General features: G+C 46.5%; 9 protein-coding genes across 27 annotated transcripts; 5 read left to right on the top strand and 4 right to left on the bottom strand.

The window, feature by feature from the left end:
• The first annotated feature begins 32400 nt into the window (after nt 1-32400).
• Nucleotides 32401-58005, top strand: LOC140255307 (galactosylgalactosylxylosylprotein 3-beta-glucuronosyltransferase 1-like). 2 transcript variants are annotated; one of them, XM_072342767.1, is made up of 6 exons: nt 32401-32613; nt 48267-48411; nt 48699-49237; nt 50572-50868; nt 51266-51373; nt 54823-58005. In XM_072342767.1, exons 2-5 carry the CDS (start codon nt 48300-48302, stop codon nt 51350-51352), a joined length of 1035 nt encoding a protein of 344 aa, XP_072198868.1. In that variant the 5' UTR covers nt 32401-32613; nt 48267-48299; the 3' UTR covers nt 51353-51373; nt 54823-58005. The 2 variants fall into 2 exon arrangements, with proteins under 2 accessions (XP_072198868.1, XP_072198859.1); XM_072342758.1 differs by having other exon boundaries at nt 32473-32613; nt 48263-48411.
• Nucleotides 58006-60103: 2098 nt separating this feature from the next.
• LOC140256728 (beta-1,4-galactosyltransferase 3-like) lies at nt 60104-73688 on the top strand. The gene is made up of 6 exons (XM_072345490.1): nt 60104-60490; nt 67261-67496; nt 68398-68588; nt 69159-69281; nt 71410-71508; nt 72467-73688. The coding sequence occupies exons 1-6, from the start codon at nt 60253-60255 to the stop codon at nt 72606-72608; spliced, it is 1029 nt and encodes a 342-aa protein (XP_072201591.1). The 5' UTR covers nt 60104-60252; the 3' UTR covers nt 72609-73688.
• A 506-nt stretch (nt 73689-74194) lies between these two features.
• B4GALT4 (beta-1,4-galactosyltransferase 4) lies at nt 74195-92671 on the bottom strand. Of its 4 annotated transcripts, none has more exons than XM_072345452.1 (8): nt 92310-92671; nt 91703-91889; nt 83758-84246; nt 82575-82807; nt 80142-80329; nt 77571-77693; nt 75338-75442; nt 74195-74874 (listed from the first exon to the last, which is right to left on the bottom strand). In XM_072345452.1, exons 3-8 carry the CDS (start codon nt 84032-84034, stop codon nt 74733-74735), a joined length of 1068 nt encoding a protein of 355 aa, XP_072201553.1. In that variant the 5' UTR covers nt 84035-84246; nt 91703-91889; nt 92310-92671; the 3' UTR covers nt 74195-74732. The 4 variants fall into 4 exon arrangements, with proteins under 4 accessions (XP_072201553.1, XP_072201570.1, XP_072201562.1 ...); XM_072345469.1 differs by lacking the exon at nt 92310-92671 and adding an exon at nt 92186-92220; XM_072345461.1 differs by lacking the exon at nt 91703-91889 and having other exon boundaries at nt 92310-92650.
• A 2987-nt stretch (nt 92672-95658) lies between these two features.
• Nucleotides 95659-115676, top strand: TMEM39A (transmembrane protein 39A). The gene is made up of 9 exons (XM_072327178.1): nt 95659-96027; nt 106434-106624; nt 108132-108354; nt 109695-109778; nt 111382-111524; nt 111938-112286; nt 113102-113289; nt 113809-113929; nt 114448-115676. Exons 1-9 carry the CDS (start codon nt 95728-95730, stop codon nt 114679-114681), a joined length of 1833 nt encoding a protein of 610 aa, XP_072183279.1. The 5' UTR covers nt 95659-95727; the 3' UTR covers nt 114682-115676.
• Nucleotides 115677-117035: 1359 nt separating this feature from the next.
• On the bottom strand, nt 117036-132644 carry LOC140247461 (uncharacterized). The gene is made up of 20 exons (XM_072327177.1): nt 132421-132644; nt 132284-132340; nt 130246-130283; nt 129704-129844; nt 127871-127933; nt 126728-126848; nt 126230-126322; nt 125081-125241; nt 123897-123982; nt 123610-123693; nt 122671-122733; nt 122465-122542; nt 122285-122373; nt 121538-121574; nt 120163-120311; nt 119643-119705; nt 119253-119328; nt 118312-118396; nt 118049-118136; nt 117036-117571 (listed from the first exon to the last, which is right to left on the bottom strand). Exons 1-20 carry the CDS (start codon nt 132568-132570, stop codon nt 117461-117463), a joined length of 1833 nt encoding a protein of 610 aa, XP_072183278.1. The 5' UTR covers nt 132571-132644; the 3' UTR covers nt 117036-117460.
• CHD1L (chromodomain helicase DNA binding protein 1 like) lies at nt 132246-154329 on the top strand. Of its 9 annotated transcripts, none has more exons than XM_072327175.1 (24): nt 132651-132800; nt 134073-134185; nt 134880-134986; nt 135272-135323; nt 136163-136277; nt 137715-137746; nt 138680-138761; nt 139627-139789; nt 140043-140198; nt 140881-140973; nt 141452-141548; nt 142514-142587; nt 143622-143732; nt 145322-145436; nt 146040-146193; nt 147261-147426; nt 148310-148455; nt 148820-148983; nt 149601-149809; nt 150834-150932; nt 151333-151403; nt 151654-151768; nt 151993-152101; nt 152754-154324. In XM_072327175.1, exons 6-24 carry the CDS (start codon nt 137721-137723, stop codon nt 152821-152823), a joined length of 2220 nt encoding a protein of 739 aa, XP_072183276.1. In that variant the 5' UTR covers nt 132651-132800; nt 134073-134185; nt 134880-134986; nt 135272-135323; nt 136163-136277; nt 137715-137720; the 3' UTR covers nt 152824-154324. The 9 variants fall into 9 exon arrangements, 6 of the variants coding, with proteins under 6 accessions (XP_072183273.1, XP_072183276.1, XP_072183274.1 ...); XR_011902664.1 differs by lacking the exon at nt 135272-135323 and having other exon boundaries at nt 132704-132800; nt 152754-152894; nt 153182-154327; XR_011902665.1 differs by lacking the exon at nt 135272-135323 and having other exon boundaries at nt 132704-132800; nt 152754-152894; nt 154000-154307.
• Nucleotides 154330-156904: 2575 nt separating this feature from the next.
• VANGL1 (VANGL planar cell polarity protein 1) lies at nt 156905-197359 on the top strand. Of its 3 annotated transcripts, none has more exons than XM_072357727.1 (8): nt 156905-156964; nt 163812-164090; nt 165192-165318; nt 168224-168831; nt 185141-185274; nt 188465-188597; nt 190573-190807; nt 191756-197359. In XM_072357727.1, the coding sequence occupies exons 2-8, from the start codon at nt 164008-164010 to the stop codon at nt 192014-192016; spliced, it is 1581 nt and encodes a 526-aa protein (XP_072213828.1). In that variant the 5' UTR covers nt 156905-156964; nt 163812-164007; the 3' UTR covers nt 192017-197359. The 3 variants fall into 3 exon arrangements, with proteins under 3 accessions (XP_072213828.1, XP_072213815.1, XP_072213820.1); XM_072357714.1 differs by lacking the exon at nt 156905-156964 and adding an exon at nt 157129-157219; XM_072357719.1 differs by lacking the exon at nt 156905-156964 and adding an exon at nt 159917-159962.
• A 3982-nt stretch (nt 197360-201341) lies between these two features.
• CASQ2 (calsequestrin 2) lies at nt 201342-233147 on the bottom strand. The gene is made up of 11 exons (XM_072338140.1): nt 232458-233147; nt 220272-220356; nt 219271-219371; nt 217866-217977; nt 217331-217404; nt 216121-216251; nt 211810-211855; nt 209468-209522; nt 208489-208589; nt 208077-208151; nt 201342-205891 (listed from the first exon to the last, which is right to left on the bottom strand). Exons 1-11 carry the CDS (start codon nt 232689-232691, stop codon nt 205685-205687), a joined length of 1221 nt encoding a protein of 406 aa, XP_072194241.1. The 5' UTR covers nt 232692-233147; the 3' UTR covers nt 201342-205684.
• A 26160-nt stretch (nt 233148-259307) lies between these two features.
• Nucleotides 259308-263705, bottom strand: NHLH2 (nescient helix-loop-helix 2). 5 transcript variants are annotated; one of them, XM_072343563.1, is made up of 3 exons: nt 262786-263705; nt 262488-262568; nt 259308-260936 (listed from the first exon to the last, which is right to left on the bottom strand). In XM_072343563.1, the coding sequence occupies exon 3, from the start codon at nt 260914-260916 to the stop codon at nt 260500-260502; it is 417 nt and encodes a 138-aa protein (XP_072199664.1). In that variant the 5' UTR covers nt 260917-260936; nt 262488-262568; nt 262786-263705; the 3' UTR covers nt 259308-260499. The 5 variants fall into 5 exon arrangements, with proteins under 5 accessions (XP_072199664.1, XP_072199647.1, XP_072199656.1 ...); XM_072343546.1 differs by having other exon boundaries at nt 262488-262565; XM_072343555.1 differs by having other exon boundaries at nt 262488-262562.
• Nucleotides 263706-275665: the final 11960 nt, after the last annotated feature.

Here is a 275665-nt window from a genome sequence, read left to right as displayed (position 1 = left end):
TCTGGCAACTGAGTCCTTCACACTGAGGAGAAGGCTGGAAAGGAAGCCAGGAGAAGGGGGATGTGTAGGGACCCAGAGGTATTTTTAAACATGCTGGTGTTCTGCTTGCATAGTTTTGGACTGGCTTTGTTGGCACAAGGACCTTTCTTCCGTGGTCTTGATGGATCACACTTGCAATGAGGTCATCCTCATGTCAAGAGTAAATGTTTTGACTGATAAGACGACTGTAGGGATGGGTAACCAGCAACATTTCTGAATGTGCTTATTCGCAGCCTGCTGGACTAAGGAGACCTTCCTCTCAGAGCGTCCTGCCCTGTGCACAAATACAGTACTGTCAAAGAGGACCTGCTGTGGTCTTTCACATAATGTTATGGGTCTGTATGAAGGGCTTCAACAGCCTTTCCTCCCTACTCAGCTCTTCGGCTGTTAGCTGCAACCTGTGTCTCCATTCCCTGTACAGGAGCAGGCCACCATCATGCCATGCTTGATAGACCCTCTCTCTTTACAGATCTGTGCCTCAGGGTCTCTGACCAGCTTGTTACCCGTGGAGATGGAGCACAGGAGGGACTGTGCAGGCACCAAATATAGATGAGTTGTGAGCCATGACTAAGCATTGTGGTGGAAGGCAGCAAAATGGCTGTGGCTGTACACAGGAAGGGAAATGAGTGAGGCTCTGAACATGTTTATTCACTCTGGGCACTGCAGATCCTACAGTGTTTTTATGATGGGAATGATAGTTTGCTCCCCTTAATGACCAGTGACCTGGATGCAGCGAAGTCCCTGGGGCACTGTGACATTGTCCTCTGCAATTATGGAGCTTTCAGAAATTTTGCTCTGGCACTTTCAGAGGCGTAAGGCACCGCTGCTAAACAAGAAGACCAAAGGGATGTGATAGAATCCTCCCTGTTAGCCTGTGGAGGGTGTACATGCCGTTGCTGGCCCTACAGCCAGCCTTCCTGGCCATCCTTGATCCATGGGGAGGAGACAATGAAATACTGAGGGCCAGAGAGGGCCCAGCCACTTCCCCCCGCATGCCTGAGGTGATCTCAGCCTGTCTAATGCCGTGATGATGTGAGGCTTTGTGGTGGTGTGGGACATCCTGTCACACAAACTAGTGACAAAGCCAGGAGCAGCTGAAGTGCTGGAGGAGAAAAGCCTTGCTGTGTTTATTTTTGGTAGAAACAGGAAGGTTGATGGTGAGGCTAAAAAGAGCCTGAGAGGTATCCTTTCAGAAGCGTGCTCCTAACAAAACATATATTTTCCTCTATGTGGTAAAAGCAAGGTCCCATCCTTTACATAATACGCTTTCTTGGAAGAAGTATTTAGTTAGAAGGGAATTTCTTCATCTCCTGCTGAGAAGAAACCCCATCTGGGCAGGAACAGAGCTGTTGCTTAACAACAATGATGTTGGAAAGAAGCACACATCTGAGAAACTAAACACATGGAAGGTGATGAGATAGAACCTGGCCACAGTGGCAGTGCTGTAGACCTTTCCTGAAGAAGGAAACACAGGACTTCTCATAAACACGCATCATTCGGTGCTTCATAGCCCAGCTCATCTGAAGGGGAGCATCTCTACCGTGTCCAAATGAAGCTGAACTGATGCTCTTGTGTTGTTAGGTGCAGAACGACCTTTGATCCAAACACTGACCAGGATTTTTGTGCTTTGCAAAGGAGTACTGCAAGAGCTGCAGTCCCAAGATAAAGGCTCCCCAGCTTTCTCTCTTTATTGGTTTGGGTTTTCAAGCAACTCAGACTGGCCAAGGGGGAAGAAAGAAACATAGCCTCTGTTGCTGATAAGTTAACATTTTCTCCACGGGCCTATATTAATTGCTTTTTTTTTTCATTAACGGCATGAGCAGATAGATTTAATTTTTGAACAAAATCGTGGTTGGTAGCTGTTAGTAACATCGAGCCTCCCCCTTCTGGGCTAAGTACCCCCTTAGAAATTCCTACAGCTGCAGTAGTTAAAGCCCTTAAAGCAATTCATTTACTTTCCTCTGAGGTAAACTGAAAATCCAGCCTGGTGCTTGCTGAGATGGTTGCAGCTGGAAGAGCACGTAGGGGCATCCCCAGTGACACGGGAGGCATTGGTGGATTTGGGACGGAGTTGGACATCTAGTGGTAAGGCCTGGTATAATCCCAGGGTTTGCATTATCAACTGCGAGGGGGCACTTCCACGGGTGAAGCTGGTTGAGAACCGCCCACCAGCAGAGAACACACTTGTGTGCTGCACGTATGCTTTGGTGCTGGGAGTCATCTGTCCTGGATCAGCGTTTGATTAAGAGAGAAAAACAGCTCAGAGGTCATGGTTCATCCAAACAAGCAACATCTTTTGAGATTCGTGTTTTGATCTCTCTGCTTATAGTCTCTTGTGTCATTATGCATGCTTTTACCATGCTAATGAAGTGACAGCATGTAGGACTTGACCAAAGTGAAGCAAGAGAAGATGTCCAAATAGTTAAATTTGATGTCTGCTAAGAGGCCGAGTTTAAAGAAATTGAGCTGTTTTCAGCTTCAGGTTTGATTGGTGCCAGTTATAATTGCAACCAGGAGAGTCTTCTGGAGCTGCTCTGCTGCTCACAGATGAATAATGGATGCTCAGAGCTTGCCTCTATTAGGAGAAAATGTAGCAAAGAGCAAAATTATTCAGGTGATGTGAGCAGCAGCCCAACCTAGCACTTCAGGAGGGTTACAGGAGGGTTACAAAGAGAATGAGATTTCTTTTTTCACTTCTCCACATTTCCTCCAATAAGAATGGAAAAGTATCACTGTCCCTTCGGAAGGATGAATCCAGCTTACGCACAGAATATCCTTGTGAAATCAGGCTCTGAAAAATGTTGCTGGGTTTCTACCTCAAAGAAACTCAGCCTGGAATTGCAAATGTGAGTAGATCTGACCTCTCTAAATCTGTCTCTTGTCACAGAGTCAGCCTAGAGAAAGTGGTCAGGCACTTGTTCCATCTGCCTGGAAATGGTACATTAGGTATGTGCACAGGAATTAGTAATGTTTTACCAGGGGTGGATTTGGTCTGCAGTGCAACTGCCAGAAGGAAAAGAATAAACGTTACTTAGAAATCACATTAGGAGTTTTGGAGACTTTAGGGTCATTGTTTTCTATTTGTTTTCAGAGAGAGAAAATGAAAACTATGCTAAATCTGAATAGCAGTTATGGCGTAGAGCTGATGAAATCACACACCCTTTCCTCCAGATGTAGCAGAGTAGAAAGGCTTCATTTCCCCTACTTCTTGGGGAAGCAAACCCGTTTTCTGCATGCATTAATGTGTGGGGGTAGTGCCCGGTCTCTGTGGCATCATCACGTGAAACCTACGAGCTGCAATGCAATCCGTATTTGAAGTTCACCCTCTGGTGGACTAGAATGATGTTTGCTCTCCAGGAAATAACTTTTCAGCCTCTGGTGTGTGTTGAAAGTGAACTACTCCCGGGATGCAGCTTAGCTGGTCACCTGAAAAGTGCTCTACCAGCTTCTTCCAGGCAGAAACAAGCCCAAGATTTGTAAGCATCCAGCAGAAATGTATGGGGATGTTCAACCAAAAAGGTCTAAAGCTTTGGCACTCTTTATCATGCTTTCTGCTTGGAAACACTCCTCTCTGGTACATCAGCCAGGCAGGGGGCCTGGTTGACAAAAGAGGCAGGTGGAAGAAATCAGGGCTTCCCTAACAAGTGAGTCCAAGTTGCAGAGAACGCCAGGTAGAGGAGGTGGAAAGGAGTAAGTAGCGTCAGTGAGGACCAATTTGTAGTAAGTGAAATCTCCCGCTGGCCCTCATTCTTTCTGTCCTGCATCCCATTTACACACTGTACAAAGACATGAGATCTCAGTGTAAAGGGTGCCTGTGTCAAGGTTTCAGAGTCTGCTCACAGCCCTGTTATGCACTTCACAGTAACTCTCTTCCTCAGGCATTTGAATGAGATGTTGCAGTTTCCTTAATGAGACCCTTAATTCTTAAGAGAGATAGAGAGCATCCCGTCTCAGCACGGAGCAGAGAAAATTGCACAAGCAATTCCCTAGAAGCCTTGCATTTCACTCTCTTCTCTCTCTATCATTAGGTTTGGATTCTTCTGGTTTTTTTAATCTAGCTGCAGTCAATTGCTCCTCAGGCCTCTAGGAAGCAGGCACTTACAGCAGTAGATCCAGAGCAAAGGATCTAGTGCCATGGCCAGTATCAGATCTAAGGCTTTCTAGCTGATGGAGAACTTGAAAGAAAGTTTTGCAGTAGATTAGCATATGCATATGTCATATGGTAGCTGTTTAAAGGAAGAGTATCAGAAAAGAATAAAGAATTCATAGTCAAGGCATTTCTAGAACATAGAATCATCATAGAATCGTGGAGTGGCCTGGGTTGAAAAGGTCCACAATGATCATCTGGTTTCAACCCCCCTGCTATGTGCAGGGTCGCCAACCACCAGACCAGACTACCACACAGGAGCACAAACACAGAAGTATTCTGAAATGTTTCTGCCTTATTGAAAAGTGTGTTAATCATTGGGAACCCATTACAAGTATTTGACACAAATTTCCATGATATATATATATGTATTTTAAATAACACTTGAGTATTTCAGAGAGTACTACTGAGATGATCCCAAAAAGGTCTGTGTAGAAGAAAGTTGTAAAGATTGGGTCTTTATAAGGTAGCAGAAGTGTCCTGTTATCCAGCATACAGCAAGAAAATATTCTTGTCTTAGTATCATCTTGATAATGGTAACCAGTGCTGATCTGGCTTTGTACAATATTGTTCCCTTAAACACTTACTGCATTGTGCTGTGACTGTACATCAGTGTCAAAACAGAATAAGAAGAGAAGATTTTAGTGCTTTTTATGAAACTCTGGTGGGGCTGGACCTGCTGCCCTGCAGGTGAGATCTGCCCTGATGTTGGCCTACAAAACACCAAATAAAAACAGGGTTTTCATCTCCTCTTATAAAAGCCCTCCCCCCTCCTCCCATCATGTCTCCTTTAACAGAGAGATCCTACAGTCCTCTCAAGGTGGGAAGGTAAAATCTTGAATAACCAGGTGTGTTCTGCCCTGAGAAGGCATTCTGGTCCTACTGCAGTACACTGTGAAGAGCAGAGCTGTCCGTGCCCTCTGGAGGCCCCATCTCTCCTCATCTTTAAAGAACTGGGTTGGGGCTGGAAATATTTTTCCTGATGGATTTTCAAAGGATCCATCAGGGGAAGATTCAGCTTCCTCAGATGTGCCATGCCTACATCAGAGCTTGTCATCTACAATATCTCTCTTTACAATCGGCCAAAAAGAACAGGCAGTTGAAGGGCATGGTTCATTTCTTTCCGCTGACTGTAAAAGGAGTCCACAACGATGATCCTAGCTGCAAACGTCTGCATTCAATCAAGCTGAGGGAGATGTATTCTGTCCCAGTGCCCAAAAGTTTTGGAGGCTTTAAACATTTAACCCTATTGCTTAACATTCAGAAATGATTCCATGTTGTTTTGGGGGTTGTTGGTTTTTTTTTAGGTTGGAAGCATTTCTTTTCTGGCAAGTTCAGGCTCTCTTTTCTTGCATGCTTTAAAAAAATAAGAGCAACACACCATCTCAGGCTAAAACAGCAGATAATAGTTAACTGTCTAACAAAACTGATTGGTAAACCTTTTATTTATTTCTAAAACTCTTTAACACTATGAAGTGCTTTAATGCTACATTGTCAGTAATCAACGCAGTAACATCTGGTGGGCACAAAGCTGGATCACCATCCCACAAATTAGGGCACGCCGTGTTAACATGAACACTATTTTTAGGTGAGTGCAGCTCATTACGAGCCTTCACATCACAGTTATGCTGAGAGAATGGTCCTCACCTCTGGCAGCTTTTATTGTTTTTCATGCTGCTGCTAAAATAAATGAGTAGCCCAATACTTGGCTCTCATCAGAATCATTACAGGAGCCCTTTCCTCTCACACCATTCTGCTCAGCTTCTGAAGGATCCCCAGCAAACCAGGATACCTGTTCTACCGCTAGCACTCCACCGAGCATCTGTCCTTTGTGCAGTGCCCTCCCCAGGAGGTCATTTCTGTATGCGTGTTTGCAACAAGAGGCATGTGGCTTTATTTAATAAGTCCAGAGAAATGTGTTGTGTAGTTTGGGTTCCAACCTATCCCTCCTTTCCGCGGCTGCAGGAAGTACATCAGTCATGTTTTAAATGATCCCACGCTCCAGCTGCTGCAGATTTGGAAATTGTTAATGAATGCTGCTCACAGCGTTATCTGCTTGTGGCCATATGGCTCTGTAGGGAGAAACTTTCATCCTGAAGTATTCTGCACACCTTTCCCTCTGTACTTGCAACCATTGCTGGGCTGGAGGGTGGCAAACAAATCATGTTCAGAAGCCAGCGCAGAACAGTTAGGCGTGAGGGAGAATTGTCTTTTCCTTTATTTATTCATTTTTTTAACACAGCCTATCGTGGAAAAATTTTTGTCTTCTGAGCCTGTATCGAACAGACTTAAAGGCTGCGTCTCCTGATGATGTGTAGACAGCATTCTGCTTGGCATGCTAATGTAGGAAATGAATCCTTTCTGCTTGCATATTCTGACCTGGATACCCTCTGATTCCCTTCTCAGGGCTCAGCATCCTTTGAAATGAATGTCCATTCCTTCTCGCCTTATTCCAGTGCCAAAATCCTGTCTTCTTTGCGTGGCCAATATGAGGCTTTATGATATTGATTCAAAACAATCGATAGCAGACTATTCAAAAATGCAGGTTAAAGGCATTCATTTCATCCATCACCTGTCCAAAAAATAATTGCCTACATGTGGATCATTCCTGGCAGGTATTTAGTATATCTCTTTCTAAAGTTTACCATGATGGAAATCCACTCTTCCCAGAAGAACTTATGTGCCCTGATGGTCTTACCCATAGAACTTGAATTTCTGGCTTGAATTCCTCTTGCTGCAGCTCTCTACATGTCCTTTTACCCAGCATAGATACTAAGAATGTGTTCTTCCCATCATTTTTGTGGTGATCTTTTGCGTATTGAAGACTGTATTTCACATTCTCATCAGCAAATATCTTCTTCCTGACACACCAGAGGGCTGTGCTGCCATTCAACAAGACCTGGACAGGCTAGAGAGTTGGGTGGAGAGGAACTTATGAGGTTCAACAAGGGTAAGTGTAGAGTTACTCCTCCCAACCTGCAAAGAAGGACCTGGGTGTTCTGGTGGATGGCAGGTTGGCCATGAGGCAGCAGTGGTATCTCGTGGTGCATTAAAAACAGCATGGCCAGTAGATCAAGGGAGGTGATCTTCTCCCTCTACTCTGCCCTAGTGACACTACATACGGAGTCCCATGTCCAGTTCAGGGAGTCCCAGTTCAGGAAAGGGAAGGAATTTCTGGAGAGAGTCCAGCAGAGAACCGCAAAGATTATAAGTGCCCAAATGAGGAAAGGCTGAGAGAACTGGGACTGTTTGTCCTGAGAGAGGAGATCTTTTCTTCTCTCTGTGGTGAGTGTCAAGAGGATGGGACGAGGCTCCCAGTGTTGCCCAGCAGCACGACAAGGGGCAACAGGCAGAAGCTGAAACAGAGGCAGTTCCATTTGAACATGAGGAAAAACATCTTTACTTTAAGAGCAACAGAGCACTGGAAAAAGCTGTCCAAAGAGGCTGTGAAGCCTCATTTTCTGGAGATATTCAAGACCCATCTGGACACTCTCCTGTGCAACTTCCTGTAGGAGGTAGCTCCTCCTGGTTTAGCAGGCAGCTGGACTAGATTATCTCCTGAGATCCCTTCCAACCCCTACAGTTCTGTGATATTAAACTAGCTTAATTCTTTCTACCTTTTTTCACTGTTCGTGTCTTCTTGACCTTGGAACCTTCTTGGTACCTTTCTCTTAGACTCTACCCACTTGATCCACAAAGGTTTTGAAGCACGGTGCCTGCTGTTGAACTGAGTTTATACCAACACTAGTTTTGAAGGATTACTTCCCAAGCCTTAACAGGAATCTAGCCACACTTCTTAGTATGGTCCTGCACATGGTCACAAAACTGCAAAACTGATGATTCACAGTCATATTTTGACCCCACACAAACCTTTCCCATTCACCCTTTTCTCAAGTCCATCCCTAGAGGTCTATTACATAGTTGGCAGTGAACAGTTGTTTTTCAATATCTAAGGGACTTGCTTCACTTTGGATGTTACTGACTCTGCACCTGGAGAGAGAAAAAAATCCCCTGTGGCTCCCAGATATACCTCAGAAGAGCAATCTCTGATACCCTCAAAATGATTACATCTGTTTTCATAGTTGTTCAAAAATAGGCATCTCCAGTCTCCACGTGAGGTCCTTTTAACTATATGAAGCTTTCACCCTGGGTCCCTGGCTGCAGAACAGAGCTCCCTCCAGGCAACATGTGGGTCAGGGGGAGGTTGGCTTGTGCTGTGACATCCCAGGGGTATGAAAGGGAGTTTTGTCTCCTGCCCTGCTGGGACACAAGACTCAGCATAGTTTAGTGGGAGAATGCTTATGAGAGTCTTTTGTTAGAGAATCTGTAGCACAGTTAGTATATTATCTTCTCTCGTTGCTTCATTGTGCAACAGAGAGCTGCAACGGTCCCTTTAACATTTCAGCGTAGCTCCAAGGAAAGGCCCCGCTGAGTGTTATTCCAAGAGCTTCAGAGCAAGCCAGCAAAAACAGACAGAGATGATTAAACTGCAGACCAACTAAGGTGAGCCTGACACAACTGCCGATGTTTGGGTCAGCCCGTGCTTGTCTTCCTTCCAGAGGATTTCACCTCTGACAGAGGAGGCTCCAGCTTCCAGTCGCACAGCTCACCAAGCTGAGGCAGGCTGAGCTGCTCAGTGGCCATGGGGAGGCAGATGGCATCCAAAGGGACTGCCCCAACATCTTCGTGACTATTAGTTTGCATATATGCTGAAGGTGTGTGCTCAGAGGGAGGTCCACAACAAATGCTGGTTTGATGGCTCTGTGATGAGGACATGGCAACACTCTGTGTAAAACAGTGGGTGGGTAACTCCTCATCTCCACAGTATCATGACACCAGCAAGAGTTTCTTACCTGTATGTGGTCCCTCTTCTCTGTCTCCTGTTCTGAGCAAAGTGCTTTGTACTCCCTGCTCCTTGCTCAGCTGAGAAATAGCAAGGCCCAGGACAAGGTACAATAGCCCACCACTGCTGCTGATGGCAGGGCCAAGATCAGCTAGCAGATAAGGAGCTCACCTTTCTGGCAACATAAATGAGCAGTGATGGGATCCATCACACCCACAAATGTAGATCATCATAGAATGGCTTGGGCTGTAAGGGACCTTGAAACTCATCCAGCTCCAACTTCATGCAGTGGGCAGGGTTGCCAACCAACAGACCATGCTGCCCAGGGCCCCATCCAACCTGTCCTTGAATGTCTCCAGGGATGGGGTGTCCACAAATACTCTGGGCAGATGCTCATCGTGGGCTTTCCAGAGGAGGTTATTTCACCCAAGCGATATCCTTGTCTCAGCCTACACGGTTGAAAAGTTGGGGAGAAGACCTCAACTACAGTTAGGGAAAGTTTCAAGGAACATAATTAGCTACTGTACTTCAAAAAACGTCTTTTTTTTTTCTCACCAGAAAATTTCTGACTCCCTTAAAATGAAGCCGATTTAATTCCAAATGTTCTCTGCTTTAACTTGAAAGTGATTTCAGCAACACTTTGATCTACACCCAAAAGCCACTGGGAATAGCACCAGCTGCTCAAACGGACCAAGGCCAAGAAAGGAAAGGATCCCTACACCAAAATAAAAAGCATCCTGGTTCCTGGGCCTCCATCAGATCTATCCCACACCCTGGCAGATTTACAAGCTTTTGGGAATGTTGCTGTTAAAAAATACCAGTACTCTCTGGAAGGTTGTGTGCAGTTGGGAACGCTTCCCTTCTCTTTCTAGATCACTCCATCCAGCTTTCTAATTACAGCTGGCTAGATTATCATTACAAATAAATTATCTGACTAATTCAGCCCTTTATCTAGCTCGTGAATCATTAGCAAACAGACTTTGCTTTTTGTTGCTCTTGGTAATTATTTCATGAATGGTTCAGGCAAATACATTTCAATCCGTGGGATGTGTCTGCAGCTCTCTCCCCTCTCTGTTCAGGGTGTGTAAGTGGCTGCCTCGCACAGCAATGTGCTGTGCCTTCCTGCTCCTGATCTTGTATCAGAGTCCTTTTAATGACAGGATTTCTCCTTCCCCGTGCACAAAATCATGCTGCCACAGCTGTGCCCCAAATCCTACACGCCAGGCAGAACTCCATTCACAACAGTGCTCATGAATAAGAGACAAAAGAGAGGGGGGAGGAGTGGAGCTGAGCAGCTGTGCAGAATCTGAATAAACATTCAGCAATTCCCTTTTCTGTAGCATCTGCTGCTTAAGTCTCCTTCTCAAGTGCAAACAACACACAAAGGGTGTGCAGGGTATGCTAGGAGACAGCAGTATGCCACTTTTCTCCAGGGTCTGGCTCAAAGAATTTAACAAGTCCTATAACGTTTCCAGAGAAAAATAAAGATCCTCCTGATTGTTGTAGTTCCCATTGCCACCTTATCTTTAAACCTTACATCCCCAAAACATTCTGCTGGGACAGGGCTCCACCAAGCTTGTTCTCCCTGGGGCATGGTGCTTGGTGAATCCCAAGGAGCAAGGGGAATAGTGGAAGTTTGTGTGCTGGGGAAGCTCTATTCATCATCCGTCATGGCATCCTCTCCCTAAGGATGATCAAACAGATTTGTTCTAAGATGCCGTATAATTGCTGACAATGCATCCCATGTTTTCATGTATAATTGGATAGGAATGCCTTTCTGACCCCAGCTGGTTGTCCCTTGGGAACTTGACAAATGACAACTGCTCGCTACAGTGGTTTTCACCTGCTGGTTATCCCTTCACACTCTGCTCTTTTGCACAGCTTACCTCCTCACCTCCCCTTGCTCTCAATATCCCCCTAACACACCTTGATCCGCTCTGCTGAATCCACTGTTGAACAACATGTGTTCTTTGTGCCCACGTATTGCAGCACAAATTTAAAATGTTTTTTGCCCTTTTCAATAATAATAATAATAATAAGTGGAGTAATCACTTCCCACTTACCCTAAGGCACTGGTTCACAGAGTGGTTGGAGCCAGCTCTCTGTGACTCTGCACTCATATTCTCTGCTTAATGATGCTTCCCATACTTATGACCTTCTATCTCCCAGGCTCAGAGGGCATTTACAGACCTTAATTACTTCAGCCAGCTCACCCAGGGCCCTCCATCCACACACCCTCTGCCCATTAGCCCTGACCTGAGCTTAAATACAGCTCCAGGTCTGTGCTGCCTGTGTACCTGTGTTCAGCTCTGCCCTGACTCAGAAGGAATTGTATTTCTTGAGGGCTGTTTCTGCAGTGCAGAAAGCCTTGTCTGAAGCCCTGTGCATGTCTCTGCTGCTCCTCCTGGTGGATCCCGGACCTGGTTGGCTCACCTGGGTCTGTCAGCCAGACCTGTCACTGTCATCACCCAGCCTAGTTTTGTGTATTAAAGGCCCTACGCTGGCAGTCATCTACCCTGTAGAAGATGAGGGGGCTTTCAGTCTCAGCCGTTGACAGGCTGATATCTTTCAGTGACAATCAGCTTCACAAAGGCAATGCGGGGCACTATTATAGGCAATTAACCTGATTTCTGAATAGGCATTGTCCCCATGTGCACGGCAGGCAGCCTTTCACAGAGAGAGTCCTACCATGGTATTGCAGTTTTAAGCGCACAGGAGCCCTAAGCTGAAGGTGGGGGAGTATCTCATGGAGGACTGGGAGCATGCTGAGTTCACCAGTCCATGAAAAGCCAACACAGGCAGCTATCTGGCACAATACACAAAACACATGCAGCTTTAGAAGGCTACTTGATAATTTTTTGCTTCCAGAGGGCTTCGTTTATTATTGCATTTAGAGTGAGCTGCTAATATGTTCATTGCAGACCTGCTCTTCGTTTCTGGGCCAAAAAAAAATGAGTTTTTAAAGGAACAGACGCTCGTGTGAAAAACTGGTTCCCTTAGAGACTTTGGTTGTTCAGAATAAAAAAAGAAAAGCCCTTGACATCTTCCCCAGGTTCTTTTTGTTTGTTTGGGTTGAGGAAGGGGTATTAAAACAAACCAACATCTTTCTAATAGAACTGAACTGGAACCGTTTGATATGATTGAAGAAAGATGTTCCACATGAAATGAAACAGAAATTATGCTTCAGTGCTCACACATACATAAAGGGAAGAAAGGCGAGGGAGTGGGAAACCTTGGGAAGAAATGAAGAAATGAGAAAAGGTCACATGTGGAAGACAGCCACCTAATTTTCATGGCCCTAATGAATGGTAAATGGTAATGGTAAATGGTCTTACCTAATGAATGGTAAATGGTCTTGGGTAAAATGGTGGAAGCTTATAATTACTGTCCATCAGTTTTCATCTCCTCTCTGGCTATGACTATCGCAGCCAAGGACCCCGTGTTGATATTCTTTTTCTAGAGCTTTGGCTTCACTGACTGCAAAACGCTTTCAAAATGTACACTGCAAAGATTGAAACTAACAGCAAGCCTTAAGTCAGCTGAGAAAGTATGCTGCGCTTTGAAGATGTTCTGGCATCACAGCACTGATCTGGGACCCTGGCAACGGGATCTGTCAGGTAGCTCTTACTGAGCTGTAGGCTGTAAGATGATGCGCATCACTCTTCCAAAAAACCTCAGGAGATTGTCTGATCCAACCTCCTACTCAAAGCGGGGTCAGCTGTGAGGTCAGACCAGGTTGCTTAGGGCTTTGTCCCATCTGATCTTGAAAATCTCCAAGGATGGACACCGTACATGACCCATCAACCTCCTGGTTAATGATCTGAACCAGATCCTCCACACATCTTTTATGCATCTGATAATAGCAGGAGAATGTGAAGCTAAAAGAGCTGTTCAGAGAGGAGTGCCTCTGCTGGATAAGTACCCTGCTGTCTCATGGCAGGATTTGCTGGCATTCACTGTTATATGTTCCGCTTCTTTCATGATAAACATAAGCAAGATCAAATAATAGACTGAGCATCCCTCCATGTCACTATGAAACGCCACATGTCTGGCAGACTCTCTGAGATGCTATTTGATCTGCAGGTATTTGCATGGAGCCCTAACCTCCTAAGACATCATGTTGTGGATCCATGTCTGCTAATCACCTCTGCTGTTTGCTGACAGGGGGGCTGACATCACACGTGTGCTGTGAGCAGTTTACCATTCAGAAGCACAACTGTTCTTATCCCCAAAGATACCCTCAATGTTAATTATTCATATTTTGCATTTGCAAGTATATTGTAATATAAGGATCTGGGGAAGATTTTTGTGTATAGGAGACCTGTCTAACACATAGTGCCACAAGCGAGCAGTAAAGCTCTGCAAATCCCTCATGTTCATTTCTATAGTCATGGACTACAGGACTGGATCTGTTCTCCCCAAACAGCAACAAGTTCAGGTGGCTTTCAATAGCCAAAAAAAAAGAGAAATTAGGTCTAAGTCACCACAGCTGCCTGTTTTCAGTGTGACTAAACCCCAAATCAGTTAGTGGAACAAGCAATGTGACTGTGCTCTGAGAAACCATAGTACTGGACACTGGAGAGGACAAGAGGTGTCAAGATGAACACAAATTCATCTTGCTGCCTCTTCATTAAGCACTCCATGAGATTGGTCTCCTGACAGTGAGTATGATCCTTGTTGCCTAGAATACACTTGGTTATAATGACAACAGCTACATTTTGCATTTACTTCTTCTCAATTGGCTCTAGCAGGCAGCTTCAGCGCATGGTTGTACGCTCTTTTATCTGCCCTGACATATGCCAAGACATATAGAATCTAAGTGTCTGTATGTCTAGAAGCTTCATCCTTAAATCCTTAACAGAGCAGAAAAAACTCAGAGTCAGCATGGAGGCTGCTAGCACCCAGTCCTACCACGTGTTTTGAAGGTGCCTGCACTGCTGTCTTAGGGACACGAGGAGTCTGCCTACCCCTTCCCCCTGCTCCGCACCCCCCACTTACATACCTGCTCTTAAACATGTCTACTTAAACACATCTCGAAGTCTAAGTACAATGGTTAGGGATCCAGGAGCTGGCAGAGAAGAGCATACCAGGAGGTGGATGGAATCAGTTACTTGTGACTCCCTGTAAATTCTTGCTTTTTATTTTTTCCAAAAGATATGGCACGATTTTTAAGGTATAACGAACCTTCAGCCTGCTGAATCCATTCCAAGGGCTGATATATGCATAGGAGTGATTATTTCTCCTACAGACTTCTCAAAACAAAGACCCAAGAGAAAAAGAGGTTTCTAGTACCTGATCTAAGTGCCTTGGTATGTATTCTAGGCCTGATTTCAGGAATTCAGTTTCGGTATACATATTTTATGCCACCATATTTATAAGATATTATGTTACAGATGACCCATATATTTTATGTGAAAAAAAGGAATCCTTTGTTAAAACAGCAGCAGATGCTTAATGGTAAAATCCACCTATAGAAACGGTTATTGGCAAAGAAACGTTCTTCAGCATCCTTACCTTCAACATATCTCAACCCAATATAAGATACCCACATTCTCAGCTAACCGAATTCCGCCTCTATAAATAAGATACAGGCTCTCTGAAAATGTGCAGTAACACAATAAACACCAACACTCTCGAAAGTTGCCCTGAAAGTCAAAAGTTCAGCTCTGAAAAACCAAGATGGATGTGCACATTCTGCAACAGAGGTGATGTCAGGCGTGCTATTTTTCCAGGGGGAAGGAAGAGACTGTACTGGAGATTTTCCATTCCAGTGTATTTGAGATGCATTTTTTTTTTCCATTTACTCTTCTGGCATCAGTAGCAAGAAAGTGTGTGTGAAAGAGATTACTGAAAATATAAAGCCATTCGATAAATCAATAATGGGCTTTCACTCGCAATACTGTGCTTGGTCCTGGTCACCGGCCCACAGAGCAGTTGAGGTAGAAATGGAAGAAGTTCACAGAGCGGTGACATGAATGATTGTCTGCTTGGGAGGCTGCCGATGAAGAAAGATTGAGAAGGATGAGAGCCATTAGCTTAAAGAAGAAACAAAAAGATTGTTAGATTAGGGGAATATAACACAGCGAATGGAACAGGAGAAATAGAGTTGACACTTCTTGGGACACTTGCCTTTAAGACAAGCACTGAAAATCCTCAGACTGGATTGTTTTTGAAGTGATTTACTATACCTTGTTACAATAATTGACTATTAACACAGCCTGTGTGCTTTGCTGATAGATGTACAGGCTGTGAGCACCCACTCAGGATTCAGACTGACTAGTCAGCACTAGCCATTACAGAATGAACACTGCCATCACAAACTTAGGTTTTAACAAGCATCTCTACCAACATTCACAGAAGCCTGCACCCTTCCTCCTCCCTCTGCCTGCTTGTTTCCATCTAACAGTGCAATGGAACACAGGTTTTCAATAACCTAATTGTTAGGGAGAGCTAGTTTAGGACCTATGACACATAAGGCTCAGTGAAATGATTCCTTCAAACATATTAGTCTTTGGTCTCACACAATGTGGGGTCCAAGGGAGGCAGGGGATAATTACGTTGCTGCTTGGCACTTGATCAGTTTAGAAGCATTATGATAGAGCTGCTTTGGTTAGCAGAAGCTAGACTGGGTCACCTTGGAGAGCTCTTGCATTCATATATTCCTTAACTAATTACACATCTATCTACAGAATTTTCCTGCTGGCTAATTAGCAAAGCCTGTGTGATGTGATACCATGCAGCATTTTACCCCACTGCAAACCAAATGTCTGATCATATTCCCTGGAGGTTCTCAAGGCCAGGCTGAACGGGGCCCAGGACAGCCTGGTCTCATGGGTGGCAACTCTGCTCACAGCAAGGGCTAAGGGCTAAGTGGGCTCTGAGGTCCCTTCCAACCCAAACCATTCTGTGACTCTATGATAATCCCAGTTTTCCCTGCTGTAGGCTGAACATCTGTCCCATGGGAGAATTTACTCAGCTTCCTAAAGTGTTATCTGCAGGGTTGTTGTTTTTTTTTATTCACGATGAATAATATCTTATTCCCTCAGCTGTCCTGCTGAAACAAACGGAGCTGCTCCTGACAGAGCAAAGCGCTGCTACGTGCTGAGGGAAGTGGGGCAATTTTCCCAACCTAGCTGAAAATGCAAATTTGTCATATTATCTCTGAGCTTGGCTGAATAAATCCTGACAGGTCAGTCCTGCAGGCACGAAGCACTGTTGCACGGGGAGACTTGGGGATGGTTGTGCTTTGTGTAGAGCTAAGGTAGTGTGAATGGTGGTACCCGTGTCCTGAGGTCACCCTCTGCAAGATCGTTCTGTAAGCATCACCAAGCCATGTTGCAATTCAGTGCAATGATTTGTGTGTGTGTGTGTGTTTCTATACTCTTCCCTGGGACATCAGGGCCCCATGATTTTGGGGGCCAGGAAAGGGTGCAGCAACCTGGAGCACCTCATCATCAGCTGAAGGTTTCACTGCAGAAGCCCCTACTACTGCCACGGAAGCCCTGTGCTTCTCTAACAAATATGTTTCTCTTCAGCCACACTACTGTTAAACCTTTTTGCCTCTAGTACTGTTGACAATCCAGCCATGATTAATGCTGTTCAGATGGAGCCAAGCTCCTCTTCTCTTCTATCGAGCAGGCAGCAGTATGAAAGGCTGAGAGAACAGCTGATGTGTCCCTTCCCCTGATGCACTCTGTTTTAAATGCTTGACTCAAATGAGGGGTGACCAAGCATCTCCTGAATGATCTGCATTGGAGCAGGCACCTGAGATTTCCCTCAGCCCAGGGTGACACAAGTGCTGGTACTTAGCAACTGGATGCCAATGAGAAGTACCTCTGGTGTTGCACTGAGTGATAACGGTGCAGGTTTCTGACAGAGGAACTTGTTGTGCTAGGGAGTTTTTGTTTGTTTGTTTGTTCCTAATATTTAGTTCCTTTGGTTTGTTCCCTGCTCTCCACTGCTGGAGGCACACCAAGAAGTGTGAGCAATGAGCTCTCTCCCCTGCAGCCTGCCCCAGGAGGGATCTGCTGTTCTTTGGGAACCTTTTGTCCATTGAGTCAATTCCTCTCACCAAAGCCTAAAAAACGAGATGTCAGACCCCAGGATCTGTGGGACTGCTTCTTTCTATAAAGCCAAGAAACATTCCAAGGGATTGTACCAAAACTGTAACCTCACTTTGATTTTCAAAGCATCCTCCTCCATATCGTCACTCATCTATCCACGTATGTCTATCAGCATTGCAAGTGCTCCCATCTCAGATTTATTATTTGGTAATTGATGTCCTCCGAGGCAAAAAAAACCAAACACAACATTTTGTCTCTTCTGTCTGTTCCCTGCTCAGCAAACAGCCCTGGCAATCAGTGCCTGAGGAAAGCTACAGAAGTGATATCCTTTTCTGATGAACAGTTGCTCACGTGCCTCTAAAGCCCCAGCCTGTACGAATTAACACACTACCCTGGGAAAAGCCTTGGGAATATGAGAGATGTCACCAATTCTGCTGCTAGCCATCTATGCATCTAACATGGCCAGCACCGCATGCTCAGCTTCAGTGAACCCTGCAAAATTTAACTTAGATGGAATGCAACTCAGGCAAGATAGACATTCAGCTGGAGTGTGGAGGGAACTGTTGTGATTTTCCTTATGACTGCAAGCTGAGGGACTCCCTGCCTTCCTGAGCGGTTGCCTGGACTCAGCTGTACTCTGGCCTCTGTTCCATCATCTTCAGGTTGAAGCACATACCTTTCTCACTGACTTCCCACAAACCTCCCTGCAGCTGTGAAGACAAAAAGCAAAAACATTTTTACCTTGCTTTTTTAGTATCTCTTGGCAACAAATGCCGTATCGTGAGCTTGCTGAAGAGGGACAGATTTGACAGGTGCCAATTTCGAATGCAGTAGTTTTTATGGTAATGGTAGGTAAAAGAGCAATCCACCTCCAAAATCAGCCTGTAGCATTGCTGCAAGACAAGGAAGCTTTACATACAGTTTTGGTATCAGACCACATTCTCCACACCCTAAGACACTAGCCACAGAGTGCCGGAAAAGGGAAAATAAAGTGATATTAAGGTCAGTTCATCACAAACAAACTGTACTGACACAGCAGCAGAGATGGGAAGAAATGTTTCAGCTGCTCTAGAAAAAGGAAGCCCACAAATTCCTTTGGCAGCCCTTTCACAACCCCACTCACAAGGGGAGACCGCACTTCCTCTCTCTCCAAACTCTGACCCCTAACCTAAACCCAAACCCTAACCCTAGACAATGTCTAACACGCACTCCATATAGGTCTACCACAAAATAGTGCTCTTTGCTGAAAGCTGATGGGACGATTTGCATGACTAGACTGTTAAAATCAATGGTTTTAATCAGATCGGGAATAAGTAAATGGAGGAAAGAAGTGGAAGGGGCTGTCTGCATTAAAATCATCATTACTTGGTTTAGACTTATTGATAATCCAGAATTAAAGGATGCTGAATGCATGTGGATTAGCGTGTTACCTAATAAACCCCTGGAGGAAGGCTGGTACAGAGAGTATCTGAGACCACTAAATCAAACAAGGAAATGAATTTTCCTTTAAGCGCTGCTCTCTTCTTCATACCTGTCACAGAAAGGGAAAAAATGAAAGTGCTGTTTTAAGGGGCTTTGATTTAAGGATATATGCTGGAGATGATGGACTTTAAAGGTTCCTGAAACTACAGATGATAATGACTGTGAGATGATCGCATTAGATGTGGGCAAACACGATGGTTGCAAAGACCTGAGCAGTAGAAGAGAAATACAAGAGAAATTAGGCCTGAAAGATGAATGAAAATGTGGAGGTCTTACGGGAGAAGAAAAAAAGATAGCATGGCTTTGCTATCAACAGAAGGCATACTTGGGCTGGGAGCTCGTCGTCCTCATTCAGCAGCAATTAGAAACAGACAAGAATGTAGGAGCAATGAGTTAAATTGTATCAAGTAATTGGTCATAGCCAATATAAGTTAGAAGTTATGCATATAGAAACTTGGTAAAGGAAGCTAAAGACAAGCTGTAAACAGGGGATTTGCAGACCTGAGGACCATAAAGAGAAATTTGAGCGTGTTAGGGACAAAATAAATGTAATCAGTTGCTTGGGTCTATAGTTAATGGAACTACTTTATATATATATACTTGAAAAAGGGAGAGCAGCTTAAGTACTTCTTCTGGTCTCTAATTCAAAAAAAGAAGAAGCACCATAAAGGAATGAAGAATTACTTTCCAATCTATTGATGTCTGAGGATTTTAAACATCACCTACTAAGGTTGGAAGTTCTAATGTTTCTGAGTCTGTGAGGCTTGAACCCAAGAGCCCTAAGGATTGTGCTGTGCTACCTATTGATTACAGGCATTAGCCTACAATAAACACATCTCAGAAGCCTGCGGGAACGCTAATGCTGTGTTAATGTAGCAAAAGTTGCAAGCAGCTCATTCTAGGTAATGGTAGGTCAGATAACCAGACGTCAGTTGCTGACAAAGTAATGAGCAGAGATATAATTAGTGCCAATCAGCGTGTTCTTACTGCAAGAGAACACGTCAAACCTGATGTGATATTTTTTTAGGGATTCGCAAGCTTAGCTGATAAGAACAACCACAAAGACTTCTGTTCACCGAGTAGCGCATGATGTCCTGATTAAAAAATAGACCTGTCGTGTTTTGCAACATCCACAAAGCACATCATAAATGAGTTAAGAACAAACAGCTGCAAGACCTCCGAAAAGAGTTGTCAGTAAGAACAACTCTCCAGCGGGGACTGCATCTCATCCAGCCCCACAGCCGAACTCGGCCCGATGCCTAATGGGATGGAAGTAAATAAAAAATCACAGGCAGTAAAGTTTATTGAGACATAAAGCTTGACAGAGTGGTAAATATAACGAAAAAGGCAGCCACAGACCCTGAATTGCATTCAATTGCAAGCACGCGCTGAGAGACAAAATGCATTTTTATGTGGTTCAGTGCAAAGTTAAGAAGAAAGCTTGCAAGTCGTTCGTACTGAAAGTGCCTTGGAACACACTGACTGAATAGGATGTGGTGGTTAAGGCAGATAAAGATGATCATCTTGTACTTCTGTGTGATGAAAGGGAGTAATGAGAGTCCTGAATGTACAAGGAAAATCGTTTCTTACTTCTCTGGTATGGAGAGGTTATTTTGTGTTTGTGTAACAGTTCTAGTGAGACATTTGTCTAGAAGAACATGTTCAATTCTGTTGTCTATCCCTAAAAGGATGCTGGAAAAGCAAAGAGGGAAGGAATTACATACAGATTTTTGGAGAGCTGCCTGTAGGACTCTCAGCTTAGCCTGTTCATCTTGTCAGGAAAAGAAAAAAAGGTTGAAAAGTGACTTGGCTGCAATGTGCAAGTACCTCCATGGGGAGAAAATGCCAGTTGCTAAAGGGCTCTATAATCTAGTGGGAAAAAAGGAGTAAGACCCACTGACTGGAAGATGAAGCTGGACAAATCCATACAGGAGACAAGACCTGAATTCTAGCAGAGAGAGAGGTTAACCAGGGAACAGTCGTGGATGTAAAATGTGGATGTCCTATCCCCTGCTGTCTTTAAATCAAGACTAAATACTCATTTGAGAAAGAGAGATGCTTTTATCAAGCAGACGTTTCTCTCCTGTCATTACAGTGGCAGCTGAATACAAATGTGCGAGACCTGCAGAGCACAAAAGGTCAGGCTGCTTGATCAAACTGCGATTCCTTTCAGCCACAGCTCTGCAGAGCCACGAACCGCATTTGCGTTTGTTCAGTCAAATGAGCCGTGCTGTAAAAATGTGATCTCCAAGAGGTAAGGAGAGGGTCTGGCCCTGCCACCTGTGAAGGCGTCAGTCCCTTCTGCTGCCGTGGGAGCAGATGGGGAGCCTGGAAAATCAAAGTTAACACTGTGCTACTGCTTGAAGCTGCAACAGAGGAGAGGGTCAAAATGGATATCAGTTCTGCACCACAGGGCAGTGGGCATGGAACAGGCTCACCAGGGCAGTGGGCACGGCCCCATGCTAACAGAGTTCCAAGGAGCATTTGGAATTACTCTCTGACATGGGGTGGTGCTGTGTGGGGCCAGATGTTGAACTCAGTGATCCTTATGGGTCCCTCCCCACTCAGGATATTCTATGATTCTGTGTTTCATTCATGTTGCATGTAAAGATTTGAGGAGCAAACCCTAAAATCAACGAAATGTGAGCATAAGGTCATCCATGGCACAGCACGTGACTGTGAGCAGTGCTGACTTCATCCCCCCCTTCTGGAAGACTGAATTTCACTAGAAGCTGTGGGTATCACTCAGCCTGTAATGCAGCCTGTAATGTAGCAGGGCAAGTATTTATACAAGGCAGGACTAGCAAAATGCAGCCACTGAGTCCTGCCACATCTTCTAATTCAAAAGCATTCAGAAACATTTTATGGATTTTTCAGTCATTGAGTCAGATTGGCTGCATAGCACAGACCATAGGAGAATGAGAATTGTCTAAATTTGGGGGAATATCCATCATGGACAGGCCATGCATTGATGTACCCTGGCAGGCAGATGCTGCAGCTCAGCTCCAACATGGACTAAGGATGGGTTCTGATGGTCAGATGGGCCGCCATCTTACTGCATTGAGCCAAGGGGAAGGGAAAGGAAACATAGAAACATAAAGGTTGGAAAAGACCACTAATATAATCAAGTCCAACCATCAATCCATCACTCACTAAACCACATCACTCAGTGCCACATCTACAAATTACCTCCAGGGAATACCTCCAGGGACGGTGACCCCACCACCACCCTGGGCAGCCTGTTGGAAAATAATAGAAAAAGGGGGGAAAAGATGAGATTCTGCTTTACAGCTAATTATTAATCGCATGCAGTCCTGCTGCATTCCCTGGAAATAGTTCCTCAGTCCCTGGAAATTATGCCTCAGCCTTAAGAATCAGAAACATCCTTTCCTGCCTCTTTTTTTTTTTGCCTCCTTTCCCCTCTCCATCATCACACACCTTTACTCCTTTATCTTGTCCTTCCCCCAGCTCTTGCTCTTCAGCTTCCATTCCCTGTATTGCTTTCTCTTCCATCATCTCTTTTGCCTCATTACTGTTTTCTCTCCTATTCCCTCTTTCAGAGCTGTACGACAGCGGTGCCCTGACACAGAAAATGCGATCTGTTCTTGTATGAAGAATAATGCAACTGCAGGCCCAGCCTGTTTAATAAAAGCTGGTGAGAACAGCTTGTGAGTCCCTAAGGTAGAGGTAATATTTTGCATTAATATTTGATACCTTATTTAGGATGCTAAATCAGATGCATGAAGTCTCTGGGGAAGAATCAAATGCAAAGTTGTGTTTAACTGATGGAGAGCTCAGCCAGGCTGCTGGACCATCCCTCCTGTCTTACAGCCAGGCCTCTAGGACCTGCCCTATTTGAGATGGAACCCGAACTGCTGTCAGCCTGGGACCCAGGGAATGGTTATTTATGCAGCCCCGGTATCACTCAGGTTAAAATTCCTGCAAATGCACCACCCTTCAGCATTCATCCCAAGTTCTTTTGGTTTTGGTGGAGTGCCTAACCCCAAACGCTGAGTCAGATCCTTCCCCACATACCTCAGATCAAGCAAAGAAGATGACTGTGCAATTATTCTCTCTCTGTTGGCTAAGACTGCTCCTTCATGCTGAAGCCACAGTGCTGTGCTAACAGACATCAGTGCTGCAGGACAACGCGAGGCCAGGCAGAGATCACAAGGCTAGGAGAGGAATGAAGTGACCACCCTGGAGTTCTGGTGTCAGAAGCTCAGTTCTATAAGAAACCATTTAGTCTCTGCACAGCACTTCCAGAAGCTAAAGACCCCATCCACTATATCCTGAGAAGCCCAAGCACAGTGGATCTCTAGGCATTTCCCAGAATCACTCTACCTGGCTGGATAACACCATATCTCAGCATGGGGACCATCTCAGTACAGCAGGAGAAAGGAGGTGACCTCCAAAAACATACAGAAGGACATAAAGAGGATCAGCAAATAATAATAATAATAATAAAATAAAAACACACGTTTTCTTTCTGGGCCTGGGGAGGCTGACAGGCACAATGAAATGTGTGGGTGTCACTTGGCAGGTGTGAATAGTTCAGGCAAGCTACAGTACACATATTTAGTTGTTTTAAACTGTCTTCATACATCAGACCTCGCCACCCCTTAAGCCGATTTATTGCAGCAATCTTTCATTGAAAGGATTAATGTCATCCAGACCTGGCTGCTTTGGCCACTTGCATCAAGGCTGCCAGCCCAAGAGTCGACATTTTCTCCACAGCCGCTCGTTCCCTGAGTCATTTAGGGGAAGATCAGCAACGGGAAGGGGAAATCTGGGGGACTCAGCCAGCATCTAGTATAACCTTTTCAGTGCAGTGACTGTATGGCCCCTCTCTGAGATACACAGAGCAATGCCTCAGCTGTGTGCATAGCGTTTGGCAGAGTCCAGCGTTAGCTCTGGCTTCATAGAAGCAGAGGATTTATTTTCTCCTGAGGAATAGCGATCAGCCTTATCTCAAGCATAAATTGGAATAACATCCCAGTTGTTCTCATTTCCTCCTGAAAGCTACGCAAATATTTTCTGCCTCTATTCACTTCTGGCCTGGCATTTCCCCACCTGGCCACACAGGAGTCCTGGACCATTAGCTTCCCCTCATCACACTTAACCCTTCGTTTTCCCTGCAGAACCAGTATAATTCTGAGGAAACCAAAACCTTCTATCATCACCGTCACCCTCGCTGTGCAGTGCACATATAAGGATGCTCCCTCTGTGCATGTATTACACCCTGCCTGTGACTAACCATATTTAATTGGCTTCCTGCTTGGTTTTCCATCCCAGCGCACCTTGTTCGATATACATGCTTGTCTTTCTATGTGTGTAAGCAGTGCTGGACTCTCACTGCAACAAGCAGAGACCCAAAGGCTCTGCAGAACTGAGTTGCTGCCAGGCAGCCTCCACGCAGTGCTGTACCCTGGCTCCCAAGGGCACATTTTCTTCCTGATACAAAATAGGCTGTTCTTCACTGGCCTCTTTTGGCTACTGCTCTCAGCCCTATTTCGGTCATACGCATTTGTGCTATAAATGGTCTCCTAAAATCAGAGCTTATCAATATTGGCTCTGGGCTCAAGGCTTCTTTCATTGCATCAAAGGTGCATCGATGTTCTGCCATCTAATTTACTTCCCTTCTTTTTGGCTTTATTCAGCAAATTGGTCAGAGGGACTCGGTAATAAGCAAAAACTCAGAAATAGATCTCCATTAACAACCTTCTACCCCTAAAATTGTTTTGCTTCTTGGAGGCAGGAATTCAGCACCTCCCCTATAGCTCCTGCTTCAGAGACCACTCAGTTTTGCCTTTCCCAGTGACCATCAGACATGCAAGGCACTGGATCTCAGAACCAGCCAGTGGATGTTTCAGAGAGAAGGTACGGGTGAAGAAGGCCAATAGCCAGCCCCAATTTGGCTATTTTGTTTAGAACTAATTTCACTGACTTCCAGCTAACTTGCCCTATCCTCTGCTCGGGGCTGTTTACTCTCTTCACCAAAGTTTAGAAGGCTATTTGTGGGGAGAAATGCATCTTTTGACACCCTGCATTGCCCTGCAGGTACAAATGCTTTGCCAAGCTTGTCAGCTTGCCACTAGCTATCCCTTTGACCACATGATCCTCCTTACCCAAAAACCTTTATGCTTCTACTTCCAAATAGGAAAGAAGGGAGTGTCTGATGTATATTACGAGCTTCCTGGGATTTTGTTCAGGCCACAGTCACAGTAAATCAGTGCCAAAAATACTCTTCTGTCTGCTGCACCCCATAGTCTTCACACTCCACTCTCCAGCTCAGCCCAAGCACTTTATCTTCAGTTGCAGGTAGCAAAAACAAAGCTTTTCCTCAGTGCCAGCCCAATGAGCTTTATCAGCAAGCCTGCCTTGCCTGCTTTTTTCTGAGATTCTCCCCTACAAGCTTCTCTCTCTCTTATCTCTAAACTGTGGTGAAAGTGTTTGGGGTTTAGCTTTGGACTGAAGTCTGGGAAGCTTTCGGCTGTCAGCCATACAACACATCAAATGGAAAAGGTCCTGCAGAATCCTCTGCAGTCTCACACCGGCCAAAAGATACGTAGAACAAAATCACCTGAGCTCCGGTTTGCCTCCCTTCCTTAGGGAAAAAGTATAAGCATAAGAAGTACATTCTTACTCATTCTCTATCAATTCATCCATCTGGTGGCGACCAAAGGACATTCAAGTGGCTTTACCTGGAAAAGAAAAGCCTGGAAGTAGTATAGTGTTCCATCAGAGTACTGCAGCCTTCTCAGAAGCATTTAACCAAGTCCCACAGAGCTCTTCTGCTGGAGTGCTGCGTAATGGAGCTCCCTCTGGCCATCAGGTCGTATTATCACAGATAATCAGAGCGTATCAGTTTCACACAAAGCTCAGCCAGACAAGCAAGACAAGACAGCTTCCAGTGCACCATGAATATCTTACTCACATCACACACCATTTTGCTTTTAGCAAGACCACCCTGTCACAGCGTATAACATACAGCACCCGCCTGACACATCAGCAGTGAAAATCGGGAGATGGCTGTAAAACACCGCATTGCTAAGGCCTATTTATTCCTGTTATCCTTATTCTGAATCTGAACATCTCAATTTCTACGTTTCTTTCCTTCTTTCAGGGTTTGCTTTGTGGTTTGTTTGGGTTGAGTTTATTTGCCATTGTGCCTCAGAAAACCCTTCCTCCTGCTCGGTGACAGCAGACAATAGGTTTCTCAGCTGGCAGGAGATGGGAAGCAGCACACCACAGCACTGATGATCACTGGGAAGAGATGGGTGAGGAGTTCAGCCCTGAACAAAGCAGCTCCTTAACTGCAGAGAGCTGCACGGACACGGCAGATTTTGCTCATTGGAGACTGGGTATTTCAGCATAAGGCCCACTTGGATAAGCAAGGAATGTCTCAATGAATTAAAATGCAAAAGGAGAGCGTAGAAAAAGTGAAGACATGGATAGACATCAAAGGAGCAGCACGGAACCATTTCTTGCATCCTTGGGGATGAAATAATGAAGACCAAAGCAAACAAGGAACAGAGCAAGAGAGATTGGAAACCTCAGCAAGAAACGTCCAGATGGGACTCATTTTAAAAAGTCAAGGCTAAAATATTATTAGCACATACTCAGCAAACAGAAGATATGTGAAATGTTTCTGGAAACAGCATAGGTCCTAGGGAGAGAAAGCACCAACTAAACAGAAGGTTTTAATACAAAAATGAGATGAAAATATTCCTTGTTGCTTTGGGTGCCTGAAAAAGATAGGGAATAATTTGACTCCGGCAAGAGTTTACATCAGCTGTTTGCTTGTAGCACTTCTGGCAGTTTCTGGAACCGGAGATCAGAGAAAAATGATGAGACCAGTCAGAGAACCAGAAGGTCAAATTTACAGCAAGCATTACAGAAGTGAAATCTATATCTGTGGGATAATAGATGTTCAAAAGGGAACACCGCTATTCATCAATAGCTAAAGGGCAAGACTGCTAAGGAGGCAGGGAGGCAAACTGGCATAAGTCGGAGAGAGAAATGGCATTTCCAACTTGGTGTCAGGGAAGTTACCTGGCTGCATTGCACTGGGTCATGAGAGAGTTTCCAGTGAGCTGCCAGCATCTCCCATGGGTCAGCTCCCTCACCCAGACAAGAGCATTCACCAACCCCCCAGTTCCTGCATGGTTCAGCCAGACAGAAGGGACATCAACAGGACTCTGACCAAGGCATTGGAAAAGAATGGGGGAAGGATGCCGACATCTGCCAAGCCCTTAGAGAGAGGTAAACTTGGTAATGATGTGCATTCTTTGCTCTGCTATTACCAAGGTTTGTCACCCCGCTACCCTCCCCGGCCTCACCCCGCGGCTGGCTTTCAGCCAGCAGAAGCCCTTCAGAAAATGGAAATGGATGCATCTTTCACAGTCATTAGCGGGGATCACGCTAATGGGATGTCATGATAAATACTGACAGTTAGCTGAGGGCAGCAGTGCGCTCTGCGAGGCTCCAAACGAGAGGGCAGCAGATGCTGCAACAAGCTCAGAGCGTGCCCACGGAGCGGGAGGAGGCAGTGGGAGCAAAGACGAGCTGGGGCTGGTGATCAGGGAAGAGAGCTCAGTGTTCAAGGTCACCAGCCTGCAAGCAGCCTCGGGTGCTGGCAATGCTGCAGACAGAGAGCAAAAAGTGTAAGGCCCTGGTGCGGCTGCGTTCTGCACATCAGAAAGACAGAGGTGGTGCTGCAGCCTCGGGAGAGTCCCACATTGTAGTACACACAGGGAGAGTGGAAGGGAGAGCAAGAGAATGCCGGAGGGGCATAAGCAGGATCCTCTGGTTCTACTGAGCACCACAAGCATGGGTATCTGTGGGAAGGGTGCTGCCGTTTGGGGTAGAGGATTACTTGACTCACATTATCATTTGAGCTCACACATATGCAGAAAAAAAAACCACACCATGAAACTGCTTAGAGCTTTGGTACCTCAGGGAACTGACCAGCATAGCTATAGTTAGATAATTATGCCATTAAATCTATGCTAATACTACTAAGGCTGGTCATGAATTTTTTAACAAGCCAGTGTTTCATTGGAAAATACCAACTGATCTTATCAAAGATGAAACTTGTCTCAAGGACAAGCACTTTTGTATGAGACAACATGAGACGGAACACGCATTGATAGCAAGGAAGAGCTTTCAGGACACCTCTCTCTGAGCAGGATTTCTAGGTGAACAACTGTCCATGCATCAGATATTCAGGGGACCTCAGGTTTGGATCTAGTGCCTATAACAAACACTGATCAGCAGGCTGCTGGGGAGCTCTTCCTGACCTCTCTGATTTATTCTCTCTGAAATGCTGCAAAAGAATCTGATTTTCATTATGGTGAGGATCAGAAAACATTTTTAAAATTTTATTTATTTTTTTCTTTTTTTTTTCCCTGCATCCAAATTTTGGTGAGGCAGGAAAAATCACTTCATCCTCTGCTTCATGTTCTTTCACCCTCAGGGAAATGCTGTTCTAGAATAAAAGCAATTCTCTTCACTTTGGAGTAATTACTCTTATTCCAGAATAGATTATGCACATGAGGGAGTTAAAACAACATAGCTAGAGCACTAACTGTTTTTCCGTTGCTGTTTCAATCAACTTCCCAGTATATTCGAGTCTTAGACTACTAGATGTGCACTCTTTCTTTTATTAGCAGTCCTCCTCAGGTCAGTGGCATTCAGAAACCCTCTTCTGATGAGATTAGTCTTGCCTGACAATATTACACCTATAAAGACAGGTGAAGGATGAACCGTGGCTTGGATGGGGAGTTCACACCAGCTTCACTTGCTGAGTAACACTGATACAAGTACACACACACGTCCCCTGGACGGACACAGGCATTTGTACATTCACGATCCTAATGCAGGAAGCACAGAAATAGCAAGGAGACCTTTCATCGTGGATGAGACCGAAAGAAGGAGGGGATATGAGGTTTGTGTGGTGTCAACATATCATGTTACACCCACCCATCATTTCTCTCCCAATATTTCTCACTGGAAGGAGCTCTGGAGGCATCACGGTAATGACTATTGGCAGGATTTGTGTGGGTGAGGTGCTGAGAGCCAAGAAAGCCCAACAACTGACTTGCTGTTTGAGTCGCCTACACGGAGTGGCCCCTTCAGAGCAAAGATGAGGTCAACAGATGGAGGATGACAGAGAGGAAGGGAATTCCACATAGTTGCTCGGGACCTTATCTCATTTCTTTGCACAGAGAGGCTGTCCATCCATTTCGAGTTGAGTGGGATTTCTTAAGCTTAAAGGCAGTCTGTTGGCATGAGTACAATGCAAGCAGAGTACTGCCTAAGAGTCTAAAAGCCTTCTGAGCCCCTTTTTGACATTTCCACATCTCATTGTCCCAGCAGCACTTCGCAGTGCTCTATTTTAAGGCTGGAAAGAGAGTTTCACATTGCAAAAATGACCTACCTGGCCCTGTATTATAAGCACTCAAAAGTGACAGCTAAAAGGTTGAAATGCCTTGAGCACAAGCTTCAGCACAGTGACCCTTCCAGTTGCTAGTGCAGCACAATACAGCAATCACAAAGACTTCTTCATACTACTACAGAACCTCTGACTAGCATCCTCTTGTCCTACTCAAGTCCTGGGCTTTATCCATGGGCACACATTTACTCACTGCTGATTTCACATGGAAATAGCATGTTTTGGCACACGTTTTTTCTTTTTTTCAGTGCCACTCAGCAGAGCTGTAATCAGCTTGGCTTGAACAGTGCTCAGGAGATCTACATAAAGCAGTTGAGATGTGCTACGTGCATTGAAGAAGAAATATCAAAGCAGAAATCTAAGTACGACTTAGAGGTTGTTCTTGCAGAGGGAGAGGTCCATGGGCACGGGCAAACCATGCTGCAAAGCAAGCTAAACACCACTGACTTGTCTGCAATGGCAAATTCTTTTCTCATAGCAGATTGCTGGCATCAGCAGTTGGCGTAGCCAGTGGGACTGCCACAGAAACCTGATGGGGTGAATTAGAAACCAAAAGCATAGCAGAGAGGAATGGCGTGTATCTTTCTGTATGCCCATAACCTGCAGCAGGAGGCAGATACCATTCTAGCAGAGGGTGATCAAAAGTTTCTGCTGCGTTTGTTGAGATCTCTTAACTAGCTTGGATAATCTCGAGGGGTTTAGGGCTGCCTCTCACTTTTAAGACCAAAAAGTCAGAACTGTCCACATTTGGACACCACCCAACCATGAAGAGAATTTGAATCCAACCTGAACGTGCATCCTTTCCTTCCTCAATGTTGGACTCTGCCCCCAAGTGTCTGATGCCAGAAGGGAGCCTGCCTTTGGGGCACATCCAACTGACGGAGACTGTGTGCCTCCAGGACAAACCAATGCTGTGCGAGACAGGTTTCAGCCTTTGCAGGCAGTGCTATTTGACCCTAATGCGGACCATTCATTCCCAGCATACAAAAGAAAGCCTTGTTTAATTCGATGTTGATGAAAGACGCGGAGCAGAGAGGAGCTCAGAAACAGAAGCCACTTTCTCATGTAGCCAAGGGGCTGGGTGACAACTGGCCTCTGTTCTCCACCCCGGCCTCCCCACGGATACAGACAAAGGATGTGTCACTATCGGCCGCTGGAGAAAGGAGGACTTGACATCGCTGTCAGCGCGGCACTTGTGGAAAGCAGGGCCTTTTGCATCCTTCTGGATTAGTGATTCACGTACACTGTTAGGAGAGATGGGTGCTGCAAGGCAGCGCTTTCAAAGGCTGCATCAAGCATGCTTTCAGAAGGTAGCTCACTTAAGAAGCAGGGTGGGTTTTTTTTATATATATATAAAAGCAGTTACTTACTTCTGTGGAAGAGCCTCATTGAATCTAACAGAGATGAGAGTAGCGGAACGGCATCAAGACTATTCTCAAGGCTGACATTTTAATAGAGACTGCCTTTTTTTCTTTTTCTTTTATTTATTTTTTTTGAAGCTATCTTACAGAAATCAACAGTCAGCGTACAGGTCTCTGCTCACAAATTGCTTGAAAGCTAAATAGGTGTTTACCTTTAGGACAACTTTTCTAAGAGGGGTGGGGATGCTGGGTTGTCCATCATCTTCCAGGTGCATGTAGAGCTCCCATCCAAAGCACCAACAGGTACAGAGGGGACGCTGCCTCCAGTTGTTGACTGTGTGCCTTCACATTCGGAACCCAACCTACCACCATCCTCGCCACAGCTCCTTGCTGCACCTTGGAGTTGTGCTACCAAAGGAGCTGCCTCCCATCTGAAGCGTGACAGATGCATTCCGCACACATCAATCTGTCTCTGTCTGGGTCCTTAAGCAGCCCCCATCATCATCCTATTCAAGAGCCAGCAAAGTATTTAAAAATAGCAATAACACTAACAATCTCCCTTTCTTTCCTCCCTGGCTTGTCGCAGAAATAGCTTGATTAGACTACAGCTCTGGTGCTTCAAGGGGGAGAGAAATGAAACTGCAGAGCTTGCAGAGAAGCTTTTCTGCTTTCTTAAGGCAGCGATTGCTGGCTGCTTTGCTGGAGCACAGGCTCTTCAAAGGCTGGCGAGCTGTGTATTGAGGACTGCTTGTTCTGCACGTGCCTTTGGAGGCTGCTTACAATGAGGAGAGAGGCAGCTTTGGGGCTGAAGAGACATCCCTACCTCCTGCCTTTGCTTCACCGAGCTCACAGGGCTGGGAAGAAAAGGAGTTCTGTGTGGGTGCATGGGAATCCCTGGGGACAGGGCATGAAGCAGCTCAACGGGCTCTGTGAGCACAGGATCAGGCCAAATAAAATGGAGCAGAGCTCAGCAGGTGAGACAACCAGTGTCCCACCTCAGCCCTCGGATGCTGTGCTCCCAAGGCAGAGATTTCAAGGGGTTTTCCACATCACGGTGTGCTTTCAGTGCAAGTATGGAGAGAAACAAGTGGCCTGCAATAGCAGGGCATGCCAGAGGGAGCCGGGAGCACAGGCAGTGGGGCTGTGCACAGCCAGGAAGCGGTGGAAGGACCCTGGGATCCCATCTCATCTTTCTGATGCTAAGAGATAACGTCCTTCTGAACCCACCTCTCCCAAGAGGCCTCAGTCATGATGTCCACACCAAGCAGGGGGTTTGCCTAAACTTAAAGCATTGCAGTCTTGAGCAGGCAAGGCTCCTCCAGGCCTAAACTGGCAGCCCAGGGAGCCAGGGCGGGCAGGGGGGGCCACGTGCTGTGGCAGCCATGGAGGTGATGAGCTGCGAGTGGAGATGGGAGATCACCTCAGTGTCGCACACCGTAAATGTCATTCGGGCTGCAAAATGTCACTTGTTTCTCTTCCCAAGGTGTTTTCGGCAGCACCTGCTCCAGGAGCTCAGCAGAGCCCCGTCAGCTCACCCGAGCCCACGGAGCCCTCTTGCTCTGCCCACGGAGCACCTTCCTGGCAACAGCCTCAAAGCCCTTCGCTCAGAGCATCCTAGCAGAAGCCCCTTGGGGCCGCGGCAGCCCCGAACCCCGGACAGGGGGTAGAGCCGGAGGGGTGACTCGAGACACCCAGAGTGCCATCGCACAGCCGCGGGGCCCCGAGTAAAGCTCGCACCCGAGGCTCCTCCTTATGGCAACCCGCCCCGCACCGATGCCGGCAGCCCCGCTCCGCCACAGCGGTGCCGCTCGGGGCTCTCCCGCCGCCGACTCCCTCCGCTCCCGCTGCGCGGCGCCGCACTCACCGCCCCCTCCGCGCTCTCCCGGTCCCCCGCTCCGCGCTTAAGGTGGCGCGGCGGGATGCTGCAGCCGCCGGCGGGCCGCCCCGCTCGCCCGCCCCTCCCGCCCTGCCGGGGTGGCCTTAAATCGGCTCCGCGCCGCGCGTAACCGCACCGCTACTGTCGCCGCCGTCGGAGGGCGGCCCCGGCAGACCCGCCGCCGCCGTCGGGCCGGTCCCGGCGCGCTGCCCGCCGCGGCGGCAGGACGGACGGACGGACGGACAGGTGGACGGACGGGCGGACGCGACTCCTTCGTTCGGCGGCGGGAGATGCTCGCCGGAGGCATCCCGGTACCGCGCTGCCGCCCCGCCACCGCGACCGCCAGGTGAGCGCCCGCCGCGGGCTGCGGGCAGCGCCGGGGAGCGGGGGTGACCTTGCGGTCCCAGGCGCGTCGGGGTCCTCCGAGGGGTAGAGTCCCCGCAGCCGCCCGCCTCCCTCGGGCATCTTCGGGAGGAACCGGGGGGATCCTCCGTGGGAGCGAGCGGCGCACCGGCAGCGGCGGGGGGGGCTGAGTGTCTCTGCTCCCTTCCGCCCAGCCTTCAAGCGGGATTCGGGGCCGGGATAGGTTTTGGCCCGTGATGAGCAGCCGGTGTTTGCCGGGGGATGTGCCGATGGGTTCTGTGGAGCGTGGAGTTGGAGTGGGTGCTGCTGGGTGAGTTGGACAGTGGCTTTTTATTCACACATTCTCCGATCAGTCCAGCTCCGGGGAGAGAAAGGCAGCGCTCCCCAGCCAGCAGGCGTGGGGAGAAGTAGCTGGTCCCCCTGCACCTCCTCTGGCAGGCCTGCACGGGCAGTTCCCATTCACACTCAGAATAAGTGATGCAGGGCTCGGCAGGTCAATATGAGCATCCCTAGCACAGCAGCAGTGCCCAGCAGTCAGTGCCATGCTGCAACTTGGAGCTCACGAAGCAAGTAGTAGAGCGTAAATGGTGCAGCTTCTGCAGGTGCTTTTGGCATCCTGCGTGCAGAGGAGGCCTCTGTGCACAGGGCATCTATGCGGGGAGTACAGCAGGGCACAGGCTGCTCTGGTCACCTGCCTGAGTCGGGTTTCGAATCTCATCTGGTGCAAAAAATGGAAGGTGAGGTTGGTGCCATCTGTTCCTGTGGCAAAGCTGGGAATGGGGACCACGTAAGGAGTTGGGAGGTGACTGCATAGAGCAGCAGGATGGGATTCCAGCAGCAGGGAGGCTGCCATTGCTATGCAGTGAGACGGCTCGCTGGGAGTGCTGAGGATGAGGCTGGGGTGGCAGAGAGGTTGCCAAGCAGGGGCTGTGTGTGGCAGCACACATCACAGCTCCCTGCCACCCAGCAGTGTGGGACCAAGACAGCTCTCTCCAGGACTGGCTGCATCGTTTCCTGGAAGCCATCAGCCGGAGGGACGCTCAGTGTAATAGTGGTAATAATTGTAATAATTGATAAACTATTTAGGCAGCCTTGCAGTTGCACAGTGGCTCAAGCAGCTGGCAGGGAGTGCGGCTGAGATGCAGCCCCTGCCACAGGGAAGGGCCTTGGCCTGACTTGCAAGGTACATAAGATACGGAATAGAAAGCATAGCAGCTGGACCGGGGACTCCCGCTCAGATGGGAAGGGTTTTCAGTGCACAAAGCTCCTGCACCTTTGGGTTTTGTTACAGTGTCATTTAGGAAGACTGTTGCCTAGGGAGCTGTACAGAGCTGTAGTGTAGCTAAATGTATGCGAGAGAGAATGTACTTCTAGAGCACGCAGCCCTTAAATTCACATTCTTTTTGTGAGCTGGGAACATCTCTATGACCAGCACTCAGTGTTGTTCTGTGGCATCTTTCCAGCAGAGCATCTGAGGCAGCACTGGACAGCTTGAGGCTGTACCTCCCATGTACCCAGCACCCTTTCTCCTTGCCTGTGCCATGCTGGAGGCAGACCTTCTGCTTCTGGGCAGCCCAGGATCTGTCTGTCCTCAGTGCCTGAGAGCAAAGCTGTGCTGATTAGGAGTGGATTCACTCCAGCTTGACCCCAGGCTGCTTTCCTTTCCTCTTTTCCAGCATGGTCACTGATGAAGGTCACTACCCTGCGCATCCCTGCTGGGGCAGAACAGAGAGCTGCAAGCCTTCCTGTGCCCGTGAGGGAGGCTGAATTTGATAGGTTCCTTTACTCAGCATGCAGAATTACCCTGGGAAAGCTCTGTCATTACTCTGCAATATGTACGTAGGAAAGATACCTGTCCCCTTCCTCCTTGTACTTAACTATTTCTGATAAAAGGGGAAACCTAATAAACCAGACTGGAAACCAGGTCCAACACAGCTGCAGGGCCATGGCAGAATCTCACATCCCTCTGCCCTGTGTGCTCCTGGCCACTCCAGTGATCAGCGTTAGGCTTACCCCACAGCTCCCTGTCCAGAGACCTCCAGGTGCTCTGCACATGTGATGGAGAGCACTCCTTGCCCACATGCAGAGCTGCTGGTCAGTATGACCACCCTGTCTTTACAGCAACCTGTTATTATCAGGGCCAGGACAGCCCCAGGTCAGATTGGATAGGAGCCACTGCCTCTCCGAGAAGCAGAGCTCAGCCTAATGGGACTGCAGTTTAAAACCTGCTGCTGGTGTAACAGAATATGAAATATGGCACGCTCTGGCTAACATCACCCTCTTCTCAGTCCCAACCCATCCCTCCACAGGCTGCAATGTGCCTCCAAATTGCACTCCAACCTGCGGTTGGTGACTTCATAAAGAACTCGCTCCTTTATCCTTTATCCTTTCATGCTGCTGTGCAGGCTCGTAATTAAGAGCACTGAGAAGTCTCTTCCAGCTCCCTCTCAAGTGACATTAGTGGTCCCGGAGGTCTTCCCTTAAGAGCTCACATTTATCTGCTTTGCCCGTGTTCCCAATCGGCCGCCTTCCTCCGCAATACAGCACGGGGGGCTGAAAGCCTTCTCCCTGAGATAAAAGCAGTGCACTCTGCAAATTCCTCCAGTTTATAAAACGTGAACTAAGTTTACCCAGGAGAGATGATTTCCCAGGGCTGTGACACAGAGTTGGGATTCATAACCCAAGCTTTTGCTTGCCTTTGTCCCTGCTCTGGGCACGTATTCCTGCAAGTGCCTTATGCACATAGAGATATGCCTCAAGATGGGGCCAGTTAACTCAGGGAGGAAAATGAGGAGGGACATCGAGGTGAAAAACAAAGCAGTCATCTCTGTCAAACAGGGAGAATGTGTCTTTTCTACGTTACTTTTATTATTATTATTATTATTATTATTATTATTATTATTATTATTATTATTGGAGGAACTGGGTTGCAATCAGGAAAATGCAAAAGGTAGCACTTTGGTGGTAAATGTGTTTTCCCTTGCAGTGGTGCAGGGTGACATACAGAACTCACTGCTGCAAGGCGCTGCAGATGCTGGATATAGGATTCAGGAAGAGACATTTTGATGGGTAATAGGTCATTCGTCATCGGGTGGGACAGTCCGTCTGAAATAGATCTAAATCTTCAGGCTTCAACCTCTCACAGTTGTCTGGCATAGGATTTCTTGTGCCTTGTGAAACAGACAACGTTGATCGATGAGAGACAAAGGATGAGAGGAGATGGACATGCTCGAGTGAAGACCACCGGGGCATTTCCTATTTTCATTTCAATGCAGAAGCAAAACATACATGTTTTCCAGCCCGCGTGCTGACACTTAGCTCTTGTAGGTTTCATTTTCATCAGCTGGAGCGGGTTCAGGTTAAGTTCTGATGAGATGTGAGCTGGTCCAGCGGCGCACACACTGCCGCTTCCCCTGCTGCTGCTGTTGCTTTTAAGAGGCTGCCAGCAGCTTGGCAACTTTGTGCAGTGCTGGTTTATGAGTAATGCTGCATTACAAAAGAAAACTGTGTTGTCCTGTTCTTTGGATGTTACCCCTTGGCAACAAAAGCGTGGGCATTTATTCCCAATTCAGCCTGCCTCTTGCCAAGCGGAGCACTGGGATTACTTGGATGTGGTTAGCAGTCAAACAATCTCTGCTCTGGTTAGACGGCTGTAGAGCAGCAGCGTTGTTTCGTTCTGCAAGTTCACGATGGGTTTGTGTGTGTAGGAGTACAAGGCACATGGGAACCACGTTTTGCTAGCAAAGCAGGATCGCTCCCAGGCAATCCTGGTGTGGGAGGGCTTGGAGGAAAAGCCAAGGAGCAGGCAGCAGCTCGCAGATCCTGCTTGCCCTGTGGCTATGCTCCCAGTACAGTGCTGCAGCCTGACTCTGGAAGATGCTGTCTATAAGGGCAGGGGTAGAGAAGTGGTCTAAGCAAGGTGCTCTCTGCAGGACAGATCCCCCCTGGTACATCTCGCTAGGAGCGGAACAGCCCATCCTGGCCCAGCACAAGCAGAGGTTGCTGGCACCTCTCTCCCCCTCAATGCCCCATTGAGTAGGACAGTTAATATTTGTCTCACGCTGACCCTTCTTCCTACTGAAAGCATTCTGTAAACAGTGGCAAGGGGCTATTTCTCCTATTGCTGTTGGATGTAATGTATCTTTATCTGCTTATGTCCATAGCGAGGGTTAGGCAGCAGTGCTGGGCTTCCTGCAGAAGTGACTACTTGGCTCCCTAAAGGCCAGGCTGTGACCACAGCAGCAGAAATGCTGTTCATGAGGGCAAGCCTGTGTGAAGGCTGCTGCTCGTGCTGGCTGAGCCCAAGTGGCAGCAGTGGATCCAACTGCCTGGTCCTCCCTGCACTGTGGGGATGCAGGCCCCACCGAGAGGTTTTGTGTGCTACTTGGGCCCCTCCTGCCGCCATTTTGCCCAGCCAAACAGCCAAATAGAGACCACGAGGGTCACCTTCACTTTCTCCCTCCTGCTGCCTTCCACCTCGCAGCACCCTTCCCCCAGCCCAAACCCACACAAAGGTGAAAAGGAAGGAGGTGCCGATGGCTTGTCTCTATCTGCCAGCTTCCCTCTCCACCTCTGACATGAATGAGGCCCTTCATGTGCTCCTCCTGAACAAACACAGATGCTTTTGTTTTATGGGCTGGTGGGATGAGATGGAATTAACAAATCAGAGCGCCAATGCTGTGCTGCCACATTCCTGCAACTTTAAAGCAGGATCACACACACACACAAAAAAAGCAAATTAGGCAATCTCATTTTTCCATTTTACTTATATGTTGTTGTGCTTATCTTACCTGTGGGGAAACTGAGGCACTGAAGCAGGTGAAGTGATTTGCCCGGATCTACGTACATGCACATAGCTGAAGATGCTACACAAAGAACTGAGAAAGCTTGTTTCACAGTTGAGTGCTTTATCCTCTGGCCTCGGAGGAGGCCAGCAAAGACCTTTATCTTGTTTAGATGAGCGGATAGTCATTCCAAGAGGACACGGGGGCAAGGGTATCTTTCTGCACTAATACGTGTCCTAATGAGTCTTGTTGCTAAGCGGCTGCAATGATAGATCATGCATCTTCTTCTCTAAGCATTGAAATAATTTTTTAATCATTAAGGCTAATATAGAATCCTCGGAAACATCCAAATCTCACAGCAGGGTCTCAAATTAGCAAGCAAACAGAAAACAAATCCTGATTATCCCAGTGTACCTCTACAAAGCCCATGAACGGCATCTGCTGAAGTCAAATACAAGCCTGGCCAAGCTTGATCACAGGTCTGGGCTGGGCAGTATCAAAGACGAACTGGCAAATCCTCCTGTTCCAGGGCTCACAGCAAGTTTTCTTCCTCCCCCAGGCACATGTGCCTGTTCCTCATAGCAGGAGCAAAAGCGACTTTTCTGGTTTTTATGGTAGAGCAGAATTCCTGGACCATTAAGGAGAACACAGCAAATCTCTTATTACTTGATACGCATCAGCAGACCCATTACTAGAAAAGGCAGAGGGCTTCATTAAGGTTTCTTCATTAAGATTTGCTCATCACTGCTGACCTTTGCACTGAGAAGACTTCTGTGGGTGAATATAGGCTACCCCCAAGGGATTCTTTGGGAAAAGGTCATTAAAAGTTGATCCTAAAAGTGGACCTCGAAAAGCCCAGGGGGGTGGCTCTCTCTTCTCTTGACCCCCATTTTGATAACCATGATGCTCACATGTGAGGACCAGTCTCCCCATTCTCATTCCCAGTTGCAACATTACCCTGCTAGACAAAGGTAGCATCCCACCAAAAGCCTCTTCTGGGACCCCCATAACCCTCCTGCTGATGTCTACTCAGGGGGATCCCATTCAGCATTAGATAAGCTGCCATCAGCAAGTTTTGTTCACAGTCCAGCAAGCCAAGCCTCACTGGGACTGTAGCTCTCTAGAAGCCAAACCAAGCCCTGTAGCTGTTAAGCACTGGTGCAGAATAGTCTATAGATGTGATTTCTGCTCTTCTGTACTCCCTTGTGCACACCACTTAGCAGACAGCTAAAATCTGATACTAGTTAGTTTTCTCCTGAGCCCAGCATGGGTCCTGACCTAAGCATCAGATGACAGACACACATGGCCTAGAAATTAGTTACAGCAGCAGAACTAAGAGGCCAGTTTCTTGGGTTGGCTCAGTTTGGGTGACACCCAGCATCCCTCTGCAGGGAGAGAGAGTTAGTAAGCTGGAGTGAAGCCTCTTCAATGCAGGGTGAAAAGACTGTTCTCCAGTCACATCCAGTTGAGGATGGCAATTGTGAAAAGCAACCTGAAGTGTGCTCTGGGAGCAGAAGTGAACAGTCCAGCAAAGGCAGTTGGCACCCCTGTTTTAAGCCATTCCTGAGCTTCTGGAGGTCCAGTTTCTGGTGGTGCAGTGCCACAGCTAGCAGAACCATTCTCCACAGGGAGCCTGATCACCGACTGGATGCTTAGCAAACTTTTAGATAAGTAGAGGGCAGTTCCTCCTCCAGCACAAAGAGAGGCAGGTTCACCTGTGGAGAGATTTGACTCCACCTCTGATACTTACAGCGGCAGCCCATTTCTGTCAGTGAGAGGCTGTTTTTTATCTGGCCTGATGTTTCAGGGCAGTCTGATCTGCCTTTGAAGTGAGCTCCAAAAAGGACTCCAAAAATGCCAAGCTCACCTCTCCCCACCGGCCAGAAGTGTCTGCTCCTCAGATTTTCTGCCCAAGGCCAGCTGGTACCCCATGTGGAAGGGAGCTGGGAAGGAGGGCGATTCACCAGCATCCAAGTGCAGAGATGTAAGAGCTGGGAAGAGGAGCTTCCTAGTGTTTTCTTGCTGGTATTTGTGCAAAGATTGAGCCCCAGGCTGAAGGGACAGGCAGAGCAAACAACTTACCATTTCAGAGGGTAGTGCCAGCCCCTCGTTGCATTCAGTCCTGAAGCATACAGATGCACAGATAAGCTGACCTCCCTCCCAAGAGAAGGCTTGTAGATACCACATGCAAACATCACCTCTAAATCAGACAGCTTTCACTTGCAAGAGAGGAACACAACACAGGGAGAGAACGAGCCCTACATGTGCTGAGAGAGCAGAGTTTGTGTCTTGTGCTGTGAGATTGTCACTCCTCAGTTTCCTAGTAGCCTTCTTTGCCTTCCCAACGGACTAATCTCTTTCGTTTCATTGATGCACAACATGGAAAAACAGAAAGCAAAACCTGCACCTTTTTTATTTTATTATTCTGGAAGAACTGGATCTCTGTCAGACATCAGACAGGGGTATTTGGCTTTTGCTGTTCCTCAGCTCCGTCTGCTCATCAGTGTGCATCCACTGCTTAGCTGCTTTTCCACGTGCTTTGCACGAAGAAAAATTCCTTTACGTCAAGACATGAGGTGACTTTCTGGCAGCTTGTCCATAACTTAACTATTTTGACTGTTGACTGGTCCATTTGGCATTCGCCAAAGTAGAAAGTATCAATTGCATATGGATCCCTTGATCTCATATGCCCTGGTACCCAATTATGGTCCAGTGGCAATAGCTCCTCTGTTAGGATAGCGAAGGACAGCAGAACACCTCAGCAGGATGCCAGCCATCGCTGTCCTGCCACTTCTTCCCTTCACTCCCTTTTTTCCTTTCATTTCACCTGCAAAAGGTAGAGGACAAACAGTGCAACTTTCTATTTTTCATCCCAGTCTTTCTTTTAATCGAACCCGAGCTGTACAGATCAGCTGTGACATTTAAAGTACAAATCAAGCAGTGGACCATAACGTCTATCTATTGCCAAAGAATTCTCTAGGTGCCTCTTTATTTCTTCATTCTCCATTTGTTTTTAAAAGCATCGGCACAACACTTGGATGCCACACAGCAAGTGGCAGATCTAATGACTGCTGAAGATTTATTCGGAGGAAAATACCAAAATTAGCATTTTAGGCCATCTCCGCTAGCTATGGAGCTAGCATATTTCACATGGCTCAGAGAGCCACGACAGCAGAAATGTCCATCAAGAAGACCAAAGCTCTGTAATTCTTGTTCCGTTCCTAACTTCAGCGGTGCCTACATGTTCTGGTGGCAATGCACGAGTGCTGGTTTGCATTCATTCCACATTATGCTGTGGGAACAGACTTTGGGGTTCTGGTGGACAAGAAGCTTGATGTGAGCCAGCACTGAAGGTCAGCTGTATCCTGTGTTGCATCAAAAGAAGTGTGGCCAGCAAGGAAAGGGAAGTAATTGTCCCTCTCTCTGCTCTGCTCTCATGGGTCCCCATTTTGTGTACTGCATCCAGGTCTGGGGTCCCAGCGTAAGAAAAATATGGAGCTGTTGGAGTGGGTTCAGAGGAGAGTCACAGAGGTGATCAGAGGGCTGGAGCACCCCTCCTATGAAGAAAGGTTGAGGGAACTGGGCTTGTTTAGCTTGGAGGAGGCTCAGGGGTGACATCATTAAAGCCTTCCAGGGAGGCTTGATGGGAACTAATGAATGTGAAGGAGGCTGACTTTCACATAGTCTGATAGTGATGGGGCAAGGGGTGTGTTTTTAAGCTAAAAGGAGGGAGATTTAGATTAGATGTTAGGAAGAAATTCTTTACTCAAAGGGTGGAGGCACTAGAACAGGCTGCCCAGAGAGGCTGTGAATACCCCATCTCTGGAAGCGTTCAGCACCAAGCTGGATGGGGCCCTGTGCAGCCTGATCTGGTGGATGGCAGCCCTGACCATGGCAGGGGGTTGGAATTGGATGGGCTGTAGGATCCCTTCTGCCACAAGCCATTCTGTGATTATGATTCTGTGATCTACAGGGTGAGCAGCACAGCAGCATGCTGTTCTCAGGATGATTTCATTGGTTGTGTAATCCAGCCAGCAATCCCAAATAAAAACGGAGGGATTGCTGCAGGTGCGCTGCGCTCATCATCTGCCTGCGGTTGTTTCTAAGCACAAAGGAGAAAGCTGTTGATTCTTCAGGGTGAGCACATACAAGCATTAAAGTGTCAGCACTCCCACCAGTTTGAGGAAGACAGCAGACATCTCCAGAGTGTTTTAAGCGGCATGAAAGCTGTTCCACTCATTTGCAGTATAACTTCAGCTGGAGCAGTTTCTCCTCCGGTTTCCTTTGCCCTCCTTAGGAGCAGCTGGGAAGTCCGGCAGGGAAGAGCATTTTGACATTGCCTTTGAAAGCAGGGGGAAGACGAGCTGTCTAAATCAATCGAGAGCATGCATTAGTGATTGTGCGTTCCTCTGGAGGACCGCATTTGATGTCGTATTGACACGCAGCTAAGATCAAAGCCCATCTGCATCCTGCCTGCTACCAGAGGAACAGTGTTGGCCTTTGGGCCCCCTATCCTTACAAGGAGCTTGTGATTAAGGTGATACATATATATTTTGTCTCCCCAAACAAGCACCTGTGAAATGTAATTATCTTTCAAATATGTCCTTTTCTCTGAGAAAAAAAAAAGCCAAACCCAATTCCTTTCCATCTTTGAAAAAGCTCTGGAAGCAAACACCATGGGTTTTTCCTTTCTGCTTTTGTAAGAAACCTGTAAAATGACAGCTCCCACTCCCAGCGAACAGGCATCAGCTGTTAACGCAGTAGGGAAAGCTCTGGATGAAATGCACACTTTCCAACAATTCGCTATTGGGTTTTACACCCCTAGAGTTATTTTGCCTCACTGGAAAAAGAAAGCTCGTATGTAACAATGTAGATATCGGTATAAATGACGCCAGTACATTGGAAATAGTTTTCCTATGTCAGCCATCACTGCCTAAAAAAGAGCTCGGTTCTGCCAGTGCTTGGCAGCAGGGGAGAGAAGTCACAGCGTAAATAGAGGAGCTCCTTTCAGGAAAGGATAACTCCATGCAGATAGGTCTCTCAGAAGGGAGCTGGCTTCCCCAGGAGACATCTGGTCTTCCTGCTTCTGTTTGGGCCCGAGCTGCCAATCTTTTCCTGGGTATTTCTGGCACCCCTGGATTATGCTTCTGCTTAGGAACAAGTGGCATAGACGCAGGGAAATCAGAACTGGGTTGATTTCCCTCTCCGACACTTAGGGAAGGCAGCCATGGGCTGGTTGTGAAGGACATTTGGGTCCAGGCTGATTAAAAATAACCTGTTTTAGACCTCCTTTCTTAGGCACTTCAAGGCTCCCTGCATAGCTGAGCTTAGCAGACAAGTTCAAGGTCTAGTCTATATCAGAACTGGGTTATCTCTTTTCCTGCTGATAGCCCAGATAGTGCCTGGATACCCTTCATCTACCTGGGGACAACAGACTGAGCTGTCTCCAATGTCTTGGCTCCCATGGGACCTATCCAGCAGATTTAATTATCTTCCTCAGTCCTTCTTTTTTGTTGTTGTTGTTATTGCTTTCTGCTTTTCTTAACTTTGGAACAAAAGCCGATGTAAAGCATGACCACTTGGCTTAGAGACAAGCCCTAGGGTAAGGGACAAGGGCAATGCTCTGTGCCTTAAGGAACTGCAGTGTCTGCAGACCTGACGGCTCCAGGGCAGGAGGGAGATGCTTGATTTGGATTCATGCAGGCAGTGGAGGGAAAGGGGGATATACATTATGTTCCCCAAGTATGAGTCCAGCTTCTGGGCTGAATTAACCGCAGTCCCATATAGCAAAGGGATTGGAGTTGGCAAGGGCACAACAAAGCTTTGTGTCGCATCTGAGGAAGATGCGGGGGCTTGAGAAGGGCTGCTGTTTCACCAGAAGTGACTCACTTTCCCTGGGAAGTTGTCCCTGCATGAGCCTGCATGCTGAGAGATGAGCTCAAGTCTCGAAATCCCACAGCTGCTGATAGCTCTGGTCATCCTTCATCGAGAAAGGGCCTGGCCATCCTTCCTTGTGTTGTTTTGTGTTACCTGCGGTTCTCTGGGGTTCCTCTCTCCTTCGGTTTTGTCTCTTCTTTGCTTTTCAGTCATTCGGTCCCAGCGAAGGTCAGGGGAGAAAATGCCACCTCCTGAGCAGAAAGGCAAACCTCCCTTCTCCCCTTGTTTCCACAATAAATGCTGCTGGTGTGAGCCCATAGATGCTGTCTTTCAGATCTGTTCTTACTGCCCAGCACTGATGCCGTGCCTGCAGACCTGTTTCCGGGCCAGAATCCCACTGCTGAGAAATGTCCTGTGGTGGCTGTGCTAGTGCAGTAATAATTACCCCTGCTTATCCCAGAGCAATAACCCATTCCACCAACCACCGTGCTTCCCTGAATCCATCCTCCCATTTTATTGAGCACATCTGTAACAGGCAGGAGGCTGTCCGGTGCAGCATCCTCGCTTGTCGTGATTTTAAGCGGTATTGAAGTTTCAGCTGAAGGCTCTGATGGACCCGAGGGACTGCGGGAGAGGGGACAGCAGCTTCCTGTGGATTTCAGCAAAGCACAGACAGAGCCATTGCTGATCACCACAAATACCGGCTCTGCCATGAATTATGCATTCCTTGTTTAAAGAGAGGTCGCTCTCATTAATAATTGAAAGCTCCCCGCTCTGCCTTCAGCATCACATCTCCCACACCGGGAGTTAGGGAACTCATGAAATCTGCATGGACTTCCTCAAGGTGGCTAGGGGCTGATGGGGAGAGGCAGCAAAATACAGGCAAAACAAGCTCAAAACCCTGTTGACAGTTTTGATGCATGAGATGAGGAGGCATCTGTACCCTGCGGGCAGCTCTGCTCCAGTTCTGCCCCTCTTTGCTCCACACATCCCCATCCTTTTCTGTTCATTCCTCCTAGGGTACGCAGGGAGGGCTGCAAACAGCTGCAGCTAGTTTGCTTTGGGTGCTTGCCTAAAGAAAGCTCTAGGCTGGTTGGCTGGATATTCCTAGGGACAGTTGGAGCTGTGAAGTTTGCCTCTATTGGAAAATAGTGTAAAGCCTGTGTCTCACACTGCAGCCAGGTAATCCTGGGGCTGGGGCTGCTCCAGCATTCAGGGGTGCAGGCCCGGGTCATACAGACTGGCTACTATGAACCAGCGGCTGTAGAAATCATCTTTCTTGGGCAGAGAGCTCTTTGAAGGGTGTAATTCTCATGCAGAGTCGGGCAGGCAGGGAGCAGAATTGAAATCTGAGTTTCCAAGCTCCGTGTGATACTAACAGACAGGGGGACCGGTCATGTGTGATGCTTCGAGCCTCAGTCAGATTGTGCTCTTCTCACCAGGCTGGGGAATCTGAGCTAGGGCTGGGCTCTTCCGTGTGCCTCTCTCTTTACTATCTCTCTAGTCCTTCCAGATTAATTCCACCTCCATCAGAACATGGGCTTAAATGGAGATTGGATGCTGTTGCATCCCGGGAATTGAGAAATCTGACAAAACAGCGTGAGCCAAGAGTAGCACCAGAAACATTTTGTCCCTATCATGCTCAGCTTTGCGCTCTGTGTGTGTGTGTTTATTTTTATCGGAGAACAAAAGATTGATGGGTGAAATTAAGAAGAGGGATGTGTAATTGGAAAACAGCTCAAGAAGGCTACAGGCAGCATATTGAAGGCATCCATCAAACATCCAGCTAACGTTATTACAGGTGTGTAACACAAACAAGGGCTGCAGGAGACGCTAGTTAAAAAAGAAGAGGGAGGAGAAAGGGGAATAGGCAGGACAGGGGAAATAGCAGGGGAGGAGGAGAGCCAGTGAGAGAATACGATCAATAATATTTGTACTGCAGGTGCATCCGAAGGCTCTTGCTGGGATCAGTGCAGGACTGTGCAAGCACATTAAGAGACAGTCCCTGCCCTCTACAGCTTAAAGCTGGGAATTACGAGATGATTGCTGGAGATTGGTTTAGGCGATCACAGATTTTTCTTGTGATCTTGAGCCTCATTTAATGGGATCTGCTCTGAATGGGTTTAAAGGCAGAAGGAAAGTAGCTGGTTGTGCCAAGAAAACACAGGGTAATGCCTGCCAGCCAGGCATGCAATTAATCTGAACCACTTAGGGGACTTTGTTTTTAATTATAAAATGTAGGTAAAAATATGTGCAGTAAACCACCAGAAGCCCCACTGGGGCCATCAGCAAGCTACCCAGAGGCATTGGCATGTGGCTGGGTTTTGATGCTGTGTTTTCAAGAGGATGGGCTGATGCTTTAATGGACACTTTGAGGGAAATATTCCACGTGGGGCAAACAAATGCAAAAGCTCTTTGTGCGGGGATGGAGAGAAGGCAAAGGCTAGAAGTATCAGTAGGCAGGGCATTCTTGTAGTCCTGGAAACAGGGATGAGGAAAAACTCTTAAAGACTGTGAAAAGGAAGATGAAAAACGTATAAAGGAACAGAAGAGCATAAGCACGACGGATGCAGGGGGCAGCAGGAGGGGAGAGGAGGTAAGATCTGAAAGAGAAAATATCATATCCCAAGGTGGATTTTCTGAAAACGCGATTAAAGTCAGACTCCCCTGTGAGGTTCACAAGGGACCTGGTGCTTTGTGTGAGGCTTAACTTCTTCAGCGCTGCATGCAGCAGAAAAGCAATTGAGAGAAGGTGCACGTAGAAATAAATAAGAGCACCAGGGGAATTGCACACACACACAGGCAGCATCTCTGCTTGTTTGCAGCATTTGGGAAGCATGAACGGGGCTGGATGTGAGGAGGAGGAGAAAGAACTAGAAAGGGAGTCTGCGCTCCTCTGTGCTCTCTTGGTAACACAGCTGCCATTGCCGCCTCCTCTTCTTCCCTCCAGGAGTGACCTGAGCTGCACAGAAACTGTGCCTATTTAATTAAGGCCTTTTATCAAAGGGAAGAAACGGTGGCTGCGTGATCTAATGCAGGGCCATCTGTAATTGCAGGCATCCCACAGGAAGTGAGGAAACTCACGTCTGCTGCCATTCTGAGGTAGCGCAGAGCCCTCCTTCTCTGTTAGGGTCTGGATTTCTTTGGTGGCACTTCTGTGCATCCCAGTCTGCTTTCCATATCTTGAAAACAGATGAAGAGCCACCACAGTGTTCCCTGAGTGCACAGTAAGGAGCATTAAGGATTATCACTGGTGGTTGTGTTTCTTCTCACACAGTTCTCTAAGAGCAGTCCTTCCCCTAGGCTGAGCCTAGATGCTGGGCAAGGAATTTCCTTTGCATTCCATGTACTGTGTCTCTTAGAAGAGTTTGGTTTTAGACGACTGGCTCTCAGTACACCTTGGAAGCCCACTATGGAACAGGAATTTGAAGCCAACCCTTTTGAACCTCCTTCCCTTGCTTTGTATGAATATGATGCCGTAGTCCTTCTCTCTCGAATTGCATTTGGCCTAGGAGAACAAGAAGGCCTGGTGAGCTGTGCCATACAGTAGCTCTCCAGTTTCCAGGGTGTATGGATGTGGTTTCTCAAAAGAAATCTCTCTGCAGGAGACTAATGGAAGTTTTATACTCCTTTCAGCCTCTTAGTGAGCATCGCTGTGACAGGGAGGAAGTCCACCAGGAGGAATATTTGGCGTTAAAAAGGAATCCTAGAGGAAAACGATAACAGATGTTACCAAGGAGGAGAGAGGAAGAAAAGCTAGCGATAGCATATCTCAATCAAACATCAGGCAACCTGCTTAGGGAGAAAACAGAAAGCCTTCAGATGGCAACAAGTGACTTTGTTCTGTACTGTTCTGGGCTTCCACTTTTTTGCAGTGATAGAAGTGGATCCCTCTTTCTGAAGCACTGCTTTGGTTTCTGGTGTGTGGGACGTTCTGTAATGATAGACTAAAGCAGAAGCTCGAAGCTGGAGGAGAATGTTCCTTCCTGACTGTGCCAGAGCCATACAGAAGGCACCATATGCACTAAGAGAGCACATTTGATGCTGGCCTTCCAGAAGTCATCTCTGGGATGTTGGGTGCTTTGTTGAAGGCATGCCTACCTCAAGCAGCCACAAACCTCATTTCCAGGCAGACTGACTTCTCATTAGTCTTACTGGCTTAGTGGGAGCAGAAGGTACTCAAAAGCTGTGAACAATCAAGCAAAGGGCTACTGTAGCTCCGACCATCTATAAACAAGCCACCTCTTGTTATTTATTCCTGATATTTTTGTCCTTAATTTCTCTTTATTTCCCCTTAGTTTCTCTCACCTTATAGAAGGAGCTTTGAAAACCAATGTTAACTGTTTTGATTCCTCTGATCTCTTAGTCATGTGCGTTACAGAAACACTAAGAAAGAAATGATTCTAAAGTCTGTAATTTAAACTAAATTAAGTAATGGCCAAGTACAGCAAACCAGGGTTAGAAAAGAATGTGGAATAATTAAACTTGCAGGAAGCATCACCAGCACTGTGGAATGACTGAGGCAAAACTTAGTGTGTGATAATGTGCATCACTGATTGCAGCGGTGCATCTGTATAAGGAGGATGAATTAAAACTGCAGGTCTGAAGGAAGTGCTGGGCATCTTGACATTTTCTGGCTTTGCCCACTTGCTTATGCAGGAATGCAGGTCTTGCATATAGCTTTAAAAAGCCTACAAGACAAGCATATTAAATACTCACCTCTAAGCTCAGGAATGAATATTCCCCCTGGAAAGGGAGCGAGTAACAGTCCTTTCTGGTCTCAGATTCTGCAAGGTGAACTCTAGGTCAAGGACAGTGGGTTCATTGTGGGGCAGCAGGAGGTGCATTTATCATGCATCCCTCCAAGCAAACTGATTGTTGTCTGTTATTTGGCCTGTAGACTTAACTCTCCTAGTGTGTTTTTTTATCACTGATAGTTCAGAATTCTTACTCTTTCCTCTGTTCTGAAAGGTAGAGAGATGCCTGGGCATTGGAAGCTCTCTGCAGCATGCTGAGGAGACGAAACCTTCTTACTACGCTCCTGATTGTCTTGCCATGGGCTCTACTCCTAACCTTGTGGCACCAGTATCCAACCACCCGCTACCTCAGCCTGCTAAGAAGTAAGTACAAGATCTCTGCTGTCAATGTGCTTGGGGTTGTGACAGTTGTTGGTATGAGCCCTACACAGAAGACTCACTCTCATGGGATGTGACAAACTTGCCTGCAGTACGCACCCAGATTTTTCATAAGAGTATGTTAAACACTCTCCTTAGGTTAACTTTAGAGAGAGAAGGCTGATGTGCTGAGCACTGAGTTCAGTGCTAAGTCCTCAGCATCCCCTGGAGAGGCAGCACAGCAGCACTCAGTTCTCTAAAGTCTTTCTTCTTCCTTCCTTCCTTTGCCTCAGAAGACACAGATGAGAACGTGACCTCTAAAGCTCTCCTCAATGGTACATCTGCACTGAGAGAAGAAGGCTTCCCGTCGTGCATTCGGCAGCAGCAGAGCATAGGGGCGACTCCTAAAGTCATCCAGAATTATGTGTACTCCAGGCCACCGCCATGGTCAGACACCCTGCCAACCATATTCGTTATCACCCCTACCTACACCCGACCAGTACAAAAAGCTGAGCTGACCCGGCTGGCCAACACCTTCCTGCACGTGCAGAACCTGCACTGGGTGGTGGTGGAGGACTCACCCCGAAGGACCAACCTAGTGTCCAATCTGCTGGAGAAGGCAGGCCTCAATTTCACCCACCTCAATGTGGAGACGCCCAAGAGCCTGAAGCTGGGGCTGTCCTGGATCCCATCACACACCCCACGGGGGACGCTGCAGAGGAACCTGGGGCTGCACTGGCTGAGGGACAGCTTCAGCAACACAGCACCACCAGAAGGGGTAGTATATTTTGCTGATGATGACAACACTTACAGCCTGGAGCTTTTTGAAGAGGTAAGAGCCATAAAATTACATGGGACAGAAAAACAATACAGATGCAAAAGCCTCTTTAGGACAGGAACTGCCTGTAGGTTGTAGGCTTCTAAGACCTTTGAGACAGGGATACCACGTGGACTTCAGTCATTAACTGGGATATATGAGCTGCGGCAAGCTGCCTGCAGCCCTTCTCTCCTGGTGCTCTTTGGGAGCTGGGTATAGGGCAGGTACAAGCCTACAAACCCACAGTTATGCTGACCCAGTAGCCACCCTGTGAAGGGCTGAAAGAGCAAAGAGCACATCTGCCATGGTGGAGGCTGCAGATGTGAGTAGCCACTCACACAACATTGTTCCAACTGCAGCCTCCTTTTGCCAGGTTTGTTTCCGTAGAGATCAGAGTATATATACCCCAGAATATGTACCACTCTTCAGGGGGAGCTGACTTGATTTAAATAAGCACCAAGGATAAACTTCTGGCAAAGCATAAATCTGTGCTCTGGTAGGGGTGTGATGAGTAGGAGATACTAGAACAGTTTACTGACTTTCTAATAGACATTTTGTCCTTTCCTGTCCTTTTTGAGTTCCAGCCACCACAGCAGTGCTGTGCCCCTGGGATCATAGAAGCTTGCCCAGACTTTTGTTGGAAACCTGGCTTTTGTGAGATGCCAAGTCTATCACAAACTTGCAAAAATGATTATTCAGTAAACTCCCTTGTCACCAAATTAAGCCCAGGCTGTTATGCGCCAGTCAAAATCCTTTTCATGGCAATTTCAGTAATTTCAGTTGCTCTTCTAGGAAGTAGCTGTGGATGGAAGAGTGAGCTGCAGAATCATAGAGTCATTTGAGTTGGATGGACCTTTAAAGGTCATTTAGTCCAACTCCTTGCAATGAACAGGGACACCTACAGCTGGATCAGATTGCTCAGAGCCACTTTCAACTTGACTTTGAATGTCTCCAGGGATAAGGGCATCCACCACATCTCTGGGCAACCTGTTCTGGTGCTTCACTACTCTTATCTTAAAAAGACTTGCTTTTTACATTCAGTCTCAGTCTCCCTTCTTTTAGTTTGAAACCGTTTTCCCTCTTCTGAGGGACCAAACATGGACACTGAAAAACACTGAGTCTGCTGCTCAGAGAAGGAGGTACTGAAACAGAGCCTTGCAGCTTTGCTTTGTAGCTCTTCAAACAGCACAAGAGTGAACAAGAGCTTGCGCTGCCTAGAGCTATGCAATTGCAGAGGAAGTCAACAAGGAAGGACAGGTGCCAAAGAAAACAGAGGATGGCATACTAATGGGCTGGGAAGAGCATCATATAGTTGCATTCTCACAGCAGTGTTTCCTTCTGCCACACAGATGCGTTACACAAGGAGGGTGTCCGTCTGGCCGGTGGCGTTTGTTGGGGGACTGCGGTACGAGTCCCCAAAAGTGAGCCCAGCTGGGAAAGTGGTGGGATGGAAAACTGTCTTTGACCCTAATCGGCCCTTTGCTATTGACATGGCTGGATTTGCTATCAGCATCAAGCTGATCTTGGAGAAGCCTCAAGCCAGTTTCAAGCTGGAGGGAGTCAAAGGAGGCTACCAGGAAACCAGTCTGCTGAAAGATTTAGTGACTATGGATGGGCTGGAGCCCAAAGCAGCCAACTGCACAAAGGTGAGCAGGACAAGAGACCTGGAAAATATATCTCCATTTCTAAATCCTGGCGGCTTTCATGGCCTCCTGCCATGCCCTATTCATCTTTCCCTGTGCCAGCACACCTCAGCTCTGAACGGTGCCAGACAGGCCTGCCAAATGCTATGCAGATGAGAGGCTCAGTGAGTGCTGAGGAACAGCTAATGCCATGCACTCTTAAAGAACCTCTTCCATGCAATTCATGCCCAGATTTTTTCTTTAAAACTGAGGACTGGGAGAGGGTTGAGTGCGGTTTTGGTCCAATTAATGCTTTCTTTTCCCTGACAATGTTTCATACACCTGTAAAGCCTCCCCCGGGTCCTGTCTTGATTGCTGTTCTCATGCATCAGTGCCCTGAGCAGTTTTTGGTTCTCTTTAGGTGTTGGTCTGGCACACAAGAACTGAGAGGCCAACTCTGGTTAACGAAGGCAAGCGTGGATTTACAGACCCCAGGGTGGAAGTGTAAGCAGAGAGACAGCTCTCCAGTGTGAGTACTCTTGTCTTTATTGGTTTTGGCAAGGCAAATAGTCTGTACATTTCCCTATTTTTGTTATTAATTCTTTCAAGACTGCATGTACAATAAAATCCCCCTTATCATGCCACCCTTTGCACAAGAAGTGGATCCTCATCTTTAGTGCCTGTCTGCATTCTGTATGCATTTAAGCCTCCATGCAGTCCCCACAAAAGCTTTGCTTGCATACAGGCAAAGAGAAAAACAACAGAAGAATCTCATGGTTTCCCTCAGCAATGGTAGGCCACATTCCTTGCTCCCCACTTTCTGCCAGGTCCAAACTTCCTTTCATGGGGAAGTAATTCTGCAGTGAGTGGAAAGAGATTGTTGCCCCACCAGCCTTACCACCTCTGCAGTGCTCCATCTATCCACATTCAGCTACTATCTCACATGAACTACCATGGTGTGGATGTTGCAGGGAAGCGTTGGTGAGGCACTGAGACCATCTCAGAACAGGAACCTTTGCAGACTGTCACGGTCTGAGGAACTTGTTATCAACATTAGCAGAGCTAGGAATACATCTGTCGAGGGAAAACAGTGAAGGCACTAAAATTGCCTATGTAGTCCACAGAGCAAAGTTCAGCAGCAGGAGGAAGGATTATAGCATCCTCCATAGGTGAGGGTAGGAATGTATAAGAGTTCAGTGACACGTTCTTAGAAACAGAGAGTGATGAAGAATGGGCTTCCGAGGAGCTATGACCTCCTCTGTCAGCTGTCATGCCTTCTGATCTTAATGTCTGCTGTTGGCAGATTCCTACCCCAAATGTTCCAAAAGAATAAAGACTTCCTACTTAGAAGGACCGAACTCTTTCTGCAAGGATTTGTACTTGTGGCCAGGTAGAGGATGCTAAATGATGTACTACTGCTTTGGAAGATATTCTAGGGCGGCTTTCAGTCTCGACCCCAGTTTTCATCTGAGCTCTACCAGGGGAGGCAAAACTGACTGCTTTTATATGGGCATTGTGCATGCTTCAATTTCTTCTCTAATCTGGTGTGCGCATTGTTTATAGCTGCATACAGCATTTCCACATTATCCCATCATCTTCCAAGTGACAGCCATGCAAGGGGCAAAGCAATCCCAGGACTGTGCATCCAGCAGCTGACAGCAGACATAGGAGTCAGCTGCTTAAATGCAGACCCTGGTGCCACCACAGGGTCCTACCTGACCTTCCTGTAGGGCACAAACTCTATCATATCTGATAGTTTCTCATAAAAACCTCAGATATCCTAGTGAATGTAAAATTATGCTAGACCTACGCTTAGGTAGCAGCACCTCTCTTGACTTCACTTCTGTCCGATCCATTACCAGTAATGGGTTCATTTTACAGATCCAGCCATGCTGGGTCTGCTGTAGACTAAAGCTGCAATTGTCCAAGCTCAGCTCAGAAGGACTCCAGTTAACTCTGTAAAGGATGAGCAGGCTTAACAGCACTCAGACAGACAAGGCTATTCTTGCCTACTTGCTAGAGGAGGGGGTAACTGCTTCATAACAGATGCAGAGAGTGGATATGGTGTTTAAATGAATGCAGCATTTATGTATCTCTGTTTTGTCCTCACACCATCTCCCTGGCCAAACACTCAGCCATCCTCCATAAAAAATGCCAAGCACCTACTCTAGATGCTCACGAGAATGGCTCTTTGTAGGTCATTTGTTGTGGGAAAGGGAACTGACTGGTCTGGGAGATTGAGAAACTGCCACTCATTTACCAGCACCCTTTTCCAGAGTCATTCTCTCCTGTGTCTTCAAGCCAGAATCCGTGCTGAGTCAGCTCTGTGTATTTTGAAGGAGCTTTACCATTTGCTCTAGTGGAAATTATGCCTGTAACCCTTTCTGCACCATCATTTGCCCTATGGGGCAGCTGCTTTGACCCAGGTGATCAGAAAGCATCCACTCCAGGAGACACCTGCAAAATACATGTGCTGCCTCAAGAAGCTTAGTGGATGCAGCCGAGAGCATTCAGTCAAACAAAATCATCAGCTTCTACGCCCACACCCCCTGTAAAGTTTTAAATTGACACCTCTGTAACAGTTATGCTGAATTTTGGAGGTTCTTACTATCAAGGCTGTTGAGCTTCAGAAGCCTGACAGACACAATCTAGATGAGCTAGTGCTGAGACAAGAGAAGAGGTATAATTCACCCCCTGAGAATGTTCTGTTGTTAGATGCAGTGAGAACGTTTCTGTCTTCCTCCTGGGAGTTTGTCCTCACTGAGGATCAGATCAGGCCAGGTAAGTCCTAGACCCTTCAGGAGTCCCTTTTCCCTTTAGTGCCTGTGGATGTGAGCCAGGCTTTGGTGCTTGTGGGTTTTGGTGCTCTGTTAATCACCAGTTAGACCACTTACGTTGTTTCTTGGCACACGTTCCTGCTCTCTGGGTTGCCTCAGATGCATTGTGAAGGGATCTGCTGATTATGTAAACTGCAAAGATCAGGCTTCAGCAGGTACTGCATAAACAGTGGTTATTTTGTCCCAGCTGGAGCCTGCTTTCTTCTTCGCCTGCATCCCCACCACCCTTGGCTGAGTCTAGCTGAACCACAGCAGTGTTTGTGAATCCTGGGGAGAATACTCCATCAGAGCAGATCTGCAGAGAGGGGAAAATAAGGCATGTGGCTCAGTTTGCCTTTATCATGAGAACGAAATGAAAAAGGAGCGCTCAGTGTTTTTTAAAAAAGAATTATTTTTTTCCTTGCAATAGAGCTCTGATTTTTCTGCCCTGAGAGCCATTAGGGCCGATCTGAGATGTGTTGGGATTGAGGATCTTGGGTGAGATCCCAAACCTCTCCCAATATACATCTTTGCAAACTGTTTTGAAATCAGACCCCCTAGAAAAACAAACTGCAGCTTCTGAGAGCAGGAGGTGGGAACTAATTTTGCTCTGTATCTTTTCTTTGTTGAAGCCCTGAAAAACTATCATTCGAGCCTGGTGTTATAAAACTTGCTCATTCTTTTTGCTAGCGTGAATTTACAGCTACTGGAGAGAGAAGAGCTCACTTAGGACTCCTGCTGCCTTGAGATATTTAGAAACAGGGAAGGAAAGGAAACTCACCACCATTTCAGAGCTTCTAGACAGATTGAACAGGGTTCTTCAAATCTTATTTTCTTTCTATAGCAACCAACAAATAAAAAACAACAAGAAAGAGGTTGAGATAATGATTTTACTGGGATAAAAAAAATCCTTCAAAGCCTTTTACTAATTCATAAATAAACATCCCTGCTGGGACTCTGCAGCGCAGATAGAACAAACAGCACTTTGGCCATATACCCAGCCTACAGCTGTAAGGTTGGGAAACCTGGTTAGCGATGCTGCCTAGTGTATACCTGAGCCAGGGGACAGCTCTCCTTGAAATGTCTCTCCTGCCCTGATCTACTGGACATGATGTTGAGATTTCTATCTCTTTCTTACCTCACCTTGTGTTTGTTTTAACAGAGGCAACGGGCAGTGATTGTTCTGAAGCTTGTTGACAGCCGCAGCAACTGTGCACCCTGTCTGCTCCACCACTGGAGGATGCTAAATGCCCCCAAATGTAGCCACATCGATCAGCTCCCACTGCCTGGAAGGTGGCAATGAGCTGGGACAGAGCTGATGGCGGTCCCTGTGATCCTACAGCTCTCCACTTTGACTCTGTGCATCGGCTTCTATTTCCTGGCTGAGAGGCATGCCTCCCTTCCCTTGTGGGCACTGTGCTTTTTAACCATTCATTAAACAGGAAACGTCTTAGATGTGATCTCCATTCCCTGCTGTGCCAGCACAGAGGTTGAAATCTGCAATAGGGGCGGGTGCCTCCAAAGATCCATCCCTCTTGGCATACAAACCTGAGCTTCGGGGCAGCAGCTGTGAGCTGCTGTGGTTCAAGAACAGGAGTTGTTGCAAAAGCAGATGTGGATCTGTCAGTCTGAGGTATGCTCTCAGTGAGAACAGCTTAAAAGCAAAGCTAGTCTGAGAGAGGCTCCCCTTCGGATACACACATGGATCAGCTTTTGGTACTAGGAAAGGAGCTGTGCTGGAAGCCCCTCATTTTGGGTGCAGGAGTTCAGAAGTGCCTCAGCTGAGAACTTGAACTGCCCTAACTGCAGGTTGCGTTGGAAAATGCTGACCCAGTTCCCAGGCCGGTACCCCCTGGATGAAGTTCCCCTCCAACTCAGGGTGACCTGGCAGGTACGGCACCTCAAAGACCATGCCTCCATGTCCTGATATGGAGAGCAGAAAGCAGGGGCAGAGGTGGGAGGACCTGAAAATTATATTCCTTCTGCAGCACCATTAGGCACTTCAGTTCATGAATACAGAGTTGCTTCCTAAACCTCTAGGGAAGAAGACACCTTTCTGGAGCGGAGGTGGGTGAGAAGAGCTTAGGAACAGAACACTGAGCTTGCACTCATCTCCTGTGTGAACACTGAAAAATGTGGAAAAAGTATCATCATTGGAAAACTTATCTTGAGCACACAGATGTCGACATTTGCTACTTCACTTGTCAAGTTTCCAGTTGAACTCTGATAGCACGTTTGGCCCTGTGAACAGGGAGATAAGACAGCATCATCTAGAGCAGTTTTCTCTTGATAAAACAGGAGAACAGCCTGGGTAAAGGCAGCCTACAGATGAGCAGGTGGCAAATGAGGACTGAAGGAAGGATGCACTGGGTTAAAAGCACAAGCGTTTGTACCATGTGTGCATGGGGAAAAATGTCTCTCTGACTTTTGCAGGAAGATTGACTGACCTGGAAACCTCTCAGAGCACACCTTGCCAACCATCTTCACTCAGGCCACGAGGAACAAGGCTTCAAGCATTCAAAATACATCAAGGATTTGATAGCCAGAGAAAAAAATCACGAGCAATCAAACCACCCCCTGCCCAAGAAACTCTGGGCTGGCAGGAGACATTTATTTGTTGATTTATTTATACTGCAATCCTTTCTGCCTGTTCTTTGTTTCACTTTGTTTTTTTTTAACTTAGGTTATCTGACATACTCATGAGGAAAGAACAATTCCCCTCTCACCCCAGACGCTCACAGAAGAACAGCAGAGCTTGGCATTCACTTCTGAATGCCTTTATGCTTCTTGCTGTCTGGGGTTTCTTTACAATGGCACCCTAAGCTGGCAAAATAATCAGAAACACAGCAAGGAGGGAAGTACAGCAAAGGGAACTGTTATTCCTTTATACAAGAGACGTGGGTGGCACTAAGTTTCTGGCTCCTGAGCAATCATGGTGAGGTAAAAACATGTGCGAAGGAGTGCCTCAATCAAGTAGATAGTCCCCATGGGATCTTGGGAGGCATCCATGAAGGGGGGCTCTTGGAAGGGTATCTGATTGTCGATCTGTGTTCCCTTAGTGGGGAACTAGCATGCAGACATCCTGCTGTGGGAGTGAGATTAGAGTGCAGAAAGGGGCAAAGGGAGTGACATGCATCCCACTGGGGAGGAAGGCATGAGGGAACAAGGAGTAGGCAGAGAGCAGAGAGAGAGTGGCTGTGCTCAGTGTGGCCTGGCCTCCCTGCAAGCTCTCTCAGCACTGAAATAGTACTGAATGGGCCGTAAAAACTGTGCCGCCTTGTGACCCTGGAAAGGTCTTTACACAGCAAATACCCAGCACATGTGACCTGGGCAGCATGGAGGAAGCCTGGCTCCTGCCGAGTGCTTTTCATTCTCCATTTGTCAGAGCCTTTTGGCCTCTCTGCGTGAGGTAATGGGCCTTGCACTCCAGTGGGTGTTGCTGACCCATCCATGCCATCAGGCAGAAAGACTGGCTCAATGATTCCGCTCACCATTAATGGAAGACTGTCCCCTTCTGTGGTTTTAGTCTGTGAGCAAAGAGAAAGGGAATAAAGGAATCTATTTATGATCTTTTGTTTTCCCCTCCCAGATGGGTAGGGATTCTACCCGTATGAAGAGGAGGGGATATGGTAATTAATTCCCTGGCCTTCAGTATCAAGTGTATCCTACTTGGGATTTTGATGCTGCCGGTGGATGTTTGTAGCTTTTAGATGTCTCTGCATCCCTATAAGAAAGCAAAATCATTGTTCCTATTTTCCCCCCTGGTGCCCCAGATTGCAGTTATAGGAGCACACTGTCACTCAGCTCTGCTCTGAGCTGCTCACAAGACCAGCCCTGTCACGCCAGTCTAACATCAGCCTGACCCTATGGAGGAGGGATTCTGTGAATCAGGAAATTCTGCCAGATGCTAAGTTGTATGGGACTGAGACCTTGTACGGACTGTGTGGCTGCACACAGCTGTCGCTCCAGGCTAACAGATGTTCTGAACACTCCAGAGAGCTCTGGAGAGAGAGCTCTTTGCTAGCAGAGTTCAGTAGGAGTTACAGGCTTCAAGGAAAATGAACAAGGGGTGCAATAAAGGGGGGATGCTGCACGTCAAGCCTGAAGTGTTTAAAGAGCAGGCATCCCAGCGCCTGTTTTTTTTTTTACTAGCATATTAGTATCTGATATTCATGCTCTCTGAAATCCATCCAATTCACCAACCAATGGGTATTCCTAACATTTCCTGTTGCAGAACATACTATTGAGAGAGGAAGGAGAATGTCAAGGAAGTAATTTTTAATGGTTATTTATTTATATTGAATGGTACAAGAGCGTTATTAAATATGATGTGAATAGTACAATATTGAGCCGTTTTCTGTCTTGCAGCTTAAGGGCTTGCTTCTTTTCCAGGAAAACACAGTGTACTCTATAATGGAAAATGTGCCCACTGTAGTTCTTCTCATTCCAAAAGTATTCCCTTCAGTCATCACCTGACCCAGATGCTACAAGCAAAATTCAAGCAAAACCATTTCGTGTCCCTGAGATTGATGACTGCATTATGGAGGTGAAGGTGGTCCTGTGCACTGCAGCCCATTGCATCTCCTGGGGTAATAGAGATGTGCAGGAGCAGTGCCAGCATGGAGAAGAGGGGCAAGCTATGGCACTACGAGGTCTGGACACCTTAACCAACTGCACATTGCTTCAGTTCCTTGTGCCAGTCCCTGTAGGGTGCAACTCATTGGGAAGAACGCCTTGTGGGCACTATGTGTCAGTCCAGTAGGACCAGAAAGGGAAACTATTCAACTACTCCAGTCTCTTAGTTTTTCCTTTTCTCCTGTGAAAGGCTGAGTAACAACTGCAATGGCCAGAGGCATCTGAAATGTTCACCCTACCAGAAAAAAGCTGCCACCTCCACAAAAAGAGGAATGGCACTGCTTGTCAGCGGTGGCTGAAATCCTCTGCAATGCCTTTACTAAATGTAATACTGCTTTCCTCTTTCCTTGATTAAGAACCCTGGGGATCAGGCAGGGCAGTGGGCAGGACACACTGACTCTGACACTGCCTGAGCACCCTGCTTGGTGTCACCCCAACATGTTGTTCCTCCCCTCCTGGGGCTCTACATTTTCAAAGCTAAGCTTGCCAGCCACTCTGCTGTGTTTTCAACAGGCAAGTGAGACAGGTCCCAGGGCATAACAGAGGCAGGAGGGGAAAGAGCAAGAGAGAATAAATTGTATTCAGCAGTGAGGTACTTCTCTGTCTCTCATCACAATTGGGGCCGATTGGAGGTGAAATTACACTTGAAGGGGGGGGAAGCGTCCTTCCCCTGGGACATCCAGAGGCTCCTGCACAAACTTAATTTCAAGCTCTGTTGAAGATGGTATTTGCCTTTCTTTTTTTCCCCCTATGCATTCATTTAATTTCTCAGGCGGACATGTGAAAATGAGAAAGGTAGACCTTTGGCTGTCAAGTCACCTTACAGACCCATCCCCACATTGTTTTCCTCCATCACTGCCCTCAATACATCTGTGCGCAGGGGTTGCTAAAATGCACGCCAACTATCCTCCATGCTTCAGTGAAGACAGTTAATATTTTTTTCATTTAAGCAATCCAATTCGTTTTTAATTCAAACCTCTCCCAGCCTTTCACAGCAAGGTTAAAAAATAGGAGTGCAGTGACCTTGAAGAGACTTGAAGAGACGTTCATGGAGATTCAGCTCCTCAGCTAGCACTGAATTAAGTACAGTTTGGCTCCCTCCCATACCCAGCTGATCTGGATAGCTATACACTAGTTTTCCAGTCACGAGAGAACATAGGCTGAACTAAAGATTGGGATAAGCTGTTGCTTTTCCAGCTGACCTGCTTACTGTGCCCCAGAAAGGCACAAGGTGGCAATTTTTACACCATCTGACGGCCAGTAAAGTATTACAGCGGCTGCAGCTCCTCACAGGGAGCGGAGGGGCAGCGCTGAGCTCTGCTCTGTGTGACAGCGACAGGGCCCGAGGGAACGGCATGGAGCTGTGCCAGGGGAGGGGCAGTGGGGGTCAGGGACAGGGGCTGCACCACAGGGCGGTGGGCACGGAACGGGCGGACCCGCAGCTGAGGGCGGCGGGCGCTGAGGGCGCTGACTACAGCTCCCACCATGCCTCACGGCGGTCCGGCCCCGCCCCGCCCGGTGCGCTGGGAGCTGTAGTCTGTGCGGAAGGAGCGAGCGGGCCGTGAGGGGCGGTTACGGCGGGGTGAGGGTGTCCGCGTCCTTATCTCGAGCGGGTGAAGGGTCGGGTGTCAACACGGGTCGGTGTGGGGTGAGCCTGAGTCCCCTTGTATATTGACGGGTGAACGTGGTGTCGTATCTTCCCGCCCTTTCCTCCCCTCCTCAGAGCGCTCGTTGAGTGGGCAGACGGACCGGGGCCGTGCGGGCCGGCCGTTGCTCTCCCGGGACCCCGAGCGACTCCTCCTCCCCTCGCAGCATCGGGAAGGGCGGATCTGTGCGGGCGGAGGGGAGCGCCGCCGCCTCCCGAAGTCGGTGCTGGGAGGGGCGGAGGTGCTCGGGCGCAGCCATGTAGCCCCGAGCGGGCGGCGGCGGCTCGTGGTGGGCACCCGGACCGAGAGCCATGTCCCTATCCCGCGTGGAGAACCCCTGCTTCCTGCTGTTCCTGGTCGTCTTCCAAGTCGTGTTCATCCTGATATTGTACCGAGGTGGAGCCTCGAGCGTTTTCCGGGGCTTTTTGGAGTCGCAGCGCGTTTTGGATTACTCCAAAAGCCACGATGTGTACACGAACCTCAGCCTGCTGGCCCCGGCTGGCGGCGGGGCGGCGCTGCCCTACTGTTCGACTCGCTCACCTATCGCCGGTACGTACCGACCTCTAACTCGCCCCAACTCCGGGTGTTGCTCTTCTGGGCTCCTGTTAGGCTTTCAGCACTTAAAATGTGGTTTATGAGAGAATGCATCTCCTCTCCTTGTGGTGACTTTTTTTTTGGCCTGGGATTGTTATGTATCTTTTACACGTGCCAGTGTTCCCTGTGCACTTTGGAGTTAGTTAGGTCACAGGCTGTGCCCCGTTTACAGTGAGTCACAGATGCTCCTTGAAGTGGTGTGAATTCAGCTGTCGTGCTGCTGAAATGTCTCCTAAATGAAGTAAATGCCAAGTGAGAACCACAGAGCAAGTTTGGCAACGGTGATGCACATCTGGTGTCAGTGAATCCCTTCCACTCAGGTAGCCCAGACTGGGGGAGTTCTGGAAGTGTGCATGTGCAGCTGCTTTGGCTGTTTCACTGCTGAACATACAGCACAGTAAGTTACTCTGGTCTGTTCTTCTGTACAACACAAGTTTCTCTACACTTAGTTTTTCATGTCAGTGGCCCTGAAACACACTCCTTAGTCGTGCTGCTCTTCTAGTGCAAACGGAACACAGGGCAGCCTGACCTTGGCTCATAGATGGAAGTGTAGTTGGAAGGCTGTGGTTATGATTCCTCCTGTGCTGAGCTGCTTGCTTAGGTTACTGAGCTCTGCCGGCCGCCTCCAGCTGAGCCTTTTGAGGTTGTAATGCTGCTTGTTCTGTGGAGTTTTCTTCCTACCTCTTGCTGAAGCTAAATGAAATGCATTATGTGTGGTAACGTTTGCTGTGTGCTTCAGCACTTCTCCTGGAAACAGCTCTATTAAGCGTTACTAAAATAGCACAGTCTCTGCACAAGTGTCAGTTATAATGATCTTAGTATAGTCTCTTGTTCATCATTAACCAAAGCCCATCGGTTGTTTTGGGAAGCTATGATTCTATGGCTCAGACTGCCTTGTTGTGCTGGGAAACGCAGCAGAAATTGACTTGTACCTTGCTTGTTTCCACTACTGACAAGAATCTGCCGTCCTGAACAAATGAGTAAGCTTTGCTCTTCAGTTTTAAAAAGTAGATGTAATTCTGTGCAGCTTGTCTGCCAACGATCAGATAAGCAAGAGCAGTGATGATGTACGCAGAGGAGGCAGTTGCAGAGTGAAACTGCATAAAAGTAATCAGTGATGTCAGAGCTAGAAAATCTACATCAGGATCTTTTCTGCTCCCCATTCCTGGCAGTACTAAGAAGTACATGTAGAAATACTTGTTATTTTTTCAAACCTTAACATCCTATGGAACTTCATAAACATCTCGTTTGGTTGCTATCATCTCTTACGGGACTGATCTCTCTTGGAAGCATTACATCAGAGAGAGCGATGTCTCTTAATACTAATTTCATCAACCCATTAAATAAGATTTCAAATCAATTTTGTGGACTCCAGTCTCCTATTCAGAGCTGGTAATAATTCACTGTGTCCACTTCAAAGCACGTTAAAGGAACTGGAATCTATGCCAAGCAGTGTAAATGGTTTCTGGATTGGGGCTTTTATGAAGTGCAGTGCTTTCTTCACTTATGCGTACAGTACATCATTTAATTAATTCTTTGAATGTAAGCTCAGATTGAAGCTCCATCTGCCTTTTACTGAACTACCTGAATCCACTTCCAGGGCAGCTGCATAAGAATTAACTGCATAAATCTCCCTGCCTTGGGAGAACTGGGCTTGCGTTTTTAACCCTCAGCTGTTAACCCTTTTGTGATCCCAAACTTGATAAGCAATGTGTACAGTGTGGCTGCAGTATACTTTGTGCTGCTGTGCTTTGGCTGAGGTATCAATCCATGCTGCTCTTCCTGTTTGTTTGGCTTGTGCAAGTTCCACTTTTTCTTAATGAACTCCATTAATAGAGCTGTTTATTCTGAACTAAGAAAGTGTTTGGATGTAATTCCTGAAGGTGGAATAGATTTGGTTAAAATTAATGGATCCCTTGATATTCAGGTGTGTTGACTAGAATGTCTCACAGGCACCTGCTAACAATATGGACAGGGAATTGTGGAGCTTAATTCTGTGCACTGAAGTTTCCTATTATACGCTCTTAAGGGATAGAAAAAGCTCAGGAGCCAGACTGCGGAGGGAACTGAATGATCATGTCAAGGTGATGATTATCACAGCACCACCATGGAATCACCGAGGTTGGAAAAGATCTCTAAGATCATCTAGTCCAACTACCGTTGCCCCACAAACCCATGTCCCTCAGTACAATACCCAGACATTTCTTAAACGCCTCCATGGTTGCTGACTCCTCCACCTCTTTGGGCAGCCTGTGCCAGTGCCTGGCCACTTTTTCAGGGAATTAATTTTTCCTGATATTCAACCTGCACCTCCCCTTGTACAGCTCGAGGCCATTCCTACTCATCCTGTTGCTAGTTATGCTGGAGAAGAGGCTAGCCCCCACCTCGCCATAGCCTCCTCGCAGGGAGTAATAGAGAGCAATGAGGTCTCCTTTGAGCCTCCTCTTCTTCAGACTAAACAATCCCAGCTCCCTCAGCTGTTCCTTATAAGACTTGTGCTCCAGATCCCTCACAGCTTTGCTGCCCTTCTCTGGACACGTTCCGGAGCCTCAATATCTTTCTTGTAGTGAGTGGCCCAAAACTGTACACAACACTTGAGGTGCGGCCTCACTAGGGCTGAGTACAGGGGGCGATCACTTCCCTGCTCCTGCTGGCTGCACTATTCCTGGATGCCATTGGCCTTCTTGGCCACCTGGGCACACTGCTGGCTCATGTTCAGCTGAGCGTCATCCAATACTCCCAGGTCCATTTCCTCTGTGCAGCTTTCCAGCCACTTTGCCTGGGTTAGCTGTGACTGAAATGCAGGACCTAGCACTTGGTCTTGTTGAACTTCATCCCATTGGCCTCAGCTCATGGATCCAGCCTGTCCAGATCCCTCTGTAGGGCCTTCCTACCTCCATACAGGTTGACACTTCCTCCCAACTTGGTGTTATCTGCAAACCTACTTAGGGTTTGATACCTTCTGCTGATACTGCTTCAGGAATATGCAGCTTCTGACAGAGTACAAGGTGTTTTATATCTGACTCTCTCGTTATCAGATCCCTAAGTTATTTGACATTAAACTCCCAGGATATACTTCAGATCATTCAGGAAACGCAATTTTCATTTCAAGTTATGCTTTTCTAGGAGAAAAAAAGAACAAAAGAGTGCACAGTCATTATTAACTCTCTTTCTCTCTGACCTATTGCTCGTGTGAAAGGCAGTCAAAGTGTTCAAAAGAAAGTTAAAAGAATATGTAATACATGTGATGTGTAGAGGTTTACATGTAGGTGTAGAGCTTTCCCTGAAAGGAACAATCCCTCTCTCTTATTCCTGGGTGCAGACAACTACGCAGCCCCCCATTTCTGGGCCATATGTTGATAGCTGCATAGTTCCAGGCAAGGCCTCGTGGCTGACCCTTTGGAAGGTCAGCGTTTTTGTCTTGCAGAGATTTTTCCATTGTGTCACACAGTTGAATTGTCTTCCCACTCCACCTAACCGCGGCTTCACAGCATTTTGTACCTTGTCTGAATGGGGATCCTATACTTTCTAACGTGGCTGAGATGGTTGAGCTTCCCCACCACCACCACCACCCCTAGCCCTTTTTTTCTTTGTGCTGTCCTTTTTCAAAGACATTTTTATTTTTCCCTTTCTGGGCCAGCTTGCAGCTGGTCTGCCCACATCTGGGCTTTAATCAGATTACAGTGCATTAGCTGTTTGTTAGCTGGATGGGGAGGAGAGCAGGGCGGCCAGAACTGAGTTTATAGCCAAGGGGTGTAGGGCAAACAGAAATCTGGGGATACCTCGTAGGGTTTAACTAATCTTTTCCGTGTTTCCTTAGCACGTAAGAATGAGTTTCAGAGCTGAGTTATTTGAGGTAAAAAGCCAGGCAGCTCAGGAGAATATGGTGCCTTGAAAAGCCTCAGAACTTTAGGTATTACCCTCATGTATTGGATGTCTGGCTATGGGAGGAGACAACAGGAGTAAAGCCTGTGTGTGTTACTTCTTTCCCTTATGTCCAAATTCAGATCTGATTTAAGGATTACTGCTGCAGAACCTGAACTCTAACACCAAGAGCCAGGATTGTATTAGGGAAAACAAAAATTCCTTTGTGGGGGAACAAAAATAGTATTAATTCTCTTTCTTACGTTGTCCTGGGAACTGTGATCTGTACATGAAATCCACTCCACAGATAGTGTTTCTTCAGCAAGCTCCAGCTATCATCATATTGGTGGTTAATGATACTTCACTTAGAATTACTTAAAAGAACTGAGTTCGTAAATCTGAAAAGCAGTAAAAAATGCAGGCATGAAGCAACGCTGGACTGAAATGTGCTGCTCTTAAAGCTGGAGCAGGAAACAGTTATTGCATAAAAGTAGGCAATAACATCGTAACATCCTAACAGTAAACGCAACCTGGATTTGTGGGCCTACTGCATCATTCTCTGCAGGTCTTCTGTTTCAGTCATGCAGTACAGCAGTGTACTCCAGCTTCCTACCTAGGCTAACATCCCTCCTGTGTTTTACGTACTGAAGGAGGGATTTACAAGTGATGCTTCAGAGTCAGCAATCACAAGATCTTGCTGACAAAATTGTCTCTTTTGGTTTTTTGTGCCCGTCAGAAATAAGATATATATACAGTTTCTGTGTGCTAGCAAAGTGTTTCCCAGTTCTGTATGGACAGCTTGGATCTTACTCCAAAGCTAACCCCTGAGCCTTATTCATTCTCTTGTGAAACAAGCAACCGTTGGAGGGATGTCACTTCCTTTTGCGACAGTTAAACAGGATGTGGGTGAACACAGACCCTATTTGTTTAGGTACTTTGTTAGCTTTGTACCAGAGATTTTTGAATGTAAGATAGGCTGGAAGAAACACCTCCTGGACTCGCATCCTTTAGTATGTATTAGACTTGAGGCAGACCCACGCCTTTCTCTGCTCAAGTGAAAGCTACTGAACACCAAGCCTAAATACTTACTCTCTTTCTCCCAGACTTCATTATCAGAAGTTTCACGAGAGGATAATTTATTTCAGTGCTTAAGAGGGAGTGCTACTTAGAAGATACTGAAAGCTCACTTGTAAACAGCCACAGGATTAGCTATGAGCTTGGAAGAGAGGGAAAAAAAAATCATTTATGATAGCAAAAATAAATAAAGTAGCCCCCAGGCTTCTGGTACAAGAATATTTTGTCCTTGGGTAATGTGACCTGCAGAGAGTTATTGGACCTTCTTAATACTATAACATGAGGTGATCGGGTTGTTGGATTTTAATTGTGGTTTAGGTGGAGGTTTCTTCCTAGCTTGTGTGAAGCATATGTTTTAATTTTGTTCTGTGTTTGTGCTTTATTTTCTTAGAGAAAAGTGATTGGAAAACTAGTAAGATACACTGATATGTATGCAAATGACACTCTTTTGCTTGTTCTAGTCTTCCTTTTCCAACTCACTAACAAATGGGAGGGGAGTCAACTCTTTGGAAGGGTAGATATTGGCAGGACAAGGGGAAATGGTTTTAAGTTCGGGAGGGTGGGGGGAAGATTTAGGTTGGATACTGGGGGAAGTTCTTTGCCAAGAGAGTGGTGAGCTGCTGGAACAGGTTGCCCAGAGAGGTTGTGGATGCCCCATCCCTGGAGGTGTGCAAGGCCAGGTTGGATGGGGCCCTGGGCAGCCTGGTCTAGTATTAGATATGGAGGTTGGTGGCCCTGCATGCAGCAGTGGGGTTGGAGGTTCACAATCCTTCAGGTCCCTTCCAGCCCAAGCCATTCTATGAGCCCAGAAGAGGTTGTGAAATGATCAGTCTTTGTACTTTCCAATTGTCACGATGCTGGACTTGTGTTAAAATCATGATTGAAGCTTTGCACTGCTTTTTTTCTTTCCAAGCTTTCCCCATCAGGAGAGGATACTTTTTTTCTTAATTAGGTAAAAACTGCTGTACAGACTGGATATGTTTTGTGTTTAAAACTGATCTACTGAGTAGAGTTGCTGTCATATGTAGTTTGTTTTGCTGCTTCATGCCTATTCCTGCAAATATGACATACCCAGCTTCTTCCTCAGCTCCACTATCTGCTGCTTCTAAAGCTTTGACAGTAAAATGCTACCTGCCTAGCACTGTGTATATAATTAAATGATACAGCAAATACAGCCCTTATGGCGTGTGATTGAACTTTGAGCTTCTTTTCTGATAAAGCTAACATCTTCTAAAGCATTTGTATTTCCCAAATCATTTGTATTCATCTGGGCTTTAATCTGGCTCCCCCCAGCCTGCTGAGTGTCCTTATGGACATCTTTGTCCTTGAATCAAATCTGAAAGAGCCTTACAGACATTTTCCATGTGGGTAGCCAAAAACAGAAAGTCTGTCATCTAGATTTGTTTTTGTCTGTACTCCTGCATTGAACACACTTGTTGAAAGATACAGGTTTGTATGCTACAGAGCCAGTACCAAGAAAAGGCAAAGTACATGAGCCTGGAATGCGTTGTTGGCTGTACTGTTTCTATGATGCCTTTCTGGCAAGTGTCTGCTGGCCTGGTGCTGGGCCTGGCACCACTGTACAGAGCTGTGGCGGGATCACTGGCAAGTAGTGGTGAAATTTGTCACATGGGCACATCTATGTGGTGTTATTACCTGGTCTGGCTTAAGGGAGATCTTGTGTCTCCTGTAGTAACCGTGTGCAGCTGTTCCAGTGTTCTTAAATGCAAGTTGAGAAACATTCCTAAGGTTGCTTTTATTATTATTTTTTTTCCTCTGCCTTACAGTTGGTCCATTAACCATCACTTTTGACGTGCTCCCTAGTGAAAGAATTATCATCAAAAAAAATCCTTTTGTTCAGCCTGGAGGCCACTACAAACCACCTCACTGCTTGGCCCGCTACAAGTCAGCCATCCTTATAGCATACAATAACCAGGAGAAATACCTTCGCCTTCTTCTCTACTACATTCATCCTTTCTTGCAGCGCCAGCAGCTCAGCTACAGAATCTACTTGATCCAGCAGGTAAATCTAAGTCAAATATGCCCTGTGGTATGGCTGAGTTTTCCACGTGAAAGGTTAGGTTCTGATCGAGAAATGTGAATCTTCTAACATGGGAGTACCATTTTATGCCTGGGTCGAGCTGTTAGATTACATGCCATCATACCTCCATGGCTGCCACTGATTGAAATATCTTACCACTTGTCGAGATCACTGTCCTGCTATTGATTTGTTGTGTTGGTTTTTTTCCTCCCAGGAGGGATAAAGCTGTCATTAAGTGGTAACTTGTATTTTCAGCTCTTCAGGAGTTGAATGTGAGTCATCTGTCGGTGGCTTGTCACTACAGCTGCTGAGTAAAACTGTTGAGACTAAATGTTAAGATGGAGTTGGATATTTTTAGACTATATCAAGTGAGAACATCTGGCTTGACCTTGCTGTTTGCCACAGGCCGTGCAGGTTAAACAGCCATTAGTAAATGATGATGGACTGGCACTGCAAAAAATCAGTGTAGAGAGGGAAAGTTTGGTGTTCATTGATTAAAACTGATTGATTCAAGCTGACTGGGAGGGGAGAAGCTTCTTGTTTGTGATGGAGATCTTTTTTTCTCCTTTCTAAGCTTTAGTAAGCAGTAATCGGGATAGAAGTGTTGATTTGTTTATGTGTATCAACCTGAGAACTTAACGTTCTGGTCTCTTAAAAACCTGCCTTCTTCATATGCCAGCAATAAATAGAGCCTGATACATCACTGACTTACAGTTGCAAAGAATATTTTGAAGAGAGTGGATAATCTAGGGGATGAAATTCACAGACAACAGTAATTCACTCCAGCATCATTCACCTGTGTAAGGCTTTTGCACTGACATCCAGTGTAATTGGGTTCTCCTGTTTGTTGTTTTGGTGGGGAAATGTAAATCTTATTTTCCAGGTGGGGAATGGCACATTTAACCGAGCAAAGTTACTTAATGTTGGTGTCCGGGAAGCCCTGAAGGATGAAGACTGGGACTGCCTCCTTCTGCATGATGTGGACCTGGTACCTGAGAATGATTATAATCTCTACGTCTGTGACGAATACTATCCCAAACATATGGCTAGTGCCATGGATAAATTTCAGTACAAGTAAGTGCTGCCATTTGCTTTGGAATTTATGTATCCTACTCTTTTCTTTCCAAATGGATAGTATGAATGTGGGTAGTGAAAGATCCAGCCTTTAAGAAGTGGAAGTTTTCATTTTCTGTTTTAGCACTAGTGGCTTCTCCAGTAAGAGGAGCTGCTGACCTAGACATGCAGTCTTGAACAATTCCATGTGATTTCCTGCTCCATTTTAGCTCAGCTTGGCAAATAACTGGCAGATTTGTTTCCACAAGTGAGATGGTATGGGATGGTAATTACGAGAGTATGTGGAAGATACTGAAGTATGTGGAAGATTTTGGGACATGGTTGAATCGCCATCCCTGCATATGTTTAAAAACCGTTTGGAGGTGGTACTCAGGGATGTGATTTAGCAGAGGGTTGTTAGAGTTAGGGTACTATGGTTAGCTTATGGTTGAACTTGGTGATCTTGAAGCTGTGTCAACCTGAGCAATTCTGTGATTCTATACATGGTACAATATAGGTGTCTGTATTTATAGGACTGTTATATTAGCCTTCAGGCTGCTGCTTTTTATTTTTTTCCCCTTGCTGCTTTAGGCTTCCATATAAGTCCTTTTTTGGAGGTGTATCTGCTTTGACTCCAGAGCACTACATGAAGATGAATGGGTTTCCAAACACATACTGGGACCACGGTGGTGAAACCGATGACATTGCTGCAAGGTACTGATTCACAGGACAGGCATAAAGTAGAACCAGGCTTCCTAGTGAAACACAACGTTACCACAAGAGAGGAATTAGAAGACTCTGTTCCTCAGCGTGCTTGTGGTAGCGCTGTACTCCAGATGCTATTGGCAGTGGGCATAATTGCTGTCAGAAAATACTCAATCTTTGTCTAATCTCTGTGTGCTGGGAGGACAAAGCATTCTTCAGATTCTGGGGGACAACATATTACTTGGCATCCTTGTACCTGCACTTGCACTGGAGCTTCCAAGTGGTTATAACCAGCAGCAGTTGACACGCTGTGACTCCACTGACATTACTGTGACAACAGCCCCAAGGAAGGGATAAACAAGAAAATCAAGAAGTATTTATTAATTCCCAAGCAGTTCAGGATTTACATCAGGCACGTGGGCTGCTCCAAAGTCACTAATACTCAGAATTCCTCGTGTTCCTTAATTCCAACTTCTGCCTTCAGTGCTGAGCGATGGAGAAGTCTGTGAACTATTGTGAGTGGCAGCACAAGCTGACAGTATTTTTTTCCCTGTGTGTTGGTTGCTATGGCAGCAGCATGCTATAGAAGCGAACACAATGAATTTAGTTTCAGGTACTTTGCCTAATGCAAATTCTTCAAGTACAAAATCACAGCTGTATCTTTATCCACCTTTGTAGTTGCACTGTGCAGCATCCTGCACTGAGGCAAGCTAATAGGGTAGTTAAAAAAAAACAACACCTAAACTGATGATAAAGGCCTCAAGCTTTGTCGGTCTTGCACAGCATTATAGTTATGGTGAAATGTTCTGGTTGAGAACTAGCTGTTTGAAACAGCAGTGTTCCTCTGGGGATTGAAACTGGGTTAACACAGAAATCCTTCTCTGCCTTTCAGAGCAAGCTAGCTAAAATAGTGTATAGGTTGCTCTAAAAGTAATGCCTCCTGTTTATTTCCCTGAAAACTACAACAGCTACAAAGAGCAAAGTAATGCTATTTGATAGGGCAAATTCTGAGCTACAAAACACTGTTTTTCAACCTAGCCACCACCACTAGCTATGCTTTTTTGAGCTTCACTCATAAAAGTCTGCACAGTGGAGGTGATGCGCTGTTTCATGTTTGCTGTGATGGTGCTGTTACTAGGAAAATGTTGCCTAGGTAGGCCATTTTTTTTTTTCATTGACCAAAACAGGGAAGTCAGACTTCCCTGGACTATGTGGTGGGTGTGATAGGACAGTCCAGGCAAGACTGGCAATGTGCATGACGGTCTTTGAATGGTATGGGGCCTGGCATTATTGCATTGCAAGAGAATGGTATTCTTCTCTGGCCTGACTCTGGATGCTCAAGCCTTCAGCTTAGTCAGTATTCCAATGTAGTGACCAGAGCTGATGGTTTCTCTGAGTTCCAGGAAATCTGAAAGGATCACCCCCTTCCTATTCCAAAAGAACCTTTACCTGCTGAGGACTGTGCCTTACATTTTTTGAAGGCAAATTCACCTGTCACCACTCTGGGTTGCTTTTTTAACTCTGGCTTGTAGTGGTGACACCACATGGAGTCACTGGTAATGATGTGATGACAGGAGGCTGTCACCTTCGGCCTTGGGTTGGTTTAGTATGCCTTGCCAAGCTTGTGTATGGTGTTCATTGTGTTTGTCTGTGACTAAGACCCACCTGGTATGCAAATCTTGTGAAATTCCAATGCAACAAGGTGCCTTGTGTAAAACTGCAGTACATATTAATGTGCCATCGCTGCCAATGAAATGTTGAAATCATTTTCTATTTCTAGGTAAACAAATATTTTCAGTTCTGTAGCCTCTTCCAGCTTTAGAACATTCCCACCAGCACAGCTTGCTGTTGCACCAGGTCACAACAGAAGGCAATCAAATGCTGCAGAGATGCCAGTTAGAAAACCTAAATTGAGCACAATTTCATTCTTCTGCAAAGAAAATTCCTGGAATATGGGAGCAAGCCTTTGTTTATCACAGAGAACCTGTGTCTAACAGTTTAACTGTCAATTTCTGTTGGTAAGCTAACACAGATGCTATCAGTAATTAATTGTTTAAAGTAAGTCATACAAAGTGCAATTGTTTGCTGGCAGTGACATCCTTATACCTAAATAAACACTTCATTCTTCATTTTAAAGGATCCAGTTAGCAGGCATGAGAATTGTCCGGACCCCACCGCACCTTGGACGCTACAAAGTGATGGACTACAACAGAGAGACAGAAGAGCCTTGGAGAAGGTAATTGTTCCAGAGAGGGCAGCTTGGAGACTGCTCCTTGTGGCAGGCTGTTACCTTATCATCCTTAAGTAAGACAGCAAGTAAACCTCATGCCACTGCTTATTTTTCTGTTTGAATGCTGCTACTTTAAAACCTTTAAAGCCCTCTCAGTTGGCTTCCCTTGAGCTGTGCTGCTCATGTCTCTGCACTGGAAGGGTAGATGCACTTCTAGTTTCCTACTTCTTACTCAGTGAGAAGGATATTTGCTAGCCAGGCAGCTAGCAAACACCAAACTTCAGCATCAAATTATTCAGGGAAAACATCATCTCAGTGTGTCTTATAAACCAGGAGGTTTCTGTTTGAAGAGGCTTTTTGTGCAGATTTACAATGTGTCATTAAAATCATGGAAAAGCAGTAGTGTAGTTTGAGGAGATGATTAAGGTGCCTGACAGACCTTAGCAAAGACCCGCTTTTATACAAAAGCAATGAAAGAGAGTGTTGGGGCAAGTGTGAAGGCTTCTCCTAGTGACAGCACAGATTTCCCTCCCTCCTCTTAAACTGAGGTTTCCATAACAACTCTGTCTTAAACCTACTTATTGCAGTCTGTGTTCATCCCTCTTGCAGGCATCGCTGTTGTGCTCCCAGCTCTCTTTGCATGCCACCAGGTTTTGTTCTTGGTTTTTGTTTTTTTCAGAATCCAGTCACTGCCCCCTTGGGTCTCCCTTTCTGATTAGGATCCAGTCCATGCTGTCCTCCTTGTTTGTAATACTCTGCACAAAGTTCAACCCAACCCTGTTAAGCATCCTTTCTTTCTGGTTTGTAATTATAGGAAGAGGATTTTCTTGGGGCTTTGCAGACAGCTTTCATCTGTTAAACCTTTGCCCTCCTGAGTACCATTTCTCCTGCTGCCTCTGTTCAAAGCATCAGTTGTTATCACTTTTGTTCTTTTCTCTAATGGCAACTCTTCTCCTTTCTTCAGGCCTGCTTCCCACCACAACACTGGAAAAACTTGGAAGGATGATGGGATGAACTCTTTAGAGTTCAAGCTCCTTTCCAGAACAAAGCATCCTCTTTATACCAACATCACTGTGGATATTGGATATGTTCCCCCCTTTTCTTAAGATAATGAGAACTAAAAAGTGGAGTTGGAATCACTGTGGCAGCACGGTTATGGGTATTCAGCCTCTACCTCTGGCTGTGGTGCAGAATCTGCAGCACCTGAGGCTAATCCTGTTGTCTTTCATACATTGAACTTTTCATCGGATTATAGGAGACTTTGAAGAAAAGGCTTCAGGAATGAGACACGATAGCTACAAACAGGATCTGGCTTACCGTAAAAGTCCTTTAAGGCACTGTAAGGCTACTGAGCCAAATCTACCTGTTGTTCCCTCAGGCTGCAGAGAGACCATCTCCTTGACAGTAAGTTGACCCAAGTTTTCTAGAACCTCTGTTACATAATAGGACGGCTCTGTCCTGCTGCTTACTCAACTGGCCCATTCTGGCTGTCCTCTGAAATGCTGTATTTTGAGAGAGAAGTTACTTGTTGTTGAAACCTGTAACGGTTCTATAAATATTCTTTGTGAATTTGTGTCAAGAAAGTTGAGGTGTTTGTTTGGATTAACATTTTTCTAGAGTATTTAATAAGACTTTAATAAAGGAGAAAGTTGCCCTGATATTAGATGAAACTAGAGCTTAAATTCCTGGTTGTCTGGCTAGATTATGAATGAGTGTGAGTTCTTACTGTAGCCATAAGTAATTCACATCTAGAGAGGCCTCAGTCTGTCAGCTATGCTCAGCAGATGGAAATTAATCTACCATTTCAGCCATTGCTCAAATGTTAATTATCTCTCAAGGTTGATCTGTATTCAATTAAAACACTTCAGAGGAATGAAATACTAGAGGAAAAATTAAGTCAAATATGTCAACAGTAGAGCTGTGACCGTGGCAAACGTGCATTTGTACTTACCTGACAGCAAGGCTGATGGTCTGCCCTACATCTTGCCCTTGTTGTCATCTCTCTCTGTATCAGTCAATCAGTAGCACTGCCTACAAGCCCCGATTATTTTGCTCGTGTAAGATAGGATTTTTTTTACCTTGTTATATGTATATACTACAGTCAAATTCCTGTTTGCTGTGCACTGAAAAGCTGCATCTATCACCCTAACACCCAAGAATCTATTAAAGGCTTCATTTTTCTCTACTGTTAGAGTAATACATGTCAACCAGAGATAGAGGAATTCTATAACATAAAGTTGGTTTTTTTTGTCATGTAATTCTTAATTTGGTTTCCTAAAAGAAAATCCCTCATCTTTGCAGCTGCCTGCAGGGACTGTGTATCCAACAGGCATGGATAAAGACAGATCAGGTGCAATAAGGAATCTTTCTAATCAGAGTTTTAGCAGAAATCCCCAAGCATACTGCAACAGCATCCACACCACTCTTATAAAAAAAACAAGAATCAGAAACAGCAACAGCTTTGCTGGGTACACAAATAAATATACAAGTATGGCCTAAGCCATGAAAGGACCAAGAGTGGCAACAGTTTTTCTCCATCTGACAGAGCCTGTGCACTTCCTTCTAGCTTTCTCCATAATAATACATAACCTGCAGGCTACTGCAGAATTAAATGAGACTTCCATTTTGCTTTACGACACTTGAGTACTCCTAATACATGGTGAGCTGAGCTTACAAAAGACAGATGCCTTTTGAATTAAGCAGATTCTATTTTATTGAGAGATTTTTAACATTTCTCCCCTGTTACCATTATTGCTGTTTCTACCCCACAAGCACTTTTACTCCAGGCTGGAACAAATCAGCTTTTCTTAATAAGTTTATAGATGGTAAAAAAAATCCTTGTGCTTTTAAGGGGAAAAGACTGTCCTGCTCCTTTTGAAGTCTTGGCAGTGTCACCTTCCTACTTCAAACTGGAAGTTTAGGAATAGTTTTAAGAAATGTTTTTTTCAGGAGACTTAAGTCCTTCTACTGGACCAGCCCAAACAAGGAAGCTTATAAACATCCCAGCAGAAAGTGCATAGAAGAACACTGGGACCTGCCCATGGGTCAGTCCACCTCTCCAGTCCACAGAAAAAGAGCTTCTCTGCTGACCAATTTAGATGCCATGCAAAAAACCATTCTTCTGTGCTGCTGAAGTACTCTTCTGAGCAGAGTGCTGCAAGTCGTCTGCTGTACCACCGACCACAAACAATATCTGCTGCCATTTCCTAAAACCTGTGCGGTGCTCACCCCTACGAGATCTTTAGCTGCATGCTGAAATCTACGGTGATGTTGATGTATAGAGGGTTATGTTCCACTGACAGCAGTCTATAGGAACAGGAATTCAACCCATCTGTTTTCCATGTTCTAGATACCTGGTGCAGAAGCTTCATCCTGAGGACAGAGTAGAGTTACATCATTACATCGTTACATCAGCACAAAACCAAACTCCATAAGAAAGGAGTTCTGAGCTCTCCCCCATGTCCAGTAATCTTAAGAGACAGAGCTACAACCATTTTGTATCTACTGGGAACATAAATTCATGTTTTTACTGTCCTCAGCATGGACACAGGAAAACAGTCCTTCAGCATGGGGAAGAGGGATTTAAGCCAATTTATCTCTGAAATGATATTCTAGTGACTATAGATTCAGAAGGTTCTACAGAACATTATTCAGTCAACTACAGGCAGATCTCACGCACAGAACAGCTGCTAGCATGTAGTGTCACAGGCACGTTTTCCAGAGCGTGGTACTACAAGATGCCCATTTTACCTAGAACAAAGACCTGGGCCACCAGCTGTCTTGGTACACAGCTAGGAGCCAGGCAATGTAAGATGGAACACTGCTTTTAACTCACCTCTCTCTGTTCTCCTCATTGCCATGGTCACGCCTGTGGAAGATCATAGTGTATCTGGCTACATCAGCAGATGGTCTCATCACTCGCATCTTCTGTATCTCAACCCTGCAAGAAACAGTTGTACCACATGCATGATACCACCAGCTCTTAAGAAATGACATTCTGGGACTTGAACTCTGTTAGGTGCCACGGAAGCAAGCTTATGAAACTGTAGGTAACTCATCATCATTTCCTCCTACACAGTCTCTTTTGCTGTAGAAACAGAACTCACAGAGTTAGGTTTCTGTATAGCAGGTCCAGGAGGGTGATGGATACCCTCATCCTTTGAAAAGGAACACATAGCTATTACAGAGATCATGTAGAGTTTGCTTTAAAAACATGTTTTACAACAGAATCCATTTAAATTAGTACTGCATGGAAATAAAACCAGACCAGACATTAACCTAGGTGGTCTGTACAAAAACTGCATGTTTTGCAACAAGTCTGTTTCAACTGATGTAGTGAAGTCCCTACACATAGTTCTCCAAAAAAGAGGAAAGGAGCTTGTTTTCCCGTGGTTTGCAGACAGCTCCATAATTTTGAACGTTTTTTCTTCGTATAAATAACCTCTTCATGAAAACAGGGCCAGAAACATTAACCTGCATGCAAGGATTTGAGCATATGGCATCAGGCGCTTGGTTGGAACTTTTGGTCTTAAACATTATCTGCAGAGCACAGCAATTTTGCTCTGTCAGCAGCAGGAAGGGCCAGTCTTATGACAGTGGAGTGAAGGATCAGCCCAGGTCTTTGCCAGTCATACCAGCAGCTGAAAGAGCAGCAGGAATCCAAGACTGTAGAAGCATGCCCTACAGCTCTCCAGTAACTGTAGCAGTGAATTATCAAAAACACCAGATGATGTGAAAATCTTTTGTAATGCTCATTGTAAGGAGGAGTAGGAAGAAAGCACTGCATTTAGCATAAGAACTAATCAGTAGATAGTAACAACACTGCAGCCCTCAGTTCTTGAAAATACTACAGGGGATGCTGCCATCTGCTGCCTTTGCAGAGGAAGGCTGCAACCATCTCTGTACTACGACCTATTAAGAAAGGAAGCTTCCTATTCACTACCGCTACAAACACTGTAACCATCAAAGACAGATTCACCCAGGAAGGAACACATGAGCTAAGGCCGATTGCAGTGCACTCTGGCTCATAGAATTTAGTTACCACACCAAAGACTGCAACATCCAGGAAGCTGTCAGATGCCAGCACAAGCAAATACCACTTTTGATTCCAAGCACTTGCGAACACCTCCACGTTCTACCAGTAGCACGTTTGTTTGCTTGTTAACTCGAGAAGCTGGGGAATAGGATGATACTAACCATCCCTTGCCACTAAAAAAGCCAGCCTCTGAGCTGTCACAGGGAAGCAGGTGTCTATATACACTAGGGAGCTGTTACAAAGACAGGACAGAAATCAATGTCACCAAGTAGACCTCTTAGATTTCTTGAGACACGGCTGACTGATCTGCTTAAGTAACAAAGGAACTTCCAGTGAAAGTTTAACACTCTTGATTTCATCAGTATAATTATTATAGCATCACCAGGAGCATGACTTTTACACCTCCAAAACGTTTTCCATATTTAAACAATTGAAAAGGGTAAATGTAAGGATGACAAGAGTATTCCTGAGTTACAAACTGAGTTTGTAAGAGCAAAAGTTACATGGATATATGCATGGTCTTTCTAAAATGCAAATGATTCACTGTCTTAACTACAGTCGGTGCCGCCCACAAACTAAGCTCTGCTCAGATAAAGTTAGGGTAGTCAATGAGTGAACTGGAAAAATGAAAAAGCCAAAAGCCAAGAACTCTTGCAAAAGGAGTGGATCTTGCCACTATAGCAAACATCACTCCAGACTTTGAATCTCATTTTGGTTAAAGCCAATTTCCAAAGTGGAATAAAAACGCTCTGGGGCTCAAACAAAAGGGCAAAATCAATGAACAAAAACATGCCAGCAATTCTCTCAGGAGAAAGACCAGGTTGTAGATTTGCCTAATCTTTCTGAAGAGGAAAATATAAACAAAACTACATCTTCACACTCCAAATCCCAATACAACAATACTGTTTCAGAGTTCGAGAATCCTGTAGCGTTTCACCTTAGAAGGCTAGGCTGAAGTCTCACTGCTTTTACTTATTTTTTGAACCCAGCTCCTCCCCTTCTAACACCCATTTCCATCTAGCCTTCTTTTTACCTGATTCGAAGGTCGTCATCTTCTCCACCCCAACCCCAATAGTTGTTAGAGAATCCATTCACCTTGGAAAACTGTTCTCTTGTTAGAGCTGTTACACCTCCGAAATATCCCTGGTAACGTAACCTAGAAGTACACAGGAAGAGAAAATGAAGAATTAAAAGGTTGACTTACACCAACAATGAAAATACCACATAGAAACTCTTGATCTAGACCTATCTCTTACAAAGTTCATGATGCACAAACCTATGATGTAGGTCCTGTCCTCTTACTCTTTCCACAAAAAGACAGTGATGTGCTTTAGGCCAGAAGAGCTCTCCAACTGAAAGAATGGAGCTTTCCTAATTAGTTTCCTTATACACCTCCTAATCAAAAAGGCTCTTCTCCTCAAGAACCCTGACAAGTAGGAAAAGAACAACGCAAAGCAAAAAGAAGGAACAAGAGCTGCTCCTTTGTAGTAACAAAAGCAAACTACTGACTACCTTAAAGCTGAGTCGCACAACCTTGAAATGAAAACAGACCATATGTGACAGGGAGCATGTGTTACGGAAATTCAGCTCAAGGCAAGAGCAGTTCCAAGGTGGGGTACAGTGCAAGCTGCTTTACAACATAACTCTAAAAGTTTATTTTTCAATTTCTACTGTCTTCGTCCAGGAAACTGCATCTACTTTTAAAAGGCAATTACATACCATGTTTATCTTACACCACTCTGATAATTACTTTTTATGACACCCTCCACTTTCTTAGCCCTTAAGATAAGCATTCCAAGACACCTTCTGCTAATTTGCCACTTCCAGCCTCAGAGGCATTGTGCAAGTGGCTGCAGATTGCACTTTGATTCCCAAAAGTGCACAAACCTAAACAGATGAACACATTGGCAGCGCTGGCAAAGGAGCAGCGTTTAGCACTATTTCTGGTTTACCATGAATCTGTTAAAGAAAAAAAAAAGACACTGTTTTTTCTCTGAGGCTGGCTGACTTCTACTCCCATCTCAGAAGCAGCTTGCTACAGGGTAAGTTGCTGAGAATCTGGTCCACTTGGGTTTTGAGCATCTCCAAGAATGGGGATGCCACAACCACTCTGTGCAGCCGGTTCCAGTGTCTGATCACCTTCCAAAGTAAAAATGGTTTGTCTTCCACTTAAATTAGAGTTCCTGTACTTCAGTTTGCATCCACGTCTCTTGCCTTTTGCTAAGAAGAGTCTGGCTCCACCTTTCACCAAATGCTTAAATACATTGGTAGGATCTCTCTTGAGCTGCCACGGCACCAACTCTCTGCCACTCTACAAGTCAGATGCTCCAGTTCCTTGATTTTCTTCATGGTCTCACTTCAATAGTCCACATCTCAGTTATACCAGGGAGCACAGAGCTAGATAGGGCACTCCAGTATCTTCTCACCAATAGAGGGCAACAAGTGCTGTCTCAGACTGCTGAAGATACCCCCCCCTCCCCCTTTAACAGCCCACAGTGCTGTTTGCTGTCCTTGCCACAAAGACATTGCTGGCTTATGTTCAACTTTGCAGAAATGGACCAAGGAGGAGGTACTGGTGGGCACAAAGCTGCTTTCCAGTTGCCAGCACGTTCTTCCTCCTCAGGTGCAGGACTTCACATTTCCCCTTTGCTGAACTTCTTGAGATTCCTGTGGTGTACTGACCACCCCCCCTCCAAGCTTTGTATCTTCTTCCAACTTGCTGAAGGTGCTTTTTGCCCTAATGTCCAGGCCAGTGATGAAGATGTTAAGCAGTATCGTTCCTTCCCCACATTGGCCCCGGGGTAGATACACCACTAATGACTGACATCCAGCTGGAAAGTATTATTTTCTAGAGAAGGAACGTACAAGTTCTCCTTTCTCATGCATTTAGTCAAGGAAACCCAGAGGTGAAGCAGACCTTTACTTCAAAGCGCTTGCAATCAGCTTTTGTAAAACCCACTTCTAATTAATATTTAGACTGACACAGCATAAGAGGTGAATCTTGAAAGAAACACATTCAATGAATGAAACCACTCTAGTCATTAAATTCACCAAGATCACGAGCCTTTTTTCCTCTAAGGTGAACTGAACTTGACTTTTTGTTTTTAATTATTTACATCACAGAAACATTTAAGAGATCGATTTAAAACCAGAACCGTATTAGATGCTGTACAGGTGGATAATTAAATGACAACCCTCGTGCTTGGCAGATTCTCATGCTTGTGCAGCTCTCAGTAGCAGAAGTTACCTCTCCAACAACAAAAGGTAAGCAGCAATTTTTATTATCAAAATCCTGAGATCATACTGTCAAGCCACAGAACCAAGAGAATGCAAATATATTTATAGCTCAGACATAAGGTCTGTGGTATGCTGCTTTCCTCTCACAATACCCCCGGAACGACCGTTCTAATGGGTGATCACAGGGCTATCTTCAAAGATATCTGTGTGACGATCTTCTGTTAGAGAGCGCTCCAGAGGGGTGGAGAATTACCACCAGAAAGCGGTGTCAGATGAAAGAAGCACTCAACTATGCAACTTGCTAAGAGGGACATTATCAGGAACCTGGCACGTTCAGATTGTTCTTTTCACACGGATGGTTTCCTACCTGTATCCAGTACTGTTCCGGCCAACTACAAGGTGCTTCGGTTGTCTGTCACACATGTAAATATTGAAGTCATTCTCTGGCACCAGATCCACATCGTGGAAAATGAAACAGTCCCAGTTCTCTTCTTTTAGGGCCTCTAAGTATCCCACGTTCAGCAGTTTGGCTCGATTAAATTTGGTGCTGCCAGCCTGTGCAGAGGAACAGAAAAAGCCCTCACAAATGCGTCAACTAGAAAATGTGTTAACTACATCTGTTCCCAGGCTTTTCTTCTAATCACACAGTTGACAACCACATTTGTGTTCCACAGTCTTTGGATCAATAACTGTGTGAAGAACAACTCTGTAACATTAGATACAGCATCAGAGCCAATGAAGCAAAGTGTTTCCTAAGCCTCTGCACGGGTAGAGACAGGAAAGTCTACAGCTGTGGGGCCACCAGAAGTATGCGTGTTGCCCACAATGCAATCCCACTACTACTGCTGCTTCCGCCCTGTTACTCCATCAAGCTATGTAACAAAGATGTATCTATAAACAATCCATGCAACTCCGTTAGCAAGACTTTTGGAAGCCTAAAAAAAACTACTCCCATAGTTATTGGTTTATAGATGTCAGAGCACTCAACAGAGGCGTTTTACACTTGTCCCCTTAGTTTAAATAACAGCAGTGCTTAAGAAGTTCTGTATTTCCTTAAGCTATACAGTAGGTGGCAGAGTGGGAAATAAAATGTGAGTCTCTTCCTTTTTAACTCCAGCCTATAACCTAAGGATTAGGCTGCAGGCTCTGTTTATGGTTAAATCCTGGTCTTATCTATTTCTTTCCCACAAGATGCATAAAGCAACTGGAGACATCACAAACAGAGGGTAAAAACAGGTTTGCCATAAATGGGTGTTTTGGCTAGACTCACCTTCCAGCACTGGGGTGTGCCTACCCACAGTGAAAGACAAGCAAGAGATAACAGTCATCCAAGTAAGTCTAGATTTGGCACTGCTGCTCACATCAGACAAAACCTTCAGACTTTTCTATTTTCTATTACTTTCTGCTAACATGATGACAGCCTGCCTTCACCTCACGTATGCTGCTTGCCTGGTGGATTCCAGGGGAGCAAGGCTCTGGCACAAAGCTGGAGGATCACGAGGCCAGAGCTGCTGGATCCACCAGCTCTTGGCCAATGGGATGTGTGTGGAAGGACATCTGTAGGACTGTATGATAGATGACGTGTGCCACTAAGCAGTGATCCAGGGGGATGCTTCGGGCATTGCTGCATGTCTGCTCCAGGACAGGCACAGCATCCTCACCCACCTTGTTCCTTAACACCTTCCCATCCAGCCTTGCTAATTGCTGGAGCAATTCAGGAATTGAACTTGATGATCCCTGTAGGTCCCTTCCAATTCAGGATATTTGTGATTCTACAAGTTCAGTACATGAAGAAAGTACGTCCATTCTCCCAGCTGTTAGCCACACTGCTTATGAGCTACAGCCACTCAGTACAATGACAGTATGTACTAATGCAGAAAAAACCCTCACTTTTCCACTCCAGGGGCAGCCACATGGCAACTCTAAATAATAAAGGAATGGCATCATCCTACTGAAAGTAGATCCTGCCATACAACTGAGCAAAAATATAAGCTTTCACCTAGAATGGGCTCAAGTCCATCCTCTTTAAGTAGGGGGGAAGGGAAACTACACTAATTTATCCCTCCCCCCTCTTCTGTTTCCTGCTGCCTGTAAAATCTGTTTAGAATCAAAGTAAGTACAATTAAAAAGAAATCAAGAAAACAACACATTACAAAAGAGAAATCTGTATTGCTTTTAGCTAATGTGACCAGAACATTAAAAGTCAACTTGGCACAGGTCTGTATGCTCAGATATTAGCCACTGACTCTGCAGAGCTTAAAAGAATACTAAATAGGAAATTACTCTTTCAGGAACTTTTCAATCTGCCACGATTGTTTCTTCCCACAAACAAAGCATGTACAAGTGGGAACCGGTGTGCTTAGTTTGAGACAGAAGTACAACTGCAGGACATGTGCTGCTTGCTAAGCACAACAATCAGTAAGCAGATGGGAGAGAAGAGCTAGATACAAAACAGCTCCACGTTTAAAGATAGACAGCATGTCAGCCTAGATGCACGCGTGACAGTTGGACCAGTACTGCAAGATGCTTACCTTGAATACTAACTCTGAAACAGTAAGCTTAGACTGAGAAATGAGCGCTGGCTAAAGACATTGCTTCTTAATACTACCCTGCTTTTCTAACAGCAGCTGAGATTCTGTAGCACTACAAACAATGGCTGCAAGCTGCCACTGTGTCCCTCAACAAACAGAAGCATGCCAAGCAGGCTCAGGAGTGGTGCTAGATGGCGGAGGAGGCAGCACACAGCTCTAAGGATCACTGAGTGGAGACATCCTCCCCACCCTCTGCAGAGCTGCCCCACCTGGTGGATAACGTAGATGCCATATTCCAGCTGCTGCCTCTGCAGGAATGGGTGCAGGTGCTCCAGGAGGTACAGCAGATGCCTCTCGCGGTTGCGATGTGGGATGAGGATGGCTACACGCTGCAATGCTGAACACTCTGCAGGGTGATACCGGCCCTTGGCCACCTGAGGGTTCTCCTTTTGTACTTCTTCAAGTGTGAGAGATGGACTGAAGGTCAGTTTGCTGGCACCTCCTGTAGGAAAAGTACAATAAGCTTTCCTAATTTGTTTCTGGTTGTGGCTACAGTCCAGTCACCTAATAAAGTACTCTATAATCAGCAAAAAAATTTCAGATTTAAGCCACAATTTGTTTCCTTGGCTGCCCAAGAGAAAGACAGTACAAGAAGAATATTATGTGGGCAGCAGGAAGAGACTGTACTGAGTGTTTTGCTAAACTGATGACAGAGTAGTGAGTAAAAAACATACACAAATACCAAGACAGGTTTCACCCTGCTGCAAGAGAACTGACCAGAGACAGCCACCAGAACAAAACAGAAGAGGAGAAGAGCAAAGTGGAAAAGAGACACAGGATTGTGCTTGTGAGAAGTCATCTCTACTTAAAGCATGAACAAAAGTATTGCAGGCTTAATACTATAAATATATAAGGAAATATACAAAGGCTCTCTGTAACCAAACGAAATTATCATTGCTTCTCTCGCAAGGAGCCCCTCCAGACTCCAGCAGTGAAAGAAATAGATAAGCTCTACTCCAGTTCTGCAGATGACACAGCTGTAAGCAGTGGAGAGAACTGTCCACATGCTTTTAAATAGCTGCTCAGCAGCCCAGAGTAATGCTTGATACAGATATTAGGTTGTTGCAGTATTTTTAAAGCATCGTCCATCGTCTTTGTATTTTCTCAGCATCACTCAAGAGAGTATCAAACCTAACTTGCAAGCAGGAACATCCTCCCCCCTCCCCTCCATCTTACTATAAGAGCAATAGGGTAGAGGGGTTTGCTCAGAACACATGCCAAGCACTGATGAAGGTAAATACAATAAGTGCACAAAAGGGCTGCAGTGCTGTGAGTTATCAGCATTAACATGGCTGTGAGTTATCAGCATTAACATTAAGCAGGTCATACCAAATTGGACACAAGTTACATGAAGTAACTTGTTAGAAGGGCGAGGAAATCCATGTCACTTACGCAGGTACGGAGACAGAGCTGGACAGGGACCCTGAGGTGGCTTTGTTGTAGTAACTTCTTCAGTTAACTTCATCTTTTCTTCCTTCTGACTGTCCTCTTCCTCCTCCAGGCTAATTATCTTTCCAAAATGCTCCCCCACACTCTTAAGTTTAGGAATTGTCTGTCCAGAATCCACAAAGTAACTGAATGCAGCCCATAGCACCATCAAACACACAGTGACAAGCAGGAGCACTTTGAACTTATTGAAGAAGTGAAATACGTACAAGCTTAAGGCCATCGCTCCCCCTGATCAGCCAAGCGCTTCCTCCCCCAGATCCCACAGTGGGTCTCCCACTGTGTACTCAGCAGGGAAGAAGCCAAAGGTCCCAGGGAGGTTACAGTAAAGAAAGGAAGCTGGAAGTAGGGAGGGCAGCTGCACTTCTTGTGGTTCTGTGATTCATGGGACTGCAGTGCTGATTGTTCTTTGAGTGTCAGAAAACATGACTTAACCTGGACCAAAGAGAAGAAAAAAGGAAGGAGTGTTAGTTTCTATTGCCCTCCACTGCTGTACCTTTGAACTTCATGAAAAGAGCTTATGGCAAGACAGGGAGTGATATCAGAAATACTATGAAAGCACCAGAATATGAAAGGGACAGCAGCTATGAACAAAGTGATCAACAACTGAGCTTTGGTCCAAGCTCAGCCACAACCAGCTGCATGACTTCAGGCAAATGGCTCTTCTGTGTTGTTCCACACCCCTACTCTGTCTGGCTTTTATTGTTGGTGTGTGTTTGTTATTTTAAGATCAGAAAGTGTAACAGCTACCCCATGTTATGTCTGTGTGCAGTTCTTGGCAATACACAGGCTTTAGTTTATTTTTACCAAAACTAGCACAGCTGCAAAGCAGGGGATGCTGCTGGCTACGAATGAAGCTATCTTCCGCCACCAAAATAATAAACACAAGATCACTCTCTTTTGGAAGAAAACAGTTAAATTCTACAGAGATATCATCCGTGTTACACTGCCATGCACAATGCAGCATATCCCAAGTCGGAAGGGACCCACAAGGATCATCAAGTCCAACCTCTGGGTCCGCATGGGAGCACCCAAAATTCAAACCCTATGTCCAAGTTGTACATGGGAGCCAAACCTGGGACTGATGAGACGACTTGCACTACGGGTTGCCTGAGCTTCTCAGTTTGCTGGGAACTGACAAGTCAGTGCAGCACCCAGGAGGCAAGGCACTTAACAGCAAACCTCCTCTCTCCGTGCATCATACATTCTGCATCAGAGCTGTTCAACGAATCCTTAGTACAGAACTACTTAGCACAGGTCCTGAAGAACACTAGAAGAGCACTGCTCTTGATACAGCAACTACCCCAACATGCTGTGCTCCAGCAAACTATCAATCTTCCTGACACCACAGCCCCAGGCCAAGCAACATTCAGCCATAATACAGCCTCGTATTAAAAACACAGGCACAAAACAGTAGTTATGTTTCAGAATCACAACAAAAGCCTCAAAGGAAGCCCATCACAATCCGCAGCATGCTTTCTGATAATGCGCTGTAGGCACAGGAATTACTCTGCACCAACCCACCCAGCAGCCTACCTTTCCTACTGGTACCCACCCTGCTGTCTTTGCTATCTATGGCACTGGCTACAACGCATTCTGAAAGCACCAGCACTGTTGCACATCCAACCTGTGCGTCTCCAATGATCCAGAAGCACCCTTTAAATACACAGCGCTTCTTCTGACCTGATAGTTGAGAATATTTGAAAACCAAAGACTAAAACAGACCCTTCCCTCCACCAAGATTACTATAATCACACTGCCAAGAACCTGCAAGTATCAGCTCTGGAAAACAAATAAACACTGTGGTAGGTCTGGAGGTCTGACTGTTTCTCTTCTGCCCCTGCATTTTGGGAACACCCCACCACATCTCAACAAGAGAGTGTTCATTTTCTAGCAAGCACAACGTTCCATTTCAGCCTGGATTTCGCTGCTTTACAGTTAAGACAAAAATAAATAAATCAAAGTTTGATAAGGACTCAAATAGAACGTGGATTAAAATTGGTTAAAAAGCTCTCAAAGAACCACAACTCAATTTCTTTAACAGAGGCTTGGGAAAAATGCTCCCTAAGCAGAGAATGAGCTGCAGATAGAACTACCATGTATCAAACACCACAGGGAAAAAGTGTGAGACAGGAAAGGAAAAGCTGACTGGAATGAAAGTAATGGGAAAACTGCAGGAAAGGAATGGAAGACGAAGATGCTGAGATCTGCAAAGAACTTATTTTATTTCATTAACGAGATTTACTTCCTATATCTTGCTAAGCCTTGCTGGCAGACACGCTATAATACAATTAATTGCAGCCGTGAAGCCCTGAGAGGTGACAGCAGAAATACTGTATTCATACACATTAAGGAATTCCAGTTTCAAGCTTGACTAATGAGCAGACAACAGTAATATCTGCTTTCAAATACTGCTCACTGAAACATCAGTGCATTTCTTTCACCCAATCATCACTCCCTAATTAGCTTTCATTAGCTGTCATGCCAGAGAAAGGCTGCTGCGTGGCACAAGTGATTCTGAACTGTAGCTTCATCCTGATTTCAGCTTGGTCATTTCAATTTCCATCACTGCAGTGACTGAGGAAGTAACAGCCCCTTACCCTGATGTCCCACCGCGTATCACCACTGAAACAATAGGGGGCACAGCTAAAAGGAACACTGTCCATCTCTGTGCCAGAGGGAAAGAAAAGAAGTATCAGGAGGCCATCAGCAGCATCAGCCAGAACACGCTGCTGACACCTCGCTCTTTTCAATACCAGGAATTGCATGTAGATGACAAATCATGAAAACAAACCCCAAACTGTAGTGCACCGAGCTTAAGCCTACCCCCCCTCCTCTACCATTCAGCCAGGTGGAAGCTCACACATACCAATTTGCTTTGCCAGCTGTGTGAGTTTCCTCTGCATGCAGATGTTAAAGTTCCCAGCACCCAGCTGACAGTCAAACTGTACTACTGTCAATGCGAATTACTCTGTACGATAACTAAAATCATGTGTCGCTGAGCTCTATGACACCAACTGGATGCTGTTCTTGCTTAAAATACACTTGAGCACTCCTGCGGAGGCATACATAATGCATGCACAAACAGCTAGTCAGCTTCAGCTCATCACAACACATGCAGTCGGGCGCCGTTCCTGTTCCATAAACTTGCAAGTTTTCTGTGGAGAACATCATGCTCATTTCAAAGTGTGGCAAGCATGTGGATATTGTATTTTAGGCAGAAAAACCACATGCGAATCAGGCAGCCACCCTACCTCATATTACTACTATAAGAACAACCGGTGCCTTTTAACCTAGCTTTTGGGCCCATTTTTTGCTAACGGGATAGGCTTAATAAAATAAGAGCTACCTCTGACCTTCATTAAAGGAATCCAGAAACTTTCACAGAAACCTGAAGTGCAACTTTCCTCTTGTGAAATGCCATCTTTCAGTGAAGCAGAACCAGACTTAGCTGAGAGCATTGCAGCTGGCTACAGGTGCACAGCACTACAGGACGCAAGGTTAAAAAGCAGAGCTTCGGCAGCAAATGAGCAACACGGGCACAAGCTGGCTCCTCACATGCACGCTCCAAGGCCAATCTGCCAATGCGAGGTCAATGTTTTCCTACGGCCTGATAGAAGCCATCATTCACCAAGCTGTGAGACAGACAGAAACTCTAGACTAAAAGCTGTTTTCCTCCTAGACAAAACCCCCAGGCAGAGGATCTGTGGCAGCCTCGCTCTGGGTATCAGTGACAGAAAGGAATCTTAGAAACAAACTCTGATATGCACCTGGACTTGATAAAAACCTCATTAAATGCTTGTTTTCCACACTCAGATAAGAAAAATCACTATGAGAACTACACCAAGGCTGAGATTCACACAGCTGTTCATACTGTTAAGCTTCTTCTGAATAAACAAACAGCAAGAATACACTTGCTGCCCACCTTTTTTTCCCCCGTGCATATTTAAAACTATTCATCCTCTATAGAATATCCACAGAAGAGCTCCACAGATAAATTTCAGTCTGATTCTACCTGCTTCACGCTACCTGGTAAGGAGAGGTTTCCTATCACGCAGAATTTTCTGGAAGCCTACGTGGCCTCCTCAGGCTTGGTGAAATGTGCAAATCCCACTGATGGCACAACAGGGTCGGCAGCAAAAAGGATTCACTTCAACCTCATTTTAAAAACCCTCCAAGTTCAAGCAGGAAACAAGGCACAAAGTCCCCTGGAATTGCAGTGATCAGGTACGCAGACTATCGTTTGCTATTTCATCCAGGCCAAAATCAATAGCAGCAATGAGAGAGAATGAAATCCCCTTACAGCTGACAAGCTAGAAGAATCACTGTACAGCAGTGGCTTCTCTATGCAAAACAGATCAAGTCCTCATGCTTTTAAGAGCACAAAGCCACTCTTTCTGCAGGCATCTCTTTCATTTTCGCAGCTGAGCTTTTCAGTTAGGCTTTAAGCTAATGAAATTTTAACACCTCTTTTCTACAGTAATTGTTTAATCCTATTCCTCTTCTTATCGAGGAAGCACTGAATAATGGTAAAGTCCTGGGCCATTTTTCCACACTGCAAACACAGCCCTCAGTCAAACACCTATTCCACACTGCTATCCACTTTCCAGGATTTCAAGCCAAAGGAAGCAAGCACATTAAACACTCACTGTTGCTGCTGCCACCGCCACATCCCTCCTTCCTGTAGAGCAGACACTGCTAGAAGTATGGAGAGCCCCGTGCAAGTGACAGGCACTTTCCAGCCAGGAAACCCCACACCATAAAGAGACCTCTGTTACCTTTCATATGCTGCAGGAAAGAGTGAGCTCAGAACTCACAGAATGACTTTAAAAAACAAAAAGCCAACACATCCAGCTTGTCCCTGGCTGTACAGAGGCCCCACAGTGCCGCCCCACAGGCCCCTCCCACAGCTCACATGCCAGCAAGAGAAGGCAGGCAGTCTCACTGTTGGCCCCAAGGCATGGCAGAACCAGTATGGGGGGTACCAAGGAACATCTGGACTGAGCAGCAGGCCAGGAGCAGTGCTGCAACATAAGTAACTACTACAATAAACAATCCAATTGCAAACTATAGCTCAAGCCTTTGTTCCTAAAAGCAAACCACGATTTTACCAGAGCCTTTCTAGTATCCGTTTTATTTGGAGATTTGTGGTGTCAGAGATGCCATCTTTCTTGAACAGATCAAGCTGCCCACCCTCTTGATAATACCATGGAGATGAGCAGGCATCCCCTATCCTGTAATGCTCTTCTAGTGAGCCAGCAGCGTCAACAGGACAAAAGTGACAGCAGCATCTCTTCACCATCTTGCCCATCAGCACTTAGAGCTGCGTTCAGCCAAGTGATGCTTTGCCACACGGTCTCTGGTACGAGTTCTGCCACCAGACTCCCCAGCAGCCATCCATCAAGCAGGCAAACCCTTCCTTCGGTGGAGCTGTACCTGTGTGAGGGTGTGACTTTCTCACACTTATCGAGAACATACTGATGAGGCTTAAGTCACTCTGAGTACAGAGCTGGGATTGATTGTATTCGAGGTGGAGAGAGAAAGGACAAATGTAATCTAAACCTGTTTGCACTCTTTGCGCAACTCTGTTCCAATCATGTCCACATTGAACAGCTTTGCCAGTAAGCCTTCTCTATACCACAAATATTCATTAGTAGGACTACACAAAAGTTCTGGGGAAAATCTTGTTTCAGTAACCTAGTATAGTGAGAAAAATAATACCTTTAGTATTACGGTACAGTAAGCCTTCCCACCGCGAAGGTCAGGAGGCAGCTTTCCGTTAAATGGGAACACTTATTTTAGGAGGATGATTATATACAAAACAAATGATTATAAACAAAGGAGGACTGAAACAAAACAACCAATGGTAACTGACCACGATCTCCCTCATGCTAATGTTCATGCTAATTCCTGAGATGGTCTTTGCTGTGAGTGAACCAACCTTACCGCTAAGCTAAGCACAAGTCAAGTGATTCGGTGCTATTCAAATACTTCAGTGAAGTTTTTGCTTTCCTAAAACATAATGAGCTCTGATTTTACTCCAGAAAACGCAGTCTGATTTCTCCGTGCCAAGAAACACGTTTATGAATCGCTTCCCTTGTTACACCACTCCTACTGAACCACTGACCCCAAGACCGAGTGCAAAGAGATGCAGCAAAGCACACAGAAATCAGACCTGGTACTCCCCATAATTACCTACCCTATAACTGCTTACCACAAACACATCGTTTTAAAAAGGCAGCACAGCTTAAAAACACCTCTCCCATCAGTGCAGTACACTAAAAATGCACATGATACAACAGACCTCTGCTAATATGGGGATCTCATAAGAGGAAGGTAAAGATTGAGTTTCGGATGTACAGTGTAAGAGCTCTAATTCCCATCCTCCTGAAGCGTTGTGAACTGGGCCAGCATTCAAGAGAATTAAGAAGTGCTTCAGCAGTTCTACTTTAAGTTACGAAAAAGCCATTGTATTCCAACTGCTTGCATGAGTAATTCTAAACCCTTACGATGGTATTCCTATAAATCAAGACGCAATCAAGACACAATCAAGACACTATCACACCTTTAGGACAAGCAGCGCAGTAAAAGTCCAGGCAGTTAGAGAGAGCACACTGCTATTCCCCCTGGTCAATTACTCACAGTTACTCTGCCCTGGAGAGCATGGAGAGGTGAGAAATGATGCTGTTGACTCCTTCTCCCTCATCGCACAAACAGCAGCCACGCTCCAACCCTCTCCAAGAGCAAGAGGAGGTCAGAGGTGGGTGGGGAAGCAACGCTTAACTCAGAAGTAGAGCATGTGGCTGTTCCAATCCTTCACTTCCTCATTACCGTGCAGGTCTTACCCTCCCATCTCACTGATGAACAAAATCAGCTGCAAGACTGAAGGCTGAGGTAGAGCAGAGGGGAACAGAAGGTTAGCGCTGCAGACACCCCAGCGATGCCAGAGCCTAAAATTCTGCTCTCGTTTAAAAATCGCATACATTTAGGTCGTTCAGACACACTTCATCACTTCCAGCCAACTTCAAACTCTGGTGCAACCTGGATTCATGATCACATAGTAACAACCCAAAATCAAGCACTCCTCAGCTTCCAGTTTTAATTGGGACTCACTTAAAAGAATAACATGGCAACTCAAACCAGAGAGCAGGAGAAACACGCAGACCTTCTGAAGCTGAAGGAGCAAATATCTCACCACTAAGCAGAAAGGTATTTGTGAAAATGAAATACAGCTGTTACGGAAGCAACAAGGAAATGCCTACGTTAATCAAAACCGTGACCTATCCCACTTAAAGAAAATGCTTCTCAAGAGCACGATGGAAGAAAAGTGAGGTACTTCAGCACAAAAGAGGTTTGGGAAAACATTCAAGTTGAAGAGTGATAAGCAAAACAAAATCCACAAGCCACACTTGTAGGGAGCCAAGATCCAAACAGTGACTGCAATTAACACAAGACTTGCAGAACTGTTAACTATCTCTGAGTTGCAGAGAACTAAATTCTATAGAGAAAGCATCTTAGCTACCCACCTTACTCATAAGAAACCATGCATAAATATTTCAAGAATGAAAACGGATCCTGAAGTTTGCGTTTCCTTGTTTGTTTTTAATTTCAGCCATCTCAACTGCAGCTAAATGACACCTCTCTTCTCTCTAATCCTCTCCAGTGAAAACAGATCTCCTAAAGTTCGCCCGTCCCTTGGGAACTTCCTTAGCTGCTAAAAGAAAGGGTGTAAAGAACGCTAAAGCTACAAAACAGACCTTTGCTATTAACTCTTTCAGACGAGTCAGCGTGAGCAGGAAATACAGTCATTCTCCTTTACAACAGACTATCACCACCACGGTGCTATGAAGCCCCGACTCCTGCAAGGTTTCTAACCACAGCAGAGCTATACCTTAAGAGAACTGGCAGCGCTGCTCGGAAGCCCACCGTCCCTGCCTCACACCGGCTCCAGACTGCCCCTCCTGGATCCAGTCCGCTCGGATCGTTGCCTGGAGCCCCCGGAGCCAGGGCCGGAGCAATGAATGAGATTCGCTTCTCATCAGCGGGAAGGCTTCAGAGAGGTGCCCCGCTCGGCTCCGCTTCAGGTGCAAGACGGAGAAAGCAGCATCAGGCACCCGACTCCCCGCAGGGCTGCTCACAAGGTCAGACAGATCGGGCACACTCGTGGCACAGCCCCCCGCCCCGCGGTGCCACCCCCGAGCCCGCTGCCACCTGTACCCGCGGGCAGCGCCGAGCTCCGCGCCGCCGCTCCGCAGGGCGGCCTATGGGACCGCATCCCCCCATCCCCCCGAGCGGACCGGCCACCCGCCGAGGACCGCCGACCCTCCAAAGCTCACGGCCAGGCCCGGCCGCTCACACCGCCCCCATCGCTCACCTCCCCGGGCCGCTCGGACACCGGAGCCCCCCGTGCGCACGCGCACTGCCGCTACCCGCCCCCTCCTCCCCCCGCTGAGGGGGCCGTGACCGTTCCGCCCCCCGGCACACACGTACTCACGCACCTCCCGGCCCGCGGTCATCCCGACCATCGAGAGCGGGGGGCAGAGCGGCTGCCTACAGCCACACGGACCCTCCCTCTTCTTCCCCCCGCCCGCCTTGGGTAGAGCGGCCGGCCGGCGGCTGATGTGGCAGCGCGGAGTAGCGGGCCGCAGGCCTTATCCGCTTGTTTGCCTTGGCGTTCGGCTGCGATCTCGGGAGGCGTAAACTTAATCAGCGGGGGTCAGACGTCGGCTTGTCGCAGGGTGCTTGTGGCTGGCGAGCAGGAACCATGCCAGTTTTCTCTCGGCTTTGTAGCAGTGCCGCCTGCGAGCTGTGAGGGCTGAGGGCAGCGCTGCGCCTGTGCTGCTGGGAGCCGTCTGTAGGCGGGAGCTTCCGTTCTCGGAAGGTGGATTTAGGGGATGAGATGGTAGATTTTAGAGCCACACGGGTTAGTTTCCTATTCGTATGTACGTCCATGAGCTACAGTAAAATTGTTTTGTAACTAAATAGCATGGTTTGGGTCACTTAGTTCCAATTCTTCCCATTAGACCAGGTTGCTCAAAGTCCAATCCAGCCTGGCCTTGAAATCTCCAGGGAGAGGGGCATCCACAACCTCACCGAGCAATCTGTTCCAATGTCTTACGGCCCTCACATTAAAGAATTTCTTACTAATATCTAGTCTACCCTTTTCCCATTTAGAGCCACTTCCCTTTGTCCTGTCGCTATGTGCCTTTATAAAAGTCCCTCCCCAGCATCCTTCGGGTACCAAAAGGCTGCTATAAGGTCTCATGCTGAAGAGCCCCAGCTCACTCAGCCTGTCCCCATAAGGGGGTGCTCTGATCATCTTCATGGATCTCCTCTGCACCCACTCCAACATCTTGATGTCCTTCCACTGGTAGAAAATGAGTACAAGTACTATTTTCTTAGGCATGGACACAGAGTCTACACCAGACCTTCTTCCTTGCGGAATGTGTGAAAGCAGCCTTCATTTTTGTCGCTATTCTTGGATCTCACAGTTTTAAACCAAGCCCTTCTACCTGACAAGCCCTTGGAAAGAAAGCTATATGCCTTGTACAGTGTGGCTGTAGTGAACAGCGCTAGTAACCTTTTGCATACAGCTGTAGTACAGAGGAACCTTTGGAACAAATGTATGAGTTCCCAGGCAGTGTTGTGCCCACAAAATCCAGCTAGTGTTTGTTGGAGGCATCTGAGGAATATTCATCTCAAGCATTCAGACATCAGCGACTTGCAGTGTCCACGACAGTAGAAGTCTTAACACTGTTGTGTTAAATTAAGAGTTCTCTGTGCCTGTTTTTATTGTATCTTAATCAGCTGCAGCCTATTTTAAACCTCAGAGCCCATTCCTAGCACACACTATCTTTCCTATATTTGGCAGCAAAAAAGTAACTTCGATGGAGATATGTCCTGGCAGAGACTTTACTGTCACAGTGGTACAAACAGACGAAGAAGAGCTGACTTTAAAATGGTTCTGATGCTGATAGCAGCGTGGTTACAGTAGCAAGGAGTTTAGAACTGGCTTCAGGAGTCATCCCAGCAGCTGGGGGACATTCAAGCAACTGGTTCACGCTGAACTTCTGTTGCCACAGATATGTTGTTAGTGGTACCCAGCCTCATCTGGCTATGTCTGCAGAAGACAGCAGGTATTTGTTTTATCCACAGTAGGCTTTGATGTTTTGAATTAAATGACAGCTACATCCTGTGGCAAATTTACATGATTGTTCAGGGTGACATCCAGTTATGTTCCACAGATCGTGAGGCAGTAGACCTGGAGTAAAAAAGGTAAAGGGTTGCATCGTAGCATGAAAAAAGGAGTTAAATCAGTGAAAATGGAAAGGGATTTGAAACAGGAGGGAGAGTGGTTGACAAGTGGTTTCTGTCTTCTACGAGTCAGTAGAAAACAGGGGCAAACCATGGCAGAAGTGAGAAAGAGATAAAAAAAAAAGGGCGATGCCTGAAATATCAGAAGGCAAATGAAAGTTAGGAGAAAATAAGGAACAGATAGGCTAAATCCTGTGCTTGACTGGCTGACAGTATATAAAGTCTGCGTTTTATACCACTTGTGATTGTATTGGTCAGTGAGGAAAGTGGTGGAATAGTCCTATGTATTTTATAGAAATCCCTGTAGCATTGAGTTGTATTTGTAGTAATCGCTTAGCAAGCAGGCCCTTTTACATTTAATGAGAGAGGAAGGATCTTTTTAAGCATGGCTTTCTGTCTTTGGGCTCCTCAATGACGCACACTGTGAAAAAGTCCCGTGCAAAGGTCAGTTAAATCTGACAAGAGGGGATTTCACAAAGCATAACAGGGATGATGCCCTCTTTCACGTTCTGCCTGAGCCATTCCTTGGTCCTCAGTGCTCGCAGCCAGAGCTCAATGTGAGTTACAGCTTCCTCTCAAACACAAGGAGAGCAAGGACCCGGGGTAGCTCTAAGATCCTTCTGCACGTATCCAAACTTAAACTGACACTGCCGAGAAGAAATCTGTCCCCATCAAATCTTGCCCTACAGTGCCATGCAGCTGAATGCTGCCTGGAGCATCTTCCATACAAGGGAAGGCTGAGAGGCCTGGGACTCTTCAGCCTGGAGAAGGCTGAGAGGGGATCTTATCACTGTTTATAACTATCTAAAATGTGGGAATCAAAGGGGTGAGGCCAGGCTCTTTGCAGTGGTGCCCAACTGCAGGGCAAGGGGCACTGGGGGAAAACTGCAAAACTCACCAGCTTTGAGCGATGTGGTTCACTCTTTTCCTTTGTTCTTCCTTTGAGGAACGTGGCTTAGTGGGCATGGCTGATGGGTTGATGGTTGGACTAGATGATAATGGTCTTTTCCAACCTTCATGGGTCTGTGATTCTATGGTTTGTGTGACAGCGCTCAGCTGTGGAGGTGAGCTGGGCCCGGCTGGTGGGCAGTTAGCTTTCTTTCAAGGAGAGCCTTTTGGATCTGCAGCTGAACCTGCGGGTACACACCAATATTTTGGCTGCGGCCAAGCACAGCTCGCACAGCAGCAAAGCTTTCTCCATTCCAACTCTGCCTGCTGCTGCAGGTGGATGAGCGGCTGTAAGGGAAGGCCTCAGGACAAGGGGCACTCCCGTAATGCCCTGCCCACAGATAACAACTGGGTCGCACACACTATGGGGTGGCCCTTTGGCTTGTTCTTGTGAGGCCGCCCGGGCATTGCTCTGCACGTGTAAGGTGCTGACAGATTTCCTTCGCTTCTTTTGCCGTCTTTAAACTCGCTTTTCCCTCCTTCGCCCCGCTCCCAACCCCCTCCTTCTCTCTTTGCGCTTCCCACCTCCTCCCCTGCCACCACTAAGATGGCGGCGAGGCGCTGCCGCCCCGCCCCGCGGGCGCTGCCCTCCCTGGGCCGGCCGCTCCCCCTGCCGTCGCGGTGGCTGCTGCCGCCGCCGCCTGTCGCCGTGTGATGAGAGCATCAGCCCTCACTGCCACGTCTCCCGGGCAGCTGCGCAGGGCCGCGCCGGGGTTGCCGAGCTCGTGCCGTCCGCCTCCCTTTCCTCCCGTTCTCGGGGGGCTGCGGCCGCCCGCCCCCGCCCCGCCGCGGGGCTCCGGGCAGCGGCGGCCGCCAGGTGGGTCCGCCCGGCGGCAGGAGGAGCGATCCGCGGAGGAACCCGCTCCGCCGCCCCGTCCCACCCGGCGGCCCGGGGCAGCGCTGCCCTCGGGAGGGAACCCGCTGCCGGCCGATGTCCGAGCGGCGCCTGGATGTGTGAGTACCGCTCCGTCCGTCCCGCGCCGATGGAGATGCCCGGGTCCCTCAGCGGGGCTCCGGACGGCTATCGGTGTTCCGCGGCTTTCCTCTGAAAACGCGAGGTGCTGCCGTCCCCAGCTCCGCGATCTAGACGCGGCTTCGTGCTCGAGCCGTGCGCTCGGGCTCAGACAACGTGTCCGGGCGTGTTAGGGGAGCCGGGCTCTTCGCGGCCGACGGACGGGGATCCAACGCGTGGAAGTGTGCGTGGGGCCGCGGGGAGGGAAGGGGGTGTCTGGTCCGGGCTCTCCGCACCGTGCCGAAGGGACGGGCCCTGCCACGGTGTGACGGAACCCGAGCAACCCCGCGGGGCCCGGGGAGGCGGCGGCGGAGCCCTGACTGCCGGGGTTGGCTCTGCGTACCGGGGAGGGAGCGCGGCAGGCTCCATGATGCAGCACGGGGTTAGGCCTCGTTGCAGGGGCGGCTCTCTCTCTGTGCTGGGGTCTCTTTGCTGCGTGAATGCTAGCTGGCACACAGGCAGCTTTGTTTGCAGAGTCTGGTCGCTCTCATGCGTGCTTTTCGAGGGGAATAACAGGTCCCCGGTGTCTGTAATGGCTGTAAGGGAAGGAAGAAGATGTCTGTACTCAGAGTGGTGAGTTGTACAGCGTTTAGAGGTGAGGCATCCGCTCTGTAGCCAGCCTAGGTCTGCTAACTGCTTGCAGTCAGAAAAGACTGGGTGACCAGCCATGGGAGCAAAAGGGATCAGCTGTTTCACAGGGTGTTGAGAGCAGAGCGGGACACCAGCCTTCTATTTAATCTGCTCTGCATCTTTACTCAACTCCTGACACTGCTGGTGCTGGCCTGCTTTGTTTCTGACACTTATTTCTCCTCCCAGAGAGCAAGCTCCTCTAGCTGGATGCTCTGCTGATAAAAACCCAGCTCTGTCAATACCAGAGTATTGGCCGGGCAGTGCCAGTCCCTTTGGGAACTGTGCTGAAGCCTCCCCACGCCCCTTTTCTCAGACAGGAACTTCTTCAGGAGTGGATGCAGCCACTCTTTGTTTCTGTTCTCAGCTGTCTGGTTGTTGTTTCACAGCGCAAACCAGCACGAAGCGTGGGAATGCCATCCAGATCGTATTTGTTTGGAGGGATCGTGTGATATCTTGGCCCGTCACACTGTGAAGTGCACTCCTAATTTTAAGGCCACGGAGCAGTGCCTGTGTACCTCCCCCTATGCTCGGGCTCACTCCTGGCGGTCTCCTGGCAGACCTGCCAACCTGCAGCCACTTGTGCCATGGTTTAAGGAAGGTCTGAATATCCACACTCCTATTTAACAAAGGCCTCCCTACTATCTCAGCCCTGAGCCATCCAGATCACTGATGATGCTAAAAAGGCAAGCATTTTCCATTTCTTTTTCCTTACTTTTTTTACTTTGCATGTCAGTCTGACTGTATATGATGGATGGTTCAGCTTCCTTCTTTGGTAGGGAATGTTTCAATTCTGCTTGTAAGAAAACAAATGGTTTTCAGGACTTGTTGAAAAGTACAGTTTAGCACCTTTCTGAATAAAAGAATACTTTTTACAGGGGCAGTAATGGCATCCTGTGGTAGCCAAGGAAATAAAGCTATTTTCATCATGGTGACCTGTCTATATTAGCAATATTGTGCGTCACTAATATGGTTATACTTGTATGTATTATTCAATACCAGACAGGCCTAATCGCTTTCTTTTTTGTCTGTGCTTGCTTCAGTAACTGCCTTTTGGTCTGAAATTTACAGAGGTGGAATTAAATTACATACGTAGTATTAGAGGGGAAGAAAAACATTCAGCTGTGTTTGGTATCAGGCAGTACTGAACGCAAGTCTCTCTTTGAAAATGTCTGCATTGTGAATTCTGGATGTCACAGAAGTAACATTTCTCTTTCACAGGCATCAAATCGGGATGTTTGAAAATACAGCGTGTGTGCTAGAAATGGTTGGTACGGTGCCGTCCAGTTTCTGTGGGCGTTCAGTTCAGAAGCTGGTCAGGCAGTTCACACTACTGTAGGGTTGCAGATGCTAAAGGTGGGTGTGTAGAGCAGAGCAACAGGACAGTGCTGATTCTGAGACCATACAGCTCCTCTGTCTCAGAGCTTACCCTGTGCGTTTTCCTTCTGAGGCTCGATTCAAGGCCAGGCTGGATGTGGCTCTGGGCAGCCTGGTCTGGTGGTTGGCAACCCTGCACATAGCAGGAGGATTGAAAGAAGATCGTCAGTGTGGTCCTTTTCAACCCAGACCGTTCGATGGTTCTGTTCGATGGTTCTGTTCGATGGTTCTGTTCGATGGTTCTGTTCGATGGTTCTGTTCGATGGTTCTGTTCGATGGTTCTGTTCGATGGTTCTGTTCGATGGTTCTGTTAGATGGTTCTGTTAGATGGTTCTGTTAGATGGTTCTGTTAGATGGTTCTGTTAGATGGTTCTGTTAGATGGTTCTGTTAGATGGTTCTGTTAGATGGTTCTGTTAGATGGTTCTGTTAGATGGTTCTGTTAGATGGTTCTGTTAGATGGTTCTGTTAGATGGTTCTGTTAGATGGTTCTGTTAGATGGTTCTGTTAGATGGTTCTGTTAGATGGTTCTGTTCGATGGTTCTGTTCGATGGTTCTGTTCGATGGTTCTTCTTCTTGCATTGCCATTGAGCTGGAGACCTGGTACAGTTTAGCATCAGTGCTGCTCTGCTGACTGAAGCACAAGAAACTGTAAGTAAGACAAGACGTTTTGGCCATCAGCCTTCTTCTTCTTGCAGCGATCCTTTGCTGCCATCGTGCCCTGCTCCCTGCCTGCAGAGTTTGGTCTATCGCAATGAGAGGCAGCATCACAAACTTAGCGCTCTTCTCTTCTTTGTTCACCTCACCACAGCAGGTCTCTTGTGGTGATGGAAACTTCAGTACCACAACTAGATAAGAGGCAGAGCTTTTAGCAGGTGATGGTTCTAAAATTAGAGGTAAGCCTCTGTGTGACTGAATCATTTTGAGCTGTCACAAACTCTCCTGGAAGATTTCCTGCCATTCTTCGTGAGGTATATTCACTCGAGAGTCATTTCCAACCCTTTTTTTTTTTTTTTTCTGACGTGGATGGAATGTGTTGCAAGCGGAAAACAAGACTTCTGGTGGGAAGTGAGTATTGTGCAACCGAGTTAGAAAAGCTGGGTTGGTGACCATGGTGCAGCAGCATCCACATGTGCTGGTTTGAAGCAGCAGCAGCATCACTAGACTTCTGTGGCCCATAAATGCAGAGCATTCATGCAAATTCAGACCGCCAAACTGATGTTGGTGTAATTAATCATACCGGGGATTAATGTGTCCTACTGCATTTCCTGCTCTGCATGTGCTTTTATGAGGTTCTGAGTGCTGCCCACCAGAGTAATAGAAATGGGATCAAGATCTTTACTGCTTGGTGGAGAGATTACATGACCAGGCCACGTGAAATGGATAAAGTATTGCCTCTGCCTGTTGTTTAAGATGGAAATAGAGGGTAGTTGATGTATTCTCTTGTGTTTTGTGTTTTAATGCAGATTAAGCACTCCTGGTATGCAAATTACAGCTCATTTAGAATTCTGCTTTTCTACAGTGTCAGGGACGTGGAGGCTGTCATTGCACCAATGCTTTCCGATTGGAATTCCAGTCCGAAGACTTGGAGAAAGGCTCTAGAGATGCAGGGAGAAGCCAGGCCCTCTGCAGAATCTGCTGGATCCATTTTGATGGGGTGTGGGGATGCACAGCTGTGTGTCCGTGGTACGAGTAGAAGTTACATTCGATGCTGTTAGGGCAAAAAACGTGAGACGACTTTGCAAAGTGCTTCTTGTGCTCCACGTCTTCAAACTCACTGCTGCAGATAGCAGATGCCTGCCTTATTTTTAGCTGCGTGAGGACAAAATAGAAAAATCCTAGTGACTCCCCATGGTTTGTCATCGTGGCTGGTCTCCATTAAATTAAACATAGAGGTTGGCAGAGAAGCAAAACCAGCAGGAAAGCTGCTTCTGTTTGTTTTTAAAAAGAGCTCATCTAAAGCGCTAGAATAATACCATAAAAATATTCACTACTACATACAGAGAACCCCCAGGAGGAGAAATACTTTGTCCAACTGCTTATCCCTTTTGAGATAGGGAAGTTGAGGCCTGAATCAGTAAAACAACTTCCCTGCAAGACAGTGGAAGAGGAGAGACTAAAAAGCAAAGGTTTGCCGGCTTGCAGTCAGGTTCTTGTGCTGTTGGTCCACATGTATGTGTTGAGAAAGGGAGAAGAAAGTGCATGCTTGTTAGGCTGTGAATTAAAAGGTGGGTTCTTGAGGCGGAAGGGTTCCTTTTTTGTGTGTTAGCCAGTCTCCGTGCTGGCCATACATGAACCTAGCTCCACATCAGTGTCGCACTAGAAATGCCTAGATGCCTGGCAAGTCCTCTGACCTCCTGGCAGTCGATTTATCTTACAGCAAAGAGTGAAGAAAAATGATTTCTACAGTGAACTTTTGTCTCTCCCTGCAGTAGCTATGTGGAATTGGAGCTTAAAACTTGTGGAGTTACGTATCCAAAGCTTATTTTGGGTCTGAAGCTCAAACTCTCAAGGGCTTTCATATGACAGCGCAAGTTGTCTTTAAGAAACATATGTCTAGCTTAGTAAATCCTGCCAGCTCTTCTTTGTGAATCTCTTGCACTGTCCAAGATGGGAGTTCCTCTCCTTTTTCCCATACGATTTAGAAGCATGGGAGCTGTAGGACCAAAATAACAATGATCCAACTAGTCAGGACTGTGTTTCCTGCTGGTGCTGGAAAAGATCACCATTCTGTCCTGTTTTCATACAAGAGCAAGCAAATGCTTTCTTTATTCCAAAATCCAGTATTTGGCAGCGTTTATTGCTGTATACAACGGAGGAGGCCAAAGAAAACCTTAACATCTTGTGAACTGTGTGATACCGTTGTCTTGCTGGGAAGTGTCTCATTGGTCACTCGTAGCAGGTCGGCCCTCGAGGGCCATATGTTGGTGGGTTGGTTTTTCTTTTATTATTATTTTTTTTGCAGTTTGTTTTGAACATGATTTCACTTGTCTTCATTCATAAGAACATTATAGTTCTTCATTCAAGTCTTACTGAGCCGTTTGCTGTGACATCCTGCAGCACCTAATTGCACAATGTAATTACATGGTTATGAGGCGCTGTTTTATTACCTCACGAATGGCAGCTTTGTTCTTGCTCTCCTGTAGCCAGCGGTTCATTGACAGTGCTTTACTTCCAGCTCACAAGGACTTCAGTTCATCTGTATTTAGTGTCATAAAACCATAGAATGGCCTGGGTTGAAAAGGACCGCAGTGATCATCTCGTTTCAACCCCCCTGCTATGTGCAGGGCTGCCAACCACCAGACCGGGCTGCCGGGAGTGCTTGCGAGTCTCTGAGCTTTCTGGGAAGCATAGAGCAATCCTTTGCAGTTACTACAAATAACAAAGCTGAGGCAAAAGAGCTTCCTGAAGAATGCATCATAGAAGAGGACGAGGGAACGACATGAGGAAGAGGTGCCTACATTCCCAGCAGCTTGCTTCTGCTACTGCCATGGTGTGCAGCAGCATCTGACGGAGGGCTCTGTCTCCTGTATACCCCTGAAGTAAGGAATTTGAGGAATTTCTGAGGACTGCAGGGTTTGAGTTGGAAACCCTTCTCCATTTTTAGAAGTTGCTTTTTCATTCTCTCGGGTAATTTCCTTTTGTCTCTTTCCCATCCTTAAGGAGCACGTCTGCAAAATGAACTAAACAACGCTTATTGCACCCACTCCAACCTGGGTGGGCTTTTCCTGGAGAACTTTTCATTCCTTTTATCAGTGGGTGTGTGAAGAACTGTGACAGCTACAAATGGCAAGTGCTGCCTTCACCTTGTCTTTCTGTCAACCTGCCTCAGCGAGGATGCCTGAAATCAGTCCTATAGTTGTGCCGTGTTAGAAAAGCCCACGGTAACTTGCTCACTCTGGTTGGTTTTATTGCAAAGGTGGTTCCAGGCTCTTACTCACAAGAAGAAATGAACCTGGCAGTGCTTCACCTGACAGTGACAATTCACAGCCTGCTCTGGGCCAACTTGCTGCATCCAGAGCTCGGCCCTTGCTTCCACTCTAGGGGGCTTTCTGCATCCATCTGCAATGAGCCTCCTCCTTAACCCGCTTCTCCTGCAAACTGGTTGCAACGTGAGGCTGTGGAAAATGTGCTGACTTGGGAGACCTTGCCCCTAACCGGTTTGGCCTCCCTGCTCAGGGCCAGCTGGCAGGTGTGTGCCTTCCCAACCAGCCCCAGTTGAAAGGTTCTGTTTGCTCAGCGCTGGGGGACCTCTGCGCGAGCCAAATATTTGGCTTTCCACCTGATAACCTATCCGTTATTTCCTGCTGAAAACGTTGCAGCCACCGAATGCTCTTTCATGCCTGAACCTGGTTGGTGTTTCTGCAGATGTTTCGTAGCATCCTGGTGTTCGGTGTGGCGGATGTGATGCTGTCAGCAAGGCAGCCTCGTGATCGAGATGCAGGCGTCACCGTTCCTAGGCTCTGCTCGTGATGTATGTGTGTATTGTTTGCATCGTGTTGGGTCAGTCAATTGCCAGCAATCGGTTGTCTGAAGTTTTTTCATCTGTAAAAGTGTTTTGTTGTCATTGTTTTTAGTAAAAAGTAAAATTCTCATGTTGAAGGTAAGTAAGAATGAGCCACAATAACTAGGACTCATGGCAGTGCCAGAGAAAACTTAAATATAGTGTGAAATTACTGCTAACTTGCACAGACATGGGGGTTGTGGGACAAATGCAGGTTTGGGGTTAGGTTGACCAGACTCAGTGACTTGAAGCAGGGATCTCCATAACCCTTTTTCACATGGGTTGTTTCAGTTTTGGAGACTGGCTGGAGAGACGGGGAAATAAGTAGAAAGAGCTATTTGTCTTCTAGCTGAAAGTCAGGATAAATAAACTGCTGTCTGGGACACAAGGAGTTGTTGTCAGCTGTGGGCACCAGCCACTGCTATCCTCCAAATTCATAGGTCTTTCGCTCAGGCTGGGCTGAGCCAAAAAGATCTTATGTGGCCTTTTGCCTCTGTGGGCTGGAAGCTGGAGCCTCGCAGCTCATTCAGGCAGTCCTTTGGGTTCCCTCCCAGGATAGGTGCCTTTGAAGAACAGCAAGTTGAGAAGCTGGCATGCTGCAGGGTAGGGAGCGTTTACCAGACGCCTGGATGCAGGAGCTGGTGATGTGCAGCACTAACTGCCATGGCGAGGGAGCTGCAGCAGTGATGTTGAATGGCATCCTCGCTGATGGTGATGTGTTGCTTCACCCCAAGGTGTCACATGCTTATTAGGCAGGAATAAGCCTCTCTGATCAAGGCGGAGATCTGCAATGACAGACCTGCGGTCTTTCAGGCTGCGTCACTTCAAGTGGAGATGGCCATATTTCTCTCTCCACTTTTGAGAGCATCTGCCTGTAGGACTCGTGGAGCCAAGCAGTCTCTTGAGTGTTCTCTGAGCTCTGACAGTTCTCAGGCCTTGGTGCAGCGGGCTTCCAGAGGGGATTGGAAGCTGGGAGTTTTCTCCAATTAAAAAGCATTAATGCTATCAAAATAACTGGCTAAGCATTATAACGTTTCCAGCAAAGAGATGGGGAGCCAGGCAGTTTTTTTGTTCTGATGAATCACTGACTCTCTTCTGAGCTGTCCCCTGTAAGTGCTGTTTAGACAGCTGCTGATGCAGGAATACTATGCTTACGGATGGCCCCTGGGGAGCAGGAAGGGCACCGATTTGCTCACCTCCCTGCTGGTGGGTAATTGGTCTGCTGAGCTCTCTTCATCCCTCGGGTCTTGCTTGTGGCAGTGGTTCCTGCCCATCTCTGTCCTGGTGGTTGGTGGAGAGAAATGAAATGTCCACGAGCTGTCTGTAGTCAGAGAAGCACAAATCAGAAACTGGAAGGGCTGGTGCCTTTTGTTCCCGGCTCTTCTGTTAACCATGTCACAGATGAAGGTTTCATCTCTGTCCCGAAGAGAGCCATCACAGCTCTCCATATGCATTTTCAGGACCGCTGCTGTGTAGCTGATCCCCCAAATCTTCTGTGTGCATTTTTGGGATGCCCATACCTGCTTTGGAGGGCAGGGGATCTCAGGACAAGGGCAGTTTCTGATCTGGGAATGCTGGGGATGAAGGCATGATATATGAAGGGAAATCACAGGTCAACTGGGAAGAACCATTTGGAATTAAACTAATGGACTGAAAGGTCTTTTCAGGAAAAGCTTTTATCTGCTGTTATTCACTTTCTGCCTGAGACTACATGAAATGAGTGCTGATGGAGTGGGAGCTCTGCAAACAAGAGACAGGAGCCTGGAAGGACTGTGTAGGCTCTTTATGAAAGGTCCTAATGACTTTGGTGCACACAAGAATCTTACCTGGTAGAGTAAAGGTCGCAGGCACTTCTTCTTCTCCAAAGCCAAAGGGTGGGAATGTGATCATGCAGTGTCCAAGTGTCTCTCGGTAAGCACATGAAGCATACTCATTGGAGTGTATGAATGACAGCTGCTAAATCACGTGCACAGATTATTCAACGTGGCATAAAATACTCTCCACTAACTCTTTAACAACTCCAATTAGTACATCAACTTATGCGCATGACATCCGCTGTCATAAATGGCGTGCTGGTCGAGTTGGATCGATTGTTTTAGCTTCCTCAGTGCCTGTAGTAGTTTAATTTGGCTTAAAGAGGTTTTGAAAGTTACTTCCTTTAGGACTGTGGGGTTTTGGGTTGTTTTTTAATGCCTGAAATACAGATATTCTCAGACAGAACTCTAGAACATCCCAGGCAAGGTTGTGAGTTTTCAAGTATTGTCTTGAAAGGGAGAGAAGGACTTTGTTCTCTGTTGTGTTGTTGCAGGGATTAGAATAAGAGTTCTGAAGTCTGCCAGAATGCGTTATTTTCTTCCAAACCGAATGCATCTGGTGTTTACTCTCTCCTTTCGTGCAATTTCACAACATGGTTCTTTTTCTTCCACAGTCTGTTTTACTTTAAGTGACCTTCATGTGGGAACGTGCAGAGCGTTCGTCTGTAAAAAAACACCTTATTTTTGTTGCATCTTTGAGTTGGCTGCTGGGGTAGAGACAAAGCTTGAGAAACTTGTAAACCAAAGTGGGGCGGGGGTGGGGAACCCAACAAAACCCAGCATGTATTTCTATTCCTTTTTGGAGTCGTTCTGTGTTCATGGTGACAGTGATGTGACTCATTCAGCAAACTTTCAGCCCTTCTGCCAGCTATTTCTCAAGTTTTTCAAGGAGGTGATAACTGAATTAGACACAGATAATGGGTTCCAACCGTAAGTTTCAGAGCGAGGTTGAGAGCTCCCCAGAAAGCGGGAGTGTTTTTCTTGGATTCTGGGTCGGTTCTGGCTATGATGTTTTGCCAATAGGGCACCATAGCAGCCTCCAGAAATGCAGACACACTTCTGGAAGCTGCTCTCTCAGCGTCATGGCTCTGTGCACAGCGTGCTCGTTAGGAATGGCTTCTGGGATTTGCACTCCAGTTTTAACCCATCAGTCTGACAGCCACCAGAAACTTTCCTGACTGTTGTAATCCTTGTAGGCTTGGGTAAGGTCAATGAAATGAAAGCATAATGATATGGGAAGTGATAAAGTCTGTGCCAGAGAAGCCATCTTCATTACTGATACCAATTTCCTAATCTCTCTCATGGTAGTTCATTTTAAGGAACCGATTCACTTGTATGTCATTTGAAATAAATATTTATAAACTCATGTTTTAATGTATTATTTTTTAGGGCTGGGCTGTGTGGTTGCCCATCCGCACACTTGAAGGGCACCCATTCATGTGCATTTTGCTGCACTACCCTGGTAGCTGGAGCCCTTTTTAAATAGGCCTCCTACTATCAGAACCGTGCAATTCACTGCTTTGCTAAACCTTCACGGACACCAATTAAAACTGTCTGTTTTGAGCTCTAGCAGAGGGGGTCCCAATTACATATCAGCATCAGACCCCATCAAGTGATGCTCTGGTGTTTTGAAAGATCTGCAGAGCTCCGAGCGCTCCTCACACTGGAACAGAAAGAGGGTTCTTTCCATATTTGCTTTTGAAACATGGCATGCGGTTGTGCTGACTCCAGCGCTAGAGGTGCACGGTGGGAACTTCCCAGCCAAGAGGAACTGCTGCAAGTCATTGGTAGATAACATAAGCCGACCCTTTCTAAAGACACAGCATTGGTGGATTCTGTTCTTTGTATGCAGGCGGACACTGACCCAGTACCGCTGAAGTCACACAGTCTGTTAGGGTGGTGACGGGTGTCCCTGATTTACCTCTCTGTGTTAGAGTGGCTGCCTTTTGCATGAATTCATTTATGTGGGGTTGTGAAGCACTTTAACTGTAGTTCATTGACTAAGTGACGATTCTGCTTCTTTTGCAGACCTGGGAAGGCTTCAGGATCATCTGGGTCTCTGGGCACAGCCTGCTGGAGGCACTGGAAGTGGACTGGTTCCTGGTCATGCCCGGTGGAAGGAGGGGACCCAGCCGGCAGCAGCTAAGCCGTTCAGCTTTGCCTTCTCTCCAGACTCTGGTTGGTGGGAGCTGTGGAAACGGTACTGGTTTGAGAAACAGGTGAGGACAAAGGTAGGACTGTTGAGACATCTGTGGCTAGGATAACGTTGAAAGCTTCAACTCCTGTCTGCTGTAAGCTCTGATCAGTGGTTCAGACAAGGAATTGGGAGATGGAATCCTCTATGCAGCATTAGATGAGAGTAAGCCCTGCAGTGCCCACCCAAGAAGAAACATGCTCTGTGTTAGAAGCCTCTTCCAGTTTCTCTTCCCAGCCCTGCTGTGACACGTTTCCCTCTGCAGTACTTCTCTCTGCACACTAAAATCTGCCCCATGGGGAGGCTTGTAGAAGTGGGGTTGCAGTTATGCAGTATTCATTTTGTCTTTCCCTGCAGCAGCTTGCAGAGGAGTGAATCCCAGCACATTATGAATCCTTGCCTCTATTACTAGGCTGCCTGTGGTGCTGTAGGAAATTACTGTGACACATCAGAGTACAGCTGTGAGCCCCCCTCCTACCTGACAGGAAGAAGAGGCAGGAGGATGTGTGTTGTTTTGACACTGCTGGATCCACACAAGACCAGTTCTCACAGTTTGCAAAGCTCATCTCTGTTTTCTGGGGAAGCTGGAGGTGGAATAAGGAACTCTCAATAACATTTAGGGCTCCGCATTTAGCATGAAGACTACAAGGGCCTGTACCAAAGTGAGCAGACTAGAAAAGCTGTTTGCTGCACTTTGAGGCCTTGATCTACTTGGTATAGGTTCATCCTTACAGAATAAAGAGATTTAAACCATTGAGTTGTGGCTTTAAAGACTTCTCTGTCTTGGATGGGTGGACGGATGGCTCAGTCTTAGACTTTAGAGGAACAAGTGACAGTGGAGACCTTGGTGTCGGCATCTCAGGGCCGTTGGGGAGCATTGCTTATCTTGGTTTCAGTTAGACACAACATAACGTACATCTGAACGTTTCTCTGCCAGTTCTGTATACGAGAGCTTTTAGTTGTCATAGCCTCATCCAAAAGATAGGCAAGAAGGAAGTGTGAGCTCATTTGAGAGGTCAGCCTCAAGGAAGTGGCTTCATTCCATTTTTAGTTAACTTTCTTTAAGAGAGGAGCTCTCGGCAGAATGGCAGTGGGCGCTTAGCAGTACTGGGGAAGGAGGCTGTGTGCTGAAGTAGGTGCTACTGTAATAACGTCTTACAGGTGAGCCGAAGGAGCCAGCTTTAAGAGCTCAGTATGGCACAGAGTTCTTCGTGGCTTTTGCTTAAGGTTTCTTCCTTACTCTATGCTTTTATTCCCTTTGCAACTTGTCTGAAATACAGTTGAGCACATCACAGCACCTATCTGTAGTCTATCTGTAGTCTGCAGAAAATGCTGGCTAAGAGTTTCGTCCATGTTAAGAAGAAGATGAAGCTTAACACCAGTCTTGTGCCGGTAATACAAATGCAAGACTGATGCCATCTGTACTCGAGCAGTGCCCATTCCCAATTCAGAACCTTAAGCATTTCCTGCCCTAGGAAACAGTGGAGATAATGTATAACGTTTACCAAGTGAGTGGTATCTTTCTGCTTCAGGAATGGTAGTGCCATCAGCCTCTCTGCGCCTCCCATCACAGCGCTGATTACTCCAGAGCCTGTACGTCACTGCCGGATCCCTGACCTGCCATTAGACGGGAGCCTTCTCTTCGAATTCCTGTTCTTCATCTACCTACTGGTAGCCCTCTTCATTCAGTACATCAACATCTACAAGACTGTCTGGTGGTACCCGTACAATCACCCTGCTTCCTGTACCTCACTGGTGAGTTCCCCCAGCAAATACCACCGCTTGTGCTTTGGTGTTACACGGCTTCTTGTCATGCTTCTTTGGTCAGGATTCACCAAACCTTTGACATAAGGGGGTGAAGGGGACTTCAGTTACACCCCCATCAAACAGACTCATGTCATCCCTCGTTTTACAGGGCAGGGGGGGAAATACATGGAAGTTGAGAGAGGTTCTTCAGTGAAGCAAGCTTTCTTCACTGGAAGTTTCTGCAGGCGCTTGTATAGCCCCGGTAGCCACTACATTTTGAAATGAAGTTGAGTCTCCAGGAGCCTTCTGCCTCCTGCTGTGGGTGCTTCTACCCAGTGGAAATGACAAAGCCTGAGAAGAGGGATGATGGAGGTTTTTGTTAGTATCTCCCAACAGAACAGCAGCAGGGGAGTTGGAGAGGGAGTCAGATTCTCAGCTGATGTAAACCTTCTAGTCTCCTTAGTTTCGTTATTTTTTTCCCGTCTGAATGCCTTATACCTCAGTCAGCAAACCCTGACTGTGTAAATCTAACTTCTGAAATGGTCCTTAATTCATGTGGTCATCTTGCACTTAAACATGAGGTGGTTCCTTAGTTAACTGTGCAGACAGGTGGTGCTGGTGTTCCAGTTCTCCAGCTGTTAGTCTCAGAATCACCTCTGCGATGCTGGACACAGCTTTCGTTGAAGTAAAAGCATTCCACTTTAGTTTTCCTACCTGAAAACATTTTATGGACTATTCCCAGAATTCAAACATTCTCACATACCCAAAGTTTCCTTCTGAGACAGCACTATTCAGTCGGTTAACTGTTCTAGCCAGAACACATTTGATGACTTCACTGAAAAATTGTAAGGGTTCCAAGAGCTGTAGCTAACTTGATGCAGCCAAAATCAATATTAATACACATCTGTGGCCAACGCAGATGACATTTCTTACATGACCTTGATTATCAGAGAGCACTGGTGGTCACTACAGCCTATTTCTGAGGCAGAGAGCTAAAGTGAGTTGGTGTTTAGGACTCTGGGCTTGGCTGCCCTCGCTGTGGTTGGTTGGTGGCTTTTCCCAGGAGAACTTGCAGGCTGTTCTCCACAGTAGCGTCCTGGTCCTAAAGCTCCCTTTGACCCTCAGAATGCCTGCCCTCAAGTGGATTTTTTTTTCTCTCATGTGGGAAAGACCTTACCCCTGGAGATGTGCCTGTTTTACTCCCTTCTCCCGTGTTTCTCATAGGGAGATGAGGGGCATGCCTGTCTAAGGTACTAATGCTTTCAGCAGCCAGCTTTCCAGTCCCCACTCAGCTGGGTGGTTTCGGAGTCCCTTCCCTTGGTGAAGACGTTTTCTCTTTCCTTCTTCAGAATTTCCACCTTATTGACTACCACCTGGCGGCATTCATCACAGTGATGCTGGCGCGGAGGCTGGTGTGGGCCCTCATCTCTGAGGTAATGTTCCCACTGTTCCTTCTCCTGCTTGTAGTACTGATTGTGGAGCACAACAGCCTTAGAAAGTTCAGAAAACCGGAGAGCTGGAGCATTTCTTCCTCCTAAAGAAGTCTGACTGTGAAAGTCTAAAGATTCTGGGGATGCCCTGCTATCACGGGACTCCTGTCCTTGAGAGCACATGTGTCCTTCACTACTGGATAGCCCTGTTGCTTCTCAGCTCAAAGGAGATGAAATAACCCCACTGTTTTCTGTATCCCTGCAGGCACAATACTGTAGCTTACTATCTCGTGCCAGAAAAGTGACTGAGAGAAACTGCAAGTTGGGTAGTAGAATGGCTAATAGGTTAGCTAAGGCTGGAAGAGTGAACAGGAGATGGAAGAGAAGCATCAGAAGGAGGACATCTAAGTACACTGAAGTGAAATAGGAATAGCTGGCAGAACTGCTCTTCCTCTCCTGGTTACTCAGTAACTCTGAGGATCTGGTCATGTGAGCTTAGATTTTGAGACTCTCTCTGTGTTTGCAAGAGCAGAATCTGGTCAGGTATATGTTTGGTAAAGGTTGTTTTGAGGAAAATGGCAGCTTCTCCACTGAAACAGTTAATAACAACTCCAGACTGAGTAACTAGTTTTAAAAACAAATTCCCAACAGTTAAGAGCTGTTGAATGGGTGAGCAGAGAAGGTGGGATCTCAGAAGTTCTTTCATCTCTGATTTATGCCATTGTCATTTACGTTCCCATTCTCCCCATAAAGCCTCCCAGAGACTGAAATTTCTGCTTTGAAACTTCCATGCAAATTCTTGCACATCCCATTGGTTATACTCATAGAGTCACAGAGTGGTCTGGGTGGAAAAGGACCACAATGATCATTGAGTTTCCACCCCCTGCTATGTGCAGGGTTACCAACCTCCAGCCCAGGCTGCCCAGAGCCACATCCAGCCTGGCCTTGAATGCTTCCAGGGATGGGGTAACCACAACCTCCTTGGGCAACCTGTTCCAGTGCGTCACCACCCTCTGTGTGAAAAACTTCCTCCTCATATCTAACCTAAACCTCCCCTATATTAGTTTAAAAACATTCCCCCTTATCCTATCACTATCAACTCATGTAAACAGTCATTCCCCCTCCTGTTTATACACTCCCTTCCATAAAAGACTTTGCCATCTCCTGTTTGAAGACTGGAACAAGTTGTTTTACTGCCCCTTTGAAGATGCTTCCTCCTCTTTAGTCTGCAGTCTGGTGTACCCGGTAGAGGTGAATGGTGGAAATCCTAATGGATTGTGTGTGTGCACCATCTTCTCTTACCTCAACAGAGAACAATGTTATCTGCTTCTTTAGGAAAATGAATGCTGAAATGTGATCTTTGCCAAAGAAATAGCAAGAGGAAATGCTTTTCAGTCTATGCTGGAATATCATCAGAGCATTAAAGGACTTGAGTGAAAATAATTTTTACTTTGCAGCTTTACCTTTACTTCTGGAAGGAAGAGGGCAGCCATCCCTCTTACAGCATACTTCCTGACACCCTCTCACTGCTCTTCCTCCAGAGGCACCCGCTTGTGTTTGAGCACCAGTGCAGTAGGGCTGCTGAACATATCTTCTCTATTTGTAGGCCTCTCAGGTGGGCGCAACGTCAGTGATTCACTACATGGTGCGCCTGGTGCTACTCACCCTCTGTGGCTGGGTGCTCTGCTGGACTCTAGTCAACCTCTTCCGCAGCCATTCCGTTCTCAATCTTCTCTTCTTGGGCTACCCGTGAGTAACAACACCTTGTCATTTCAGGGCTGGGGGAATGTAGCTACCTAGGGGTGAGCCACTATGGGAACCTGAGCTGGTGGCTGGAATCTGTCCCTAAAACACAGGCAGACCAAAATCTCATCTTATGAATAAAGGGGAAGTAGGAGTAGCCAGAGGGTGATGTGGGGAGGAGCCCTGACTCTATGAAGCAAACTGCCTGCAGCGTGCTATTTGCATGACAGGCCTTCACTGCAGATGACAACTGAGCCATTGAGATCGCTTGTTCCGTGAGTGGGATTTAAAGAAGCATTCCTGCACAGTTTTGTTGAGTTGGGCATTGTCTTCGTGCGGTGTTCCTCTCAAAGGTGGTCCCTGCTTCATTCTGGGATGTCTGTCTTTTCAACCCTTCTTTCTTCCTTCTTTCCCCACAGGTTTGGTGTTTATGTTCCCCTGTGCTGCTTCCACCAGGACAGCAGAGCACAGCCCCTGCCTGCGGACTGTGGTTACTTGGTGCAGGATCAGATGGTGGACGATGGGGCTTCGGCTGTCAGCAGCCTGGTCAAACCCAAAGATTTCCTCTCGCTCCTATGGGAATCCTTGAGAGAACAGTTCAATAATCCTACATCTATCCCTACCCACAGCTGCCCCCTCTCCCCAGATCTCATCCGCAATGAAGTGGAGTGCCTAAAAGCAGACTTCAACCGCAGGATCAAGGAAGTTCTCTTCAACTCTCTCTTCAGTGCCTACTACGTGGCCTTCCTGCCACTGTGTTTTGTCAAGGTAGCTCTCGTTTGGTTCTCTTGTGCCCCTGTCTGCCGCCTCCTTCTGAATGTTGTGTGAATCGCTGCCGGGCCAGATTCTTGGTTAATTCCCCTTTTCTCTGTCTCCCCTTTGGCAGCCCGGATAGCGGAGCATGGCTGCATCCGGAGTGCACTAGTACTGCTCCTGGTTGGCGGATAGGTATTGCCATAAATGTGATGCACCTCTAGTCCCATCACCCCACTTACTAACTCCCCTTCTCCCACCCCCTGCCCTAGGCAGACGGATAGCGGTGTTCTTTGTAGAAAAGGGCACTTGTTGTTACCTGTCTCAGATCCAACATGGTCCTGGGTTTTGAGTGCTTGGATCAGAGGCTTTGGTGTTCAACCTGTTAGAAAGCAGAGCCAACTAGAATGTTTGGGAGCCTAAATTCAAGAACGCCTTGTCAGTGCGGGGGTTGTATCTATTGTCTTTTTCTAATTTATATGAGCTCCAGTTGGTGTAATGAAATGGGCAGGGCTCCACAATCCATGTAGCAGTCCTGGTGCAACTGGTGCTCCTGAAGCAGTTCTGTGGCAAGCAGACCCTCCTGTCATCTGCTGCTGGAGGAGGAGATGCACCAGCTGCAGCATCATGCCCCTGCCCTTTCTCCTGCAGGTCAAGGAGAAGGGAGCCTTGAGTGTTTCCTAGCTGTAACCCTCTGAAATCACTGGTCCAAAAGCGCATGCCTGTAATGTGTGGTGTGGGTCTGCTGGATGCACATGCAGTACGTCCCTTGTCATTCCCTCCTCTGCTGAGTGACAGTGGTGCCAAGCTCTTGTCCGGTCTGTTTGCAGAGCACGCAGTACTACGACATGCGCTGGTCTTGTGAGCACCTCATCATGGTGTGGATCAATGCCTTTGTCATGCTCACCACTCAGCTGCTGCCTCCCAAGTACTGTGACCTGCTCCACAGATCGGCTGCCCACCTTGGCAAGTGGCAGAAACTAGAACACGGCTCCTACAGCAATGCTCCACAGCATATGTGAGTGTGGGGATGGGGAGGGCTTGGCCTGCCCAGCAAGGGGCTGATGAGACACTCTGGTGGATGAGCACTGCTGATACTTGCTTATCTACTGAGGAAGCTTCTACACTCCTCACAGTGTCACAGGTAGTAGATGCAATTCAGATTTTTCTGTTCCCAGAAAACAGAAGTGTCTGCTCTGGAAAGCTGTCCAGAAGCTTCTCTGGTCAAAGTGCTGGTTTCTTCTCAGAGACAAACACTCTTGGCCGCTGGAGCAGTCGCATGGGGGCAAGGGTGGCCCCTCCAGCATAGCGGGCTAGGTTCTTGCATGGGGAGCCATTTCTTTACATTGCCCAGGCTGAGTCCTGGTGAGCTTGTGAGCTCCTTGCCTCTGTGTTTTTCAAGTGGGAGTGGGGTGTCACAGAGGGTTTGGTGTTTTTCAAGATGCAGCCCATTCCTGTGAACCCACATTCAGTGAGTTGAGAGCGTCCTCGCTCGTGCTTCCCCTTATGCTAACGCTCTGGCATTCTTTTCCCGCAGCTGGTCAGAAAACACAATATGGCCACAAGGAGTACTGGTGCGACGAAGCCGATGCCTGTATAAAGCAGTTGGGCCTTATAATGTAGCAGTGCCTTCCGACGTGTCCCATGCCCGCTTTTATGCAAGTATCTCTTCTCTTATTGGGTCACAGCTGTGGAAGGGAGGAGAGGCTTAAACATAGCAGCTTCAGCAGAGCAGGTCGTGTGGAACAGCGTGATGCTGGGCAGCAGTCAGTTGGTGCCAAACAAAAGGCCTGTTCTTAGCAGCAGGGTTTTCCCATCCCAGTATTACTCAGATGTCTGGTCAAGACAGAAGTAGTGGCTGCCTTATCAGTCTTTTCTCATTGTGGAGATGTAGCTCGTCAGACATTACTATGCTCACAAGAGCGTAGAACATCTTCTAGTAAAATGGGAAAGCACATCAGTTGGCCTGTAGGTTACTTTACCAGTCCAAGGAGAATGACTTTTGCACGCCTTGTTTCTTACACTGCTTTCCCTGTGTGGCAGCTTACAGCAGCTGGAATAGAAACACTTCTGCCCTGGCTCAGTGGTGCTAGTCAGAATGACGCTCACAGCTCTCTCCACTTGAACGTGGCCCCAAAAAAATGATCAATCTGCTTTTTACCTGTTTTCTCCACAGTTCCTTTTCCACCGTCCGTTACGGCTGCTCAACCTGCTGATTCTCATTGAAGGCAGCGTGGTCTGCTACCAGCTCTATTCCTTGCTGCGTTCAGAGAAGTGGAACCATACCCTCTCCATGGCCCTCATCCTTTTCTGCAATTACTATGTCTTATTTAAGCTCCTCCGGGACCGGATAGTATTAGGCAGGGCATATTCCTATCCACTTAACAACTATGGACTCAAGGCACACTAGGCCTGTCAAATGCGTACCTTTTCCCCTCCCCCTTCCCACTGGGCAGGGAGGGAACCTCAGAAAAGAATATTTTCGTACAGTTCTATTTTTTTTTCTTGCGGCGTTTATAAATATTTAAAATATTTTATATTTTGTATACTGTTGTTTTTGTGGGGGTGGGAAGGGAACCGGTGGCAATTAAATGTCGCTTTATAAACAAGGTGTTATTTTATATATATACACATATATATATATATATATATATAAAAAAACAGCTCGGTGTGTATATACCGTATATCTATACCCATACATATATCTATGTGAAGCAACAGGATTGTGCGTGTGGTCACTGTGTCTGCTTTGCTCACACAACCGCCTGGCTTGTTGGCAGGCTGTGGGGACGGAATCGCTGTTCATTAGGAACTGGTCTTAAAAACACGAGTGAGTGAAGAGGCAGGGGAAAACAAAACGGGGCTTTCAGCGGTGTGGGCAGTTCATCTGGACACCTCAGCACCAGGGCAGATGATCTGTGCTGGAAGCACGCTGCTGCTATACCAGTCTGGGGAAGGGGAAGAAGCGTTGTGCTGAATAGCAGGGTACAGTGCTGTCAATCAGCAAGAGCTTTCAGTTCCCTTTCCAGAGCTAGCAGCACACGAGTGTGGTATTCTAAGGAAGCCCTTCTTTGCTCTCACCCCTTTTCCTCTTCATAGCAACTCGAGGTTGCTAACTCCACCCGGAGAACGAACTAAATCTTGAAATAACAACCTTAAGGTAGTGTATCGCTTTAAAAAGCCTAACCTAGAAAGATGTTGGCTGTTTCATATTGCCAGCTCTACTACTTTGAGGAATTGCACAAAATTAGAGCGTATTCAGCCCTTTCCTTCAGTCAGAGGCGTTCCTGAAGAAATTTGTTCTTGTCAGACTCTGCAGCTCCCCTACTGCCATACAGTGCATTTTAGCAGTGTTTTACTCTTGGCTACTCTGAGTATTTAAGAAGTTACTAACAGCAGAGGAAATATTTTTTTCTTTTAATCACCTGCTCTTCATTCAGTTGAACTGTGTAGAACCTAATTAAGTAACGCTTATGGCGGTATCACAAAGGACTTGAAGATGAGAGACACAATATCAGCCATCATTAATTAACTGTGGATGCTGCTAGCAGCTGATCTTGGTGCTTCGACTTCGTAAAGAGGGTAATACAGCATTCTTCCATTCAGATGCTATCTGACTGGAACCTTTAGGCGTCAGTAAAGTGCTGCCTCTGGTTTAAGAGCGGATATGTATAATCAATTAAAAACAAAACCAACTGTACTGAGTTTGGGAGAAACTGTGACTACTTTCAGTTCCTTCTTTCCTTCCAAGCGAAGTAGGAATTCAGCATTTTGTTCCCATCTTTAAGATGGCTTCTCCCACAGCCAAACCAGAAGCACAGTTTCTCTTCAATAGTTGGTGAGGTGAGAAGCGAGACATGCACCAAAGCGTTAACCCTAAGCTAACTAAAGCTAAGCATTTAGGTTCATTCTGGAATACTCTTAGGTCTTCTCTGATCTTTGATGTGGCCACAGTGGTGCAAGCAGGATGCAAGATGGGGACCTTCACTGAAACAGTAGTGTGGCATTAGGGCCTGCTCCTGTACAAATACAGCCTTCTCCAGCTATCCTTGCTGTGATGTAACAGCGTAACACAACCTCATCTTTTTCTACCTTGGTTACTTCCCGAAGTGCCTTTGTGACAAGAGGAAGCTGGCTCCTTATCTAGAGCAGGCTCCGTGTTGCACTGTGGCTTCATGCAACTCATTTCCTGCACTCAGGGTCTACTCTCGTGGCAGCTCAGTAACACTTCTGCTTTCAGTACCACACAAATTGCACCTGCTCAAAATTGCTGGCTCTTGCAAAGCTATTTTAGGGCATTACCAGGTAGCATCTTCCACTGGGACTCCTACATGATAGAAGGCTTATGGTTAGGCAACTGGTAGGAGAGAAGAAGCTCTCAAAGCTCAGGGAATGCAAATGTTTGCCAACAGTGCAACAGAGCGCCCAAACCCCCAGACAAAGGCTTTGGGTCACTGAGTTGATGAATGGTCATGCTCTGAGTTTTACTCCCCTTGTGTGTAAGGTTGTAGGTGAGTTAGATTGTTCATGCAGTGTATACACTCATTCTCTGCACAAGTCAGACTGACTTTTTACACTGTTCACAACACAAAGAAGAAAAACAGTGATATTTCCATACCTACATGCCTTCTGGTTTGCCTGTGAGGGACTGTCTTAACTAAAGGGCTGAACACACTCTTCCTAACTGCAGATGTGTCGAGATCTTCCTTATTCCACAGGAGCAAGGTGTGCTGTTTTAAAGGAAACTGCCCCTCTCTCTTCCAAAACAGTACCTTTGTTTAATCCAGAAGCAGGAGGAGTTTTGTGAGGAGGTTTAAGGTTTAGAGATTGTGGCTTTCCACACACACAGCCTTGTAGCCGCAGCTGTCTCCCATCTTTACATGGTACCCTGACATGGAAAAAGGTTGCAGAAGATACTTGCAGGTTCCCCTGCTGACAGAAACACAGTGAGGAACAAACTAGTACAGTTGGTCTCCTCAGTATGAACTGGACCATCCAAGAATAAACAGGGAGCAGAACTGCTGTCTGCTCAGCAACAACACCTGCTTTGAACAGTGTTCCTCCCCATTTCTCCCAGGGTCCTGCTGCTAAACCTCATTCGGTTAAACACTGAAAACAAGTTCACTGTAGTATATGGCCAGGTCAGACTAGGGGAAAAAGAAAACTCATTCCCCATCTTGATCGCTCCATCACGCGAGGATGTCATAATGAATGGTCGGCTTTTTGGTCTGGCGACGGAACTGCTCTAGTTTCAGGCCAACCCTCAGAAGAACAGCTTCATCCCACCACTTTGCCATGACCTGCAGGAAGGGAAAGACAGGGGGGAAAAAAAAGTAGCATCTTCACATAGTGATTGAAAACCCAGGAAAATGTGGCTAAAATTATTGCCCGGTATCACCAAGAAGACACGTGCTTCTCCCTTTCACCCCAGCAAACATGGCACCGCTTTATTTGGGAAAAAGGGAGCTCAGTCTTAATTAGAATGTATGGTACTTCCAATTACATTAGGCCTATTTTAAGAGGGAAAAGAGCAAGAACTTAAATTACCAAACTAGACATCGGGAGAAGAAAGAACAGTGACAAATAATGGGTACCGATACCAGTGGACAAGGAGAAACCTGTCTCCAGATGCCTGAAGAGTCCACCTGGCATTCAGAAGCGAGTTACTCTTTGAGGCAAATCTCACCCAGAAGTTACTAATTCCTTAATAGTATGTGGTGCAGAGCAGAGCTAGCTGGGGATTTTGTGACCCGGCATTCAAAACAGCCACTGCTTACCTGGAAGCCAATTGGAAGCCCAGCAGTAGAATAACCAATAGGAACGACGAGGCCTGGAATCCCAGTGAAGTTACCAAGCTGCATGAACCTGGGAGAAAAGCTGTCATCAGCATTCCTGCCTTGGGGCAGGAGCAAAGTCAGCCTATTCTGGGGGAGAAGCAGCTGGGATTGATCTTCCCTACTATACAGTCTGAACTCCTTGAGTTTGTTCACCTAGTCTACAGCTGTTCCCAAACTTCTTGTTTAACAGCAACTCTTCTTACCTCATAGACCTCATTACGAATGAAATATTGCTGCTCCCAGTCAGAAGGTCAGATTCATGGATTCTCGGGGCAGTGGAAGGAATAGCTGTGGAGGAATCACAGATTGGTTGAGACTGGATGGGAATTCTATAAGTCACCTTGTTCAGCCCTCCAGCTCAAGGAGGGTCAGCGTCAAGGATGGAAGTTTTACAGCTTTTCTGGGCAACTTAATCTGGTGCTTAAGGAACAAAGAAAGGGTCAGTGTGGGGGCAGTCTCCAAGAAACAGTTCACAGAATCACAGAATGACCCGGGTTGGAAGGGACCTCAAGGATCATGTAGTTCCAACCCCCCTGCCTGGCAGGGCCACCAAACATACACCTTTACTAGATCAGGTTGCCCAGAGCCCCGTCCAACCTGGCCTTGAACACCTCCAAGGACGGGGCATCCACAACCTCCCTGGGCAGCCTGTTCCAGGACCTAACCACTCTCCTAGTAAAGAACTTCCCCCTAACATCCAACCTAAATCTTCCCTCTTTTAGCTTAAAACCATTTCCCCTAGTCCTGCTATTATCAGCCCTTTCGATCCTTAATGCCACATTTCATCCAAATTAGTAATGCAAAATTCTTCCCCCAGAACACAATCAAGCCACTGGGATTTCTGAATTGAGCAGTCAGTTTGCCATTGCTATACATGTAGGCAGATGTCTAGTCTTTCCTATATAACTGCTGACTCCACACCTTCTGTTCCAAAATCCAAAAGGGAGTTTAGTGACTGCCTTAGATGCAAGCAGCAACTATAGAAATACACAGCAGTCGTTCTAACCAGGCCCCATTTTCTTTCAGAGCTGCAAGGCACAGCAAAGTCCTTGCACAAAAGTTACACTCTTTAAACTGGAGAGGAAGAGCTAACGGAGTGACTGTTCTCAGTGGGGAGCAGCTCTTTGGCCAAGGCTGCCAATACCTGGTGTAAGTATGCAGTTCACAGTGGCGAAGATCTCTCGCAAAAACCTCATGCTGCGAGTTCTCTGTCGATTTGCCTGCAAGCAGAGAGATTACTGTCTGACTGGGCTGTCTTGGTTCACGAGGCTCATCTCCAAAGGCCACACGAGCCCACGTCTTTGCAAAAGAGAACGCTATTGCTGTGTTTTGAAATCAACATGCAGTACGTCAGCCCAGGTGACACGTTCTCTGTGGTTGCCCCACCGTTTTGCCCACCTTCACTGCAAAATCATTCCCTTTTCTCCCCCACAGCTGAGTGCTCTCTTCCCATGTGTACAGGGAGCTTAAACGTCTATCCCACTTCAGCAATTTCACTGCCTCCCCTTCAGCCTTCATCACAGTTTGTTCTCACCGTAATATAATCCAGAGCTGTGAACTGGGAACCCAAAGCCAGGCTAGCCTGAGTCTCCAAATTCTGAAAGAGAAAATAGTCAAAGTTCTCCCTTGCACCAGGCTTGTTAATCATATCTTTTAGCCTTAGGCAAGTATGAAATAAGACAGCAGCTTCCTGACTCTTTTTCTCCTCACCCTTCCCACCTTCATCAGCCTGACATCGAGCCTGAGTGTCTCCCTGGGAGCTGTAGTTCAGAGCTCTGCATGCGTTAACAGCCTTCCACGCTGACTGGAAGAGTCTCACCTTGCGCATAACAATTTGAAGGGGCTCAGGTGTGCTCAGTCAACAGTAGCACAAAACTGAATGCGATAGCCCTGGAGTTCCCTGCCAGGTCTAATCTCTGATACCAGAAATCATCCAGCAGGTGGTTTTTCATAGAGAAAGCAGGAGAGCCCCAGGTCTCTCAACAGTGCAAGACACTTGCTCTGCATCAGCCATAGGACAACTGCCACCACTGATCCCAACCGCTCCTACTTACCATTTCCTGGAGATGTTTGTTGAAGTCAGGCTGCAGGAAGTCCCTCATCTCACTGAGAATGCAGATCGCGTGGGCTATTTTCACTTCCTCCATCTCTGGAAGAGAAACTTCGACCACTCTGGCTCCCAAATTCTGCAGGTGCTCCACGGCTGAGTGCAGAACAGGTAACACACAGACAGCACCTGTGAGTTTTCTCCCCAGACTTCACTGAAGAGCTGAGAAGCCGTTTCCCCTTGCAAAGTCAGGGACCCCATTTGCAGGCAGGATCTTTAGTGCATAACGTGGCATGCAGATTGCTGGCACCCCTTCTCATGGGTAAAAATCTTAGGTCTAATTAGATCTCAGTGCTCCAGCAGGGCAGAGGTAGAGGCTTGTAAACAGGTTCCTAAATTACCAGCAACGTTTTGGGCAACTTCACCTTCTTACTTTAGCCTTCAGCTAACCCAGACAGTAAAGGTGGTATGATAATGCTTCGCTGAGAACTTGAGATGATGGGCATTTGATCAGCACGAAGCAGTTATTGAGCATCAGGAGAAGCCCATTCGAAGCCTATTCTGAACTACAATGATAGAGGAACCCTGTGCACACTCAGAGATCAGGTCAACAGTACAGTCTCGCCAAATCCTGATGCACTTTAACAAGGTCAGACACCAGGACTTTGCTAAAACATGAATCTTCTGCAGCTTAAAAAGAACTCCTTTCTTTGACTCCAGCATCTCCACAAATACCCATGTTTGTGGTACATCTCTCCAAAGAAACCTCGACGCGTGTGGAAGCACAGGTTTTAAGATAAGAGCTGGAAATAAGGAGGCTGAAGAGAACTCAGGCAAACAAAGCCTGAGTACTGTGAGCTATCTCACAATGCACAAGAAGCCATCTATTATGCGACGCACTGTAGTCTCTCCCCCAGCTCACCATGTTCAATTTTGCTCAGTCTAAAATCTCACAAAGCCACCCCTTTGCCGATATCAAGGAAATATGAGAAGACTAAATACCTCAGAAAATCCTAGCCGTCCTCCCCACTGAATATAACCTTGTGAAACAAGTCCCTCCCATAGAAGTCTTTTACCCTTAAAGCTTGCGGAGTAACTATTACTGAGTGCAGATCTGTCTTTCCACAGACAGAGGCTTAGCACACTGAACTGTATTCTTCCATTGTAACCTGACAAGCCTGCAACTGCTGAGCTTTTTAACCCTCAGCAGTCAGGAGGGCTACCCCAGTACAAAGCTGCTGCTGTCTGCCCAGTCACACTTCTTTAAGCATGTGCCTTTAAGGACAGCAGGCCAGATCTCATTAATGCATCCACGAGAGGAAACACCAAGTGACACTATGACTTTAGGCAAATGAAGAGACTTGGAAACTTTTGCTCTTTACCTTTCTCACAGACGGACAGGATTTCTGCATCACATGCCTAGAGAACAAGAAGAAAGAACTGAGCAGACTTTGGTAACAACTCTCCTCTTCTTGGTGAGCACACTCACAGAACTTTGGTCCTCAGGCCTTCCCTACTGCTGTCTCTAAGGGCATGGATACAGCCTTGGGACATCTGCTCCAAGAGAACAACTTGCAGGGCATTCCCCTATGGAAAAGGAACGATCTCCTCTTCCAGAGGAGAGGATATTTCTCCACACCAGGGCAAAGCCAAAAACAACCTTATTCTCCTCAAAGGGAAGAAATCTTGGGCATGTTTGTGGAGCTTTATTGCGACTGCCAAGCAGTATTAGCTTGTATGACCAGTTTCAACATGGGGATGATGAAATACTATTCAGTATCTACACCATTGTCACCAAATAGATATGGTAATTTTCCTCATTTGTTTTTAAACTAATTCCCTCTTTGGAATCAATTCAGAAGCATCGCTTCCAATAAAAACAGTGCTATGAGAAAGCATACTGCCATGAAATGTAGAGTCGTTACCTTTCCTCCTACCTTCAATAGGATTCTACTCAAAAGGTCGCCTTAGGAAAATGTCATCCCAGTGGGTGTTTTCACCCCATATTTCCCTCAAATTATAGGACTAAATATAAGAAGGATTGAAAGGCAAGAGGACACCGAATGCACAGAATTCCTACAAAACTTCATTCTGCAAAGCATCAGGAAGAAAGAGATTAGAACAGGCACCTTAAAAAATGTCCAATCCACTCCCAGTTTTAAGCCTTTCAGGTCAGGAGCACACATATCTGACAGGGTTGCTTTGGGTTGCTTTAGTCCTGCAGGAAACAAGCAAGAGTTTCTCTGTTTATCTAGATGCCCATAGGAAAGCAGAGTGCTTGGCTGCAGGGAGGGAGTGGGTTCACCTACCATATGGATAGAGAGGATCTGGCTCAGCAAGAACACTGTAAACAATGGCTGCATCTGCCACTGAGGTACAGATAGGACCTGTAAAAGAGACAGCAGTTATGAAAACATGGCAAGGAGTAAATAGGATCCTTCTTTTGTAGGCCCAGATTGCCTCCCCGGTGGCAACATACAGGGAGGTCCCTGAAAGGGAGCACAAGTTCTCTTACCTACACTGACTGTGGAATAAGAGAGCGGGAGGCTGCCATGACTGCTGATCCGCCCAAATGTACCTTGGGAAAAAGAAATGGGCTGTTAGCTACACATGAGCACACACTGGTAAGACCTGAACTCAACAGCCTTGTTCCACCCAGCTGAGGCAGCAAGTAACGCACCCAATCCAGCCACTTTTAGGCCTGCTGTTTCAGAGCTCCAATCTTTCAATGCCCTCTTTTGCAGAGGCAGAAATTGTCAACAGGAAGAGATGCTACGCTCTGCAAGATCTCAACCTCTTCACCAGTCAGACTTCATGCCTAGCACGGGCTGTCTTCCGCAAATGTTCTTATCCGTTTTCTGACCAGTCATACTTTAGTCATCATTCTTACCTTCCTCAGATGAATGATAACTGAGCTGGCCACATGTGAAAGACGGTAAAACAGGGTAATGGTTCAGTATCTGCTCACACAGAGCAACTGAGATCTTTCAGAATGTCAAACCAATCCAAAAAACCAACTTCTCTTCTGAGTGACGATGATGGCTTCACCTGCTTTGCCACCTACCACACCATATAACTGGGATAATGGGAATCCATCACAGATGGAGCTGCTTTGCACTAGCTCACTATGGATACCCAACTACATTGTGTATATCTCCCAGGAGAGGAAGACAGAAGAAGGACGAAAGGACAGAAAGAAAAGCAGCGTGCAAGTTTTGCTTAGCATTTGATACACGTACAGAAGTTAGTTTTTCCTCAATGTCTGTTCCATGCTCAGTGCTGAGACTACTGTCACTTAGCCAGTCTAACCTATATGCCTCTCGGAATGCTCTGCTCCAGAGTTTCTCTGGTTGAATTTTACTTAGCAAGAATTAATAGATTGGGCCTGTCTTGTTTGTGGCATCCTGATACAGTAAAGAAGACATACACACCCACTAAGATTAAAGGGCACTACCTTTCAGCCCCACCACACCACAGAACGAAGAAGGAATCCTCACAGAGCCGCCTCCATCTGTGCCAATGGCCACTGGGCAGAGACCTACAAAAACAAGCATTGGCCTGTGATCAGAGAGACAATGTTATGCCCCTTCCACTCTACTACCACCACCTGCACCACAACAGCACAAAGAGCTCTCTGTTTATCTAGAACTTCCCTCCAGCTTCTAACCCCTTAGTGAAATCTAAACACCTGATGCTCAGGACTTGCCTCCCACCGCCCTCAGGCTGTTTAGATACACCTACCTGCTGCTACAGCTGCTGCCGACCCACTGGAGCTCCCACCTGTGAAATGGTTGGGCTTGTAGGGATTCCTAGGGATCTTGTGGTACCTGAGGCAGACAAACAGTGGTAAACATTCTCCTAAGCAGCACTGAGTGTACTACAGGGCAGAAAAAGATCCAGAAACGTAGCTCAGAGATTCAGATCTATTAGTAAAGAGACACCAGTCCACCCCATATAGTACTACATTACTACAAAATGAGACAGAAGAATAATTCTGGCTCATAGTGCAGTCTCTTAATATCATGAACAACCTATCCAAAAGGAAGAGACCCAAAGCAACAGAAAGGATGCTGCTCTACCTCTTCTGGTTGTGACTACACTGTGCCATTACTGCATACCACAGTGCATTATGCAACGCCAGAAGATGGAGCAGTCAATGACCACCAGTTCTTACAGAACCACAAGCAAGTTGGCGTTCCCAGCTCTGCCCTTAATTCCAAACTCTTCAGTCTGACCACATCCCGAGACACCAAAGGGACCTGCCCAATGGCAGGGTATCCAGCTAGGGCAGCAGACCACACACAGGGAGAAAATGCTCATGCATTTTGCTGTAGCTGTGGGAGAGCCCCACTTCCATCCAGCTGCACATTCATAAAGCGTGGATCTGCAGACAGCTTATAACTGCTGTAAGAACCACTGCTCTGACAGAGGAGATCTCAGCCTGCTATAGCTGGAAGATTCACAAAAGTGAAACAAATTACAGCGAGCTTGTTTTAGTTAGGAAATTAAGACACTTAAGTTACTCCTAAACTGATTGTACCTTTTCTCATAGCTCTTGGCCGTTAGCCATTTTTGCGAATGTGTATGAGGTCACTATTGTTTTCTGTCATTGTTTCTGTCTATGGTTTATCCTGTAAACATCTATGATTCACACCTTCAAGTCATGTAAGGCCTTGCAAAGCCAACTCTTTACTCAGAACCACTTGGGTCCTCTCCTGCCTTTGGTTTCAGGAGTCTTCAGGCTTCTACATCTACTCTGAGCCTCAATTCTTCAGTGCTAGGTTTTCAGATCCACATGCTTTTCCCTGCATGGGTTTATTTCAGTCAGTTTTACATGCTTGCCCTATTTTTGTACCCTGTCAGTTCTAGACAGACTTTATGTCTTTCTAGAGCCTAGGGGAGAGAGAAGGGGGGGATTTTTTTACCTATTAGGGTTGCATCCAGTTGTTCCAGTCCCTAGTTCATGCATGTTTGAGACCCCAATAATCACAGCTCCAGCCTCTCGCAGCTTCTTGGCCACAGTAGCATCTTCTTTTTCAGGCTCTGTCCCAAGGTACACTGTTCCAACTCGGTGATAGTAGGGTACCTTGGCAAGAAAACGCCTCATTATTCATCATAAAGTCCCAGAAAGGTGGGCAGGCACTTGCATGTACCTCATGTGCACATTTCAGCTCTGCAACCAATCCCAAACATCAGGACCCACTGATTTAAGTCAGGACCTTGCTCTTCATCTTGCCCTGTGTTGATTCCTGTTAGAACAGATCCTTAGCTCTTCGCTGTTGGGTCGTTCTCATGTGCAAAGAAGTCCCTTTAATACTACAATATAGACGAGCAGAGAAAAGCAGATGGACAGAAAAGTCCATCTCTCTACAAAAATGTAATCGCTATGCTCAGAGGCTGCAGAACAGTCAAGCCTGGCCCCACAGCACACAGGAGCTCTATTTCCCACATTCTGTGGAAGGAGCTGCAGTGTTTAAAACTGCAGCGCTTTGAAGCAAGGCACTGAGATTACAAGGCTGCCAAAACACCAGATGGACTCAGTTTCAGGGTGTGCTAAGTACTCCCCCCATACCATTAAGCGATAAGTCTCTCCAGAGCCCATGACAGCTTAATGGCACTGCCAGGAGTATTTAGTAGTTGCCAGCTCACAGGCAAAGCCCACCATGGGTGGGGACTTTCAGTGTAACTTTCATATTTCTGATATAAGTATGTTCTTTATGGCAACGAGAGATGGAGGCTATGCTAGAGTCAGTGCCAAAGAAGCCCAGGCAGTTACACCCACTGCTACAGATGCTTTTATGCACGCTCATTTCATCAGAAGAGGGATTGCTTCCTACCGCCACCCTCTAATCCTCATGGAATACAGAGATTCATACAAGATAAGGAAAGCGTCTGCTGTACTCAAGATCTATGTTCGCTTGGCAAAACTTGCTAATCCTGTTCATTATGCTCATTTACCTCCTATATTTCAAATATAGGCTTCTGCTGAAGAGATGGCCTTCAAAACCTGTTGCAATGAGTTCTCCTGTTTGATTTCTTACAGCATGAGCTGACAGCTAGATAAGGAAACTCACCACTTTGAACTCTTCTTTCAGACACACTGGGATGCCATCCAGGTAAGATAGGGTACATTTATTCCTGTAGCGAGCAGTGGAGGCCTCGGCCATCTACACGGAGGAAGAAAATGTATATGGCAGAGTTGAGCTACAAGTCACTACAAGTTTAATAATAGATACCACTAACAGCTTTGTCAGGTTACTGACAAGACAAACTATATAAGATTTCTTTTTCCGCTGTATGCTGGTGGGAAAATACTGCCTGGGAGCATCCATGCTGACAGATGCCACATAAGCACAAAAATTCTGGTTTAAAAACAGAAAAATAGTTGTTCAGTAGGAAACAAATCACCTTAATGCTGCCTCTTTTTGCACGAAAGGAAGCAAACTTTCTGTAGTCCTCTACACAAGAAATAAGCAAAAACGTACATATTTTTCTGTGTAATAGATCAGAAGAACCTCTATCTTTTCTACTGCTCTTTTGGTGGCAGAAACTCCTTTCCAAACAGACATTACCAGCATTATTTGCTCCTGGTCCCATTGCACTATCGCTCTGAGTGGAGGCGTGGATTTGTCGCAGTCCTCCAGCACGGCAATGATGTTCTTTGCTACTTGAGATGGTGTCAGCTTCCCACTCCTACAAGACAAAAGTTGGGGCCTCATTTTAAGGCCCCACACACCATATCCATGCAAAGGGTTTGTCTATCGTGTAGCAAGAAGGCAGCTGTCACAGTTATAACCACTAAATAAGTAATAGTATGTGTGTGGTGATTATTTCCATTTGATTGCATCAGGACAGGAGACATCCTTCCCTAAAGGAGTACTTGCCTACATAGCACTCTCCCAACCTCCAGAGTAGGGGCAGGAGACAGGAGACTTACTCAGATATCCCTGAAACACTAGGAAAAATGGGGCAGGAAGGCCTTTGCAGATTGCCCTCAAGCTTTAGAAGGTCAAAGGCTATGAAACTGACAGTACTGCGAGGTAAGAGAAGAGGCCAGATCTGCCTCTGACTGACACAAAAGCCTGGATCTATAACACCAGATTGCAGTGTCACCCTTTTGCTCCAAGGTCACCGCTCACTGGAAGGGGTGACCCCTGTGGAACACGTGCCAGGAACATGGCAGGATTTATTTGTGTGCTCCAGATCTGGCACACATTCCAAAGACAGCCACGAGTTACTCAGCAGCAGCCAACAGGTTACAGAACTTCAGAGACAGGGTTGTGCTTCCAGCTCCTTCTGAGCTGGGTGCGTTGACTGTGTAAAAGCAGTCACACTGTTCTCAAGAACATAAGCAGCTTGGAAATAAAGGAGCTCTTCAGAGGTCTACAGTATGTGCAACTTGCTTCATCCATATGAACCTTTCTCACCTCCTCACTCACTTGGGCAATCAAGGTATGTAGAAAACTCCCAAATGCAGGCAGCCAAGACAAACAGTATTTAAATAATCTTGCAGGCTTTTTAAGAGTTATGCCAGCTCCCCAGTTGGCTTTCCTTTGTTATTCTATCTGAGGGAAAGGACTGCAAAGGATGATGCTAAACAGTGGTACCTCAAGGACAATCCTAACAAGGAAATGCCTGAGAGTTTGGGGAACAGCAGCAGCCCACAGCTGGGGAACATGAGAGACAAGTTGTTTCCCAGCTATAATTTCACTCACCGGTAGCAGTCCAGGTAGTCTTTGATCCCTTTGAAGCTAAACCCATGGCTAGCAGAATCAGGCCTGAGAAAAAAGAATTGTAAAGGGCAACTCTGAATGATCATTAGCAAAACATGCATCTTGAACAAAATGTCTCATTAGCAAGAGATGTAACTTAGATAAAGCGTCATGAGAATGCATTAACCTTTCCTTGTTTAGAAGCATAGTGTCAAGGCCTACTAGTATACAAACTTCCTTGGTTTCTCCTTGAGCCCTGGCCAGCCTTGAGGTAGAATCCAAAAAGGGAGAATGAAACCAGATGTTTCCACCTAACTGTCATGTAAATGTGTTTATTCAGCCATATAAAAGCTGGACCCTCTTGCAGTGAGGTTAGAGGCCTCATCTACAAGTGGACACACTGTGTAAGACCTCCCCACTTGCTGGGAAAGGCTTTCCAAATCGTCACTACAATCAGGGCTTCCCAGCAACTGTGGATCTGGATGATGGTAAAGTATGAAGGCAATTGATGATGTATCTTTCTTACTCAGTACAGTTCTTCATCACTGTAGCCAATCTTATGTTGTAATGGTTAGATGCATTACCATGTTCCACTTTATTCTTGCTGTATATCATTTCACTTGCTATCGCTTGAAACGTAAGTTAAGATAAACACACTTCTTTAAGCTGATATCTCTGACCTTGGTGCTTACTCTGTCCATTGGCAACACAGCCAGCAGCACATCCAGTGCCTGGTGTGGGATGGGGAAGAGGTACTATGTAGCACACAGGAATTCACATCAGACTGCTTAAAAACTAAGTAGCTCGAGTACTTGACAAACACACCATTTCTCATCACAGTAGGATGAACAGTGAGCAATTTAAAACAGCTGGTTACAATTACTACTCCTGTAATGTCCCCATATCATCACCCAACTCAGAAGCCATACCTTGGAGCAGGACAGTGTATGGCTCTCATCATGTGCTATGCAGGCTAGATTCAAGTATCCTGCCCTGTAGTAGTCAACATACTATTGATAGAGCTGAGGACATAAGAACCAGAAAGCTGCACTCACCTTGACCAGTGCCCACAGGAAACATATCCCTACCTCTACTCTGAAGGATCTGAATGATTTTCCTTGCTCTAACTTAAGAACTCAAGCAGGAAGCAAGCTTTGTCTTCCTAAAAACTCAGATGTAAACAAAGAACCTACTCCCTGAGACACTGGTAAAGCACACAGACATCTTCAGTAACCATTAGACAGACGCACAACTAAGAACAAAACCAGACGGGAAAAGCATTCGTAGCAATCCAGCTGCCCTAACCTCAGCATCAGACTCTGGACAGAAATGGGATGTCCCAGTAACATTTCATCCCTAATTTGGTGGGATTTAATCAAGCACGGGCTGCAAATAAGAAGCTAAACAGGCCATTCTCCAGGCAACCTAAGGAGCAAAACCTGATCTCTTGTGAACTGTTTGCTTTATACCTTATGTTTCTTCTCCAGACAACCTGTTTTCTCTTTGATACATTGCGAATAAGAAACAGCACACCTGCAATTTCACTTAAGGGGGCATATGCATCAAGTAGGCAGCCACTAAGTGTATCTACTCTAATAGTACAACCAGAGCAAAGCAGTCTGTCTGAAGCTAGCAAGCTAGTTAACGCTGCATGTTAACTACTTGTGATTTATAAATTACGAAAGGAGAGATCTGACAGCACTACTTGTTTAGTCAAGTCCCGTGGTCACGGAAAGAGATTTTAATCCAGATTACTCACAGTGACTGTTTCCCCCTTCATATCAGGCTCCAACATGTGTATTCTTTCACTCCGCTCTTCAAGCAACCCACACTCACCTTGTATCTATCAACTGCTTGATGATATCCAAAGTGCTTGTAGTCTCAGATCTGTCTTCTGTAACCTCTGCAGCAACCTCCGGGATAAACGTGGGATCTTCATGAATGTCAAGAGAACGCATGAGGGAGAAGTTGTTCAGCCTGCAAGAGAGAGAGAGTGCGAGAAGATGCAAGCTCCTCCATGACTAATTTTTCCATACTGTTCCAAGTGAATTTTACCCAAGAACATTTCGTTGTAGCAGTCTGCTCATACAGCAGGGAGTTGCAACTGTTACAAAATAATCTTTCACACCTTTCTAAAGCCTTGCTGAAGGCAGCACCGAATCCATCCTGCTTGCTTAACTGAGCCTCCCACCTTTTGACATAAAGCCAGCCAGCCTCCATAAATCCAAGCTGGGAAAGATCTGGTGAAAGTTTTCCCATTCACTCTAATCAGATACATCACCCACAGACCAAGAAAGAGAGGAGAGGTAACTTTTAATAGGAATGGAATGGAAGCACCCTTAAAAACAATCTTGGAGGAGATAAAACTCCCCTCTTACCTTAGTAAGAGCGGCAGTAACAAGATCTGTCCAAAAGCCTAGAAGAAGGTAAGCAGAAACATTGATTTGCAATAGCTTTGACCTGAGCATCTTCCTCATGAGGGAAGGAACGCTAAATGCACTCACAATTGCTGCTGTTTTCGAGCACCCTGCAGAGCACACTCTTGTATTTCAGGCCACAACACTGACCTGAAATGTTTTTTCCACCCTATGCACATTTATAGAATCATAAAGACTGTATTTTCCTGGCTATTCTGTGAGAACACTCATTTTTTCTTCCGACTCAGCTCCAGAAAGCCTGCAGTTGCGGGCTGCAGTGCTGTTAAGAGGCATCTATACAGCTCCCACCAGTGCTCAGAGTTATGCAAACACTGGACAGGGTAGAAGCTTATTATCATTTCGTTTATCTCTCTGTTAACATCTTTCCTGCAGTAAACTGAGTCAACTTGGAAAAGCATGAGAACTGTCGGTAGCAGGCAGCTGAAAGCAGTCTCTGGACACCACGGTTCCCAGTGTAGCAATACCAGCAGTCCCTGGGAGATCAGCTTTGTTACAGGTTGCTGTTAACAGCCCAAGAATCAGCATCCAAAACAGGTGAAGGGAGTGCAGCTCCAGCTCCCAGTGTGACTCTGAAGCAAGGCTCCCACTCCTACGTATGTGAAGTGATACGTTGCTTCACACATTGTGTAAGAATTGATTTCTATCTGATAAGGCATTGCTCATAACCTCATGCAGTGCAACAGTAAAATCCAGAGTGAGACTGGGGATCATAAAACCATTAAGGCTGTTAAGACCAATAAGAATATCCAGCACAATCAACTCATGCCTGTGACTGCTCTAGAACATGTCCCTTGGTATCACATCTACCCTTATCTTGAACATTTCCCAGGGACAGTAACTCCTCCCCCTCCCTGGGCAGCCTTTGCCAATGTTTCACCATTCTTTCTGATAAGACTTTACCTAATATCCAACCTGAACCAACCCCTGGCACAACCTGAGGCCATTCTCTGTCCTTCGCCTCTGTCCTTCTATTACTGTTACCTGCGAGAAGAGGCTTAAACCCCTTCACTACATTTTCCCTTCCGGTAGTTGTAGTGAACAATCAGGTCTCCCCTGAGCCTCCTCTTCTCCGGACTGAACAAACTTGTTTTCCTCAGCCATTCCCCATAAGACTTGGGCTCCAGACCCTTCACCAGCTTCGTTGCCTTTCTCTGAACACAATCTAGGGTCTTGATGTCTTTCTTGTAGCAAGGGGCCCAAAAATGAGCACAATACTAAAGATGCCACCTCAGCAGAGCTGAACATGGGGGACAATCACCTCCCTGCTCCTGTTGGATGCACTGTTTCTGATACTAGCCAGGATGCCATTGGCCTTCTTCACCACCTGGGCACGCTGCTGGCTCACGTTCAGCCAAGCATCGACCAACACCCCCAGGTCCTTTACCTCCACACAGCTTTCCAGTCACTCTGTCCCAAGTCCATAGCGTTGCCTGGGGTTGTGAAGTGCAGGAGCCCAGGCCATCATGGAATGGCATAGGTTGGAAGGGACATTAAAGGTTATGTCTCCATCCAAATGGGATGACAGGAAAGGAAATCAGCCCAGTGTCGCACACCAGACACAACCATAAAGCAAAGAACCGTTCCAGTCATTACACCCAGGCACAAAACCCCTCACAAGGTAAGCCTGAGACAGGTAGGCACCAAGACAAGACTGTACGACCCCAAAGCGAGAGGCAGAGCAGAGCAGACCCAAAGCCAGCCTCCACAGAAGCCGGCACCAGCAGCCCCCACAAAGGGAAGGAGACACTCCCACACGCGCGGCTGCAGCTGCACCTGCTCCAGAGCCCTCCGGGCACAGACAAACCCCAAAGCGATACGAGCCCCGCTGAGAACAGCTGTCCGCAGCCTCTCTATGCGAGAGCCCCAACGAGAGGGACCAAGCGATCCCAGTTCCTCCGTGCCCGTGGGGTCCCGCACCTCCCGGCCCGGCCCGGCCCGGTCCCCCCGCGGCGGACATCTTGTGCCCGCTCCCGCTCACCGTGTTAGCCGTGTGCACGAAGAGCCGCAGCCAGAAGCCGCACAGCCGCGGGGCCCACTGCAGAGAGGAGGCGAGAGGTGAGCGCCGGACCCGCTCCCCGCGGCCCCCCCGCCCCGTCCACCCCACCCCGCGCTCACGGCGTCCCGCGGCGGGCGAGAGGCTGCGGCCCGGCCCGGCTCCCGGCGGTGCAGCGTGGCGGCCGCGCTGCCCGTGTACCGCCGCACGCAGCACAGGTACAGGGCGGCGGCGGGCAGCAGCGCGCCGAGCAGCAGCAACACCAGCTCCATCGCGTCGCTAGCGGCCGAACCCGGAGCCGGCGCCGCGCTATGGCGGAGGGGCGGTGCTCGGCATCAACCCGCCCGCTGCCGGCCCCCGCGAGGCGGGATCGGAGGGTTTCCCGCGCGGTGAGCGCTGCCCGCCATGTCGCGCTTCTTCCAGGCGCTGCGCCGTGCCGGTAGGGCTCGGGCGGGAGGGCTGGGAGTGCAGGAGGAGGACGTGTGCCGCTGGGGGCTGACAGGTCAGTGCGCCCGGGGACGGGAACCCGGCTGGTGCCGCGTTGCTGTGATCACACCGATCCCGTGTGCTCCCCGACAGCCGTTACGAGTGGCCGCGGGCCTGTTCAACCACGGCTGTCGCTGCCACAGCAGGCGTTTCCCCCCTAGGCTCGTTGCTTCTTACAATCCTTCCTGCCTGTTTCAGTCACTTTGCCTTTTTTGTCCAATCCTCAGTATCTCGGTTTGCTGAGCTGTTGTGGATGCCCCATCCCTGGAGGCATTCAAGGCCAGGCTGGATGTGGCTCTGGGCAGCCTGGTCTGCTGGTTGGCGACTCTGCACATAGCAGGGGGGTTGAAACTCAATGATCATTGTGGTCCTTTGCAACCCAGGCCATTCTATGATTTTGTTAATGCTAAACTGTTTCTGTGCAACCTGGTGGACTAAATGGGTCCCTTCCACTACTTAAGTCCGGGTGCGAGAGAAGATCTTGTAAACTTCAGTCTGACTCGTGTTTGCTTTGGTATAGCATATCCATTAATAAGAGTTGCTCTGTCTTGGTGGTAGCTACAGGGATCTGCAGTTGATGTCTGTTCTAACTTCAGCTGGAAAGCATCTTATTGGAAATTGATCGTTATGTTACTGTGGACTGCTACAGAAAAAGATTTCTGAACTAACAGCCTAAAGAGTGTCCCTGGAAGTAGTGCTTGTGTGTTTAGAATGTGTCTGAAGCTGAAAGCAGAATCATAGAACGGCCTGGGTTTAAAAGGACAGCAATGATGATCTCGTTTCAACCCCTCTGCTATGTGCAGGGCCACCAACCACCATACTAGGCTGCCCAGAGCCACATCCAGTCTGGCCTTGAATACCACCAGGGATGGGGCATCCACAACCTCCTTGGGCAACCTGTTCCAGTGCATCACCACCCTCTGTGTGAAAAACTTCCTCCTAATATCTAACCTAAACCTCCTCTAAATTCAGGCTAAATGTCAGGAATGCAGAGTGGCAGCCTGATTATCTCACCAGACTCCATACAAAGGCCTCTGTAATGACTTGGGGGCATTTTTGTGCATCCAAGTTTTTGAATATGGTTTAATGTAACCAGTTTGCTATAACAGCAGTGTTTCTGTGCTCTAGGAGGGTAATGCAGCTCCTGCTGAAAGCCTGGCTGCTTTTGCTGTAAGGCAGCTGATTGGGAAGACATGTGCAGGACCTGCTTCTGGTGGCTTCCATCGGTAACAGTGTATATAGTGTGTTGAATGGCTATGTGACATTAACAGATTGCTTTTATTCACAGGCATTAAGCTTCGTCCATATCAATTAGATGGTGTCAACTGGCTGGTGCAATGCTACCAAGTCCAGCATGGCTGTATCCTGGGCGACGAGATGGGTCTTGGGAAGACTTGCCAGGTATGTCATCTTCTGAAAAATGACTTTTGCCTCACTGTGGCTCAGGGTTCCCACAGAATGCAAAAATCACCCTAAGCATGTAAGCAGCCACATCCTGAAGTCCTTACTCATAAGAGTGAGCTCTTTTCGTTCATTAATCACGTAAAACCCCTGCGAGGTTCTGAACAGCTCTCCAAAAAAAGTTTGAGGAGGGTTGGAAAAAAATATCATCATTTTACACAGATGTATGAATGCATAATTCATAGTAGCTTACAAGTAATGTTAACTACTTAACACAGGGGGTATGGAGCCAATGGTGTCATTTTGATGCACCTGCAGTAGGGTGATTTTTGAGTCTGTCAACAAGTGGGGTCCATGTAGATCTGGGATTCAGTTTTGTTGGAGTGAATGATTGTGGTTTGGTTTCAGACAGTGGGTCTTAAATAACAAACAGGCAGCTTTAGAAAGTGATGTGTGGTAGATCTCTGGGACTGTTGGAGGGATGTCTTTGGAAGAGGGCTAGAGATGTTGAGGTAATGTTTTAGGATGTCAGCTTTTATGTCATGGATGATGGATCTCCTTTGGTGTTCTCTTAGCTCTGATTTGCGTTGGAGAACTTGTGGGAAATGGGCTATAAACCTCAAGGGGACAGTTTATGCAAGTTTAGGAATTTCTTTGTTATTAAAAAAAAATACTTTTTTTCCTTGCCTTCTAGACTATTTCACTACTTCTTTATTTGACAAAAAAACTAACGAACAAAGAGAGATCCCTGATACTTTGTCCTCTGTCTGTTCTGAGCAACTGGAAGGAGGAGCTGGAGAGGTAAGTTTAAACAACTGTCAGACTCATTATGGCCTTAAATGGTGAGTTACAAAGGCTCTCTTCAGATATGCTCAGTCTAGCAATTTTCTTCCTTTCATAAGGAAATAAAACAAAAGAGGTAAGCTACCAAACAACAAATCAATGTGTATGCTGCTTGCAGTTAATGCATAGCCTATACAGTGCTGTGATACCCATGCGTTCATCCAACTTACGGCGTTGGATGACTGTCAGTAGATATACCCTCACTAGCTTTATGCTTGTTATTTTCTAACCCCCCATGCTCAGCCTTTCTTAGGCAAATTCTGCTGAAGACAGCCAGGATTCTGTATGATGAAAGGTAAGACCCAAGCTGAACAGTGTGTTTCTTGGCATGCTCACACGTGCATCTAAAATACCTTACATCCATGCATGCAACCCATATTCACTGGGGTACAGCATCTGGGCTGATGGCACGTTTGCTATGCCCAGAATCTGTATGTTTTTAGGCCTGAGCCCAGACATTGCTTTTAAGAAAAGTGGCTGAAAGTTGTAGATTAGAACAGATGTATTTCTGTGTGGTTGTTGAGCAACACTGTGTCAGAAACAAAAATTATTGAGGTTAGATTTTGAAATGATCTGGCCTGATTTGGATAAACAGGTAGCTGGAATAGCTGGGAAAAGGTACGGTCCAGTATGACTTAATATGGTAAACTTCAGTAGTGAACAGCTATGTCAGAGGAACAATAGGCAGGCATTAGTAGAGGGATTAAATGAAGAAGAACTTTATGGTTCCATCTCTTCTTCCATGGAACTGATTTTATCTGCTTTCACTATGGAGGCTAGATTTTTGGAGCCCTGATGTAGAACTATGTGCTGCAGACATTGTTCACCTGTACTTTAGCTACCTCTGGACCAATTCTTTGCTCCCAGCTGGAGAATCACTTGCTTCTCATGAGCTTTTTCAGTTAAGAATTGCAGATGGGCCGTTAGATTGTTTATCCATCATCTGCGTCATACTTTGAGACCTAGGATAAGCTAGTTTGTATGCCATTTGTCCAAACCAAAACCAGCAGCTGAGGTGCTAAGCTGGGATGCAAATTAACCAGGAAGGAGTTAGATTCAAGAGCTGAGATCCAGCCACATCTCCCAGGAGAATAAGGTGCTATCTTTCTTTTGCTGTCTTCCTCTTGACGACAGGTTTGCTCCAGGTCTCTCTTTTGTGACGTACATCGGCAACAAGGAGGAACGATACAAATTGCAGCAGAATGTGAAAGAGCAACCTCACTTCCATGTGCTCTTGACAACATATGAGGTACATTTTGTCTTTGTCACTGTAAAAGAGAGCTCAGGTTTTTCCTCGCCTTTTCCATTCCTCTGTACAATGCGCTTCAGCTCTTGCCCTCTGTACTCTAACCTTGCCCAGTGATTTTCTACTCTGCAGCCCACATCACCTGCTCATCTAGGTTGCTGCAGCTTTTGTGTCCTGAAGATAATCTAATTTAACCCTAGCTTTACCACACAGCTGTATCACACCTTGAATAAACAAATCAAAATCAGAAACATCTTTAATTGATGCTACCTGGTATTTTCATTGCCTTTCTGTGCTGCCTTACAAATCATCTGTGTTTAATGGAAAATCACACACATATGTGTGATGCTTATTAAGCTTCTATTAATTGGTCACTGCAGGAACACTTTGAAAGAGCTTGCCTATGTTTGTACCTCTTTTGCGTGCCTTCCTCAGCCAAAACCAGACTGTAAAATGGTGAGGTTTCTATTAAAAAATGATGGAATTTGGGGCTGAATCCAGTCAGTACTTTACAGAGAAACAGTAGGGTAGCTTCCTTGATCACTACTTTGGGTTCTGCATGACCTGGTGCTTAGTTATATGGAGTGGAAAAAAGCCTTTATCTTTCTCTTATGACTCATTTCCACTCAGGTGTTACATTGTATCAGTGCTTTGATTTCATTTTAATAGCCTCTTAACAGACACATCAATTCAAAATTAAATGAGGAAGCTTCTTGCAGCTTCTTTTGTTCCCTGCTTGATCTCCTCTTCCCTTTGCCCCTTTGCTTTCCCTCTCAAGTATTTTACCATTTCCTTCGTTTAGGAGCCATGACCTGTGCTGATCACTCTGAACCTGCATCTTTTTCCACCATGCACAAGCCAGGAGTGCAGTGATGAGCCTTGTACTGAATGTGATAAATGGAGGTGCTCATGCTAAAACAATGCTGACAAAACAATCAGCCATATGGAGATATTGACTTAGCTAGTATTTTTCTCATCTCTGCTGTTCTGATGATAAAATTCCGTGCTTCTTAAGGGATATCAATTGACCCAGTTTCTCTTCCTGCTCGAATCTGAAGTTGGGCAAATAGCGTGAGCACTTTAGGACATTAGCAGGTCAGACTAATCCACTGAAGCTTGTGTTTGCTTAGAGTCAAGAAGACTATAATGCTGAAGGTGCATGGTGTTTCTTACAGGGTGTGAATGATACGAACAAACATTGCAGACTTGTCTGAAAATTTCCATGAATTCTCTGAGGTTTTACTATTGATACTTTGCCAGAGAAGCATTAAAATGAAGAGTTGCTAAAGATTGTGGTTACATTATCTTTTATATTACTTTCCTTGGTAACTGACTTCACTCCAACCCTGCACTATTTCACCATAGTTTGCAATTAGAGAGAGACTCTCTTTTGAATTATGTGTTAAGTTGTAACTAACCGTTTGTTTTCTTTCATTGCAGATTTGTATGAAAGATGCAGCATTTCTCAAATTGTGAGTGCAGGTTATTATTATTATTATTATTTAAATTTAATTCTGCAAGTCTGTCAGAGATTTCTGAGGTGCATGTTTATCTGTGTGCAAGATTTTCCACGTTTCACAAGAGCCAGAGGTGCTCTTCAATTTTGATCAGAGTCCTTTACCCAACTTTCAGTGAAGAGCCCTTAACGTCACTTAGGATATATGTGAAAAGAGCTCTGGGGAAAATATAGATCCACGTGATTCCAGCCCTTGTGTTCCACTGGGAAGAGAGGTGTGTGGGAAAGAAAAGCTGGAGGGTCATGCTCTCCCCTCCCTGCCTATCCATCAGCCAGAACTGCGTGGAAGTCACTCTGTAATGTGGGAGTTGAAATCCTCATGGTTAGCGGAAATGAATATTGAGTGCTGAAAAGAGTTAGTGTTAAGTCTAGTGGATCTAGTAGGTAGCAAGTGATTCTGCAGCCTGTACAATGCGATGGTGTGTGTGGCTGTATCATGCCCTGACTGAGCTGAAGTTCCACTCCTGGATGGTTTGCAAAAGGTTTGTAACACCTCTGCAGCCATTAGCTCATCATCATTGCTGGGTCTTTTGCATGGGTGTAAGGGCCTAATTTCATGTCTTTTTCCACATGATAGATCTTGAATGTTTGACTTACTTGTACTTACACAATTTTTTCCCACAGAAATGGAAGTGGAGAGAGAAACAGCAAATTGAATTGAACTTACTTAGTTTGGATTTCAGGCTGTAGTTAAGAGGCAGTATTGGCTCTTGAAAACCTGTACTGTGAATTCCTCCCTCTCTTCTGCCACATTTGTAATCCTTGCCTGTGGTTCGTGGAGCAGGAGCCTCTTGAGTTCAGCCAAACAAAGCCATCACTTATTTCAGTCTTTTTTGCATTGGCAAATTTCTCTGTAAGTAACTGGAGATGCTGTGTTGTTTGTTCACAGTTTTGATTGGGCTGCCTTGGTTGTAGATGAAGCTCACAGACTGAAAAATCAGAACTCTCTGCTTTATGAGACACTTACCAAGGTAAAACATACCAGCTACCTTCTACTGTATAAAGACTTTTCACTATAGGGTACTGATTTTCTGTTTATTCCTTTGTGTTGTGTTGTTATTAACCCTGGGCCACAACCAGATTCCATCAGAATTGTTAAACAGGTCCACATAGTTAGTGGCAGAGCAGTAAGGGCCTTGTATGGGAAATAGTTGATCACAGCCTGAACCTCTGATTAACCATCTGAGGCAAGCAACGAGTCAGCTTCAGGAGCACAGGTGAAGGTAATTCAGCTGTGCTTCCAGAAGGGGTGGAGCTTGATTCCACCTCTCCTAGATCCCATTTTAAGGACTGACCACCACTAAAGTAGCATCTCTTTCTGGAGATTACTCTTTGGTGAAGTTCTTTGGTGAGCCTTGACACCAGTGAGTACCCTTTCTTGACTGAAGGCCTCAGAGTTGGTGAGGGGTTGCTATAAGCAGCATGGACTGGATAATGGCACTGTGATTATCAGAGTAGGTCAGAAAGTAGAAATGGCATGTGGTCATTTGCAGTTTCATTTTACTGTCCTATTTCAGCAGCATTTTCTAGTTGTTTGTCATTAACAGTGAGTATGCACTATTGGATCTGGGAATTCTCATTTTGTTTTTGCATTTTGTTCTTGCTTATGCTGTCTTCTTTGCATTTGTGCCAGCCTAAGTTTGGTAGGGCTGTTTGACAGTCATGCCATACCATATGTAATATGGTTTTGGCTGGCATTTGCAGTATTCTGCAGGCATTTCTGTGCCACCTGTCGTCTTTAGGTTAAGCATGAGAAGGATGTGGGTGGAACTGTGGATTAAGTAACTTTTCAAATGGTCCCTCCTTTTCATTTTGTTTTGCTGTTCGTTCTTTCAGCTCCCAGTAGGTTTCATCCTGCTGCTCACAGGAACTCCAATCCAGAACAGCCTCCAAGAACTGTACTCCTTACTCAGCTTTATTGAACCTGATATTTTTCCTAGAAAACAAGTGAAAGAGTTTGTTGAGTATTACCAAGCAGTTGAAAAGGAGAGTGAGCCAGGTAAGTAACAACTGATGCTGTACTTGAATCAGGGTTGGGAAACAGGCACATAGTATAAATAATGACTACTAATATTAGTGTAGCTGATAAGTACTTTAGGTGTGCAACTGTCTTTTGTTTTCTCTGTAAAACTGGGCTAGGATAATTTCATTAAGGTTCCTTTATACACTTATTTTTGAAAGTATAGTTGTAAAGATACTGTGTGAATCGCTTATGATTCATTGTTAATTTGTTATATCTTGCTTCTGGATAGCCAAAGAATTGCACAACCTTCTGCAACCGTTTTTGCTTCGAAGAGTCAAGTCTGAGGTGACTGCAGACCTTCCGAAAAAGGTAGAAGTAGTTTTGTACCATGGAATGTCAGCTCTGCAGAGGAAGTACTACAAAGCTATTTTGACCAAAGATCTAGGTAACTGAGGCGTTTGAATTCTATTGGTTGATTCTGGGGCTGTGTGATTCATGATTTTTAGCCTGTGATGAAGAGGCCTATGAATCTGGAGCTGGGGAGGGACAGCTTCAAGAATCTGCTTTGGATCAGCTTGTAATTAAAAATCTCATGAAGAAGTCTGCTCCTGTCCATTCTTCTTGTGTTCAGACAAAAAAAGTTTATATAGGAAACTCTAGGTCTCTACAACTTTTCTAGTAATAGTATAGATCTTACATAGCAAATTGAAACCTGTTGGATGTAGATTTGAGTGCCTTAGGAAACCACAGAACCATACAGATAATACAGCCACAGATCCTTATCCTAACAACTCACTCTTTGGCACTTCATGTATGAATCAACTGTAACAGAGCATCCTGAGGGATAAAAGAGAAAGTATTTGGTTCTCTGAAATCTTCCTTTTTCATTTCTACATACCACATATGGCTCTCTCCATCAAAAAAAGAAAAGCATGGGGAGTTTTATTTGGTTCATGAAGATGGATGTATTACTCTTGAGATGAAATATCAAGTACAGAAATGATGCGCAAAGAGTTACTTCAGTGCTGAAGCAGTGCAGAAGCAGTGCTTAGGTGTTCTCAGTCACACCATTGGTGAAGCATGGGTTTTCCTACTCAGTTCTTTTTTTCCTGTGTGCTTCGTTTCAGATGCATTTGAAGGTGGAACAGGAAGGAAGGTTACGCTTCAGAATGTCTTAATACAGCTTCGGAAGTGTGTTGCCCACCCGTACCTTTTCAATGGTAAGAACACATTCTTCTCTCTTTTGAAATAGAACTTTTTTTCTGTATGCTTTTTTTTATTACTTAAATAATTGCTTAGAAGGGGCAAATAGTAAACAGTATTGTACCAGCTGTGGATCTGTGACCACTTCTAGCACAGGACAACTCATCAGTGATGATAAAAGTATGGGCTTGTGAAGCTTTCTACTTCAGCTCACCACTTGATTTGTTGTAAGTGTGTCTTCCTTCACCTAAATAATGAAATCACGTTGCATTTTGTGAGGTACTTCCTGAAGTACTGAGGGTGTTTTAGTCAAAATTAGTCAAAAATTTAGTCAAAATATAGTTGGTCTTTTTAGTCAAAGACCATCATTTTTTAAACAAGCAAGCATCCTGGGGGTCTGCCTGGCAGTATTTGGCAACATGATCACTTAAAGGTTGATCGTTGAGTTGATACCTGTATAATTAGGTCTACTTCTGAGACCCCTTTCTTTTCCAGGTGTTGAACCAGAGCCCTTTGAGATTGGAGATCATATCATTGAAGCCAGCGGCAAACTATGTTTGTTGGATAAACTCCTTTCATTCTTGTATGATGGGTATGTCACGTTGGGATGAGGAAGATAAGGTTGAGTTGACACAGGGAAAAAAGATAAACTAAGAAGGAAAGCTGCCTTGTTTCTCCATAGATTGTGCAGATACCACAACACAAGCACTGCCCTATTTAAATTATGCTACTGGCATAATGCCATGGGATCATCTCAGTACAAAGAGCTGCATTACAGGCTGTAGAGGAATCTCAAAAAAATTTTGTAGCTTCCCTTCAAACATTTCTCAAAACACTTCACTAACTCTCACGTGTTCTCATATATTGCCAAATTTATGCTGGGAACCTGGAGGAATATATATCTGACAGGGCTTTCAGCATATATGCTTTTGTTGAATTTCATGAATAGCTTCCAATGAATCAGTTAAGGTCTTTTGCACTGCCTTGCTTCTGTAAGCCCAGGAGGCAGAATGCACAGTGAGCATGACAAAGAAATGTGACAGGACCAAAGCCCCAGAATAAGTTGAAATTTTAGTTTTGGAGTCAGTATTCAGAGCTCTATTCTGTCACAGAGATGCTGATACTACTCTTTCCCAGTATTTAAGATGTTTTCTATTATGTTGTTTGAGAGCGATCTAGTCTGCAGGTCATGTGATAAAGACCCTCATGGCTCTACATTCAAGCTGAGGATCCTTTTAGCCAGGATTCTCTGGGTCCATGCCAAGGTGCGTTTAGCCAGCAACAGTGTTGTGCCAGAGCCTTGTTACCTGTTTGCGACTCCACACTTCTACGCATGGCAACTGATGGTAGCAGGTGGGGCTGACTGGCTACACCTGGATGTGGAGCTGAAAATGTGTTGAGGGAGTTGGCAGTGACTCTGTGAGGCATAGTGCAGTGTTGTGGAGAGCTCTTTCTATATAACAGTGGCTGGGTGAGCTACTGTAACCCTTCTACTGCTCTGTGAAATGCTGTCACATTATAATGTTGCTAGTGACATCTCATTCTTTCTTCTTCCAGTGGCCATCGTGTCTTGCTCTTTTCTCAGATGACTAAACTGCTTGACATTCTGCAAGACTACATGGACTATAGAGGTATGATCTGCATGGTTTGGCAGCAAGGGGCTTATCTTAATGACCTGTGCTATATAGTTTTAGTCTGGTTTTGGCTGATCTGCATGGGATGGAGAATATGATGGGCATTTGTTTCTTCTTAGTAGATAGAAAACATATTCTTACAGTTGACTATGACTTGGGATTTGAATTAATCTCTCTGTGCTACCTGCCTGCAAGGAACTTGAACTTCACTGTAGTTCTTCAACATAGCTTGAGCTTTGGTTCCTTTATAAAATTGAGCTAACAGATGGCAGGGTAGCAGAGTTTCATTATATACCTGTGGTTAATTATGTACCTGAGTCCTGAAGTAGCTGTAGTAAAGCTATTAGCTCTCAATTCAGTTTGTCCAGTGCAGAACACAAGTTGTGCCACATTTATACCAGGAAATTAGTTTTTGATTAAAACAGTTGTTGGCAGTGAGGCCTCAATATGACTGTTTTGGCAAGGCTGCCAAAGGGATCTTGAGACATTTTCTTTTGTTTCAACCCACATGGCTCTATGCCTACTTAGGACTTCCCATGAAAGAGGCTTTTCTTTGGTGTTTATGGATTTGGACAACTAATGTTGCACTAAAAAGCCAAATGTAGGGCCATTTCCCATGCTGCTTGCTCACAGGAAAGCACACATTGAAAGCAGTACAAGCTTGTATATGAAAGATATGATGGTTATTGGCTTGTAATGTGGAGCCAACAGCCAGCATGGTATAGTCTGAAACTGGGCTCTGTGTTAATGTTATTATGCTTTGGCTTTGTATTTCTCCATCTTGTTTCTATGCAGTAAATTAAATGCAAGAGTTTCCACTTCAGATTTAGCTAAATTAGCTTTTGCTGACAGTCAGTCTGGGAGTCAGGGTCACTGGAAAGGAACAGAGGAGCTGAAGGTGATAAAATGCAAATCAGAGCAGGAGGGCTTGGCATAAAAAGTCAGGACAGTAGTAAAAGTATGACAAATTAAATAAGAGAGACAGAGTATAACCAGAATTTCAGAAACATACATTTTTGTTGTTTGGGAAGGCTATAGCTACGAGCGGCTGGATGGTTCTGTAAGAGGTGAAGAGAGACACCTTGCCATTAAGAACTTTGGTCAACAGCCCATCTTTGTCTTCCTACTGAGCACCAGAGCAGGTAAGTAAGGAAGGGAGAGACAACACCTGTCTTGCTTCTGCACTCCTCTTTTGCTCTCTCTTCCAAAATTTCAGGGTGTTCTGAATCCTCCATATTCTGTTAATATTGAGGATTTTTGAGAGACAAGACACATCCTAAATTTGGGCTTATTAGCTAGGAGACCTGATTCCTGTGCTTTCCTTTCAGCAGCTGATGCCAAGGTAGTTTTCATGTTGCAACTGTTTGAGTAACTTTTATTCTGAGCTCTACAATGCGCCTGGTTGAGCTGAAGGAATCTCACTCACATTTTATTTCTTCAAGTACTTTATTTCTGAAGTTTCATCAGGCTTTAGGCAGAAATAGACTTCCTCTAAGTAAGCTGGTAGAATTGCTCCATGAATGTGTACATGCACTCTAGCTGGCAGATGGACTCAGCTGAGAGCCTTTTACATACCAGAAACTGCAAAGAACACCACAGGAGTGCCATCTCTACTTAGCTTTCTCTTAGCTCCCCAGGCCTATCTGTGTCATCTGAATGGTTTCAGTCCTTCCTGTCTCTTCATTCAGACCAGCACAAGGGCAGGCTTCTGCTTACCTTCAGAGAGAGGATCAACACTGCTTGATCTCAAGCATCAGGCTCTAATTATTTCTTCTTTCTTTAGGCTTCTGGTCAGACTTTCCTGAATTAAAGTGGCTCTGATAATATTGCAGGGAGTGGAGAGGAGTATACTGAGACTGTAGAGAAGCACCAAATACAAAGTGCAAGAAATAGATGCTTCTCTTAACGCTGTGCCTAAACTCTTCCTGCCTACAGTCTACCAGAATCAAGAGTTGCTCTTTAGTGCTCACTGCTATGTCTGTCATATTCTATCCACCTGGGGACAGCAGTGCTAGCCATATTTCCATCCTTGTGTTATGGGCAGAGATTTTCAAGTGCACGACTATCTCTACTTGCAAGATTGTTCTGATTATTGTGAAACACTTGCAGGAAAGAATGTACTTGAACAGGTTCCACCCTCTTTTGCCTGTAGTATGTTGTGACAGTATTGAATATTATAATAAAGTAACATTTTTTTTCTTTCATTCCATGAGAGTCCAACTCTAATTTCAAACCTGTTTAAAGTCACATTTATACCTAGGCTCTGGCTGCTGTATAATTGGGTGTGTTGTTTCCCACTGTTTCAACAGTGTATTTACCAGTTGTTACTGTGCTTCAACCAAGTCATAGCTTGGGCAGACCTTTGTAGCCTCAGTAAAGCCAGTCCTTGCTGCATTAGTCTTCCTGACAGCTGAAGAATACATCTGTGTTATCAGTCTTGACAACCAATTGCCTTTGTATTGATTTGCTTGCATCCTTTCTTTCTTTTGTTGTTCCCCTACAATGCATGCTGCTGCTCTGCTTTGGGCTGTTGCAGGAAGCACAGAGAAATACAGAAATGCTGGGCTCATCCATCTATTTGGATCCTTGGGAGACTCAGACTTGGGACTGAGGGGTGAACTGAATTTAATGTAGCTGATCAGATCTGACAAAACCTTGCATAGAATAAATTCTCCAGCTGTGTCTTTAATTTTCTGTTACTGATGTACTCTGTGATCTTCTCTGCTCATAGGAGGAGTTGGCATGAACCTGACGGCAGCAGATACAGTTATTTTTACTGACAGTGATTTTAACCCACAAAATGACTTGCAAGCAATAGCAAGAGCTCACCGGATTGGGCAGCACAAGTGAGAAATGTTGCTACTTCTCCTTACATTGCAGTGTCTCTTTCCATAGACAATAGTGTTCAAAGGTGTTAAAAGGACAGTAAATTGAAGGTCAAAGACAGAGCAGAGACAATTTTGTCTCTGCTTTTCTTCTGCAGCCTTATGCAGTCCTATCCTTGTCATGTGTGATGGGGGCTTTGTAAATTTGGAGGAGATGGAATCTGGGGGATTGCCTGCATGCTTGCAGTGAGCATTCATCCTGTGTCAAGAAGCAATCACTTCAGTGTTATACTTATCATAGAATCCTAGAATGGCCTGGGTTGAGAAGGACCACAATGATCATCTTGTTTCAAGCCCCCTGCTATGTGCAGGGTTGCCAACCGCTGGACCAGGCTACCCAGAGCCACATCCAGCCTGGCCTTGAATGCCTCCAGGGATGGGGCATCCACAGCCTCCTTGGGCAACCTGTTCCAGTGTGTCACCACCCTCTGTTGTCTTTGATTTTGCTGTTGCCTTTTTATCCCTACAAAAAGATTGGATAAGGTGTTACAATAAGTGTGCCATGCCAAGAAACTGCTTACCTCAAACAAAGAAAATAATCAGAATTTTCTTGACTTTATGAAGGCCTGTAAAAATTATCCGCTTGATTGGACGAGATACAGTTGAAGAAATCATCTACCGGAGAGCTGCTTCCAAGCTTCGACTGACAAATGCCATTGTAGAAGGAGGTCAGTTTGCCTTGGGAGTACACAAGCCTCACGAAGCATCAGATTTACAGGTAAGATAGAGCTATACCTTCAAGTTGACTTCAGTAACATTCTTAGTAATGCTAGAGTGTTTCTCTGTTCTTGTCTGACGTGAACCTGTCAAGACACTTCAGTTTGGGGGGATATACATTGACATGACAGCTTTTGTGTGCATCCTAGGAATCAACATTGCATTCCAGGTCCAAACAAGATTGGAAATTTGTAGATAGTTTTTAGAGTCTTGAGGTGCATCTGTTGTGTAAAATATGTGTTTTCTTGGAGAAGAGAAGGCAGAATGTCCCTTGTTTCTTTTAATTATATAACAGGTCTAAAGTGAAGGCTGACTCATTGTTTCTAAGAACTTATCTGTATCTCCTGCCCTTCTCTCGCAAACAGAGCTAATGATTAAGTACTTTGACAGCTTTTGATTGGTAGTCTGAAACTTGGTCAACCTTTGCTTGACCTCCTGGCAGATACAGTGTCTCAGGAGTCTGGGTGTGATTTATGGTTCTGACCCAAAAGCTGAGTTTTGGGATGAGAGCTTTGGTAGAAAACATCAAGCAAAGTGAAATTTGGAGGGATATGTCTCCTCTATGGAGGTAAACCTGGGAAAGGCTTGGAATTAATGTATCTTTTCCTACCCCCTGCCCCTTCATCAGCATGTACCTCAGCAATTAGAGTTTCCGTGCGAGAAGTGGAACTGAGCCCATAGGAAATTCCACGCTGATATTATGCTCCTTGTGAATTTTTGTGGGATATAAGGTTTTCTTTTATTAAGAGGTGGGGCAAAAACAAGCCCAGATTTTTTTGGCTATGAAGAAAGCTCCTTGAATGCATTCAGAATGATGCCTTTGTTGTTGTTTGGCCTGTAGAGGAAAAAATGGCCTTTCCTGTCTGAATATGTTTGAGGAAGATAGGCTACAGGGGCCTGTCTCAATAGGTATTGAGAAAAACAGACATGTTAAAGTGCAGATAATACAAAGGATTAGGTTTTTTCACTTTCATAACCTTCCCATTTATGTCTGAGAAGCTTGAGTCACAGGGGTTCGCATTGAATTAGTAGATACTCGTACCAAACTTCTTCTTCTCTTTGATAAAGCTGAGTGAAATCCTGAAATTCGGCTTAGATAAATTGCTGTCCTCTGAAGGAAGTACTGTCCGGGATGTGGAGCTGGAAAACATCCTTGGAGAGACAAAAGGAGGGAAGTGGGTAATGGATGTTGTTCTGCCCTGTGAAGAAGAGAAGAAGGAGGATGATACAGAAAGTAAGTTACAAACTGAAATACCTATGGAGTGCTTGGGAGCTAGTAGAGGAGGCTTCCTAGGGAGGGGTGGTATTTTTCAGGTAACAAGAAGAAAATTGGACTTGTAAAGAAAAGTGGCCCATCCATGAGCTCGATTTCTGAGCTTAAATTGGTCTTTTTCTTCTTTTTGCATTCTTGTTTGCCTGAAACGTTGATAACAATATTTGCCCACCTTCTTGGCCAGAGGGGCTGAATTCCTTAATGTGCTTCAAATTTGGAGACCTCAGGAAAGTGGAAGCACTCAAATTGCAGCTGCTGTTATTCCCATGGAGAATCATTAAGATAGAATTACAGATGTAGAAAGATAACAATAACTTAAGGGAAAACTATATAGCAACTCTTTTGTATATGTCTCCATACAAAGATTATTGGCCATGAAAAACACAAGCTAAAATGACCTTAAAGAGTTCCAAGACATGAGGTAAGAAATGCAGAGCCATTGAATCTGAACAGCTAGAACAAACCTATTTTGTCTTCATCATTCTACTTTCCAATTCAAATGTAACTTAATTGTGATTAGTTCTCTGTATTAAACAAGAATAAATTTTAAGCATGCTTTCTCTCTTGTGGTGCCATGAGACAGACTGACTTTCTTCTCTGAGTACACTGTAGCACTTAAATACGGATCTGTGACTGAAGCAGAAAGCTTTTGTCTGAGGAAGCAAATCTTGGTTCTGTTGTTTTAATGTTATGCTGATGCTGGCTATATAAAAGACAGCAAATGTCTTTTTCTGCTGAGGGTAGAACAGTGTAACAGAAGCCTAATTGCTTTTGATCTTGCTATATAGTTGAAGTGTTAGTGGCTTTCAGTTCCTTTCTTATACTTGTAACTTATTTTTTGAAGATCACATGTATGTGTATGAAGGCAAGGATTATTCAAAAGAACCCAGCAGAGAAGACCAAAAAGCATTTGATCAGCTTTTGGATCTTCAGAAAGCCTTGACTGAAGAGACCAGTAAAGAAGGGAGAGCTCTCCGGAACAAAGCAAATGTAAGGCAAAAGTTATGACAAAGCATACGATGCTCTTAACTGAGAGGAAACTGTCAGTTTCATTTTCCACAAGCTTTACTTACAGCTTGCAAAGAAAAAAAACATGTTAGAAGATTAATATGCCATTGTTGGCTCTTGAATCTGAGGGTTGGACAAATCCAGTAATATCTGGTAACAGATCAGAGATGAAATGCTGGGCACTAATATAAACTTAGATCACAAAACCACCCATTTGTTTGACGTCTAGGATCTGATGGTTGAGAGCTGTAGACAAGTAGACAAATGGGAAAGGAGTGCAGCATAAAGTGGGCACCAGATGTGTGCTTGAGATGAGCAGCACTGAATTGCTGCTTGCTTTCTCTAGACTCTTCTTACAGGCCTTCGGGACCAGTCAACCAGGAGGAAACACTTGTTGAGTGCAGAGGAGCTGGAGGCTCGGAGGAAGAAGCGCCAAGAAGCAGCTGCAAAGAGAGCAAAGCTTATGGAGGAAAGGAGGAAGGCAAAAGCAGTGGCAGAGCACATGAAAAAGTATGGCTCGTACTGCATCAACTACTTTTAAACTGGTATCTGTTACAGTGTGCTCTAGAAACATGCTCTGTATCCGCGCTGGCAAGTGGGGCTGAGAATGAGGGGAGGAAAAGATGATAAAATGGCTGCAGATCACCCTAAAGAGTTAGCTTCATACATCAGGATATTTCTGAATACTTCACATCTAATGTAATTCATCCAGACTGGCCTGAATGAGAGCCTTGTATCTGAGTGTATAGTGAGTGTTTGGGACAACCTACATCTGAAGTGTCAGACTTCAGATGTCCCCATGTCTCATCCTAATATCTGTAATTCATTGGCACATGTATTAACTTCTTCTTGTTCCCTGTTTTTCTTTTCACCACTCTGAATAACTCCTTCCGCTTTGTTGTATGCTTATTTTTTTTCTATGCCTACAGTCATTTTATCACACCAGCACATGGCAGTTAAAATCGCAGATACCAGCTAGAGTAATCTTGGTTCCTATCTAAAATAGAGGAGGGCAGCAGAAGGGATGCAGATGGGGATTTCCTGTGTTTTGCTGTAGTCATTTAAAGCAAGGTGTAGACCTCCCCCCATTTTTGCTTATTTTCATTGAATTTGTTCTCTTGTTTCAGGATGGCTTGGTGGGAGTCAAATCATTACACATCTACCTGTCTCCCTTCAGAGGAAAGCGAGTCTGAGGAAGAGTTTGAGGAGGGAGAGGCTGGGCTGAATGTGGATTTGGATTACAGAGATGTGGACCTAAACTGTATCAAGTACGTAATGGGAGATGTCACCCACCCCAAAGCAGAAGAGGAAGATGCCATCATTGTCCACTGCCTGGGTAGGACTTCTGACAACAGAACTATTGTAAAGTGGGGTGGGCAAGGGGCTGAATTGACCTTCCTAGCTTGGTAATTTCTAGTTCCATACTAGACTGAAATCATTTTGAGTTTGACTTGATCTTGAGTTGTATAGAGGCAGTACAGACTCTACTTCTAAATGTATAACCCACACAAGTATTAGGAAGGGGTATGTGGGTCTGTGTTTCTGGCTGAGTCTCTTGAAAGGTATGTCTAGAAATTGCACTTCTGTGGACAAGTGGGGACAATGCCTCTGAAGGTGAAGACCTTATATTTGTCCCATGTAAGCTGTAAGGACTGAACTGAGATATTAAAAATCACCTCCCTTGTGCAGTCAGCAGAGGGAGATGGGTGTTTTCAGAGGCTGAGGTCAGAACTTCACTCTCATGGTGTTTGTCTCTCTGCACTAACAGTACAGAGGTTCTAAGCCTGTCACTAGTTTTAGGACCTCTGTCATGACACTGAAGCTGAGGAGAGAAATTCAGGTTACAGAGTTGTTCCAGAATCAGTGGAAGTTCTTAGCAAGGCTATAGCTTATAACATTCTGCTGCTTTGGCTTACGTTAAACTCAGCATAAAAACTTGTGGTTAAAGTGGAAATGCCAAGTGACAAGAATAGCCCACAAATAACAAACATCTAATTGTGGGAAGCCCAAAGCACCAATCTGGGGACATAATATGTGTATGTTCTCCCTGGGTATGAGGGTACTGACAGTTTTATATGCTCTCTACCATGATAAATACTTGGTTGAATATCCACAGTGGGCAGTCGAAAGGAATTCTTACTGCAGTTTTTTCAGGGAACTGTGACAAGTTTGATTTTCCTCAGTGGCTAAAGTTTATCCTTTAGGATAGTCCCTTACATGCTGGTTCACTTCAATTCATATGTGGTTCTCATATCTGTTTTTGATGGTCATTCATTGCATTTAGCTAGAGTAGGCCCCTTTTCTTCAGGGATGATCTTCAATCTCAGCTTCTAAAACACTGATCTGTCATTGCATTCTAGATGACTCTGGCCGCTGGGGAAGGGGTGGTTTATTTACAGCTCTGGAATCTCGTTCTGATCAGCCAAGAAAAATATATGAGATGGCAGGGAAGATGAAAGGTAAGAGATTAAAACACAACCCTAGGCCAAGATACTTAAGAGTTTCAATCCCAATGATGTTGCGGAAGCGAGGTGTCTAAATACCATTTTGCTGTAGAAGGACCTGTTGGTTTTTTGTTTGTGGTTTGTTTTTTTCTCTAACTTTCTGGTTTATTCTTGTTCTAGTGTCTTTCTTTCCATCTGTGGTTTTTAACTGGGTGGCATGTCACTGTGTGTTGGGGCAGGCTTGTGTCTGTCTTGCTTCCCTGGGCTCTGACTGTTGAATCCGTTATGAGGAGGCAGACAAGAAGAATAACACAGAACATGACAGTGGAATCTCTGCTGTTTGCACTCACTATTGACTCTACAGGACAGATTTATTTATTCATTTGTTTTTCTTCCATCCTTGTTTTCTGGGCAGACCTGCAGTTAGGAGGAACCCTGTTATTTCCCATTGACAATAAAAAATCCAGGAGAAAAGGACAAGACTTGGTGAGAATGAGAAGCTCCATTTTTGAGTTGCTTTCCTTACATGATTCTGAAACTGTGTTTAGTGAACTTTGTCTTTTTCCCAGTGACAGTGGCCCTGAATACTGAAAATGGCTAAACTGCCACTGGAGAAAAAAGAGTTTTATTTAGTTAATTAAAGCTAATTGTTAATAAAGCTGTTTTCCTGCAACTATTGCTGTGTCCCTTAGCGCTGTATTTAGACTCCATTTCATTTTTTGTGTTTTCTCCTTAGTTGGCCTTGATTGTAGCTCAGCACCGGGATCGGTCCAACAACTTGTCTGGCATTAAGCTGTCTGCTTTGGAAAAGGGCCTGAAGAAGATTTATTTAGCAGCTAAGAAAAGGAATGGTAAGTGGTTGTGTGGTGGAATAGTGACTCTGTAAATACGTGTGTGATGATCAGTTTTTACCTTTATTTATTACCTTTCTGAAGCAAGATTGAGATTCCCATGGGTATGTTGCGCTTTAAAGTATTCCTTCTGCTCTTGTTGGGTAGTTTGAAGTCCTTATGTAGACTGCTTTCTGTAAGGATATCTTGTCCTAAAGAGTGTGTGCTCTTTCTTCACTTCTCAGCATCGGTGCACTTTCCACGTATTGGGTACGCAACAAAAGATTTCAACTGGTATGGTACCGAGAGGCTCATCCAGAAGTACCTGGCAACACGGGGTATCCCCACGCTCATGTATCCTTTCAGAATAGGTTTTGTTTGGCTCATAATCTGATTCTGGAATGATTCCCTATATCTTGGTGGGTCAAAAGTAAGGAAAATGAGGCAAGAAACATGCCAAGATCCAGCTAAAAACTCAGTTGTTCTGACTTTCAGGTATTCATTAGATGGTAAGGACGTACTGCTTTAGGCAGTAACGATAGGGTAATGTGATTTGGTATGTCTGTCAGAACTAGAGGCAATTTTCTACTGACAGCCATCAACTTCTCTGCACATATGACATCTGTGATGGAGATAACTGCAATTTCAGAATAACGGAAGTGACTCAGTAGCAAAACTGAGGATGTGGGGAGGATGGGGAAATACATTGCAGTGTTCCAAGCGAGCTATATCTTGACTCTTTGGCTGAACTTGGAGTTGGTGTGTCTTGGGACAGGCTCTTGTAACTAAACAGCTCACTCCTTTTGCCTTAGAGGGAAGGAAACAGATATGTATCTGTTTTGTCACTTCTCTGCAAAGGCATGCTTTTCTACAGCGCTGCTGCCAGCAATGCTGTGAAACTGAACATCTGAAAGAGAGACAACAATAAGCAGGGCATTCTGCCTTCTTGCTTTGTAAATCTCTGGGTGGAAGTGTTGTTTAGCATTCCTTGACTCTTCTTTATTAGATACTATTTCCCTAGGAATAGAGGGTCTGCTCCACAGCCGTCTTCATCAGTAACAGCCTCAAAGCCATGAAGATACAAAATTTGATTGAGAAACATGCCCAAAACCCAAGGATTTTTTTAACTTCACGTAGACAGTCTTCGGTGCGGATCCCCTTCAGAGACATATCTCACACAGCCATTTCTTATCTCTGTACCTCTCTGTTTTTATTGGTCATAACATTTATATGTCGTCGGTGGCTCTAGAATGGAATTGCACTGCTTCAGAGTTCAGAGAGACTTGGGAAAAGGATCTTGGCACAATCCTAAATCTGTTTTGAAGATGGGAAATTAAACTTTCACTGGTGGTCACTTGTTATCTCTTACATTGTTTTATTGCTGGGGCTTGGAGTATAGCACCATTTGACCGTCTTTCTTTTCATCTCTTTCAGATTTCATCCCTTGTCACGCTGTCCTTTTCTTCACCAGCTTTTAATGGTTTCCTGGGACTGTCTAAATGCACACAGACCTCTCAGTGGAAAGGTGTCTGTATTAATGACACCATGTGACACCTGCACAGTGTAAACTGTTATATATTGTTCTGTTGTGCGCTATTAGCTGTACCAGGAAAGCTGAAGGGATTCATTGTCTTCTTTGACCCTGCTGACATTAGTGCCGCAAAGCCTCTCTGTGGGTGTAAGACCTTTCCTTCGGCTTCTCAGAGGAATAATCCTTGTTATATTTGGCAAAGGGCTTGCGGGAGCAGGGTCTGACTGTGCAGTGTTTGTGGGGTGAAAGGTGGCGAATAGATGCGCATGACGTTTTACTCCTTAGGTAAACTGGCACTCTTCCAGTTGGCCGGCTGGTGGCACTGTTAATCAGCTGCAGCAGCACTCGTTGCTCTCGGATCTCTTTCCACAGGGCAGAGCCATGTTCTCCTGCCTGGAAAAAATACTAACTCTTTGCCAGAATGAAAGTGTCAGTTATGCTTTTCTCTTGGTCAGCTTCAGTGAACGCTTAACATGTAATTTCGATCTGAAGACTCAAGGCTCCGTTCCTCTGCCTCTTGGTTTCTTTTATGTTTATTACCCTTTAAAAGGTTTAATTCCTGAGTGCTCCAGCAAGTGCAGATTTGTTTCATGGCTACGTGCACACCTATAGCCAAATCTTAACCCAGCTACAGGTTCTCTGGCCACCATTGAGTATACCTTATGTTACTGCTACAGCCAGGTATTCCTATGTAAGACCTCATGTTTTCCTTTGCTTCCAGGAGAAGCTGGGGCTCTGCCCCTGTCCTGTGTTCCCATCTCTTCAGCCCATCTGACTGGAGTTATTAAGGAGATGAAGGCACAATTTCTTGCCTATGAGATTTCCGCTGAACTGCATTTTGTAGGATCTATGCCAAATGAAGCTTTCCTAGTTTGCTACCCACCACCGTTTCTCTTTATTTGGGCAGGAATTGTGTATTTTGGATGATGAATTTCAGGGCTCTGTAGCTTTTTTTTGCTAGTTGCTATGCAAAATAAATGTCATGCTGTTTCTTCAGCTGTGCAGTGCTACGCATTTTCCCTTTCTAAACAGCAACCACCCCAAAAAGGAAGGAAGGTGTTTCTTTGTACTCGTGTCCCTCTGGCCTTCCTCTTCCCTTAAACAAGATTTTCTGCAGCATAAAAGCTGAACTATGGCTCCTTGTGCGTATCTGTTTTTGCAGGTTTACTGAAGCTCCAGATGTATGCTGGTAGATGGGGGTCAGTTGCACAGAGTGAGGTCACGCGCTGTTTGAATAGGCTATACAAGCAGTATCATCCCAGAGCACCTGTGAAAGGGCATCCAGCCCTCTTCATCCCATGCTGGAGGGTCAAGCTGATGCCATGTAAGAGTGAACAGTAACTCAATCAGTAACTCAGTGTTTGTTCTTAGTCTAGCTCAGTTTGGGCTTATGTTCCTTACTCAAGATGAGTTGCTGCCTCTTATTATCTCAAAGCATTGTGCACACAAGTCCTAGTTTAGGTGAGGAAGCTCTGTGGTCTCTAACTTGAGAATGGCCTACTCAGTAAGCTGTGGGAAGCGGCAGAATCAAGTTAAGCTTTACAGACAGATGCAGATCTGTGACTTATTTGTTGTTACTGAATAGCCCACCGTGTGCTGGGGAAGGTGGGGTTTGGATTTGGGGAAAACAAAGACTAGTTTCCAAGGTGACAGGAAAACCTACAGCAGTTTCAGCCTCGGTATCTTAACAAAAATATCCTATGTTTGTGTCTCTAAACAAGGCAGAATCTGGCACACAAAAGTGACCAGTAGAAAAATGTAATGATATATAGTCTGGCTTATTTAAAAGCAAGTGAATCTGATGATCAATGGAAACTGGGGGGAGGGGGAAGAAGCAAATGTGTCCTAAAAGTGTAACCTAACAATTAAAAGTTACATGGAAACTCCCACCCCTTTGGAATAGATGATTTAATGAGAGTGCATGGAGGTTTATTCAGGTTATTTGACAGGAGAGCTGGCTGGCCATCAACTATGATCGGTAAACTAAAATTTAAGACAGAGTGGCTCAAGACACAAATGGGGTTTGTTATAATAAGGATAACATCTGTGTTACAGAAGGTGCCTATTCAAGCAGATCCAAGATCATTTGTGTTCTACATGCATGACCAAAAGTACACTTCTCAGCACCCAGCCAGGTGGTGCAGTCACTGTGCCTGGAGGTGTTCAGGAAACACATTGGTGTGGCACTGAGGGATGTGGGTAGTGGGCATGGCAGGGTGGGTTGGTGGTTGGACTGGATGGTCTTACAGGTCTTTTCCAACCGTAAGGATTCTATGATGCGTGTGTATATAAATATATGTATTAATAGGAGTAAGAAGACAAATTTAGAGCAAATCAAGAGGTATTGGTGATCATAGGCAAGTCAGCTGCAGAAAAGGATGAAGAATGTGATATCCCTTTTCTGTGTGCCACGTTGTGAAACAGGCCTGGCATCATATGAGGGTCTTAACTCTTCATCTGTCCCGTGTATACAAATGCATGCCACAGAGCAGTAGAATCATAGAGTCGTTTGAGGTGGAAGGACCTTTAAAGGTCATCAAGTTGAACTCCCCAGTACTGAACCCAGACATCCACAGCTAGATCAGGGCATCCTGAAAAATATCATGTCTGTGAGCATAGCACTTTACTGCGATCCCACCACACAAGTAAGTTGACTCTTGCCAAATGTTTCCTCGTGTCTCAGTGGTCTGAATGTGACAAAAGATAAGTGTGTAGCAGCACCTCACTATCCGCCCCTGGGCCCATCAGCACATCCCTTCTTTGCCTGTGTTTTTCTAACAGCTCGGTGCAGTCATGGAGCAGAAGGATCAGTGCTGGGCCCAGTGCGATGTCATAGAATCATTAAGGTTGGAAAAGACTTTCAAGATCAAGGCCAGCTGTCAGCCCACTGCCAGACATTGCACAGAGCAGTTGGGAGGAATGTAGCAGAGCACTGGTGCCTCAGGTAGGTTTGGGCACAAGTTGATACAGAACACAAGATGGACACCATCTCTTGGCAGTAGTCTCTTCCAGCCCTGTCATGGGCTGGAACAGACAGTAATGTGCTGTGCAAACTATCTGACAACAGTAACCCCAGTGCTTTCTGCATTTCACTGACTGTGGTGTTGTTCTCGAGTAATTCAAGCTGCAGGACTGGAATCTAGGAGGTCTGGCTTTCTTCTGTGCATTCTCACAGAGGAAGTTTAGGCTGGATGTTAGGAGGAAGTTTTTCACTCAGAGGGTGGTGATGCACTGGAACAGGTTGCCCAAGGAGGTTGTGGATGCCCCATCCCTGGAGGCATTCAAGGCCAGGCTGGATGTGGCTCTGGGCAGCCTGGTCTGGTGGTTGGTGACCCTGCACATAGCAGGGGGTTGAAACCAGATGGTCACTGTGGTCCATGCTGTTCTATGATTCTCACCTGTGAGTTCACTGTATGGCCCCAGACCTATATGTAAATGAGTGTCCTAGAGAAAGGAGCAACACGCAGGCACAGAAAAGGTGAGGCTGGGAAGCACAGGGTGCCTGCGGCTGGGCTAGGCCCACAGCGCTGGGGCACGGCGCCTTCCTCACAGCAGACCTCTCCGAGCGAGCAGCGCAGCCAGCAGCCTTCCGCCGTACGTCTGGCCAGAGAGGGAGAGAAACACGGGGCCGTGGGTGTGCCGGAGGGCGAGCGGAGGGACGGGACTCCACGCCGCACCGACAACAGGTGAGGGGCGAGGCCGGGCCCCGGAGTGGAGCGGGGCTCGCAGCGGGGCGGCCGCTCCCAGGGCGGTACAGCCGTGACCGGGCGCTCCCCGCCGGCAGGGCCGGGCCGCGCGGCTGGAGCCGGGGGAGGGACGGGGCGGTGCCGGGCACAGGAAGCGGAAAGCGGCGGCGACTGCGGCCGCCGCCGGGGGAAGGCGGCGGGGCACGGCGGCGGGTCGGTGCCGGCTGAGCGGCATGGGGCGGCGGCGGGAGGCAGGTCGGTCGCTCCGCGTGTCCGTGTGTTTGCGTGCCCGCGTGGGGCCGCCGCCCTCCCGTCGCCGCCACTCCGCCGCCGGGCGGGAGAGGCTGCCGGCGGCCGTCTGCGTCTCCGGGGCTGGGCGGTGGGGCGGGCGGCCGCGAGCCCGGCGGGGAGGCCGAGGGGGGTGAGGGCACGGGCTCGGCCGGGCGGCCCCGTCCGCCGCGCTTCTCGCTGGAGCTGCCCGCTGGGAGCGCCGCCGGCGGGGTACGGGAGCGGCACGGCCGCGCTGCACGGAGAGTGGCCGGCTCGGTTGCCTGCGCTCGTGGAGACCAACCGAGCGGTGATGCCCGGTCCGCGGCTTCGCGGCTGGGGATTCCTCTGCTTGGAGTACGGGAGCTGAGCGGAGCTTCTTCCCCGCGCCCTGCCGCTGCCGGCTCGCTGTGAGGAGCTGAGCGCGCCCAACAGAGGGCAAAGCCGTTCGCTGCGCCGGGTGGCCGCCGTGGAAAATAGCCCCGTTCCTCGCGTGGAGGATCAGCGGGGTTGCGAGCGAGTCGCTTTGGCTCCCCGTTTGTCTGTAACGCCTTGACCGCAGGGTTTTCCAGCCATGAAAAGCGAATATGCGAAGTGACACCACTGAGTTTGTACGCTGTGGAACGCGTGCTGTGAGGTGGTTTACCTGTAAGCACGTCGCTGGGCTGTCCCGGCTTTGAGAAGAGCCGCGGAGCATTTGCAAACGACGTGATCTGTGGAGGGCTTGGTTCTCGGCGTGCTTGGCTATTCTTCCCCGCGGGAGTCTGGCCATAGCTCCGAGACCAGCGTTAGTTTAGCGGTCAACTCGGTGCTAGCTTTGAAAAATAAATGGTGAATGGAGCCTTGCAGAAAGCCTCCCCTCGGAATGCTCTGCAATGAGCCACACGCGGTGTTGGAAGGGCTGCCAGCCTTGTGCCAGCCTCCCAGGCACCCAGCTCGCTGCCCTGCAGTCATTGGCTTTGGAACGGGTGCTCGAGCTGTGCCCGCTGGCGCTCACCCAAACACAGAACTCCTTGTGGTTGCTACTGTCCTTTTGGTTCGAGTTAGCAGCGGCAGTGTTCTGGTTGTACTATGGAGACGTGTACCTGGCAGGGCTTTACCGTCACGAGAACCGCGATAGTGCACGAGTGAAACGCAGCCGATGTGACTGCGGTTATCCTGCAGAACCGTGGCACTGCTGGAGGCAGTCACTGCGAAGGTTTGGCAGGAGGAGGGAGTAAAATCGTTTTCAGAACGACCTCAGGAGTTTGAATTCATCGATAGCTGCTTGATTTAGGTTGAAAGGCTGGTTGTTTTCTCAGGGGCCATTGCCCTTCGTTCTTGCCGAGTCCAAGAGGCATCCGTTATGGGTTGAGCAGAAGGAGAGCATCAGAGGGAGCCTCCATCCAGGGGGGTTGTTCAGGGTCTTTAGACTTAATAAAATCCAAACAGAATTCAGGAAGATGCAGAGTATCCTAAAGGAGTGGGTATGCTTTCAGTAGAGAAACCTTTATCGTTTATAGCCTTTCGTTTTATCCTGGTATCGAACTGCTGTGGATACAAGTAAACTCTGAATATGAGACGTGGGTACTGCCTGCTTGGATAGGCAGTCTGAAGCACGAGCTTCAAGGCAGATTTGCCCTGTATTGTTTCTGGGATGGAGAAGTGCTTTTGGAGGTCCAGTAATGTGGGAGATGTGAAAGCTTGCGCTCCTTGTACTATTGTGACACAATCAGCGACTAAGGTATAATTTGCATGACTGATGACTTGGATGCTGCTTGCATGTTTCTTACAGTGGGCAGAGGGCATCTTCCTGGGAAGGGCTTGACTGATGGGTCCCGCATGAAGCTTCCCAAGTCATGGATGGGCTGTGTATTGAGGTGCTGTGCTTGGAAACGCTGCTCCCACAGAAGTGGTTTTGTTCAGGTGTTTTTGCTCTCGATTGAGATAACCCCACTAAATTTTCAGGCCTGCATTATTGCGTGTTATGATTAAGCACGCAGGTGGATCACTTCAATAAACCAAGTGGCTTTGCTTTTCTTTTTGAAAGATCCTTGTCGTGGACTAATGGCTTTCAGCCCAGAGGCTGGGAATTCCCGGGGGTCTGTGAACTGTTTCTAAGGAGCCTGTGAGAAGCAGTGAAGAAAAGAGAACACATCGCTAGAGGGCTTAGATTTGCTGACTGCTAAGCATTTATTTTTAGGGTGAGGGGCTTGCAAACCAGGATCCATCACCACAGAGCAAGGGCCCTGGTTAGTTAAAACTAACGGAGAGCCTTGGCTCTGTGAGTAGATCGGCGTGGGTGAACTTCTGTGCTTACAGGTCACATTGCTGGACTGGGGGCCCGCTCAGGAAATTCAAAGGCGAAAGGTTCCTGTGGCATTGCTCATAGATCTCTCTTATGCATTCAGTTGAATGCAGTGAATAACAGGACTACGTTGTAGCTGCCAGAGTCAGTGCTGCCGCTGGAATGTTTCCTGACTGCCTAGCAGTCTTTTAATTATTTCTACTCCTGAAGCCTGATGCTGTCCCTTAGCACGGCTCTTGGGGTTCAGCATGTTTAATCTGTAAAGCTTGGCGCAATCGTTAGCAGGCATCCTTTGCTCTTTAGGCTACTGTAGAAGTGAGGCCTGCAGTGTGCTGAACCGAACGCGCACACGTCCTTGTGGGCACTGATGGCTGCTTCTGCTTCTGGATGTGTGTGTAACTCCATATGGTGCTTCTGGATATTTGAAACTCCGTGCGCGAATGGGTAAGTTGACTGCAATAGGTTGCAAGTTCTGAACTGGGTAAGAACGAAACTGAACAGGCGAAGGTTTCAAAGCTAGGCTGGGATAGAATTGTTTGCCTCAGCTCCACAGGGGGAAATCCATTGGGAAAGCATGGGATGTAAAAGAGAGCTCTTGTTTGCGTTTGCCTTCTTTGATTTAAAGATGTAACTTGCTCCTTTAAATTTCCCTCGGGCCGGGAGCCAAATTGTGCTGCCTTGAAGATGATCACAAAGCGAACTTCACTGGAAATGGAATTGGGCTCCCAGCATGGAAAATAGAAATTCAAAAGGACTTTTTTTTGGGAGATTTATGAGCAAATGAAAAGAGGGAGTTACAATGAGTTGCATAGCTGTGTAGGAACTGTAATTACAGCGGTCCCTTCAATACTTGGGGTAACTACATTTCTTCCCTGTGGTGCAAGATTCGGCCCTGCTTCTTGCTAGACTGACTGGGGTCCTCAAATCTCCTCTGGGGCCTCCTTAGCATTGTTTCCATCAAGGAGTTCACAGTAAGATGAAATCAGCAGCTTCCTTCTTTCATCTGTGAGCGAGGGAAAGGCAAAGTGAGAGTCTCAGCCCTACTGGCAGCAGAGTGTGCGCTTGCACAACGTGTTTGTTTGAACAGAGGAGAGATTCCTATCCACCCTCTAGCTGTTTGCCTCTGCCACTCTCCATGGCGGGATTGGCTTTGCTCTTCAGTGCTGTGCTGTGAGCTGGATCACAGAAAGGACCCTAGACAAAAGTGTGGCAAGGTAGGGAGGGGGAGATTACTATGATTTTTTTTCCTCCTCTTTACAGTGGTGTTGTTTGCTCTCTGGGGATTGTGTTGACACAACTGAGAGTGGTGAACTGTGGTGTGGAGGTGGGAGCTACTTACACCATCTTTCCTGTCAAAACCCAAGTACAGTGCAGCTGTACCCCGAAGCTAAAGGAGCTTTGTTTCACACAGGGCCAGGTGCTTTGCAAATAGACCATGCCTTCTGCAGAAGGTGTAGTGATCTCTTTGAATTAACCCATTCACACTTGTTTCTGGAGGGATGAGGCCCCAACTGATGGGGGCCCCCCCATCTCCTCCCCGGAAATCACAGAAGCTTTCTTGGGCTATGGCTAGCCCCATTCCTGCCATGACATAGACTAGGAGGTAGGTGCCCTGCCTGGTTTGACTGCAGAGAGTGTACCTGGATCAGTTCTCTCTGCAGACTGTGCACCTCCCACTGTGGAGTCTTTGCTTTATCCTACCTGGACTGGGCTTGCAATCTAGGCCATCTTGTGATGGACAAACCTAGGAAGCCTTCCTGAAGGCCATCCTCGAAAGGGCAGCAGACAAAGCCAGGCATCTTCTGCTTTTTCCAGCTAAGGTCGGGCAGGTGTGTTTTATTCGCAGTCGCCTTGGTGGGAAGAACCGTTCAGCCCTCTGTACGTCCTGCAGCTGGGGCCAGGAGGTGGTGCCGAGTTCCTAAGTTCATCACATTGCTTTTGACTGCACTCCAGGAGGCTTAACGTTTTTTGGTGGCCCGGTTGTTGACTTTTCACAGAGCTATGTCAAAACCGTTGGTCTTGTTTACACAGAAAATGAAAGTTGGCATGATCCAGCCTGCCTCAATGCTCCCATATTAGCCTTAACTGTGAGGCTGCTTCCCGTGCCCGGTGCTGCCTTGCTTCCCCCACTGCCAAACTGGAACTGCGTGCTTGTGGTTCCTGTCTAGGAAGCCTGGGCATATTTTTCACAGCCATTTCTATCTGCTGAAATACTCTCTGACTTCTCCATCTTCTGTCTGAGAGTTGGGGGAAAAAAATGAAGTAATTGGAGGAAAAGGGCGTGAGTTTAAACCTCCTTCACGGGTTCCTCTATGGTTTTGCAATGTTTGTGAAGATGGTTGCTCTCTAGTAATGCCAAAGTGAGTGGATCGATCCCATAATACTTGTTAACACCTCTTGTATTTGTGAGGTCATTCCTGATTTGCCACTCCTAGTGCTTACAAGGTCCTTTAGTGATCATCACAGTTGGTCTAATAGTGCTTTTTGGAGCATGAAGGATGGGATCTGTCTGAGGTGGCCTAGCAGGACAGAGCTAAAAAACAGCTTTTCTGAGTCCCAGCCTGTTGCTGGAGCCGTACATTCCAGGCTATGTGCAAATCTGGGGAGTTAATGTGTTGCATCATGTCTCCCTGGCTGGGGGATTTTAGTTCCTGTTACAGTCATGATGCTGTATTTCAAACTGTGCCGTGCCTTGGCTTTGTTTTTTGCTGTGTCTGTACAGTCTAAATTCATCATCATTCCCCCCCTTCCAAAACCAGGCCTTATGTTTCCATTCTTGTTTGTCCTCTGTAAATTCTCTGCTTCCTTTAAGGAGCTTTTTGAGGCACGATGTTCCCTTGCAGCCTAGGAATTCATGTGTACAGAGGTTCCCCAACACCACCTCCTTCTTGGGAGCCCTGGTGAGCTCAGGCTTCCGGTAAATGCCTGCAGCTCCACATCATGCAGTGAGCCAAGGAAGCCCTTGGAGCCCAGGCTTGGTTCTTAAGCAGGGTTTATGCATTGCAGAGGGCTCCCTGCTTGCTCGTGAGCTGTTCTGGATGTGTTGGTGGAGGAATTCTGGTTGGAAAGGGGAGCCAGCTTAGTATTAGGTTTGGTTTCTGTTGCTGTTCCTCTCTGGGAAGGTAGAAGATGGAAAGCAGTTGTTGACTCTTTTATTGCTAACAGCTTTAAAAAGTGTTGTGAGCAGAGAGAAATGGAGGGATTTAATTTTATTTAAAGCAGTCTTTTGCCTGCTCAGCCTTCCACATGCCTATAGCCTTCCATCACACTGGTGTTGGCAAAGGGCAGCCAGCTGACAGGAAGCATGGGAGAGCACTGCTCCATGCCAAACCCTGCTCTGTGCCACCGTGCTTAATTCCCCCAGCCTGGTCCCTAATTCCTATTTTCCTCCTTGATGAATGCAGAATAGAGTTGGGAAGTAGCTGGGTGTCCGGCTTCTTTTTTTTCCTCTTTCCTCCATAGGGTTCCAAGTTCTTGGTGTGTAACTCCTAGAGGCTGATCTGTTGTCACCGTGTTCCCATCCCAAAGCAGACAGCTCTCTTCTTCTCTTTGCAGATAGGACTTAGGCTTCTGTTCCGAATGGAGATGTGCCACAAGAAACGTTGGCCCATATAAGCCAGTTATGATCTCTAATCAACTCTCCCTGGTGCGATTAGTGTGTGTATATATAGCTATAACTTCTAATACAATTCAGTTCTTCGAGGCCCGAATTAGCTTTGGAGGCGAAGGTTGCAAAGGAAGGGAGGCACTCGCACTGCAATCGATTGTGTAGTAGCTAATGCTTGTAGAATGGGCACACCTTGCAGCTATGAAAACAAAGCAGGTTCAGACACGGTGGTCTGATCGTTCACGGCATTTCTGCTGGGATAGTCACACACACCCCAGTCCCTTCCCCAGGAACAAGCAGAGTGTACTGCTGCCATTCTCAACCTGGTGGTATTTGGGACATGTATTATGGGGATGTGGAAGTCAAGTGTAGTATTTGTTCTGGGGGTGAGTATCTGTGTTCAGGATGCTCAGTCTTTACCAAGGCTCGAAGCTCTTCTGCTGTTCTTCTGATGCTGTTTCAGTTTTTTGGATAAATGGACTGGATTTCTACCAGCTTATTTAAAGCTCTGCAAATGGGTATGTGTGTCTCCAGTCCGGAAGCAGAGTTATCAGCTGGGATGAGGTTGCAAACTGGACACAGTGTGATGAGTTGGTGACATGTGGCCAGGTGGAAAGGGGGTGAGGGAATTAATACAGCATGAATCCTGTTTTGCTTTGCTTAACATGCCCGTTTGTTTTTTCTAGGCCTATCGTGAGGAGCAGAGCTCCCCCAACTCCTGCCCCTGGAAGGACTCCTTGCAAGTGAAGTGCACTCGCTCCCCAAGGACCAGGCCTCACTAATGACTGGGAAGCAAAGAGTACTCAGGAAAGCACTTTTATCACGGACTCCACCTCGGGAGCACCAGGAACTCGGTTTCTAAACAGAATCCTCGTGGACCTCATGTCTGCTGCAATGGATACAGAATCAACGTATTCGGGATACTCCCACTACTCAGGTCACTCCAAAAAAGCCCACAGACAAGGGTAAGGAAATACTTATTTTTAATTACTTGCTACTTTAAGCTAGGATGTGTCCTGTGGAAATAAAACGTTAGCCAGGATGTAATCAACGGGGCTACAGCTCTGCGTGCCGAGGGTCCTCCAGAGGAACCCATTAACAAGATAGGAAGCAATTATGCCATTACTTTAATGACATTCAAACTGTTGGTTGTATGCTGGGGTTGCTTGTGGCTAAAAAAAATCGGAGAAGCACCATCCGAAGGAAGAAAATCACTTGACTCTCGCATTAAAGTGTGAGGGATGAATAGAGTCTCTGGGGAGACGTGTCAGACTTCCTAAACTGATACTTGCCACTTGTTTCTATTCTGATACCATTTCTTTATTGTGTAACAATAAGGCTTCCTTTCTTCCCCTCCCCATCCTCCTGACTTCTCTTTGTTGGTGGTGTTTTTTTCTAACAGGACTTAAGTGGTGCTTGAGTCCACAACAAGTCCTTTATCAGCATTGATTGGATTTGAAGGCAGGCTTTTGTGAACTTGAATAGCAAGTCCTCTTTCTGTTTTGGTAGTTCAGTGCCATCAAAAAACCTCTTACTCTAAGACATCTAATTACTTAGGAAATATGCTCTTTTTTTCTTTATTCGTTTTCTTTTTTCTTCTTTCTTTTTATTGTTTAATCTCCATCGTTAGTTTTACAAGCAAAACTGGTTCCATTTACAGTCTTTGTAACTTAGAACTGAGTTGGTCCGAAATAACTTTGCATTTCAGAAGCAGTTATCCCACGTGGTTGGAAAAAGAATTCTTCCATGGAACAGCCTTTGTGCTTGCAGTCCAGTTCTTGAGTAAAACATCTCCTTTGTCTTTCTTCCCTTTTCCTTTAACATCAGAATACGGTGTAGAAAGATGTCTTGTTGCCTTGTATTACCTCTGTGTGTTCCTGTGGGACACCTTATTAGAGTAAGAGACCAATTAGTCCCAAACTGAGTCCTCAGTGTTGATCAAGAGGTGAGCAAGCATGACTATAACCAAATTCTTAGGGCACCTGCTGCAAGTAAGTTAAAGGTTCCGGGTTGTGCTCCAGAAACTCTTTGGTAACGTTCTTCTTCTCTTGCTCTGTTTGGAAAAGGAGTCGGGACAGGCACAAATCCCCACGAAGCAAGGATGGCAGTCGGTCTGAGAAGTCTGTCACTATCCAGACACCTCCTGCAGAACCGCTGCTTGGGAATGATGCTTCTCGAACAGAGGAAGGCCAGGTAAGGAGGCAGAGAACTTAAATGTGGAGCTTGGTTTCTGGAACAGAGCCTATGACTTCGTCTCACATGAATAGGAAGAGGCATGTTGCTCACATGCTGTCAGTACGCTACCATGACCTATGGCTACTGTTTATTCATGCATTACACTAAGGTCTCATCAGTTTTGTCTTTCCTGAGCGCATTATTTTTGACAGCACCAGCGCTGACATGACTTACCCCTGGGGCGCTAATTTGCTTCTGTCTCCAGAGAGTGTTATCTGCCAAGCTCTATAGAAACATGTGTTTCCATCAGTTCACTGCGCAATATTCAGGTCAAGCCTTTCACCTGTATGTATGTTTTTGTCTTGATTTGCATGGGATCATGGTGTAAAACGTTAGGGCCAGGATTCCCTAATAAGGAAAGGAGGCAAGAAGTATAAAGGTTGCGCAAAATAACTAGGAATTTAGGGGAAAAAAACCCTCAAAACTTAAAGCTAATATATCACTATTAATAAGTAAGAAAAGTGTTTATTTTAGATTGCATCTAGGATGGATCCAACACACTCTGCTCTAGTAGTTAATGTGAAGGTGCACATTCATTGGCAAAGAATGACTGATGCTGGAAGACAAAGAATACAGGATGTTTCCTTACTTCCTGAATTGCATTTTTGGTGTGTTTTTTAATATGGGGCTCCGCCTTTATTCTTTCAAAACAAAGTTGCCAAGTTCTATTCAGATTGCGTACAGTAGCACTTACAACAGCATTCATGTAGCTACAGGTGTACTTACTTCATGTACTTCCATTTACTATTTTGTAATCAAGTATTTGTTTTTAAGAGTCCCAGCTATTACTTTGAGTTCTCATCCTGGCCAGCAGGTCGAGGGAGGTGATCCTCCCCCTCTACTCTGCCCTGGTAAGGCCTCATCTGGAATACTGTGTCCAGTTCTGGGCTCCCCAGTACAAAAAAGACAAGGATCTGTTGGAAAGAGTCCAGCAAAGGGCCACAAAGATGGTGAAGGGCCTGGAGCATCTCCCCTGTGAGGAAAGGCTGAGTTAACTGGGTCTGTTTAGCCTTGAGAAAAGACTGAGAGGGGACCTGATCCAGGTCTATAAATATCTGAGGTGTGGGGGGCAAAGTGGCGAGGCCAGACTCTTTTCAGCAGTGTGTGGAGACAGGACAAGGGGAAACAGCCAGAAACTGGAGCATAGGAAGTTCTACACGAATGTGTGCAAGAACTTCTTTATGGTGAGGGTGAAGGAGAACTGGAACAGGCTGCCCAGGGGGTTGTGGAGTCTCCTTCTCTGCAGATATTCAAGACCTGCCTGGATACCTACCTGTGTGACCTGGTGTAGGGAACCTGCTTTGGCAGGGGGATTGGACTCAATGATCTTTGCAAGTCCCTTCCAACCTATGTGATTCTGTGAAATATTCTGGCAAATTTTTAGGCCCGTGTTTTCATGCAGACTTCCTCAATGTGTTTTAAAGTCAAAGGAAATTGAGTTGATACATGAGGAAGACTTTTTTCCTGGGAAGCAGATTTTCCTAGACTGGATTCAGCAACCTTGTACCATTTGAGATTTAGATTTGTGTTTCCATGTAACTGCATGATTTTGATATTTGTGCTATTTAGAATGGAAAGAACTGTTTGAAGTTATAAACTAGGACTAGAGTTGCCTGTTTTCTTCCAAGCTGTAGCCTTAAGCTGCTGTGGTGTTTCCGTCCCTTCTCTGTTCTCCCAAGCTTCTCAGTCAATCAAAAGGAGGAAATCATGTGGAGCTATTTGATACATAAGCATAAAATACTTGAAATGCTTAGGTTGTTTTACTGGAGACATGGGCAATAAAACAAAATGAGACACGATTACGCTCCCATTCAGGAAATCTTACAGTACAGGTATCCCTTCTCTGCTTTGATGAGGAGTGACTCAAAAAACCCTTAGATTAATTTGTGTTTGTGGTTGGTCTATCTCAAATCCCTACTCCTGTAGGCAGGGAGGTGTTGAAGTGCATTGGAAGTTAAATTACCAAAGTTATTCAGAGCAGTTCTTACTGCTTCTGTCTACTGCTCTCCCAAAGGTTCTTGAAGCCTCTCTTTCCTGTAGCTTTTATAAAGAGATGAATAGTGTTTAATAGTGAAGTGACGTGGTAAGTAGGAAACTCCATATGTCTTGCATTCCTGCAGCTCTCTTATGTCTATAGGTATTGTGTCTCGTGTATAAAATGATGTCTGTTTCTTTAAAACAAAGTGCTTAGGTCAGCATATGTAATTGCCAAAGTCTGGGAGAAGGTGTAAATCCTATAAACGACCGAGGCTGCAGAAAGAAAGATTTGGGAGGGTGAGAGCAAAAGCAAAATATGCAGTTCTGAATGAGCCTTGAGCTACAAAGGTGTTGGGTGTGAAGCAGCAAAACACGTGCATTGACGTTGTTTGGTACGTATTTGTGAGAAGTACCAGGAGTCGTCTTGGGCATGAGTCACTTCAAGAGCAGCTGTGAGTCAAATGCTGAAATGGAACTTTCCCTTCCAGGTGATTCTGTGATGCACTACAGAATTCACGGGCTGGCAGAGTGCTAGTCCTTGGTTTTTCACGTGGGACCTGATGATTATTATGGTTTCCAAAAGTTATGTCGTATTATTAGTTATATGTACTGGAAAAAGGGTTTCTGAGATGTACTGAGTGGCAAAGAAAGTTGAGCTACCTGCCCTACAGTTACAGGTTTTTACCACTCAGCATTTATAGTCACTGAATTGGACCGAATCTTATTGATTTTCAGGGTTGATTGTTCAATATTTTGAAGTTGTTGCTGTTATTTGGAAGACTGAACTCTCACATAGCAATCCTTTTCCAGGCAAGAAGAATAGAAGACCTGGTAGAAATAACCCGATTGTTTCACTGTTGGTTTTGTTTCTCTTTTCCTCTCTTAGGATGACAATTGGGGTGAGACCACAACAGCAATCACAGGTACCTCTGAGCACAGCATTTCCCAGGAGGACATAGCCAGGATCAGTAAGGATCTGGAGGACAGTGTCGGCTTGGACTGCAAACGTTACCTGGGTTTAACAGTGGCAGCTGTTCTCGGACTCCTCGTCTTCCTTACCCCCATCGCCTTCATTCTGTTGCCCCAGATCCTGTGGCGGGATGATCTGGAGCCGTGTGGTACTGTCTGTGAGGGACTGTTCATCTCTGTGGCATTTAAACTCCTCATTCTTCTGATTGGGACCTGGGCTCTGTTTTTCCGCCGGCCCAAGGCAGACATACCAAGGGTGTTTGTATTCCGGGCCCTCTTGTTGGTCCTCATCTTCCTGTTTGTGTTTTCCTACTGGCTTTTTTATGGCGTTCGCATCTTGGACTCAAAGGACACCAACTACCAAGGAATAGTGCAGTATGCAGTGTCTCTGGTGGATGCGCTGCTCTTCATTCACTACCTGGCCATTGTCCTGCTAGAGCTACGGCAGCTGCAGCCCATGTTTACTGTCAAGGTTGTTCGTTCAACAGATGGAGAATCGCGATACTACAGCTTGGGGCACTTGAGGTAGGTACAATCACCTGTTTCTGAATTTTCCTCATAGAGGAATCCTAGTCTCTTGAATGCTACCAAATTGGGTTTGGTTGTCCTTGCTTCAGAAACCTGAATAAACACCCCTTAAGTCAGACAGAGAATGAAAAGTGCTGATAGCTCAACTTTAGGGTTGGTCACTGGGCTAAGCCCAATGAGGTGCTTATTTAAAGGCCTTCTCTGTCTTCTTGCCTGGAGTAAAGAGGAGAGGCTTCCTTACGTAGCTGAGGCTAGGTTGTGCTCTGTGGTTGCATGGACCAGATGCTCTCTGACAGCACATCATAGCATCACTGTTCAGAGCCTCCTGACTGGCCAGCAAGTTCCTTGCATTCATGTGGCAAGGGCTGAAGGAAATAAGCGAGAAAACATTCAGCAAATTAATGTGCTAAAATGCAGAACGCATCTTGTCTGTCCTCCCCTGCACAGCCAGGAGTTGTGGAAGAAACCTGAATAAACATCCCTTGCATCAGACAGAGCGCTGCCATTCAGATCCTGTGTGAGGTGTTGGCAACTGGTTGAAATGTTTGCTTTCAGGTGTTCGAGCTTTGGCACCTGTTTTTGTGACAAGTGGGGACTACCTTGAAGGGTGAGGCATGTATCTGCACCATCGGATGCTTTCAGTGGCCTGGGACTCTGTTTTTTCTGACTGTGTTTTTGCATTGGCTTGAGGGGAGACTTCTTCTGAAGCAGCCTCAGTGCAGCCAGAACTTTCCAGCAGCTTGAACACTGAATGAGTACTGGGACACATGTAGATACAGGCTATTTGTTTGTTTGTGCTTTTGTTGTTTTCTTGTGGTACTGTACTGCACCTGGTTTGGTCCCGATTCATGATGGTGCCTGCTCTTTTTGTCATTTGTGTTGACCAGCTTTGATGGGTCAGATGTATCTAGGAGTGTCTGAGGGCTGTGCAGTCTGCAGTTGGTATGCATGCCTGCTTCAGCCTTTCTCCTGAGGTTAATGCTTCATTCCACAGAGATACAAGAACGAATGGGTATCTCAGTCTCCTTAGTTGCTGTGTCATGTGAAGATGTCTAGAAATCTCTTCATGCCTGTGCCCTGTCTGCTCTGAAGCTGATTCCCTAGACTGTATGCGTGCTTAAACAGCTGCTCCACTTATCTTGTCCAGACCCCTATGGCATGCGTATTTATTGCAGATGGAGAGATTAGTGTCTGCTGGTTTAAGTGGATGTAGGAACAGTCTCCAGTTATTAGCTTTGCAATGGAATTGCTTTGAAGCATATTTAGTGGTTGAAGCTCAAGTCTGGGAGTTGACTCCTGGATACTGATCCTGGCTTAAGAGAAAGGCCTGTGGTTTCCTGGACACCACTGGTTTTCCTTTGTAAAATGTGTGGCAGAGTCCCTTTTTTCTAATGGAAGCACTCCAGTTGTTTTACCCAAAGGTCAGCTTTGCAGTTTAAAAAGCAGAGTAATCTCTGCTGATTTTCTTTTTTCTTTTCTTTCTTTCTTTCTTTTTAAACTTGCGAATTCCTCTGTGGTAGGTGGCAGATCCAGGGCAACTTTTTCATCTAAAAGTGGAGGGAGATGGAGGGAGCAATCAAAGAGCTCCCTTGTACTGTGGCTTTGTGTCTTGGCGTTGCCTGTGACTCTCACAGAAGTGAATTGTGCACTGAGAATTCAGTATTTGTGTGTGTATGCCTACCTATTCGCACCAAGTGCGGGTTTGACTTGAGAGGGTTTGATGGTTGCATGGTAGTTAACTGTTGATTTGTGTTTGGAGGGATTCAGATCCTCCTTCTGCCGAAGTCTACCTGTCTGCCTTTAACCATGTGTAGTGGAAATGCTATTCCATGGTGTGAATCTGTGATTGAGTACCTCGTAGGAAGGCAGGGCCAACTCATGGAACTCAGGTGCATGCTGTGCACCTGAGTGACCAGAAGAGATGGAGCCAGGATCCACCCCTTCTCAGACCTCAGCTAAGGGTTGGCAGTGGAGGTGAGGGATCTCATCTGCTTACCTGAGGATCTTACAGACTTTCCAAAGGTAAGCAGTTCTGTATTTCTGTGCCTACTATCATGTCTAAGCAGATCCTCATCTGCTGTAACCAAAGACCTCTGCCATCTAGTTAAGCTTTCTGTCACGTTGCACGGTGTGGGTAACCACAACTGTGTAGACAAAGAACTTGCTTGAGAATCAAGGCCTTAATACTTAATAGCACCAGTATTAGAAACAGTGTTCTCTTTGAAGCAGTTTTCTTTATGGAAAGATTTTGGAATGCCTTGGGAAATGGGAGAGCAGCAAGGACTAGTAAAATCAGACATCTACGAAAAATTAGTGATTTCTCATTTGTTGGCAAGCTGATAGCAATTTTGTTTGGCGCATCAAATCTGAACCATGCAAAATGTAGATGCTTCTGCAGCATCTTGTGTTGAAGAGGAGAGTCTTGCCAAGCGTGTCTAAGAATGGTAAGCTAGTGCTGCTTTTTCCCAAACTTCTGGCAGCTCTTTAACATGTTTTTGAGCCTGTGCTGATTTTAACATCCTCGCTAATGTAGAGGTGAGACTTTGAAGATCTGATTAGAAGCCAAGTGTGTCACAGACAAGGCAGAACACATTCTCTTGCAGAATGCAAGAGAGGAGAGTTATTTTGTGTGCAGATGGCACAAGCAGCTGGACTTGATATGAAGCATGACTCCAGCGTGATAAGCACTATAAGAAATGACTGAAATTCCTGTTTCCATCTTCTAACAGCTTAAGATTGCAAGGTGTTTGTGCAAAACAAGAGAAATTTGGCAACTCAGACACCCTTGTAGCATTATCTTGCAAAGTGTCTGTGAAGGCTCTTACATGCTTGTCCATAAAATGTCATAGAGGGCTGCCTTCTACATCTGGCTGGTTTGCTCTACTGGAACGTGAGTCCTGATGTGCAAAGAGATGTGCAAAGGGTGATGCGTTCAGGAGGACTGAAGAAGCAGCCCCATGGGTGTGCTGGAGAGATGGTCATGGCTATGATGGGGTATGTTCATGCTACTTGTTGCTGCCAATGGGCTCTTTCTGTTGACTGTTGTAAACGCTTGCCTCACCTCAACCCTTTTAAAGGGGTCATAGATAGGTTGTGGTCTACTGCCTGGAAGGAGGAAGCATGCTTCAACAGGCACAGTAATCTGATTGCCTTCTGAAATCAAAATGTTGTTGCTTTGGTTTATTCTTTTGTCCTCTCTGTGCACCCAAGCACCTCAGCATTTTGCTCCATGGAGTCTTCCATCCTCAGCAGTCCAACAGGCTCCAGAGGCTGGTAGTGAGAAGACTTGGAAAATCTTATGCACTTATGCTTCATTGAGTCGCCTTGAATTGTTTCTGTGGTGAAACTGTTGGTATCTTCTCAGTCAAATGTGAAGGTTTTCAAATTCTGCCTCTTCTCTAATGTGGCCGAGAGCTGCTAAGTGTGAGGATACTGTCAGGAGAGAGACAGGAAGAAAACAACAGCTTAGCTGCTCTTTTGTAAAACCATGGCTTTTGCTAGGTAGAGTATGGACTGGATTTTCCACCCTCCTTGGCTCCCGCCGCAGTTAAGAAGTTGAATATGCTGAGTTTGATATTCCATTCCACCCCGAGGGCCCTGAGTCCAGGAGGGTAAGCATATCTGGGAGTAGTTCCCCAAATTCATATTGTAATTAACCTATTAATAGACCGCCTTGGTCCCACCTCCAGCACTTTGGCTACAACTTTTCTTTTGGGAGACTTTAGCTGCCAAAATGAGCATTCCCTTTGGCAGTGACTCAGGGTTTGGCGGGTGGAGGTAAAACTTTAAATTGGAGTCCCCATGAACAGAGTGCCAAGTCTCAACTTACTGACTGCTCCGCTGCTCCTAGTAGGAGGGGTTGCCATGTTGGGGGGAATGCTTTATGGGGGGTATGGATGGACAGAGAGGTAAGAAGAGAAGTAGATGTGGGAAGTAAAGCCTGAGAAAACATAGGAGAGGTTGGGTGGGGATGCTGGTGAGACTTTTGGAAGCAAGATCAAAGGGAGCAAAGGTGGGGAAGAGTGACAGTAGATAACTTTCCTGTTGAAAGGCTGATTGCTTTGCTGTTATTGGGACATGGATGACATTTATCATCCATAATTCAGTTCCTTCTGGATAGCTTAGAAATAACGTAGATAGGGCGTTGCTGGAGAAAACCCTCTTCTTCAAGTTCAAGTGCTGGACACAATCCTTTTCTCTCTAGTGAATAGCCCTAGAGCTTTGCTGGTCTGGACAACTCAGGAAAGTGAACAACTTCAAACATGCACGGTAATTAGTGATCCTACACATAGACCGAATGTGGCTCTGTTGTAGTCTTGGTTTTCTGAGGTTAGAAATGTCTGTGAGTGGGTTTTTCTCCTCTCCGCAGTATTAGTATGAGGAGCATGGCCATGATAGTTTGTTTGGAACTGTCAAGTTGGGAAGTTGGTTATGAGCCTTCCATACAGCTTCAGTGTCAGGACACAGCTTTTGCAGACTGAAATGAGCTGGTTGATGTTTCTTGTCCATATAATCAAGAGAAGCTTAGTGCTGAGAAGTAATGGAAAATGTCTGTTAGAGCATCATCCATCCTTGTGTTTACCATCTGTATTTGGATGATTATTTGCTGAGTTGTGGTTTGAAAATACAAGAAGAGAGCAGATGCTTCCTTGAAACAGGTGTATGTCTCTGAAGAGCCTGCATCTTCCCTGCAAGGAGTTAGCCATATCTTACTGAGAAATCTTGTGGCTTGTACAGGCTCACAAAACAAAATAGATACATAAGTGTGTTTTGGAAGGGGAGCCTGTCTCTTGGCTGAACCGAGGCAGAGGAGCAGCTGTTCCATAGGTGGTGCATGAACCCTTATGTTCAGTACAAAGCAAAGCTGAAAACAGAATTGTGTGGTAGAAACCGACGCTTCTTTTGGTCCAAGGTTGGCATTCTGGGATCTGTTGAACCTACTGATTACAAAAGTGATTTCTAGGCTCAGTATTTACAGGTCTATGTTCATCCCTTTGCACCACCAGGGCAGTTTTCCCTAGTAAGGGGATTAAGGACTGGGAAGAAGCTTCTTCATGCAGCAGGTCACTTTTTGCAGCAGCTAGGTGTTGTCCCCCTTATCAAGGGTGAAATTCTTCTCATTAGTAAAACCTGGTCAGCATTTCAGCTATATTGAGAGCACTTTCCTGGAGTTGTATCAACACTTCTCTTGGGGTTGTACTGGCCTAAAATCTCCCTGCCATCTAAAAGGAAAGCTTTTATTACACCTTTTGTTTCCATTTTTTTTAGCATGGATAAATGTATCAGCTTAGCCATGGGCTTAGGAGGCTGGATGTTGTCTTACCCGGGGCAAAAGCTGCTGAAACCCTGCTGCATTCTGGTGAAGGAGCTTCCTAATGTGCATCTCATTACATTGATCATTTTGACCGTGATTGATCCCATGCACTTGCAGGGTATTTCTGTTTCCAGTTGGGTGGTCAAAAGTGTGACTGCAAAACACATTGGTGCAACTCTACGTCTGCTGTGATAAATCTGGTGGGACACTGTCTGGGCTTACACACTCCTTCCTTCTACCCTGTGCGTGGTTTGCTGGGCCTGCCTTCCCAGGGACTAGAGGAGTTAGTCTTAACTAGCCCTCTTTTGTCTTTCAACCCTTACTGTTATCCATAGGGATAAACACTATGATGAGAGAGATTGAGGTGATGAATTTGTATCCTGTTCCGTAGCAAAACATCTTATTAACTGTGCCACTGCCTTGATTACAGGAGCTCCCTACAGCACTGTGTTCCACAAACAGGCTACTTTGCAGAGCAATTCTGTCACCAGCTCCTGTAGCCCAGGCGTGTCCAACCTGCAGTCTGCCTGGCCCAGATTGCAGTGCATCCTGCTCCCTTCCCTGCACCATCATGGCTGTGGTTCTTTCCACCAAGCTGTCCAGCCTGGCCCCTCAGCACCAACCAAACATCGGTGCACTGTTAACCCCATCTGGTGCTGCAAGGGCGCAGTGCAGTGCTACCTCAAGTTATGGAATGCTTTCTGTTTTGATACAGAAAAAAGTGCCTGATACGTTGCTGTGTTGGCCCACAGCATCAAAGGCGGATGTTGATGGTGGTATGGCAGTAGAGGTTGAGCCTTCCCACCAATATTCCCTTGCACGTTGTTGCTGTGTGACAGATGGCAGCAAAGGGGCAGTCCGTCAGAATGGCGTCTGACATGGGAGTGATTTCCATGCAAAGCGCCGTGATGAGCATTTGTTTGACTGTCATTCTCCTCCGTTTTCACCCAACATGATGAGTACCAGCCTTAAGTACTCTCTCCTCCCAAGATGTTCTGGCTAAATGGGTGTTAATTGCATCCTCAAGTGTGAAGTTACCGAAAAAAACCTGACTATGCTCCAGAGCAGCTTCTTTAGCACCGACAAAGAGAGGTGTCAGACATGACCTCCAAGCCAGTGTCCCTAGCAGCATTTCACATAACCGGGTGTTTACAACCGCCTTTTTGTGATTTTTAGCTCAGCCTGTTTTCTTCAAGGCTGGGCTGAATCCCTACGCTTCCATTCTTGGGCTTGAATAACTTGCCTCCAGGAGAACGCTGCCACCAAGAGCGATTTTCCTGTTTGCTGTTGCTGTGAGGGTACTGGTGGAACTGGAGAAGCAATTTTTCCCTCAGCCTCTGTAATACTGCCTGCTGTTCCCTGCAGAGCAGAGGGAAGTCTGCTTTGATGCTGGGGATGAGTTATAGCAGAGATGCCTCTGTTTTATAAGGGTCTGTCTGATGGTGCGCGGGGTGTGTTGTCAGCAGAGATCAGCGAGGACTTCTTACTTGGGTCAGAGTAACACCTCATTAAGAGGATGTTTATTTGTGACAGTAGTGAACAGCAGGCTCCAGTAGTGCCAGATGCTTCTCATTAGGTGTGGGGTTGGAAATCTGGGATGGACCATCAGTATCTCTGACTGCGTGCACTGCTCATCTGGGAACTTCTGATGTGGTGAAGTCTGACAGGGCTCTGTTTTTTCTTGAAGGGAGCATGCTTTCCTAGCTTCTTGTCTCTGTGCACGCTTTTCAGAAGGCTTTATATACGGCTTTATACGCAGAGCTGTTCTTCACATTGATAAAGATGACAGCTCAAGAGACTGAAGGGCCCACAGTCGTCTTGCTATCCCTCCCTTCTTGTTTGATCTTGGCTGCCTTGCTTGCTTTTTTGTGCATCCCTCCACTGTGCTTGCGGGGAGCCTTATGTGAGGTGCTGCAGTAATACAGGGTTGTATTTCACAAGCCCCAGGTGTGCCAATAAAATAACAACATAAACACGAACCCTCACAAACTCCTGGGCTGGTGCTTTTCAGAACAAACCAAACTGCATTTACACTACCCATGCACACAAGCTGTGCTGCGTCCTTCTGCAGGAGGAGCTTGGAGTTGGGCACGGTAGACCACAGCCCAGGTAAGGATTGTGTTCTGCTCCTGTGAATGCAGCAAGAAGCAGTAGCTGGTAGCTCGGGGTCATTGCTGCACCCTGGAGCGCTCTCGCATTGTTGGAATAGTTAATACTTTAAACGTTTACAAGCATGCTTGTAAGCAGGGGGCTCGTAGTCAATTATTAATTCCCTTGGCCGGTACAGTAGTACAGTATGACTTGCTGTAATGGGAAGTTGCTGGGTTAGTCCTTCTGATGAATGATGAGGATGGAAATGCCACTGGTTTCATCTGCGGGGTTTTTTTTTTTCCTCTTGTTGGTTTGTCTTTCAAAACTCCCAGTGTCCGGCAGTACAACAGCAGGCTGTCCAGCCTACCCTGCAACTAAGACATTTGCCATGTAATTTCTTCACCCCCCCCTGCTGCCTCTGCCCTCCAAGTCGCTGGTGTGTACCACCCACGGAGACAGATGGTCTCCCTAAGCTGCTGAACAAATTTTGTGGCCACGAAGATGCTTTTATCTTCAAATGCTAGAGAAAAAAAAAAAAAATTAAAAAAAAATCCACCCCCTCAACCCTTAACAGACGCCTTTTTTTTGTGGTGAATGGTGAAATTCTGCAAAGGAATATGCCCTTTGGGGGAAAGGAGGAGGCATCGTTTCTGTTTAAAGTGCAAGAAATTAAGAATTTACAGTCTTCGTACAGCAGAAACCAAACAATGTTTAAGAAAACTGGAAACTACCTACCCTGAAGGAATAGGGAAGAGTTAATAAGGAGTTGGGTGGTAATTGAAGATTCTTTGGCCACAAATCTGAGGGCAGTACTTTCACATCTAGCTCGATTCCCCCTCCAGCAGTCACCCTTATAAGCGTACCTCTAAGTTTAAATTTTGCTCGCACGGTTTAGATCAGGTTGAGTCTTTGGCTGATGTTTTTGGGAGAACCGTTCTGGCAGACTGTCGTGGAAGGAACGACTTAAAGTGCAACGTGAAGGCTGCTGGCTTCTTTGTGTTCCCTAAAAATCAAAGGTTAGTGAAGGGATCGGGTTAGAGATGCTCAGCCTGGAAGCATGGATCGTGTGCCCGCAGCAATTGCAGAATCTCTGGGTGCTGCTGGCTTTGCTTGGGCAGAGCTGCAGATTGGATCAGATGTTCCTTGATGTGCAGCATTTTGCTTGTTTCCTGGTGAGCCATTCCATCTACCCTTGAAAAGTCCCATTGCTGCACTGGTTTTGCTGCCAGTGGAAGCTTTGACTGCTTTCTTTCTGTTGTTTGCTTGGAATTAAAATTGCATTTCTTAGCTTTCATTAAATATAAAGAAAGAAAAGAAAGTACTTTGTAACTATTAATGTAACTTGAAGAATTCCTGTGTAGTATATGCAGGATGTCTGTAAGCTCTGGCCTTTCATGTTGCATGCTCAAGCTTTAAATTATCTTCTGAAAATGTGTCTCTTAGAAACTCCTTGCTGTACGTGATGATTCCTGCATTCTTAGTTATCTTTTCAGAGGCTCATGCTAACCAGAGGCATAGTGTCCATGAGTGATGGGGAGAGGAGACGCATCGCTGCTGCAGATACATCAGTACCAGGGACTGGGAGCAGTAATCCAGGGCACTGTGTGCAGCTGCTGCAAGGTTTCTGGGTGCTTTAGGAGTGGGCACGCTGTGTCTGCATGCAGTGAAACGGCTCGGGGCTAGGGTCACATCCCCCTGTGCCTTAGGACTTGTTCAAAACTCTTACAGTCCTAAGTGTAACTTCAGGTGTGTACACACTTCTAAAAGAGGTCAAGCTTCCCTCCAAACACTTTATCTGTGTTTTTCAAAGATGAACTGTGAACTCACCAGCTGATGCTGTTATCTAATACAGCCTGATGGGTGTGAAGAAGAAATAGGAGGCAATTACTTTCCTTTCTTTAAAACTGTTATGTTTTGTGCTAAAATTACATTTGAATGAAATGCTGGTTTAAGAATTTGGGGGAGTTCTGTGTGTGGTGGATCTATTTTTTTGTTTGTCATTTAATAAACTCTTGTTTATAGTTTCTGAGGTAAGAGCACAGTGGACAAGCTCATGCAAACGGAGTTTGGTACTGGCAGTTCTGTGCTGGATTATCGAATATCGAAGAACACATTTCACTCCTCAGTTGAATAAATGTTAGGATGAGAGACGCCTTAAGTTGTGCCAAGGGAGGTTCAGGGTGGGTATTAGGAAATTGACTTCTCAGACAGAGTGGTGAGGCAGTGGCACAGCTGCCTGGGGAGGTGGTGCAGTCACTGTGCATGGAGGTGTTCAGGAAACATGTTGGTGTGGCACTGAAGGACATGGCTTAGTCGGCATGGTGGGGGTGGGTTGGTGATTGGACTAGATGATCTGAAGGGTCTTTTCCAACCTTTGTGGTTGGAGAACCTTCGTGGTTCTATGAAATGCTTGATCATGGTTTCATATCACTGCTTAAACTGCTGCTGCTGCAAGAAATTGTCCTGTCAAGTGTCTGATTCTCCTTTTACCTTCTCAAGAAAACCTTGTTTAGGCACACAGCAAGCTCAGTGGCTGAGCTGATCTGTGTTATCTACATGGCTCTGTAGTTTGTGTTTGTGGATGGGTGGTTTAGTCCAGCTCAACTTCTTCAATCTACTTAATCATCCTAATGCTCAAAGACTTGAGTTGGCAGTAGTTGTGAGATCAACTTCAGCAGTGTCTGTGGATTGGTCACCAGCCTGTGTAGAGTTGGGTATGGACAAGAGGAGCTACTTGAGCTGCAGCTGGGGAAGCCAGTGGCCTTTCTGTACTTCTGTTGGGTATCCTAACCCAGAGTAAGGATGCTGTGCAGATTCACTCACAGGGACAGCTCAGCAGCAGCTTCTTCTAGTCATCTTTTCACTGAAGTTGTCCCCCCATGCTCTTTTCTCTCTGCTCTCCTTCCCTACCTTTCCAATTTGCTCAATAGATAAAGGAAGCCTTTCACAGCTTTGGTTTTGCGTCGATGTGAGCAGCCAGTAGCTGTTTCCCTTTTTCCCCTAAATAAGCAAGTCTGTATTCTCGCTAGCTCCCTGGAGGACACCCCACCACTCTGCAAAACTGTGGCATAGAAACCGGCTGCTCTCTGTGTTAGCAGCATGTTCTGAAAAGCCAATTCTCAGCTGGGGCTGTGATCCCTGTGCTGCTGCTGTCAGGTTCCAATTCAGCCACCGTTGGCCACTGAGAGCATGGGATTGGGTTTGAGATGGAAAGGTAGTGCCTTCATCTGTCTGAATGCCCCGCATCTGGTCAAAGGGGATAGAAGAATCCAGCTTGAGAGCTGTTAGGGTGTTTCATGAGGCTGTTAGTGTCTGAGAAGAGCAGCCTGAAACAGTGCTGCTGTCTGTGGGCTACACCACATGGTTTTGCATGTTGAGGGAGTGCTTGAAGCTCCCCAGGCACACTGTTCCCCCCTGCGACCTTAGCAAGGAGGTTGAGAGTGGTTTGCCTTGTGGCCCACACTCCTGGCAGCTGGCTGCTGTGGGAGGAGCTCAGCCCTTCACAAGGTGCCCTTTTATGTGTGGTCCTGCAGCCCCTCCTGACGCGTGCTCATGGTGGGACTGAGGTAAGGACTGCAGTGTACCTTTGCCACATACCGACAGATTGCCCTTTGCTCTTCTGTAAGGGGCCTGGAAGGACAAACCTCCTGGTTACCTGAGCTGACCCTGTGCCATCAGGCATCCTAAAACTGCAGGCAGTGAACCCCAGCATGATTTTGGACTCAACAAGGGCTGCAGCCTTTCCTTTCTCATGGAAAAAGTGGTTGCTGCATCTGATCGGAAGCTGCTTTTGTGCTTCAGGCCCTCCTTTGTTTCTAAAACCCGTGTGAGGTTTATGCTGCTTATCTTTTATGTTCACTGAATGTCAAGACGGGGCTAACAGGTATCCCTGTGATTGTGCCTTCCTCATTACTGTGTCCTGTGGTGTGCTTGCTGTGTTACCAAGGAAAGGAAGAGGTGTAGTGCTAGTGCTGTCACCCCAGCACAGTGACTTGCTTTTCCCAGTAAATCATCCTAACTGGGCCTTGAAACTTGCCAGTAAATGTGACTGGGAAAAAACTGCTTGTGTTCTAAAGACCAGTTAACTTGCTGAAATATCAGGCTAGAAAGCCTCTGAGAAGGAGATTGCAGTGGGAGCATGCCTGTGGGTTTACTGGGTTTTTATAGCTGCTTGCTCAAACTTAGCACTCCGTACTTCTGTAGCAGCATCTTCTGAGCGCTGGCCTGGGAATACTTTTATAGGGCTCTTCAGGGAGGTATTAAATAAGGAGCTTGGTTGGGTCATATCATTTAAAGGAGCAGACTCTTTTTCTAACAAGTTTGATCGTACCCTTGTATAAAACCCCATGTTTTAAAAATTCCCACTTCTATACTCACAGCTTCTCTTCCAAATAAAAAGGTTACAGCATAAGAGCAGGATTTGTAGTAGACTGGCAGCGGTCCTTTCCTTTTTCCTTTGTGCCCAAGGGCTGCTAATGAAGAGGAGAAAGAAAAAACAATCCACAGAAACCCCACTAAGAAAGCAATAAGCTGCTGTCCTGCTCTCATCCTGATGGAAGGCTGTGGGACAAGCCCATTATGCTGTGTTTATGTTTGCATGCACTCCATACAAACTGTCTGTTAGCTCACATCTAAAACAAACTGTGTCCTGGTAGCTCGATGCCTGCTCCTTAGGGGAGTGAGAGCTGTGCCTGCCTGCCTCCTGTCTGAGCCCAGTGGAGACTTCAGTTGTGGTTGCCTGACAAGAGAATGTGGTTTTCCTGTTCCTAGGGGCTGCGGTCTTGTTCTCCCAGCTATACCAGGCTGAAATGCCACTGTAGTTATGGTGATCAAAAGGTATTTTTCTGCTTGGCTTGGTTGGTGAGGCTGCTGAAGGAGTTCCTTGTCTTGACATCTCTGTGTGGCATCTCATCGCAGAGGGAGTAAGGAGACCTCAGCAGCTTGCTGTGGATCGACCTGATGCATCTGTGGGCTGAAGGCAGCCTGTAAGATAACGCTGACTGTGCATGGTGGATTGCTCTCTGCAGTTCTTGCTCAGCTTCTTGTTGAGGTGCCAGAGCTTCCCAACTGGCTGTGGCATGTATTTAGCATGCCCAGAGACCTTGGCTTGTTTTGATGTCGTGTGTATGTTTTGCAGCACTTAAAAAAACGTTTGGAGGAGATGAGTCTGTGTTGGGAGCCATTTAGTGAAATAACCCAGGGCTCGCTCAGCCTTCAATTAGTACAGCACCAATCTCTGACTCTCCCTGTGGATTTTGGATGCTTGGCTCGCCCTAAGCTCTGATGCTGTGGGTTTTGTCTCCATGGCAGGCTAAGGAAGTTTTTGATCTGGTAGCAAACATCTTAGTTCTTTCTAGGTGTGTGTTTAGGTCTGTGTCTGCTGCAACACTGTGAGGTAACAGTGGGTAGCAGAGCCGTGGCAAGCTGCCTTCCTAGCTCAGCAAGCAACGCGTGAAGCTTCTAAAACCCCATCAGTGACAGCACTGCAGTCTATTGCGTATGATGGCAACTTTGAGCATAGAGGTGTGACTTTAATCTCCTTTTTCACCACTCCCCTTCTTACTGTCCATCTTGCCACCACTACAGAAGACTCAGCACTATTTTTCCAGGAAGCAGCAGCTTCTAAGCTGGTCCTTGTGCTCTCAGTATAGCACTGGCTTGGTTGCCTGGAAATCCTCTACAAGCAGTTTCAGTATTGATGCAGTCATGTCAGGGAAGGCAAATACAAAGCCAAAATGGCCTCTGAGTGAGCTGACACAGTGTCGAGAGCTCAGATACCAAAATCCCGTGTAGCAACAAGTACTCGAGCAGGTTGCACATGACTTATCTTTTGACAGGGAAAAGCTGGTGGTTGTTGTTGTGCTTTTGTGTCACGTAGGTCCCCTCCTCCATTTCCTTGGAGATCCCACAGAAGTTAATTCATTGCTGTTTGTTAAGGACTCGATCTCTCTGCTGCCAAATGCCACTGAAGTGTGCAGCACTGCTGCCGGATCTGCTTGTTTGCTTTCCCTGCTGGCAGCGTGCTTTGACACGGCCCTTCTTCAAGAGGAGAAGAATGAAGATAATAAAAACAATTTCAAACCTCTTTCAAACTGCACAAATTGCAAAGCAACAAAAGTAGGATTTTACTGCCGCTGCCTTTACAAGGCTGTGGTCCTGCGTGACAGGTCTTTTCTACGTCGCAGGTTTTCGAGTCTCAACTGTTGCCTGAAAATGCTTTTCACATCCTGATCTCCTTTTTTGGGCTCTGGTGTTTTGTTGCTATGCCTGAATTACGTTTGGCTGCCAGATGCTCTTTGCAGGACACAAGGAAGGTCCTTGCTTTTGGCCATCCCTAAATGGACAGTCTGGTATTGAAACTTTCTGTTCCTTTTCCTCCCACCTCTCCCCATTCTTTTGAAACAAGAGGCCTTCATCTGCGGAAGTGCAGAGTGAATGGATGCAGTGGGTGAATGTGGTGCTGAGCTCCTCCCGAGACACTTCTGCAGGGAAAGGCCTCCTAGTGCAGGCTGTGGGCCAGCTGCCAGTTCCCATTCCTGGCGGAGCTGGTGTGTGGGTGTGGAGGAGGCTGCCACCAAAGCACCTTGTTTGCTGTGGCAGCAGAGCGTCTGGCCTGCTGTGGAAAAATCCCAAAGAACTGCATTTTGCTGGAGGCCCAAGGCTTCCTTAGCTCGCTTCTAGGGGCTGCTGTGGGTGCACAAGTGCGCTGGGTCCCTCGGCTGTGCCAGGGATGGCCACATCGCTTGTAGGGTTGCTTGCTGCTCTGCAGCTCCCACCTGCAGCAGGGTGAGGTTTCCTCTTGATGTGGGTGAGAAGGTTGAGCGACGCTGCCCAGAAGGCTCTGATTCAGCCTGCCCTTCACCCTGGCTTATTATGGTCACCCTTCTTATTTTCTCAGCCACAACACCTTCTCTTTAATTCTTCTTTTCTTTAAAAGAGAGTTTGGAGAGTCCCAGTCCAGCTGTCCCCCTCACCTGGTGGGCCTGTGATGGATTGCATGGGAGCCAGAGATTTCCTAAATAGAAATGTAGGAAACTGCACCAGTAGGAAATAACAGGGCTTTAATATTCAGCGCAGCAACAGCTGAGTTTTGTAATGTAACTGCTTGATTGTGTTTGGATTCTGGGCACGTGTGTGCTAGTGAGCCAGAGGGGTAGGTAAGGCACTGAGGGGTAGGAACAACTGGTGTCATTGTGATAACAGCCTCTGTGGAGCACAGGGGAAATGCGTATGCATTAAAGTGCATTACTCTCTCTTGTGCCCCAGCAGAGCCAGCTGGTCAGTGGAGCACCTCCCAAACATTTCCATTGCTGCCACTGATGTCCCAGCGCTGTCTGAAACCAGTGCCCTGCACTGGCAGGGTATAACTGTTCTTGCTTTTATCTTCTTGTTTCCAAATGTCACATCAAGTTTCACCTTTCTTCCTGGGAAACAGACATGGAAAAACATGGTGTTTGAGTGCAGGCAGAAGGGGAAATATATGCTGCGGCCGTGATTTCTTTTGTGAAATCTTGTTTTGGAGCTGCAACAAATCCACAGTAGGAATTGGGAGTTTGGCAGGGAAAAATAAACTGGCTGTGGGTTGGGGCTGTCCACCTGCAGGTCTTTGTTAAAGGAAGATTATTTCCCTGATTAAACAGTGGCTTTCATTACATATCAGTAGCCGAGTGCTTAAAGGAAATTGCCTTTAACATACCTGATATGAGATGATATTTGGAAGTGGTATCTGAAGAATAAAGCTCCCAGAGGATGCTGTAGTTAGTGTGGTGGAGTGTTTTGCATCTGTCCTAAAGATGGAATTTGCTTTAAAGCCTCAACTGATCATCTTAAAAGTATACAGCTAACAATACAGATGATGCTGCACATGTTATGGTGCAGTGAAGGAGGAAGGTACACACTGAGCAAGTCTGGATTTGTTTGTTTTCCTCAGCATCTTATAGGTGAGATGGGCTGCATCGACTTCATTCGCTGCTGGGTGGGAGATGGGCAACGAGATGGGGAGAGTGACAGAGGCAGCGTGTGTGAGTTTGAATTACTGGGGTGTGATGTAGGAGTTAATATTAGCACAAGGAATGGGAAAATTAAATCGCTCCTCTGAGAACACACGTTGAATCAGTGGCAGCGATGAGAATTGAATGTAGGTCTTAATTTGTTCATGTCTGTTTTCCCACATTACTATTCTTCCCTTTTTTTCCTATGTTGTAACATGCGTGAGAGTACTTGGTTGCTTTCTTTATGACAGGCTTTGTTGGTAAGTGTGAACTTTGCAAATAACTGCCAACAAAGATGTTGGCAGTTCCCTTATAATTTTTGTGGGTTCCAAATGAAATGAAGCGCGATGCTGCCTCAGTTCTGTCCCTTGCTTGGGATTTAACAGGCACCACTGGGATAATTCATTCTCAGGCAGCTGTGCTCCTAAGGCAACGATCTTATCATGCTGCGAAAGCTGGAAAGATTGGGCTCTTGTCAGAGCTTGGATGGAAGAGATCTGAGGAGCTGCAAGGTGCGGCTGGAAGTGACTCAGATGGAAAAGCATCTGCGCTGAGCTGGTCCCTCTGTGCAGGCTGGCCACACAAAGCCAGCAGGAAGCATTGATCCCCAGCCTGGGCATGCTGGGAAGCTCAGCACTGTCTGCAGGTAGCCTGGCCCATCATTGATGCTTTGCCCTTGCTCAGGGCTTTCCTATCACCCTCCTGTTGAGGCAAAAGAGAGAGACATTTCTAGCATCCCAGACAAGATTTTAGGTCCTATGGAGAGCCTTAATATTTAATATTATGGGTGTGACGGCCTTGTTCTAAGTAACATGGCTATTTCTTCTTCCATAAAACTCGTATTTTAAAAGGAAATAAAAGACCTGATTGCATTCTGTGAGTTAATCTTCTCTTGTTCTTTTTCCTCTAGCATTCAGCGAGCTGCACTGGTGGTTCTGGAAAATTACTACAGAGATTTCCCCGTCTACAACCCAGCGCTGTTAACAGCCTCCAAATCCCGTGCTGCCAAACACATGGCTGGCCTGAAAGTCTACAATGTTGATGGTAGGTGAGGTGAAATGTAGTCTCAAAGAATGGGTGGGATAGGGAAGGGCCGGGTTGGCCTTATGCTTTTTTATGTACACATTCTCACCTTTTTCTTTGCCAAATCTTTGTCTCTTGCTGGACGTTTTCCTATCCGTGCTGGGGTTGCTGGTTCCAGATGACTTTACAGATGTGTTTAGCCCACAAAAAGGCTTTTGTCTTTGCCAGGTGAAAACAGCCAAGTTTTGGGTCAGGCTTAATGTTAACGTGGCTTAACAGAGTTTCTTGGCACCACTGCTTGTTTTGGGCAGCCTCTGCTTCTTGTCACCCCTAGGTCATCTCCTTGGTTGTGCTAGTACAATAAACGCAACTTTTAACCTAGATCTCTTCCCCAGTCGTTCACTGCGCAGATGGTGTGGGCAGCCTTCAGGAAAACTAAGGAGGTTCATACCAGAGCAGGGAGAAGCAACTGTGTAAGCAGCAGTTGACAGGGAAACTGCTGCAGCCTTAGCAGTAAATTAGCTGTATCTGGCTTATGCTTGGCTGTGCTTCCAAGTCATCGCTATGCTCAGCAGTTTGTGGGGAAATGCCAAGACAGATAACTATCCCCGTGGAGCTTTACTGTTCTGCAAACCTGTTTCAGGCTCTTGGGCTTTGAGGATATGTGTGGGAGGATGGCTGAGTGGATCCATGTGGGCACTCAAAGCAGTGAAAACTGGACTTAATCATTTGGCACTGTGAAGCTCTGTCAGTAAAAGCTAGGCTTGATAATCAGGGTGTGCCCAACCATCTAAGCCTCCATAAAAGTGTGCGTTCCTTTGATGGAAGTTGCATGGGGCAGCTTCTTCAGTGAGGCATGGCCGAAACCCCATGACAAGATGTGGTAAGTCCTGCATATAAATAGGTTTGTATTGAAAGGCTTTGAGAGCAGGAAGGAGCTGAAAGGACTTAGCTGGGCAAGGTGGCTTTGTGTGTGCTGTAGACGCTGAAATATGAGCATTGGTCAACGCAGCCATGTGTCTTGGGTTTTTCCTTTGCCTTAACAAGGCTGCAGTGTCTTTTATTTTATTTTTTTTAATTATGGGGTTTTTTTTTGGTAGCTCTAGAAGTTTCAAAGCCTTATTCTCAGTTTTTCCCCAAACCTGATGCAGCATTTCAGAGTCCATAAAATCAATTGTAGGTTTAGAGGGTAGGTGGAAGGAAGCAGGAGAGGGGCAAAAGGGCAGGCTTTCTTCTTCTGTGGTCTCTGCTTCCTGGAGTGAAGAAGCTTGGAGGTGGGAAAGAATTAATTCAGTAAGAGAGAAGTAACCCGACTTGCTCTGCACTTCTCTAGGAGTGAGATCTTGCATTCCAGTTGCTCATTCTCAGCGAAGCCGTGTGCATGGAAAGTGAGAGCTGCCAGATCCCACAGTGTCTCTGCACTGTTCAAACCGTGCTGCAGGACATGCTGTTCCTATTACCAGCTTGATTCTGGTGCAGCATCTCTTTAAGAAGTAGCAGGGTGCCTGATCCTATAGCAGTTACTGGGGTGTACCAAGCTTGGAGGAAAAACTGTCAGTGCAGTGGCATTAGAAGTTTTGTGAGTTAGCAGCTCCTAAACTAGTTGGAAATATAAGGAACCAGAAATGAGCTCCAGATATGGCTGGCCAGGCCTTCTTAATGGCAAGCTGATGAGCCTGGTAGGGCCTCAAAACTTGCACTTTCCATTCTGGGGCAGTATGGGATCCCTGGGCTGTTCCTTGTGCAACACTTGTGCCTCTGCAGATGTGGAAATCTCAGGCTTAGAGGCATATTCTTCAGAAGCATTCCCATCCTCTTTACAAAGAGGAGTGTAGTTCTGGCTGCAGCTTGCCTTGGCATCTTGACAGTCTTTTACACCCTCTGTGTGAAAAAACAGTAACGCTATTAAGCAGCTTAATTTGTTGGCAGCTTTTGTATTTGATGTTTTAGCAGCCAGGAAGGAAAAACATCTTGCTGTAATCTTATACAGAATGGGGAGGCTCACCTTCAAAACCTGGATTTCCATCACTAGGTGTAGTCAAAGAGGCTTGTAATAATTCTAACCTAAATTTGGGAGCCAGTGTCTCCCTCGAGTAGTATTCTCCATTTCAAGTCTGTGAAACAAAGTCTGAAGTGTTGAGACTCTCTGGGAGCCATCTGTTTAAATGATGGGTCTTCCGTGTTGAGCTTCAGGCTTCTGTCTTGGAAATCAGCTTGTGATTTCCAGGAAAAATAAATAAAAACTGCCTTTACGTAAGCAGAATACTTTTAAGCATATCTGTGCAATTGAAGGGCCTTAGTCACTGCCAGGTAAGAGCAGTTGGAAAAACAGCTCTCGGTGGTCTGGAGGCTGTCTTAGGTTTCCTTTTTTTTATCCTCTGTTGGGTAGACGAGTTGATAAACTCATCAAGGGTGACATTTTCTCCCTTTCTACCACATCTCTACCCAAAGAGCCAAAGCTGGGAGCTTCCTAGACCTTTCCTGCACTGTATGGTTGCTAGTTAAGGTCTTGTAAACTCTTTCATTTGCTGGGGTGCTAAAGAGCAGATCATGGATTCCTGTTCAGGGAATAGAAACAATAGAAGCTCTAATAGCAGATGCTGCTCTGGTGCTGCCACGTGCGTAGCTCCCAGCCTAACCTGTTGCACACCAGTTGCTCAGAAAGCATCTACCCTTCTGCAAACCTTGGTGCTTTGTCTGAAGGTGGTTCTGCTGTCTCTGCATCCTGCTTTTCTTTTCTATGTATAACTGCCTGGACTTTGGTTTTCATTCATTCATATCTATGTCTCTTGATGTTCATGTTTGTTGTTCTCCTCTTTCCAACTCCGTGCTTCTTCTGTTCTTGCACTGTCTTGTTGCTGAAATGTGGGGTGTTCCAGGTGCCCTTGCTGTCAAACTGAAAGCATATATAATGGATGGTAAGTTGCATCCTTAGCATACACATCTTGCCTGCTTTTGTGTGAGATCCCAACTAACTTCCCTTTCCACTGTCATCCTTGGTGCTAGGAAGAAAGCTCCTCTCCAAGCATGTGCTGTCCAGCGGGGTTTCTACAGAGCTCATGAGGACTGGGGAAGTGTTTATAGCCCCAGCTGTGTAGACTGGGTAGGGGCAGAGTTGTGGCACACCTGTGGCAGATGCTTTGGGGTAATGCTCTTTGCCAGCTCCCTTATGTGGCAGTAATGCCCGCCTTCTTGTCTCCTCTTGTGGAAGGCCCAGGGAACAACGCCTCGGGGCAGTCCCGTGCCATGATAGCAGCCGCAGCCCGGCGCAGGGACTCCAGCCACAACGAGCTCTATTATGAAGAGGCCGACCATGAGCGCCGAGTTAAAAAGCGTCGTGCAAGGTAAAGGTGTCCTTTCCCCAGGGTTGATCCTCAGTGCTGCTCAGCTGATGCTGAACCACTCTCTGGAGGCTCAGTCATGATAGACTTGCTGAAAGAGAGGGATTTTTGATTAAGGGCTGAGGGGCGGCTGTAAATCTGTCGCGGTACATGAACATATGAAACCCAGATGCACAAGGGACAGTGACAGCTTGAAACTAGGGTTATCTGAAGAAAATACATAAGCAGAGCTTGTGTATATTGTGCCAGATAAGCTAATGTGATGTCATGGATTAGGGAACAGTCCAGTGCTTGACAAATCCTTAGCTACTTGCTGTAGGAAATCCCATTATTTCCCCCATGCTCAGGCTTGTCATCTCAGCTCAAGTAATCCAAGGGCAGAGCTGGTGGAACAGTTGGTATTGCCTCTTCGTGGGAAGAGAAAGAATATGTTTTTACAGGCAACTAAAGGGGGCAGTTTGCCGGTCTTTTATAAATGAACTGGGAGGGGAAAGACATGACCAGGACTGCCTGCCTGTGTTTTGTTTTGGAAATAAATAGGTGTTATCTGCCAGTCGCACTTTGGCTGTGGAGTTCACATTTTGGTGAGGTGACCCCAGAGAGTTTGTGCTTCTATTTTCTTGAGAGCCTAATTACTGTTTGTAGTTAACACACCTAACGTTTTGAGGGGAGCTGCGTACAGACAGGCACCACTGTGTTTGGGAAGGAATGTGCCATAACGGGATGGAGCTAGCTTGTATTGTGTTTTATTTTGGCAGTTTATATTTCATTGGGAAAGCGCTGGCACTGTGTCCCCCTAGTCTCATTTGGCTTGACCTATGCTCTGTAGCTGCTGCTGGTCAGGCTCTCTTCCAGCCATGGGGTAATAGGACCTTAAATTTTCTGTGCAGTATAGCATCCTAATGCGTGCATATCTCTCTTTCTTGATGAGGCTGGTTAGAGCAGCTGCTTAGTCAGAGCAAAAGCATCGGTCACTAGAAGAGCATGCCAGATGTTGCAAAGAAGGAAGGTCAGAGCTGCAAGAGAAGGACACAAAGAGCTTAGAAACTGATTTCCACTGTTCCCCAAGTCAAATTAAACAAAACTTACAGGGGTCAGGGCTTCTTGTGCTGTTCTTTGTATACAGCCTGGGTGCAGCATTCTGTACCACTGCTTCTCCTAGCTTTAATATACATTGGGTAATGGCGTAAAAGTCACAGTAATTGGTGACTTGAGTGTGAAACACGTCCTGTCTAGAGAGGCAAAATAATTGTCTGGTGGCTCTTCCATTATTGTTGCTTTATCCCCATTGACTGCAGCATAGTCCCTGACTTGTAAAGTTCTGCTGGGCTTGCAAGTGTCATTTGGCATGTTTGCCTTTTTATGGTGCGTTCTGGGTGTTTGCTCATCTGTGGCAACACAGGAACGGTTTGCAGAGGATGTCTTTGGCTGCAGCGCTAGGAGGGTTGATGGGGACCTCATCACTGTTCAGTGGAGAGTTACAGGGCAGTCATCCAGAAATGCAAGGTCTGCTCCCAGTTGCTGTAAATCAGAGCAGGCCGCAGCTGGTGAGCACAGTTTTGGGTCATGCTAGTTTACAGCCAGCCTCTTCCTGACATCAAGCTGTCTCACTGTATGCTGGATCTGCCATTTTCAAAGATATGCTTTAAACACAAGGGCAGCTGTGTCTTGTTCAAGTCGTGTAACTGATGTTTATGCTGCGTTGGCAGAACCAAGTATGACATTCCGGCTTTTAAAGTCTTAATCCTGGTTTATGACCCTTGGTCTCTGGGTGGCTTGGGCAAGGAAGGGAGAGCTGCTGCCTACCTCACAGATCATCAGTGGAATGGATTTTACGTAACCTGTATGGCAGACAGTGAGTCAGTGGTAGAGATAGGAACTGGAGCCTGTAAATCCTGACTCCTGGGCTCTGCCTCAACTACAGACTCAGCCTACCTCTTGTGTTGTGACTCTTGCTATCCTGGTTTTCTTTCTGCAGGCTTGTGGTTGCAGTGGAGGAGGCTTTCACTCATATCAAACGCCTCCAGACAGAGGAACAGCAAAAAGCTCCAGGAGAGATGATGGACTCTCGAGAGGCAGCCCAAGCAATCTTCCCATCCATGGCAAGAGCACTGCAGAAGTACCTTCGCACCACCCGCCAGCAGCAGTACCACAGCATGGAGAGCATCCTGCAACACCTGTCCTTCTGCATCACCAATAACATGACACCAAAGGTAGTGTGCTCTTTAACCCTAGTGTAGGGCAGGAGGGGTGAAGGGACAGCATGTGTGTGCACAGGGTGGAGAATTGCTGGGGAAAGCGAGTGGAGACTTTTATAGCTGCTCTCTGCAATGCAATCAGCACTCTGTAGATTGCATCAGGTCTTAAAGGGAAGTGGTGTTTCCTCTGAAGCACCTTTTTCTTTTTAGCCGAAAGGACCCAGGAGATAATTAGCCATTTGCTCTGATATCCAGTTTAGCGCTGGAGTGAGTATCAAAGAAGTGTCCAAGGCAGTGGCCCTGAGTCATGGGCAGTTTTCCCAGCTGGCTGACTGATGGAGATAGCAACTTGCAAAGGACATTTTTCTTCTTTTTATCTCTTCCTTCCGTGCTGCTGCATTTTGGACTGCTTCTAATTATAGCCTAAATCCCTGTCTGACAGTGTTTGTAACTCGTGGTCTGCCTGGTCAGATGTCAGTTTGTTGCTTCACACCCCGACTGCTGAACTGCAAATGCTGGGAGGGACTGAATGACGAGGGAAATGGGTCACTGGTCCCTCAGTGTCTTTCCTTCCGCCCTCTGCCTTCTCCCCCCTAATAGCATCCTACAGCCACCATGCTGGAGAACGCTACCCAAGGACAGAAACGCAGTAATTCACTCATGGGAATTTACCCAGGATTTTCTGTGCTGAGTGTGGAAATGCTGTGAAGAAATACAGGTGGACTCTTTCACTGGGATCCACGTGGAATCCTGCTCCGAGGGGCAGGGGGGTGGTTCTGCTGCCATTAAGATAGCAAAGGAGAGGGGAACGGGTGTCTCCTGAAGCCCGGGAGCTGAAATAACTTCTTGCATTGCAAGCTAATGCTCACAGAGCTGTATCTAGAGAAAGAAAGAGAGCGTGGAAGCAGGCAGAGTCGTGGGGCTGCTGTATCCCTGGTGCTAATGTGTTCATCTTCTCACTAGGCATTCCTGGAGCGTTACCTCAGCCCCGGCCCAACCCTCCAGTATGACAGGGATCGCTGGTTCTCCAAACAGTGGACACTCGTTAGCGAGGAAGCAGTCACAAGCGGGTTGCAAGACGGAATTGTTTTTGTCCTCAAGTGCTTGGACTTCAGCCTCGTTGCTAATGTGAAGAAAATCCCCTTCATCAAACTCTCTGAAGAGTTCATAGACCCTAAATCTCATAAATTTGTCCTTCGCTTACAGTCTGAGACTTCAGTCTAAGGGATTTTGAGGGTGGGTTGTTTAGAAATATTTTTTTTTTCCTCACTATTGTGCTTTTGGGTTTTATTTCCCTGATGCTGACTGAAACTGGCAGATGATGGACCAGTAATATTTGACCATCTGCACTTTATTTGGAAAGGGGTGGAGGGAGCTGGGATATCTTATCTAGAAAGGAATATCTTAAGAGGCGACAGGGTGGCTTGGCTTGGTTAGCTCAGCCTTGGAGACAGAACAGATATATATTTTTTTCCCCTTTCCAGGCATATTGTAAATCTCACGCTCTCTTTCTCTGCACAGTTGCGACGTCTGTATTTCTGTTGGAATGCTGCCTTACACCCTGTGTCCGTGTGCGCTTTTCTGTCTCTGCTTTTGCTACCTGTATCTCTTCCTGAGCACAGGCTGCTCACCTCTCCGCCTCAGAAATCTGCTTGTACAGAGAGAACTTCCAGTTTCTTTTCATGTGGGAGCTGGAGAGTGCGAGAGGTTTCCTTCTGTCAGCTGCGTAATTGTAAGACTGAAGATCTGTTTGTTTTTTTCCTGCTCTCCGTGTGTCCTCTTATCAGTGCTGGACCTGTGTGAACATAGTGGGATGCTTTTGCCATCTGTTTCTGTCTCTGTGAAGTTGCTTGTGTCAACCTGGATCAGCCCATCTTGCTGCTCTTCTAAATTCTTTTTAGCGGTGCTTGTTAGCAAAACAGTTCTGCATGCCACAGCTCCCTTTTCCCTCAGTATTTGGTCCCTCTTGCTTGTCCCCCTCCTTTGCCAGGCGCTCCAAAGCTCCCCAGTCTGCTTTCCAAACGTGTTTCTCTAGCCCCAGTGCCCTCAGGGTCTGCCTTACTGCTTCTTCCTCTCACACCTGCGGGGGCTGCACATTTGCACAGGGTGGGTAAGTAGCTGGCTCCTTCTCAGATGCGTCACAGACACTGCTAGCTCTGCAGCCCTGCAGAGGGGAAGAAGAAAGTGCGCAGGAGTTTATCCCTCAACATCCAAGGGCTTCAGTGTGTCTGGAAGACAGACAGGCAGAAACACTTCCCTCCTTGAGGAGGGGAGCCAGAGATGGGCTGGCTATACTGCCCTCCTCTTGCTTTGAAGTACTGCTGCGATCTTGAAACGCTGCAGCGTGTCCTTCCTCGCCTTCAGCTATAGCTGGGAAATACCAAACTGAATGCTGAAAAGCTGCCTACCTTTCTTGGCCTTCTGCTGTGGGGGTCTTCTGTATTCTCAGTGCCAGGGTAGCCTGCTGCTTCTCTGTTCTTGTGAGAGATGCTTAGCTCTTAAAACTGCAGTTTTGTCTTGAAAGCCTTCTTTGCCCATCAGTGCATAACTTCTGTGTTGTCTGAGTTTTGTGGGGTTTTGAAAGGTTTCTTTGTAAGATGAGCCTGTCTGGATGCTAGCTCTGAGCATTGTGTGACTCCAGAGCCATCTCCGGTCTGGCGATGACCTGTCTTCAGACAGGCCCCTCCTAGAAGCCCTGGTCTGTGGTGACAGATTCAAGTGGAAATGCTGGATTCATCCTGCCCGGTCTTTTGCCATGCAAAGATCTGTACCTAGCATGAACCAGCCTGCCTTCCGTGGAAATCTCTTACTGCAAAGTGCCCTGTTGACAAAGTGCAACCAATGCCTTTCACTGAGTTATCTTATGGGGGGATCCGTGATAGCTCTCCACAGCTGCTTTTGCCTTCCCCAGGCCTTCCTTGGGCTCCATCATCAGTCCACTGGGCTGCTTCTCTGCTCCAGCAGCAGTAGTTGAGAAGGTGCCACATGTCCAGCAGCACCAGTTGGTCCTCTTGGGGTCAAGGGAGCTACCAGCCACCTGAACTCCCTGGTGAGGTCCCAGGTGGAGATTCCCACAGCCAAGTGTCACCTCTGGTCTTTGCAGCCTTCTGCTGCTGGCAGCTTTCATCTGAACATATAATACCTCCGTCCTTTAGTCTCTGTGTGATGTGCCAGAATTGGTTGCAAAGAAACAAAATGTGCATGATGAGACTAAGCCATCTATGCCCCTTAAAGCATGAGAAATAGGTGGAGTTTTCCTTGTCTAAACTCAGTGCCTGAGTTTCTTTCTAATTTCTTTCTTTGCAGTCTGTGTCTGTACAGGGATTTTTCTACTGACTGTGGCCTTTGCAGTATTTCAGTTTGGAAAAACACAGATTTATTCCCTCCTTAAAAACAAAACCAACAAAAAAAGGTGATGGAGCGTGTAGTATCTCACACGTAGCTCTCCTAAAGACCTATATATTTGGCTTTTATGATGTGCATTACCAGCCAGGGCAGGAGAGACTGGGAGTAGCATGGGCACTACAAAGCACTTCTGCCTATGGCTGAACCGGCTTGGATGTGTGCAGCCAGAGAGAGAACCGCTGTGCTGGGGGCTTGGGCGTGCCCCATGCATGGGAGCACCTTGGTTTGGGCACTGCTCCATAAAACCTTCCTTTCCCAGGATTTCCTCTCCCCAACGAATGGCCTGTCTGACAGTGTCTGCTCAGGAAACTCTTGTCTTAATCCTTAGTTACATTGAGTCCTTAAACACATGGAAAGCCAGATGGAAGCAGGGCATGATCGCTATGATCACTCTGGGTCTGCTTCCTAATCTGTGCTGCCTTCTCTGCTGTCAGCAGGGCCAGCTCCTGCTTTAAACACTCTTCCCAGTGTGGAGGTGAATGCTTTGCTTAATAAAATCTTAAGGAGGGAGCTTCACTGCAACCTGTTCCGGGCTGAGGACAGGTTATAAGGGAACATGAATTCCTGGCTATTCCCAGGGGTTTTTTTAATGATTTTTTTATTTCTCCAGCTCTCTGTTTGGGGGCTTGTATCCCCTTCTCATGTGAAATCAAGGGACCGCGGTCATACCTACCTCACTGGGGTGTTGTGAGGCTAAACTCAGTGGTGCATCACAAAGTGCTTTGAAATCCACGTATGGATCTGTGGAGTCTGTAGGAACTCAGGCTCTTTGTACAAATCCTAAGCAGTGAGAGCAGACTGGTTTGTTTAATTCTGTTTATAGCCAGCTAATGAGTAAGAATTGAGTCACGGGGAACAAAGCTCTGATCCAAATCCTGCAGTCCTTACTCCTGGAAGGCTTGCCAAGAGCTGAGCGTAAATAAGGCTTGTACAGTTTGCCAGTCGAGCACAGGCTGCTTCCCTCCAAACGCCTTCTATTCTGCACCATCTCCTTGTGCGTACTTCTCCCTCCTGTCTCCCAAGCCCGTATACTCATAGCTAACAGGGAATTGATTTTTAGGAATGAGTGGTTTTTGAGATAACCCTCTTTGTGGTGAAGCTGATCCCCTGCCCCTTGGAGGAGGACGTTATGCTGGACCATTCAGTAGGGTGCTGTGTTGGCCCATTCCTCTTTTCCATGTGTGATTCTCACGTTACGCTGCTCAGACGGTTTAAAGACTCATTTTTGTTACAGCCTGAATCCAAAACCATGCTGAGATCTTCCAGAACCAGATGCAACAAAGACTTTCAGATGCTTCAAGGCAGATGGAAATGACTATGTGGTTTCCACAAAGGTTGGCTCTCTCTTTTCTGGCCGAAGAATGGAAAGTTATGTTTTCGTGTAGCTTCTAGGAGCACGAGGGTGGTAGACCTTGGCACCCACACACCTTGCATGAAGCAGAATATCTGCTGAAGGTGTACCGTGCATGGAAGAGTGGCAGAGCAAGGTCAGCTCATGAGTACACCCTGCTGTGGGGTTGTGCTTGGTTCTTTCAAAGTAGCAAGAGAAATCCACTCTGAAGTGGCATCTCGGAGACAGATTTCAGCTTTTCCTCTGGTGTTCTGCTACCTCTGAAGTCTTCTGTTGAGTTCTCTGCTGAGGAAGAACAGATACCAGGTGGGATGTGTGGTGCTGGCCTATGGCTTGGAGCTTGAGATGGCTCGGGGTAAGACACAACTCTGAGGGAGAGCTGAACAATTTGCAACCCACAGAGAGCTTTTCCTCTTTTGCTTTGGGATGCTCCACACCAAGTGTAGGGTTCCTGCTGTTTCCAAGCATGCCAGAAGCTGTGGAGAAGCAGTTTCTACAACTGGCCGTGCAGAAGGTAGCTTGTAAAAGTCTTGTTTGAGCTGTGCTTGTTCCAACGCTCGTTAGCAAAGAAACTGGAAAGATCTATACTATGCAAAATGTGGAAACCTCCTCAGGCCAATTTCATCTCGCTCACAGAAACTTTTCAATCTCCTCTTATTTTATAAAGGTAAATCAGAGATCTTGCAGTCTGTTGAAGAACGCTGCTGTCTGGCCCCAGGCTTTGCTCAGCTCGGCCATGCCATCCAAGAGGTGTTTTGAGATGTTTGTACAGATGTCTGTTTTCTCATTCAGCTTGCGTGTGGATGTGCTTCTCCCTTTATAGGTGTATGCGTTGTACATGTCTAAAGCCTCGAGCCAGGCTTGGTGGTTCAGTGTTTGAGTTGTGAAGAAGGAAGCACTCCTGGGATCAGATTGTTTTGTTGTTTTAAATAATCTGTTCTCCTAAAAGAGAGGGCTTTTTTTTTTGAGCCTTGAAGTCTCTTTTAGGAACATGCATCCTTCCATGCTGGGGCTGCTGCCTCAGGTAGATGGGGACCAAAAGTTGCTGTTTCCAACCGCTGCTGTGGATCTCATTGAATTTACTCCAGATGGGTCCCCCCCCAGCACCAGTTTATCTGCCTGTTTCCCTCCAAGAGGTGGGGTGTGCTGATCCATGCGCTGCAGTGCAGCCCCATGGGCAGTGTGTGATGCTGGGGGACTGCTCTGCTACCCCGCAGCATCTTCCCTTGGCAGCTTTCACCAGTGCTGACAGGGCTTGGGAGCATCTCCTGCCTGCACACAGGGATGCTGCGGCTCGCTGCCTGCAAAGACCCTGCTGTGAAGGGATCTTACATTCTCCTGTGCCTGTTTATTTGATTCAGTCTTATTGTGTCTTGGGGTAGGGGATGGGATCCAGCTCTCTTCCTGCACCCTTTTTTTGGATCACTGTGTAATACTCTTTTTCTACGCATACTGTGTACAGTAAGATGGGTTTTGCCAAGGTTTTCTAATTAACAGACACTAACCAGCATTTCTTTTGTTCTGTTGTTGTTGTTGTTTTTCCTCCTTTTTTTGCACACGTGACTTTAACTGCAGTGGTACATTGTCTTTTCAGTTCCTTTTCTAATCGTGGCCTTTAGTAAGCAAATTCCTGGTGTCTGTGACATGAATGCACTGTGGGTCTCTCATCTAAGTAAGTCGTTCTGTTCCAAGCTGGGTTCTCTTCACTTTATAGCTGGATGGGTTTTTGTTGTTTTTAAACTGAAACATAAAACCGTTTTACACTTTGCATATTTTGTACAGTAAAATTCTGGAAATAAACTGAAACCAGATTTGATCGTCCCACTCCTTCCTCTTATCTTTTCAGACCAAAAAAAAGAGAAGAAGAAGAAGAAAAGGGGGCTCTGGCCTCCAGACATTCCTAAGCTGTGGCTGGGAGGGGCCCTGCAAACATGTGGGTTAACCTTTTTGAGGCTGCTTTGTGTCACCTTCCTTTCAGGCCTTTCTGATCCACCCTGCCATAGTAAAATGCAAACTCATTTATCACTCTTGAAATGAGACTGGTAGGTGACTGCTTTGAACACCTGAAATCTCCAAGGATGGAGAGCAAATACAGCTGGTGAGGGTGTGTGCCGTGTGGGGGGGGCTGGGGCTGAAACAGGTTTTTCTGCCTGCCGTATTCTTTGCTCACATATTATGAAGTGTAGGATTTGTGGCTGAATCCCTTATTAGGACCTGGTGGGGAGGAGGAGTGTTGAGGCAAAGCCTCCTTCTGTCAGTGGATGTGAGCCTGCTCAATGGATGTGTGCTCTGCTAAAAGTGGCTTAGGGACTTCTTGCCCTGAAATCACTCTGTGGGTGCAGCTGTTCCCATCCCCGTGGTGCTGAGAGCTTTGAGAGACCATGTCTTGCAGGCCCTCCCATACCTTGTTCTTTAGGACAGCCCCCTCCATGGGATCTCAGTACTGTGCCCTGCGGAGCAGCTTTTCTCTATGGGCTGTTGGAAAAATCCACAGGATGCTGTGGAGCAGTGAGAAAAACAGTGCAGCAGTCATCGAGATAAGTGCTAAAAATATAAATGCTGGTGGAGAGAAACATCCCAACGCGCTATAATGTGCTTAGGGGGAGAGGAAGGTGTTTGGGCTACCAACCAAAGCCCAGGAGGAAGCAGGAAGGGTGGGGTGGAGTGTGCCGGGCCCTGCCTCCTGCCCTCCACTGATCTCTGTTTTTGATCCATGTCTGTGGTAGGGCCTAGCAATGCTGGGGCTGCCTGCACCTTCCCTGGGCAGCCTGTTCCAGTGCCTCATTGCCCTCTGAGTAAAGGATTTCTTCCTAACACAGCATCTAAATCTCTCCTCTTTTAGTTTTTAAACATTCCCTTTTTACCCATCGCTACATGCTCTTATTAAAAAGTCCCCTCTCTTCTCCCAGCTGAACCGGCCTGTCCTCACAGGGGAGGTGCTTCAGCCCTCTTGAGCATCCTCGTGGCCTCCTCTGGACCCTCTCCAACAGCTTCACGTCCTTCTTGTGCTGTCAGTCGTCCTTTCTCTCTCACTGTGGGTTGTGGAAGCTGAAGGAAGAAACAGGCTTTGCCAGAGGGACCAGTTCCCCTGGCTTTTGCCCAGAACTCATGTATCTGAATCATAAGGGGCTGCGGTGTGAAGCTCAGCAGAAATTAGAGCTGAGGGTGCTGCTTTGGGTTGGCCAAATCTTTCACTGGAGTCATAAGGGTCCTTGAGGTGTGAGGGAGCCCCAGGCACAGTGCTGGGGCAAGTGCTGCCCACACAAACCCCTGACAAGATGGCGACGGAGGCAGTGACTGGTAACAGCGCATGGAGGAGCTGGGTGTGCTGCCCACGAGGTGAGTGCCTTGCTCCTCCAGGAGATACCAGGATTGTTTAGGAAGGAGGAACCTCTTCTTGCAGTGCCCATAAGAGGCTTTGGCTGCCCTGGGACAGCACTGCAATGCCTACTGAGGTGAAGTGTCTTGATGCTGAGCGAGGCGGTGCCTGAAGTGTGGCCTGCTGACTGTGGTAGGTGGTGGGACCAGGCCTCACAGTTACATGTGCTGAGGAAACACTGGCTTTGGAGAATTCAGTGGGGAGAAGTGGGGCAAAGATGTAGTCCATGTGTAACATATGGGTTAAGAAAGGGATTCATTGCTTACCCAGCTCCAGAGCCTTGCATGCAGCACTAGCAATGCCTCAAGAGGTGATAACGTTAGCTAAGTAAACAGCTTGGTGAAACATCTAGCTGTGGTGATGAGCAGAGCTTCCAACCTCAAAACAGGTTCTGTGCATCTGCTCTGCTGCCCCTGCCCTAGATCTGAACCCTGGTTAAGTGTGGGGAAGGACTGAGCTGAGGTCTCCCAGGGAAAGCCAGAGTGGCCAGGCGGGCCCTGAGCTCTGGGCAGGGCATGATGCCAGAGGAAGGGGGTCCCTGTCGTGTGTGCTGCAACAGTGTGCAGGATGGGAAGGCATGGAGGGCGTTGTCTAAGTGGTGCTCTGTCTTTCAGCACCGCTCCTGAGTTTATGTTGGACTGGGATGGTGACGGGTTTAGGTTACAGTCCTTTCCGGCCTGATAGATAATCCATGGGATCAGGGGTTCCCATCCCCTTCTCACGTGAGAATCCATGCGTTGCAGGGACCAAGTGGGGGTAGGGATGGTTTGGTGTAGTGATTGCATATGCATAAATCACTATGAACAAGATTACCCTGGTTGCTTTGAAGTGCTGTTACACATTTTACAGCCCTGCTGCTAGCTCGTACCAGAAAGCACCTCCAGCAGAAATAAAACTGTTTTCTATTCTCCTCCCCATTTCCCTGTGCCCTTCCAAAATGCAGTTGGAGAAGCCTTCCTTTTTCACACCAGTGTTTCTACAGGAGTCCATGATCAGGTTGGAGCCCACTGCAAAACTGCCAGTCCAAAAACTAGGGCTGATCTTCCTTCTTCCCCTTTCCCCCCCACGCAGTGAAGAGCTGAATGGGTGAAGGAGATCACTTATGTACATGACTTGGCTCCATGCAAATAACTCAGGGAAGCTGCCTCCTGCAGCCTGTGGTCCTGCCTGCGGGAGGAGAACAGAGGTTCCGTGCTGGTGGGACCAAGGCCAAGATGAAGGGAGCAATTGGTCTCTGGAAGATGTGTGGGCAGCTTTAGGAGAGAAAGAAAGGAGATAATTTGTGTATGAGTATCAAGGATAGCTCAGTGTGGCTGCCGCACTATGTATCAGAGTACAAAAGAAGGAATAAAACCTCAAGAGAAATAATAAGACAAGGAGGAGGCAGTAAGAATTTGATGGGAGAGACCTTAGAGGACAGGGTATGTTCTTTCCCTCCAGCATCCTTAGGAACAGGAAGGTACAAGGGTTTCAAAATCAGACACACCATATGTTGTTCTAGATGTGAAGCTTCTCTTTGAAATGTAACATTTTGTGCCTGATTTTTCCAGAGGTGAAAATCAGGCTTCCAAATGTTTGGACTTCTGCAGTCCTTTTTTTTTTTAACACTTGAAAAGAGACTTGAATAATAACTCCATAAAAGTGGAGAGAAGGGAGTTCTTGATCAAATACAATTGATTCAGCCTCTGGAAGTTTTAAGAGACACTCAGAACTTTTAGTTCTTCGGGCCTTCCTTTAGCACAAGTCAGATGCTGTGAGCATGCTTTGAAACAGGGAACAAGAAGGAGTTGATTATATCTGCACCACAGATGTGAAACAGATCTGTAAATCTTTTAGCTTCTATTTGGTAAAAGCTCATTCTTGAGTACTCATAATACCAGATCCTACGGTTGATTATAATTTTGCTTTGTAAGTGGTTGGGAGAAACCGGCTTAGTAATTCAGTAACTAGACTGGGAAGCATTGCAAATTCCTTCAGTGATTTCATTCTGCAGAGGCCAAACTGTTCTTCAAATGCTTGGTTACTTCTGTCATTCAATAACTCCTTTCCCTTTGTCACTAGCAGGAGCTTTGACACACTGGTTTGAATTTTAGAGCAAAATCCAGGTCAGTCTCACTGGTCATGCGTGGTTTTATTTTTACCCATGTTACTTGTTTCAAGGGCAGGCAGGCTCTCCTCTCAGCCCAAGCAGAGCAGGAGGTTGCCCATGGCCGTGGTTTGAGACATTTGCCACCCACAGCCAATGAAGGGCACAGTCAGGATGGCTGCTGCTCTTCTTGAGCAGGTGGTTGTCTTTCTGGCTGCTGCTGAAGTATGGGATAATTCCTCTGTCAAAGCTCACTTCGTTTAACCCTTATTTCTTATGCCTGAAGCTTTGCTGGTGCTCAGACAGAGCAGCAGAATAATTTTTATTTAGTCATTTATTTAACAGTTTAGCACCTTTTAGACCTGGCAAGGGTTGTTTCCCTGGATCTGGGCTGGCCTAGGTTGGGTGTCAGGGGTACCAGGCTTGAGGAACTGGGGCATAGGCAGGAGATGCTGCAGCACAGTGTGTACCAAGTCTTGGGTCTCAGATAGGGCTCAGTCCTGCTGGAACAGCCAGATTAACTCAGGATAATTGCCCTTCCTTGATTCTTTGTTGCCTGTTCACTGGTTGTCCCTCTTCAGGTCCCCAAATCCAGGCATCGGTGTGTGATTGGCCCTATATGGAGCTTCCCTGAGATCCAGATGTAATCCAGCCTCATTTTCACAGGACTGCAAAACTTCAGCAGCCAGGAATTGATATATTCCTGGTCTAATTAGTTGTTTAATTGGGAACAAAAAGCAGTGTTTTTCATTTGGCCCTGGTAATGAATCCCTGAATCATTTCTTATGTGTGATGTGTGGACAGACACAGAGAAGCAGTCAGTATCTACCTCTTCAGAATGGGAAACAGCCAAGGTGTCCGGTTTGACAGCATGGGAGACCACCCTTATTCTCAGAATCACAGAATTGCAGAATGACCTGGGTTGGAAGGGACCTCAAGGATCATGAAGCTCCAACTCCCCTGCCTGGCAGGGCCACCAAACTTCCATGTTTATTAGATCAGGTTGCCCAGAGCCCTGTCCAACCTGGCCTTGAACACCTCCAAGGACGGAGCATCCACAATCTCCCTTGGCAGCCTGTTCCAGGACCTCACCACTCTCCTAGTAAAGAACTTCCCCCTAACATCCAACCTAAAGAAGCACCAGCAGAATTGCTGACCCTGAAAACATGAAGCACTCTGTGACTTCACTGTCACACACAAGATGATAAACTGTGCTTTGCCATCATCCAACAGACCTGACTGTAGAAACATTGAGTGCGGCCCACTGCACTTCCCAGTGCTCTGGATGCAGCTGGCATACGATGGAGGAGAGTAAGGTGTGCAGGTGTGGGCATGGACCCACATCAGTAGTGTACTGGGAAATTAAAACAGTGCAGTTGTTTCGTGCAGAGTTTCTCCCAGTCTCACCAGCTATTAACCCACTACACACAGGTATCTTACCTGTCCCTGGAAGGAAGACACTCAAATTCAACTCCTTCATGAGGAGCTTTGTCTCATTCAGTCCATGTGAACCTGGGTGCTGTGGGTGAATGAGAGAGCCTTGGCCACCTGCTGTTCTTCATTGCTGCAATCCTTCCTCTTCTGCAACACCTGTTAACTTTTGGTGGGTTTATCCCAAAAGAAGGGACTGGGCACTTCTGGTTTTGTAAGTAAAAGCTGGAGATAAATGGAGATCCCCTTTGCAGTCAAAGAAATCTAAAGGAAGCCATAATGTGGGACTGAGGGGAGAAGGGCAGTTCCCTTCAAGAGCTTTGCTGGCCCCATTGAGGAGTGGCAGCCATATGATCAGCCCTTTCTCTCATAACACGGGGAATTCTCTGTAAATCACCAACACCAACCTACTTGCTGTAGTATGAGCTCACTCTTTCTAGCATCTGTATGAGGTTAAACACCACCTCTGCACCTGAACACACCTGCAATGCTATTTGCAGGGTCAGTTTCTTCTGCCTAATTTATGTCCCTTGGAGCATATGGACAGAGGCACGTCAGACTAGAAGGATCTCTTGGAGCAGTGGTATTACAAGGAAAGTATCCAGGCATTTGGGGTGTCCGGGACTGTGCTGGTTGGGAAAGGCAGTAGAGCAATTCTTTGTTTATTCTTCATGTTTATCGACAATGGTAGGACTTAGCAATGGCTGATCTGGGGCTGCAGATCTGCTAAGGAAGTTACCACATGCAGAGTGAAAACCTGCATGCTTTACTCCTGGGAATATCTCTAAGGTAAAGATAAGCAAGTATTATTCTCAGGTGAACAACATAAGCAGAGTTTGTCTCTTAATCACAGACTAAGAGACTATTAACCTGCCAGTTTAGCCTGTTCTCGCTCTTTACTAATGTGCGTGAGTCTTTGAGTTCAGCTTGTTCCCTCTCTCCTGGCTGAAATAGCTAGAAGGGCGGAGCAGAAGGGTAGCAGCAGGCAACTTTCTGGTCCATATAGAGGACCTCTTGACAGCACACTGCATTTCAAGCCTTCCCAAAGTTTCCACCAGGTCCTTTGGGATGGGGCTGAGCTGTTCACTGCTTGGAAAACCAGCATGAACACCTGGATATCTCCCCAAACACACGTGGTTGAAATCTTCCAGGAAGTATTTATACATCATAAAGAAATAAGAAAGGGCTAACACAGATAATACCTGACCAGAGGACATAGCTGTCCTGTCTATCATTCCAATAGACAGTGCTTGAAAATTGCTGGTTGAGTGTCAGATGTTTGTTGTGGAGCTCTCATGGCCTACAGTCATCTACCATGTAGGCACAGTATGCATTCACAGAGATACATCAGTATCCAGCTGAGTGTTTTTCATGCCAGCACCTCCCACTAAGGGGTCATGGCACACACAGAAGTAGATCAGTACTTCAGCCAATTCATACTAGTAATTTCAAATTTCTATTTCAGCTCAAGTATAGAGGGAAAGAGAGAGACAAAGAGACTGACCAACATAAAGGAGAAAAAGGAATCTATAAAATCTTGCTTTGCAGCTCATCCAATGAAGGAAATATATGGTGTGTAAACCTTGTTTCTCATCAGGCTGATTCATTTTCATACAGCGTGCACTGAATCTCTCGTTCCTTGCACTGTTATCTCCACTAACATCACTTATCTCTGACATAAGCCAGTTTTCTTAAGAAAGACCAGAACAATGTTTTCTGACTGTTTCAGGGTAGGACATTTACACCCCACCTCTGCTACCAAGTCTGAATTACTGGAAAATATATTTATAAAGTGTTTATAAAGGTAAAGCATCTCCAAGCTCTCCATTCATTGCACTATTGTTAAACCTAAGAAGCTAAGACAATTGAAATCTGCTGGCATGGGAAAGCAGGGAGACCTAATGCTGTTGAAGTGACCTGCACATGGATGGAGCAGCACTCGTTGGGACTCAGTCACTAGCCCTTTGCCTCATGGCCCTCTTCGCTGCAAGCTAATGACACAAGCTCCACCTCAGACTGGAAGAGGCTTCTCACAGGCTACCATGGGATGTCCGAGTCTCTAAGCAGTGAGTGAATTTGCAACTGAATACGTAGAAGTTGACCAGCTTGAATGCTTTCGTTGCTCATTGCCCAACTCACTTAATCCAGCATCTAGTATGGCTGGATGGATATGTTCCATCCTAACACCTTGGTCATGGGAAAAGATGCTAGATGGAATTTTGGTTAAAAGTCGTCACCTAAAGCTGGAAGGTCATGGGGAATAAGAAGGCTTCAGGGTGAGCCCCTATGAAGGTTTCAATGGGCAGAAGTGTGCTATCTCATATTTACCACCTCAGCCCAGACCTGTCTGCAGATGTTTGGAACTGGCCTGAGGTCAGCTCCGGTGTTTCTTCAAGATCAAGAACCAACAGTCAAGCTCAGTGCTGTGATCTTCAGCCTTGAGAGTCTGGGCTCAGGCCTGCATCATCATTTCCAGCATTCAGAAATTTCCAGGCTCGAGAACTTACAAGCTGTGCTGTCCCATATAAGAGCACCTGCACTTACTCTATTTTTTGCTTGAAGAAAGCGTGTCAGACAGGGACTGTGGTGTTGGGTGTCCTCTGTCAGGTACGAGTATACTGTCATTTTATGGAATCACTAAAATTTATTTTAGGAACACTAGCTGGTGTTCCTAAACCTGTCTTTCTCCCCTCAAATGTTTTGCTGCTCCTAGTGTGTTAATGAGTAGCTGTACGCTCCTATAGCAGAACTTTCAGGATCCAGTGGTCTTGGCAGAGTAGCTGCAAAGGGCATTTTGTTTAATGAAAGGACTAAATTTTACAGTGACCTTCCCTCTGTATCGAGTGAGATTTGGTCTTTGGATGTACATGATGAGCCGATGAGCATGGAAAATACAAACTGGCTCCCTGTGTCCCTTTGGCAGTGAGCATGCAGGTGCTTTCTTCCTGCACTGGGCACTGGGGCAGGTTCCCTACAGATTCCTATTGTCCTTTCTACGGAGGCATGATTTACAGCGGTGCTGGGCACCTGCCGGTGCCACCTGCAGAGATGGCAGTCCTGGTGGCTCAGCACCTCTGAGAATCAGGCCGGGGGTCCCAGCAGGGGCAGGGGGAGCAGGGCAAGGGGGAAAGGAGGAGCAGGCGGTGCTTGCTGATGCTCAAACACAGGTCTTCTGATGAAGGGACCTGCCACAGGGGGAGGCCTCTCGGCCTCCACAAGTCAAACTGTACAGAGTCACAGTTAGTCATCATCATCGTCATCATCATCGTCGTCGTCATCGTCATCATCATCGTCATCATCATCATCGTCGTCGTCATCGTCGTCATCATCGTCATCATCATCTTCAGTGTTTATCTTCCCAGAAAGCACATCCTCTATCCAGTCCTCCAGCTCCTCAGCTGTGGGCAGGTCATCATCGTCTCTGATCTCCATCCAGACACTGTCAGCCTGTGGAGACAGGTGACAGGGATTAGCCACCCTCAGTCACACGGGAAGAGATAAGATTTGTTGCTAATGTTGTGGTAAGGGCTGGACCACACATGGGATGCAGGGTTGGTAGTAGCATTAGGTTCCTCTCTACTACAAGCATGTGGGCAGGAGCAGCCACAACACCACCCTACCCAAATGTTGGGACTTCTACCCTCCCCATGAAGGGCTATTGGTTCTGACTATGAGAAGTAGGACTGCTAGATGTGTCTACAGGAGCATATGGTGCTGTTTGTTCTGTGTTTGATGTGAGCCTGCTGCCCTGTTCCTAATCCTACACTACATTACTTCCATAAACTGGAGAGGTGAGGGGGAGATTCAGTAATAAGATGCTATTCAAAATGCAGTTAAAGGGTGCTGTCTAAATTGCAGCTATTAGCCAGAGGCAGGGAACATAGCTTAGATTTGTTTCTCTTCTTTCCTATAGGTTCCTTGAGTAAATGCCTTGATAAGCTCCTTTTCCTTCTTTGTTTTCTCTCTGTAAACAAGATCAGCCTCCTGTTCCACAGAGGTACTGTGAGGTTCTCTCTATCAGTGTTTGACTTTATGGAAGCAAGAACTTTCCATATGTCAGATGATAGCTACAAACACACAACTTCTCTGTCTGTGAAGTTAATTCTCTTGGCTGTATGGCTTCCTAAAAAGCCAGACCATATTTAGAATCAGAGTTTTTGGGTTGGAAGAAATCTTAAAGCCTACCCAGTTCCAAATCCCTACCATGGGCAGAGTTGCTACTCGCCAGCTCAGGCTACCCAGGTCCCCATTCAAACTGGCCTTGAACACCCCTGTGAAGAGGGCATCCACAGCTTCTCTGGATAGCCTGTTCAGTGCCTCACTGTCCCCATAGTGAAGAATGTCCTCCTTATGTTTCATTTAAACCCACCCTCTTTCAGTTTGAAGTCATTACCCCTTGTCCTCTCACTACACTCCCTACCAAAGCTCCTTTTTCCTGTAGGCCCTCTTTAGGAATTGGAAGACCTCAGTGAAGTCTCTGCAGAGCCTTCTCTTTAGGCTGAACAACGCCATGTCTTTCAGCCTCTCTTCACAGGAGAGGTGCTCCAGTTCTCTATACATCCTTGCGGCTTCCTCTGAGCTCACTCCAACAGGTCTGTGTCTTTCTTACGCTGTATATCTGCTACAGTATTTTCCTCCTAAGACACCAAAACTCCATCAACAACAACAACAAAAAGGACCACAGAGAGGCATGCAGCTCTTACTTCATGTAAATGATCGTGTACCAGAGCACAGGACCATTCACATGCCAAAAAGAGACACCTTCAGATAAGGGTAGGGGAAGTAGGACCATGGAGAAGATGCTGTGCAGTAGCAGCAGCAATGTTCTGAAGTGCATCATGGTGCGAGTTCTGAGCCACGACAGTGTGATGAGCCAGTGTGGGCCTCTGGGAGCTTTGTGTTTGTATTGGTAGGTTTTCAGAGAAGTGATAGGGTCACAGAGGTTATGTCCACTCAAGCCAACGGGAGTGTTTATTTATACTCTGCTGTGTAAGCCCTACTTTGTACCTGTGTAACTCTACCGAAAGCAGTGATGTAACACTAAAATAGCAAAATGAGCTCAATGTTTGTTTTAGATATCACCAGCCAGCCTCGAACTTTCTTAAATCTCTCTCTTGAGGAACAGAAAGCAGACTTAAGAGGAACGAAATTAAATCTGCAAATACTATAATCAACAACCTGAAATATTTACTATATCAAATCTAGATAATGTATGAGTTTTTACAGGTCTCTTAGTGACTGTCAGATGATAAGGCATACGTTCCTGCCTGACACTGCTTTTCACGATTCTCTTGCTACTGAAAGTCCTACTTCTATGCATGTCCACTGATAGCTGTTTAATGTTGCTTTGACATGACTTAAACACAGCCAACTGCAATAAATATAATAGAGATGCCATAAGCTAGTAATAAGGGCAAAAGACTGGAAGACTTGGGGCTCTATTTCTAGCTTGTCTGTTCTCTCTCTCATGATTGCAGGTGACAGAAACCACCTTGGTCCTTTCTTTTTCTCTGCCTAGTGGTCTGACAAATGCTGCCCTAAGACACCGGACACACTGCTTTCTGCTTTGGATCCCGTAATTTCAAGCATTCTATTCATGGGATCACTGTATTTTTGGATGCATGCTACTCACGTCTGTGACATTCACAATCCCAATCTGCGGCCTGAACAGGTCGATCTTGAATGTCTTCTCCCAGTAAGTGATGAGCTGCAGGAGCAAGAAGCAAAACTCAAACAAGGATCTCTGCAATATTCCTTAGCATAAATTCAACTGGAAGGGCATTGAGGAAGGTACCATGAATGGAAGAACATGAAGGAATGGAAGAGAAACTGAATGGCTTGCGTTTGACCATTGTTCATGGCAAAGAAAAATGCTGTCTGTGGGGATGGTGCTGAGACATCACTCAAATGAGCAGTTCCTAGTGACAGCCCATGGTGCAGTGCCCCTTCCTTTGCATCCTGTGTGTGCACCCAGGCTATTCCTGTGCTCCTGCGCCCACATCCACATCCCAAAACAAGGAAGGAAACCAGCCCTTGCCACTTACCAGAGGAAAGTCGTCAGGGTCAATCCACACAATGCTCAGGTCAGGATTATCAGTGTTGTCCCTGGCAACCTGCTTCAGGATTTCCAGGAACTCAAAGCCGTCTGAAAAGACAGAAGAACCTCTACAGCCCTCTCCTGCAAACATCCAGACACTTTCGCTTGCGGGGCTTCTGACTTCCTTCACCCCTTATGAACACAGGAGTTGTTTATAATTCTCATTAAAATGCTGTCTTCCCACTCTTTCTTCTGATAATAAGGCTTTTAATTTGGACCATCCTCCCCGGCTATTGAAATTAGTTACACACGAATTAATCCTCATAATCCCTCCATGGAGTGGAACAATGTAACCGTTTTCTTGTGGCGAGGAAGGAGACCAGCCCTTAAGAGGCCAAAGCTTTTCATCACGCTGCAGGCATTGAGAATCACTGACTCTGTGGCTTTTCTGGAAGCTGTGCCCACAGTTTTCCCACATGCATGTGACAGAACAAGCCCTCAGCACATTCTCAATTCACACAACAAGACAGATTCAGAACTGGGGACAAATCTTGGTACCCAAGCCCCAGCTTCCTTGCTGGCTATGGGAAAACATATGATGACCCGCCACACCAATTAAACCAGAGGTCTGTGCTAGGCACAGCTTTGGTGGCAGCTGTGGCAGAGCTTCAGAGGTGATGGATTACTTCCAGGTGCCAGGCTGGGATGGAGATGACACCTGTTTTTCCAGCCAGTCATGTACTTAAGTCCACCCTGTGTAAGATAGGGCAGAGATTTGAACCAGTTGGTTGAGGTGATTGAGGGTGGTCCCAGGAGCTTGTTAGCAAAAGAGAGTAACCCCTGTGCTCAGGATCAAGGGCGGGGAGGGGGTATAACAAAGCAGATAGTGAGGGGGGGATGAGCATGGGCAATTCTGAGGGCTGAGGAGGGGACCTACAACTTCTTGATGGATGAAGAGTCACGCAATGAAAAAAACAGTGTCCTACCTGGGTCATCTTCTTCAGCAAAGGCCACAATATGGATTCCTTCCATGTCATCTTCCTGCAAGCAATGAAACAGTTATTGATGGGACAGAGAGAGAAGACAGTCTGGGTGGTTGCTGGAGATGAGCAGTGCTGGGATACCTTTGAACAAGCAGTACCATCTCCAAGAGGAGATTAGCCATGGCACCACTGAGATGCCAGAAATGGAAGCTGAAGTAAGGCTGAATTGTGGAGGTAGCAGGCACCTAAACAGGTTATCTGGGCAGCATTGCTGAAAAACTGAGGCTAAAAATGAGGTGGGCCAATAGCAAAGGTGATAGAGCTTCTCTAATGGTGTGGGGAGAAATCTTGGTTGCTGAGAAGGTTGAAGAACATCTAGCATCGGAATTTGTGTTCACCCACCATGACCTGGGTCACCTAAATTCACCATGCTCAGCCCTAAAGTATGCTCTTTTGAGTCCAGTAAAGGAGCTTTCCTCATGCTGTGGAGGGTGATGTGGATTACTTGGGCATCTTTGGGAAGTGAAGGGTCTCTGCTCTAGACCAGTGTCTTGGTGAACAGCAAGGGGGCAATGAGTAGGAGGCTCAATTTGGGATTCAAATGAATAGAAGAAAGAAATGACAAGCTAGTGGGCTGCTTCTCTCTGTGAGGTGTGTGAGCAATGGGTAATGATATTGGCAAAGGCCAATCGATCCGCCAGCTGGTTTGTCATCCGCCTGCTATGAATGTCATCTCCCACGGAACAGCTTCACATTCCTCACCCACTGCTGGTCCCGGATTTGATTTCAATTGGTTTTAATGCGAGAAGAAATTCCCATCTAAATGCTAATTTCTTTTCCATTCTGAGCTCAGAGGTGACAAAGCCACCATCAAAAACTGAAAGGAAAAAAACCTGAAAGATTAAGTAGAAAACGTTATCTTTAAAAACAACAGCTAATGTAGGGCCATTGGTGGCATCTTTGGGGAATATGTTTTCACAGGGGTATTCTGGGCAGCTTTTCTCTGGGATTCAGAGCACTTATGGCTGGCAAAATCTACAGCATTCCTTTTTCTCCATATTTATCAGCAGCATTGTCAGACAGGAAAATACAAATATGTATGTATACACCAATATAAATACATATATATTCTGATGTTCAGCGAAGCAAACTAAATTGGACTAACACCAATGAAGCCACTGGTGCTGTTCTGAACTTTCAAGGAGACCTGAATCCATCCTGTTGTGGTGTAGATACAAGTCTTGTAGCAGAGGAACATTTTGTATTTCCAGGCTGTTTTTTAAGCAGATATCCCACCACTGACAATTCACGCGCTTCTCTTGAGGTTATTTCAGAATGTATTCAGTATGAAATCAAAATCATTGCCTGTAAAATTTGGGTCCTACTGAAGCCTATGAAAATAACTTTGAGGGACTTAGTAGGAAGCGCTATTCTACACAGAATCTGTATTTCAAAACTAAATGAAAACCTACCATGCCTAAGTGGCTCATAACTCTCAGTACAGTTTATTACCTCTCGCCTTGTTGTGTTAAAGATTCCCAGGGGTTTTGGTGCTTCTGACTCCCACAGCATTTCGTGTTATATAGTGAATGCTGTTAAAAATGCTGTACTGAGATTTCTGTAAGAATGACTGCATCTTCTGTAACTTCTATTAGCACCTGTTCAGCTTTGTTTTCCAGCATTCAGCTGGCACTTAAAGTTCCCTAAATGGCTGTTCATGTCTTATTCATCCACAGTGAAGGAATAATTTGCAATTCACTGTTTTTCTTTATTTTTCCCCCTTTTCCCCTTCCCCTACATTTACAGACCAGGAGAGCTCTGTGTGTGTGTTCTGCTCCAAACTGCTGGTTAGTTCTCCATAATTGCTGATTTGCAGCTTGCTCCCACCACAGGAAGAGCAATCAACACATGATTTACTCCATAATCTATATAATCAGCTGAACTGCCTGCCCTCGCTTGCATTTTGATTTGTACAGTTGCTCCAGTACAGTTTCCATGAGTCATTCATTTGGAACAATCTCTGTGACTCCTCCATCTAAAGGATGTCCATTAGATGATCCTTGCCAAGACCGCTCTGCATCAACGTCCCATGGTTGGTACAGAGATTCTCAACAACAGGTATCTCTTGTCTTGGCTGAAGTAGTTGCTTACATGAGAATAATTTCTATTTTTGGGAGAGAAAAGCCATTTCTTGGGAATTAACTCTTCATGCTGCTGGGAGAGTGTGGCTTTTTTTGCTTAGCCAGAGGTTGGGGCTTAGCAGCAGCATTTTGGTAGCCAGAATGGGTTTGTTTCTGGTTGGAAGCTAGCAGAGGATGCAAGGCTTCATCCTCACATGTACTTACCCATGTCTCAAACATGTCTTCTGGACGCAGCTTCCGCAAGGTGGCTCTGAAAAGAAGACAGAAAGGTTCTTTGAGGTTATATCCAGCACCATCACATGCAACACTGCCTCTGTCATGGGTGAGCTCACTGGGCCACATTTGACTGATGTCCCAGTTCAGCACTGCAAGCCACCACATTTCGAATGCAAGCCTGGGGCAGGGTAGGTCATCTTCTACTTTCATGTGCGATGATAAAACTCTGCCCTTGGCTTCACTGGAGCTGCTGTAGCCACTCCTTGTGTCTGGGAAGATGAGACACCACTCTGTGCTGGGACATGCTGGGGCATCAGTCCCACATATGGCAGATTGTTCATCCAGGCTGAGAGCATAAGATGAGCCATTCACTTTTGTTTTGCTGTCCCTGGGCCATTCATATTCTTGTTTTCCTATGGGACTCTGTTCTTTTCTAGCAGTTTTACCCCAGTGTAACTCTACCATAAAAATCCCCCAGATTCTGTTACAGCAAAGAAAAACCTCAAGCAAGACAAAATATAAGAACCAATGGAAAGAAAATGTAAATTGGCCAAAGCCTGGTAGGTTTTTTGGAGTTTTGTTTTTGAGAAGCGGTTCGCAAAGGGTGAAAATAAAGGGATAGTAAATGTTTTCAGACACATCTGCAGCAGAAAGCTTGTCAGAGGGTCTGGCCGGCTGAGGGGTGAACAACAAAGGGACATAAGGCTGTGGCTCATAAGCACAAGGCACCCTTTGCATCTCTGCTGACTGTGGCATCGGTGTTCCATGCAGAGTAGCTCTTCACAGCAGAGAAGCCCTGCAAGTTGCTGCAAAAAGAGTTGGTCAGTTAGGTTTTTGGAGAAATTGGCAGAGTGGGAGCACATCGCCAGGATGAGGGGGCATCAGGGAGGTGTGAAACCTGTTGCTTTATGTTTGCGTCTCTGCCAGAGCAGAGGAAACAGGGAATGAATGTTCAGGTTTTTAAAGGTTCCTGATGGCTTCGAGGAGCCAGTTAACATTCAGAGCATATGCTTTGGCAGGATCATATGCATAATGTATTCTTACATAATCTGAAAAAAAGCTGGGAAATAGGAAGATGACAGCATTTGGTTCTCGTATCCAATTATTCAGATGGTCCAAACCAGGCCTGATGGAGAGGAGTTACAAAGGTGTCTCCAGAGACCTGAGTGTCTTCATGATGGATAGACATACAGGAAGTAACACATTTGCAGAAAAACAGCCCTGATTATACAGGTGCAACAATGGACTCCAAATTAGTTATCATTAATTACTGCCCCTAAGGGAAGGGGCCCAGGTATCATAAACTGAGAAAGCAGCAGTTCCAAAGACAAAACAAACAAAGCAAAAAGAGGTTGCAAATGGTTGAGAAATGGCTAAAGAGCAAAAGACATCACATCGTCATAGCGATAGACAACTCCACTGTGCATCCCCCCTCATTGAATGCATTTGTTGTCCAGAACATCCTATCACATAAATGGTATAGGACAACTGAAACAGTCACATGGAAACATGGCAATGGTAAAGAAAGGGGTTTATTGGCCTCTATTTTGTAAAATATGAAAATTCTATGTCTTGAAAAATAAGTGACTGAAGAGGGATTTGGTATGGAGTATGAAAAAATGCTCACCATTCATAAGAAATGAACCAGGCTACTCATTGTTTCTCATAGCACAGAAGCTAGTAGGCACACAGTAAGATTATGAGGCAGCTGGTATAAACTGAACAAAGAGGAATACTCTTTTGATGCAATACACGATTCAGCTTTGGAACTCCTTACATTTGGATACTTTATGCAGCAAAATAGAAATGAGGTGAAGAATAACCACAGAATTTGAAGAAACAAACACAAAGCACAAGGACAGGGCTACAATTCTTGACCCAACAAGTGCCCTCATTGCTGTTTGACAGAAACCGGAGATTATGTTGGATGAATGCATATCTTGTACCTAGCTTTTCAGATGCTTTGCCTAGCCATTTTCTAGGGGCAGCTCTTGGAGAAAGGAAATTCGGTGAGAAGGGTCTTTTGAGTGCACTCACATGTTTCTACTGCAATTTTGTGCTGATAGAGTGCTTGCCTCACTAGGCTATAGTATCTAGCTGACTGTGTTTAATCATCTTCTTGATGCTGCTACTTGACAGAAAGACCTTGAGAGAGAATATGGAAGGAAGTCCAGGAGGTCAGCAAAGTGACCTGAGAGTACATAGAAGATAGAGGAGCCCTTCATAATTCAGAAAAAAGCAGAGATCTGTTTGCAAGACTTGCATTCAGCATCCCCCATCTCTAAACTATGTGTGTGTGCGAACACAAATCTCCCTGTTTGTAGTGCCCTAGCAGCATCAATAGCCCTGCTTTTCTTCAGCTCTTTTCAAGTCCCTTAGATGTCTGTTGGGAAATGCAGTTTGCACGAGCCTGTATGACTGTCATGTTCTGTATTTTTAAGGATGCAAAAGTAATAGAACTATAGAATATCCTGAGTTGGAAGGGACCCACAAGGATCACTGAATCCAACTTCTGGCTTCATACAGCACCACCCAAAATTGAAACCCCATGTCCAAACACTCATAGAATCATAGAATCACCGAGGTCGGTGATCTAGTCTAATCATCCACCTACTGCCAACACTGATTAATCTGATCTCCTTCTATGATGGAGTTCCCCACCTGGTGGATGAGGGAAATGTTGACGTTGTATATTTGTGGTTCTATGATTCTATATTGCCCACTCAACCCTAGTACCACATCTAAACATTTCTTGAACACCTCCAGAGACAGCGACTCAACCACCTCCCTGGGCAGCCTGTGCCAGTGCCTCACCACTCTTTCTGAGAAGACATTTTTCACAATATCCAACCCGAACCTTCCCTGGTACAACTTGATGTGATTCCTTCTAGGCTACTCCTTGAACTCTGGCAGCTTGGGGCCAAGCCCACTGCCCACTGATCATGCCCAATTTTATGTCCTTCCTATGGTATGGCACACAGAACCACTCTAACTGAGGCCACACCAGCTCAGAGATATCTCAGGACAGGACAGTTCCTTCCTAAGACTGGCTGGCAGTACAGTCCTTAATATAGCAGCTCATAGGTAGCTGTGCATTTATACGAAGATTGCTCTGAAAGTAATGCCTCCTATTTTATTATTTTGGCCCACAGCGTCAGAAGCAGATGTCAGTGTTATGGCAGTAGAGGCTGAATCTTTCCACCAATATTCTGTAACATGTTGTTACCATGTGACAGATGGCAGCAGAGGAGCGGTCTAACAGAGTGGGGTCTGATATGGAATAGCATATGAAGCAAAAAGTGTGTCATTTAATTCCTCCACGCAGACAAAAACTGCACTCAGTGACATTCATTGACACTTGTAGAACATCTGTGGACACCAAACAGGGGATATCAGCACAGTGAGGCAGTAGGTGGAGCATTTCATCAGCAGCAACGGCTATGTGAAAGACAAGCCATGTTTCGGATGGTCATATACAGCTGTCATAGCATGAAATGAAGAGTGTCTTAATCAGCTCATCCACATGAATCAGCAGATTACAACTACAGAACTATGTATGGAGCTGAATATCAGCTTCAGTGCATTAGAAATGATGGTGATAACATTGGAATATTGCAGTTTGTGCCCGATGGGTCTCAGAAATTCTCACACTAGAACAGAAAGTACAGTGTATGCAGGTTTGACAGAACCTGTTTAACCAATACAAGACTGAAGATTATGGTTTCCAGGACTGCATCTTTACCAGTGACAAGATGTGGTGTCACCACTACAAACTAGAATCAAAATGGCAGTCCATGGAGTGGCTATGTGAATTCTCCATCAAAGAAAAAATCAAGATACAGCTCTCAGTGGATTAAGTAATGTGTACTGTCTTTTGCAACAGAAAAGAGTGATCCTGCTGGATTTCCTAGAGCCCAGACAAACACAGATTTCAGTGAAAGTGGCAAGTAGGCTCTTGATCACCACTGGTGAAAATGCATTCCTAATGGTGGTGACTATGTTGAAAAGTAGTGCTTTGTGGCTGAGAATTTGCTCGATCAGACAGTCTTATTATGCTCTTTGCATCTGTCATATTTTTCATGGAGGATATAACTTTCAGAGCAACCTACATTTTTAACCCTTTAAGTGGAATAAGAGAGTAGAAAGGTTCACTAAAATCTCAAGAATGGGTGAACAAACAGCCAATATGTAGTAGTCATCCTCATTTTTACTGAGAAGGGCTGCCCCAGAGAGGCAAACTGCAATGAAGGATATCTTTGCCCTCTTACCATGGCCAGGAGCATCCTGTCTGCTACATACCTTTTGTGCTCCTTCACAAATTCAACCAGCTCCTCTTCTGTGTAAGGCTTATCGGGGATGTGAACAGGATCATCCATGAATGGTTCATAGAAGTCCACCTCGTTCATCTTCAGACCCAGTTTCTTGGCAACCTGTGGCAGTTCAAATGGTCACAGGTGAGTGAGTCTGAGGTGCCTCTTGGGCATCAGAGCCTCTGCTGGTGGAAGAGTTGAGGCCAAGCAATTTTCTCTCCCTCAAAGTGAACTTTTAGTGTGGTCAGCAAAGTATAAATGAATATTTCCTTGCAAACAAAGAAAAGCACTGATGCTTTCTACACTGCCAGCATCAAGCACTGTGGCAGAGCAAGGCTAGAGTCCTTGTCCTGCAAGCCTAATGGAGCTGGTTCCCAAAACCAGATCCAAATCTGACTCCACACTGCAGAATTGGCCTTTTATCTCGGAACAGGGCCAATGAAAAAGCAGATATAAATACTACAAGTTACAGGAGTGCTCAAAATGAGAAGCTGGAGCTAGATACTAAATCTAAGAACATCCTGAGCTTCTGGAAAATGCTGTAGAAGTGGTGAATTTGGAAATTATAGACAGAGCAAGGCTTTGTGATAAACGTGGTGTCTTCTTGCACTCTGCTGATTTATATGTCTTAATGACCCCTATTTGAGCAGCTCTTGTTTATTCCACGGAGCAATTCATTTCTGTCCAGGTGTTGCACATAAGGAGCCTGAAGCCAGAGTGCACCTTTCTTGTCCTTTTGAGACTTGACAGCCTCAAATAGCAAAGGAAGATCTACAACAGAGCAAAAGACTAGCAATCCTCACTTATACAAGCAATGTATACTAAGGCATATCAGCCTTGATCTATCTTTGCAGTGACGTGACCACAGTGAATGTGCAAGTGGTATAGCTCATGGTCTAGGAGTGCCAGGGGCAGATGCAGAGATGAAGGAATGTGGGAGCACTGTTGACTGGTTGAGTTGCGTAATTCACAAAATTACAGCATGGTTGCGGCTAGAAGGGGCCTCTGGAAGTCGTCTGGTTCAGTCCTCTTGCTCAAAGAGGGTTACCTGGAATAGGATGCTCAGGGCCACTCTAACCCTCACACTCAGAATTTTAGGGAAGGCCTGCTCTCAACTTCTTGCTTCAAAGCCTCCACCTTTCCAGTGGAAAGGCTTTAAGCTGTGCAGAAATGAGTATGTGAGGTGTGTGAATGCTTACCCCTTTGTCGAATGTGGCAAAGAATTTGACATATGGCTGGAAGTGTTCGGCAGCCTCTTCGAATGCCTTATAATCTGTAAGGAGAAAAGGGGAATGAAGGAAAGATTTCATAGACAGCTGGTCTCATTCTGATCAGTACAGAAGGCACCAGGGATGAGCAAATATAAATTATTACAAAATGCAGCAGATGACAGTACTATGTTTCTTATACACCTTCAGGATTCACAAACAAGAACCATTTCAATGTAGAGTGAACAGAATACACTTTGGGCAGCACCACTACAGATCCCAAAATGCTACATTAAGCAAGGGCTAAAGTCATCAGCCCTGTGAAGCAAGTCCAAGGGTGACTGCTGTTGTAGTAGGAATGGGCTTATGCACAGTAACAGCAGAAGTTCACTTTCAACCCTACCTCATCTTCCAGTGATTACTGCACTGCAAGCGTTTGTTTCCTTAATGTTAATGAGCAGGAACATAGAACCCCCCGGCGCCCCCACTAAGGCTCCAAGCCCCACAAGGAATATATTAATCTTACGTTCAGAGTCTTCTCCTTTGAAGTAGCCGATGAGTTTGATTTCGTCGTCAATTTGGTCAAAGGCCTGAAGCTCCAGCTTGCTGTTTATGACCTCCACAGGGTCTTCTAGCAGCTGCCACGACAAATGCATTTGATAACACAACAATTTGCAGCACCAACCTGACTGCCAGACTGTGTCACTAGCTGCTTAAATGGGGAGAAAGAGGTCACCCAATTTCTCTGCTGCACCTTGTTTGGTGCTCTCTGCCTCTTTGTGAAGAACTGAGAGACATAGGTCACCTTCAGAAGGAGCACTTAATAGTTTCACTGCACAGGCTGAAGCATTCAGAGGGATGCTGAGAAAGGTGTGGGTGACCCAAATAGATGTTGCAGTAGGAGCTAAAGTGTAATCATTGCAACTGGCTTTGGAGAGGCTGTGAAGATGGTAGAATGGTTGGAAGAACTGCAATATGAGGACTGTGTTCTTCTGTGAATGAGGGATATGCTTGTTTTTAAGTCTAGAAGTGAAATTTCCTGGCTGATCCATACATGCACAGTGGGTTAAATCTGTTCTCTAGCCCCAGACACATTACAGTTCTGATGAAGAAGTTGGAAGACCAATCTGCTACTTTATCCTGGTTTTAGTCCAATCTTTGTTCCTTAACCAGACACAGCTGGTGAAAGGATTTGGTCTGATTTATTTATTTGTTTTGTTTTGTTGTGCCAAGCAATACTGGTGTAAACTGTGTGGCTTCACTAGGAAAACAAATGCAGGCATGCCACTGCATAGCCTATAGAGGAGTAGAGGAACACTGGATTTGTTTTCCTTTGAGATCAGGCTGTCCAGGTACCACTGATGTGTTTGCTTTTATTTCCCTGCATTTCTAGGTGTTTTTCCTTGAGTGGAAAACATACCAACAGAAATCCTTACTCTCCTTTCTTTGCAGAACTTGATTTATCAGTGGTGCACCACAAAGCACAGCAGGTGGACCCTCGTGAGGTGCCTCATGCTGCACCCATTACCAGAAATGCTCTGCTGTGCACGTCTTCTTCCTGCTGTTGTGCTGCTGGGGTTTAAGCCTCATAAATGGGGACTCCATCACTATCAGGCTGCCAGAAAATCCCTGCTTTAGTTGGGATTTATGTGGGATTGTTGCTTGCTTCCTGGTTGAGCAACCAAATACTCCATAAACAGGAGAGAAAAATATATTTAAGATATAAGTGGTTGGTGGCATATAAAGGTCCTGGCTTTTCTTGGAACTCGTGGTCAGTCAAGTATTTGAGAGGCTGGCAAATGACAGCATTTGCATGCTGGTATGCAGCAAAAGGGGATGGGGTCTCAAATAGAGATAACCTGTGTTTTTTGCAAAGTGAGTGTTTGTAAGGTCTTCTCTGAGAGGCTTTATCTGTGCTTATCTGTGCTTACATCCAAGAGGAATTCCACCAAGACGTCTGTGGCCAGTTCCCCATCAAATTCAATCAGTCGTTCCTCCTTAAAGACATAGAGACTTCCCTCTTCAACCAAGCCTGAAAGAAGGAAACAAGAGATATCATGTGTCAACATGTCACTAAAAGCATCACTCTTTTTACACTGGGGCACCTTGCTGGTTATTCTAACAACACTTCCTGGGTAAATTCAGTTGCCTGTTGACTTGGTTGGTCCATTCAGAAATAATTCTAATGATCTCCTGAACCTGGAGGAGACTCAACTCTGCGAATGTGAAAAATGACCAAGAAGCCCAAGCAAATTTTAAACTCACAGATGCTTAGCTTGCTTTGGGAAAAGTTAGAAGCATTTGTTGGAGATGGTGCAGAAGGCAGGCTGGCACATAACGGAGCTGAGGACTGAATGCCGCAACATCTTGGTGAAGGCTCCAAGATGAGGAGCTCTGAGCCCTGCAGTGCACGATGACAGGGTTGTGTATTGCCTTCTGGAGAAGCAGAAGCTCTCTGCTTTATTGTCACATACATGTCACACTTAGACTCTAATTTGGGAAAGAAAATTACAGTCCAGTATACAATGCATAATAAGTCTCTGGCCTCAAGCCCAGTGTGGTATTTATGTACCATTGTATTTGCATGCCACAGTATTTCCATATTCTCTGTAGGATGAACTATGAAAAATCACTACACAGCTATGAGAGGGCAGCTGTTTCGAGGGGTGAAAACAGAAGGATGGAGGGTTCCTCTTATTTCTGGGGAGCAACTCAGGAAAGGATGGCACCTGGTTGCCATTGCAAGGCTGCAGTTCCTATTAGTGGCTGAGGATCACCCTTCCAGGGAACAGGTGGCATCTGGGGACACATGTGATGCTTCCATAGATGTTGGTTCTGCATCGTTGTATCAGAGCTGTCTCTGCAGGAAGAGCATGGAGTTTTCACACCATGGTATCCAGCCCATTCTGGAGATAGCAAACATGGGACTTACCTAGCTTTTTGGCGAGTTTGGCATCCTTCTTGGAATCCACCATCCCAAAGCCAATGCTTCTAGGCTCCAGGACCTGAGCTGCCAGCTGTGGGGAAAACCAGAGTCCAGCGTGAGCAGCAGGAATGCTGGAGGACATTGTGCCCTGTCAGGATGGCACAGTAGGCACAGATGACCCATATTTTGCTCCCAGGCAGCATCGATGGGTGGCACACATCACATGTTGCCTCTTTGCTGAGATAAGGCTGTCTGGAGGTCATAAGGGTTGGATTTCTTCCCACTGTGTCACGGTGCTGGGTTTGTTGGTGATACCACGTGCTGCCAACTGTGCTTTGACACTTGGGCATCAGGAGAGAGTTCTCAGCCACACTGGTGACACCGAAGTAGTGGGAACAGATGGGAGGAAGACTTACACCTGCTGGCAGAGCAAAAGCTCTCTTCTTCCTCATGCATCAGTGGTCTCCTACAGGGGATGGTGACACATAGGTACTGCATATGCTTTAATTCTAGGAGTGCTTGGTGCCAGGCAGCAGTGGATGGAAAATTGAGGGTGGCAAAAATATCACTGCTTACATATGACTGAGTAGAAAGCTCCCTGGCCTTCTGAAAACAGCAGTACTACACCACCAAGTGCTCCTGGCCATCCCTGTGTCTCCTTTCTGTCCCGGGCTCTCCCTATATCAATCCTTTATTGCTTGTCTTGTCCCTTTGGAAGGAAATCCAAATCCAGTGGTGTTTAATGCCCCAGCTTGTACTGACCTGTGGGCCAGTCAGAGGTTAACAGCACAGCAATAAGACAATGTGGTCAAGCTTTTCTTTTCTGCTGTGAAGTGCCTCAAATCCCATTTCCTGTCCTGGCTTCATCCAGTTCCCTGGCTCTGGGTCCTCTCTTCTGCCCTGTTTCCTGTGGAAACAGGGCTAATCCCAGCCACTCTCGTGTTTGTCACCTTGCAGCTTTGGAAACTGCTGCCCCATCCCCACCATTTTTGATGAAGGGGCCTCTTGGTGATATCAAGTTCCTGCCTGATTTGTGAAAATAGATATCTGTGGAAAGGAGAGACGCACTGCAAGTGCCCTGCGGTGGGGACCCTGTGAATTCCACCCGGGCGCCATGGACATGTGGCAGCCCTGGGAAGCAGGCGGGCAGCGTCCCCATCTACAGGCACCCTCCGGAGTGGTAACAGCATCTTGAGACCCCTGAGCAGCTGTAACACCCCCTCCTCCTCCCCCCTCTTCCCCTGCTCCACAGATGCCTCTGATGCTGACAGCCTCCTTACTGTCCCCCCTGTGTGCCCTGCCGCAGGGAGCATGTACCATCTCAGCTGCTGCCCCTTTCCCATTCACAAAACCCTACTGGATTTGGGGTTAGGGAATAAGAGTTGGAGGCCTCGGGGATGTCCCTATTAGGGCACAGCCACCTCCACTCACTGGTGGGAGCAGCAGAAAGGCTGCAGCCAGAGAGATGATGGGCTGATTTATGGTAGTGCTCCCTCCAGGGCTCATTTCAGCACCCCTTCAGCCTCAAAGCCGGTTTGAATGTCACCCAGCGCCACTGTGTCCATAGCCATGCGTCCCCTCGGCTCCCCACTATAAATAGCCCCCACCTGCAGATGGCCGGCAATTGCAGGGATCATGGAGGAAAAGTCTCAAAATCCTGGGGGAAAACAGCAGGCACCCTGAAGATCTGGGCTCAGGGACTTTACTCAGGCTAAGGGCAGTGGCATTCATTTGAAGGATGGGGTTATCTTCTCCCTACTATCAAATGCATGTCCCAGAGCCCCCCTCGTCTTTCTAGTCATTCTCCACCATCGCAGCATCTCAGCTTTTTCCAAAAGATGGCACCTACAGCAGTGCATACCCAGATATCCCCTTCACCATTTCACCAAGGAACAGGAACACCCAATTAACTTAACCTCCCCACAGGCCTGCTGCCTTTAGGAGGTGCTCCATGCTATAAAGGAATTGAGTTGCTTTGCCAGTCTTCTCTTATTCTCTACCAGAAATTTGAAATAAAAGGGAGGCTGTTCTTGCTTACAGAGGACATTGACTGAATAGGGTAGAGCGGTGATCTATATTCACACATCCATGGATAAAGCATCAGAGCATTGCTCTGTTCAGTCTGGTGTCCCATCACCTGGGCCTTGTTAAAGCAGCTGATGTCCAATGTGGCAGCAGGAGATGGGCACCTCTTGTGTGGAGCTGCCTTTACTGGGAAAAGGGATGGAACCTGTGGGATCAGAAGCTGCAGGGGACGTGTTAGTGACTCCCTGCACTGAAGCAGTAGACCAGCAAGAGGCCCCTCAAAGTTTAAGGCTCTTGCTGTGCTGAGACAGGAGGTAAAACACAGAAAGCCCGAGGCAAGAAGACTGTCCAGTCATGTAAATACACTTCATCTAGCTGCAGCATTACTGGCTACTTACGTACATCTGTTAGTCAAGTGCCAGACACAGCCCAGGCAGTTTGAGCCCTATAGCTCTTGACTAGTGCATGCAGGAGATGGTTAGAGTTTCTTGGGGGTGTTTGAAGAAGCTCAGCAATGTGCCTTCATCATCTGAGGCTGTGACACCTGCTGCAGACAAGTGGTTGGGCATTAGCAGGAGTGAGAGTTGTTTGTAAAAGTGGAGGCTTAGATCAGGAGTAGCATATGTGAACGTGCAGTGTATTCAAGATAGCTCTTCAGGGGTGAATGTGTGAGCATGGGAGCTTGCTGGAAAAGAGTAGATGTGTCCAGGAAATTAGTGATGGGATGGAAGCTTCTTTGTGCAAGACTGTGGGAATGTGCGCTCCATTAGGGCTTGGGAGGCGTAAAAACAGAATCACAGCATGGCTGAGGTTGGCAGGACCCTCTGAGTCCATCGGCTCCAACCACAGCTCAGCAGGGATACCCAGAGCAGGGTGTCAGGCCCACATCCAGGTGACTTATGGAGACCTCTAGGAGGGAGACTGCACAGTCTCTCCTACAGGCATGTTTGGAGATATCCCTCTGAAGAGGCTCACCTCAGGAGAAGATGAATGTGAATAGATGAGAGTGCATATAGACAGTGTGTGTGCAGAGGAGAGTGTATTTGTGTGCGTGTGCAAATGATGGAACTGTGAGCTCTGCTGGCAGCCTTTCTCCTTTGTTGGAGCTTTCAGGATAATGAGATAAGAAGCAAGCAGTACAGCCCATTCCAATCCACAGAGCTCTTCAGTCCTCATTGGGAAAATCTTTCTGCAACATGAGACTCAGTACAGCTCTTTCCACTGGCAATACTGGAAGGTAGGGGATCTTTGCAGGCTGCCTGTGCCTACAGTCACATTTTCAAATGCCAGCTCTATGGGGCTGGACGTTACTCCTGCTTGCTGCTTCCCAGTGGGACAGGTGGGTCTGAGCAGTGCCCAGATGTGCACGCATTTCCATATCTACATTTGAACCCCATTAGGCAGCAAAATATAGAGGATGCCAGACGCAGCTTGGCTGGTTGCCCCCACCTCATTACAGTATCAAGCATCTGTATATCCCCTTACAGTATTTTCTGATTCCATAATGCTAGTGGGATTTGAACACAGATAATGTTTCTGATCTTGACAATCCTTTTGGCTCAGAACTTCGGGGCAGAGGCGGCTGTAATGTAAGAACACAGCTCCTACTTCTCCTTTTCCCTTTAAATTCATATTGCTTGAAGTCTTGTCCAGCCAGAGCCCCTGCCTTTGTGTCAGCCTCTATAACAAGTACTTTAGCTTCAACAGCTGCATGGGGAGATGGGAGGGAGAAACTGCCCCGGAAGAACTGGGCTTAGCTGGTTATGTTCTTTTAGCCCTGAGGTACATAAGCCCTACACAGGGCTTAGAGAACAAGCAAAGACAGCAGGGGCTTGTAAGCTTGTATCCCATGCACAGTTTGCAGCCTTTATCTCATAAGCGTGAAACCTCTGCAGTGCACTCTTTCCAGCCATGGGGTCACAAGTTGAGTCCTGTGCATTCTCAGGAACTGGAGTTGTGAGTTTTCCTCAGGTAACAGACCTATTCTCATTTGGATATGTGCGTGGCCCTGTGAGATCAATAAGTGCCAGCCCCAAATGAAGCCTGAGGACCATTCTACAATTCTACCTATGAGTGAGAAAGCACCATCTCATCAGGGGTTGGAACTAGATGATCAACCTAAGCCATTCCATGATTCTATAATTCTATGATTTTGGGTAGTGTCAGCAGGTGCTAGCAATCTGAATAACGGAGATGGAAGGAAACAGCTCCCTGCTGCTGCACCTCAGCTTCCTACTGCCATAGCTATCTGAACTGAGGTGTGGTGATGGGATGGGGATGGATGAGACAGGTATCCCAGCATAGTCAGTCTTCCACTGTGGAGTGACGTTATGGTTTTCCGTCCTGGATTTTCTTCTCACTTCACTGTCAAGATCCCCCCAGGCAGCAAGGCTGACATTCCCCAGCTGCCCAGGCTGGAAGTGCCCAGTGTGCTGGGCACACCTGGGTCTCTGATAGCCTTTGGGAGTACCTCAGCTATGAACAGGGAAATTGTTGTTTCTCAGCAGGCGTTGGTAGAAGAGCAAAACTGAAGCAACACAAAGAGAAGAGCAATGGGAAATTACAAGGGAAGTCATCTTTCTTTACACTTTTCTGCTGTTCTGCTCTTTAAAGAGTCAGAACATGCTGACGTGAAGATGGTGATGGCTTAATATCTAAGAACTTCATTTTTATTTTCAGAAACAACAGGAGGGCATGGCAAGAAACTAGAGTATTTCCCCAAAGGCTTTGAAACTTTCTGCTGAACTCACACCCTTACACTGTAATTGGCTTCTCCATTGTTTGAACAGTCTGTAGTAGAGCAGAGGGGCATCGCTCTCCTTAACGCTGTGTTGTGCCATGCAGCATCCCCTCACAGGACCCAGCACAGAAGTATTGGATCTCTGTGTAACTCAGGCTGGTGAACAACAGCTCCTAAAGCATTCTGATTGTCATAGAGAAGGGGCAGGAGCCTGCTGAGCAGCTGCTGCAGCAGAGCTGTGAGAGAGAAAGCATGGCCAATCTTGCTGCCCTTTTCCATCACTGGAGCTGCCCTCTTGGGGGGTTGCTGCTCTCCTGGCGAAAAGGCAAGTCCCCATATACAGAACACCCAAAGGTCACTCCTGTTGAGGGAGGTCCTTTCACAGGTAGCATTCCAAGAACGGTGCTGCAGCCCTTTAAGAGCTACCCTGCTGCTCAGCCCAGCCAGGCATATGATGTGCTCTTTGGCCACCTACCTAAAGGTTTCACATAGCTAGGGCTGTATTTTTATCCACACCCAGGCATCCCTAATTTTAGCCAGCTGTAAGCCAAAGCCCCTGAGATAGCTGGGGATGATGCTGGTTGCTGTGAGTGCCCATGGGGCAGGGGCCACTTGCGGCTGCTTTTGGCTGGTGCCTGCTGGCACAGCTTCACAGGTGTTTTGCCGACTCAGCCGAGCAGCTTGCACACTGAAGACAGTTTGGGGCTGCGAGTGTGCATGTGCTGCAGATGGATTGGTGCCTGGGGCTGCTCTGCTCTGTTGAACCCCACTCTGCTGAACCACAGACAGGAGGGAGAATCTGGGAGCCGTCCTCTGCAAAAATGAGGCTATAGCTTGGCTTTGCTTGGAAGTGAAGGCCGGATGTCACAGTGAAACCTATGTGGAGCAGCAGCCATCTGTTTTCAAGAGGAAGAAAGCGAGATCAGTGCACTGCCCCTTCTCCTCAGGACCCTGCGGTGTTTTCATGCTTCCAGCTCCAAGGAAATTTCTGTTTTCTGACCCAGTGGGCCTGATCCAATGCTTCTGAAGCCCTGGAATGCCACAGGAGGAATCTGGGTGCTCCTGCCCTGTATCCACACCAGTATGAGGCCCCGGGGGAGCAAAAGGTTCCTTGGGGTGAAGGAGGACTCAGCCAAGGAGCAGCAAGCAACCAGCCCCGAGGGAAACGCTCAGAACAAGTGTCTCCTTACGCAGGCTTCGAGGTGTCAGAGCTCTGTGCGGTCTGCCGGCTGCCAGGGCAGGAGCAAGTTCCCAGAAAGAAGAGGTATCATGTCATGCAGCTGGCCTGCACCGGAGCTGCGCCAGAGTGTGTGCAGGAATGAGCCCCATCAGCAGTGCTCAGGGGCCAGCGCAGTGGGGAACCGCACACGAGGCTTCTGCTTGTTCTATTTCCTCGGGCAAGGTTTTCTTTCTATAAGTAGGTAAATCCCAGTGTGCAGAGGATTAAATAAAACAAGATAATTCGGACCTTGCTAACTCACATCTTTCCTGGGCCATTCATTCCTTGCCTGGGTGTCTGCTGTTTAGGGACAGTAGGCCTCAAGAAGACAGCTTAATGGTCATCAGAACTTGGACCAGGTTGCTGAATCTCTGTCACTGTCCTTTAAACTCACCGGGCTGTTTTCCCCTTGACTCCTTTGGTGATTAGGAGCTCCCTAGTTTCCAAACCTGGTTTATTCATAGCCCATTTGTCCTCAGGCTTTGTGCTTAAATAGTTCCCCTCCCTCCTGAGGCTTTAAAGAGAATTACTGTATCTTGTTTCCCTTTTCCCCATGGGTGAAGCTCAGGCTTAAATGCAGGGTAGTGGCAGGTTTTGATCAGCTTGATGTAAATGAAGGGCACTGCAGACCGAGCTCCGGAGTGAGGGCAATGGGATTTATCGCAATGTGGTACCTGCTTCACCTCATAGGATGTTCTCTGCCCTCAGCAGTCTCCTGGGCAATGTCAAGGACTGAGGCAGAGAACAACAAATGGTGACAGTACACATACACTGGAGCTGGACTCCGTCCCTTAAGGGACCCTTCCAACTTGCAATATTCTATGCCCGCTGATTAATGATTGCTCAGGCTAGTCCTTTTGATGCCCACTTACAATGCACTGTGATAGGCCACTGGCATCTTATTAGACAGGGCTGTGATCCTGCCCCCTGGATATCAAGAATGTGTCAGAAACCCCCACTGGCATGTTTCTAGGGAGACTGGTTGGTGTGGCAGCATGACTGAGGTTTGAAGGATGGGCTTTTCACAACTTTTCCTCATCTCTTGGGCATTTAAGAACAAAGGTGGGGCATGAAAGGAGTCTCAGCTGGCTTAAGCTCTTGCATGGCACCTACAGAAGCTGTCTGCTCTCCAGCTGTACAGAGAGAACTCCTCACTCCTGGGGCTGAGGTAGCCTGCAGAGCCCTAGCAGACTTGGCATTGCATTGTGTCAGCAGCTGAGCCCAGTCTCACAGGGGTCTGCCATGTCTCCAAGTGACATTTGCATAATTTTGCTATTCTTTGAACAAAACTGACTGAATTTCCCTTAGACACTGGGATGACAGCTGTTTCCTACTCTGAGATCTGCCAGCACAATTCTCTCCTTCTGACCATACATGACTGGACATGAAGGATGCCTTTCCAAGAGGGAGGTAGTGGTGGAAATGGGGTCTTATTCTAGAAGCCAGACCAATCTCAGTGATGATATGGATAGAGGGGCATCAGGAAAGGAAACTAGGTGATAAGAATTAAAGTAGTCTTGGAAATTGTTATACAGAATTGTTATACTTGTGCCTGTCTACAGACTGGGGAGCTCTCTGTAGCTTCTTTTGTGATTGGCATGTCAGGGAGTGGGACTTTCCTAGCAATGATGCTGAAATCAGTGCTCTGTCTGAGCTGTTAATGGACTGAGATATACTCACATAGTCTCAGAGGCCAAAGAAAGCAGTGAACATCTTTTCTTTCCCTTCCTTCCTAACTTTTTGCATTAACTTATCGGTAGTGCAAGCAACTGCCTCAGTAGCTGTGGCAACCAAAGGACCTGTTTTATGACTTGTATTATGAGTCACTCATGCTGTAGGCTTCTTCAGGTACCTCTCCATCCAGGTGCACCTCATCTCTCTACTCTGAGGACATGCTCTGTAGGGATACAGGGACCAGACAGTTTTCTGTGGCACTCAATGTGTAACATGTTTACTCAGCCAAGGAAGTTATACTGAGGTAGTTTCTCATGAACATACCCATTCTCAAAGAAAAAGGCTCAAAACTGTGCCTATGAAACAAACTGATAAGGGTGCTTAAAGAAAGCTCTTGGTTTTATATTCTCCTGTGCTCTGGATATGGGGATAGAGTCTCAGCTTCTGCTTACTATGAATTTCTGTACAGACCCGTAATTGCAAACTTTTTTCCTGTGTTGGATCAGAAGAGAAGACCTTTTTGCTACATACGACATGTTTCTGAGCTCTTGCAGGGGCTATCAGCACTAAAAAGATTTGAAGACCAGATGAGTGGAACTGCCCCAAAACCAAACGCATCTTAATTGATCTTTCCATTCTCAGCTGTGAGCGGAGCTTTACAAGTGTCAACACTCGAAAGTAAATCTCAAGCGAGCAAGGCTTTATCCTCATTTTAAACCTGATTTTGTTGAACTCAAAAGCTGTATTTCCCTCTCACAGCACAAGGAGTACTGATTATACTTGGACACTGGGAGGGAGACAGCCTTTGCTGGTGGAGAGAGCTTCTTATGTGCAAAATAAAAATCCCTTACCCCACTGCTGCTGTTTATTTTTGTAACATGACCCCTAGAGACAGAGGCTGGCCCTCTGGGAAGCAAAGCTCTCCCAGTATTTGGAAAGGGTTTGGAGATGAGAGGGATAAGGGAGAGGTCTGAGAAGCAGTGGTGTGAGATTGGAGGAAATAGGGGAGTTACAAAGAAGAGTAGCAGAACATATATTTTAAGCTTCCTTGCTTTGTTCTGGTCCTCTTTCGCCCTTTTTCCATTAAAACTGAGAGATTTGGGGACAAGTAGCTTTTTGTTTCACTTGGCACTTAAATCTGCACTGTGAAGCTTCATGTCTGTCTGTGTGTGATCCCCTTCTTCGTGCTCACCTCACAGGGCATGCAGGGCTCTTAGAAAAATTGCCAAAGGGTGGGAACTGCTACCACTGTTCTCAGAACTGCATGGTCATCATCTGGAGTGGAGGATTTTCCTCACTCAACACACAGGAGTTGGGGTGAGTGGAGGGAGAAAGGGAAGCAAAGGAGCATAAGAGTCCCTTAGCCTGAGCTGTGAAGCAGCCATGCTCATCAACTCAGACTCATAGTCTTGGTTGGAAAAGGCCCAGCAAAGTAGGTGGTAGGGGATGCCAGGTCAGCTGGATGACCTTCTTCATCACCTTTCCAAATTGGAAGGGCATGCCAGGCTCTGTGTGGGAATCCAGTGGCAGATCCCAATAGGACTGGGTGGAGGGAGCTGAAGATCAGTGTAACCACAGCATTCCTTTATCTGATGATACCTGGTGAGATTTTGCTGGTCAGTTTCACACAGTGGGCATTTGTAATGGAAAGGAGAATTTTCCTAGCATATCACTTTCTTCTCACCCTGATGTCTGTGGTTGCAATTGGATCAAGACCTTAACTATGTGCTTAACTTCACTTGTCCTGTCAGGTTTTCAGAACATTTCCCTAAGGAATTGAGACCTTTGTGATTCTCTTCTCTCTGTCTTCCTGGTTTGTCCGTCAGCTGCCTCCACAAATAAAGTTTCAAGCTCTCAGCCCTTTTCAGCCAGATTTTCCAATGATTAATTAATTAAGGCATTGGAACCTTCAAACAGAGCAGGGACTAGGAAGGGAAGGGACTGAAGTGCTCTAAAAGAGGGAAGTGCTGCCATATGAGCTCAAGCCCTGATAGCTACCAGTGGAACCAGTCCAAGTTTGTTGATGACTATGAGCCATGTATCTGGATGAAACCATGGCCAAGGGACAGTTTACTCCTGGATTGGAGGAGTGTTGTCTAGGCCCGTCCTGCCCTCCTTGGATGTTTTGTAGCCACGTCTTTTTTCACCTGCTGAGACCTAAACCAGTGGCTGGGTCTGGTGTGAAGAAGGGATCAGCAGGCACTACTGGGACTTCTGCTTGCTTTGTCAATATGCCATACTATCTACTACCTGGGCTCATCTGGAATTTTGACCTAGCAAGTGTGGATACTTTGGAGGTTTTCAGGACTTAACATCCATGCAGCCTATTTCCTCCTGTGTACACACATACCTGTGTTCATCAGGCAATAGGAAGGAATAACCCTTTGATGGTTAGCTCAGATCTTTGCTTAGCTCCACGCCTGCCTGAAGGTCTTGTGTGAAGGGTTCCCATTATTCCTTATGGTGGAGACCAGTGCAATTTTATAGAAGGAAGGCTAAGGATGTGGTGTTTTTGAGGCTGTGGAAGCAGCATACCTCATTGTGAGTTAGTAGGCAAATCCTCAACAAAGTAAGGTGAAAAAATGTGAGATGCTCCAGAAAGTAAATCCTTAATACAGTAAATAAGCATGAGATGATCCATATAGGCATCCTTCCACAGGCAAGGCAGATTGAGGGTGATCCTTACTACACAACATTTGTATCTTGAGTTGAGGGAGGTGAAGCTTTCAGTGCTGTCATCAGAGGGAGAAGGTTAAAACCTCGCTTGCTGCAGTGCTTAAGTTAGTAACAGAAATTAGGAGCACCAGCACCTTGCTGGGCTGTGTCCTATGCAGTACTTTCTCTGTTGTTTTCTCAGATCCAATCCCTTGGGTTTCTGTGGCAAAGGAGTGTCCAGTCTGCAGATCTCTGCTGAGTGGGGGCCTGTAAGATTGCTGCTGCAGTTCCCAGCCCAGGGGACAATGTGAACCTTCAACACTGAATGAGCACTGCAAGTGCTGGAAAAGCTTTGAGGTCAAAGCCACAAGTGCAGCATGTTCTGTAGAACGGTCAGCTTGTAGCTGAGCATTAGTGAACCAGAGCACTACAATTACATAAAGTCTGCTGCGGATCTAATCCTCAGTCTCTTGCCCAAGGTCACAACAGAGTTCCATGGCAGAGAAGCTATTGGAAACTAAATCACCAGAGTCCTAAGCTAATGTATTCACCTCTGAAGCAAATCCTGCAAAATGAAAGCTTAAACACATGCAGCACTGTAGCAATTGCTCACTCGGTATGGTTGACTGCTAACACAGGGATAGGTGTTGTGGGGAATATAACCAACAGTGTACAATGGGTACCTGCTTCTGCCTAGTTTCCATAAATACACACTTAGTAAACGCTCACCATCTATCTAGCACAAAATAACTATCCTATTAAACAACAATGCAATTATACTACCAGCTATAAAACTTTTCAGCTGGAGTTCCAGGGTTATTTTTACTTTGCCAAGTGTCATTTGATCACTCACCTGGAACAAGTCACTGTTTCCTGACAGGTGAATAAAATCTGGTCAGGTTTGAATCTTTCTTGCCTGCCTCGCTGAGGAGATCAGTAGACCTTGAACTTGGCAGTGGATTTTTGCAGGTCCTAGCCCTCACTCAGTGAGAATATTCTCTTAATCACATTTGCTATCGTTAAAGGGGTGCAATGCATTTTCTCTTTAAAAAATAGAGATCCTGCATTTCTTCTGCAGTTCTTGCTTTCTATCCAAACGTGTCTTTTAGTTAAGAAGGAATATTTCTAAGCCCGTGGGAGGAAATGAAACAACTAACCATCAGAGTTTACTGCTCTAAGAGCCTCTAGATTACAGCCACACTACAAGAAAGAATGCTGTGAATCTACTTTGTAATTTTTAGTGTGATTTCTTTTACTGAGGATTAATTAATCATTCTTTCACCAAAGAATTAACAATGCTTTTTTCCAGCACAGAAATGAATGGCTATATTAACAAGCAGCTACAGACTTATTCCAAGCAGGCAACCAAGTGTCAGAAAAACAAAAAGGGATTTAATGCTGCACCAGCAGGGAGCTTGTGAGATGTGGAGCTGGGACACCCATTTGCAGCACAGTTCGGTGGGACTTCTTGGCTGTTTGCTCCCAGTGCAATAGGAAGCTGGAAGGAATCTTGAATCCAAGGAGGGTATGCTAGATGGAGAAGGGACCTTACAATTTCAGGCTGTGCACTCAGACCTGTGCTGAGATTTGAAAAAGCTCAGCTAAGCTGAATTCAGGCTGCTGGGGTTCGCAAGGTTACTTGCTTTTCCCCATTTTCTGATGTGCCATCCAGAAAGGCTAATTCCCAGCAAGCAACTCAGAGGACTACAACGAAGGCTTTACCCCGTGCTGCACAGAACTCAGGGTCTAAATCACACCCAGGCGAGCAGCCTCAAACCTCTGGCCATTCCCACCAGGCCCCTGACTGTCCCATGACCCGTCTCCACAACTGCAGACGCACAGTGGCACTGACCCGGTAGGGACGCACAGTGGTGCTTACCTCCAGGACCATCTCTGTCATCTGGAACTGCTTCTGAGACACCCTGTCGGAGCCCACAGGCTCGTGGAAGAGCAGACAAAGCATGTCATACTTCTTCAGGGCATTCTTGTAGTTCTTCTCGTTCAGGTCGATCACACGGTCTTTCCCATCATACGTGGGGAAATTGAGTCCTTCTTCTGCTTTGCAGCAGAAAAGCAGGCAAAAGCCTGCCAGGATCCAGCAAGTCGCCTTCATTGGGGAACCCTTGGAGTTCAGTGCAGCGCAGGCAAAGGTCTCTCTCCTTCTCAGTTTGGGAAGAGAAGGAGGCCAAGGGCTCCTGTGGGCGTCTGCACCGAGTTTCTCTTTCTGCTGCCTTCCTAGTGTTCAGTCCAAGCTCTGCAAGGCTGGTGGCAAGCGACAAACTTTGCTGTCCTGGGCTCACAACAAAGAGACAGACAGGAGAAGCTGTCAGGCCAAGCCCTGGATACCTTACATAGCTGTGTCCAGCTCCCGTGTCATTAGGAACTCCATTTTTAGGAAGCAGTTGTTTCAGGCTAAAAATAAACCCTGCAATGAATAAAAAGGACAGATATGACAGCATTGAGGGACTTGCTGGCACTCTGCATCATCTGAGAGCGAGGGAGTGAGTGAGAGGGAGTGTGAGGAAGTGCAGGAGGGAGTGGAGGTTAGCAATGCTGGGAGGACGCAGGCAGATTTGGGGAAGGGGTGGACTTCATTTATACAGAGAGCAAAGCACACTCTGTCCTACTAGGGCTTAGCAAAAATAGAAGATATTGGCTGCATTTTGTAACACGGGTATGTCTGTAACCACTTGGGCATCACAGTGATTAGGCAGTGGATAACAGAGCTTGGATAAAATCATTTCAGACTTATCACTGCCACTAGAGGAAAAGTCGCAGTTCCTCAGTAGTAAAGGAGGTGAGCATTCCTGAGCCTCCCTCACACTGCCTGGGGCATGGACTTGATTTGCTTGATGGAATTCAAGCTCTTTTCTGAAGCACACTCTCTGCTCACAGAGTGCTGGAAGATCTACTGGCCCTGGGACCTCCTGTTCACAACCGTAATCCCAAAGTAGAGACAAGGTTGTCTTATAGTTTCTTACTCACACAGCAGTTGCCAAGTCCCAGAGGTTACTGGTTACTGATTAAAGCCTTGTCACACTAAAGAATGAAAGGCAAGATTTACACTGGTGCAGGAGACATGGGCCTCCTTGAGATGATGGGCAGACCATTGCTGCTGGCCTCCCAGCCTCTGGGACCTGCCTGTTGTCCCTGAAGGTCTTTCCACAGAGCTTTGCTGCATCTCCTAACAAGTGAAATGGAGAATGATGACTTCTTCCCTGTTCCTGGTGCAGCGGCACATTCTTTCACCTCTTCCCCTCCTCTAGCTGTGTGTCACTGCTGCCCCATGACTGGCAGCAACAGGGACATGGAGGCAGGCCAGCTGGCTGCTGGCCAGCCCTGCCACCAGGATGATGCTGATCTGCTGAGGAAGATATTTGGAAGAGCTGGCAAAGAGGAGTGTGACAGTGGGCACAGGTCTGTCCTGTGCAAAAATGATGTGCAGGCAAACAGCTTCATCAGGCCTACTTCTTGTACATTGTTCAATTGTACCCTTACTCCATTCGCCTTTGTGAGGAGATGATGTCCCTGGTCCTATTTGATTCTATGACTGAGGTATTTTGATGTTTACTTGGGGTAAAAAGTGAGTGCTACTTAGCAATTATACCTCACTTTGGGGTGATGTGGGAGCACATATCCCCCATAGATGTCACTTCCAACAGCCCACGACACATGAGCTGCTACTCTATGCTCTTGTCTTTTAAGGAGTTTGTTTGTTTGCAACTTGATGTCCTAAAGATGGAAGCTGAGAAATCCAGGTAGAAGCCAGATCAAGACAGCCTCTGAAATCCACTCCCCACTGTGAGGTCTGTCATTTTCAGAGGGTGATGTGAAGAACCGGGATAAATCTGACAGCTGTTAGCAGGAGATGCAAGGCTTCTGCCACAGTGGGTGACAGCTGCTAGGTTTTTGCTAAATGTTTGCTCTGTAAAGCACAGAACTGAGCTTGTATGATGATCAGGCCTACGCTATGCTAGGTTAGCTGATTGCCTTTGAAGGACTCCATGCATTTGAGGTGCAGGAATAGGCTGTCCTTGCCATCAGAGCATGTTTTAAAGCAGGTGCACATCAGACAGGGTTGTAAAAACGAAATGTTCACTGATAGATACTTCAAAATCAGCTTCCCAGGCTGCTGCCCTCCTTTTAGGTTTGTAGATCTACAGCAATTACTCCACTTCCATATCACTCAAGTTATTTTTGACATGCTTTCTCTCTAATCTGAATAACTTGTTCGTTTGCCTAAAAATAGACACGATCCAATTTTCATTTTCTCCTCTTTTTGCTAACAAAAAATGAAAATATTGCCTTGCTTACTCTAGCCCCATCTTTTCTGTCTGTGGCATGAGTAGCAGCAGCCTGTCACTTATGCTTTGCCTCTGCCTCAAGGGTAGTCGTTCCAGCTGAACAACAAAGGCTATATCCTGGTCAGTGGGAGTCCATCTCTTTGCCTGCTCAGAAACTCAGTGGGACAGTTAGTGCTAAACTCAGTGGGCATTTGCTGCGGTATTTCAGTTGTGGCTGCATCCATCTGAAACTTAAGATACTTTGGTCACTATATCAGAAGTGGTTTAAATGATTATACGCTTCCTAAGGGGCAGAATTTGTGTGTTTGATTTAGAAAGGGTTAATCCTATGAAGACAGGATCAATTTTAAGCAACTGTCTCAGTCACCTGAACTTTTTATTTCCAATGAGTGGAACTCTAGTCAAAGCAGATGTTTTCATTGCTCACCTGTCAATACAGACCTGCAATTCCAGATTCATTTGTTGGGGGTGTTCAGAACAGAAGTTCTGATACAGAGCTGTTTTGTCCCCTGGGAGGATGCTGGTAGCAGAGCTGTAAATGGAACTGAATCTCTCACACCCTGGCAAAGGCCATAAGTGTTTTTGCTTTTGTCTCCATCATTCTGGGTCCCGGTAGCAGCACACTGGAGTGTGGGGGATCTTCCTGATCCCATTTAGCTGTCCTTGGGTGCAACACTTTTTATTCCATGGTTGGTGCCAGGCAAGGGAATGACAAAGCACTGGGGCACCTGTCCTAAAGTTCAGTTAGCCCACTGATAATTGACAGCTGGTCTCTGTTAGCCTCTAACAGAAGTGGACAGTAAGGCTCAACCTCCTCACTCCTAATCTATTAGAAAGTGTCCAAAGGAGGGCTATGAAGGTGGTGAAGGGTCTGGAGGGCAAGGTGTGTGAGGAGTGGCTGAGGTCCTGTGATGCGCTCAGCACAGAGCAGAGGAGCTGAGGGGAGGCCTGATGACAGTGCTGTGTCATGTCACTCATATGGTCTGACTTTTGGGTAGTGCTGTGTGGAAGCTTGGAGTTGAGTCTTTTCCAACTCAGGATATTCTATGACTTTATGATTGTGTGATTCCTTGGCCAAACACTTGAACCATTCAGTTGCCACATCTCTTACTTCTGTGCCCTGCCTGGAGGTATGATGGCAGCGCTCTTCTCTAGCTAGCCATCCTGAAGCCAACCACCTGAAGGCTCTCTGAGGAATGAGCTGATAGGGCTCTATGCTTGGTCACTGGGGATGGTGCTCACACCATTCCAAAACCTTGCAGAATTGGCCTCAGAACTTCAGGCAAATAAAGGGAGAATTAAAGGAAAGCTTTGCTGTGGCATTCTCCACTGTTCTAGATTTTTTGCAATGTATTCATTCAACAAAAACCATGCTCCAGGGAACTGGGGGTGCAAAACTACCCCTGATATTCACAGAGGTGGGATTTTTCTTTGCTCCTCTCAATTTGGTGATGATACAAAGCCAGAAATAGTAGCAGAATGGAAGGGCTCAGAGCAGGACAGCTTCAGCCCTTCCCATCGGGCTTATAGAAATGCTGAGTTCCTGCTAGTGGAAAGCAGGAGAGAAACAGAAATCTTGATTATTTTTTTCTCTTAGTGTACTAGAAATTAGGGCCCTACTTGCTGCTCCTTGCCCCTAGCCACTCCAGCCCTCACTTTCACCTTCCTTGTCCTCTGCTGCTCCCCAGCCACCTCTGATCCAAATGCTTCAGTGAGCCTTTTTTCTAGGGCGCCAGGATTTAAGATTCTGCTTCAGCTAATCTCTTTGCAAGCCTCTAAGACCTCATGTGTTTTGCAAGATACGAGTACTCAGAAAATAGGCCTTTTGCCACCAGCTTGACAAGCAAGGTCACAGCTTGTCATAGTTTGCAGAGTGGCTGTCATTAGGGTGGGAGCCTCTGGTGTGAACTGACCCTTTCCAAGGAGACTGAGATCACCACTGTCTTGAGGAGAGCTCTGCAGTATGAGAGACCTACTTCACTTTTCCTTCCCTTCACCCTTGCTGAAAGCCCCGAGGGGTGAGGAGCCTTTCACTGTGCTTATGTTGCCTGAACACCGATGGGGTAGTGTCTGTACAAGGCAGAGTTGATTCTTCCTGTTCCTCTTTTGCAATTAGCATCTGGTGACACTCTGTGTTTTGACTGAGGTGTCCTAGGACCTGCTGTATGGTCTTTCCATGCAGAAGACAAAACCATGTAGAAGTTGTAAAGGGAAGGTCAATGAGCTGACTGGGGACACCTGACTCACTCTGAGTCACATAGGGTCTCTGCTCTTTGACAGCTCAGAACGTCTTCTTCGTTGGACATTACCATTCGTCACTACTAATGAAGTAGTTATTGATATAGTAATAATTCAATTGCTACTAATAAATATAAGAAATAAACAATGTGTTCTAACATGGTGTGCTGACACTAGGACAAATACAGCCCCATCTAGCCATGTCCACCAGCCCACTACATTTTTCCTGGAGGAAGGTAGGATCACTGGGCTCCTGCCTTGCTTTGACTGTGCCCTGTATGTCTGAGCACAGGTCTGTGCCTCTAATACCCACACTCTGATGCATTTATTAAGCAGCAGCACTACCTCTACCCAATCTCCTAGCCAGGTTCTGAGATGAGGATCCTGCACCGGGCAGGGTTGGGCGGCCAGATCGGGTGCCACTCGGGTTTCTCCTAGCCATAAGAGCACCATCATGCTTAGCAATGTAGCAGCGATGGGGGTTGCTGCGGTGTTTAATTTAACAGCCGTGGAGGGAGCTGTGCCCAGCAGATTCACACCTGTTGCTCCGCAGTGGCAGCTCAGCCCTCCCTCGCTCTCATCCTGCTGTGCTGCCTGGGAGCATGATGTCTGCTGGGGAAGTGCTGAAGTGACCACAGTGTGCTACCAGGAGCCTCATTCCTTTCGAATGATGAGCTGGACAAGCTTAGCACTCTCCTGATTTTCTCAAGGGGACAGAAATGTTTTGCTGCTCTTAAATTTCTGCTCCGTTTTCACTTCTCTCTAGCTGCACTTGTATCTCCCTGAATCTCTCCAGAGAGCCTGCTGGCACCCTTCAGACGTGCACATTTCTAGGGAATAGCTTTCCAGAAAGTATCACTGTGTCACAGGCAGTCCTTTATGCACTAAGAGCTCTGGGCTAAAACACATGCAACCTTCTTGTTTTCTTTCTTTTGTCAAGAAAAAGAGCAGCTAAACAGTTCTTAAAATTCAAATTCTTCCATCTGAATAATCCCTACTGGCAGCTAACTCACCTGAGATATCAGTGTGTAGATGGGGTACAGTTACACCAGCATTCCCAAGCATTCAGAGGCAATGACTCAGGTGCTCCTCAGAGCATTAAGTCAGCCTACAGACCCAGAGACCTGAGAAGTGTCTTGCTTGTGATAATTTCTCCTGGCCTGGCAGTTTCAGGGTGCCTGTTTTCAAGCTTTTATTTGCAGCCACAAAAGAGGAGAAAGCTTCCCTGTTTAAAAATGGGAGCTCAAAGTGCTTCAGTAACAGCATGAACCCTGCAGTCAAGAGCCAAGGAAGGACCTGAAAATCACAAATGGTTTCACAGTTTTGGTGCAGGTAGGAAGCCGGTGGCCGCAGTGATGTTCTCCAGGTGGCACTTGGGATCCCCAGCTACTTGTCAGAAGACAATGAGATCCTGGTGACCATGGCTTCAAGTCTCTGCTCGCCTCTCTGTTCATCTGCCCTGTGAAGTATGGAGAAACTGAAGAATAACTCAGTGTGACTTCTAGAAGACCTTCCTTTCCTATAGCACTTTCCTAAGGTTTGGCAAACCTCTTTGAAGCTCAGGCTGTGCTGATGCAATGGGGATATGCTGCACCAGAGACTTTATTTATTTATTTATTTAGCCATAACTTCTCATTTTCTTGCTGGAGAAGGAAAAGAGGATGGAAATGTCCTTTCTGTCACATCGCCTGAGTACTCCTGTGGAGTTCTTTCTCTTGCTGCTGTCAGCAGACTGTGGGTGCAGAAACCCAGCTAGGATCTGTGGTCCCAGAGCTGCAGCCTGGGCCATGGCTTTCATGAAGGGTTGCAGGTTTTGCTCATATTTATGGGACTTGGGGTGTGCCAGCTCGCAGAGGTCAGCTCTGCTTCAGGGGTGTCATTGCACATGCCATACAATCTCTTCTCCTGTTTCCATCCCCCTGTGCCAAGGGACCTCCCACCTGCTTCAGATGAGACCTGGAGATCACCAGTTGGGAGCATGGCAGAGTGGTCTAGGGGTAGAGAAAGGGACTGGGGTGAATGGATTAGCAGTGGAGGTGGTTTCTGGCTTCTCCTTCAAGCTCTGGGTGCTGTGTAGCTTTTTCTGATGATGCAGGCAAAGTGTGAGGTGCTCCATCCTCATGGATAACAAGTTGTCTCCAGGCAGGTGGACTGTACTTCTTCAGGTGCATTTTAGTTGGCACTGCTGGTAAGAAGGATCTTAAAAGCAGTGCACACTACCTGCACAAGGCTTGGACCCTTATTCTCTGAGTTTCTCAAAGATGAGTTTGACCGCACCACATGCAGCACCTTGCTCTCTCCAAATGGAGCTGTACCAGAGAGGAGACCACCAGGTGCTGGACTGAGTCCTATGCTCAAACACTTCTCATGGTGAGACATGCAGGGTGAACTGTGACATTGCTCTCATTACTGAGGGCCAGAGAAAGCTGTAGACCCCTGAGGATGTGAAGAGAAACAGGTCACTTTGGGGGACGTGACAGCTCTTTGGTGAGCAGTGGTATTACACACTTTGGTGGCTCTGGGGCCTATCCCTACTCCCCACACGTGCGCCATGTCAGGCAGAACTGCAGGCTTCACTCATCCACCTCCTCCTGGAGCTGCACATCACGGCTGCGTGCAGCCCCTGCACACCAAAGGCTGCAGCTAAGCCCTAAAATGCTGCCCAGATTAGCAGGTGTGGGTATGCAGGGCTGGGGGGGTGGGGGTGGGGGTAAGTAACTCGATCTGGAGTTGCTGATAGTTAGCACAGCTCGGCAAATGTCAGATGTGAAAAGGGGATCTGCAGCTATCTAGCACAGCAGTTAGCTCACAGTTCTTAACCAGCCAGGAGCAGCAAACAAAGGCAACCTAAAAATCAATAAATATAATGAATCCCCATTTTCCTCCTTGTCAAAACCTTTTGCTTGCTGTTTATTTATTTGTTTGTTTATTTATTTGTTTGTTTGTTTTCCTGTCTTTTTTTCTGTCCCAGTTCAGTCTAACACAAGGGGAATGATTCCAAGGAGGATTAAGGACCCTTCCTGTTCCTCATGCTACCTAGGATGCTCCAACAAACATACAAACACGCACCCCTTCCACGTGGTAACATTTTCTGGATGCTTATATTACTGTGTAGCCTGAGGTAACACCTGCAGATTAACAAACACATGCCCAGTCTCAGGCTGCAGCTATTCTGGATTACTCTTTGCAGGTATACATTGGATTACATTTGCAGGTAGCAGGTTGTGGAAGGTTAAGTCAGCTATTAGATCCTTAAGTTCAGCCTTGTGAACACGCAAAACTTCTTAATATTTTTGCTGCTCTCTACATCGGAATGATCAGATATTGTTCTAATTACTGTTCATCTGGATTAGACCCACCAAGCCGAGATTTGGGCAGCTAAATGAATCAGGACAGGGCCTGATTCTGTGTTCTTATGAATCAGATCTGCTGAAGGCCCCAAGCACTTATGACTTAAGTAAATCCCCTTGACCTCAGTGTGTTGTGAACATGCACAGAAGTGTGTGGCTGAATGGGATTGTTTACCCCAACAGTGTGAACCTGTGCGTGCCAACAAGGCGATGGCTAATGAAGAATTGTCTCAGCAGACCTCAAAGTCACTAATTGAAGTGTTAATTGAGAAACAGCCAGCCAAAACACTCCAGTGGTGGAAAACACAGGCACCGTAAGGTAGACGATCCTCCAATTGTATTGTAATTTGATGGCATAGCTCAGATAAAACAGTCAAAACTTTTCTTTTTAATCGTGACATTTTTATCTCCTTCCTGAATTCACACTGCATTGCAGGTGAGTGCTGCCTGAACACAAGAGGCAGGCATAGAAGTGTGCAGCTCACACACGGCCCAGAGAGATTTTGCTTAACTGAACCTTGGTGATCTCTGACTAGCTGCTATCTATAGCTCCCCTTGACAGTAGGTTGGCTTTTTTCTTGGCCTGTAAATTACTGGACACAGGTGGGGAATTTATTAGCATAAGTTAGGAAGCAGCACTTCATCCTCCTCCCTGCTGCTGGCCTGTTGTAGGGTGTCAGCCTTCTCTGAAGCATTAGCCTGAACCCAGCAAAGCCACTGAGACCTGTGCTTCATTGTGCATCCAGACAGGTCTGCCCTTGTGCTAAGAGTTAAACATATGGGTCACAGTTTTCCTGGATGAGAGCCCAACTCCTGAGGGTCCTTGAAGATTTGGCCAGGCAAAACTTGTCAGATGATACGGTGCGATTACGATGGCTGCTCTGAAAGTAATGCCTCCTATTTTGTTATGTTGGCGCATGATGTCAGAGGCAGATGTTGGCAGCGTGGCAGAAGTTGAACCTTCCCACCAATATTCTGTTACACGCTGCTGCTGCGCAACAGATGGCAGCAGAGGGGCAGTCTGACAGAACGGCATCTGACGTGGAAGTGCGTATGAAGCAAAGGTGTAGAATCGAATTCCTCCATGTGGGAAAAAATAGCACCCCTTGACATTCATTGACACTTGCTGAACATTTCTGGAGACCAAGACGAGGCCGCCGAACAAAGCGACGAGATGAGCTCCGTTGACAACCAGAGGCTTCCCGCATCCTCGGGGTCCCCCTGCCGGGTACCGCGGGCACCGCACCTCTCCAGCACGCCGCAAGGGGGCGCTACAACACCGCGCCTCGGGCGCGTCGCTTTGCGCTGCGCGGAGCCGGTACCCGGGGGGCGGAGTGTTATGGGCTCGGCACTCCGAGGCGTAACCTCACACCATTGTTTTCATTGATTCTAGATAGGGCCGTGGAGGTAGCGGAAGCTTGGAGTGAGCTCATAGAACCGAGAGAGCACCGAGGTCCATAGGCAGCTCTCCTCGAATGCTGGTGGCACAGATGGTCTCGCTGCCTCCAAAGGGCCGCCGGTGCCGCCCCTTGCTGCCGTGGGGGTGAGCTGGGAGCTCTATATTTGCAGTGTCCCTCGAGGAGCTTGGCAGCGTCTATTTGAATGACAATGGGACGAGGTGGAAAGATGCCTCTATGCGCTGCCGGCAGCAGCATTCTCTTCTCCCCTATCAATATCCTTTCCCCTGTGTTGGAAGGACTAAGGGATAATTTAATCTTTATGCGAGTTTGGACTTTGCCTGATTACCAGCTGAGCCTGATTGCACAAGCCCTGCAGTCCCTATGGGAAACAGCCCAGACAGCACGGGGAGGCTGTGGTTGGTTCCTTCTGCCTGCGCTGCCGCTGCTGAACCCTTTATTTCATGGTGAGCTGAAGATCATAGACTCGCAGAATCACAGGATGGCTTGGGCTGGAAGGAACCTTAGAGACCTCGCAGTTCCAACCCTCTGCCACAGGCAGGGTTGCCACCCAACAGATCAGGCTGCTCAGGGCCCCATCCAACGTTGTCTTGGCCACCTACAGGGATGGGGCACCCACAGCTTTTCTGGGCAGCCTGTGCCAGTGCCTCACCACTTTCCCAGTGGAAAATTTTCTCCCTGACATCTAATCTAAATCTTACTTCTTTTAGTTAATCAGTTCAGCAGCCAGCCTTGTGTTCCCCTGTTGTAGGAGCACTTGGAACAGGGAGCCTGGAGATTCAGATCTCCATCCATCTCAGAACTTCTTCGGAGTTCATGTGAAGTTTTGGCTTTTGGGCTTGTGTAATTTCCATAGCTGTTTAAAATATGAGGTTTTGCTTGCTTTTCTCTGACCCTTCTGTAATAGCTATGATCCATGTTTAAACATCACAGATGAACTGGAAAGACTGTGATTCCACATTGGCTTGCGGGGCAATTATAGGGTGGTTTACAATCATCCCTGCTCAGCTAGATGTTTCTGTGGTGGCCTTTGCCACACAAAGGAATTGTCACAATTTCTGAAGCTCAGTGAGAACACTTTACCTTGACTTGAAATGAGACCTCTAGCTATTGACCCCAGAACAAATTAGGGGAGAGGGAGGGAGCTGCTCTCTGCCTGCAGCAGTTGTAGTTCCCAGTTGGCTCCACCTGCTTTTTAGGGGCTGTCAATTGAACTCTCCATCCAGCCTCTCCACATCATCTTCCCAGCCTGTGAGTGACTAGGGATGTGCAGGACTGAAGCTCCATCATTTTTGGGGCTCTCGTTGTAATAAACGGAGTTTTTTTTTCCTGATAATCTCCAAAAGCTACCTGGACACGGGACTGGGAACCCTGCTCTGAGTGTTCCTGTTTGAGCAAGGACTGGGCCTGATGGACCCAGAAGGTCCTGCCAACCTCACACACACTGCAGTTCTGTGGTTCTGTGAGGTGTCAGTTGCTGTTATACTGCCTAACAGTCACACTTCACCAGAGCACAAGCCCATCCTCTGTAATCTTGTACGTTATGTGCTTCAGGCTCATCGCCACTCGAGTTGATGCTTTCAAGTTTTTTGACATCCCTCTGGAGCTGGAGAGGTACACCGAGGCACATCCATCTGCTGGCAGCTGCACACCCAGACATCAAGGGATGGAGTTCAAGCGGAGGTGGCTTGGTGGCACAGGGACGCAGCCTGGCACAGACTCATCCCTCCTTCAGCACTGCAAGCACGGGCAGCGCGGCAGTGTCCTGTGCTGAGGCACAGATGGTCTGAAAGAGACTCTTGTACGTGACAGAGCAAAGCATTATGTGCAATTCTGAGAGAACTTTATTAGACCTAAGTGCTGGTTTGTTTTTTTTTCAGTGTGCTGTTTCCTAACTTAGCTGGTAGCAGCTGCACAGGAAAAAGGAATAAGCACCAAGAGTAGGATCTCTCCGCACTTATCAAGCTCTTCTTAGAGCTTTGGCACATCTTGGATATGCCCACAATGAGAAGTTTGATCAGTCCTTCTGGGACATAATGTACCTGGAGCAGGATGGCTCACAGCCCGAGCTGCTTATTTTCATTGATCTGAAATTCATTTTGCTGCAAAGTGTTTTCATTACGTATGAAACTTCTCCGTCAAAAAGACAGAAAATCTAAGGAATCTCAATACTCCTGGACTTCAGCTAACCCTCGGTCACCTCCTGCCTGTTAACTTTTGATTTTCTGGACTGCTGGGCTTTTAAATTTCCCTCCCTTACCAATGAGTTGCACTGTTCTTGCTGAAAGCATTGCTAGAAAGCAAATGCTTCAGAGCCCTGTCATTTTTGCCTAGCTTAGAATTCAGGCGTTTTGCTTTTGGAAGCTCTGGGGTCTATGTTCAGTGGTTTGCCAGCTGGGTTTCTAAGAGCAGTGTTTATCTTTTCTTCCTGGTACCCTGCAATTGTGCTCATGGGCAAAGTTCGAGGCTCAGCCAGCTCATCTCTTGGCTAACTGGGGGGCTGGGATCTAGCAGCCATCCTGCAAGCTTCTGAACCACACTAAGCGATGCTGCAGGGATTGTTGGTGCTGAGAATGGCCATAATGCTGGACTTAAGGCATGGGTGTTGTCCTGCAGACCTGAGAGAAGAGCCTGCTTACAGCATCCCACTGCACCTGGAGGAAAGCTGCTCTCCAGCTTCACCCACCTCTCTACCTGACAGCTAAATAAAGATATGGCGTTTGTTAGGGCATGGCAAGGCTCATGGGGAAATGTAATTGAACAGAAAGATCAAATGGGGGCTTTGACTGAGGAGCCTATTTGGGAAGTTGGTTCCTGAGCCTCCTCATTTCAGCTGGTGCTGTTTCAGAGCAGCCAGGAGCCTGCCGTGCTTCTGATCTGGGGACTTTTTGTGAGGAAGCTGCAGAAGTCTGACACATTTCCCTTCAGATATGACCCCATTAGTGGTGGGAAGGACAAGAGAGCACAAATGGAGCCAGGAGCTGGCCTGAAGAGGAAGGTGGCAAGACTCAACTCAGAGTGGCAGCGGGGGTTGTGATGAAGAGGAGAAGCAGGAGGATCTCTGTCTGGAGGGGCTTGCTGCGCTGTGTTATCATTTAAGAACTGTCTGAGCTGGTGTGTGGCAGCAGGATGGCAACTGGGTAAGTTGCCATGTGCTAATGATAGCTATCCTTGTGTGCCCCTGACTTCTGTTGGATGTGTGATGTGTAGTGGTGTGTGAAGGAACCCACCTCTCCATTTTCAAAGGCCAAGCCAACGCCAGTGGCCTTGGGCTTGTCGTGAGGTTGATGTGTGATCACCTCCACCTTAGAGCTACTCAGTCTTCTCCAAAGTGAGAAAAAAGAGAAAAAGAGCGTTGAGTGTTTGTTTAAATGGTGTTCCCAAGAGCTCTCTCTATGTAAAGATGGAAATGGATGCACTTGGCCTACTGGGGTTATGGCATTCTTTGGCTGCACATTATTTGAGGAGATATTCTCAAAGAAGAGGAACGGGTTAGCCCATTGGGGCCAACACAACCTGGTTTAGTACCAGATCTGGAGGTTGGTGGCTCTGCCTGCGGCAGGGGGGTTGGAACTTGGTGATAATTGGGGTCCCTTCCAACCCAAGTCGTTCTATGATTCTATGAACCTCAGGTTTTGGTCATTTCTTCTGGAAGCATCTGCCTTGTGCTTTTCCAGAGGCTGAGCTAAGGAACCTCACCCCCAGTCCCGCAGTTTTAGTATGAAACCTCTTCACAGAATTCACGTCAGATCTGGCTGCAGCAAACACTTCCACTCAGGTTTTAGGCTGATTTGATGACAAGCTTTCTTTTAATACAGCCTCAACAACACATCGGTTGAAGGTTATTTTTTAAATTGCACAGCTGAATGAAAACAAAATGACCTGTGAGGGCTTTTGAAAATTATTATTATTTTTTTTTAATTAGTTGGTTAGGAGTCATCCTTAGTAAGTGCCTCATAGATGGCTCAATGTGGATCTACCGCCTGCCTTTGTGTGCGGGTACATATGGTCTCAGTGGATGTGTATGGAGTGGAAGCAGTCCTGTTCCATAGGTCCCCTGTGCTCAGGTTTGTGTTTGTGTACTGGGAGAGTTAATGAGAACAGACTGCCTTTCTTTCCCTGTGTTCCCCAATCCCATCTGTTCAAACAAAAGGCTGAAAGGGAGAGAGAGCCGAGACCCTGCTGGTCAAGAGGGGATGGATAATAACACATATCCTTGGGCTACATTTCAGCACATGCAACCCTTTCAAGCTGTGCTAAAGCTTTTATTCAGGCAAGAGAAAGAACAACCAATATAAAATAAGTTTCTTTCTTTTTTTTTCTTTTTAAAAAGCTGTATCAGGCCTGAAGGATGCTACATTCCGTACTATTCCTCCAACACTTTATAAAGCTTGATTATCAAAAAAAGAGTCTAATGCAGCACTGATTATATTTGTGCGTGTACAGACGGAGAGAGGTATTGGGATAGAGCAAGCAACATATGCAGAGGGACCAGGGATGGCTTAGAAAGTCAATTTTCACTGTGTTTGCACATGGTAACAGTTCCAGATTCGTGTAATTAACTATACATCAAAAGGGTGTGAAGGAAGATATATTCCTCTCTACCTTGGGGAATCAATGGGTACTTTGCAATTCATGGTTAACCCCCCGTTCGCATATTTGTCATTACGGTCATGCCAAACAACTCATCTGGAGATCAAAACAGCTTTCTTGGGGACTGTTACAGCAGGAGCAGCACGAGAGATGGCACCTCGAGTCCCACAGCAGGTACCATGCGGCAGAGAGGGATGCAGCCCTGGATGGCAGCCCTCTACCAACAATTCCAGGGACACTGTAATGGTTTATGGGAGAAAAATGGTCTCAAATGCCATTAGTTTAATGCTTCATAATGTCGTTGCGTCTGTTTTAAATGCAATCACAGAGCTCAGGGGGCACCTGGGAATAAAATAAAATAGGAGAAGAGCTTGCAGAAATGTTATGATGGAAAAAAAAAAGGCAGGGGAGTCTTTGGAGAGTGTAGAGATGAGATTCACCAATTCACGGAGCCGGGAGCACACAAGTAGCCACTGTTGGTCAGTTAGAAGAACATCCAGCAGGAGAACTGAATGCGCTCCGACTGACATAAACCCAGCAGTCATAGAATCAGTCTTCATGAGAAGGAATTTGCAAAACACAGGGCCTGAGCCTAGCTGGTAACGTCAAGCAAGATTTCCAATGTTCTGCTAGCAGTTCTGTGCAATTTTCAGAGGAGGTGCACAGCTGATCCCACCAAATGTGGAACTCAGCAGTCAGGAGTTTCTTGACCTGCATGTGGTTACCCAACCTATTGGAGCTTAGCTCTCCCTGCTGGGAGCCAGAAACAGTGAAGCTAGTCAAAACCAGGGAACTAGCTGAATCTGACTTGCTCATGCCAGCAGAGATGCAATCAAATACATTTACTAAGCAACTAGCTTAAGTTGTAGTTGTGCTCATGTAATCTTTAGAAATCCAAGTGTCTCACATCTCAGTTCAGTCACACAGGTGGAGCTGTTTCCTTCTGGATGAAATTCTTCTGTGGTTGGTATGTTGTGCTCCAAACTAAGCAGGTATACACTCTGGACTGACAGGAGATGTTTCCTTCCAGTACTCATCAATCTTATTCTTCTCCAGGGTGGGATTAAACAAGGTGTGGGTCTCGTCACATCGGCCAGCACTGATCCTTTGCACACTTTTCTTCTTGAATCCTGACAACTGGGAGCAACCTGGTGCTTTGTGTCGATGCCAAGGGCTAATCTGAAATAGAGAAACACATCTTCCCACAGAGGATATATCTAATACAGAGAAGGCACACTGTGGCCAGAGGTAGACCCCTTGAGCCTGGCCTCACTATGTGCTATTGAGATATGAGCAGGATGTGCCCCTTGCAGCAGGTGATTTCTAGGGATTAATGTTGTGGTGGGTGTGTGCAGAGGCTGCAAGGAGAAGAGGTCATGACAGTAGTTGGTTTACTGAAAAGACAGAGAAGAAATGGATGTGACAGAAACAGGGCCCTTAGCAGTGCAGATAGGTGTAAATCAATGGGTGGGTCGCTTACAGCTCCTCTGTTTTCTTTCTGTGACAGCTATCTGTAGACAACAAGGGAACACAATTTTTGACAATGCTTTTGATGAGGCTGGCTGCACCGTAAGGATCTGTTCTCAGCCTCTTATAACTCTGCCAAAAGCAGAGCTGGAGGCTGAGGACTTGCCCTGATGGATGTCTCTGGTGGTTTGGATTGGGGCAGAGGAATTTAATCTGAAGCAGCTCAGAAAGTGTTTCTCAGAAAGAGGCAAGAGAAAAGGAAACAGATGTATCTGCAGTTTAAAAATGACTTACAGCACCTTTCCCTGAGATGATCTAAAGATTCTTTGGAGCAGTGACTGGAAGCTTGGTTGGAAAGGGCCTCCACTGCGGGGGATATGATTTCTGTCATCTCCTGAAAAACTGCTCCAGTTTGGCCAGCTTGTGAGCCTCTTAAGAAAATCGGTGTAAATCTCATTTATACATGCCCAGCAGAGTGTTTTCAGAGTTTAACAGCCAAACTGTCTGTCCTTGGTGTACACGTACACTGTGTGTGACCCACCACCAAGAAGCAAATGAATGTGTAGTTCTGAGCTGCATTTGCCTTACCGTTTGCTTAGCTATGTGAGGATGAATGTGATGCTGGCATGAGCTGAGAGGAACGCAGGGAAGTTTGTTTTAGTAATGTCCGAAAGAGTAATTAGATGGGTTTACAGCTTCAGGAATCACAGAGCAAAGAGAAGTGTCAGTGAGGTAGAGATACATCTTGTTACAGATGGAATAGATTAAATTCTTCCTTTAGTTCCTGATATGAATACACATACTGTAAGGAAAACTGCTGATCACAGCCTGAAGCTCTGATTAACAAACTGAGGCGAGTGACGAGTCAGCTGCAGGAGCACAGGTGAAGGTAATTCAGCTGTGCTCTTGGAATGGATGGAGCTTGACTCCACCTCTCCTAGATCCTATTTAAGGGCTGACCACCACTAAGGTAGCATCTCTTTCTGGAGATCACTTCTTTGTGGAGTTTTTGTGGTGAGTCTCAATATTGGTGCGTATCCATCTCAACTGAAAGCCTCAGCACTGGTGAGTCTTTTCTTAGATGCCCTCTGGCTACTCTATAACTACAACTATGTCCTTGTATTATTCCACCTATACACATACCCCCACACACATATATATAGTAAATAGAATATTTTTCAGCACAGGCTACCAAAAAAAAAATTGTTTTTGAGAGACAGTTATGTGATTCCCCACATACACTGAACTTGATGTATCAGCAGGCTTCCAGCACAAGCCTTTAGGAAGGCAGAGCATATACTGGCATGCATTCAACACCCTTTCTGGGAAATAACTCTTTCTTTGGCTGTCACTCAAACAGTGTTTTGCACCTTACCCGCTTTCCAGGAATACTTGTAGTAGCAAGCCTGTTGGTGTAAAGATATCTAGGTCTGCAGTGGTAACGTTTTTATATGGGGAAGAACAGGTGAATGGGATGACAGGTGGCTTGGAGTGACTTTGGGGTAAGCTGGAGTTTTGAGCTGAAGGCTGAACAAGCAAAACCGTGAATTTTTTTATGGCAGAAATGATGTGCCTGAAAGAGAAGTTCACATCGCCAGATAGTCAAGAAAAAATATGTTCAAAGGGATACATCAAAGATATGCAGGAACTGGAAAAATCAAAGAGAAGAGCTGAAGGTGTTTCATGTTGACATCAGAAGTCCGGTGACATCAAGATAGCTGATGGATCTTTTCAGATATCTAGATATAAGTTACAGAAATAGTGCGAATGGCAGGAGAGAAATAGTAGGATTACTGTGAGTGAAATATGAACAGAAATGCAGGTTGACGTGAAAGCACAAAGTGAAAAAATAAAGTACGTGTTGAAAGTCTGGCCTGGGTTGAGCACCAAGGATGTGACTGACAGCAGTCAAATTGGTAGCTGCTGAAGAAAATGCTATTGACGTCAGGCCTGAACTTCAGAGGTGTCCCAGCTCAGATATGAGCTCTGACAACGAGGATGGCAGCAAAGCATGTTGAACATGCCGTTCAACTTCCAGTAGAACTGACAGGACAACAGGTACCCAAGAGATGCCCCAAATAAGGAACTGGAAGTGTTGGGCACCAACCTTGCTTTATGAAGGACTCCACCCTTGGTTTATAGAGGTTGAAGTGACCAAGATTCCAAGGCAAAAAATCCACCCATAAAGACTACCAACTCTCAAGAGGTGTGAGAAACCCATTCAAAAAACTATGTTTTTAAATCAAGTAGAGCCCATGCATAAGGATGCAATTTTACTAGCTGCAATATATCTGACAGCAAAATATCTGTATTTCCCAATTCAGAAGGCTACTGCAGCACTATTACAGTGCAGAGTTGTATCACAACTGTGTGAGTTGTCATGTGGAAGAGCAATAGGAAGCTGAAGAACAAGAAAAAGGCTGACAAAATTGCTGGGAATCAGAGGTCCTGGGGATTCAAACATATAAAAATCCAAGATAAAATAAACATTATGTGATTCAAGGAAATGGGAGTTGCTAGTATGCATCCTTATTATAGGAAGTATTGAAGTTGCAAAAGCTGAGATTGGCCCTACCACAGCAGAAAGACTGTTATCAACTACACTTGTCAGGTGAATGCACACAGTGAAGACGTAAGCATCCCTCTTCTCACAAAAAATGGTAAAAATAGAGCTGGAGTGAGACATACATCTTATTTACAGGGGCCTAAGATAAGGACAGCTGTTTCTTCTGTGCCACAAGGATGCCAATAGCTTCTCCTGTTACGTGATGAACCATATTTGTAACTGGCTTTAGTAGCGAGCAAACAAGTACAGCTGGATTGCAGCACATATGGAAACTCATATCATACTCTATCTTCCACTTCAGGAGTGAATGATGGTAACCTCCATTGGGATCTTGGCTTCTGTGTAGCTGCTGAAGGCCCCAACTTTTAACTCTCATTCAGTGATTAATGAGAGTTCCTGCTCTTGTAGCACAATGACCAGCAATAAAGCAGGACTGACCCACAGCTCTGAATCAGAATGGGCTGGGATGCTGAATTGCTTGTAAGCTGCCTCCCAGTTTGGTGGATGAATCTAATCGGGCTTCAGTAAATTAACTTGTTACGGCTAGGCACTGTTCTGCTCAGCTCTCTTTCTCTGCTCCAGATATCACTGCTAGAAACAATACTTAAGAGCCCCTTGTGATTGCCTCGGAGTGTAGTAGGCAGTTCACATTTCTCCAGAGGCACAAACCAGAGTACATGAGTCACCTCATGGAAGGGAGCGAGTACCTGCGTCGATCAAGAGTTTAGGTACCTCCCATAGATAGAGTGAACTAACTCAGGCTAGGTAGGTTAGATCATTTTACTGCTGATAGTTCGCAGTCTGAACATGTAAAGTGTAGAAGAAAGCATATGGTGTCTCCCAGGAGGATGTGAGACATGGAGAAATATCAAACTGACTGAAAGTCCTGGAGAAATGGCTCTGTTGGTATCATTCAAGCTAGAAGCTGCAACTCTTGGAGAGACTAAAAGATCCACCATGCATAGGGGGAAAAAAAGTAGCCAGTCTGGTATAGACACATCTCTGATTGTGATGGTGGTATAACTTCCACTTGACAGAAATTCCCCTGCTGAAGATGCTATTGTTTTGAATCCAATTATCTTTTACAAGGTTCTTCCATTCTTCCAATACACCTAATCATCCTTATCTTAATGCGCTTTTCCTTTCTACATTGTCATGTAAAATCCATTTCCTTTCAATTTACTCAGATCTATCTGCATCCAGATTATTGCAACTTGGATACAAGGTAATTAAATGTGGTTTGTCTGAGTAGAAAGGCAGTAAATGCTATTGTGGCTTGTTTATGTTAGCAAGCAATGCAGGTTTCTCTATGCTGTTCTGCCAGTGTGTCTTAACTTTGCCCTAGAAAGGCTATGTTTCAGGCCACATGCAATCTTCTCCATTCCTTTTTTTCTTGGGCTGTCTTCTCATATTTCTGAATTAAGCCTGAAAACCAAGAGGCATTGCAGACTATGACATCAATCCCACTAGGATCTGTCTCAGTATCTCCTGTTATGCTGGCTCTTGTCTGAACTTCTGTTTCTGATAGGAACTTTTTAAAGACTGCTAATTCTATCTGCGTGGTTAAAAAGGTTACAGGGTTGTTTTTTTTTTTTACCTGTTGGCCAAGATGCGGCCTGGTGTTAGAATCCCTATGCTACTGATGGGACTTGACCCTGGGCATTGTCTTCTCATAATACCATGTATTCTGGAAGCCTGTAAATTGTATTTCACATAGTAGTCACACCTTTTGGATGCTGTTGAGGAGGAAGTTGTTTGGAGGCAAAAGTCCTGTATATCTTGAAACTATACAGAGGAGGTATTAGGAGTGCCTATAGGTCAAGCATTCTCTGTAAGCCCACCATTGAGAGTTGCTTTAACAGTGATCCAAGAAAAGGTCAAGTGAGGCAAATTCACCTCTACGGAGTAAGGTTCTAATCTTGCATGCTGTTACAGGGTGAATGGAGTAGGGAAGTTTTGCACTGATTTACTTTGTATGTTGTATGAAACTACATTATGGGCCAAGAAATCTGGCAGCTCCTTCTCAAGAAATGCTTTGGTATTGAGGAGCATTGTGTGGGGAGCCCTGGACTGGAAGAGCCTAGGGGGCTGCTTGTTTTGAAATCCAGACTTCTCTGCTATAAGGGTAAATGGGAGAGTATAGACTATGAGATGTACATATGACTATGTACAGAAAGGTAATCTAAACCTTTGAAGACCCTTTCTCATTCCCTAGGTCTTCACGCTCTGTTATTCCCATTGAGAAATCAGGAATTATTCCCCTTCTGGAAACACCATACCTACCTGAGTAGGAAGACCTGTCCCACCCTGGAGATGGCCTCTGGCCATAGAACTGAGCCTGGTCTGCTTGTACTAGAATTATTCCAATAATTACATAAGATATCGCTCCACAAGTGCTTATATCTGAGACACTTTTGAATACCTGAGAAGTCCCAGTGGAATGGACTTAAAAGGCAAATGACTGTTTTGTTAATAGGATACTGATAACACTCATACTCTTCTGCTCTTGCTTTTAGTCACCACTTTAAACTCCTTTTTCCCTTCCTTATTCTTTTTCCTTTATGCATCTTGTGTCTATGGTGTATCAAATTTTGGTAGGTTTTGGTGATCAGAATATGTGAAACTAAACAATCAAGTCTGTCATCTGTCATCTTTCTCTCTTTAGATGCTTGTCACCTTCATCTGCAGCTAATTGCTAGATCCAGTTGACCATCCTGCTGTACAGAATCTACTTCATCCTTTTGGTTACTATCGCAATTCTAAGTGTCTCAGTTGAGATCAGTAGAAGTACTGTAGATTTACTGTTGTTTGACATTGGAGTCCAACATTTTAGCTTTCAGGAAAAACACATTTGTTTTGATTATTGACCCAAGGAACAAACTTTTGCTCCCTCCTGATCTAAAAGATCATATATACCTCGTTCCATTGGCCCTCTGGGGACTCACCAAACACAGAGTTATTGTTTCTGGAGCCAAAAAGACCAAAGCTTGTGAGAACTGGTCATCTGTCAAAGATCCATTTCCTTCAGAGCATGAAGATGTGTGTAAGAACAGTTGCACTGAGCCAGGCTGAACATCCACCTAGTTCAAACCTGGGCAAAATCCATGTACCTGGGGGATATCATAATACTGGAGATATATGATCATTTCTGATGCAGGTCTGCTGGTCTTCAGACACTTACTGCTTGAGGATAGCCTGAGTTGAAAGCAGCTTTTGCACATCCAGAGATCCTTGACAGATTGCTCTTCTGTGAGCTTCTGTCCTTAAACCTCTTTAATACTTTTGTTTTCCCAGTCTTCCAAGGAAAGAGTTCCACAGCTTTACTGCATGTGATGTGACAAAACATCTCCTTTTGTTTAGTCTGAACCTGGCACTCAGCAATTTATTTGATGCCACCTGCTATAGTGGAAAGCCGTGCACAACTGGCCCCTTCTCACCTCTTTCTTGTTGACTGGGACACAATGGCTTCCTGTAAAATGATGTCTCACGTGGTTATTTTTAGTCAGCTATTTTTGTACGAAGCCTGCTCTGTACATTGGCTTATCCATGCTGACTTTCTCCAATGCTCTTGTAGTAATTCTGCATTTTACCGAGAGGCCGTAGGGCCAGAGCTACGTGCAGTTTTCAAGATACAGACTTACCCTGGTTTTGTACGATGGCATAATTATACTCTCTGTCTTGATTTCTACCTGCTCTGCTCTCTCTCCGATGATAATATCTAACATTTCATTTTCTTTCTTCCATGCCACCAAGAACCAAGCTGATGTTATCAAGAAACAATATATCATAACTACAAGATCTTGTTTCTATGGCTAGCTCAGGACCTATCAGCTGAATGTGGAGTCAGAAATATTCTTCCCTGCGTGCACCACTTTATCACTTCATTTAGATTGAATTTCTTGTGCCATTTTATCAATCTTGTACAGTCCTTCTGCAATTTTTCATGGTAAATCTTTGTCTGTATCACCCAGAATAACAAAATTCCAATACAGGATTGGGGCTACATCCAAGGGTGACATAACCCTGCATATAGGGTCATTTCTGGAAAAGTCTTTAAGCCTATCTTAAATCCTGGAATTGCTAGAATGAGCAGGAGACAAAAAAAAATCAATACTGAAAATACTGAGTCTGAAAGCCCGAGATGTGGGAAAAGCTTGTTTTTGTATGTTTACACACAGCCATCCTGCTTTCTGCTCTGCTTTTCTTTTCATTTTCTTTCTTTGTGGTTATTTTGTCTGTGAGCTCAAGCTGAGCCCTAGTCCTGAGGTTTGCAAACCTTCCTGACACTTCCATGTGCAGAAGTTTTGAGGAAGGAGAGCGAGAGGACTTCACTGATGGGCAGACAGTGTATGATAAACCTCTTTTCTTTTGGTCGTTGAGAAGACATTCCTGAGTCAGTTCATCACTTTAGCCATGGTTAAATTCTATTTACTGACCCCTTCCAGTTCCCCCCTGGCCTGGTGTCTGTCTTTTCCTGGACTGAACTCATTTCCAGCCCAGAGCAAGCTGCTGTTTCTAGTTTGGTGGAGAAGGTTCTCCCCTTCTTCCCATGCTAGCAGCTCTATGTAGCTGCTGATATCCTTCCTCACTGCTCCACCTGCATATGCACCAGATTCACACAGCATTCCTCATCTGCATATCCCACCACTGTCATGCAAAATCCCTTGCCCATGCCCAGTGTCTTACTGATGTGGCCCCTTGTATAGCTGGCATGGATGGTCCTGCCTTTCTTTAACTTCATGCTCTTTTTCTTTGATTTAAGCACTTGTGTTATCATCATCTTTCATCCCTTGCTCCAGGAAGGTAATTGCCCCCAAATCAGCCAGCTTTCTCCAGTTACTTTCCATATCTCAGTGAGGAACTCCAGTGCTGCAGCCCTGGATGGTGGGAACAGGGATGGCTACAATTGTGGGCATGATATCAGATTACCTCTGTAGCCACAAAACTCATTGCTGAGGAAAGACAGAGAAGCACTGAGCTGCTTATAGAGGAGCCTGGCCTGGGGGCCGCCAAACCATGCAGTGCAAAGCTGAGAAAACTGTGTTAGGCAGCCCAACTTGGTGCCTGCACTTATGTGCCTGCAAGTGGACTGGGTCTGAGCTCTGTATCACTCCAAGCCCGAGTTATTCCAGCCCAGTGACTCAATTTATTTCTGTCTCTGCTCCTGACATTTCTCTTTCAGGTGGCTGCCGCCTAGTTTTGGGTGGGGCGGTGGGCTGGGGTGACTCATGTTTCCAAGCTCTTATCGGCATCAGTATGATGTTCTGCTTTTCTTTTCTGTCATATGGCATCCCGCTCCCCACCCCGCCTTTCCCTCCCTCCGCCGTCTCCCAGAGGAGGTGACAGACGGTCCTGTAATTTGGTTCCATTCGCTCGACTGGAGCAACACCTGCCCCCCTCTCTGGGGACAGGAGAGTCTCATCCCAAACCGCGCGAGGAGCCAAAGACAAATCTGAAGCCCACATGCAAATAGAGCCCAGGATAAAGCGATGTGGCCGTTCTGGGCAGGGAAGGCAAAATCCGTCACCAGGGGAAGAGATGGCAAAAACAGAATTGCCTCTGAAGAAATAAATAAGAAGTGCCAGGAGATTGCCTTTGCCTTTTGGGTCTGTTGCTTTTGTGGTTATTGATCTGTCCCACCCTGGAGAATAAACGGAGAGTACTGAAAAATAATGGCTGATATTAGAACGTATTTATTCCCCCTAAAAGGACTGGGTTAATTGGGTTACAGGATGGCTGGATACGTGAACAGATAGAATGTCTCTGGTATCTCTTCGTGGCTGTATAATGGAAAAGATCCATCTCTTTGTTGAATTTCATACACAACATCCCCTTCAGCTCCCCACCCCCCTGTGTCTCTCCCTCTCTCACACTCACATACACTCTGCTGGAAACACAGCAAAGATATCAAATCATAGCTGAGGCCCTCAGTATTTCTCTGCTGTAAATATAGGTGGTAATATACTACCTGGTTCATATGAGGAATAAGACACTACTTTGTGCTGCGGTCCCATGGAAATCAGTGTGTTTATTTGTAGAGGTTACTTTTGGCTTGCTGATTGTCTGCAGTTGCTGTTATCAGAGTCTGGATCTGTTTGCAGGGTTCAGCTGAATCTGTTAGGTACCCAAATTTACTAATAATATCAGGGGAAATGCGTTTTGTGTCCCATATCTATTTGCGTCTATATAGATTCGTAAATATATTAAAGCACCTTGTTTTCTGTTTGGAAGATGCTGGGTATCTGTGTATCTGTGGCACTGGGCTGTTATAGATCTGTACGTTCAGAGTGCTTTCTGTACATGAGTGCTGGAGGTTTCTACCCCTCCTGTGTTTTATATATAGTGCTGAACTGGGCTTAAATCACTTACTTTAGCCCTAACTGGTGCTCTGGGGGCAGTGCTCTGCCTTCTTTGTCTTTGAATGTGCTTGCTTTTTTAGCCTGCGGGATGAGCTCCTCTTTAAATGTGGAAGAACGATACCTGCACATATATTCCATGTTAACTTTAATCACTACAAACCCAATAAATATTAACTCCTTTCTGCCCTGTGATTGTTGGACTGGCTGAACACGATGTAACTTTCCATTGAACAATTCCATCCTGTTCCAAGATCACTCAGTCCTGTATTGCTGAGGGAACACAGATGTAGGCAAAGCAACTTTGATTACATAATTAGAATTTATCACTCTGTAAAGCAGACTTGCAGTGAGATGCAGTTTAAGTTGTTTACTCGCCCATAAATCCAGAGTTTAGAGCACTTAGTCATGCAGCCTTTTCACTGCGTTATCCTTGTAGCTTCTTCATACTATTCAGATCTTTCTTAATCTCCTTTTATTTATTTATTTATTTATTTTAAGGGGGATGTGGGAGCAAAAACCTACATCTTGTTTTCAGTGGTCATCAGCTGCTAGATGACGAGGACTTCCTTCTTGATGCCAGGAGGAAAAGCAAAAGTGGTTTTGCTGATGTCACAGTGGTGAGAGAACATGAGCGAGGTGGTGAGTGGATGGAAGTGAGATGGATTTTGCAGGGAGAAGCAATTTTCTGTACCAGATAAATAGTCGCATTCAGAAGAAAAGGGCACATCTTCAGGTCATGAACCCCAGCCCTTCTGTTGGTTAAAACTGAGGCTGGATCCTTCTGCTGTCACCAAAACCAAAGCCCTTCTTGCCTTTTCTCAGAGTGCAGTCGTGCTCTCTGTTATCTTGAGGAATAGTAGGAATGGTTCAACCCAGAGAAGACTTGATTCCCAATCTGAGCAGTACCCATCCACCTTGACAATACTCTCATCCGTGCTTGTAGGATAGGAATCTTTCTGGGCCAAGAGCCCAGCTCTGTAGCCCTCACTGCAAATAGGCCATGGGGAGCAAGGTGGGGGCAGTTGCAGGAGTATGCACTGGTGGGGAATCAGCCTCGCTGCCGGGGCAAGGAGTGCTGTGCTTATGTCTCTGAGAATCAGGACACATTTGGGCTGCTAATTGCAGCAGACATCACTGTGGGGCCCAAGCTAGAGCATCCCTCAGCCTGTGAGCTGATGTTTACACTACTCCAAAAAATGTGCTTGCAACACCCTTTGTGGGCAGAGGGACACTGTGTTCACATCTCCTTGTCCCACAACCTGTGTGCCCAAATAAGCCACTGATGGCTGCCAGTCACCATACTCTCTTTCCTTAAACGTGCATTCTGACTCTTGGAAAGGAAACAAAACATGTTAATCTTTATATTAACTAAGTTCTCCTGGATGTTGGTAGCAGGAAGACTTGCTGGATAGCAGGACTTGCACATAAGACTTGACCCAGTGTCCAGACTTTGGCAGATGCCAAGAAACAAGCAGAGCATCTCCAAAGCGGCGGAGTTATTTCATCACTGGAAGTTGCTGGGCTTGATAACTGTGCATTGAACTACCCAGTCTGTGTGTGTCCCCCGGGACTCAGAAAGTGTGCATTGGTAGAAAGTGGAATTAACAGCCTCTCTGACAGGTTTTCTGCATGCAGCTTTTCAGCTGGGCAAGACCACACTTAATTAAGCCACTGCACAAAGTGTCAGCCATAAAAACAGGAGGGGAGGGAGGGTTTTATCTCTAAAGCGAGTAACAATGGATGTGCTGCTTCTACTGAATGCAGCCTGCCCATGTTGATGGTGATGTTCAAACTGTAGGTAAAATTAACCCCTTGCAGTAAAGAAGGAAAGAATGTAGTAACACAGGTGGCAGCAAGGTCTTGCTTTACTCACGTAGTAACCTGTTACTGAATCTGTGTCATGTTTCCCCTGTCAGGCTTTAGTGGTGGAGCCCTATAAAGGAGAATGGGTGAGGTTCTCCTAAGTGGAGAAAGGTTATTTGCTTGGTTTCAGTAGAATCGGACCTGCCATGATCGGAATCATAACCAAGAGCGAGGAAATCCACTCCATGCAGCCAAGATGCGTGTGTTTGGGTTGCAAAGTTGGACATATCAAAGAGCAGTGCAGCAAAGCAGGTGCTTCCCAGCATCAGGTTTGGTGTTACAGCCTGAGCCTTGAAACCTGCAGCCATACACAGGTAGTTATGGGGCAGTGCTGACGGTCGTGCTCCTGTGCCTCATCCATGCATGGACAGCTGAGCTGAGGGATGGTCGCCCCAGCCAAGGAAGAGGCAGGGAACCTGTTGGAGCTTTCCTTGCACGTCATGAGGAGGTTTGAAGCCTTATTTATTCACAAGGCAGGCCGTAGATTCTGTCAAAGCCCCAGTTTTACAGAAAGACCAACGGGGTAAAATAATTAGGAAATAACCAGCATTTATTTGATACTTTTATTTATATGCAAAACAGGTCACCATTCATGAGAGATATGAAAAACGTATCAGATAGAAACCAGATTTATCTATTTTCACTACAAAATATTGCATCATATAAAGCAACAGAGACACACAAAAAAACCCTGAAAAAGACTAAAATCTTTGGATAGCAGATGTGTTTTTTTTTTTTTCTTTTATCTTTCTCATCCCTAGAATGCGCTTTTTTCTTGTTTTAAGAGATTCACAGCAAAGAACACAAAACATTTTCAGGTTATAACATTTTCTTCTTTTCTTTTTTTGGTTGTCACAAAGGAAAGCAGTCCTGGATCGACTTCTTTTTATTTTCTTTTCTTTTTTTAGGAAAAAAAAAAAAAAAAAAAAAAGGCCTTTCCTAAAAATATACCGCACACATACAGGCCACGCTCAGCCCCACACGCACCCGCCTGTAGGCACGCACACCGATACACCCACAAAAGAACCTACTTCCCTTATAAGCGATTCGCAAAGGACCTCTTGGACGGAACTATAGATCAGAAGAACAACAAGTTTTAGAAAACTCTTCTAGTTAAGTGCTAGCGGTTGTCCATCCCACACACGCACACACAGAGGAAAGAAAAGAAGGTCAAGAACGAACGCCTCGGTATATATAAAATATAAACGGGAGGGGAGGGAAGGTTTGTCACACACAAGTGCAATATAATCGGAGCAAAACAAACGAACGAGGAAGTAAACCAAAACAGAACACTGCCTCGATCCCGACGCACACTTATAAACGTAATATTCCACAGGAGAAAAGTGTAAACACCCGACTATAGAAAACAATTGGCACAAAGTATCCAAAGTAAAATTGCCACCACTCTGAAAAATAAATAAGTCTTGAAAAAAATAAATTGTCGACTCCTTCTACCATAAATAAAAAATAGTTATTTTTAACCGTACCCATGGGTCACACGTTTAAGGTCACAAGAAGATGTTTTTGGATATATATAAAGGGGCACTTGACAGCCTGAAGGAACGATCCCATTTTACACTTCTCCGCTTAAAGCAGCGCTCGCTCCGCTCCCGCGAGAGCGAGGCGGCAGCGAAGAAAAGCCCTCCGCGCCCGTCGCCGGGCCCCGCTCTGCCCCGTGGCCGTCCGTGGGCTCTCGGGGCCGGGCTGGCCGGCGGCGGCGCGTCCCGTTCCGACCTCCGCGGGGCCGTCGGGGCGGGCGGGAGCTACACGTCCAGGACGTGGTTGAGATAGGAGATGTAGCAGATGGCGAGGCGCAGGATTTCGATCTTGGAGAGCTTCTTGTCTGGGGGGAGCGTGGGCAGCAGCTTCCGCAGCTCGGCGAAGGCGAGGTTGAAGGCCTCCACGCGGATCCGCTCCCGCGTGGCGTGGGCCGAGCGGTACTTGGCCGTGGCTCTCCGCCGCCGCCTCTTCTCCTCGCGGCTCAGCGGCGGCGGGTGCAGCCCCGGCCGCCCCCCGCCGCGGCCCTCCCCGCCTCCCCCCCCGCCGCCGCCCTCCGCGGGCTCCGGGTCGGAGACGCAGCAGCTGAGCGCCCGGCCGTCCGCGCCGCCCAGGGACTCCGGGTCGGAGGGCGCCGAGGAGGGGTGGTCTGAGTCGGCCGCTTGGTCCGGGCTGAGCATCATCGTGGAGGGGGCGGAGGAGCCTTCCCGGGACAGAGAAGCAGAGAGAGCGGGATCAGAGCCCCCGTCCCGCGGCGCAGCGGCTCCAGGCCGAGCGCTGCCCCCCACCTCCGCCTCCCCGCGGCCGCGCTCCCTCGCGGAGCTGCCCGCGCTCGTTCCTTTGTCCGAACGGTCCCGGAAAGCAATAAAAGAATATGCACCCGCCTTTCTAACGAGCTAACATCCAGTGGCTCAAATCGGGACGGTTTGTTTTCCTCCTATCTGAATACCTCCGTCCTCCCCTGCCAAACGCCGCAGCACCATTGCTCTGTCGGGATGCGGGCTGCAGACCGCCGCTGATAAATAAGCAGAGGGAACCACAGCTCGAGGTTCCCAAACCTTGCGGGGCCGGTGGGGAAATTCATTTCCCCAGTCGGAACTGCGGGTTCTGCCGTGTGTGCCCGGATCTACTCCTGCTCTTTGCTCTGCCCTCCTTTCATTATTGTTATTATTATTATTGTTATTATTTTCCTGACGCTAATCGTGCCATTCGCCAGCGACCATATGGGGACTATAGGAGAGCCGTAGGTTTTGTTTTACATACATCTATTTAGGTGCGAATTAAGAGATAAACGGTGAAAGGAGGAGAAAAACCCCAAAGCTGGGCCCGAACTTCCCGATTCCTTTAAATTTTCCCTCCTCTCCCCTTCCTGAGCGGAAAGGGTGGGTGGGGGGAGGGGGTGGGGGGGACGGGGGGGGGGAAGAAAGGGGAAATAAATAAATAAGTACGGTGGTGCCTTTCAAAAGAAAATTGAATCGTATCTTCTTGCGGCCTCACGGAGCACCATCTGTCATGTAGACAGCAGCACAAACCCGGGCGCGTACGGGGACATGCCGGCATGTAATAAAACAATACATCAGCGCTCGGGGATAACCTTGGTTGGACGCGGCGCGTGTGTGTGTTGCGTGCGTGTGTGCGAGTCGGGGGTGTCGAGAGAGGCTGGGAGGGGGCACAGCCCGTCCCCAAATATCCCATCGCCGAGGATTTTCTTGTGAAGTTCCCCGGTAAAGTGCGCCTCTGCTATCGGGGAAAATCAAGGGCACGAATAGCGAACGGAACGGAGGGGAGGCCAGAGAGCGAGGCGGGCAGGGAGCCTCGCCTGGGCCGGGAGGGGAGAGTCCTGCTCCGGGAGAGGTCCTCCTCTCCTGGATGTTAATAGGTACCCTGGATGTTAATAGGCATCAGGCCCGCAAAGCAGGTGTGAGGAATAACATAAGGGCAGCTCAGCGAGTCGGCTATTTCTTGGGAGAGAAAAAAAGAAGAAGAAAATGAGACTAAAATCCCCGCATAGCTGAGACCCCATTGGGCAGGTTGGTGTGAGAGCGCATCGGCGGAGGAAAGATGGGTAAAGAAAACGGGCAGTGACAGAGGTGCTTCCCGGAGAAAGTTGCTTTAAGATTTTTCTACGCTGTGTGCTGATTTTCCCCTTTCGGTTCGGTGTCGATCCGAACCGGGAAGAGTCTCCTTTCTCTTTCTTCCCCCCCTCCGGCCACCCCGGCACAGCCGGAGCAGGACGCACCGCGGGGCCGCTTACCTCGGCGCCGCCGCTCGCACCGCCGCTCCCCTCTGGTCCCCTCGCCCCCTCGGCGGTGCCTTTACAGTTCAGATGCTCCTCCGGCAGCAGAGCATGGAAAAATTCAAAGAAAAAAAAAAAAAAATAGAAAAAGAAAGAAAAAGAAAAATCAAAATTAAATGGAGGGAATTAGGAGCGGAGCGGCGTCCTGCTCGAGTGGGGAAGGGCGGCTCTCATCCCTCGCCGCGGCCTCCAGCGCTCCGGAGATGTTATCACCGTGCTCGGTGGCGGAGTATAAATAACAACTTAAGTTACTTACGATGCATCGGGGAAGAAAAGAGCCGTTCCCCCATCCGAAGCCTCCTCCGCCCGTTAATTCGGGGCAGCGGGCTGCAGAGGAGACGAGCCTCGTTTAGGGGGAAAAAGAAAAAATAATCGCGTTCTTCGTCCTCCTCTTGCCAGGATCAATAACAAAAGGGATGCGGAGGTGCCATCAGCGGGGCTGCTCCCCTCCCCGCCCCTCGGCCTCTCCGCAGAGCCGGGGCGCGGAGCCGGCGGTGGGGCCGCTTTGTTCCGCCAGGGCCGGCCGGTACCCGGCGCGGGTCGGGGCACAATGCTCGGTTCCTTCCTTCTCTCTCTCTCTGTATCTTCCTTTTGTCTTTTTCTTTTCTTTTTTCTTTTCCTTTCCTTTTCTCTCACGCTTCTTCTTGTTTTGTTTTTCTCCTTTCTTTTTTTGTTTTTTCCTCTTTCCTTCTTTTTGTTTATTTTTTTCCTGTTGCGCCGCACAGCTCGGTCAGCTCACCGCTCCGGCAGATGAGAGGAGGAGACCCCGTTAAGAGACAAATGTTGGGCTCAGTAGTTTATCAGCCGGTCCCTCAGGAGCCGGAGAGGGGGAGAAACGAATCCCTCATCCACACCCGAGGTTCCCAACTCCTCCTGCATCTCTGGGTGAGAAGGAAGAGCGAACGTGAGGAAAGCGAAACAAAACAGATTAAAAACAAAAACAAAACCAAAAACCAAACAAGCAAACCCTAAGGAATGAAAATCTCGCCGCGGATTTGGGGAAAAGCTGCAGCACGAGGTGCGCTCACGCACAAAATGAAAGTGCGGTTCCTCCTCCCACTCCTCCCGGAGCGGCGGAGGAGCCGAGGAGGGATGCGGAAAGACAGACAGACAGATAGACAGACAGATAGATAGACAGAGCGGAGATGTGCGCGGAGCCGCTCCTGGTACCAAAGGGTTCAGCCGAGAGATGGTTGGAAGAGATAAAGACTCAGAGAAAAGGGGACGGCATTTTTTCCCTCTTAAATTGATATTTAATGGGAAATCCTATTGGACAGAAACCCGGACACGAGTCTCTTAATTGGACTTGACATCTGTCACAGTGTGGGAGTTTTCACAGCTCAAATATTTTCAGCAGATCAGATTCTCGCTGAATCTGTGCCACAAATTATAACAGTCGAGAGCAGCCCATGATATAAAGCCTCGCCTCTGGATATGCGGTCTCTCTTGCCACGCTCGCTCCCACCGTCCCCGTCCTCCCCCCCCCAAAATATCGGATACCCACTGATCTAGAAAAACACCGCTGGCATTTTGCATGCAAGCTAATAAATAGGCTTTAAACATCAATTTGCATCATGTACATTGAGCCTGTGGAGAATTGCCAGGCTCTTCTAGTGCGCTTATTTCTGCTCTCCCCGTGTCCTGTCCACTCACCCTCCCCACAAGTCTGGTGCAGGGCAGGAGCAGCTCTGCTGGAGTCAGGGTGTGGGGACGAAAAGCCCTGCCTCCCCTCCCCCCCCCCTAGCCCCCCTCCCCAGTTTGCCTGTCTTTGTCTGTCTGATGCCCCCAGGTTCCAGCATGCAGGCAATGAGGCGAGGGAGCCTTTTGTGCTCACAGGAGGCTGGATGGAGCCAGGTCCCTGCTTGCAGGAGCCAGGGGTGACTGTGAGACCAAGGTTACTTCTTGTGGTGGTGCTGGACCTGCCCCACAGAAGAAACACCTACAAGAAGATTCTAATGGATATTTATCTGGGGGAAATTTGGGCGTTCCTCTTCCTTCTCCTGTCCAGAACAGGTCTCCAAGGCAGTGGGACACTGTCACTTGTTCAGGTGCTGTGACTCCATCTACTGCCACTGGATTCACGGGTATCCAGCATGGTTCCCAGATCTAGAGGAGCTTCTGGAGGTGCTTGGCTGAGTGATCCTTGGCTGCTTGACTGGGAGGGTCTGAAACGTGTTCTCTTCCAGTCCCGACAAGGGAGATCCTGCATCTGCATAAACCTTGTGCTGAGCTTTAAGGAGGTATTACTGTGAGGTGCTCTGGTCTGCCTCGAGAGAGATGTTATGATGGAGCTCAGAAGCGTGTTTAAGATCCCAGGTTTCAGGTCTCAGTAATTCCCTTTGCCATTGTGAAGAGGAGGAAGCAAAATTTCGACCAAGAAGGTTCAGATGCAAATCACTGAGGCTGTGGCACATCCCTATTCAGGTCAGCTCACAGGTAACTGTCACTGGTGCTCTTTGGATCTGAACAATTCAAGGACTCTGCAAGAACCATGTACTCATCTTATGAAATTACCACCATCCTATGCTTCCAGCAGCGTTATGTCAGCCCAACAGCCTGTTCTTTGGCTGGAGGGGTGAACAAGTGTGGGAAGTCTGGTCAACTGTGCCTCCCCTAGCTTTGTGCAGTACGGAATTTGTTATGCTATTAATCTCTATGGGCTGTGGAGGTGGTGAAGGGATGAAGTCCACACTGTGAAACAGACCTTCTCCAGCTCTCGGTTGTCCATGGCTCAGGACCAGTGACTTTGCCTTGCAGCACTGCTCAAGGTGTCACCCTGAGGCCTCAGCCTGCAGAAGCTGTTGGTGACAGCACATGTGTTAGGCTAAGGCTGCCACAGACAGCAGCCAGGAAGCCGTTAATTCATGCAAGCCACCCTGCTCTTTGCTGCAGATGCTGTCATCACATGGCTTGCTTCTTATTTTTACTTTCTGGGACGAGACCAAGCAGTTGCATCTCAGTGCCCTTTGGTTAGGAGCAGACATTTCTGACACCTCTTAAAGTACTGTCTACTACCACCGTGATCCAATTACCCCACTGCTCTGCTCTCAGCTGTGTTAAACCCAGAGGTTCCCACCCTGCCCTGGGCATGTCGAGCCTGAGGCATCTCCCCAGCTACCCTTATTGCTACTGTAATAAGCACATCTCCTCACATCAAACACAAGTGCCAGAGTGTAGCTTCTGCTTCTTTAGCCCCAAGAAGCCGCTCAGAGATGCTGGAGCTGACAGCCTGACTGGAACAGTGACACAGAGCCCAGGAGCAAGGCCAAAGTCTCCCAGTGGAAAGCTCCCATGGCTCAATATGCTTACAAGTGGAGGGTGAGTCTGGTCACAGCTTGGCTGAGATGTGGAGGTGGCCAGAAATGACCCAAAATTCTGGGGCAGAAGAGCAGTTAAAGGATGGACAATAAAAGCTCTTCGGTAAGATCACTATGTCTTTCTGATTAAAATATCGTCCGGTGCAAAATGGAGATCTGAACTTTGGATATCAGTATGGTTCCAAAGGAATTTGTGTAGTTGCAAGGCCACTTTATGACTTATATCCTCAAATACAGCCATGGCCTATGGTTGTTCTCTTCACTAAGCAAGCATAATTGGCATCCAGAGTAACCGAAAGGCCCGAATGGCATCAAAGGTATCAAAAGTAGCCTCAGTGGCATGAATGGCATAGGTTTATCTTCCCCACAAAAGGTGATACTTAAGCTTCTGAGCAGCATCTGACAAAGTGAAAACAGACAGGAAAGAAAGGGCATAACAAGGGTCTCCTGTTAGTATAATGGATGCTTAGGGGCATTGCATGGATGTGACCATCCTGCAGGTCAACTCCATGCTGGTGAACCTGAAGGTTCAAGTGGGCAGACATCTCCTGGAGGGGAATCTGGGATTACATCTTGATATGCTGGAGGGCAGTAAGGGAGCCAGCAGCATCTGTTTTTCATTACCTGGCTTTGAGATACTGCCCCCAGGGCTGGAGGCATGGGAGAAGTGGAACTGAATTCCTGTGGATGGAGTTGCAGCTCATACAACACCCATCTTCTTCTGAACAAGCTCCTCAGTTTAACGACAATGAAAGGGGGCCAGAGAGAGACTCATTATGAATAGAAACACATCCTAGCTTTGAAGGGACCATCTCACTGAAAAGCAAGAAGAAACTCTATTTTGACTTCCAGGACTCACCAGCAAATGAGGAAAGTCTTGTGACACGCACTGCTCACTAGGTAGGGCCCAACATGGAACTAATTTTAGTTACTATTTAAAGAGAGCAAATAAAAGCTTCCCAATGCTACAAGAATACAGACCATCAGTAGAGCATCGCTAGTCACTGCACATTGAGTGATGGATGGTTTTGAATCTTCGAGAGAGATTCATAACCCAAGGCTTTCTAGGGTGACAGTGGGACCAGGGAAGATTCACAACAGGGTCATCTGCAGGGTGTAATCAGAGATGCAAGACTGAAAATGGCATTGCATTGTGGTGGCATTTTATGGAAAGGAGGTGCATGCCTGCATGAACATTTCAAACTCATGTCATGCCATCATGATGTCTTGCTAGAACAGGCCTGAGCTGGCCATACAGCACATGAGTGAAGCACAAACAGCCTGGAGTAGATGTTTATTACTGCAGAAATGTCATTCTGGCCTGGAAAAGAACAGAAGTGAAGGAGCCCAGCTGGGCTCTAGATCAGGTATCAGGACAGCCATTTTTCACTTGCAGTGGGAGCGAACCTCCCAGGGCTGTCGCAGGGAGACATCAGACACAAGGACCTACAATGCAACTTTTATGGCATTGCTTGTCAGAGCAGAGCTATACTTCCATTACTGACACGTCCTCTATCTGTGGAAAGGACAACTTTCCACAATGCTTGAGAACATTCATTCTCTTTTATAGCATACGCCATTCAAGTCGCTGGCATATGCTGCCCATTGAAATAAATGGAGCTTGTCACTCTTGGATGTGTTCCTTGGAAATAAACGGTCAAACAAATTAGAACTCTGAGCCATGAAAATCTGTGTCTTTTTGAAAAATCTGTGCTGGGTAGAGCTTGGCAGCTCAATTTGTGATTTCCTTGGACATCTGGGTGACATTTTTTTGTTTCCTACCAGTCATGTTTGCTTTCTCCAGGCAGGGGGTTCAGAGCTGCTTTGATAACTGCACGGGAGCCTTGAGGATGCGCTCAGGAGCAACCTTTTGGATCCCAAGCAATCAAGGCTGCGAGGTACGGATGTAGGGCAACCCTGGTGAGGTCTGTGAGCAACTGGTAGACAGGCGTGCCCTCTGGCTGTGCCCTTGCAGTGTGAGGATAACTGCCCCTGGACTCTATTTAAACTTCCTGTCTCCATGCTAGCTAATGGCTGAGATTGGCAGTTTTGGATAAAACTGTTTCTTTTTACATAGTACAAGCTTTCGGCTCATTGGTTTCTGTTTTGGTTCCCTTTGCTTGTTGGATTAGACCGACTGCAACGTTAAGACCAAGCTCTAGCTGTTACTGTGACCAGTAGCCACCACCAGGCTATGACCCTTCACTGCCGTATTGCTTCAGTATGTTTGAAGATCGTCCTTGCAATGTTAGTTAATGTTCACAGCTCTTGTGAGGGCGAGGTGTCTCAGGAGACGGAGGATGGTGTGGTTTTCAAGGGCAGGGAGGACTACAGTGTGCCATAGGTCAAAGGCCTCAGGGATTTCCCAATTGGTTCCTGCAAGAATAAAAATAAGCCTGTATCCTTCATGTACTGTATTCACTCTTGATCTGAATCTTGATGGGTTCACCATTACCCTTGGTAAATTCCTCCATGCCGCCCCTTTGGTTTTCCCATCCGAGATGTTTTCTGTGCTAAACTCTGAAAATAAAACAATAAATAGATATGACGTTTTTTAGTTTGTAAGGTCATAACATAGCATTCAGTTCCTGGGACAGGTGTGTTAGAAACCATATCACAATAAAATCACATAAAGTACCTTCAGGAACCCAGCAATGTCTACAGGTGGGTTAACTTAGAAAGATCCTGCTTCAGTTGTGACCAAAAAAATGTGCCTGGGAAACCTTTGAGAACAGCATAAGCCCTCAGTGATACTTCCTCTTGCACTTTAATGCACCAGATGAACTTTTCTTCTATGAATTTGTCATGTTGCTTTTTGAATTCACATTGTAATATATTATGACTTTTAGCATCCATAATTTTCTGTGGCAAGGGGTTCTTGGTGAGCCACACAGTTTAGACAAATGCATAAGGAGATGTTAGTAAACATGTTAGCACAAAAAAATTAAGCAAGTTTGCTGTATTACTGCAACATCTACCACTTGTGAATGCATGAAGAGTAGTGCTGAGTATGTGGGCAGAAGTGCCATACGTTTTCATTGACTGAATTTGCTTGAAAGGATAAATAATGGGTGAAATATCGACAGCCAGGGAAAAAAAGGAGGAATCTGCTGCTGCCTGAGCATTAGGAAAGCATCAAGACCGAGATCATGGCCAAGACCATGACCAAGGCCTGGCTCCCTGAAAGCAGCTGATCCCCTCAGACTGACCTGAGCCTGTGTCTGCAAATACGAGCAGACCTGCAGACATGTGTTGTATAGCTTGGAGCCCTGGGAAACATCTTGTGGAGCAGGAACTATAGAAGTGAACAAAATAAAATGCACACAAATAACTAATGAGTGAATTAATTCTGTGAAATAAGCAGGGTAAATAGCGGGAACTTGGTGATTTTCATACATGCTTGGTTTACCCAAATCAAGTTGGAGAAATAGTTATAGAGGGAGATGCAGATGCAACATGCCTTGCCCCCAAGGACCTTACTTGTATACGTGTGTGCAGCTGCTGGCTGCCAGGGTGAAGGAAGAAAAAGTGGATGTCAAGACTAGCTGGCAGCCAATGCATCTGTCTTCTGTCTTTCACTCCCCCACAGTCAAGGTGGAACTTGGCTATTTTTAAATCCGATGTCTGTGTGTGTAGCCATGGGGAGTGCTCTTCCTTGTGGAAAAAAAAGGGGAAAAAAAAGAAAAAGATGAACAAGGAGATTTTGAAGCCACCTGTACTCTACAAGCAGGCATTTCTCCTTCAGCTGGTGTCACATCACTCTTTCTGCCTGACTTCCTTTCTGTACTTCAAAGAAGTAAAACACTGGCTTGTAAGACAAAAGTCAGTGATCATATTTAGCCAGATGGTGAGGAAGCCGATGAGGAAGAAACACTTGCATTGTAGGGACTGCCTCACTGGGTCACCCCAGTGTTCAGCCCAGTGCAGTGCTCTGTCTACAGTCATGCCCATTCACTAGTGGCTGCACTGAACACCCTTGAAGATCTATGCAAATGTTTGGTGTTGAAGCCTGAAATAGGATGTGCCAATGTGAAACAAAGTTCACAAGCTCAGAGCACATCTGCAGGAGTGACACAACAGGCACCTAGCAACAAGGCAGTCGGAAATGTCATTTTAATGCCACAGTGCAAGTGGCCTACGGTAACAAGGTGGATGCTGTTTAAGAGGTGTTTAATCAGGCAGGTGGGTGGAAGGGCATCTGCTTATTAACCTGAAGACATCTGAAGGGCTCTGTTCTCTTCTTTTTGCCCTATATTAACACCGGCTGGTAATAAAGATTTAGAGGATGATGATGTCAAGGTAGTCAAGGTATGGTTGCCTGTCTTTTAACAAATGGTGACTTAGGAATTTCTTAGGCTAGAATCAGTTTGGTTTGGAGGTTAACAATCACTGAAGGATTTGTTTTCTGTCACTTTTTTTTTTGCCTCTTGAATCGTTTATTTCACCTCTCTTCCTTTTGTTTCTGTCATTTAATTCACCTTCTACTTCTTGTTTTTTAGGAAAGGTAAACTCTGCTCTTCTCTGTGTCAGCTTTTTCACTTATTCTTACTTCTGTAGCCTATCCTTCGGCAGCTTCTTCTCTAGTTCCTATGTCCCAAGTCTGTATAGTCACTTTGGTCACATAGTAACTTGCATGGGAGCAGTTGCATATTTTTGCCTATTTTTCTTGCCTTTCCTTCAAAAGAACAATTCCTACTATGTCACTTGGAATGAGGAAGGGACCAGAATGTATTCTCCAAGATGGAAAAGCGTCATAGATTCATACAACAGCACAATGGTGCTTTCAGTCATATGTATCCCCTTCTTTCTATGCTTGCCAGCACCCAAAGTGGCTTCATGTTTAGTACCTTTAGGTCTGGGTGAAAGGTCCAGAAGCATCTGAGGCTGATGTTGGGTGAGGAAGAAGTGAGGACCTCTCAGCTTTCAGCCCAAACCCAAACTGGAATCAGAAAGCACTTTCAGACAGTTTTACTCCTCTGTGCCTCAACTTTGTCCCTGGGAAAGTGGGAGTTTCCCAGTCTAGTGCAGAAGAAACGGTGTGAAATGAGGTGAATGTCTCTGAGATCTGTGGATGAATGTTGCCTGGAAAGGGAATACTGGTGTTAATTGGGGTCAGACATTATTATGTCAGTACAAAAGAAGTTGTAACTCTCTTCTTCATCTCTCTCACTGGCTTTTTAAGTGCTCTATTCTCACTCCCTGCATTACCCTTGTAAACAGGGGCTAAAACTAACTGATAAATAATGGAAAAGCATGATTAAACAACTTTAATGCCTGGAACAAGCAGCAAGAGTAATGCTAGAGCAGTATGCTCTATGCTTGTACGCAGAGCATACAAGGATGCTGTAAGGAAAACTGTTGATCACAGCCTGAACCTCTGATTAACCATCTGAGGCAAGTGATGGGTCAGCTGTGGGAGCACAGGTGAAGGTAATTCAGCTGTGCTCCCAGAAGGGATGGAGCTTGATTCCACCTCTCCTAGATCCCATTTAAGAGCTGACAACCACTAAGGTAGTGTCTCTTTCTGGAGGCTGCTCTTCTGTGGAGTTCTTGTGGTGAGCCTTGTTGTTGGTGAGTGCCCACCTTGACTGAAGGCCTTGGAGTTGGTAAGTCTTCTCCTTATATACCCTCTGGTTACCTATTTTCAGCTATACTTGTATTATTCCAACTGTATAGATGCAGACCAGCCATTTTATCTCCAGATGTACAGTTTGGGTTAGCTGTAACTGTCTTTACACCAGCTCCTGTGATTTGTATGGTCATTCCTGATTCAAGAGGCAGACTGTTTTACATCCCATGCCCTTGCCATTCAGGGCAGCTGTCCCATATTGATAGTAAAGGCCTGGATGTCTCTTTCTCTTTCTGAAATGTGTGATGGAGTGTGAAGGAGAGCTGGGCCAGCTCTTTATCTAGCAACATGGAGCCCTCTGTGACCTCCTTTACCAGTGGTGCCTTAGGCTGCTGCTGGGCTGAAGCAGCTAGTTGGTTTGTAGGTCCACAAGAAGTCACTCAAGTGTACCAAATGATTTGTTATTTCTAATAAGCTATTTCTAGGGAATACACACAAGAGTCTAAAAAGCCCTTCCTACAGAGGCTCACTTCATTTTGTAGGCTCCATCTTTATGCAGGCTTAATTGCCTTCTGTGCTTCAGCATCAGCTTTCCTTATCTTTCTCAACATGAAATCCATCAGTTGCCTGCAGCTGTCCTATTTATTACCTAAACTTATTATTTCTCCTCTCCCTCCATCCCAATGCTATTCTTTGTTACTGTTCACCATAAACAATTCTAAAGTCTCTTCGTTGGGTGCTCTATCACTTGAAGTAAAGAAAACTTATCTAGAAGACTGACTGGTCTGGGCTTAGTCCAACACAGACGTCATGGAGGGTAAAATAACTTCCAGTGACCTCCACTATCTCTTAAGGTTTTCCTCATAAATTCATACCATTCCTGGGTGTCTGATATTCAAGGTCATTTTGTAGATTGTAGTTAAATGTCTAGCTCCCTGTAGATAAATCTCAGCTACTCTTCTTATCTCTGTTGGGGCTGTGCCTGTTGCCCCCCAAAATTGGTTTCAGTTTTGTTTTAGGAGTTGGACCTGATGATCCTTGTTGGTCCCATCCAATGTGTGATATTATTTGAAGAAACACTTGTTGAATGTCTTTACAGAGATGTTTTCTACCCATTGATCTCTAAGTGTATTTGAGTGGTGAATAGCTACACCAGTCTTCCTTTATAGGTAAGGGAAAATGGGGTATGGCTTTATAGCTAAAGAAGTTCTGGTGAATAACAGACACCTGGTAAAGAACAGACAGATATTATCCAACTGTCTCTCCACTGAGGCTCAGATGCCAGCAGTGTGTATCTGGTAGAAGGAAAGATCTGTGCCTACCTCTATAAGATGGCTTAGGATAGAGTGGTAGCCATTGGACCTCTGCTAAATCAAACATGATAATGCAGACATTCACTGACCCCAGAATTTAGGGAATATTTATGAGGGTTTCTGTGCACAGGTTAGTGTCAGATGCAGTCTTCATAGGGATGCTTGTGCAGCACTGGGTCACCACATCTTCAGCTCAGTAAAAACAAGCCTTTGAGCTGGTGTTAAATTGCAATAACTCTAGCTGGCTGTTGACCATAGTTTGTATATAGGGGCAAGGTTTAAAGAAAGAAAATTATGTGAGTGGTGAGTTGCCTGCTGTGGATACTGGATGTCATCTTCCCAATAACTGCTGCCCTGTAGAACCGAGGAAAGGCTAATACAGTTTGATTCACTGCTCACTTAGGGTTGACAGATGAGCTGGCAAGTCTTCTTGTGGCAGCTTAGGCTACTTTCCTATCTAGCTGTCTGCCTCGTCCATCAGCCACAAGTTATTGCCCCTGTGACAGTAAGTCTCCGCAGCTCCAGTTCATCATCTGGTGTCTCAGTGCTTTTAAGCTAATGCACCAGGCTCTGCCATGGAATAGCCATGGGAGGACACATGTTCCCATCTGCCAAACATGAAAAGGGAGTAATGGCAGGTGGGTCACCAGGAAGTTCTTCAGCTACTGCTGTGAGGCTCATTAAAGTTCATCTGTCAGAGTACTTGTACAAATTCAGTTATGGATAACTGGGCTCAGGATCACTACCTTGTCTCTAAGCGGTCTCTATCTTGCAGGGTATGGAGGCTTCAGACCTGCTGTGTCCTTAGAGCTGTAGGTCCTAAAAGAGGAGAGAAGGGAGAAGGCCCTGTTTTCTTGATGGATTCAGGATTTCATGCCCATATCCATATTTTATGTGCTACAGTTGGAAAAAGTACACTTTTCATCTGTATCTTGTCAACTCAAGGAAAATTAGAGGATGGTTCACAGGAGGAAGGAAATTACTGGCTGCAGCTAATAAATGGCCATTTTCCAGTATTGCAAAGACTTGGTGGTAGGAGGGTCTCCCAAGGATGTAATTGCACAAGAAGAATTATTATCACTGCATGGAACTCGTTGAGTATTTTCAGGCTTTTTATGCATGTCCCTTGAGACAAAAGGGATGTTGCAGTGCATGGGACAAGGAAACACGGGGATGCAGTAGAAGAGAAGAGGAAGGTAAAATGCCACTGGCTGAGTCAGGCAAGATTTGGTTTTGTTTATCTTCTTGGTGACATTGGGGGGAGAATACTTTAAGACTGGGAGCACAGCCTTGGTCTGGAAAGGTGAATTCCAGAAGCGTTCAGCCTTATTCGTGACTTTGAGCTTTAGCTTATAAAACAAGTTGCCTGTGGCTGAGTTGCTGAGGCTCAGAGTCCTGGGCACTGCCAATGATCAGAAGCACACAGCCACATCCCACACAGGAAACAGAGGGAAATAAGAGTCTGAGCTGAGTGCACAAGGAGAATGAAAGTGGTAAGAAGTGAGATGCAGTCTGGTTGGGATAATGATGTCAGCAAGGTTGCTGGTTTGTACCGTGGGGGATACTTGTGACCAGAAGGGTTAATGTCTGTAGTTTCTGGACTGGACTGGAAACTGCTGTGAAATGTCTGCTGAGACTGTGTGACTCCCAGCAGTGGTGAGGAGCATGGATCTCCTTCCAGCCAGGTGGAAATGTTTTTCTGCTGACACTGGACTGCTTTTGACAGCTGAACTCCAAGAGCATGTATTTTCTCAGAGGCTGTGTGATAAGGAAAGGGTCTGGAGGCTCCAGGTGGGAGAAGGAAGGGTGTTGGGTTGGTTGAAGCCATTTGAGATGGTATGGGTATTCCAACTGTAAGACCTGAGGTCTCTCTCCTGCACTATTGTCCTCACCACTAAAAATAGGCCTTCAGTTGCTCCCAGGTCAGGCTGCACAGGTACTTTCATGGTATTACATAGCAGACAAGTGCTCTCCTCAGGAGAGCAGGAGGCAGGTATACACCATCTGCAAGTGTCAGTTTTGGACATCAGAGTGGCAGTTTTCCCACAGCAGATTCCAGCCTGCTCTGACTCTTCATGTGGTCCTTCAGATATCTTCCCAATGGCATCTTCCTGCAGCCCATGGGCCTTTCCCCCATTCCCTGGTTATGTGAGGCCTCCTGGAGTCATAGTAGAGGCTGAGACTTCGCCATAGTGCAGATGTTGGCATTGGCTTTCTCCTTACCAGGAGCCTAACTGCTCTTCAGGCAGCTGGGAAAAGCAATCATTTACAAACATAATGAGATTGTGCTGGACAAACTAAGTAAATAACTATTTGGGCTACATTTATATTCCCATGCCATGAGAGCTGCATTTTCATGAGAGAGACAGTCTGGCCCCCTTGGATAATCTTAATCGTTTTTGACATGAAGGCTTCTTCTCCTATTTCATGACTTATTTCCCCAGTATCGTTTAAATGTATTAAAACACTGTTAGTGTAGAAAGTAGGCATCATGTTAGCATAATATCTAATCAGAACTACCCTGCCTGTCCCCGCAGGGTTTCTTTATTTATTTATTTTGTGGCTGTTTGTGCTGTTTTCTTGTTAGATTGGAGAGCCCTTCCTTGACATACTCATTTGTTCTGCTGTGTAATAGAATAGGATCTTCCGGAGCTGCTGACATCTGCTTTATTCTCGAGATCTGCAGTTCTCAGCCTACAAAGCAACAGTGATAATAATAATGGCAATAATAATCATCATAGTGTGAGGAAGGCTGAGAAGTGAAGCATGAAGGGAAGAAGACAAAAAATAGAGGGGAAGAATAGAGGGAGAGACTCATTTACCCAAGCTCTTTCACTGTACTATCCTGCAGACTGCAATTGATTTCCTCATGACTTGCTACATTGCGAGGGAGAGGGGATCAGGCACTGTGGTTTATGTGATCAGGATGCTTGTTCA

The sequence above is a fragment of the Excalfactoria chinensis genome, chromosome 1 (assembly GCF_039878825.1).
Source record: "Excalfactoria chinensis isolate bCotChi1 chromosome 1, bCotChi1.hap2, whole genome shotgun sequence".
Taxonomy (NCBI): domain Eukaryota; kingdom Metazoa; phylum Chordata; class Aves; order Galliformes; family Phasianidae; genus Excalfactoria; species Excalfactoria chinensis.
This window is presented reverse-complemented; position numbering and strand designations above follow the sequence as displayed.

Bases quoted from the DNA above. Each gene is read 5' to 3' on its own strand.
- TMEM39A (XM_072327178.1), top strand. From the start codon at position 95,728: ATGAGAGCATCAGCCCTCACTGCCACGTCTCCCGGGCAGCTGCGCAGG. The intron at 96,028-106,433 runs GTGAGTACCGCT...CTTCTTTTGCAG, and splicing joins TCCGAGCGGCGCCTGGATGT to ACCTGGGAAGGCTTCAGGAT. The intron at 111,525-111,937 runs GTGAGTAACAAC...CTTTCCCCACAG, and splicing joins CTTCTCTTCTTGGGCTACCC to GTTTGGTGTTTATGTTCCCC.
- NHLH2 (XM_072343541.1), bottom strand. From the start codon at position 260,916: ATGATGCTCAGCCCGGACCAAGCGGCCGACTCAGACCACCCCTCCTCG.
- LOC140247461 (XM_072327177.1), bottom strand. From the start codon at position 132,570: ATGGAGCTGGTGTTGCTGCTGCTCGGCGCGCTGCTGCCCGCCGCCGCC. The intron at 126,323-126,727 runs GTAATGTCTGTT...TCCTCCGTGTAG, and splicing joins ACCAGGAGCAAATAATGCTG to ATGGCCGAGGCCTCCACTGC. The intron at 117,572-118,048 runs GTAAGCAGTGGC...CCCTTCCTGCAG, and splicing joins GGCTTCCAATTGGCTTCCAG to GTCATGGCAAAGTGGTGGGA.
- VANGL1 (XM_072357727.1), top strand. From the start codon at position 164,008: ATGTCTGCTGCAATGGATACAGAATCAACGTATTCGGGATACTCCCAC. The intron at 168,832-185,140 runs GTAGGTACAATC...TTTTTCCTCTAG, and splicing joins TACAGCTTGGGGCACTTGAG to CATTCAGCGAGCTGCACTGG. The intron at 185,275-188,464 runs GTAGGTGAGGTG...CTCTTGTGGAAG, and splicing joins GAAAGTCTACAATGTTGATG to GCCCAGGGAACAACGCCTCG.
- CHD1L (XM_072327170.1), top strand. From the start codon at position 132,704: ATGTCGCGCTTCTTCCAGGCGCTGCGCCGTGCCGGTAGGGCTCGGGCG. The intron at 147,427-148,309 runs GTAAGTTACAAA...TATTTTTTGAAG, and splicing joins GAAGGAGGATGATACAGAAA to ATCACATGTATGTGTATGAA. The intron at 149,810-150,833 runs GTAGGACTTCTG...ATTGCATTCTAG, and splicing joins CATCATTGTCCACTGCCTGG to ATGACTCTGGCCGCTGGGGA.
- LOC140255307 (XM_072342767.1), top strand. From the start codon at position 48,300: ATGCTGAGGAGACGAAACCTTCTTACTACGCTCCTGATTGTCTTGCCA. The intron at 48,412-48,698 runs GTAAGTACAAGA...CCTTTGCCTCAG, and splicing joins CTACCTCAGCCTGCTAAGAA to AAGACACAGATGAGAACGTG. The intron at 49,238-50,571 runs GTAAGAGCCATA...TCTGCCACACAG, and splicing joins GCCTGGAGCTTTTTGAAGAG to ATGCGTTACACAAGGAGGGT.
- CASQ2 (XM_072338140.1), bottom strand. From the start codon at position 232,691: ATGAAGGCGACTTGCTGGATCCTGGCAGGCTTTTGCCTGCTTTTCTGC. The intron at 217,978-219,270 runs GTAAGCACAGAT...TTGTCGTGGCAG, and splicing joins TGGTGGAATTCCTCTTGGAT to CTGCTAGAAGACCCTGTGGA. The intron at 216,252-217,330 runs GTAAGCATTCAC...GAACTGCCACAG, and splicing joins TTGCCACATTCGACAAAGGG to GTTGCCAAGAAACTGGGTCT.
- LOC140256728 (XM_072345490.1), top strand. From the start codon at position 60,253: ATGTCCCTATCCCGCGTGGAGAACCCCTGCTTCCTGCTGTTCCTGGTC. The intron at 60,491-67,260 runs GTACGTACCGAC...TCTGCCTTACAG, and splicing joins GACTCGCTCACCTATCGCCG to TTGGTCCATTAACCATCACT. The intron at 69,282-71,409 runs GTACTGATTCAC...TTCATTTTAAAG, and splicing joins ACCGATGACATTGCTGCAAG to GATCCAGTTAGCAGGCATGA.
- B4GALT4 (XM_072345452.1), bottom strand. From the start codon at position 84,034: ATGGCCTTAAGCTTGTACGTATTTCACTTCTTCAATAAGTTCAAAGTG. The intron at 80,330-82,574 runs GTGGGGCAGCTC...TCCTCTGCACAG, and splicing joins GCATCTACGTTATCCACCAG to GCTGGCAGCACCAAATTTAA. The intron at 74,875-75,337 runs GTGAGTTAAAAG...CTCTGTCCTCAG, and splicing joins AATGAGGAGAACAGAGAGAG to GATGAAGCTTCTGCACCAGG.